Source organism: Emys orbicularis, chromosome 1 (genome assembly GCF_028017835.1).
Source record: "Emys orbicularis isolate rEmyOrb1 chromosome 1, rEmyOrb1.hap1, whole genome shotgun sequence".
In the NCBI taxonomy this organism is placed as follows: Eukaryota; Metazoa; Chordata; order Testudines; family Emydidae; genus Emys; species Emys orbicularis.
The window spans coordinates 91,840,169-92,112,026 of NC_088683.1; the positions used below are offsets into that span (position 1 = coordinate 91,840,169).

The 271,858-nt window shown below is 45.6% G+C and overlaps 26 protein-coding genes and 1 long non-coding RNA gene across 28 annotated transcripts; 16 read left to right on the forward strand and 11 right to left on the reverse strand.

Annotated features, from left to right (window-relative positions):
• The first annotated feature begins 1,617 nt into the window (after nt 1-1,617).
• Nucleotides 1,618-10,160, forward strand: LOC135893905 (osteocalcin-like). The gene is made up of 4 exons (XM_065421871.1): nt 1,618-1,684; nt 5,149-5,184; nt 7,857-7,929; nt 9,045-10,160. The coding sequence occupies exons 1-4, from the start codon at nt 1,618-1,620 to the stop codon at nt 9,172-9,174; spliced, it is 306 nt and encodes a 101-aa protein (XP_065277943.1). The 3' UTR covers nt 9,175-10,160.
• Nucleotides 10,161-13,210: 3,050 nt separating this feature from the next.
• Nucleotides 13,211-23,366, forward strand: ART4 (ADP-ribosyltransferase 4 (inactive) (Dombrock blood group)). 2 transcript variants are annotated; one of them, XM_065415174.1, is made up of 3 exons: nt 13,211-13,894; nt 20,988-21,705; nt 23,275-23,366. In XM_065415174.1, the coding sequence occupies exons 1-3, from the start codon at nt 13,823-13,825 to the stop codon at nt 23,364-23,366; spliced, it is 882 nt and encodes a 293-aa protein (XP_065271246.1). In that variant the 5' UTR covers nt 13,211-13,822. The 2 variants fall into 2 exon arrangements, with proteins under 2 accessions (XP_065271246.1, XP_065271253.1); XM_065415181.1 differs by having other exon boundaries at nt 13,807-13,886.
• A 6,918-nt stretch (nt 23,367-30,284) lies between these two features.
• On the forward strand, nt 30,285-35,228 carry SMCO3 (single-pass membrane protein with coiled-coil domains 3). Its single transcript, XM_065415190.1, has 2 exons — nt 30,285-30,343; nt 34,102-35,228. Exon 2 carries the CDS (start codon nt 34,103-34,105, stop codon nt 34,778-34,780), a length of 678 nt encoding a protein of 225 aa, XP_065271262.1. The 5' UTR covers nt 30,285-30,343; nt 34,102; the 3' UTR covers nt 34,781-35,228.
• Nucleotides 35,229-42,680: 7,452 nt separating this feature from the next.
• Nucleotides 42,681-59,861, forward strand: WBP11 (WW domain binding protein 11). The gene is made up of 12 exons (XM_065408233.1): nt 42,681-42,805; nt 45,494-45,606; nt 46,273-46,304; nt 47,395-47,488; nt 48,022-48,218; nt 50,560-50,693; nt 51,828-52,027; nt 53,508-53,699; nt 54,395-54,496; nt 55,262-55,570; nt 57,595-57,777; nt 58,620-59,861. The coding sequence occupies exons 2-12, from the start codon at nt 45,543-45,545 to the stop codon at nt 59,036-59,038; spliced, it is 1,926 nt and encodes a 641-aa protein (XP_065264305.1). The 5' UTR covers nt 42,681-42,805; nt 45,494-45,542; the 3' UTR covers nt 59,039-59,861.
• An 11,943-nt stretch (nt 59,862-71,804) lies between these two features.
• On the forward strand, nt 71,805-82,981 carry LOC135891149 (butyrophilin subfamily 1 member A1-like). Its single transcript, XM_065418645.1, has 8 exons — nt 71,805-71,912; nt 73,074-73,151; nt 75,601-75,948; nt 76,338-76,616; nt 77,780-77,899; nt 78,309-78,329; nt 80,256-80,282; nt 81,496-82,981. The coding sequence occupies exons 2-8, from the start codon at nt 73,079-73,081 to the stop codon at nt 82,248-82,250; spliced, it is 1,623 nt and encodes a 540-aa protein (XP_065274717.1). The 5' UTR covers nt 71,805-71,912; nt 73,074-73,078; the 3' UTR covers nt 82,251-82,981.
• Nucleotides 82,982-89,281: 6,300 nt separating this feature from the next.
• On the forward strand, nt 89,282-89,688 carry LOC135895687 (histone H2A.J). Its single transcript, XM_065423833.1, has one exon. The coding sequence runs from the start codon at nt 89,299-89,301 to the stop codon at nt 89,686-89,688; it is 390 nt and encodes a 129-aa protein (XP_065279905.1). The 5' UTR covers nt 89,282-89,298.
• A 2,421-nt stretch (nt 89,689-92,109) lies between these two features.
• Nucleotides 92,110-92,962, forward strand: LOC135895249 (histone H1). Its single transcript, XM_065423323.1, has one exon. It carries the CDS (start codon nt 92,146-92,148, stop codon nt 92,797-92,799), a length of 654 nt encoding a protein of 217 aa, XP_065279395.1. The 5' UTR covers nt 92,110-92,145; the 3' UTR covers nt 92,800-92,962.
• A 1,287-nt stretch (nt 92,963-94,249) lies between these two features.
• LOC135895250 (histone H2B 8) lies at nt 94,250-97,160 on the reverse strand. Its single transcript, XM_065423325.1, has 2 exons — nt 96,509-97,160; nt 94,250-96,321 (listed from the first exon to the last, which is right to left on the reverse strand). Exon 2 carries the CDS (start codon nt 95,114-95,116, stop codon nt 94,736-94,738), a length of 381 nt encoding a protein of 126 aa, XP_065279397.1. The 5' UTR covers nt 95,117-96,321; nt 96,509-97,160; the 3' UTR covers nt 94,250-94,735.
• Nucleotides 97,161-101,610: 4,450 nt separating this feature from the next.
• LOC135883564 (histone H4) lies at nt 101,611-101,970 on the forward strand. Its single transcript, XM_065410762.1, has one exon. The coding sequence runs from the start codon at nt 101,634-101,636 to the stop codon at nt 101,943-101,945; it is 312 nt and encodes a 103-aa protein (XP_065266834.1). The 5' UTR covers nt 101,611-101,633; the 3' UTR covers nt 101,946-101,970.
• Nucleotides 101,971-102,808: 838 nt separating this feature from the next.
• On the reverse strand, nt 102,809-103,219 carry LOC135883472 (histone H3). The gene has a single exon (XM_065410610.1). It carries the CDS (start codon nt 103,217-103,219, stop codon nt 102,809-102,811), a length of 411 nt encoding a protein of 136 aa, XP_065266682.1.
• Nucleotides 103,220-103,698: 479 nt separating this feature from the next.
• On the forward strand, nt 103,699-104,127 carry LOC135883458 (histone H3). The gene has a single exon (XM_065410583.1). It carries the CDS (start codon nt 103,717-103,719, stop codon nt 104,125-104,127), a length of 411 nt encoding a protein of 136 aa, XP_065266655.1. The 5' UTR covers nt 103,699-103,716.
• A 594-nt stretch (nt 104,128-104,721) lies between these two features.
• Nucleotides 104,722-105,109, reverse strand: LOC135883617 (histone H4). Its single transcript, XM_065410836.1, has one exon. It carries the CDS (start codon nt 105,084-105,086, stop codon nt 104,775-104,777), a length of 312 nt encoding a protein of 103 aa, XP_065266908.1. The 5' UTR covers nt 105,087-105,109; the 3' UTR covers nt 104,722-104,774.
• A 29,238-nt stretch (nt 105,110-134,347) lies between these two features.
• Nucleotides 134,348-135,106, forward strand: LOC135883426 (histone H1-like). The gene has a single exon (XM_065410532.1). It carries the CDS (start codon nt 134,384-134,386, stop codon nt 135,038-135,040), a length of 657 nt encoding a protein of 218 aa, XP_065266604.1. The 5' UTR covers nt 134,348-134,383; the 3' UTR covers nt 135,041-135,106.
• A 306-nt stretch (nt 135,107-135,412) lies between these two features.
• Nucleotides 135,413-136,424, reverse strand: LOC135883514 (histone H2A.J). Its single transcript, XM_065410688.1, has one exon. The coding sequence runs from the start codon at nt 136,372-136,374 to the stop codon at nt 135,985-135,987; it is 390 nt and encodes a 129-aa protein (XP_065266760.1). The 5' UTR covers nt 136,375-136,424; the 3' UTR covers nt 135,413-135,984.
• A 258-nt stretch (nt 136,425-136,682) lies between these two features.
• LOC135883547 (histone H2B 8) lies at nt 136,683-137,203 on the forward strand. Its single transcript, XM_065410737.1, has one exon. It carries the CDS (start codon nt 136,717-136,719, stop codon nt 137,095-137,097), a length of 381 nt encoding a protein of 126 aa, XP_065266809.1. The 5' UTR covers nt 136,683-136,716; the 3' UTR covers nt 137,098-137,203.
• Nucleotides 137,204-138,083: 880 nt separating this feature from the next.
• LOC135883479 (histone H3) lies at nt 138,084-139,846 on the forward strand. Its single transcript, XM_065410622.1, has one exon. The coding sequence runs from the start codon at nt 138,154-138,156 to the stop codon at nt 138,562-138,564; it is 411 nt and encodes a 136-aa protein (XP_065266694.1). The 5' UTR covers nt 138,084-138,153; the 3' UTR covers nt 138,565-139,846.
• Nucleotides 139,847-153,192: 13,346 nt separating this feature from the next.
• On the reverse strand, nt 153,193-168,040 carry LOC135883624 (uncharacterized). Its single transcript, XR_010561659.1, has 2 exons — nt 167,967-168,040; nt 153,193-153,854 (listed from the first exon to the last, which is right to left on the reverse strand). It is a non-coding gene; the product is annotated as an uncharacterized LOC135883624 (long non-coding RNA).
• A 504-nt stretch (nt 168,041-168,544) lies between these two features.
• LOC135883607 (histone H4) lies at nt 168,545-169,216 on the forward strand. Its single transcript, XM_065410824.1, has one exon. The coding sequence runs from the start codon at nt 168,574-168,576 to the stop codon at nt 168,883-168,885; it is 312 nt and encodes a 103-aa protein (XP_065266896.1). The 5' UTR covers nt 168,545-168,573; the 3' UTR covers nt 168,886-169,216.
• A 136-nt stretch (nt 169,217-169,352) lies between these two features.
• On the reverse strand, nt 169,353-170,784 carry LOC135883588 (histone H4). Its single transcript, XM_065410800.1, has 2 exons — nt 170,719-170,784; nt 169,353-170,516 (listed from the first exon to the last, which is right to left on the reverse strand). The coding sequence occupies exon 2, from the start codon at nt 170,426-170,428 to the stop codon at nt 170,117-170,119; it is 312 nt and encodes a 103-aa protein (XP_065266872.1). The 5' UTR covers nt 170,429-170,516; nt 170,719-170,784; the 3' UTR covers nt 169,353-170,116.
• A 20,545-nt stretch (nt 170,785-191,329) lies between these two features.
• On the reverse strand, nt 191,330-191,802 carry LOC135883506 (histone H2A.J). Its single transcript, XM_065410675.1, has one exon. The coding sequence runs from the start codon at nt 191,751-191,753 to the stop codon at nt 191,364-191,366; it is 390 nt and encodes a 129-aa protein (XP_065266747.1). The 5' UTR covers nt 191,754-191,802; the 3' UTR covers nt 191,330-191,363.
• Nucleotides 191,803-192,049: 247 nt separating this feature from the next.
• LOC135883538 (histone H2B 8) lies at nt 192,050-192,825 on the forward strand. The gene has a single exon (XM_065410725.1). It carries the CDS (start codon nt 192,093-192,095, stop codon nt 192,471-192,473), a length of 381 nt encoding a protein of 126 aa, XP_065266797.1. The 5' UTR covers nt 192,050-192,092; the 3' UTR covers nt 192,474-192,825.
• A 143-nt stretch (nt 192,826-192,968) lies between these two features.
• Nucleotides 192,969-194,930, reverse strand: LOC135883451 (histone H1-like). Its single transcript, XM_065410571.1, has one exon. It carries the CDS (start codon nt 194,893-194,895, stop codon nt 194,251-194,253), a length of 645 nt encoding a protein of 214 aa, XP_065266643.1. The 5' UTR covers nt 194,896-194,930; the 3' UTR covers nt 192,969-194,250.
• A 36,023-nt stretch (nt 194,931-230,953) lies between these two features.
• Nucleotides 230,954-231,348, forward strand: LOC135883599 (histone H4). Its single transcript, XM_065410812.1, has one exon. It carries the CDS (start codon nt 230,999-231,001, stop codon nt 231,308-231,310), a length of 312 nt encoding a protein of 103 aa, XP_065266884.1. The 5' UTR covers nt 230,954-230,998; the 3' UTR covers nt 231,311-231,348.
• Nucleotides 231,349-232,730: 1,382 nt separating this feature from the next.
• Nucleotides 232,731-233,231, forward strand: LOC135883497 (histone H3). The gene has a single exon (XM_065410646.1). It carries the CDS (start codon nt 232,783-232,785, stop codon nt 233,191-233,193), a length of 411 nt encoding a protein of 136 aa, XP_065266718.1. The 5' UTR covers nt 232,731-232,782; the 3' UTR covers nt 233,194-233,231.
• A 795-nt stretch (nt 233,232-234,026) lies between these two features.
• LOC135883489 (histone H3) lies at nt 234,027-234,685 on the reverse strand. Its single transcript, XM_065410633.1, has one exon. It carries the CDS (start codon nt 234,631-234,633, stop codon nt 234,223-234,225), a length of 411 nt encoding a protein of 136 aa, XP_065266705.1. The 5' UTR covers nt 234,634-234,685; the 3' UTR covers nt 234,027-234,222.
• A 1,281-nt stretch (nt 234,686-235,966) lies between these two features.
• Nucleotides 235,967-236,361, reverse strand: LOC135883573 (histone H4). The gene has a single exon (XM_065410775.1). The coding sequence runs from the start codon at nt 236,314-236,316 to the stop codon at nt 236,005-236,007; it is 312 nt and encodes a 103-aa protein (XP_065266847.1). The 5' UTR covers nt 236,317-236,361; the 3' UTR covers nt 235,967-236,004.
• A 4,290-nt stretch (nt 236,362-240,651) lies between these two features.
• On the reverse strand, nt 240,652-243,234 carry LOC135883435 (histone H1-like). Its single transcript, XM_065410544.1, has 2 exons — nt 242,450-243,234; nt 240,652-241,947 (listed from the first exon to the last, which is right to left on the reverse strand). The coding sequence occupies exon 1, from the start codon at nt 243,189-243,191 to the stop codon at nt 242,538-242,540; it is 654 nt and encodes a 217-aa protein (XP_065266616.1). The 5' UTR covers nt 243,192-243,234; the 3' UTR covers nt 240,652-241,947; nt 242,450-242,537.
• Nucleotides 243,235-271,858: the final 28,624 nt, after the last annotated feature.

Consider the following 271,858-nt stretch of genomic DNA (forward strand, 5'->3'; position numbering starts at 1 on the left):
CTGAGGTAATATATTTTCCTGGAAGTTGGTCCAATTACCTCACCGCCTTGTCTTACAGGGTCATCTTTCATATGCAGTATTGTTGTAGCTGTGTCAGTCCCAGGATATTAGATAACCCAGGATACTGGATTTTGTTGGTCTAATAAAAGATATTACCTCATCTTTTGTGCATTTCCCTTTCATCCTTCAATGCTGTGCATCTCCTCTTTTTTTCATCCTACTGGGTTTCAGCCCAAACCTATGTAGTTGCCCCTTGTTCCTTCTTCCTAATCTTCAGCTCACTGTTCCTTCTGCCCCCTGTTGCTGCCACATCCTCCCCATTTCCTATGTATACGCATGCTTTGGGGCGTCTAAAATCACCAAACACAGAGTGAAGTGCCCATTTTTGAAAACTGGGCTCTGGAGGGATCACTTCCTCTTCCCCTTGCCATGCAGCGGTCTCTTTGGCAGGCATTTAATAGTGTACAAACAACATCTTGGGACAGGAACTATCAAATGTCGTATCTACTTGACACTACGGGGGAATTTAGGCAGACAGAATGTAACTGCCGAAATTGCAATTTGGCAAGGATACTGGGGCTAATCCTCTTTCAAAAAGCATTGTGGGATATTCAAGTGGTATATATAGGCCTAGCTGCACTGTCTGACCCCAGAAATTTAGCTTTGGTTTTATACCTTATCTGAATGATGCCCCCTCCTGCAGCAATGTGCCCCTAGCTTCATTCTGGAGCATTAGTTCAAATCAATCTTGATTTGGATGAAAGCAATCCCCTAATGTGTCACCAAGACCATATCTTGAAACAATAGGGCACAGTGCTGCTTAGTTTTGAGATTGGAACAGCTCAGATTACTAACCTTCATTTCCCCCTTCTGTCTTCTCTGCTTAGCTCCCCCTTGCCCAGCATTGCACAGTGGATCCTTCCATATGATTTGGTCTGGAAGGAGTTCCTGAGCGGGTCAGAGGAATAGGTGAAGAGTGATGTGGTGAGTTCCTTCCACGCAAGCCAATGTGCCAAGCTTGCCATATCCAGTTTTACCATTTTCCACTTCTCTCGAAGAAAAAAAACTGCCTCTGTGGGCACCTCAGCATGCCAGAGACTAGACTGAGATCATCTTATTTGAGCCGAGGCAGGATTTGATTAAACTCAGATTGTCAGAAGTGTAAGATTGTTTCATTAGCAAAAATGGGTCATATGAAACCCCCTTCATCGGCTGCACCACATCATGACATGATGGTTCTCTCCCATTGCCTCTCCTCCATGCAGCTGGAATCGCTTTCTCACTCAACACTAAACTATGGGATGTTTGTAATTAAGCCTTTCCCCGCCCCCCCTTTAAAAGTAGCATTTGGAGCTCCATAAAGTCATCTGGAAGTGCCATGAGCCTTTGGACTGAGATGGATGTGCACATGGCTGCCAGGACCGGATATCTATTGGCCCAAATGCGAAGCTTTGTGTTGGAGCAGGGACACAGGAATGTCAAAGTTTGAGAGACTCTGGCCAGAGTCCTGATCTCTCCAGATGGTCACAGGATATAAAGTGCAGCTGGGAGGCAAGCTCCAGAACCCTCCTAGAGAAGCTCTGAGGCTGCAGAATTGCATTAGACAAAAAGGAGGAGATGAGGAAACTTCTGGTGCTGCTACTCCTGATCCTGGCCCTGGCAGCCTTCTGCTATTGTGAAAGAGGTAAGGGGACACAGCATTTATCTCACCTGGAGAGTTCACTGAGTGTATTATTGAACACTTAAAACCTGAGAAGACTGCTTGCTCAGGAGAAGACCTGCTTTGGGGCTAGGCAGTATACTATGGGCTATTGCACTGGCAAGGTGTTATATTATATAGGTCACAAATAAGAATGGGTTTGAGGGTCTCCAGCCTAATCCCTAATAGACATTTGCCTCCACTAGGACACAAACTATTGCACAAATGGGCATGACTGGCAATCTCAGGAATCCAGTTTAGGATTTAGGTGAATTAGCAAAGTTGGGTCCCCAGTTTTGGACAAAGGGACTGCGCTGCAGGTCAGAATTGAGGGGAATTAACTAAACTACATGGACTGTGGGGAAGGCTATGTTATATCTGCCAACACTGGAAAGTTGTACAGTACCCGGAGACATCTGAGGAGAAAAATAAAGCTACACCTTTTAATTCCATTGAAATATGTTGGACTGGGAGAGTTTTTAAAGGCACAATGAAAAAAATGGCAGTGATACTGTTAAAAAATATGGTCATAGGATATAAACTGCAGCTGGGAGGCAAGCTCCAGAACCCTCTTAAATAAGAAATAGCCATAGAGGAGTGAGCTGCACAGCTGGAAAGGGGTGGGAGATCTAGATCTGAAATAGCAGGTGTTCAACCTCTCTCTGCTTTGGCAGAATGGACAGGGATGCTGAGACAGGAAGGGTAGAAAGCTTGCCCTGTACTTGCCTGTACTACGCCAGTTCTTGTCAGCGTTAAATTCCTCAGTGTTAAAGATGACCTTGTAAATTAAATACACTCTCACAGGCATCAGATTGGTGAGAAATTAGTTAATATTTTGCAATACAGTTTTTAATCTTTGATTGTTTTCCCCTCAGAGAGCTTCTCTCCTTCATTCCTGGTCAGTCTGCTCTAAAGCAGCTATTGTATTCCAGTCTGTTCATTAGTCTTGGTCTAATCCTTTATCAGTTTCCATGTGGAGTGCAAAATGCAGATTGGCTCCACAAGCCTAGAGATTTCCAGAAGGCTCCATTCTACAGCAGACAGCATGTTGCCCTCTGACATTTCGTAAGGAGCCATTGTCTCCTGGCATAGGTGGCACAGTTTGGATAAAACAGGAACTGGCCAGTGCCTTTGCCAAAGCACACTGAATCTTTCTAAGGTTAAAAAGCATTAAGTTAAAGACTCCCCATTCCCTCTCATCTGCAGCCTTCTCCTCAGAGGAGGAGGTGAAGGGGGTATCAACTTGGTCACTACGTTTTACCCCCCTTACTACAATCCTTAATCTGCCTGCCTCACCTGCTGGCAGTGTCTAGTACAGGAGGCTGGGGGTCAAATGTCCTAGTGTCTATTCTCTGCTGTGTTACCTAAGGCAAATCACTTACTGCTCTGTGCCTCAGTTTTTCCAGCTGTAATATGGGGATTATAGTGCTTTCCTAAGTCACAAGGTCATTGGGAGAATTAACTAGTTAGTGTTTGGAGATCACCTGGAGATCCTCAGATGAAAAACACTGGAACTATTTTCAGAGTAGCAGCCATGTTAGTCTGTATCCGCAAAAAGAACAGGAATACTTGTGGCACCTTAGAGACTAACAAATTTATTAGAGCATAAGCTTTCGTGGGCTACATCCGAAGAAGTGGGTTGTAGCCCACGAAAGCTTATGCTCTAATAAATTTGTTAGTCGCTAAGGTGCCACAAGTACTCCTGTTCTTTTTACTGGAACTATTATTAATCACATTATTACTAAGACTCTGATGAGGGTTGCTGCTCTGCTGGGTTCTCTATGGCTAAGAGCTGGGGGATTCAGTGCAGTGTGGCAGACAGCGCTCTAGAGGACATGAACTTCAAATGAGCAGCAGCACTGGGGGACAGGTGAATGGGGAGTACTGGGGCAGGATGACAGTGAAGAGGCTGCCTGGGGATCTCTGATTAAAGATTGGGGTGGTGGTTCACGGGGTGGATGTGAAGACTGCTCATCTTCTCTAGGGGCAGAGGGAAGGGGATGGGGCAGAAGAAAATCGGCCATGCTAGCTTCCCCCTCCTGCCTCTGGTGGCAGGTTGTTTGCATAGCCGAGAACAGGAACTGGGGACTGCTTGGGGGTAGAGTTCACTTGGAACATCGTGAATGAGGCATCTACCAGTTTCCCCTTTCTCTTCACTGTGGTGAATGTGACACAGCAAAACTGCCATTTAGCTCTCAGAAGCTGCTAGGTAAAGGCCAGATTCTGATGCCCTTGCTCAAGCTGAGTAAGACCTTACTCTGCAAATCAGACCCATTGAAGTCAATGGTACTACTTAAGTAAGGTGTATTTAACATGAGCCTGAGGGTCACAAGCTGAACCTAAGTGACTTAGGGTCAAACTCGGATACCCAGACTCATGCGGAATAGCACCTTTCTCCACAAATAGTCTGCAGGGTCTGATCAGACAACAAATGTGTCTTGCTGATGTAAATGCACACGGTGCTTTGGAAAAAACAACAACAAAAAACCACAACCATTCCCTCAAAGAGTTTACAATCTAGCAATTAATCAACACATTTATTTTCCTAAATCTTCTTTGTCCCCTTAAATACACTTCTAAGACAATAGCAGATGGGATTTGCCATGGGTGAAAGAGCGATAGGTGAAGAACTAGAGAAGAGCCTGGGTGGTTTGGAGTGGCAAGCAGAGTATGGGTCCCATGAGCCCTCTGTAAAATCAGAGGGAATTCCCCTTGGGTGATTGCAGGGACCATCGAAGGTTAGAACACATCTTTCCAGTGGAGAAGGAGGAGAGATGGTGCCATCCAGGCTGTGTCTACACTAGGCATTTTGGGCAAAATTTCCCATTATTTTTACCACCATTGCATCGCTTTTGATAGTAGCCCTAATGTAGACAGGCTTCCCATCTTGGTATTTTTATCACTATGTCATCTTGCTCCAAGCAAGCTGAAATGACACTATGTGTATGTCTACACTAGAGCTGGAGATATGATTCCAGCACCGGTGGACATACCTGTGCTAACACTGACTGGCAGGAGTGGCTAGCCATCCTGAGTATGTACCTATGGTCTTGGACAGGATCATACTTGGATGTATAGTCCCTCCAGCTGCTCACACTGCTGCAGCCACACTTCTGTTTTTAGTGCACTGGCTCAATCAGAGTTAGTTCAAGTATATCTTTGGGGGCTGGAATTTACACCTTCCAGCTCTAATGTAGAGATACCCTATAGACTCTGGTGACATTGATAGAACTGAACCAGTATTAGCAATGGTGGGAAATTTTTGCCCCAAACTTGTAATGCAGACAAGGCCCTAGTGGGGGCAGAAAGATAAAAATTCCCGATGCAGGAAGGGAAATGGTGTTGCCCAATAAGGGAGGGAGATACAGTCATCCAACGGGGGCCAAGGACTGGAGTCACATGCTTGGTTCCTGTGTGGTATCCCCTGACTCCTATTCTTTGTTTTCCAGATTCAAAGGACACCTTGGAATCACACGGTGTTGAAGGTGAGTATCTTGCTATGACTTTTCCCCCATCTCTGCACATGTCTCAAGTCCTGCATCTGCCTCCATCTTTCCCTTTATCAGGATTAGGGAATGAGTGAGATGCTTACAGAATCCTCTACTTTGTTTCTCCTTCCTTGACCAACACTGAGATCTACAGCAGGTGTCATCATGAGTCCTCTCGTCTCAGCAGAGCACCCACGACAACTAAAGGTCCAATTTTCACATGACCTGGTGGAACAGGTGGAACCCTGCAAACAGTAGGAAGCAGGCAGCAGTGACATGAGCAGGCTGAGGTTTTCAATTGTCAGATAAACCAGGACATGAGGCAGGCCCGGTCAACAATCAAGTTGCTCTGGGAGCTACATGGGGATTAGGGTGTGAGCTAGCTGAAGTAGTAGCAGAACGGACAGGTACCCATAATGGGTGTCACAGAACGTCAGGGCTCCTCTATTGGCTCATCACAGCAGGAGTTAGAAATCTGCACTGAGCTGCTCAGCTGGTAGTTCTGCTGACTTGCTGGGGCAAGAGAGGCTTATTAGCTCCACTAGGATATAAGGGAGGTGGAGTGACAAAGAGAGCTAGGTTTTGGGACAGAGAGGTCCCTTCAGGGAAAACCTAAGAACAGCCAAGTGTTGGGAGAAAGTTTAGGCTGAGCTTTATGTTGTATTACTGCAATTTCAACTAGCAGGAAAAGGGTAAGTTTGGACTATGTACTGACTGTGCATATTCTGTTCAGTTTGGGGTGGGACCTGAGTTTAGGGTCTGAAATGTTCCCCTGTCTCTCACTCTGCTCTGCAGCCTGGCTCACAGAAATCCATTAGGAAAACTATCCCCTGGCTCTCTTGGACCCCTCTATCCCCTCTCTTGTCCCATAGGTCAAGGGATAAATTGCCGCTGGGGATCATTAAAGCTGGAATTTCCCAGAGAACCAATCAAAACACAGGGGGTTGTGGGGAGCAAGAGCGAGAGAGAGAGAGAGAGAGAAACATCTTTACAAGGGAGGTTGTAATTGCTGGCACTTCTTACAGTGAAGGTTTATTTGTAGGTGGTAGTTCAGACATGACCTGAGCTCAGCTTGCCAGTTGGTCCCCAGAGATAACACCTTCCCTCCCCATGAGATAAACAGCTGGGCTCTCTCACTGGCCAGCTAATCTGGCATTGGAAAGAACATTTTGCTGGCAGTTGAAAGTCTGGGTTAGGGAGATGAGATGAACTGGGAATGGTACAACCTCTATGCGGGAAGAGCTTGGCAGCCCTCTCATAGCATTCCCCAAACACAGGTATCCAAAACTCTCCATGCAGTGCTCAGTGTGCTGGGGCAAGGGGTGCAGGGTCCTCTGCCCTCTCAAGACTCTCCACACATGAGCACCAGGATCCCTCTGTGAAGAGATTACCGGTGTATCTACCCATTGGCAATACTCTCAATGTAATATATGCCATCGTGTGCCAGCAATGCCCCTCTGCCATGTACATTGACCAAACTGGATAGTCTCTACGCAAAAGAATAAATGCACACAAATCAGACATCAAGAATTGTAACATTCAAAAACCAGTAGGAGAGCACTTCAATCTCCCTGGACACTCAATAACAGACTTAAAAGTGGCCATTCTTCAACAAAAAAACCTTCAAAAACAGACTTCAATGAGAAACTGCAGAACTGGAATTAATTTGCAAACTTGACACCATCAAATTAGGTCTGAATAAAGACTGGGAGTGGCTGGGTCACTACAAAAAATAATTTTCCCTCTGTTGATACTCACACCTTCTTGTCAACTGTTGGGAATGGGCCACATTCACCCTAATTGAATTAGCTTCGTTAGCACTGACCCCCCCCCCACTTGGTAAGGCAACTCCCATCTTTTCATGTGCTGTATATTTATACCTGCCTACTTTTTTTCACTCCATGCATCTGATGAAGTGGGTTATAGCCCATGAAAGTTTATGCCCAAATAAATGTGTTAGTCTCTAAGGTGCCACAAGGACTCCTTGTTGTTTTTGCTGATACAGACTAACACGACTACCCCTCTTAAATCTTTCCTAGCACTCTGCACACATGGGCACCAATATTCTTAAGCACAGCCTTCTTACAGTCCCTTAAAGGTATTCTGGCTGCATGGACACCAGTGTCTCAGCAGGCAACAGTCAGTGACCCAACCTCCATAGCCTTCAGTCACCTTGGGGTGCTCTGCGGACATTGGTACCAAGGCTTCACTGTGCAGTGGCCAGTGCGACAGTCCATATTAGGTTGGGTCAGAAGGCAGGACTCTAAGGTCATCAGGACTGGAGAGACAGGGAACCATGTCCCTGCAGATTTGGGGCTTGAGTCTCTTCTCCTACTGTTGTGACTCCACTAACTGCAGTAGCTTTGTTCCAGATTTACATCAGGGTAAGTGACAAGAGAATCATGCTCCTGGAGTTCATGACCAAGGGGGAACTTGGCCCCTGAGACCAAGCAGGTTGGAGTGGAGAGGGAGATAGGTCCCTGAAGCTGTGGGAGATAGGGAGGCAGAACTGTGGAGGCTGGGGTGGGTAGATGTGCACTGGGAAGTAAGGTGGGGAGGGACTGTGATAAGGGATAGCAGATGTTCCATCTCCAGAGGACACTCTAGTATTTGGACTATAGGAGGGCATCCCCAAAGCTCTAACCTACTCTTCTATTCTCCCATGGCAGGTGTTAAGGTAAAAAGAGAAACGGCCAATGCCTTTGTGAGGAGGCAGAAGAGGTCCTACCCCTATTATGAAAGGTAAAATCTTCCCTGCTTCACCAGTTGGGCTCAGGACTGAACTCTGTACTGATTATTTCAGAGGGGGATAGGAAGGCAGTGGGATGTGGCAAGGAATTTGATTAATGTCTGGGATAACATCCTCACACACAGAAGCTGAAAAAAGAGGATGCCGGAGATACTTACTGGAGACAAGTGGCCTGTTCTTCCTTAAAGGGCCATAAATATCCCCTGAGGAGTCTTTGACAGACATAGAGTGACCATAGTCAGCTTTACATCACCTCCTGTAAGAGCCCCCAGCACAGGGGCATGCCAGATGCATTGCTGGGAGTATTTCAGGAAGGGGGGTACTTGGCCAGCATTCCTAGGCTGCTGGTACTTCTGGCTACTTGAACTGCCCTTAGGGGCCAGGGAGAGTGGGGTGCAAGTTAGAGGCTGTGCTAGCCTGCATCAGGGACCAGAGCAACCCGCTGCACAGGGTGCACTGAGGAGGTTTCATCTTTGCCTTCAGTTCCTGCACTGAGCTCAGGTCTGCAGCAGGGATGAGGTCAGATCAGACAGGCTCTTCATTCTGACTATGCCCAGATACTACAGCAAGCAGAACTTTTTTTACAACACTCCTGGAGACAGGGACTCAGAGAACTTCAGCTGACAGATTGACACAAGAACATGCTTCACATACCTCCTGGGAGAGGTCACCAAGCTGCATCTCACAGAGGCCCTGAGGGATAAGACATTTCTAGTTGAGCATCCTTGGACAGTAGTTAAAGGCCTGGGTTTAATCCCCAGTTAGTAAAGCTTCTGAAAGGATAACTAAGGTTCCTGGGTAAAGTCCCAGCTGATAGATCTGACCCACTCCCCAGGAACAATAACCAGGGAGCCTGGGTTCTATCTTTAGCTGTTAGAGCCTTGTGAATGAGATGGGGAACTGGCTTCAATCCCTAACTGATAGAGCTTCCTCCCACCCCTGGACATTAATCAAAGGGGCTAGGTTCTAACCCTTTCTAGGTAAATATTGTATTTACTATAAGGGAGTCCATCTCTAGGGAATGCTGGTAATCACTCTCCCTGAGTTCAGCAGGTGGCATAGGAGCCTGATGAGTCATGAGTGGCATCTTTCTCTTTGTCTACTGCAGGTACTATGAAATGTACAAGTCCCCAATGGAGCTGAGGAAGGAACAGTGTGAAAACTACGCCCCCTGTGACTACCTGTCCGATCACGTGGGGTTTCATGCTGCATATCAGCGTTACTTTGGGAGATTCTGAGGAAGAGACTGTCCCTTCCCTCACCTGGCTAGGGTCCAGTCTGTCCTCCATAAAGACTGGGGTAGTGTGAGGAAGGGAAGGAAGGAAAAGGGAGAGGTAGATTGGGCCCACTTCAATTCTGCTCAGCACTGATGAGAGCACAATGGCAAAATTTACCCCATGTATCCATTTTCCAGTCCAAGACAGCTGAACACTAGTTGTGATCCTTCTACCAGAGGCATTCCCACCTGTGGCCTCCCATAGTATTTTGAGTTTCTTCAGAGAAAGGAAGGTGAGGAGAATCCATCTTATCTGCTTGCCATGGAAGTTCCAGAGCAAGTATAGGAAGAAGAGATTCTTCTGAAGAAACTCAAAATATGACAAAGGGAGGCAGCAAGATCTTTTGTGCTCCCTCCCCTCCCAAAAAAGTACAAGGTGAGGGGTGACTAATATGAGAAATGCAACAGTGTGTGTGTATGTGTGTGCTGTGGAGAGCAGTGATCCTCATGCACGCACTGGAAAGGGAGGGGTCCTGCTGCTTCCTGTTGGGGAAGGTTCAGCAGTTTGCCACTACCAGGTTCCAGTGTGGGGTGATCAGCCCAAGTGTATGTTAGTGACAATGCATGAGCCCTTAAAGGTTTGGTGGGTCCATTCAACTAAGCACCTTGATTTCATATACTTCACTGAGCTTCTTGGACCTGCAAAATTGGGGTGGAAATCTCTGATGCTTCTGATACACCCTGTTTCTGGTCAGGCTGAAAATACCCGAACAAAAAGCTCTTCCTCATAATTATTTTGGCACTTATGTTTCTGGTCCTGGCTGAAACAAACAAACAAACAAAAAAAATGCAGAGGCAACTGTAAAATAAAACAAAAAGTTAATTGAACTTTTATGAATCTTCAAAAAAAAAAGGGGGGTGGTCAGTTCAGGGTTGGGTTGGGTTGAAGTTGGGTCAATGCCAGGTTTATCCAAATTGGTTTGCCTATCCCCAATATGTATCTTCCCTCTTTGCAGGTATCTTTTTATGAGTGTTATGCATTAGCAACTTTCTGAAATTTCACCTGTACCATCATATATTCTGTTCTGTAAGGGAGATGTCAGGTTCTCCAGAGGGGCAGGTGTCTGCTCAGCAGCAAAATTTGCATGTTGGCTGGTGAAATCATCCCCAGCTGTTGGCTATAATAAATGCTGGTTATGTAAAGCAGGTTTGTGTTTTGCTTCTCTCTGTTCATGTGTCCAGCATCTAGTGGGGAGTGAGAGGTGGTGAGATTCAACTGGGGTGAAAGAGAGGTCTGGAAGATAAAGCTCTCTCTCCCAGTAGCTAAGATGGATACTGAACAGGAAACAACAACATTGGCCTGATTCTCCTCTCCCTTATCCCAGTGTTAATCAGGAGTAATTACATTGAAATCAATGAAGTGATACCTGCATAAGACTGTGTAAGTGAGAGGTGGATCCTACTCCACCATCAGTTGAATTCTTCCTTCCCCTGGAGAGACCTTCTTCGTACTGGGATAAGAGGTGAACCCAGTCCCCATGGTCATGTAGAAATAGACTTAGTTCCCACTGACTCGAATGGGAATCCCAACTCTCCCCTGGAGGAATGTCCTCTTTTGGGCCGAGAAAGGAACGTTTTTCCTTCTACGAGAGTCTCACTCCAGCTGTAAAGAGAAAGAGATGTGGGTCTGAATGAAATGCCTGCCCCTCTTGGCTCTGCAGTGGAGAGAAGGGCTACAGGAATTTCTAGGCCCAGATAACTACCTTGTACCGTACCAGGCCTTTCAGTCTGCACAGAATAGGTATATATCTGAGCTGGGTGACTGGAGCTCCTTCAAAGACACAGCCCAATTGTTCCCTCTACAAGTGGAGCCCCACCCCACTTTGGGACAGCGTGTGTTTGTGGGTAGGGTGACCAGACAGCAAATGTGAAAAATCAGGACGGGGGGTGGGGGGTAATAGGAGCCTATATAAGAAAAAGACCCAAAAATCGGGACTGTCCCTATAAAATCAGGACATCTGGTCACCCTATTTGTGAGATACACCTGTAACAAACTGAAATAATGACGTACTGCTGATATGGGCATCCTAGTGGGCTCATAGAGACAGTGTGAACCTTGTGGCACTTGTATGGTTTGGGATGGGCTTTGTTTAGGGCAGGAATGCATTGTTGAGTGTGGAGGGTAAAGTCTGCACAGAGGGGACTCACAGTGGCACAAGCTGCGTATAGTTTTGCAGCCCTGTCTCATCATTCCATATCCTCTGCTGCCACCTAACGGACATTTCATTTCACTCAGTGAAAGAGCATGTGGCACCACTAAAGCATTTTACATTTTCAGAGCTCTGCATGAACCCTGCACTCCAAACGCAGGCTAATCTCCCATTACCGTCACACTAAAATATACATAGAAGCAAAGGCCTAAGGGTTCAGTGGGGAGGGATAAATGGCTAGTGGGCATGATATGCACAGTCAGATTTGTGAACTGACACCAACTCTGAAATTATAACCAAGATACATGTGGGATTTATCTCCTGATTAGTTAAACGGTGTCTGCACTAGGCATAAACAGACTAAGCAATTGCTTAGGGCTCCAAGCAGCTCAAGCGGGGGGAGGGAGCGGGGGATCTTCCCTTTTTTAGTATGCGTTGTGTGTGGGAGGGGGCAAAAATATTCCTGCTTACATCCCCCAAATGGGCTAGCTCTGCCAAAATTCAAATACCCTACAACAGTGGTTCTCAACCGTTTTTATACCAGGACTCTTTTCAGTCTAGCTGGGATCTAGTCAGGATTACTTAATCTAATCTAATTAGCAATTTGGGAAGGGCCAGGGCCTTGACATATGCTTGTGATCCCTCCAAAGGGGACATGATCCGAAGGCTGAGACCTCATGCTTTAACTGGACGGTTCAAAGAATTAGAAGGAGGTTGGCTGCCTTTATTACCTTGCCCTCTGTGGCACAAAGTGACATCAGCACAAGGGTGCAAATGCCTTTACATCACTGACATGTCATGACCCACTGTTATAACATTCTGAGGCGGTGTCACGATATAAGGATTTTATGCCAGCCCCTGATTATATTTCAGCACCAATGATGCCTATGTCATCTATGTGGTGGCATAGGGACCTGTTCTTTCAGATGAACCAAACCACAAACCTGACCTGCTAGTCAGAGCATCATCTTTGACTTTCCATCCATAATCCCATCTGACCCCAGTGCTATCAAACTGTGCTAGTGATTGAATCTCCTGTCTCTCTTACCCCTGCAATACATAGAGAGAACTGTTCTTTGGCTCTTGTTCTATGTAGAGCAATCATGAAAGCCCACAAAGCATGGTAACCGAATGGGAGGGCTCACCACAGCCTAATGGGTGGGAGGTCACAAAGTGGTGGGAAGCTGCTGATGGGGAGGATTAGTGTAGATTGCTGAATGGGGCCCAGCATATGCAGCTTTGCAGAGGGCTCTCAAAAACTTAGGGCCATCCCTGTTCAGGTCTGTTTCAGTGTTATGCAAGCTGCTTCTTACAGGGCATGGGGCAGCCTCTCTCCCCCAAACCAGGACTGCTCCTCAAAATGACCTCATGTGGAAGCCCTAAATAGGAATGGGACATATAGCCTCTCACAAGCAAGGCACTAGTTGGAATACAGCCAGTCAGCAGGGACTGAAAGTTGCTACCTTCTGTCCCTGTTCTGTGATGTGTAAAACTAGCTGGTGGGTCTCAGTGTAGTGCATTTAGGGGACAAATGCCCATATCACCTGCAACTTTGGCCATATTTGGCTCCTTTGTTGGCAGTCTCATCCAGGGAGGTCAAGAATGGTGGTCTTTTGTTTGGTGAGGAGCAGCTGGCAAGCAGAGCTTGGTTGTGTGGCTGAGTCAGGCACATTTCACAAGCAATATATTCATTTAAAAATATATTAAAAAGGACTAGAGTGGGATGGGCAGCAGTGTTGTTTGAGAGGCTAGGACAGGGTGGGGCAAGAAGGGAATAGGCAGCTGTGTTATCTGTCGGGCCAGATGGGTTCTGAACCAGAGAGGCATCTCAGTTCTGCCTTTATCAGAACCCTACATTCCTTTAATGTTGTTCATTAAACTTTTGGCTGGAGATAGTTTGCTTCACTCAACCTCATCTTGTCATGTAAATCCACAGAAGAGAGCTGTCTTGGGTGCCTCAAAGGTCTGAGTCTCCTCTCACTTGAGACTAACAACGGGATTTGAACAGGGCCTGGCATAAGGAACCTTCATGAGCCAGAAAGAAAAGAGAAAAGACCATAGGAAATCTCAACATTAAGTGAACTGATAAAGACCAGGGAAATGCATAGCGACTGGGACTGGAGTGGAGGAGAAACTGTCATTTAAAGGACCCAGACCATTTCTTTTGGACATCTTTTGGACATCGGAGCTATTACTTTCGATATGTCCTCGCCTTGGTTCTAAATTACTGTCCTCCAAACTGCAGCCTGAGTCCGATGAGTGATCCCAACTCTGGGAAAGGCAAAGAAAGAATATTGACTCATATCCGAGTGTAAATTTCACACAGCAGATTTGTTGGAATTCAATTTATGACACTAAAAGAGAAATGAGCAAAACATCCATAAGAAAGAGAGGGTAGCCCCATCTTCTGGTTCTGTGGGAGTTCAACATCCTGTAGCAGATCTCCTGGTGGACTCTGGGATGACAGCTGATCTACTGAGCTTCCTGCTGTTGCTGATCTTCTCCCTGCTGAGGCTGATGAGAGGTGACAAGGTTGTGCTTTATTTGAAGCTGTGAAGTTGCTCAGAGAGTGGCTGCTCCAAAGCCCATTGAGGATGATGGCTGTATTTCCATTCTCTTCAATGGGCTTTGAATCAAGCTTAGCATGAGAACTACTTTGCTTTCACTTGCTTTGTTCCATTTCTCACCTTCTCTAACCCTTCTGATTGCATTGTTAGAAATGCACTCCATTTTCAAGTCACATGTTTTCCCAGAGAATGTTTGTGGTTGGGCATCAAGGAAATGCCCCAATCAGTACAAAGAATGAGGAGTATTTGTGGCACCTTAGAGACTAACAAATTTATTTGGGCATAAGCTTTCGTGGGCTAAAACCCACTTCATCAGATGCGTGGAGTAGAAAATACAGTAGGAAGATATGTGTCAAGTATCAGGGGGTAGCCATGTTAGTCTGTATCTACAAAAACAACAAGGAGTCTGGTGGCACCTTAAAGACTAACAGATTTATTTGGGCATAAGCTTTCGTGGGTAAAAACCTCACTTTTACCGAAGAAGTGAGGTTTTTACCCACGAAAGCTTATGCCCAAATAAATCTGTTAGTCTTTAAGGTGCCACCAGACTCCTTGTTGTTTTAGTAGGAAGATATATATATATATATATATATATATATATATATATATATATATATATATATATATATATATATATATATATATATATATACAGAGAACATGAAAAGATGGGGATTGCCATACCAACTCTAACGAGATTAATCAATTAAGGTGGGCTATTATCAGTCTCTACACAAAAGAATAAATGGACACAAATCAGACGTCAAGAACTATAACATTAAAAAAACAGTCGGAAAACACTTCAACCTCCCTGGACACTCAATTACAGACCTAAAAGTCGCAATTCTTCAACAAAAAAAGTTCAAAAACAGACTCCAACGAGAAACTGCAGAACTGGAATTAATTTGCAAACTGGACACCATTAAATTAGGCTTGAATAAAGACTGGGAGTGGATGGGTCATTACACAAACTAAAAACTATTTCCCCATGCTAATTTCCCCCCCTACTGTTACTCACACCTTCTTGTCAGCTGTTTGAAATGGGCCATCCTGATTATCACTACAAAAGTTTTTTTTCTCCTGCTGATAATAGCCCACCTTAATTGATTAGTCTCATTAGAGTTGGTATGACAACCCCCATCTTTTCATGTTCTCTGTATATATATATATATTCCTACTGTATTTTCTACTCCATGCGTCTGATGAAGTGGGTTTTAGCCCATGAAAGCTTATGCCCAAATAAATTTGTTAGTCTCTAAGGTGCCACAAGTACTCCTCGTTCTTTTTGCTGATACAGACTAACACGGCTACCACTCTGAAACCAATCAGTACAATCTTTCTTAGATGGTACAGAGATGTTCTTGGTAATTTCTCCATCCCATGTGACTGTGTTTGGGATTCTCCCAAAAAATATTTCAGATACTATTGGTAGAGAAGTTGTGTCCCAAAACAGTGAGGTCCATGCTATTAATTCCACGGGCCCAGTCAGTGCATTAACTTAGGGGCCCTTTTCCAAGTGAGGGGTGAGGATGAATGTTCATGGTGAACTGAATGTCTACTTGTAGTCAGCCAAATATCAAATAACTGGATATAGTGTTTGTCCAAAGCCCACTTAAAAACCCAACAGTGAAAAGAGCAATCAATGATATTATCACATGCATTATACTGATGTTTGATTACAAAAGGTTTTCAGGGATAAGAAACATTATACACAGTTAATCAGCTGCACAACCACACAAACAGAATACACTAGATATTATTTTCCTGTTATAGGGCCCAGTTATATTGTATATAGTAGAGCCCAGGAGCCCCGGCCACAGACCAAGACCCCATTGTGCTAGACGCAGTCTGAACTGGGAAAGTGGCATACCAGGAGGAAACACAAGGAGGAGGATGCAGCAGGGGAGGCCTCCTGATTCTTACTGAGGAAGTAGGGCAATCCACTAGTTATCTTAGGTGCCTGTACATGAATGCAAGAAGCCTGGGAAATAAGCAGGAAGAATTGGAAGTCCTGGCACAGTCAAGGAATTATGATGTGATTGGAATAACAGAGACTCGGTGGGGTAACTCACATGACTGGAGCACTGTCATGGATGGTTATAAACTGTTCAGGAAGGACAGGCAGGGGAGAAAACGTGGAGGAGTTGCACTGTATGTAAGAGAGCAGCATGATTGCTCAGAGCTCCAGTATGAAACTGCAGAAAAGCCTGTTGAGAGTCTTTGGGTTAAGTTTAGAGGTGAGAGCAACAAGGGTGATGTCGTGGTGGGTTCTGCTATGAACCACCAGACCAGGAGGATGAGGTAGATGAGGCTTTCTTCAGACAACTAATAGAAGTTTCCAGATCACAGACCCTGGTTCTCATGGGGGACTTCAATCACCCTGACATCTGCTGGGAGAGCAATACAGAAGTTCACAGACAATCCAGGAAGTTTTTGGAGAGTGTTGGGGACAACTTCCTAGTGCAAGTGCTAGAGGAACCAACTAGGGGCCGTGCTCCTCTTGACCTGCTGCTCACAAGCAGGGAAGAATTGGTAGGGGAAGTAAAAGTGGGTGGCAACCTGAGCAGCAGAGACCATGAGATGGTCAAGTTCAGGATCCTGACAAAAGAAAGAAAGAAGAGCAGCAGAATACGGACCCTGGACTTCAGAAAAGCAGACTTTGACTCCCTCAGGGAACTGGTGGGCAGAATCCCCTGGGAGCTTAATATGAGGGGGAAAGGAGTCCAGGAGAGCTGGCTGTATTTTAAAGAAGACTTATTGAGGGTACGGGAACAAACCATCCCAATGTGCAAAAAGAATAGCAAAATATGGCAGGTGACCAGCTTAACAGAGAAATCTTCAGTGAGCTTAAACACAAAAAGGAAGCTTACAAGAAGTGGAAACTTGGACAGATGACTAGGGAGGAGTATAAAAATATTGCTTGAGCATGCAGGGGTGTAATCATGAAGGCCAAAGCACAATTGGAGTTGAAGCTAGCAGGGGATGTGAAGGGTAACAAGAAGGGTTTCTTCAGGTATGTTAGCAACAAGAAGAAGTTCAGAGAAAGTGTGGGAGCCTTACTGAATGGGGGAGGCAACCTAGTGACAGATGATGTGGAAAAAGCTGAAGTACTCAATGCTTTTTTGCCTCGGTCTTCACAGACAAGGTCAGCTCCCAGACTGCTGCACTGGGCAGCACAGTATGGGAAGGAGATGAGCAGCCCTCAGTGGTGAAAGACTTAAGGACTATTTAGAAAAGCTGGACATGCACAAGTCCATGGGGCCAGATACAATGCATCCAAGGGTACTGAGGGACTTGGCTGATATGATTGCAGAGCCATTGGCCATTATCTTTGAAAACTCGTGGTGATTGGAGGAGGTCCTGGATGATTGTAAAAAGGCAAATATAGTGCCCATCTTTAAAAAAGGGAAGAAGGAGAATCTGGGGAACTACAGACTAGTCAGCCTCACCTCAGTCCCTGGAAAAATAATGGAGCAGGTCTTCAAGGAAACCATTTTGAAGCACTTGGAGGAGAGGAAGGTGATAGGAACAGTCAACATGGATTCACCAAGGGCAAGTTATGCCTGACTAACCTAATTGCCTTCTATGATGAGATAACTGGCTCTGTGGATGAGGGGAAAACAGTGGACGTGTTATTCCTTGACTTTAGCAAAGCTTTTGATACGGTCTCCCACAGTATTCTTGCCAGCAAGTTAAAGAAGTATGGGCTGGACTATAAGGTGGATAGAAAGCTGGCTAGATTGTCGGGCTCAACGGGTAGTGATCAACGGCTCAATGTCTAGTTGACAGCCAGTATCAAGCGTTGTGCCCCAGGGGTTGGTACTGGGGCCTGTTTTGTTCAACTTCTTCATTAATGTTCTGGATGATGGGATGGATTGCACCCTCAGCAAGTTCATGGATGACACTAAACTGGGGGGAGAGATAGATACTCTGGAGGGTAGGGATAGGATACAGAGTGACCTAGATAAATTGGAGGATTGGGCCAAAAGAAATCAGATGCGGTTAAACAAGGACAAGTGCAGAGTCCTGCACTTAGGACAGAAGAATCCCATGTACTGCTACAGGCTGGGGACCGACTGGCTAAGCGGCAGTTCTGCAGAAAAGGACCTGGGGATTTCAGTGGACGAGAAGCTGGATATGATTCAACAGTGTGTCCTTCTTGCCAAGAAGGCTAACGGCATATAGGGCTGTATTAGTAGGCGTATTGCCAGCAGATTGAGGGAAGTGATTATTCCTCTTTATTCAACACTGATGAGGCCACATCTGGAGTATTGCATCCAGTTTTGGGCCCCCCACTACAGAAAGGATGTGGACAAATTGGAGAGAGTCCAGCGGAGGGCAACGAAAATGATTAGGGGGCTGGGGCACATGACTTATGAGGAGAGGCTGAGGGAACTGGGCTTATTGAGTCTGCAGAAGAGAAGAGTGAGGGGGGATTTGACAGTAGCCTTCAACTCCCTGAAGGGGGGTTCCAAAGAGGATGGAGCTAGGCTGTTCTCAGTGGTGGCAGATGACAGAACAAGGAGCAATGGTCTCAAGTTGCAGTGGGGGAAGTCTCGGTTGGATATTAGGAAAAACTATTTCACTAGGAGGGTGGTGAAGCACTGGAATGGGTTACCTAGGGAGGTGGTGGAATCTCCATCCTTAGAGGTTTTTAAGGACTGGCTTGACAAAGCCCTGGCTGGAATGATTTAGTGGGGGTTGGTCCTGCTTTGAGCAGGGGGTTGGACTAGATGACCTCCTGAGGTCTTTTCCAACCCTAATCATCTATGATTCTATGATTCTAATATTGATCAGCATGATAGGCAGTGATCTCAGCACCCCAGCAACCTAACCATTGCCAAGTGTTAGCTTGCATGATTAGTCCAACTGGCTCCATTAGGATGAATGATATGAATACAGACTATTCATGTGATTTAGGATTTGTCAGATCTGGAAGATATTTTTTTAATAATTTGCTATGGGACTGTTTTTATCCCACATTATGTAAAAAGCCCTGCAGATAGAACATCTACTTTGATTCAACAGGGCTAGAGCTGGCTGAAAAATTGATTTTCCATGCTATGAAAAATCATGAAATTTTGATACTTTTTTTTTGTCCTGAATCAGGACAAAAAGGCAAAATTTCAACATTTTTCGCATCATGCAATTCCAAAACAAAGAAAAAAAATTTTTTTCAATTCAATCAAAGCATTTTGTTTCAATTTCAACCCTTTTTAACATTTAAAATTCAAAATAAAGTAAATTTTGAAATGAAAAATCAAAACTTATCATTCTGAAAATGTCAAAATGTTCCATTTTGATATTTTCAATACTTTTCCCCCCAATTTTTCCCCTCAACAAAATGTCATTGGAATCAATATGAGTTTCTGGAAAATGTCAGTTTTGGTGAAAGGGCATTTCCCAATAGACAACTGGACAAAAAAAAAAAAAGAAAAAGTGCAGCTAGCTGTAAGCAGGGCACCAGGAAGAAATTCACTTCTCTAGCAGGGCCAGCTCTAGGCACCAGCGTCCCAAGCATGTGCTTGAGGTTGTTGGGGTCCACTAGGCATAGCTACCAGGTAACTCAGGGGAGTAGAAGGCCAAAAGAGCCGATGAAGCTCTTCTGCTCTGGGTCTGTAAGCCACAGTGACTCCATCTTGTGAACTCTCACCTACGTCTATGCTAACTGCTTACATGCTCTGAAGCAGGCTGAAGCAGAAATGTATTGGTCAGCGTTTCTAGCAGATGGCTGCAGTTTCACTCACACTAGCAGAAATAATAGAGATAAGGAGCGAGGGAAAGGAGGGGTAGTTAGTTTACAGGCATCTAACCCAAGGTCGCAGAGACTGGGAAAGTTTTCTCACAAGCTTATGTAGAGCTTATTGTAACTGTTGTCTGAAAGGGAGGGGTAAGGGGGAACAGCCAGACAAAGAGATGTATGCAAACAGTTTGGAGTATAAAAGGTAAAAGTTGTTTGTATTTGTTGCACTGGATTTGAGACATGCTGGTCTCCTAGTGCCATTTCAGAGCTCTGAAATAAACTTAGCTTGCTTTCTCCCCTCGGTGTCTTTATTGGTGCCAAGCACACCGGGCAACGAACCGCTGTTTGCCTTCTCGAGCCCTTTTGGGCGGGCAACAGGGCGGCACTTTTCAAGCGGTGGTACTCCGGCCCTTTTTGTTTTTGTTTTTTTGCTTCGGCGGCGGCACTCCGGATTTTTTTTTTGTTTTTCGCCTGGGGCGGCAAAAAACCTGGAGCTGGCCCTGTTCTCTAGTGCACTCCCACAGCATTGCACAATTAACATATTGCATTATGGGTTCCTTCACTTGCCGCTGAAGCACTTGCCAGGCAGCGTTAGGCGACCAATGGTCCACCTGACTACCTCGGTCCACCTACCTACTTTCTCATTAAAAGGGAGTGGAGACACTGGAGATATAGCTATTTTCATTCATTAAGGGGGCTTCTTCCACTTGTCAGAGCTGAGATGAATTGCTGCACATGGGTCTTTGTGCATTTGAACTGGCTACATGCAGAAAGCCTCACAAGTAATGTCCTCACTGCACCCAGTGCAGAGAACACAATGTCAAAGGCAACTTCAGAGCCATAGCTCTGAGCTGACTAGCCCCTCACTTCAAGTTTCTGAGTCTGTCTAGAACCTAGGTGGAGTGTTCTACCACATCCCAGACCCCAAATCTATAGGAGACCAAGTGAATGTTCCTTTCTCCAGCCTGTTAATGTGTCCTAACCTCTTCTCCTCTGGCTATTGCATGTATTCCCAGCCTACCTAATAACTCTCCTCAGGCTCCAATACTGAGCTTCATGAAGTGAAATAATGGTAGAATCCTGGTCAATATTCACTCACAGGGAAACTGGTACAAAAATGTGCAAGGTTGCATATGTGCTGTTGACAAGCTCAAAATGACTGCAATATTTGTCTGCCACACACTGTGCTGTGAGCTTCTAATGCTCCACCGTGCACTCTAGGATCTCTGTGGCAGGACAAAAACAGTAGAGACAATCTGATTTATTGACATACACATACACACAAACTAATAGGGACCCATTCTTTATGTTGCAGGCTGTGTCCCACATTCTCATGGATATGGCACCAGATTCCTTTGATGACCAGTACCAGGGTTGCCGTGAGCAGGTAATGGAAGAACTGGACCGAGGAGACTATTTCCAAAAGGAATTGGGTAATAATAAGAACTATTCCAGCATCTGGGAGAAAGCAAAGCTGGTCTGGTCAAAAAGGCCAATGGCTCTGCTAAGGGAGATGCAGGAGAATCACGCTGTAGCCCTCCTGGCTTACACCATGAACACCTCGCTGCACTCTGATTTGAACTGGGCTGTGTCCAGAGCTGGGACATCCCCAGAGCACTACAGACACAGCTTCCCCTTCAAATACCTCCACTTCTACCTGACTACAGCCATTCAACTGGTGAGGAGATGGAAGAGTGGCACCACAAGAAAAAAGTGCTACCAGGTACACCGGGGGGTAAAAGGCCTGTATTTTGAGGCTGAGTTGGGCACCAAAGTGCGGTTTGGCCGCTTCACCTCCACTTCACTCCTCCGGAAGGAAGCCCGGAGATTTGGGAATGAAACAATATTCACCCTGAAGACTTGCTTAGGGGCAGTTGTGCAACGCTTCTCCCACTACCTCTCCGAGAGGGAGGTCCTCATCCCACCCTATGAGATATTCCAGGTCAGAAACTTCAGCCGAACACCAAGTGGTAACTGGCTGTATCTGCTCTCTGTGGGAAATTACAGCCAATACAACTGCCAGCTCCTGAAAGGTACTGTATATAGGAACTCTCATAATGGAGACCCAGGGTGGTCTTGACAGGCACCCTGAGAGCTCACCCTGCTGCACCACATCTCATGTTTCAGGCCTAATATCTTCCCTGGGGCAGAGGAAGCCAGGAGTATCCTTTGACTGAGTGTGCACTGTCATGTGTTTTCTGGCTGCTATGAAAGGTGTGGGGGGAGGGCAAGGGAGAAAGTAGACATTTTGTTGTGTATAGGTTAAAGTTCTAACACAGACTGCTGGCAAAGGAACCTGGGTCTAACCAGGTGCCATTCCTTCCATGCTTCCATTACTCCCACCTACATTCCCTTGGCAAAATCCCAGCATGATGCTGGAAATAGCTGCCAGAGCTGCAGAGCCACCTACAACAAGGGTCCCAATGTTGCTAACAGTGGTGCAGATTAAACAGAGCAACAGTTAGAGGTTTGGGGCGGGGGGTTGTAAGAATTACAGTCTGGACGACATTTAATTGACAAACAGTCAGAAAACTTGCATGTGGATCAGAAGTCCTGGCTGGAGCAGGCTGTGGTTCCCTACCTTATTGGAGAGAAGGAATAAGTACGTTGCACATCACGGACACGGGGCTCTTAGTTTTTGTCCCAGGACAATAATAGTCAATGCAACCTTTAAGCACAGAACACCATTCAGAAAATGAAAGCAACTGCCTGGTACTAAGACAAAATGGTAGGTAGACTTGAAGCATGGACTGATTCTGTTCATGAAGTTGACAGCACAGTAGCAAGTTGCTGCTCCAGTGCAGATCTCAGTCAATAAGAAGGGTCCTAAACATTCCTTGCTAAGTCCTTCCAGGACTGTGGTAGGACAGACACCAAAAAAGGCAGCAATCCACAGAGAGAGTGACCTTTTCATAGTTCACTCTCTCAATCAGCTTCCATTATATATATACTGGGCACTGTATGTATGTTGCCTTCTGTAATTGGCATGTAAAACCAGTCTTTGTTTAGCTGCAATGATAAAGGCCTGTGTTTTTGGAGGTATGGGACCAGAATTTTAGTCCCAGCTCAGCAGGCACATGTAGTGTAGAATGGCAAGGCGAAGGTTTCTCAGTAGTTAAAGTTGCATTCACAGTGCCATTGTAAGTCTGATTTTGATTCCCATTGAAACGCCAACAAAACCAAAAATCTTTCACATTTTAGGGCTAAATCTTATTGTCAATTAGAATATATTCTGGAAATGCTGATTAAGTGGGTTTTGAGATTTTTTTACTTTAATATGGCTCTGTAACAAGGTGGCAGATTTTTATTAACTGTGTTAGAAACCTGCATAAATCTGATGAGTAAAATCTACTTACTCATTGTGCCAGGTGAGGTTTAATTCCACCAGGATATAAAGGAGGTGGAAGAGATTCTCTGGACAGAATTAGAGTCTTGGACAGAGAGGTCTCTGCAGGGAAACCTTAGAAACAGCCAAGTCTGAGCTGAGGTTTATGTTGTGCTATTATTCCAACTACCGATACAGTCAAACCTGAGGAAGGAATAAGTTGTGCATTGAAGTTCTAGGCTGAATTTCTAAAGAACATCTCTTGATTCTTTTGCAGCTTCAAGCAGCAAGAACTGTATCCACAGTCCTCCAGTCACTGCCTTTCTTTCTTGTGTGATCAGTGCTTTCTTCTACTCCACCAGGCAATGACTCTTTCCCTGATCACAGAAGGATTCATGTGCTGCGTAAAAAGGAATGAGTGATGGGTGCGAGGGATTTACAGCTAACCAGCCACAGAGGTGCTGAACACCTCCTGCGATTTTACCTCTAACTCCCCCTGACTTCAATGAGTTAAGGGTGCTCAGAATTTCAAAGGAGGTGTTTAATCCCTAGCAAAATCAGGCCCTTAGGTGTTCATTCAAAATAGGGATGTAAATAGGGTTTAAAAATAGTAACTGTTTAACTTATTAAAATTCTATTGGTTAAACTGTTAACCGTTAAGCAGTTCACATAGGCAGGGAACTAGGGGTGGGGTTGAGGGTGCTGCAGCACCCCCACGTTTTATGCGGGGCTCCACTGCCGACTGCACCCGGGATCCTGGCTGCAGGCCTGGGCGCGGAGCTCTGCTGCCTCCCCGTGCCCAGGGTCCTGGCCCCAGGCCTGGGGTCCTGGCCGCCTCCCTGGGCCCGGCATCCTGGCTGCCGGCATGCCGGCCTCGGGACCAGCATGCCACTGCCGCCTGCCCAGCACCTGGGGTCCCAGCTGCTGCCCCATGCCCGATACTCCGCTGCCTCCCCATGCCCAGGGTCCCAGCTGCTGGCTCTGTGCCTGGGATCCCAGGACCCTGGGCGTGGAGGGCAGAGGAGTTTAATCGTTAACTGAAACCAATAAGACTGTACTTATCGGTTAACCGGTTAACCAGTTAAACTTTTACATCCCTAATTCAAAGTAGGAAGATAATGGGTCTGTGTGCTTACTAAGAGCACGGCAGAGACTCCAGTCAATTTAGGTACCTAGTCTGCAAGGCTTTGGATACAACCATACAGTAGGAACTCTTGAACCACTATTTGTATTAGCATTTTTTTTGCAGGTCTCAGTAGGTCCTCTTGAGTTAGTAGTAATAGCACCCTCTGGTGGCCAATAAGAAAACACCAGCAAATTCTTACGAAGGTTAATTAGAAATTGTAGAGCCTATTGGGTTGTGTCCATTTTAAAAAGAGGTTGATGTTATTAAATACATATATATTTATATTGCTCTATTTTTTAATTTGTAATATCAGTGATAGAATTCACATCCCATACTGAATTCTCCTTCCCAGTTTAACTATGTTCTTTCATAACTTTTAAAGGTTAATTTAGCATTCCTGCAAGGCACCAAGGCAATAATTCTGAAATCCTCTAATCCCACAACAGCTGTAGCATGTTAATGCAAATTTCCCTCTCATACTGCCTCCCTCCAATATGCCTGGAGGGACCACATCTTGGAGATGAGATTGTTTTTTAGCTTCTGTCCCATTTTGTCCTTGGACTGAGCTCAGACTACCAACCAGATGATAAATTATGATAATTTAGTTTTGTAATGTAGACATCTGACCACCAAGTACTGAATTGAGATTCACTAACACATTCTAGATAGGCTACAAATAGCCATCAGGTGGCAACAATTTTCAGCCAGTAACTATCAACCTGAGCTGGCATGGAACTGGTGATCAAAAGGCAAGAAGTTCCATATTCTATGCGCCATCCCCCTGACCTATTCACTATGCACAGAGCTAGTTGTCTATATTATAGACTTGAACATAAAAGGGCCTAGCCCTCTGACTCCCCACAAACTGCTGATTGATGAATAGATGAATATAAAGAAGAAGTTAAGGAGAAAAGCTTTCTGCAATCTGTGGATGAACAGTACTATACAAGAACTAAATTCTATTTTTATTCTCTTTAAAGTCAAGTGGCTAGCAAGTGCCCTTCTCCAGCCCACACCACTATGCCCATGCCCAGTCTAGTAACTTTGCTCCTTTTCTAGCCCAACATGTTGGTTCTTTCAGCAGTTCAGCAAGTAAATCCTCCCCCAGCCTACCTCACTCTATCTCCTGTTCAACTGAACCACTAATTATTTTTGTTCCTAGACTATGTATTCAAATCCCTCCTCCAATCTACCCTGCAGTGTCCTTTCGTATCACAGATCTTCCCCAGCACAGCAGCTGGGATTCTCCCCAAACTGTCTAGGTGACTCACTTCTGTTTCAGCTCACTTGCTATACCCTTCCTCCATTTTAACAGCTGTGCATCACCTTTTCTCTTCCTTTAAATTTTCCTTGTGCATCTCAGGTGATGTGTTCTTCCAGTAACCTGCTCAATATGCCTTTCCTCCAGACCATCAGCTGTACCCCTTCTTTAGCTCACCCTGTTGAATCTCTCCCCAAATCACCTCACCAGGTTCCTCCTTCAGTTTGCTCAATGAACTCCTCATCAGGTCTGCTTTACTAGACTCTTCCTAAACCTGGCCACCATGTTATTCCTCCAGCCCAGGCATTACACACTTCAAAGGCAGCAAAGTCTCTTTTAGGTTTTATTTTGACTTCAGAAGAGAGTTACAGAAAACAAATTAGTTTCTGAGGTCATACGTAGGCATGAAATATGGAAGAGCTTCCACAACCCCCTTTCATCAATTATGTTTCTCTGGTTTACTTGCCCCATCACAAAGGTTTAGTCCCCATAATACTTGCACTTATACAGCACCTTCCATGCAAGAATCTCAGAGTGGTAAACATTCATTCATGAATGTAGCCTCACAATGCTTCTTTATGATAGGGAGAAAATATGCCAATTTCACACAGAACCTGAAGTAAAGAGAGATTAAGTGAATTGCCCAAAAGTTGCACACAAAGCCTCTGGCAGAGTACAAGATTATCTTTCACTCTACTACAGATTATCTAGTTACTTCTCATCTCAAATCACAGTGATTTACTATTCCCAGTTGGTCAATCAGATGAAAATCCAACCATGATGGTTAACCTCCCAATGACCAATACTATCATAGCTTATTTTGAATGAGCTAATTCCTGTTAGCTAGCCACTATAACCTGACCTGTCAAAATGAATTGTTGCTATCAGAATAATCTAAAAAGCTTGCCCAGAAAGTTTAAACACACTTATTAAAACAGATACTGTTTCAGCATTTTGATTCTTAGACCTTTTTCCTGGTTACATTAGTTTCCTGTTGATTTTTATTTATCAAGTTTTTAAATTAACAAAGCAAGAAGACTTCACCTTGCCGCCTTAGTGCAATGCTCAAATCTAGACACTAAAAGTGATTGCAGAAGTTATTGTGGAATCAGCAATTAGCCGCAACCTTCTCTTGTTCCTTTGTGCAACTTCCCTTGTTGTAAGAAAAGAAGGAACAGAAGCATATTTCTAACACACGAACAATTGCTGTATTGATCATTGCAACTTGTCTGTTATCAGTGAGATATAGACCTCAGCTAGTTTAACAATGCACTGGAAAGATTCACAAGATGGTCTCAGCACTCTGACAGCCTCCTCCAGATAGTCTGCAGCTATTTTCAGGGTGTTTGTAGAAGCCTGTCCCCAAAGGACAGCCTGCAAGAAATTGGAAATTGAGAAGGCAATTGATGGACTGCGAGGTCTAGCTTCTTGAATCCTACTCCCTGAAGGGCTGTTCTCAGTGACAGTTGGGAATATTTTGACAATTTCATTGTGGCCCATGAGAAGGTCAGCCACTTGAAGGGACAGGGCAGGGGAAGTCACTAGATGATGAATGGCAGACTCTACAGACTCAGGGAGATTGCTGTGTTTCAGTAGCACAGCAGCGATTGGACCACTGATACTTCCTAGGACTCCCTTATAATTTTCATAAAGGTCCTTCACAACAGTAATCTTCTCTTGCAGAGAAGTGATGGGCCCAGCAATCTTAGCATATAAACGCTGGCTGATGCTCTGCTGCACATCTTTGTCTTTCATTTCCACAACAGCCTGCATCTCTTTCAGAGTACTGATCAGGAGCTGAAGGTTCTCCTTAATGCTGAGGTTTTCCTTCACGGTAATGATGGGGAAGCTGGTGCCAAGGTGCTGATTGAGGATTCGAAATATTGTATTGGTGGAAGAGACATATATGTATATGAAATCATACAGAGTCTGGCTGGCTGCGAGCACCCTTTGTTTATCTCTCTCTGTACCAAAGATGGACAACATTTCCAGAGAAGAGATTTGACACTGAAAAACAAATCAAAAGACACAGGTGAGGAATCTAAGAGGTACAGTACTTGTATCCTGAGCTATAAATCTCCAGTAATAATACCATACAGTTTTTTTTTTCAAACCAGAACTACAGTACAACTCCTCCTAAATAGTGCATCCTCCATTAGCCTCTACAGTTCATGTGTCTTATTTTCTGGGTCAAATGTAGAACTGATGTAAGCAGGTGCAACGCCACTGATTTTGATGCTTACACTTGGAATTAATCTGACCCTTTAAGTGTAAGCAGAAAAGTGGAATTAAGAGTAGGAATGAGAACATTCCTCTTGAGGAAGGACAGCTTAGCTATTTATTGTTAGATTTACTATTAGTCTTTGGGAACTAATATACCTGTCTTCACCCTTACTAGATGTAATTGTTTTGGCTAAATCTAATATTTTTTCCCATATGTATATACTGTGTGTGCCACACAAAATTAAAGCATGGTCCTCTGTGGAGGAAGCAGAAGGGTACTCGGTCCATAAGGGCCATTCTTCAGTTACAGGCCAGAATGACTCAGGACTGGGAGTCAGGCACACTATTTCTTCCTTATTCTGGAGCAGTGAGCATCTTCTCAGCATGCACGTGTTTCTGAATGCTGTAATCCTGATATCCAACTAAGGTTATATACACATCGCTTAGCCAGCATTCCACAGCTCTTGGTAGGTTGAGGCACAAGCAAACTCACTGATTGGGCTTTCATTTTATCATTCTTTTGACTGCTAGGGAGAAACTGTGCCCTACTTCTTGCACAGGGGTGGTGAAGAGTAAGAGTTTCTCTACCTGTGTTAGCCCCTTTTCAAGTGCTAGATCCCCCCCTCTGGTGCACTGAGATGTCAACAAAAAAGATTAGTGATGGGCAAGCCAGACTAAATCTTTTCCCCAAACTCAAGTGCTCTGAAAGAGTTGTGATTAACATTCTTTAAACAAAAAAGTCAGGCATCCCTGAATTTCCTGGTTTGGGCTGTAAGTGGAAGTTCTGAAAAACCATGAGAAAGACAATTTGTGTGTTCTGTATCCCAGTAGAAACCACCAGTTATCTCCCAAGAAACTCTGTGTTCTCTTCACATTCCCAGTCTGATTTTTAGACTAATACAGTTCAGATAAGCATCTGAATTGAAAAGAAATGACAATTTTATGAGGTTTCTCCAGTACTAATTTTGATCTATCTCAAAAGGCCAGAGGGATTGTTGGATGTGTATTTCCTGCTCAAGAAGGGCTCAACTCTGCTTCCTTTTAAATCAGTTGCAAATTTCCCTTTGACTTCAGTAGGAGCAGAATCAGGCCTGAAATGTGTTATGTACTTCTGTAAGATAATATAAGTTCTAATAATGACTAAAGAACTATTGGTAATAAAATGGAAACCAAGAAGAATTCCAAGCACTGTATCAGTGGCTGGCATGTGGGATTTATAAGAAAGAAAATATTTTTAAATATTAAACAAATTTTAAAATATTTACAAATATGGTATTTCCTAGTGTACATGGAGGAATAACTGTTCATTTCTTGTTAAATGATTGCCAATCACATTCTAACCTATAACAGGGGGGAAGGATAGCTCAATGGTTTGAGCATTGGCCTGCTAAACCCAGGGTTGTGAGTGCAATCCTTTAGGAGGCCATTTAGGGATCTAGGGCAAAAATCTGTCTGGGGATTGATCCTGCTTTGAGCAGGGGGTTGGACTAGATGACCTCCTGAGGTCCCTTCCAACCCTGATATTCTATGAACATGAAGACTCCAGAACAAAAGGATTAGCACTGACCAGAAGCCTTATGGATGTAGTATCAAGGAGTTGAATTTGGCAGGAAGCCCTGCACAAACTGAATGAATACTTAAAGGGAACAAAGCTTAGGTGATGGTATCTCCATATCAGTGAGAGACAAAAAGGCACATTCCTGCACCCCATCCACTAGGGATGTGATATCATCGGGTCTTGCAATCTAAACTAGATGACCCTGGTCAGTACTTGAATGGGAGATTTTAAAATAAAACAAAAATCAGAATGTTGCACAAAATTAGTGCTTATGTAGTTAGAATTTTCTCTCTGTGCCCATTTCTTGCACACCCAAAACTCTAAAGTCAAGAGGAATTTTGTGCCCTGATTCTGTATTGAACCAATGTCTCATCATTCAGAAGAAAACCAAACTGGAAATTATGGATTAACCTTTCCCCACCTGGCAGTAGAACAGAGCTTTTCCTGTCATTCTCAGAATGTATCCATTTTGATTTGAGGAAGGGCCTATCAGTTGGTGTGGCCCTGGTGATTGCATCTGACATACCAGAGGTCCCCCTACCCCAAGTGTGATGCACGGGACTGAGTCTGTCTTTTTGTGAGACTCCCAGCATGGAGTTTAAATGGGATTAGTGTTGGAGTACAGACTGCCCTGCTGTGACAGAAGCTTGTACTACCAAGCAGATATGTTGTGGTATATACTCTTCTATTTGTGTTGGACTGCCCATGACTTTTCTTTTGGAATTCACAAATTTACAGCTATAGCAACATTTAGCAGTTTGTGATTATGTTTGGAGGGCACTCAAATTTATGAAGTATATATTTTTAGAAATATTTTTGATGGAACAAGCGTAAGATTCATATGGATTTGTACTGTACCTGTTCCTTCCATAAACAGAAGGCTACAGGTTCTAGGGTTGTGAATCAAATTATTTTACCAACATGAAATAAACTAACCAATTTTAAAATTGAAAGGGGGATGGAGAAACAATGAGCTGAGGCTGGGTATAGAGACCAGAGAGCAGCGTTACACTAAAATAATCTACAAACCAGGCAGGCAACAGGACCCAACTGAAGCAACAATCCCTGCAGACCTAGGTCATCACATTCCACCAGAAACAGCCAGAGAAATCCAGTGAAAAGAGAATTCACTGTCCTGCACACCTACAGCTGATTACAGAGCTCTGACTAAAAAGCAGGTAGGTAGCCTTTATGATTTACTGTGTAGAATCCCTTAAAAATATTTCTGTTGGGCTGCAGAGGCTGACTTACAGTATGCACAAAGATTTAAATAAATATATATGGACAGCTTGGCTATTTGACTATAGAAGTAATATAACATCATCTGAAAAGTGTCAATGCCAAAGAGAGAGAGGGTTATGATGTTCAGAGGAGGTATAATAGGATAAACTGAAATAATCCTAGATTGGCCAGCGATAAAGAATATGAACTAATAGGCCTCTTCCATCTCTTACATTTCTATTATACTAATGACATTCACAAAAGTTGCACTCCATTCAGCACATTTCATCCTCTCCAAATTTCCACAATACAGTACTAACCAACAACATTTAACAGAGAACTCATTAGAGGGAAAGCACCCAAATACCACTCTGAGTCAGAAAGAAGCCTGCTCTCTATTTTCCTTAGGTAGAATTGATAAGAACTCATACCTGCTTTCACAAGGCTTTGTTTCAGTTCAGTTCACGGCTTTTCATCAAAATCATAAACTCTTAGTGTACATGAACAATACCTCCTCCATCCTGAAAGGAAAAAGAAGCATGAGTTGAAGTGATTGCCCTATTTTTTTTTTTTGAGAACTTCAAAAGAAGCGTGTGAAGGAAATGCAGTAGATGTAATATATTTGGATTTTCATAAATCAATGTACATTTTCCACACAATGTTACTAATTATATAAATTCCAATTGGCTTGTGGCGGAACACGGTCACTTGGATTGAAGGCTGGTTGAAGGACGACTCAAAAAATTATATATAGCAATGCATCTGCTGCGGAAGGGAGTGGTGTCTAGTGGAGTACCACCAGGTAGGTGACAGCTGATTCTAAATTGGCAAGTGTTGCAAAAACTAGTAAGGACAGACAAATGATATGAAGGAGCCTAGTAGTAGAAATAGCTACTGATCTACCATATCTTAGATATTTCTGAGGTGCCTATCGTTGTATTATCTAAGCACCAATAACAAAATGAGACTTATCTTGGAAAAAGGCAGGCTAGTACACAAAAATAACCCCAAACCCAGATTGTCAATGAGAAGGAGGATAATACAAACACACAAACCAGAAAATCTATACACCCAGGGATGAAGGTGAATAGCACACTAGGGATGATTTGTTAATGTAACACAGAAGCAAAAAAGGCCAAGAAATGTTAGGCTGCATATAAAAAGGCAACATGTCCTGGAGCAGGGGAATAATACTCCCTTCTCCATGCTTCAGTGCTAGAAAAATAGTGACAAACCGGAGACTGTTTAGACAAGAACAACACAAATTATTAGGGGGGAGCCTGTAGGGAAAGATTGAAATAGCTAAAATGATATATTACAGCTTGGTTAAGTGATAACTAAGACCCAGATTCTGCCTAGCCTTTACAGTGGTTAGGCCAATGTAAGGAGCCTGTGCACTCAGGTAGAATTGCAGACCTTGCAGTCAGGGGAGCAGTGTCTGCTCAGTTCCTACTTTCCCAGGCACACAGCATTCCCAAAAGAAGTGTGAGAGGAGATGGGGCTATAGTATTCCCACCAATTGCACTGGAGCAGGACTGACACACAATGGGGACAAGGTCACTACCACAAAAGGGTGTGGAAGTGTGCCTGGGGAGTTCACAGAGAGATTTTATCTCTGAGGCAGGATGCCTCCTGGTGCTCCAACTAGGGCAGTGCAGTTAAGCATCACCCCATTAATATGGACAGTGCCTAAATGGCATGCGCTAACTATAAATTTGGGACAAGATAACCATCTTCAGATATTTGATGGCTGGAGAAAATTTCTGTGGTGATAGGGAAATAAACAGGAATACTGAGATCAAATTAAGAAAGTGAACATTTAGGTTAAATATCAGGACAAAAATACAGTGAGATATATTAGGTGATGTGTAAGGTGGTATAAGTTAGGCCTTGGCTACACACACCATATTAAATATTCCAGTATAGTTAAAGCCATACATCCCCCTACTGTGACTAATACTGGTATAAAGGTGCTTATTCCAGGATTGCTTATTCCCCTATGGGAACAGGAATACTTAGGCTCTGCAGAATTCAATTTTTATTATTTTTCAATTTCAACAATAATGACTTTTATTTTTCCAAAAAATGTTTATTCTTAGTTACAGGAATTAAGGGGGGATAGGGTTGGGGTTAGGGCAGTGCTGACAGCAGGGGGCTCCCTGTGCAGTCGAGGGGCCCAATACATCCGTGCATAAGGTGTGGGGGATGCTGTGGTCCTGGCCAGCCAGAGCAGAGATTCCTGGCCCTGCAAGGAGGACGAGGCCCAAGCCACAGGGTGCTGCTGGACAGTTCCTGCCCGGATAACCTCTGCACTCCTGGCTGGTGAGTGAGTGGGGCCATGACAGCAGGGCTGCAGAGCGCTCCCTCTATGACTGGCTGTGAGGCCGGTGACACCCGATCTCTGTAGGCACAAAGCGCGGGGAAGGCTGTAGTCCTGGCGGGGCAGAGCAGAGACCGTTGGCCAGGGCCGCAAAGAGGAGGATGAGCTCTCAGCTGTGTGGGGGAGGCCACCTGTTGCTGAATGACTCCTGCATGGAGATGGGAACTTGGGGGCAACTCCTCCTCCTCCTCCTTGCAGGTCTGGCTGGGACTCTCTGCTCTGTCCCGCCAGAACCGCAGTCTTCTTCACACTGTGTGACAGCATGGATTGGGTGTTACTGACACCAGCCCCAAAGCCATGCAGGGAACCCTGATAGCAGGGCTGCAGAGGGCTCCCTTTGCTGCTACAGGACCCGTGACACCCGAATCCTGGAAAGGCTAGGTGCAGGAAAGGCTGCAGGCCTGTTGGGACAGAGAAGAGACCCCCAGACCCAGCACTTCCAGCTGGTGTGACAGCAGGGCTGTGACAGCGGGGCTGCAAAGGGCTCTCTTCACTGCCACAGAGCCAATCACACCTGATCCCTGGGGCCACAGGGTGGGGGGAGGGAAGGCTGCACTTGTGCTGTTACCAATGGCTATTTTTTCATTGATTTCAGTGTGTCAGCTGAAATAAATGTTTAGCACCATCTATCCATTGTTATCCAATCCTGCCAAGCCTAACTATACCGGTATAATTGTGTCCACACTAGTGGTTTTACTGTCATAACTATTTTGGTAATGTGAAATTATTATATTGTTACAAAAACTGTGTGTAGAACATGCTTTTGACTTTGACTTTCTCAGATTCCCTTAGACTTATTTTATACCAACTTGCTAATATGTGAGTAAGTGTAAGGGAGTCAAGTCAGTTTAATTTATGGACCAAAGAACCAGAAGAAGGTATATGCTACAGGAGGGACTAGTCTACTTTACCTTAAACTTGTGCCAACACTGGTCTGTGAGCTGCTTTTCTTGCTACTCCCCTCTCTTCTAGACCATTGGTGGAATGATTTACACCTACTCAAATTCCCTTGCAGTCACTCAGATTCATTTATTGGGCTAAATTCAAGGGTGATGTCAGTTCACAATGCTAAGCAGGTATAAGTTTTAGGAAGTCTATTGTGGTGTAATGTATATGTTGGACAGATACAGAAGTTGCAAATGATGTCGTCTTAAGACTACTTCAAGACATACTGAGTCACACCTCTGGATTTGACTTGTTGGGTCTAAAGTGAATCACTGACCTAGAGGCTCTGTATCCCAGTTCCCAATGCAATCCAGTCCCCTTCCAGTGTTCTGGGTTTTAAAGATGGGTAACAAACCTTATTTTTCCTCTCTCTGCTGCTCTTCTCTGAAGAATGGCTCTGAGTGACCTCCTCTACCCAGATAACCCGAAGAGACGTCAAGAAGTGATCCGTCTGCACCAGGAGCTGCTAGACTGCATGTTGGTTAATTTCCATGCCACAGACGAACTGATTGCAGTACTGAATACACACTTGGGGTGCACAATTGCCCAGATTAAGATGGAAAAAGGTGGCACCATCAAGGAAAACTGTGACATTATCATCCAAGCCATGAGTGAGATCCAACGGGAAGTATGGAAGATTGACAAAGAAATGAAGGAAATGCTGGAGCCAATGCTGTACCAAAAGCTTTATGATATCAAAGAGCCAGAGATGGAGAAAATTGCAATAGCACACAAAGTTTTTTCGATTGTTCTAGGAGAAGCTACTTCCATTGCTGGTATGGTAGCTGTAAAACTAGTTGGCTCAAATATTATAATTGTTGCTGTTAACAAGCTGGTCACTCTGCTAGCCCAGATTGGTGCTTCTGTCCTTGGAGGTATTGGCATTGCCATTCTTGGGCTGGGTATTGACGTGATCCTCCAGGCCATCCTGGGAGCAGTCGAGAGGGATCAACTTCTGGCAATTGTTAAAAGTTATGAGGAGCATCTGGCCGAATTTAAGGCAGCCTCAGAAAAATATCAGCGTGCCATAACTGAAGTAACTTCTATGGTGAAATGTAAAATTAAATGAATGGCTTTTAATGTTCTCTCTGGCTGTCACAATGACCACACCAATTATGCTTATATTAACTTTTCTGATTCTTTATGGTAGAGTGAGCGCTCTTACTTCTTTTTTAGCAGCACATAAGATAGCCATGGAAATGGGGGCCTTGATGGCTCAGGAGATTAGCACAGAAATATACCAATAGGTAATTGGTTCAAGCCCACTCCAAGTAGATAGTGTATGACAGTACCTGCTCCAGAGATCTGGTAGCTTATGTGAACCAAGTTGGTTATTTCCAATCCACTTCCAAATGCTCAAAGTACAAAAATCACCGTCATAACTATCACTAATTTCTACAGTTTGGAAAAAGGCCAGGTTTACATTAGACACTGTTGCTGGATTAGTAATGTCAGTTAGGGACATGATTTTTAAATGACATTTCTGTACCACAAGAACCCTAGTGGAGATGTAGTTATACAGGCAATAAAATAAAATAAAATAAAATAAAATAAAATAAATGTTTTTGCTGAAATAAGATGCATCTACAGTAGGAGGGTTTGCTGCTGTAACTATATTAGCAAATGTTTTCTAATGTAGATGCATCTTATTTCAGTAACCTTTATAGGGGAAGATCAAGAAATATTTAACTGCTATTTCCTGTAACTATTGTACCAGATTGGTGGAACCATCCAGTGCCCATCTTAAAATAAATTCTAATCCTGACAGATTTGTGGTTTGGAAAATTCCCTAAACACTATAGTTAAGAGAAGTTGTCTCTAGTATTCCAGGGGGCTTTATTTACAGTATCTCTTAATAACTTTTTGTATCCTTATTATGGCTCTGCTTCTATAAACACAGATGTAATTAACCTTGTGTACGTATGTAGTCCCATTAGGGTCATTGGGACTACATGCAAAAGTGTTTGAGGATCGTTGGCCTATAAATCATAGGACTTGTTATGCTATTTTATTTTATTTTCCTTTAAAGTGCTAGTGATGTGAGCATACAGAGGGCTTGTTCAATACAATTCTGAGTTTCATACATCATTACAGGAATAGCACAAAATTAAATGTCCTTAACTCGCATACTTTGTAAACAAAAGGCTAGAGTAAAAAATTTGATTTGTATTCTCTCTCTCTCTCTCTCTCTCTCTCTGACATGCTGTGATTTGATTCTCTTTGTTTTTTGCAGAAAAATTGTAATTTAAAATGAATTAGAAATATACATTATAGGTTTTGAGAGTTCTCCTCCCTGTGTGTGGCTGATTTAGTCCGTATGTATGTGTTCCTTCTATCTCAAAAATCAAACCAGATCTATATAATTCACAGTACTTACTAAGAGAAAGATTACAATCTCTATTATAGGATGCCATATATAAATTACTCTGCATATACAGATTATCATTCATAGATCAGTGTTCATCTCATGCTCCCCATCATTACCTGGCTTGGGCCAGGGAAGTTAATGATCCAAACAGCACACCAAATTCGGTGATGAAATCTGGTCACATGCCACCTGAGGCACGTTGTGCATATGCTAAGAAGAAGATTCCAGGGCTGTACACAGGTCCATCTTTTCATACTCCACAAATATGATATTGTGACTAAACAATTCAGAAATATTCATTAATACTTAGCAGTGGTTTTCTATAATAGTAATAACTACCTCATATCTGTGAAAAACTACTATATTGGGGAGATAACAGAGTAGCTCCTTCTCCTCTTTTCATCCCCTTCCCATTCTCTTTTTCCATTTTTTAATCTTTTCTTCTCCTTCTATCTCCCCTCCTTCTCTTTATATCCCTCTTCCCCTTTCCCCCTTGTCCTTCCCTTTCCTAGGTCTCTGTAGGCTGCAGCACTAGAAGACAATGCAGTTGTGTACACTTCAGTTTGTCTGACCCATTCAGCAAAAGGGCATCGGGAGGACCTACAGGCACACACCTAGCAATCTATATAGGGAGGGGACAAACCACCGTAAACCATTAGGAAATCCCCAGTAAAAATTATTAACACGTAAAGACAAAAAATTTTCATTCACCTTTCTACATTTCCTTGACAACGGTGGGAAAGAAGGAAAGACAAATCCACTGGGGAAAGAGAAGGGAGAAGAGGGTGCTCATCTCTGTGAACTACTCCTATCAGAGGCAAGCTGTCCCACAGAATACAGAGCATGGGGGCAGTGACCTCACAGAGGCCTGTGGCAGGTCAGCAGTCCTGCATGATCCAGAGGAGGCAGCTACCTCACAGAGAGGTATATGCAGATAAACCGGACAGGAGGAATCTTGTGCTTTACCTTGAAACAGGCTAAAGTCAACTATAAATTAGCCCAGACATTTACCAAATTCTTCTTTCTAAAAGTATAATTTGGGTGGTTATTTTTATTTGTAAGTGGACTGTTGGCTCCTTACTAAAACTTAGTGGGGTTTTTTTTTTTTTTTTTTGGTTGACTAGCTTCCAGTACCAAAAGAAAGGGGAAGGGTCAATGGGGAAATCAGGAGACTGACAGTCCTCAGGGGCAATGGGGAGAGGTCAGTGCTCCAGAGCAGAGTGATTGACAGCAAGGGCAGGCTAATGAGGGAGTCAGGAGGCAGGGGGATCCCATCCTCTGTGTGAGCTGGAACTGCCCCTAGGCCACAGTGGAGCTGAGCTAAGGAGAGAGCAGGAGCTGGGGAACCTAGCTGTGCTGGCCAGAGCCAAAGAAAACCAGAAAAGCAGCCCAGAGAGAAGACCTGTCCTAGGGTTGCCAAGTTTCTAATGGCACAAAACCGAACACCCCTGCCCCACCCCACCCCTTCTCCAAGGCCCCACTTGCTCTCCCCCACCCTCACTCACTTTCACCGGGCTGGGGCAGGGGGTTGGGATGCGGGAAGAGGGTGAGGGCTCCAGCTGGGGATGCGGGCTCTGGGATGGGGCTGGGGATGAGAGGTTGGGGTGCAGGAGAGGGCTCTGGGCTGGGGCAGATGGTTGGGGTGCGGGGGGAGTATGGGCTCTGGGCTGGGAGAGCGGGCTCCAAGTAGGGTCAGAAATGAAGGGTTCAGGGTGTGGGAGAGGGCTCCAGGCTGAGGCAGGGGGTTGGGGGGGGGTGAGGACTCCGGCTGGGGGTGCAGGCTCTGGGGTGGGGCTGGGGATGAGGGGTTTGGGGTGCAGGAGGAGGCTCCGGGCTGGGGCCAAGGAGTTCAGAATGCAGGAGGGGGTGTGGGCTCCAGCTGGGGGTGCGGGCTCTGGGGTGGGGCCAGGGATGAGGGGTTTGGGATGCAAGAGGGTGCTCCAGGCTGGGGCAGGTGGCTGGGGATGTGGGCTCTGGGGTGGGACCAAGGATGAAGGGTTTGGGGTGCAGGAGGGGACTCTGGGATGGGGTAGGGGGTTGGGGTGCAGGAGGGGGTTCAGGTGCAGGGTCCTGTTCCCTGCAGCCCCTAGACGCATGGGTGGCTGGGGAGGCTCTGCGCGCTGCCCTTGCACCCACAGATGCTGCCCCCGCAGCTTCCAATGGTTGTGGTTCCCAGCCAATGGGAGCTGTGGAGCCCGTCCTTGGGGCGGGGGCAGTGCGCCACGGAGCCTCCCTGGCTGCCCATGTGTCTAGGGCAGAGGTTCTCAAACTGTGGTCCGTGGATAGTTCTCTCTAAGGTGCGCGCCTGGGTGGCTGCACATGAGAGAATGAAGGGCCATCTACCTAATTAGTGGAGCCGCGCAGGCGTGGCTCCACTAATTAGGTGCCTGGACCATGGAGAAGATGCACATGTAAGGTGAGGTGGTGGTCTTGGGGGAATAGGGAGTAGGTGGGAGGGGCAGTGGGGTTAGAAGAGGGGGTGGGGGGAATTTGGGATGAGCAGGGCTGTGGTGCAGAGAAAGAGACAACTTTTCCCAGCTCTAGGGCTGCAGCTGCTGTGGAGAGAACCCCCTCCTTCACAGCCTCAGCTCGGGGGCTGTTGCAGTCGGTGAGAGAGGGCACATCCATCACATTAGAAAGGTAAGACTACTGATATTAAAATATGAGTTGTGTGCTTTTATTTGTAGAACAAAAAAATGTTAATTATTATTAAGGGTTTTTTTACATAGTGTTTTTATCCAAAGTGCTTTTCAATAGTTAGCTAACGGTACAAACAGCATTTGGAAAGATCATTAAGTGATCTACCGAGACCCTAAGCAATTTTCAAGTGGTCCGTGGAAAAAAAAAAGTTTGAGAACCACTGGTAGGGGCTGCAGGGACCTGGCAGCCACTTCTGGGAGCTGTGCGGAGCTAGGGCAGGCAGGGAGCCTCCCTTAGCCCTAGGCCCCCACTGCGCTGCCTACTGGACTTTTAACACCGCCGACTGGAGCCACCAGGGTCCCTTTTCGACCGGGTGTTCCGATCCAAAACTGGATGCCTGGCAACCCTAACCTGTGCTGGGAGGAGAGCTGCAGCAACCAGAGTCAGAGGGGCCAGAAAAGCGAGCCAGGAAGCTAGAGACAGGCCAGACTTGGAGGGGGATCATAACCCCGAAGGCGTGGGGGAGGGGCGATGCTGGGAAGAAAGGGCCTGCCATTTAGAGCCTGAGGGCGTGTGGTCACCGCCAGAGCAAGTGTCCGACCCATAGCATCCCTGCAGCACAGCCAGGGCCTGGGCAGGAGGCCTGGCACATGTGAGGAACAGACTGTGAACTTCCCTTATATTCTAGAGACCGCTGTTTGTGATGTCCCCATGCCACAGAGCGGGGTTATGTGTTTTCCTTTAACCTTTCCCATTTTTCCTTATTTTTTAAATTGATTGCTGTTTAATACATTGTATTTGCTTGAACTATATGTAATGATCAGTGGGTCAGGGAAGCATCCAGTGGAGAGAGAACACCCCGGAGTGGGGACACCCTAGCCCCTGTCCTAAGTGACCATGACAAGATTGGGGCCCAACCTTATTGCGGTTACGAAGACTGTGCTACACAGGAGAGTGGCAGGGGAGTCCTCAAGGTCAGGCGGGCCTCTGGGTAAAGGTTGTGGGAACAAGGACTCAGATCCTTTCGCTAGCCAATGCCACTGAGGTAATGTATAAGCCAGGAAAGTTCCTCACAATAGTGGGACCAATCCTCCACTTACATATTATTTACAGTTATGTTTTTATTTATTTAAAAAAAATGCACTGCAAATCATCAGAGTCAATAAAGAGAAGGCAGAGTAGAAGCAGCCTAGCTGTTTCTCCTTCTAAGTGTCATCTGCAAGTGAAACAATGTTTCTTGAAATAGGAAAGAATGTCTGCTTTCCCTAGTCCTCTTGCCAGTACCATGTGTTCTTCTGGCTACTTAGTGGGTCATCATCTGCCAGAAGGAAGTGTCACAAGACCACCAGGACCACTTCTAAGGGTTATAGAGGTGTTTGTTCACAGGGCTCATTTAGTCCTTAGCTTTCCTGGTGAAACTGCCAAGGGTCAGTTAGTGCCCCAAATGTATGGCAACTTTTGTGACGTGGGCACCTGTGCAGCAGGAACGCGACTGAGTGATCACTACCTCATTTCACACAGGCAACTAAACATCCATCAGACTTTGTCACTTCTGACCACACAGCTTCATTTTAGCTAAATATATATTTGATTAGGTTATAGGTCAGACTGGTTCTGATAATGTACAAGACCTGAAACTTCACTCCAAAATTAACGCGATCCCTCCCAAATATTTCCTGAGGTTCAGGGAAGAAGGGGAGAAATCTTGATTAATATTTTCCATGTATCTATAATTGTCACCTAACTATGCACTTAAGTGACTTCCAGAGACCTGAAATATCAAAGTAACTGAGAGAAAATGCTATACTTATTGTCCAACTTAACTGAAATAAGAATTTCTGTTTTCATAACAACCCAGACCAAAGAGCTTGGAAAAAGTTTATGGACTTGTAGATGCTTAACCAGAAGTTTGATTAATGTATTCACAGATTTCAAGGCCAGAAGGGACAATTAAATCATCATTTGCATTCCTGTATAATACAGGCTATAGAATTTCATATAGTTTCACCTGCATAGAGTCCTAATACTTGTGTTTGCATCCAGTCTTGATCAGAAGACATAAAGAGATGGAGAATCCACCAGTTCCCTTGGTAGGTTCTTCCAATAATTTATCAGCCTCATTGTTAAAAACATGCACCTTATTTCTAATTTGAATTTCTCTGGTTTTAACTTCCAGCCATTGGTTCCTGTTATCCTTTTCTCTTCTAGATTAAAGAGCATTGTTACCTGGTATTTTCTCCCCATGAAGGTTCTAATTCACCATAATCAAGTCACCTTTTAGGCCTGGTCTACACTTAAAAAATGAGATTAATTTAGCTATGATGCTCAGGGCTGTGAAAAAAATTGTGCACTGACCACAGTAGTTAGGTCAACCTAACCCTGGATGGAGAGGAAGGAAGGAAGGAAAAGTCATTCGGAGAGAATGAAGAAGGGGGAAAGGGCGTATGGCAGAGATTGGAAGTACCTGAGGGAGGACTTAAAAAAAAAAAAAAAAAAAAAAAGGATAGAGATTACAGTTGTAACCACTAGGAACTTTATTTTTTGGTAAAAAATTTCCCCATGTTGCTACTAGTTCAGCTTCCCTATTGGCAGCAAAGATGAGAACCCTCGTGCAGATCAGGGTACAAGTGGCTACTGGTATTTAAAGCACCCTGCCATATAACAGTACTGCCAAGACTTGTAACATTTGGTGTTTTTCTTAAAGTCCCAGCTCCTTAAATGTGTAATTATGTAAGAATTTCAGCTTTAAAACAAAGAAGGCTCTAGTGCTCATGGCTTTGGAGGAAAGGATGAAAAAGTTATTTAAGTGCAGCATAAAGTTCAAAAACTATAATGCAAATAAAAAGAACCCAAGATTTTATATTTTAAACCAATCTCAAGATTTTTTTGGGGGGTGGGGGAGAACTGACTCATGATTCTTGACTGTGTGGAGTTGGTAATATTACATGTAGCTACATTTAGCCTGGATCAGGTGCAAGAGAGGAAAACCAGCACATGTGGACACTGGGAGTGCTGGTCTGAAATGGGCAGGACATATTAGGCAGTAGGAGCAGAGAAGAGAGGTTGAAAGTGCAGGAAACCTGCAGGAGGCCTATTTGGTGCCTGCAATTTAGGCCTGGTCTGCACGAAAAAGTTAGGTTGACCCAGCTGCATGACTTGGGGGAGTGAAAATCCACCGCCCAGTGTAGACAGTGCTAGGCCGATGGACGAATTCTTCCGTGGACCTCGCGCCTAGGGACGGGAGATGGATTAACTACGCTGGCAGGAGAACGCCTCCTATCGGCGCAGGCCGTGACTACACCGCCGCGCTGCAGCGACGTGCTGTAGCCTTTCAGGTGTGGACAAGCCCTGCCATGGCTGCCCCTCGGGCCTGGCTGGATCAAACCAAAAGCACCTTCCCCTGGTGCGAAGGGCCCAAGAAGCAGGGGCTCAGCTAAGCCGGGAACGTCGGCTGGGAAAACGGGGGCGGTGCAGGGCAAAGGCTCCCAACAGGGCTCCAGGGGCACCGAACACAGCCCGGGGGCAGAAGCCGCGCGAGAGCCGAGGCTGGGAGCCAGGCGGGTGACGTCATGAGGGGCGGGGCAGGGGGCAAAGGGGCTGAGGGTGGGGGAAGCTCAGAGAGGGTGACGCAGCCTGGTGACCCCGGGAGCGGGGGGGCCATGGGCAGTCCCGCCCCCAGCCCGTCGGACGCTCTCGGCCCGCACAGCATCGCGGCGTCGCCAGAGCCGGGACACGCCCCCTCTCCGCTGTTACCGCCCCGCGCGCTGCAGCGTCACGTGACCTCCTCTCGGGTGACTGGGCTAATGGTCGGCAGAGCCCGCTTCCCTCCCGCTGCCGCCGCACCATAGAGCCCGAGGAGGTCTGTTTCAGACCGGCCCGAGGCGGGCGACGCTCTGTCTGCCGATTTCCGGCACCTCTAAGGCTCTCGCGCCCAACCGGAGGTTCCGGGGCGGAAGTGGCGCGTGCGTCCCGCCCGCGACCATTGACGATGGCGGCGAGGCCGAGGAGGCGAGGAGCCGAGGGGACAGCGTAGAAACCGCCGCCCCGCAGCGAGGCAAAGAGGCTCGGCCCCCGCCCTTCAGAGGGGTGAGAGGAGCCGAGCAGGCTGGGAAACAGACCGACCGCTTGCTGTGCTCCTGCGCGTCCCGGGCTGTTTCCCTGCGCTCGTCTCCCCCCTCCCCCGGTAGGGGGAGAGGAGCAGCCTAGGGACCTGCAGGGCCCCCGGGGGGGTATCGCGGAACTGCAGGAGAGGGAGGGTTCCCCGCGCCCTCAGGCCTCTTCTTCTCCGCCTGCTGGCGCACCCAGGCCGGCGCCTCTGCGGAGAAGGAGCCGCGATGCCGGGGAAGTTCTCAGGGAGCGGGGTAACGGGGGGGGGGGGGGCAGGTATCGGTATCAGGCCGGTTGTGGTCAGCAGAGCAAGGGCTTGTTCCCAACCGCACCTGTGTCTCAGGGCTCGCTGTTGGCTTGGACCTCGTGTCCTGCAGGCCTGGAGTCTGTACAGGGAGGGGGCTTGTACCTAACTGTCCTGCACAGAGACAAGGTGAAGTTAAGGCTGCGAACACGTTAATGACCCGAGGGTCTGGTGTCCTCAAGGTGTTCGAAGCGGGATGGTGGGCGAGGCGACCTCAGTATTACATACCCGAAAAATGCAGAGTTTGGGACCCTTATGTGAGAGGTATAAATCTGTTAATTCCCCACCCCATAGTATTCCTGGCTAGAGAAATAATGATCTGAGAAATCAAACTCGTGTTGCCTTAACTATCCATAAGAGATGGCTTATTTTATCAGTGAACTCAAAAGCTAGACTGCTTTAGTTGTATGCATGGCTGTTATGGTGCTTTCTAACCAGACAGTACAGATAAAAGCATTTTACAAATGTTGAATTAAACAGTATATTGAATGCAATCATTCCTAGCTCTTCAGTAAGGGCCCAGTCTGCTCACATACTGAGGGCACCTAATGGCACTTTAGTGCAATGCTCAGTACCTTAAAGGCAATCATATGATTATAATGCTCATTATATGGCAGAAGATTAAAAGTTTAATTACACATAAACTAGCCTGTCTTCATATCCAAACTTTATAACTCCAGATAATGAAATTAGAGCACTTGCATAAAAAGAGGAAAGGTTAGTGTGGTGACAGATCTTCACACTTTGTACTAGAGACACAATTTATGAAGAAAAATTCTAAATCCAGATGTTTAACAATGCACATTTTTGAGACTCTTCACATAAAGGAGGGCAGATGATAAACTGGTATCTCTGTGATAGAGAGGTGATTGGTACGGGATGTATGGAAACAGTGTACAGAGAGGTATACATTGTAGGCTGCAGCAGGACCACAGATCTTGTGCAGCCTTAGATTCAACTGGATGTCATGTTTCCATTTGGATGGTTATTTAATGGAACACAATAACTTTTGAACAATGCATTGGATTAATTCTAAAATTTCAAAGAATGTTCTAGATATCAGTGGGCAGAAGAACACTATTGATTTTGAGGAAGTTGAGAAGGGGAAAGTGGGGGACATGCAGAGCTCCTGCCATTGATTTAGCAGAGCTGCCCACAGCTTCAAGTACCTCTGTAGTTGTTTACAGATTAAATAACTCGTTGATGAAGCTAACACCTTGCAACATAGCAATACCGTCTCGTCTCTGCCCATCCTCCCAATAGAGTATGATGTTCACATCCTGAATGGTTTATCTCCCAGACAGAAAGAAGAGAAGTAATAAAGGGGGGAGAGTAGGGGGACACAGAGCCATGGCATGTAGGCCAGTGGAGAAGTGTGGAAAGAAGGGGGAATGTGGGACAACCCCTGCCATGGGAGTGAAATGGGAGATCACACTGAACCCCAGGTGAGGGGGAGAATGGAGGACCCTGCAGTGGGAGGATTGGACGGCACTCAGAGATCCTGTCATGAGGTTGGGAGTGTTTCAGGGAGTCCCTGAAAGAGAGAGGGATGAGATGAGGGCATACAGGGAGTTGGTGCAGGGGGAGAGGGAGGAATGCAAGAAGCCCCTGGTGTTTGCAATGAGCTCTGCCCTACAAGTCAGCTCAGGCCTAATGCCTGAACCAGACCTAAACCCAGCTGACCAGCCCTAGAGGATTGAGTCATTTTCCAACCCAACCCTGACATTTGTCCCCGAACCTGAATCAGCGCTGCTGTTCTCCTCCTGCCTCTGCTGTTGGAATTGCAGCAGCTGTGGGCCATGCGCCTGCTGTCCAGCAACTCCTGCTGCGCTGTGTGAGCTGTAGAGTGAGAGGTACTTGAACTCTTCAGCATGCTCACTCTGCAGCTCACACAGCACAGCAAGGTGGTGGTGGCCACCAGGAGCAGAGCATGCAGCCGCTGCTGTGCTGACCCCATCGCCAAGCAGACATGAGCCCAAGAGGGTCTGGTTGTTTTCACACCCGACCCGGGCCTGACACTTGTAGTTGGGCTTAGGTTGAGTTGCAGGGCTCTACTCTAATTACAGAAGCAACAAAGTGTGCAAAACCCTAGTAAATACAAACATGATACTTTTCATTTGATTAGTGAAATGAATGAGATGCAATAGTCATTTGCTGACGAAATGGTGTGGTTGTGCGGCTTTGTATGTTTGCCTGAGTCTGCAGTGGCATTCTGCACATTCTTGAGAGCTGGGATTTAGGGAGGCGATAGACATTTGAGTTTCTGGGAAAACAAGCACTAATGTGGGGGGTGGGGGGAAGAGGAGGAATTGGAGTATGCTGACTACTACATACAGCATGTGACATGGCTTTTTCTTTTTCAGGTGTCTTTTTTTCTCCATTTTATTGAAGCAGTAAAAAAAATTGGTCAAAATGGGGCGGAGATCAACATCCTCCACCAAGAGTGGGAAGTTCATGAACCCTACAGACCAGGCCCGTAAGTAGTCACTAAATTTCTTGTTGTAAGAATGGTTAATTCATCTGAGATAAAAATGGGAATGAAAGCTGGTTGGGAGTCAGGTGAGATTCCACAAGCATTGTGTAGTTAGAGGAGGAAACAAGACTACACGCATCTATTCTTCCTGCATTAGTGTAACTACTAAGATTCTGATGGTCAAATAAGCATCTAGAAACAAGCAAAAAGATCAACTCTCACTATCAAATAATTCAGATGGTTAAGATTAGCAATGTTTTAAGTTTGTCCAAAATGTAGATTTAAAAAAAAAGTTTTTTCTATTCTGAGCATAGAATATTTCAGTTTCTAGGGTGTTAATCATGTAATGAGCATTACATTCATATACTCTTGTTTCAAAAAGACTCCTTACTCCAGAACTTGTTACATCAATTAGGTGGGTGTGTATAGAAATATCTCTGCTTTTGGAGGAGTGGGGTTGCCAGTATGGCCATCTATCGCCTTCCTTCTTCTATAATGGGTATGAAATATGATTGTTTCTAATAAAATATCTGAGACTGTGAAAGTGGGGGTGGATAAAATTTGGCTTTTAAATCACAAGCTGTTAAGAAACAGAACTTCAGTAGTCACAAGGGAAGAGTTACGACTATATTTGCTTCTTTTTCAATTAGTCATTTCTCTCCTCTGCAGGAAAGGAGGCCCGGAAGAGGGAGCTGAAGAAGGTAAGACACTATTACCATCCCTAAGAACACCTGGCCAGCACCATTCTAATATGCATCACATTCCCAACTGTTATGGGCTTGAGACAATAGGTAGAATCCAGCCTTTCTGGTTGGCTCCTCAGGAGTCACTTTCTTTCTGTGGAAAATGTTGTCTGACCAAGTAATTTAAAGGAATGTTGTCAGCTTAAATCACATTTGTCTGAATTTTATTAACCTACAACTTCTACTTGTAATACCTAAAATAGAAAAAAAAAAAAAAAAAATTTTTTTTCTCCCTGTTTACTTTGTTCATTTTATAGCACTTTGTGTTCTCCTGTTGTTTGTGTGGGTCTTTTCCAAAGCAACTGGGGCGGGAGAAACATTTTTAAATGTGAGGAGGAAAAAGACTAATATTACAACAATTGGCAGTGCAGGGACACAGTGTATATGGAATACCCAAAAGTACTTTAACTCAGTGGTTCTCAACCAGGGGTACGCATACCCCTGGGGATACACAGAGGTCTTCCGGGGGTACATCAACTCATCTAGATATTTGCTTAGTTTTACAACAGGCTACAGAAAAAGTACTAGCAAAGTCAGTACAAACTAACATTTCATAACAGACAATGACTTGTTTATATTGCTCTATATACTATACACTGAAATGTAATTACAATATTTATATTCCAATTGATTTATAATTATATGGTAAAAATGGGAAAGTAAGCAATTTTTCAGTAATAGTGTGCTGTGACACTTGTATTTTTATGTCTGATTTTCTAAGCAAGTAGTTTTTAAGTGAGGTGAAACTTGGGGGTACGCAAGACAAATCAGAAAGGGATACAGTAGTCTGGAAAGGTTCAGAGCCACTGCTTAACTCACTTTTAAAATGGACCTTACAGGGTGGTGTGGAGTGATTAACATTTGTAAAGCACTTTGAAAAGAATGGATGAATTTATTTCTCTTTCCTGAGGGAGTTCTTTGAGCACATTTAGAAGTCCCAGAAACCTGAATTACAAAGAGAAATGTGATATCATAGATTATATCTGTTCCCCTATTTATCCTAGAACAACAACACTATTCCTGATTCTTTATTCTCTGACCTTCTCAGAACAAGAAGCAGCGGATGATGGTCCGAGCAGCTGTACTTAAGATGAAAGATCCCAAACAGATCATTCGGGACATGGAAAAATTGGATGAGATGGGTGAGTGGGTACCATCTGGAGGGACTTGCATTTAGGGTGAGAGGGGACATGGAAGGATCAGATAAGATGGGAAGTGAGAATTGAGAGATGGGACAAGATGGGTTTAGGGGTTAATGGAATGACTATGTGGGTTGTACTGTGAAAACTTTGCCAAATACTGTCTTTTGCTTGTTAGAATGATTGGAGAAGAAAAGTGGGTAAATGGTTCGTGGAATGGGAATAGATGGTGAACTTTTTCAAGGTAATTGGATATTGGAGAATTTTGGATGACTAGACGTTCCTATGGAAGACAAAAGGATAGGAGTGGTGCATATTGTCTCTAATGGCTGTGTAAAAAGGAGACAACCCTCTTAAGGGTCTGAATCAGCTTTCCATCAGGTCTCCAGATAGTCACTGTCATTGTCTCCAGAGGTTGCTATATTGAACATGTGTGCAGTATATGCAATTGGGTAATCATGGCTTCTGTTGCAAGTCTCCCCTATAATTTCCTTTTTGGAATTGTTTGTTGCCTTGGTCCTACTCTCCCGGATCAGAGTTTAACCCAGTACAGCAGCCACAACTTAATGAGAAGGTGCTGAAGGACAAGCGTAAGAAGCTGCGTGAGACCTTTGAGCGAATTCTGCGGCTGTACGAGAAGGAGAATCCTGACATCTACAAAGAACTGCGCAAGCTGGAAGTGGAGTATGAGCAGAAGAGATCGCAGCTCAGCCAATACTTCGATGCTGTCAAGGTAACATTGTTCCAGACTTGGTCCTCAGTCCCTGCCACGTTGAGTATTTTCACCAAGCTGCACACCGTGCACCTTGGCCGCCTCCTCAGTCATAGTACTTTAGCAGGGACAACATGATGATCCATCAATATGTCCTCAGTGTTTTGTGATGTACTATATTTTATTTCTTGGAAGGTTACAGGGAAGGATGGTTTTGGAATGGTTTTACAATGGAAGCCCTAACTATCTTGCATACTGTCAAGGCTGTATCCCCACTTTGAACTTTAGGGTACAAATGTAGGGGCCTGCATGAAAACTTCTAAGCTTAACTACCAGCTTAGTTCTGGTCCGCTGCCACCATCCCAAAGCTAATTCCCTTTCCTGGGTAGCCTTGAGAGACCTTCACCAATTCCCTGGTGAATACAGATCCAAACTCCTTGGATCTTAAATAAGGAGAAATTGACCCTTCCCCCCTCCTTCCTTTCACCAACTCCTGGTGAATACAGATCCAAACCCCTTTTGGATCTTAAAACAAGGAGAAATCAATCAGGTTCTTAAAAAGAAGGCTTTTAATTAAAGCAAAAGGTAAAAATCATCTCTGCAAAATCAGTATGGAAAATAACTTTACAGGGTAATCAAACTTAAAGAGCTTAAAGGAACCCCCTCTGTCTTAGGTTCAAAGCATAGCAAACAAAGATAAGCACTCTAGTAAAAGGTACATTTACAAGTTGAGAAAACAAAGTAAATCTAAGACACCTTGCCTGGCTTTTACTTACAATTTTGAAATAAGAGAGACTTGTTTAGAAAGATGAGGAGAACCTGGATTGATGTCTGGTCCCTCTCAGTCCCAAGAGCGAACAACCCCTTAAACAAAGGACACACACAAAAGCCTTTCCCCCCCCAAGATTTGAAAGTATCTTGTCCCCTTATTGGTCCTTGGGGTCAGGTGTCAGCCAGGTTACCCGAGCTTCTTAACCCTTTACAGGTAAAAGGATTTGGAGTCTCTGGCTAGGAGGGATTCCATAGCACTGTACACAGGAGAGCTGTCACCCTTCCCTTTATAGTTATGACACATACCCTGGCTTGTGAGATATGTCTTTTGTAACATGAATTAAGCTAATTTTGTTTTAAAACCCTCCTAAGTTTGTATGCATGTAATGAGTGTGTCTCAGCATTTATTTATAAGTGTTTCTGTTGTTCTGCTATAGTATCTGAGTCCCTAAGCTCTGTCCCACTCAACTATAAATCCTTCCTATAATGGGTGCTTCCCAGATACTCTGGAAGGACATGGTGTTCTTGCCTGCAGTATATCTTTGTTTGGGAACTAAGGGCATGTCTACACTAAAAACTTAAGTCGACCTGTATTAAGTCAACTTACAGCCACCTCAGTAATTACTGTGGTGGTTCATGTCCACACTACCCTCCTTCAGTCAGTGGTGTGCATCCTCACCAGGAGCGCTTCCACCAACCTAAGGCAGAGCCGGGCTCTGAGCTCCACTTGCAGCTCCCCACCAGGTGCCTGGCTGCCCCACAGGCTCCCCTCCCCACCTCTCCGTTCCCTGCTGGGAGTCTGGCTACCCCTGGCTCTCAGCCATCAGCTCTCTGCTGGAAGCGGGGTGGCTGTCTGGGCTCCAAGCGGGGAGTCAGGACCCCGGGAGCAGCCTGGCAGGGAGCCTGGGTAGCAGCTCAGCTGGGATGGGGGAGCCCGGACCCTGGCAGCAGCCCAGCTCCAAGCAGGGAGCCCCCTCCTGGGCTGGGAGCAGAGATGACTATCTTGTCAATTTCATGGCTCCAGCATGGAGCCAGAAATTGACAAGAATGACAGCCAACAGCTGATGTAAATAAGGCAGTATCTACAAGGACACTGCTTGCCCTAACTGCTCCTGTATAAGCCTTATGCTTCTTGTGGAGGTGGAGTTGTGTCTGTGTAGTAGGGCACTTACATCGGAGGGAGCAAGGTGGTAGTGTGTACACTGACATAGGTCGACATAAGCTGCCTTATGTCGACCTAACTGTTGTGTAGACCGGGGCTAAGTATCTTAAGAGGAATATAAGCTTGATCAGGTTTTGATTATTTGAATGGGGAAATGTTTTCAGCTAGCTGAGCTCTGTGTGTTACCGTTGACCAAAGAGGCCTTAATTATCTTATGCTCGTGATCTGTTTCTCCAAATGTTCATTCAGGGGTCTAACACAGAGAGTGACATACCAGTTGGACAGGCAACCTTCTGAATAACCATTTTTATGAGAGGGAAGGAACTGACTCCCTACGCTCTGTTTTCTATAAAGTGAGGAATGTGCACATGATCCTCTTCCCTCTGCCTCCTAAGAGATTAACCTGCTTGCTTTTTGTATTTCTTGCAGAATGCACAACATGTTGAAGTGGAGAGTATACCTCTGCCAGACATGCCTCATGCTCCCTCCAACATCCTTATACAGGACATCCCCCTACCGGGGGCTCAACCACCTTCTATCCTCAAGAAAACATCAGCCTATGGGTAAGAGGGAAGTGTCATGGAGGGGTAATAAATGCTGAACATGCATGCGTTGCAGGTGGGTGTAAGGGGTTGTTGATAGAAGTGATGTTTGGGAGAGGGGAATTGGAAGTCCTGAGGGAGTGATGAATCCTAAGTTCTGTATGTATTTCCCCTCTGTTTTTGCAGTTAAAACCCTTCTTTGTGCCTTGGTCATCTCTCATATTGACTCTGATAAGTGTCTCTGGTCTTCCTGCATATCTCCTTTTGCACATTAGTGCACCTTAAGCTCCATTGCTAGAGTTCTCTTCTCCCACTGTTCTCACTGTGATATCCCTTTTGTCTTAAATACTTTCATAGGCTTCTTATCTGCTGCTGTGTTAAATTCAAGCTTCTATTTCACGGTTGTCTGCCGTTGCTTTCACAGAGGGAGGGGGGAGGCTGTACCCAGAACCACCAGCGACAATGTTTTTTGCCCCATCAGGCATTGGGATCTCAACCCAGAATTCCAATGGGCGGGGGAGACTGCGGGAACTATGGGATAGCTACCCACAGTGCAACACTCAGGAAGTCGACGCTAGCCTCGGTACATGGACGCACACCGCCGAATTAATGTGCTTAGTGTGGCCGCATGCACTCGACTTTATACAATCTGTTGCCAAAAATCGAATTCTGTAAATTCGGAGTAATCCCGTAGTGTAGACATACCCTTAATCTGGCCCCTCTCTCTCTCATCCTCCTGCTCTCCCTTTCCTCTTACTGATTACTTAGCATCCTTTTATTTTTGTCAGCTTCATGGTGTCTTCATTTTGCCCCCTATGTTTGCACCAGATCCCGTGTGTCCTTACTCTTCTCCTTCTGTCTTCCTTTAAGCCTGTTTCTTCCATAAAGCTTTCCTATCTCTAATATCCATCAGCAGTGTCTCCAAACCCTCCCACATTTAATGGTGACCTCTTTTTTTGAGTCAGTTCATAAATTCGTTGGGCAAGAACCATGCCTTACTCTGTTTTTGTAAATTTCTAATGTATTTTCATAGCATTTAGGACAGGGACAGCTGGATCATTGTGTAAATGGTTGCTGTGAAGGTGATCGGGAGGAATTGGGACAGATTTTCGTGTTTATCTCCTTGACACATTTTTTTTTTTTTTTAATTTCCAGCCCTCCAGTCCGGCCCATTTCTGTACTTCCACCTCCTGGTCTTGGTGTTCCACGGTTACCCCCAGGTCGGAAGCCCCCTGGACCTCCTCCAGGGCCTCCCCCACCTCAAGTCCTACAGATGTATGGCCGTAAAGTAGGCTTCACTTTAGAGATGGCCCCTTGGAGGCGAGAGGAAGAGATTTCTTACAGTCCTGACATAGGTAAAAAGCTGCTCCTCCTTTGTCCCAGACCTCATGTTATCCTTGTACTGGACATTTACCTTGACTTCTGTCTGCTCTTCCACTGATAGTGCTACAGTGAATGTGGTGTGCACTGGCATTGCCATTATGACTTAACTGTGAGGGAATGTGCAGACTTGTATGATCTGAGACTAGTTTCTGTAGGTTCACAGAAATTTTTTTTACTGTATGAAAGATTGAAGTAACTACATAGCTTGGTCAAATGATAACTAAGATAAGATAAATTTGCAAGTGTTTGAAGGGTGTTGAATCTTCTGAGATGAAGAACCTGTCTAGATGGTTATAGTTAAGTGGAATGGAATGAAATTGAATAAAGGGGGGAAACGAGACTGGATATCAATAAGCCTTTGCTGCTAATAGGAAATAGGAAATTATTCTCTAGTCTATGAGATTTAACTAAGGGAAATGGTAGAAAACCCTATCATTTGATTGAACAAAACCATCTGAAAAACTATCCTACTGGGAGATGGATAATTTTCCATTTCAGACTTCTGTGAGCAAAAGTCTCAGATGCATGCCCCTTTAGTTTTGGAGATAGCTTCCTTCATTTAAATAGTTATGCTCCTAAACCCCTTGGGAGGTGCTGGTATGCTGCGTAATTTAATGTCAGTTAATTTAATATCAATTACATTTACTTATCAAATGTCAAAGCTTCAAGTTATAACTTTCAAATACTTGGTTTTACAGTAGTACATTGTTGAATGGGAGAGAAATCTCCCCCCAGGGTTCATGGCTGCAAGATTGTGGGATCCCGCATTTTAAAATCTCCCCAGCTGGCATCATTCAGAAAAGTTGTGCATGTTCTTTCATTCCCACCCAAAGCGATTCTCATTAGCACCTGTAGGATTAGTAGCACCAGAAGGGAAACTAATTAGACCCTCCAATTTCATTTAATTCCTGCAGGACCTCCATATATTGCATAGTGAAACTAAGTTTATCAGCTTATGCACATAATGGAGTGCTATGTAGACATAACATTAGGACTTGGGGGACTAGAAAAGGTACAAAGTAGAGTGACCAGAGAAATTCAGAAAGGTAGAAATGGATAAATAGAAATGAACTGGTGAATTTTAGGGTGCAGATATTGTTCAGTAGCCAAAAAACAAGCAATGGTGTAGCTGATTGGATTAGTAACAAAACAACCTCAAATAAGATCTCCATCCTAGAGTTTTTTTTACCCCCCCTTTTGTTCCCCTCTCCCCATTCCTAGATAGTGAAATGAAATTACTGTCTTCTATCAGAAATAGAACTGATTAACTCTCCACTTGGAGAGGGAGCTGAAAGGATAAATGCTAGACAATATATGTCCTTTCCTCACCGGAATGGAGTTTGTCTGGGATGGGGGTTCTGTAACTATAGAAATAAACCTAAGCCGACGTATATTCTCATTCTTCCATGCTGGTGTGCTTTGCTTCCTGATGTTCTGCTCTCTCGTTCTCAGGTCAGCGAGGGCACGATGATGATGCCTCCAGTACCAGTGAAGATGAAGGGTATCCTGAGGACATGGATCAAGACAGGCATGATGACAGTAGTGATGACAGTGACAGTGACAGATCAGATGCAGACAGCGAAGGCGATGAATTCCTGCATCGTGACAATGACAATGAAAGGGAGGGTGAAGACAAGAAATCAGGTTTGTGCGGTGGGAACTCCACTTCATTATAGTCTGAAAAGTGACTGAAAATAGAACTGCATTATAGCCTGAAAAGTGAAACTCTTATTTCTGTTTGTTCTGTAGTCATGAGGCTGAAAGAAGAGCAAACTGAATTCTGTTCTGGCTCAGCTAACTAAATTATTACCTAAGTTCCTATTACAGAATTTTTATTACTGCTGATAAATGAGTCAGAAATCACCCAGCTGAATTTTGAGATCCCAGGCTGAGGTTGCAACATTAGTATTCAAATTTAGCTGTCTTGTTAAAATATATACACACTTGACCTGGAGCATTGAGTCAGAAACAAGGATCTCCACAATGCAATTTTTAGTTCCATGTCAGAGTAGAACCACACTTTAATGACTTGAGACTTTTCAAAAGAACTGTACAAGATACATAATTGAATTTCAGGCTAATCATAGACAGAGACTACATCATTCAGTGTAGAAGAGCATCAACCATCCATTCAACTATTTAAGTGATAGTCAGGAACAATGTATTTATTTGAAACTGATGGGAATTTTAGGTTAGCAGGATGTAATAAGGCAAATAACACCGATGTTAACATTCTTACTATTTTGAAAAGAGTCACGAGATATTTAATTTGCTATCCACATCAAATGATAACTTGTATATATTTAATCTCTCTCTTTTCCCTGTGCTTATCTCTGCAGGGCTTAGTGTGCGGTTTGCTGACATGCCTGGGAAGTCACGGAAAAAGAAAAAGAACATGAAGGAACTGACTCCACTTCAGGCCATGATGTTGCGAATGGCAGGTGAGAACATAGGTTCCCTAGCTGGTGAACAAAATATTTAGCTTTTTAAAAAAAAATATTGTTGCTTGCTTCATTTCTCAACCCTAATGAAGATAACTTAGACTAACGAAACATTAATATTTCTGTTTTTAAGAGGAGGAAAGAGCTGGGGAGAACTTAAAACTGAGTTGCTGTTTAAGTAATTTATCTCTTGAGGCAACTTTACTAGGTTCTCAATATTCTAAAGCCTTTCAGGATTAAGATTCCCATAAAAGATGTATAAAGGCAACCTCATAACTTCATCGATACTAAGTTGTCTTTCTCCAAACTTGAGCTCATTTTTCCTTCCTCATTCAGAACTGCACTTGTGTCCGCTTAGAAGTGTCAGCTGTTTCACTTCTCTGCTCATATAAAATCACCTTTTTTTTTAAAAAAAGTGAAAGTTTTTTACTTTTGTATAATTCAAAGGGCTAAATCAATTTTCCACGTGTTTCCCCCTAAAAGTCCCCAAACTGTAGCTGTGTGAAGTTATGCAAGAGAAATTTCAGCCCAAAAGGAATTGTTAACTCCTGAAAATATGGGGTTATAATGAGACAGCCTTCCATGCTCCATGGTAGTGCTACCAGCGAGAGCTGTACTGTTTTCCTGTTACCTATTTTGTATAATAGCTAACTGAGGCCAGTTTCTTCCCTCCTCCCCATCACCATTTTGTGGGGGCGGAGATGATCCTCCATCTCAGGTTTTTCTGTAGTGCTTATAAATGTATCTTCTCTTCTGTGTCTTCAGGTCAGGAAATCCCTGAGGAGGGGCGAGAAGTGGAGGAATATTCAGAAGAGGAGGAAGAGGAGGATGAAGATGATTCTGAGTCTGAAGAGACACCACAGCAGCAACACAAGGAGGAGTCGCGTACAGAGACTGGGTCATCTACTACCCCCTCTCAGCCACAGCAACAGCAGCAACCACCACCACAGCCTGTTCCTCCAACTCAGATACAGGCACCGCCCATGCCTGGGCCTCCCCCTCTGGGACCACCTCCTGCCCCTCCCCTGAGGCCTCCAGGACCACCTACTGGTCTTCCTCCTGGCCCTCCACCAGGTGAACACTTAGCTTATTTTTGTTTAAATTAACTTGCTGCTGCTGAAAGGCGTTAGGTTCCAATCCCAGTCCTATTCCCCGACCAGCTATAGTAGCAGTGCAGGCTTCTCTTAAACTGTCTTGTGAATGTGTTTTCAACCCTTCCCAGGAAAGGGAAACATACTTAGGTGAAGGAAATTTGATACCATTCTTATTCAGTAGAGGGCCTCCCTAGTGAGCCAGATGGCCAATTGGTGCCTATTCTGATGGTGGTTTTGCAATGTAAGCACCTATTTTACCAGGAACTGGAGGGAGACAGCAACTTATTTCACATAGATCAATGGGGAGTGATTTGGTCACTACCTATCTGAACTGGATTGCAGAAATTAGCCTAAAAATGAAAATCTCTGTAACCTGTTCTCTAGCCATCTAATTTCATTAAATAGAATATTAGCTTTGATAGAGTTAGGACATCTAGAACAATATATAACATGAGTCCAGTGCTATTCCTGTGCACGCATACAATGAATAACAAACATGATTTTAATAAGTAAACATAAGGCATGTCCTTCAGTTCTGCTCCTCTCACCCTCCCTAAAACAAAACAAAAAAACCCCAAACCCACAACAGCCCTCCACCTTTCCTGTTTCCATGAAATCAACAAAGTCTGACTCTACCAGGACAGTGGGGGAAGCAGATTCCAGAGTGAAAGGTCTTACATTGAAGTCCTTATCTTCAGTTATTTAAATTCAGGCATTGTTGACATTTGAGAGAATAGCTAATGAGTCACTGCAGTACATGGTGGGGAGAGAGTCTCCCAGACAGCTACTAGGTGGGACTGCAGATTCCTCAAGAAAAGGAAGTGCGGGTACTAGAATACAATGTCTTGGGAATGTGGTGTGATATGGAGCACTTGAATGTCTCTGTAAACGCTGTCTGTATAGGAGAAATAGGATTTCCCCTTTTGCCAATCTGTGATGTTGCCACAATAGAGGAAAGGACACTTTTTTTACGCAACTGTGGAATTTGATACTGCAGTATATTAACTCATTAAATTTCCCCAAAGTTATTTATTTTATATGAGTAGTGATCTCTTCAGTGACAGTCCCTAAGATTCATGAGGCTGCCTAGGTTTAGTTCTTATGCTTCAAGGCAAAAGCTGATGACCACTTGGGATCAGGAAGAAAATACCCTCCATCATAATATATTGCACAGTCAGCTACATCAAGAAGAAAGCATAAAATCCCCACAAGTAACTGGCTTTCACAGTTGCCAAAGAGGCACTACCAGAATGGATAAAACATTGGTAAAATCTGGTAATGTCATTATGACAGGATTATAGGCTTTAATGTAATCTTGACATATTTTTCAAATGGGAAATCTCTGATGACTCTAGTTCAGGGACCAGCTTGTCAAAGTGATTCTTTCAAATACCTGCCCACTGGAAGGATCACATCAGCATGTTGTGTTCTTGGGAATACAGCTCAGCACTGGAGCCTCTGCTATAAGATAACAGAAGGGACAATTGTGGTGAGAAGAGAGAGAACTGACTTGGTTTGACCAGCCAAGACACCACATTGTCTGGGGCTGTGCCTACGCTACAAGATAGGGGTGTGATTCTCTTGCTCATGAATATGTATTTGTGCTAGCGCTCATCGAGCTAGTAGAAAATAATAGAGTAGCTATGGAAAGGTAGGTAGTGGCAGTGGAGGCAGGGATGAACTGTGCTGAGTACAAACCTGCCTGAAACTGGTAGATATGTACTCAGCATGGCTCAGACATGCCTCTCCTACTCATGCTACCCTGGCTGCACTACTGTTTATACTTTCACTAGCTCAGTGCGAGCAAGCATGAATATCTGTACACACAGTATAGACATAGCCTTTGTCTAAGGGGTTAAACCATAAGACTAGAAGATCAGTTATGTAGAGGGTTGGCTGATATTGGAGACAGCTCCCCTTAATCAGGTGCTGTTTGATATTACATGATGCCATGTTTTTATGCCCATGAGTTCAGCACCTTTTGTTTTGTGTGTATATTTTCAGGGGCTCCTCCATTCCTGAGACCTCCAGGATTGCCAGGTCTGCGTGGGCCTTTACCACGACTCTTACCACCAGGGCCTCCACCTGGCCGGCCCCCTGGCCCTCCACCAGGCCCACCTCCAGGACTGCCACCCGGCCCTCCCCCACGTGGACCTCCACCTCGTTTGCCACCTCCAGCACCACCAGGTAAATCTTTCTGCTTCCTTATTATGTGTATTTCATTTTAAACCTTCCCACTGGTGCCTGAGTTAGTACATGTGGTATGGGGAAACGTTCTTTCCCAGTGCCCTGGCCTCAGACAATCCCATGCTACTTATGTGCCTACATTCAGGCTACATTACTACAAGCACGGCATTGGGCGGCGTAACCTGTTCCCCCTCCATTGCAGGTCTCCTGGAGTTGTTACTTTCCATTTAATGTCAATGGCTAAGTCCCTGCTGTTCTGTGCAGACTTGTGCCTGGAGGTCTGAATTCCCGTTATGTCAAAGTTTGTTTTCATTGTACTATATCACAGAACTGGTCCAGATTGCCTCTTGCATTGACTTCCCTGTTAGAATTCACATTATTATTTGTATTTTCTTGGGGCCTAGGAGCCCCAGCCATAGACCAGGACCCCATTGTGCTAGGCTATATACAAACACAGAACAAAAGGACAGTCCCTGCAGCTGGCCACTCCTGAAGGACTATTTACACCCCACTGGTCAATGCTACTGATCTGAAATTCTCATACACATGATGGGAGGTTGTTCCTTGTGCTCTAGCACTGGAGGTGTGCGTGTGCGTTCAAGGGAGGGGGAATACACTGGGGCCTTAACCTCCATACAAGGCCAATATCTAGAATTTCCTAAATGTGTGTGCACATTCTTCCTGATGGAGAACAGTCTGATGCTGAGGGGCTTGAAAACAATTTGTAAGATTACCTACTGCTACTCTAACTCGGGGGCCCTGCCTCCAATTTACGAGCTTTCTCTGGATTGTTTCCAAGTGCTGTTTCCACTTGCTCAAACTTTCTGTCCCCCTGTCCACAGGTATCCCTCCTCCTCGTCCGGGCATGTTGCGTCCACCTCTGGGGCCTCCACCAGGCCTTTTCCCACCGGCTCCCATTCCAAACCCAGGGGTGCTGAGTGCCCCACCCAGTCTGATCCAGCGCCCCAAAGCGGATGACACCAGTGGAGCTACCATTGAGAAGAAAGCCACAGCCACAATCAGTGCCAAGCCGCAAATTACCAACCCCAAAGCAGAGATCACCCGCTTTGTACCCACTGCCCTGCGAGTGCGACGTGAGAATAAGGGGGCTTCTGCTGTCTCCCAGAGAAAACATGATGATGAGCCAGCTCTCCAATTAACCAAAGCAACCCCTAAGGTTGGCTCCTCTGCCCCTGTCTCTGTGCAGACTAAGGATGATGTGTATGAAGCCTTCATGAAGGAAATGGAGGGGCTACTGTGACGTACCCTCATCCCGGTCAACCCTCCTACCTGCTCAGATCAAATCAGACTACTGTTTGGGGGGGGGGGGGAGGTGTATTTCCTGTAATAGACCCAGTCACTGAAGGAGACCACCCCTGCCCCATTTTCAGTGTGTGTGGGGAGGGGGGTTGCGTGATGGAATATTCCACCTACCCACAGGTTAACTTACCAACAGGCTCAGAATAGAGACCACTGCAGACAGGTTCTGGTGGGGGCCTTCCTTTCAGAGCCAGAATTGCCACTTCTGTCTCCTTTGCGGGAGGAGACTAAAATCCAGAAGTGACACTATGATGGAACCTTTCTTGGGTCTTTCTTCTATTTTGCGGGACACTGGTACTGAAAGACGAGTATGTCTGGCACTCCCACTGGAACCTTTTCACCCCCCAAATGCTTTGGGTCGGGTGCTAGAATAAACTCCTGAGGTACTGGAAATACGTTGGCAACATTTCATACACACACCTGGTCATTAAGTTTTTATGTTCCATTTTGGTTGTCTTTTGTAAATATTTTGTAATACTGTGTTTTTAGTTGCAGTGAGATTGATCGATCATTCCCTGCAAAGGGGTTATCAAAAAGGTATTTTGCTGCATATACTTTATGGGAGTTTTGCACTCTGTCCCCTCCAGAGTCAACTTGTTGGGTTCCTGCTGACAGGGAAAACTTCAATGTGTCTCATGAAAACAATAAATGTTTGATGTAGTAAAACACCTGTCTTTTTATGATCTGGTATTTGTATTAATGCAGTTAGGGGAAAGGCTGTGCGTAGCTCCTGGGAAGGGACTATTGCACTGAACCTCATGGAAGAAGCACCTGGCTAGATTTTGAATTAAGTACAATCTTTTAAAAAATGCTTTATGAAGTTGTGAGCAAACCTACTGTGTCAGAACACCTGTACTTTGCTGTATCATTCATAACCCTCACTTGTAATTTATAATCCCCCTTTGCCCACCAACCTTTGCTGGTGGAACATGTCATTTTGAGACCTGATATGTGGAGCTCGCAACAGTTAACAAGCTCCTCTGTTTATGCAGGCAAAGCTTTAACTTACATCAAGCCTAAAATACTTGATTACACTGGATGTCCCTTGGACTGATGAGAACGCATATCAAGTTAGAAGTAGAAACAACTTAGGCCTGGTCTACACTACGGGGTTAGGTCAAATTTAGCTGCGTTAGGTCGTTTTAAAAATGACCGCGTCCACACAACCAACCCTGTTCCGTCAACCTAAAGGGCTCTTAAAATCAACTTATGTACTCCTCCCCGTCGAGGGGAGTAGTGCTAAAATCGACCTTTCTGGGTCAAATTTGGGGTAGTGCGGATGCAAATTGATGGTATTGGCCTTCGGGAGCTGTCCCAGAGTGCTCCATTGTGACCGCTCTGGACAGCACTTTGAACTCCGCTGCACTAGCGAGGTACACAGGAAAAGCCCCGGGAACTTTTGAATTTCATTTCCTGTTTGGTCAGCGTGGCGAGCTCAGCAGCACAGGTGACCATGCAGTCCCAGAATCGCAAATGAGCTCCAACATGGACCGAAAGGGAGACACTGGATCTGATTGCTGTATGGGGAGAAGAATCTCTGCAGGCAGAACTCCGATCCAAAAGAAGAAATGCTAATATATTTGCCAAAATCTCACAGGGCATGTTGGACAGAGGCTACACCAGGGACACACAGCGGTGCCGTGTGAAAGTTAAGGAGCTCAGGCAAGCCTACAAAAAGACAAAGGAGGCAAAGGTCGCTCTGGGTCAGAGCCCCACACGTGCCACTTCTATGAACAGCTGCATGCCATTCTAGGGGGGGACCCTATCACTATCCCACCACTGTCTGTGGACACCTGCAATGGGGGGAGTCTCACAGAACACGGAGGAGGATTTTGTGGATGAGGAAGAGGAGGAGAATGCACAGCAGGCAAGTGGTGAATCCGTTCTTCCTGGCAGCCAAGAACTTTTCATCACCCTGGAGCCAATACCCTCCCAAGGCGGGATCCCCGACCCTGAAGCCGGAGAAGGCACCTCTGGTGAGTGCACATATGTAACTACAGTACAGAGTTTAAAAGCAATAGTGTTCATGGTCACCTGGTTAAATTAGGGGAATTTTTGTAAGGGAACAGTAAAAGGACCCCTTTCATGCTGGGCTGTTTGCGCTTGGCTAAAAGGGATCATCCCGGAGAATAGCCACGTGGCGGGGGGAGGGGATCATCCCAGAGAATAGCCATGCGGTGGGGTGGGGGTAGGTGTGTGCTGCACATTTACCCGAATACTGCAGCCCCTCCTAAATGTGAAACCCAACCATTGCTTGCTCTGGGAAGGGGGGCGCTGCAGTTTGAAAACATTCCCATATGTTATGAAGGCGTAAGAAGCCAACCCAATTTTACTTTCCCTTTTTATCTCCCCACAGGTGCAGATGTTTCTACGCTCCTCCTATCATCTCCGTCTCTGGTTATCGCAGATTAGAAGGCAAAAAAAACGCACTTGCGATGACATGTTTTTCGAGCTGATGCAGTCCTCCCGCACTGATAGGACACAGCTCAATGCATGGAGGCATTCAGTGGCAGAGGCCAGGAAAGAATTGAGGGAGCGCGAAGAGCGGAGGCAGGACGTGATGCTGAGACTAATGGGGGAGCAAACGGACATGCTTAATTATTAAAGAAAGAATGCATGGTTTCAAAACAATAGCTACTTTATTTCGAAGGGGGGAGGGTGGTTGGCTTACAGGAGAAACGCACACAACTGTCACACCGAAGCCTGGCCAGTCATGAAACTGGTTTTCAAAGCCTCTCTGATGCACAGCACGCCTAGCTGTGCTCTTCTAATCTCCCTGGTGTCTGGCTGCTCATAATCGGATGCCAGGCGATTTGCCTCAACCTCCCACCCCGCGATAAACGTCTCCCCCTTACTCTCTCAGATATTATGGAGCACACAGCAAGCAGTAATAACAATGGGAATGTTGGTTGTGCTGAGGTCTGACCTAGTCAGCAAACAGCGCCAGTGAGCTTTTAAATGTTCAAAGGCACATTCTACCACCATTCTGCACTTGCTCAGCCTATAGTTGAACTGCTCCTTACTACTGTCCGGGCTGCCTGTATAAGGTTTCATGAGCCATGGGAGCAAAGGGTAGGCTGGGTCCCCAAGGATAACTATTGGCATTTCAACATCCCCAACGGTAATTTTCTGGTCTGGGAGGTAAGTCCCTTCTTGCAGCTGCTCGAACAGCCCGGAGTTCCTAAGATGTGAGCGTCATGCACCTTTCCCAGCCATCCCACGTTGATGTCGGTGAAACGTCCCTTGTGATCCACCAGTGCTTGCAGCACCACTGAGAAGTACCCTTTGCAGTTTATGTACTGGTTGGCAGGTTGTCCAGTGCCAAGATGGGGATATGTATTCCATCTATCTCCCCACCCCAGTTAGGGAACCCCATTGCAGCAAAGCCATCCACTATGACCTGCACATTTCCCAGAGTCACTACCCTTGATAACAGAACGTCAACGATTGCATTGGCTACTTGGATCACAGCAGCCCCCACAGTAGACTTGGCCACTCCAAATTGATTCCCGACTGACTGGTAGCAGTCAGGCCTTGCAAGCTTCCACAGAGCTATCGCTACTCGCTTCTCAACTGTCAGGGCAGCTCTCATCTTGGTATTCTGGCGCTTCAGGGTGGGGGAAAGCAACTCACAGAGTTCCAGGAAAGTGGCCTTACGCATGCAAAAGTTTTGCAGCCACTGTGAATCATCCCATACCTGCAACACTATGTGGTCCCACCAGTCTGTGCTTGTTTGCCTGACCCAGAATTGGCATTCCACTGTATCAACCAGTGGATTGGGACATCCCAGTGCCACCATGATGTCCCAATTGTCACAGCCAGTGCTTTCAGGAATGTCTGTGTCCATGTCCTCATCAAAATCTTCCTCGTGCTGGTGTTTCTTAGCCCAGTTCTGCATATACTCAAGGATAATGCGCGAGGTGTTTACAATGCTCGCAACAGCAGCGGTGACGGTGAGCTGAGCGGGCTCCATGCTTGCCGTGCTATGGCGTCTGCAGGAGAGCAGAGTTGCAGCGGAAGCGGTGGATGACAACGGTTAGTACCGCACAGATTTCTGACAATTTGTAGAAATTTGCTATTGAGACTCAGCTCATTTACAAGAGCAGAGTTGCAGTGGAAGCTGTGGATGACGACAGTTATCAGTCCTACTGCACCGTCTGCTGACAGCAGCACCCAGGACACAACAGCAGTGGTGACGGTGAGCTGAGCTGAGCGGGCTCCATGCTTGCCGCGGTATGGCATCTGCATGGGAAAAAGGCGCGAAATGATTGTTTGCCGTTGCTTTCACAGAGGGAGGGTTAACTGACGACATGTACCCAAAACCACCCTCGACAATGTTTTTGCCCCATCAGGCATTGGGAGCTTATCCCAGAATTCAAATGGGCGGCGGAGACTGCGGGAACTGTGGGATAGCTACCCACTGTGCACCACTCCGTAAGTTGATGCTAGCCACGGTAGTGAGGACACACTCCGCCAACTTAATGCGCTTAGTGTGGACATACGCAATCGACTGTATAAAATCAATTTCTAAAAGTCAACTTCTATAAAATCAACCTAATTTTGTAGTATAGACATACCCTTACAAATTTATTATAAATAATACTTTCACTGACAAGGAAACTTCTATGCAAAAATTCTGTTAAATTACGTAAAAATTGAGAATATTGCACTAAAAATGTTAGTTAAACATTAGTGTTTCCTCACTTTTTAACAAATTGAGATTCTAAATTTAACCTTTCTTCGTAAGCCAACTCTCCTTCCACCTATAGGCCATAAAACCCTGCTAGTTCCATTCACCATACTCCTCCATCTCCTTTTCCAGTGTGAACTACAGACTACCACTACCACACATCTACATACTAACCATATGTATTGTTACACTCTCACCACATGTAGAACACAAACCTCCTGCTCCTTTAGTCCACCTGCTTGTGTTCAAGAGATAACAGTACCTTAATTTCTCTGTACCAAATGGCAGGGCCGGCTCTAACTTTTTTGCCACCCCAAGCAGCAAAAAAAAGTGCCGCCCCACCCTGCCAAACCACCCCCACCGAGTGCTGCACCGCCGAAACCCTCCCCGCCGAGCGCCGCGCTGCCGAACACCTCCCACCGAGCTGCTGAACCCCCGCTGAGCGCCACCGAACATCCCTGCCGAGCTGCTGAACTCCCGCCGAGCACCACGCCGCCGAACCCCCCCCCGCGGAGCGCCGCACTGCCGAAGCCCCCCGCACGGAGCGCCACGCTACTGAACACCCCCCACGTGGAGTGCTGCCGAACCCCTCCCCGTGGAGCGCCGTGCCGCCGAACACCCCCGCCGAGCACCTCGCTGCGCTGCCCCCCCGCCACCCCAAGATTGGCTGCCCCTTACCAGGTGCCGCCCCAAGCACGAGCTTGGTTGGCTGGTGCCTGGAGCCGGCCCTGCCAAATGGGGACTGAACCCCACAGCATCTCATCGATTTTAAGGCCAGAAGACCAGCTGTGATCATCTAGGGCAGTGATACTCAGGCTGAGGCTCATGAGCTGCAAGTGGCTCTTTAATGTGTTTCCTATGGCTCTTTGCAGCACATGATATTAAAACACTGTGTGATGTAATTATTAATCAGGATGCTTTTACTATTAACCAATTGTAGTTGATAAAATAATACTTGGTCAGTCATTTCACTGTGAGAATAATATATATATATATATATATATATATATATATATATATATATATATATATATAAATAGTAAATGAAACAATGAATTCACACTACTGTGGCTCTTTTGGGTAACGATCACTAATTTGGCTCTTGAAACACAGGTTTGAGTATCAGTGATCTAGGGTGACCTGCATAACACAGACCATTGGACTTGCCTGAATTAAATCCTATTTCAAATCCAATACCTGTGGTCGAACTACAGTGTGTGTGTATTTTATAGACCCCCCCCCCCCAAAGTCCAATCTTGATTTAAAAATTTCCAGTGACAGAGAATCCACCACAACCTTTGGTCCAAAGACAGTGTACCATTGCATTGGATCCAGTTCACCTTATCCACCCTTTTAATATGGATTGGATATCGCACTCTACTAAACCCACTCATCTTCCTGATATTATTCAGACACCTGCTCTTTAGCAATAGGTTGGAGACTCCTTCTCTTCTAAGTATCTGGTAGAGACACCAATATCTCTCATACTCACTGTGGGAAAGGGGAGCTTGTATATATGCTTAGGGGGGCTACCTCCTTGTGCTTCCTGCTGGTTACTGCCTGTTCCTCTTCCCTCAGGGCAATACCCAAGTCAAGTAATATGAAGAGAAGAGGTGGAAAAATGCAGTGTGTTTCTGCTTGTCCATTCTCTATGTTCTATGCTGCACAAGCTATAAGACACTAGCACTCAGCTGTCATGGGTCCTCTACTGAGGCTTTTTGAGCTTTGATCCTAAGGTTATAAAAATCTGCCCTTAACTTGTGCTTACATTTTCCTCATCTGTAGACAGACTCCCTCTCTCTGGTATAGGTAGGAAGGTTGTGAGCTAATCATAAAACTAAAGTCCATACTAAATTGTATAATTTATTTGGGGAAACTGAAATTTCACCCAACTCGGTGTTTTTTCAGTCAGTAGTGGGAGGTTGAGTAGAGCTCTGGGCAGCATTGAGATTGGGACTTAATTCTGACTTCCTTGACTTTCTAGTATTTGGTGTTAACTATGATATAGTTGATAGGCCAGAAGAGACCATTATGATCATCTAGTCTGACCTCCTAATTCCCAGAGCAGATCTTTTAGAAAAAAAATCCAATCTGGATTTAAAAATTCAGTGGTGGTGAATCCACCATGACCCTTGATAAATTGTTTTAATGGTCAATTACTTTCAATGTTAAAATTTTGTCATTCCAGTTTGAATTTGTCTAACTTCAACTTCCAGCCATTGGATTGTTATACCTTTCTCTGCTAGGTTGAAGAGTCCATTATTGAATATTTGTTTGCCATGTAGGTACCTACAGATTGTAATCAAATCACCCTTTCTCCTCCTCCTTGCCTTCGCCCCATCTATATGGAGTTAGCTCACAGGACACATTTTATGGATGACTTTGGCAAAGTTTTAGGGTCAGCTGCTACCCTGACACCATCCTTCCGTCTTTTTCAAACAGGCTTGAGATGGGCTACGGAGGAGTTCAAGTCAACCTTTAAGCTTCGCTTAGTTAACTAAGTATCACCATAAGGCAAGTTTTCTATTCTTTTAAATATACCTCCCAATTTTTTTCCAGATTTCTGCTCAAGGTAGGTTTTAAACTCACACTGGCTGGGTCAGATTCAAAGGGCTACTACTTATCTCCTTGAGCTTTCCAGCTGGTGTGGATACATATATACTTTTTAAATAGACAACATTTTTAAACTTAACTTCATCTTAGTTTTTGTCTGGGACACTGAATTAAGACTCAGTGCTTCAATTCAGGTGGTCATTTGCAAGGTGGTTATTTCTATACAAATATAAAGGTTTATTAAAATTATTTAAAAAACACACAACAAACTTCAGAAGGGGAACGTTAACATGCCAAACACTGAACTTTTATAATTAAGTATAAAATTTCAATTTGATAAGCTCTTCTCCTCCAACAGCTGCTTCTGTACAATCACTCAAAGGGAACAGATCTCACTAAGCATGCTTTAAATTTGTAGACTAACACACCTAGACCAAGATTTTAGGGAATAAATACTGATTCCCAAATTAATGGGTACCCATCTTGAGATGGCTTAACGGGGCTTTTTGGAGGGCTGATACTCAAATGCATTTCCTTAAAATCACCCTCTCCAGTTAGGGTGACTTGAGTTGGACACCCAAAAGTACTAGTCACTCTTGAAAATCTTGTTCTCATTCTTCTACTCTAACTATAGAGGCTACAAACAGGTATGTTTGCTCAGCTGCTCTGTACTTGGTTAAAGTCTCAGTGACAATTTATTGTCTTTTTCTACCCTACTTTTTATGACCGATAAAGAAAACTGACACCTGAAGTGTACTAATCAACATCTAGGCTGCTCCAGCCCCAGCCTGATCTTCTCCTTTTGCTTTTAGCATATCTGGGGCCCCTTGTTTCTCTTCCGCTCAGGGGTGAAAGTGGGCCAGTACTGTGTACCGGTAAGAACCCGCACCGGCCCATACCCAGCCCACATTAAAGCGCTGCCCTGCTCCTTTTGCGTCCCCTGTGGGAGGCCCTGCTGGTAGGGTGCCTACCAGCAGGGCTGCAGATGGGGGGAAGGGGCAGCAAGGAAGGTCCTTTGCTGCGGCAGCGCTTTAACGTTTCTACCCCTACCCCTTCCGCCCCCTCAGCGGCCCTGCCGGTAGGGACCCTACCGACAGAGGAAGCAAAAGGGGCAGCGCTTTAAGGACAGTCCTTTGCCGTGGCAGTGCTTTTAACGCTGCTGCGCTCCTCCTCCCGGCAAAGGACCCTGCAGCGCTTTAATGTTCCTGCCCCTTTTGCCTTGCGCTCCCGCCCGCAGCCTCTGACGGGCGGTGGGGGAGGGGCAAAGGGAGCAGTTGCCCTGGGACAGGTGTAATGTATTAAAGTGCTCTCCGTAGGAATGTGCTACTTACGGTATACTGAGCATGCTCAGTTCATCTGCTGAAGCCACTGCCCTTCACCCTGCCTTTATTAGCCGTAAAAATCTGCTGACTGCTTTTGACAGGGGTTAAAAAGGGGCAAAGGGGACGAATCAGAGCGGGGGGTGGCCAGGATCTGAGCAGGGGGTGGAAATTGACTGGTCGGGGGGGTCAAGCAGCTGGAGGCAGGATTAGGAGAGGGGCTAAAGGGCAAAATCAGGGCTGGGGGGGAGCAGGAGTTAAGCTCGGGGTGAGGCGCTGGCAGAGGGTGACAGAGGGCAAAACCCGGCACAGGCAGGGGCACAGTGGGTAACAGTTACCCCAGTGGGATTGAGACACCCGTGTTTGCAAAAATGGTGGTGGGGGGGGCAAAGCAGCTTTTTTTATTTATTTATTTACAGACAGCACCTCTCAGCATCGGCTTCCCAGGGCTGGGTTCTTAAAGGCACAGGCATCCCAATGCCTAGTCAATGCCTAGTCAATGCAGCTCTTCTTTGTCTGATCTAACCTACTGAGGCTATGTCTACACTACAAAATTCAAAGCGCTGCCGCGGGTGCCAGTGCTCCTGGTAATCCACCTCGACGAGGGGATTAGCTCCAAGCACTGGGAGCCAGCCCAGGAGCGGCTCTAGCTATTTTGCCACCCCGAGTATGGCAGGCAGGCTGCCTTCGGCGACATGCCTGCGGGAGGTCCGCCGGTCCCGCGGCTTCAGCGTACCTGCAGCTGAATTGCTGCCGAATCCGTGGGACCGGCGGACCTCCCGCAGGCATGCCGCCGCAGGCTGCCTGACTGCCACCCTCGCAGGGACCGGCAGGGCGCCCCCCGTGGCTTGCCGCCCCAGGCACGCACTTGGAGCGCTGGTGCCTGGAGCCGCCGCTGGCCGAGCCTGTCCACACTAGCGCTTTAAAGCGCTCAAACTTTTTCACATCCCTGAGCCAGCAAGTTAGAGCATTTTAACTTGCCAATATAGATAATCCCTGAGACTTAATTCAGTGAAACATTTTACACATATCCCCTCAGAAACAAAGCATCCCTTATCACTGTATCTGATTGCATAGAGTCTCCTAGCAGTTTCCCAAGTTGTCTTATCTGCTGCTGGGATTCCCTGAATTCCCTGAATTTTTAAATTTAATTTTTTCTTCTCATTTTAGAGCTGACTGAATTTCTGGCCTACTGTCAAAACTTTGATTTGAGTCAATCCACCAATGGGGATTGCATTTTTGCAACTGTTATTTTGCCTCTGTCTAGCCCTTAGTGTTTTTCCGCATGACATTGTGTACAACTTGATTCTCAAATACTCAATAAAGGCAATATACTATCTCCTATAACGCCTTTCTCCCTGGGAAAAAATCTATTGTAATTTTTGCAGAAAATTAGAACTGCCATCATGGGTCAGACCAATAGTCCGCCTAATCTAGTATCCTGTCTTGTGACAGTGGCCAATGCCAGGTGCTTCTAAAGGAATGATCAGACCAGGCAATGACTCAGTGAACCCAGGGCCGGTGCTACCATTAAGGTGAACTAGACGGTTGCCTAGGGCGCCAAGTTTTGGGGACACCAAAAAGCAGTGACCCCAATTTCCCCCCCACGGCAGCTCCCTACCCCAGCTCACCTCTGCTCTGCCTCCTCCCCGAGCATGCCGCTCCCGCTCTAATTCTCCTCCCCTCCCAGGCTTGCGGTGCCAAACAACTGATTGGCGCTGCAAGCCTGGGAGGCGGGAGAAGTGGAGCAGCAACGGCGTGCTCGGGGAGGGGGTGTAGCAGAGGTGAGCTGGGGTGGGGAGCTGCCCCACGGCTCCCTGAGCCGGGGGGGGAGTTGTCGTGGGGGGGGGCGCCTCAGGGCAGAGGTGGGGGAGCTGCTGCGGGAGGGGGCTCAGGGTGGGGGGGGCGGGGAGCTGCCGCAGGGCTGGGGCGGGGGCGCAAGGCACTGAGTGAACCATCCCATTGTCCACTCCCAGCATCTGGCAGTCAAAGGACAGTTTAGGGACATGCAGAGCATGGGCCTGCATCCCTGATTATCTTGGCTAATAGCCAATGTACTTATCCTGAGGGACTGATCTAATTCTTTGTTCAACCCTTTCATAGTTTTGCCTTTCAAAATACACCTCTACCTCAATATAACGCTGTCCTCGGGAGCCAAAAAATCTTACCGTGTAATAGGTGAAACCACGTTATATTGAACTTGCTTTGATCCACCGGTGTGCGCAGCCCCACCCCCCCGGAGCACTGCTTTACCTTGTTGTATCTGAATTCGTGTTATATCGGGTCGCGTTATATCAAGGTAGTGGTGTATAATGAACACACATCTACAACCCCAAGATACCTTTACAACCACAAGAATTCTAAAATCATGAGTTATACACCCTTGAGTCAAGAAATTTTAATAAATAAATGATATCTTTTTTTTATGTGCCTCTTTGTTCCTGAGCCTGTAAGGTGCAGTAAGGCCAGTTCCAATGCCTTGAGCCTAAACACCTGAATGAATCTTAGTCTACCCTCATACTCCCAAACATTTAATATACCTAAGGCCATATCTACACTTCAAGTGTGGGTTAACTCAAGTTATGTCAGCATAGAGTCACTACGGTTACTATGTCAAGTATCAGGAGGTAGCCGTGTTAGTCTGTATCCACAAAAACAACAAGGAGTCTGGTGGCACCTTATCTGCTACAGGTTGCAAATTGCTACAGATAGCAGTCTCACATGCCTATAGTGTGAGAGAATGCTGCTATCTGTAGGAATTCGCTTCATCACATATATAGCAGTGTTACAGGTAGCACATCCCTACAGATTGCAGTTTCTTACATGTATGTGTCAGAAACTGCTATCTGTAGGACTGTGCTACCTGCAGCAGCGACAAGTCCTACTTTGCTAAAAAAGGCCATCTGATGTAGCTAATTCAAGCAGATAGCAGTCTCACATACCTACAGTGTGAGAAACTGCTATCTGTAGGAATTAGCTTCATCTGATTGCAGTGTTACAGGTAGCACATCCCTACAGATTGCAGTTTCTAACACGTGTCTGTCAGAAACTGCTATCTGTAGGAATTAGCTTCATCACATATATGGCAGTTACAGGTAGCATATCCATACAGATTGCAGTTTCTTACACATATGGATGTGTGAAAATGCTATCTGTAGGACTGGTCTATCTTGCCTTTAGTAAGGCTTTTGATACTGTCTCCCATGACCTTCTCATAAACAAACTATGGAAATACAACCTAGATGGAGCTAAAATAAGATGGGTGCAAAACTAGTTGGAAAACAGTTCCGACAGTAGTTATCAGTGATTCACCAGGCTGAAAGGGCATAACGAGTGGGGTTCTCCAGGGATCAGTTCTGGATAAGTTTCTATTCCAAATCTTAATCAATGATTGAGATAATGGCATACAGAGTACAATTATAAAGTTTGTGAATGATAACAAGCTGCACGCATACAAAATGGGAAATGACTGCCTAGGAAGGAGTACTGCAGAAAGGGATCTGGACCACAAGCTGAATACGAGTACTCTGAAAACAGATCTATGCAAAAAAACAGAACATCACTCTGGGATATCCGCTCTACTCTGCGCTGATTAGGCCTCAACTGGAGTATTGTGTCCAGTTATGGCCATCACATTTCAGGAAAGATGTGGACAAATTGGAGAGAGTCCAGAGAAAAGAAAAAAAAAGTAAGGTCTAGAAAACATGACCTATGAGGGAAGTAGCATCTTTTTACAAAAGCTGTTTCTTACAATCTATACGTATAAATAACTGCTACATATAGCACATTTCTACATGTAGCAATTCCACATATATTATAGTGCAAGAAACTGCTACCTGGCTGTAGGCCTTTGCTACATCGGATAGCAGTTTACTACAATAGCAGTTTCTTACAATCCATTACGTATCGGTAACTGCTACCGGTAGCACATTCCTACGCGGAGCAGTTTAATACACTACACCTGTGGTTTAAAAGGGCTAGCGCAGCAGCAGCGTCCGGAGCCCCAGGCCCTTTATATCAACACGGCAGCCCTGGGCGGCTCGGAAGGGCTGGATGGGGGCTGCTGATCCCCCCCCAGCCCCACCCCACCCCACCCCTTCCGCCCGAGGCCCCGCCTAGTGTCCTGATTTGCTTTCACTCCTGCTTCCCTCCTCCATGGCGTGGGGCGCCTCGGCCCCCGGAGCGAGGGGAGAAGCGGGGCGCTACAGCCGCGGCCCACGCAGACTTGGCTGGGCTTGGAAGAGGAACTGCAGGTGCGAGGGGACTTCGCGGGGCGGCTCCCTGCAGCGGACACCACCGCAGCAAGGAGGGGGGCGGGGCAGGGCTGGGTCCGCTCGGAGAAGGGTGGGGTTGCAGCCCCGGGAGCGCAGCGCGGAGGGTGGGAGGGAATGGGGAGCGCGCTGCGGGGTGAGCTGAAGAGAGGGGGACCGGGAGTCATCGGGCGGGTGGCTCCTTCCTGGCCATGGCAGCGGTGAGCTCAGGCCTGTAAGCGCCGCTCGTGCCCTGCTCCCTCCCATCCCGCTGGGCCTTCTGCTGTGTGCCTGTGGCAAGGCACTTCAGCGTCACTGCAGGCAGCACCTGTCTATGCTGCAGCACCTGGCCTTTGTAGGTGACTATTACTTGTTACAATCCCATCATGGGCCAGGAGCCAGGGGTGCTGGGACAATTTGTATAGTGGGGGTGCTGATATAACGCGCACAGCTCCTGGCTGTGTTCTGTCCCATCTAGTTACATGGAGAGAGATGAATGAGTTTGCTCTACAGCCTTTGCTAACAGACAGTGGCTCTTAGCTAAGGCTGTAGAGCAAACTCATTCATCTCTCTCTAAGTGGTCTTGGTGCCACTAGATGGGACAGAACACCACAGCCTGTCAAGGGGTGTGGATAGAGGTCAGGGGGGCAGTCACAGGACTGGGAGCAGGGGGGTTGGATGGGGTGGGGTCCCGCAGGGCCTGTTGGGGGTGAGGGTGTGTATAGGGGCTGGGGGGGCTGTCAGGGGACTGGGAGTGGGGGTGTGGATAACGGGTAGGTCCTGGGTGGTGGATAAGGGGCGGGGGGTCCTGGGATGGGGCGGTTGGATGGGTCAGGGGTTCTGAGGTGGGCAGTTGGGGGGGGGGGGGAAGTGGGAGGGGGCAAATAGGGGGTGAGGGCCAGGCTGTTTGGGGAGGCACAGCTTTCCCTACCCGGTCCTCCATACAGTTTTGCAACCCCAATGTGGCCCTCTGGCCAAAAAGTTTGCCCATCCCTGGACTAGACTATAAACTTCTAATTCTCCCACTATAGCCTGAAAAATTTAGTTTGAACCTCATATTATTTTCACCTGGCAGAAAGTGTGGTTTGATTTGTGAATGCTCTCCAGACCCGTCCCCCAGAATTTTCTGGACATTGGTGTGAACTCTTCTATTTTGTGTTTTAGGGGTTATGGAACTGTCTGCCAGGAGTGGGCTCTGGGCCTTTGCCTTCTTCTGCCATGTAGGAATCCTGGTCTCCTCAGGTAAGCAGGATCTTGACCTGGATCCCAAGTCACACCCTTCTCTCTGATCTTTACCTTAGCCACGTGGTGGGAGAAGGGGCCACTTCTACCCAGGAACCATGTGGACAGCATCACAACAGCGCCACCAAGGCATGTGGGAGGGAACAAGAGGAGTGAATTCACATAGAAATAGGGGTTGTTCATGAGACGGCTCTTGCACTGCTGTACAGTTTGAATGGCAGCACTGCATAAGAGCAGAAGTCCAGGGAAGAAAGGAAAAGAGGAAAATAATTTGATCCACATTATGAAGGGCAGTAGAAGAATGGAAGTGAATAATTATAGAGCACAAGCCCTTTGGGTTAAGGAGGAGGCTAATAGTGAAATTTGTTGGGGTGGGATTGAAGCGATTAAAGAGAGCTGGAGGATAGGAAATCAAGGCCACTTGCTCAGGCAATTTAGAGACAAAGGGGGAAAAAGGAGATGAAGTAGGGATAGCTCAGTGGTTTGAGCATTGGCCTGCTAAACCCAGGGTTGTGAGTTCAATCTTTGAGGGGGCCACTTAGGGATCTGGGGCAAAAATCAGTACTTGGTCATGCTAGTGAAGGCAGGGGGCTGGACTCAATGACCTTTCAAGGTCCCTTCCAGTTCTAGGAGATAGGATATCTCCATTATTTCTTGGTTGGTGAAATAGAAGGAAGGTTTCTTAGGGCTATGGAGAGCAAAGAAGAAAGGAGCTGTAGGAGAAAGAGAGGTTGTAAACAAGAGATCCGGGGGGTGGGAGGTGATTTTTTTAAAATGTATTTCTACCAGAATGGGAGTGGAAAGGATAATTTTCCTTGCATATATTTATTTAGGTGAAACAAACAAGCAAACAAAACCCACAAAAACATAAAACAATATACACCTCTACCCCGATATAACGTGACCCGATATAACACGAATTTGGATATAACGCGGTAAAGCAGCGCTCCGGGGGGGGCGGGGCTGCGTGCTCCGGCGGATCAAAGCAAGTTCAATATAACGCGGTTTCACCTATAACGGAGTAAGATTTTTTTTTTTGGCTCCCGAGGACAGCGTTATATTGGGCTAGAGGTGTACTATGTTAGGCCCAAGTGGTGGTGTAAGCTATCAAGAACTAAAGCTGATCAAACTGTTTGTCCCTAATGTAGATCCCTTTCTGATCAGATCCATGCATCAATCCTGTTCTGTAGTAAGGTTGAAGCAAATAACATACATGCAAACAAACTTTGACAATTTGTTGTGTGATTGGTCGCTTAACTCACGTGCTATTGTTATTGCCTACTGATGTTGCGAATGAACTCTTTACACGGGAGAATAATAAATGACCGGTAAATAACCAGTAACACACCTCTACTGTGAATTTTCCGATGAGTGCTCACTTATGTTAAAATTCATGATGCTTTCAGGCTTCATAAACATTTTCGCAAATGCCTGGCACTTGTTTGAATACTCGTGATTGACTGAATTTTACCCCATGAATACAAATGGCCCAAACTCTGTGCTTTTATTCCTGAAAATCAGTAGTGAATGAATTTTCTCAATATTTCTCCATCTTTATCAAGAACCTTAATTCTTTACCAATCACCCATTCACCTCGCACCTGGACATAGGTCATAAACACACCTGGCTCAGGAATCACATGGCTTATCAAATTGTTGGATTTGGGCTATGGAGCCTTTTACTCCTAGGACATTAGTTCCAAATTGGGGTGAGGAGGTGGGAGTGAATTTGACACATGGAGTAAAATTATTGGGTGATCCTCTATCTCCTAAATGGGACAGAGAGGACATTTCCTTGTTCACCTGTCATTGTGAGTCTCTTAAATCAAGACAGGTGCTGAATGGAGTCTCTAGGAAATGTTTGCAAATACAGGGCTCGATCCTGAGAAGTGCTATGTGCACTTGCTGGGGGATTGTCCAGTGCTCTTGGCTCCCCATTTTAGGATTGGGGCATACTGGTTAGTGTGGCTGGGTGGGAGAGACATGTTAGTGAGCAGGAAATCTGCCTGGACCATGGTAGTGGTAACAAAGATGGTGAGAGTTGTGAGTGGTGATGTATGGGCTGTTGACAGTGCTGCTGAGTGATGCTGGGTAGGGCTGGTGGTAAGCAATTCTAGTATTTTCAGGTTATTATGCCATGTTCTTTCCCAGTGCTATCAGATTTAAAAGGAGTAGCTCCCACTCTACCTGTTGGATGCTTAGGTTGCCCAGGATGCTCCTCTGCATGATTTCCCCCTGTGTAATGGTGGTCATAGTCTCCTTTGTCACTCTGTTGGAGTTTTGTTTTTTGGTGATGAAGATGGTTGGTAGTAATAGCGAGGAGAACTACAGTGATGGGAATGCAGATGGTTATAATCCAGAATGTGGTGGAGGTGGGGTTTGGCGATGTTGGAACTGAATAGACAATAAGGTGATGGTGTTATTAATACCTTTCATGATATCCCTTTCAGAAAGCCTTACCCTGAAAGGATCAGATTCTCCAGTGATTGCCACAGTTGGCACAGATGTCATCCTTCCATGCCAACTTTCACCTAGGACCAATGCCAAACAGATGGAAGTGAGATGGCATAGCAGTGAGATTCCTGGCCTAACCCATCATTATGTGAATGGGCAGGATGCCCCGCAGAAGCAGAAACCACACTACCGGGGAAGGACAGAGCTGTACAAGGAGGAGCTTCCCAATGGCAATGTCTCTCTACTGTTAAAGAAGGTTCAGGTGGCAGATGGAGGCAGCTATGTCTGCTTCGTTGGCAACAAATTGAATTATTTGGAAGGCCTTGTGGAGTTAAAGGTTGGAGGTAAAGTAGGCTCTTGTTGTCAGTGAATTGCTTTTCTGTTTTAGCAGGTGACATGTTCTTCACTTACATGTATCCCCGGCAAACACACACACATTTTCCTCTGGCATTCTTTTGTTTCATTTCAAATCTCTGCCAGATACCTAAACAGTTATTATCCACCTCTAGTCACCCAGATGCCATGGCAGCTGGCAGCAGTTACTGAGAGGCCTTGGTGACTGGCTGTGGCTACAGAGGGCCATGATGTTCCTGTGCTGGCTACACATTATCATAGAGCATTAATGCATATGTTAATGATACCAACATGGTGAATCCTTTCCATCCCAATGGGAACAAAGTAGTGGTGTTTCCATGTCGAGTAAGCTAATATTACTTGGTTTGCTTTGACACAGCTGTTGGCACAGGCCCCACAATCTCTGTGCACCGTTCCCAGGACCAGGCAGTGACACTCACTTGCAGTTCAGAAGGGTGGTATCCGGAACCAGCAATACTTTGGACCGACAGGCATGGTCAAAGACAGAACTCAACTATGTCATCTGTAAAAGATGTTCAAGGTCTACACAATATTCAGAGTCACGTGGATGTGAAAGATAACAAGAACCAGGTCCTGGTGTGTCAGCTCCAAAGCAACTTCTGGGACCAGACAAGACAGTCGGCGCTGCAACTTTCCGGTAAGGCTATCCTGTTCCAAAGAGTTTGTCTGGGCAGTAGAAGACTGGGTAATGGTTTGCTGGACATAAATGGTTGGACATAAATGGTTAGGGCAGGACAGAACCACAGAAAGCAGGAGCTTTACAGTGTGCCTTCTTGGAATTTCTAGTCTCTCTGAACATCCTCTCTTTATTTTCTATATAGCATTTAAAAATACATAGTATCGTATGTTGTAGCTGGGGCTTATGGTGGATGAGGGAATCTAGATGAGATGCTTGTAGTTTGGAGGATCCCAGTAGGATTCATGGAGGATGGGGGCTTTAGAGCCGCTTATGGATCAAATGGAGCAGGGGTGGGCAAACTTTTTGGCCCGAGGGCCACATTGGGGTTGCAAAACTGTATGGAGGGCCAGGTAGGAAAGGCTGTGCCTCCCCAAACAACCTGGCCCTCGCCCCCTATCCGACGCCTCCCACTTCCCGCCCCCTGACTGTCCCGCTCAGATCCCCTGACCCATCCAACCCCCACCCTGCTCCTTGTCCCCTAACCGCCCCCGGGACCCCACCCCATCCAGCCCCCTCTGCTACCTCTCCCCTGACTGCCCTGACCCCTATCCACACCCTTGCTCCTTGACAGGCCCCCCGGGACTGCACGCCTATCCAACCCCCACTGTTCCCCCATCCCCTGACCCCTATCCACACACCCCCGTCCCCTGACTGTCCCCCAGAACCTCTGCCCCATCCAACCGCCCCCTGCTCCCTGTCCCCTGACTGCCCCCTGGGATCCCTGCCCCTTATCCAACTCCCTGACCCCCTTACCATGACGCTCAGATAAGCATGTCTGGCAGCCTCGCCTCCCGGCCGGAGCCAAACACACTGCAGCTCTGCTCGGCAGGAGCGTGCAACCCCTCGCCCAGAGCTCTGCCTGCGCGGCGGTGTGGCTGCGGGTGAGGGGAGGCGGCGGGGGAGGAGCTGGGGGCTAGCCTCCCTGGCAGGGAGCTCAAGGGCCGGGCAGGACGGTCCCGTGAGCCGGATGTGGCTCGCGGGCCGTAGTTTGCCCACCTCTGGAATGGAGTGTCTTAGATGTGGACACATGGCATGAAGAATATCAGTGAGACACCCTGAGACTCCTTCCAATTTTAAAGTTATTTTCTTCCTGAACTAACAACCCACTTCTTTCATTTCAGGTGATTTATTCCCATATGATAAACACCCATATGTAGTCACCACAGTAATATTATGTCTATCGCTCGTTATATTGGGTGTGGTTACAGGCTTCATATTCAAAACAGAGAGCGAATCCAAAGGTATGTTCCTGGTCCTTTCCCAGTGTAGAATATTCTCCATAGACAAATGCATCCTGAGATAGAGATTAAAAGCAAGAAATAGGTAGGGAATGTGTGATGGGACAGAAACATCAATAAGATACAAATGTTACTATTTTCAGCTCCTGTGACTGATTGGTTTTGCCTCTTGGCCCTGAGAATTTCCTCTGTTACATTTAGCTTTCCCGGGCTCTTATTTTTACCAACATTTTATCATATTTTGCTGAAGTAGATCTCTGTGGGAAGAAGACCCTTTGATCATGGGAATGTAGCGTCAACTCAGGATGAGGGTATTGCTTAGGTTGGCTCAGGATGGACACATTGATGTAGGTATAATACCAGTTGATGGTCTCTTCTTTGCATATTCATCTCTTCTCTTTTCTTCCCTCAGGAAAGCTTCAAATTGCAAAAGGTATGTAATTTGTTTTTCTAGAATGAACTCCTTTGATCTCTCTCTGCATCTTCCTCTCTCTTTTCATTACTGTCTGTCTCTCCCAGTCCCTGCTGTTTCTCTCTCAGGAGCCTGAGGATTCGTTCAGAAGGATAATTGTCTGTCTCTTCACTGATGGGTGCATCACCCCCCTCTTGGGTTGTTGAGTGAGACAGTTGGTGATTCTCCTTTTCAGTGTGGGATAACAGTTATAACTTGTAACATGTTCAAGTTCACTAATGTTTTACACATGCCCTGCTGGCACACGCCCCAACCACACATGGAACACACAGGTGTCTTGGGTATTGCTGGCTGTGACTGGATTTCTATGATCCTGTCTTTCTGATGTTCTATTTTGGAGCTGCTTTAGTGACTCCATAGTTAAGGTTCTAAGACAGTTGTCATTATAAGCCTATTTTTCACCTTTGTCTATAACTTCCTTAAAACAAACAAAACCCAAACTTACTTTCATCTTGAAATTTGGCATGTGATATCTCATAGCATGAAGGTGTTTTTATTTATATTTTTGGAAGTTTGAGGTTAATCTGAGAAGGCAGTTTGGGGAATCTGAGACTTTGATTTGAGTGATGACTGCTGTTCTACTTTTTGAAAAATCTAACTTTATGTATCTCACTGTGATCTAGAAACAGCACATTTCTTTTATGCTCTAGTTTTTAGTGACCTCTGTCAGACCTTAGAAAGTCCACTCAGGGGGGTGCGTGTGCAAGGGGAGGATATGTACTTCTCCCCATGCTGTCTTGACTTCTCTGTTCTTCGTGCTCCTAAATACTCCTCCATTGGAGTTGCTCAAAAATGGGGGGCCTCCTTCTGGCATATGTCGAAGTGCTCGGTAATAGTGGGCAAAGTGCATGCTGGATAAAGGGAGGACTTTGAGGGCAGGGGGAATGGCAGCATGCTGAAAAAGGCATTTCTTCCAACCTGCTCCCTGAGTTCCATGGAAGAGACATGGGGAGTGAAGAACTCCTCTGGTTGCTTCCTACTGCTCCCTGGTTTGGTCTCCAGAACTTCCTATCAGCTTGACAGATGTGAACGTTCCATTCTGGAGAACTTATTTAAAATATCAAATTAAAGTAATCTTTGGTCCTGTGCACTAGATCTCAACTAACTGAATTCAGTAAACTATGTTCTATCTTCCTGCCTTGTTCTGTTTTCTTGCTAGATAATACACAGATATAGATATCTCTATGTCTATATTAAACTCTAAACACCTATGGACATTTTTTTTTAAGTGAGTATTTAAAGTTAAGTTTCTAAGCTCATATTTAAATAGCAAAATAAGAGGCCCAATTTTTCAAAAGTACTGACCACCCAGCAGCTCCCACTGATTTCACTGAAGCTGCTGGGTATACATCACTTTAGAAAGTCACAGAGAGTCCTGTGGCACCTTTAAGACTAACAGAAGCATTGGAGCATAAGCTTTCGTGGGTGAATACCCACTTTGTCAGATGCATGTCTGACAAAGTGGGTATTTACCCACGAAAGCTTATGCTCCAATACTTCTGTTAGTCTTAAAGGTGCCACAGGACTCTCTGTTGCTTTTTTACAGATCCAGACTAACACGGCTACCCCTCTGATACTTTAGAAAGTCAGGTAATTTATTTAGGTATTTCAGTGTGTATATAGGTGGAGTCTAAGTGTAAGTATGAACTTTTGGAGTTGCCCCCCCCCCCCCCTTTTTTTTTTTTTTAGGTGTCAACCAATGAACTCCTTGTCCAGTTCATTACACATCTGGCAGAAGAATTCTATCTCAGTGACATACCTAACTTACCAGTTTTGAGACTGAGTTCTTTTTCTGTGGCTTGTAAGAGGAGTGTCCCAATCGGGTTTATAGTGCAAACTCCGTTAACTTTGGTATTCTTTCCTAACTTCCCTTGTTTCACATTTCAGAGCTATTGAAGGCCCGAAACTCAGCTGGTGAGTAACCAAAAAAAGTTACTTCAGATCTCAGTGAAATTACCTCCTTTTTAGTCCAGCATCCCATTCTGAAGGTCTGTCCTCTGCTCAGTGTACTTGAAGAACTTACCTCCGTAATGGAGGTGGACAAGCTAAATCCAGTGTCTTGCCCTCTTGCTGGAGAGGAATGATTATTCAAAGAATGGGTGGGAGGGAACTATAAAAAGGAGAGGAACTTGTGAGCCTTCCTGAAAGCTGTAGCTCACAGTCCCAGTCTCTGTCACCACTGCGTCAAATTCCTTTTTCTTATTATTGGGTTTCTTTGGGACCTGAGTAGACCTCATTGCAGAGGGATAAATCCACATGAAAGTTAGTAGTTATGCGAAATCATTGGAGTTACTCTAATTTACATTGGTGTCACTGAGAGCAGAGTTTATTTCTAAATGTGTGTGAAATTGGACAGTACCTCTCAGAGTGACCTAAAGGGAGTCTCTGCCAATCAAAGTGTGACTTCCCCCCCCTGAAAATTGTCTTTGTAAAAACAGTCCAGTGGGATTCCATAGTTATTGTCTGTCAAGGATTTCCAGAGGAAATTTGCTTAATTTACAAATAAAAAGATACCTTTTCTAGCCACCAGTTATAAAACACAATCTGGGCTCTGAAAGTCCAGCTAGGGTCTTTCCTGCAACCTGAGTGTCTCCAAATTTAAGCCATCACTGACACCTGTGCAACCCCCATTCAGTGCGTTTGGCCAGGTGTAACTGAGATTTAATGAAGACTTCTGTTATAAACTACAAGAAGGAATGGAATCCAGCTAACTCTCTTATCTGTGTGGCACTCGCAGGTAAAACTCTGCAAATCTGCAGGTATCCGCTTTATATCCACCAACCACGTTTGCGGATCACGGATGCAGATACAAATTTTGTATGTGTGCAGAGCTTTACTCACAGGAGCAAGAAGCAGAGTTTTAGTCAGTAAAGTATGCAGATATAATTTTGGATACACTCAGGGCACAGCTCTGATGAGTAAGAGGAAACAATGTTTACTATAATATGTTTCTACTCTGAAAATTATTTAAGGCTGTAGAGGGACCTCAGGGAATCAGGAAGACAGGTAGTGAATGTAGGGGATGCTTCTATGAATTGGGTGATGTAGGAAGTGAAAGATCACTCATGCTTGTGTTTTTTTTGTTTTTTTTGTTTTTCTCCCCATGTGTCTCCATTTAACTGTACAGTGCAAATCAGATTGGATCCTAAAACAGCCCATCCCAACCTTCATATTTCATCGGATTGCCTACGTGTAAACCACACTGACCAGAAGCAAGAGGTGACAGATACTCCGGAGAGATTTGATGGATGGGCCTGCGTACTAGGATCTGAAACCCTCAGAGCTGATAGAGAATATTACTGGGAAGTGTATGTGGGAAATAAGACAGATTGGGATCTTGGGGTAACAAACGGGAAGGCTAATAGGAAAGGCTGGCAAGATTTGAAGCCAGAGAATGGGTACTGGGGGCTACGATTTTTTAACAGTACTGATTATATAGCCTTAGTGGATCCTCCAGTTAAACTAAGACTTGGCAAACAGCCTAAAGTAGTTGGGGTTCTCTTGGATGGTAAGGCTCAGAGGTTAAATTTCTATGATGTTTCAGAAATGTCTCACATCTACACTTTTACCCTGAATTCCTCTCTGGATGTATACCCCTATTTCTGTCCTGGTCTGAACAAAAATGGGAAAAACAAAGACCCTCTCCAACTTTGCTTTCCCTCTCATGGCTTCTGTGACCTCATGTCTTCAACTTCCATTCCTTCATCTCCCACCCCCACACTGGAGCTCTTGGGTGGCAATAATGGAAAGGATGTAGCTGCAGAACACTCCAGCCTCAACAACGATGCTGCTGCTGCCTCCCTTCCATTTCTACCCCAGGCTCCTTTCGTACAGAAGCAGGAGCCATCCCCTCTATATGACAATATGCACAACTGTGGATAGGTTCTTAGTTAGTTCTTAGTTTTGGACTGTGGGGTTTACCCCGACTGCATTTCCTTGGGGGAATTTACATGCCCAAGTCGCAGGGGTTTAAGCCCTGCAAATCCCGCAACAAGCCCATGCCAATGGGTGACACCCGTGACACTTGTTTAAAGTGTCTGGGGGAGGCTCACCAAGCAGACAAGTGCAGGATTTGTAAAGGGTTTTGCCGCGGAACAAAAAAGGAGCAAGATTTTCACCTCAAGCAGCTCCTTTATGGAGGCTGCATTCAGACCACAACCTCCAGCGGCGCGGCAAGACCTGGCACTGACCTCATTGGTGCGCAGTGCCCCGGTGGCAGTGGTGGAAGCAGCACCGTGGAAGGACTGTGGCAGAGGCCCGCAATACCGCCGCTCCCCAGCGCCAAAGCCAGCGGGATTGACCCAGCACTGCTCCTAGTCCTTGGCACAGAAGCAGCACCAGAAGCAAGGGAGGAGCGGATCTCTGTCCCAGAGACCCACCTGTGATGTTGCATGCCATATGTTTTATGGGAATATGCTTGAGTGTAAATATGATGTAACTGGAATATGCTTTATGCACAAGGTCTCTTGTAAGGTATTACAAAGCTTATGATCTACTCAGTGTGTTCATCCTATTTGTTTGGATGTATTATTTCTACATCTGGAGTTAGGAGAATAAGTTATAAACTTGTATTACTGATGTAAACATGTTAAGTGGAAGCTATTAAGAGTGCTTCTGAATCAATGAAGGGTGAATGGGTTTGTTTACCTGCAAGCCTTCCTATATGCATCTTCCAGCTAGTAGGTAATGAAGAAGGAGGTCTTACAGTGACATGTGATCATGTCACCTGAACTGGAATCCATCTTAACCCTGGTGCTTTTCCATTTAGAAGGAGGGGTGGGGAGCTAGAGAGATGAAAAGATTCCTGCCTTGTGCCAAAGCTATAAAAGGGGGTGAAATGGAACAAAGGGGGCGGCTAGTCATGAGAAATCCCCTAATTACCACCTGAGCTGGAACTAGCAAGGGGAAAGGATTAGGCCCAGACGAGAAAGGAGTCTAGTCTGTGAAAGAAGTTTATTGGAACATCTCTAAGGGTGAGATTTAGGTGTATTCAGTTTCTTAATGTATTAGGTTTAGACTTGCGTGCTTTGTTTTATTTTGCTTGGTAACTTACTTTTTTCTATCTGTTACTACTTTAAGCCACTTAAATCCTACTTTTGATACTTAATAACATGACTTTTGTTTATTAATTAACCCAGAGTAAGTGATTAATACCTGGGGAAGCAAACAGCTGTGCATATCTTTCTATCAGTGATGTAGAGGGTGGACAATTTGAGTTTACCCTGTATAAGCTTTATACAGAGTAAAATGAATTTATTTGGGGTTTGGAGCCCACTGGGAGCTAGGTGTCTGGATGCTAGAAACACGAGTACTTGCTGAGCTGTTTTCAGTTAAGTCTGCAGCTTTGGGGGTGTGGTTCGGACCCTGGGTCTGTATTGAGACAGACATGGTAGCCTGCTCCAACAAGACAGGGTTCTGGAGTCCCAAGTCACCAGAGAAAACAGGCTCAGAGGTAGTTTCAGCACATCAGGTGGCAGTCCCAAGGGGGTCTCTGTGACCAAACCCATCACACCACCGGCCACTGGGGTGCATCCCAGAGAGGAGCACCAAGTGTTTGGAGACGGCACTGTCGACTTTGGCCTCACAGGGGGGACTGTCGAGTCCGGTGCCGTTGGACTCCATGGCCCAGGTCATCAAGGAGGTGGAATTGCCATCCACTCCGGACACCTTTGAGGTCATGAGGGACTTCATTGCCCTGACAGCACCGAGGTCGCCCACCCTTTGCACCAAGCCTCCGTTACCGCATCACGTGGCACCGTCTCGAGGCAAACTGGTGATGCTCCGTCCCTCGGCTGATGGTGTCCCAGCACCACTCGGAGTCCTGGCGCCGGTCACAATCGCGGCACCCGTCAAACTTGCAGCACCGCTCCAGGTTGCGCCAGTGCTCCCACTCGTGACTCTGATCCTCATGGCGATCCCCATTGTGTAGCAGGTCCTGCTCCCGACACTGGTCATCCCGGCACTGATCAGGAACCCCCTGCAGAGCCAGAGTGTGGCACTGCTCCCCACCCTCATGGCACCGCTCACCAGGCCGGCTCCGCTTGGCACCACCCTGGCCCTCGTAGTCTTGGTCTCTGTCTTCGGACTTGGAAACAAGGTCTAGATACTCGGAACGGGGCTGGCACTGGTTGGGCCGGGGAAGGCCTGAGGTGGGAGCCGGGCCGTGGCTGGCGCAGTGGCCATTTTGGACCCCATGGACCCTAAAGGTTCCCGGTTGGCAACCTCTGAACTGCATGTGCAGGAGGCTTTAGCCAGTTGCCCCACCCCTAGGGGTGCCAAGGAGGTACTGTTTCTCACTCCCCACAGAACCAACCCCAGTTCCTGAGCCTGATCCAGGTTTGCCTGGCCCAGGCAGCGAGACAGGATGGGAGCTCCCTAGAGAGCAAGAGGGTCAGGAGGACCCTATTCCCCCATTGGCCTCATTATCTTCCTCCCCGGATGTGGCGGTTGCCAGCAGCTCTGTCTCGGGACTGCCCCCCATAGACAGCCACACCTCCAGGATCTCCTTCGCAGGGTGGCGCAAAACATGGGCCTGCAGGCCGAGGAGGTGGTGGAGTGGTCGACATCCTGGCCCTGGAAAGCCCATCGAGGGTGGTTCTACCCCTCATTAAGACCATACTGGCCAATGCTAAGACCATTTGGTAGACCCCGGCCTCCATCCCTCCCACTGTGAAGGGCTTGGAGAGGAGTATTTCATCCCATCTGAGCGGTACGAATATCTCTTCACACAGCCACAGCCTTACTTGGTGGTGGTGGCTGCAGTGAACGAGAAGAAAAGGAAGGGGCAACAAGCCCCAGCACCTAAGTCCAAGGATACCAAGGGCCTGGACTTATTTGGGGTCAAAGTGTACTCTACGGGGGGTGCAACTCAGGATTGCCAACCAGCAGGCAACTCTGAGTAGATACAGCTTCAACTCCTGGAACTCGATGCTCAAATTTAAAGAGCTGGTGCCAACTGGAGCTATAGTGGAGGAGGACAAGGCAGTGGCACGGGCCCTTTTACAGGCCTCACTGGATGCTGCAGAGTCAGTGGTGCCCACCTTGTCCTCCAGTATCGCCATGAGGCATAGCTCATGGCTACAGCCTCATGGCTCCTGCCTGAGGTTCAACAGACAATGCAGGCCTACCTTTTGATGGGGCAGGTCTGTTCGCAGAGAAGACTGACTCTAGGCTCCATAGCCTAAAGGACTCCAGGGCTACCATGAAATTCTTGGGTATGCACAGCCCGGCAACCCCACGCAAACATTTCAGGTCTCAGTAGCAATCCTATCCTCCTTGGCTGAGGCAGGATTTTTATAGGAGAAGGGGTAGGAATGGCCTGGCCCTTCTAACCCCCTGTCTGAACCAGGGCTCAACTAAACCATCGTCGGGTTCCAAACAGGCCCTTTGAAGGGGTGCCCGAGGACGGTGCACCAGCCTCACTTCCGCATCCTTCCCCGTCCTTTTTGAATCGTTTGTCCCACTTCTACCATGCTTGGTCCCAAATAACTTCGGACTGCTGGGTCCTCCGTATGGTGGCAGTGGGATATTCTTTCCAGTTCTGCTCCTGCCTTCCCTCTTCAGGGACCCCTCTCACGAGCAACTCCTTATCCAGGAGGTGCAGGCGCTCCTTGGTATGGGAGCAGTGAAGGAGGTTCCTCAGTAGCATGTCTCCTTTCTCTACCAGCTATGCTATTTACTAGTTATTTAATATATTACAAGTAAAAATCTCCCACTCATCACATTTCCTCCTCCCCCATATCTCCTTTAGTGTATCCCAAGTCACTTTTTTTTTTAAACAGGATTTGCTATCTTCCTAAATAGTCAACATTTTGGAGCTCTCTAAGGGGGGAAGGAATGCATTACAAAGCTGAGGAGCACTTATGGAGAATGTCCCCCCAAACTCCTTATCTTATAGACCAACAGATCTCCAGCTTGAATGCCTCCTCTGTTCTCAGTTGCGGCAACATGACATCAGAGAGAAGTGATCCCTCATAAAGGGAGGTGCCTGTCCTTTTAAGGCTTCATTACAACAAACAGAAACTTCACGTCAAGGTGTATAGGCCACCAGTGCAAAACTGGAACACTGGTGTCATGTGCGCATTGTGAATTAACCTGCTTAACAATTGAGTTACCACAATCTGCACAAGTTTCAGTTCACAAATGGATTTAAGGTGTAGCCCTATGGAGAGTGCATTGGAAAAGTCCATCTAAAAGGTGCCCAAAGCATGGGTTATGGAAGGGAGGTCTGCATGTAAAAGGTCACAACTAGAGCTGTATGAGAATAGGATTTTCTGTTCCATGAAAAGAAAAAAAATTTTTTTTGGGGGGGGAGATATTTCTGTAGTGAAACCTCAACAAATTTTGGATTTTTTCATGGAATGGCTGCTCAGCTGCCTACCCTCCACGATGGCTTCCAGAGCATCTGGACTTTTCTGTGGTCTACCAGATAGGCTGCTGAGGAACCAGGGCCTTGATGCCCTGGGAACTTGCGCTTCTGGGCTCTCTGCTTCTCATCAGGTGAGCTCCAAGGAGCCAGACAGGAAATCAGGCAGGTTTCCATGGCAGTGTTAATCAGAAACCTGCCTTTTTTTCCATCAGAATTTTGACAACATTGACACACTCACCCACAAAGGTTGAATTTTAATAAATTGGCATTTTCTGATAGAAAAATGTTTGATCAGAAAATTTCCAACCAGCTCTAGTAACAACCCATGGACTAGATTCAGATAGGAAAACAAAATAGAACAGCCAACCAACCAGCCAAAATCACCTCAAACCAAACTTCCTGGCCACTGCCACTATTTGGTCATCTTAATGTGGCTGGACATCTAACAATGCTTTTCTTGGGCATCTAGGGAAATGGGCAGTGACGTCAATGTACTGTTTAATTCATGAAAGTTACTAATAAAACCATCAGTTTCCACCTCAAATATAGGATGGGATGCTCACCCTTGTTTGTGTTACTGAGATCTGGCTGGCTGAAACAAATAGTGATTTGGCATAGCTCTGTCCAACAGCATAGACACTTCAAATTAATTTGCTGAAGGGCCAGGGAAGGGGAATGGCTTTACTATTTGAATTAGACCTTGGGATTAGGGGTGTTTCACCCTGAAGGTGGATTCATTGAGGTGTTTGAGAGTACTTTGAGAGTTCCAGGACAAATTTAATTTAAGAATTACATACTATCCCCTTTTGACCCTCAGGATTTCAATCAAATCTAATTGAGTTGTTTACAGGCCTGAGGAAGTTGCAAATTATTAATCATTATTTAAAATGCATTTTGTGGTAGCATCTAAACACCTCAGTCAGGCCATGTCCCCATTGTGGTAAACATATCAGAAATGACAGTCTCTTTCTCAAAGACCATTACTGTGCTCAGTAATTTCACTATCTGTGCTGCTGATAACTCTTATATGTTGCTCTTAAACCACATATGGTAGCTTCCATAACAATGAAGATCCTCTCCCAGGTGGTTTCTGACTCAGATTTGGTTGATGGCTAATATTCATGGTGGGACTGGAAATACTGAATACAGGGGGTAACAGTGATGACATCTTTATCATGGGCAGATCATTACAACTGGGCTGAGGTTAGGGTCTCTGTTTGCTCCAACTTGAGGTGCTGAACCTGTTTAATGGTTCTCTCTTAGGGTCAGATTTTGATAGCCTTACACCTGGACAAGTCCTACTGAAGTCAATTGGACTTGTATAGTTAGATATTTTTCATTTTGTCTAATGGTATCACAAACTGTTCCTCAGACTGATAGACCATCAGGGCCGGCTCCAGGCACCAATGCAGCAAGCAGGTGCTCGGGGCGGCCAACGGCAAGGGGCGGCACGTCCAACTCTTCTGCAGCAATTCAGCGGCAGGTCCCTCACTCCCTCTTGGAGCAAAGGACTAGCTGCTGAAGAACGAAGTGGCGGTAGAGCTGCCACCGAATTGCCGCCGATCGCAATCGTGGCTTTTTTTTTCTTCCCCTTCCTGCTTGGGGCGGCAAAAACGCTAGAGCCGGCCCTGTAGACCGTATTAGGTTCCAGAACATACAAAGGGATAATGTTGTCTAGCCTTGACCAGTGTAAAACTTAACCTGGATGATTTGTTTCTGGAGTAACATATTCTTATTTGGTTATTTATTTAAAAAAACATTCCTAAAAAGATATGCATTATTGCTATTGACGACAAATTGTTTACACTTCTTCTAAATAGCTGTACATTTTTGCTACCAAAGAATGGCTACTGAGCTTTCCTCACAGCAATGGTATTTTGACTGTATACGTTCTAGATAGAGATATTTTCAGCCAATAAAATAAAATAAAATACATGCTAAGTGTGAAATTATACTTGGATCTTTTGGTAAGATGTTAAAAAGACATTAATTATCCCCTTTTTATTCACGTGGGGGCAAGCAACAAACTAAATACAAGTATCTCATTTGTGGCAAGATTCATGCAGGGGAGAAAAAACATTCTACTCTGTTTTTTTAATCATGCTTGAATCAATTTTATAATTAACTAAATATCCCACCACACCGATGTGGAAGGACCAGTTATTACTTCTGCAGCCAGAAAAGCATTAAAATATTCTGGGAGATACATCTTCAAAGTACACGCTGTAAAAGAAAATCCTCACGTTTACAAAGACAGGTTAATCAATTGTCACTACTGAGGGAAATGTGGATCGAGCAAGACAGCCTCTGGGAAATGCAGGAAGGGAAGGGGGCGTGGAGGGAGGAAAGGTGAAACTAGAGGCACTACTGCCTAGCCATTGGTCAGATTCAGATCCGCATCACCATTGGTTGAACAGACCATGTTCATTTTTTAGCCAATCACAAATTACATTAGCAGTCATACGGACAGGATAAAAGGACAGAAATCAGGGCGCTGTTACGCGGCCTGGGAAGCTTTATAACATTGTGCGCGTGGTAGTTATTGCTAGAGAGTGAATTACAATGTCAGGCCGGGGAAAGCAGGGCGGTAAGGTGCGGGCTAAGGCAAAGTCTCGTTCTTCGCGGGCTGGGCTGCAGTTCCCGGTGGGCCGTGTGCACCGTCTGCTCCGCAAAGGCAATTACGCTGAGCGGGTGGGGGCCGGAGCCCCGGTCTATATGGCCGCGGTGCTGGAGTATCTGACCGCTGAGATTCTGGAGCTGGCTGGTAACGCTGCTCGGGATAACAAGAAAACCAGGATCATCCCCCGTCACCTGCAGCTCGCCATCCGTAACGACGAGGAGCTCAACAAACTGCTTGGGAAAGTCACGATCGCTCAGGGGGGTGTTTTGCCCAATATCCAGGCTGTGCTGTTGCCCAAGAAAACCGAAAGTCATAAAGCCAAAAGCAAATGAAACTGACCAAGAAGAAAGGTGAACACTTCAACTTCAGCACTAACCAAAGGCTCTTTTCAGAGCCACCTACTGTCTCATGAAAAGAGTTGCATGTCATCAAACAGAAGGAGCAGCCCTGTTTGTTAAATAGAAAACTCCCCATTTAGTATGGGTCGTCAAAAAACTTAAGCATTTATTAGTGAGTCTCGCCTCTCCCCCCCATTACTTTTCATGAGTAATGGAAGCCCCTTTGGGGGAGGGGAAACCAGGCGTCAAGCCTTTGTTTTTCCAGGTTCCATAAATATCGATGGGGCAAAACAGATTATAAACTCTCTCTCTGTCTCTCTCTCTCTCTCTGTGTTTTTATATATATATATATATATATATATATATAAAATCATAGTAAACCAACGAGAAAAATAAATACTAATTCAATAGAAACAAGTGATTATGATGAATTCTATGTTGAATCCATCCTGTTTGACTATATAATTTTTTTAAATGTTGCTGTGACAAATAACAATTTTACCCAAGTTATCTCATCTGCCTTGGTTTTTTTTATGCTCATATTTAAAGAACTGTCTCCCAAATATTGATTGGTCCATTTGAACCCAAAATAATAGTGAAACCCTAATTCCTTTAAAAGGGGGTCTCAAATTCCTCAGGTACCTAGAACAGTTTTTAACACGTTTAATTTCGAATATATATAACACATACTGGCTAACCCCATTCTCTCTGTAGTTTGGATACATTAAGGTTTGTGGGAGATTGAGGATATTGCCAGTTACTGATTGGTTAATTTGATATAACAAAAGAGATTTCGTCCCCATTTATGATTAGATGTTGCATATGAAACTGGTCTGTCGGTTCAAAAATGTCACAAATGGAAGGAAAAAGTAACAGGAAAAATACCTTTCTAAATGGCTATTCTTGATTTAAAATCTAACCTAATATAGTACCATTAAGAATCACTTGTAACAACACAAGGTAAAACCTGTGATTTATTAAAGGGATGTGCCCTTGCCAATTATGGGAGAGCTCTGCATTTGATTTAATAAGGGAATGTTTTCTTCTGTTTCTTTCCCTGTGTGTGTTAGCGTTATTGTATAATTTTGTTCTCAAAATTTGCATCAAGCCTTTCTATCTTGTAAGAGAGATTTGTGTGATTGTTATTTCTATTTTAAATTGTTCCTCATTAATATAAATCCATCACTAACTGAACAATAATGTGTAATATGCAATGTTCTAGTCCTAAAGCAGTGGTTCTTACACTTTTGTACTGGTGACCCCTTTCACACAGCCTCTGAGTGCGACCCCCTCTTATACATTAAAAACACTTTTTAATATATTTAACACCATTATAAATGCTGGGGCAAAGCAGGGTTTGGGGTGGAGGCTGACAGCTCACGACCCCCCATGTAATAACCTCGTGACCCCCTGAAGGGTCCCGACCCCCAGTTTGAGAACCCCTATGACCTAGAGCAAAGATAAATGTCAGTGACAATTTGCCCAAGTTTGTAATGTACAAGAATGAAAAGACTTTAGCAATAGCCATGCCCTTTAGACAATGGATTAGGATTTCAAAAGTTGGTTACTGGATCAGTTCAGAAACGCAGTGTTGCGTTAATGAATGTTAATATTTTCTTCGTAGTCTAATAAAACCTCGCCAATAATTCTTCCACCTGAAGTTACTATGACCTTGTCTATTAGGATAATGAATGTTCCTGTAACACAGGAATAAGATAGAACTAGCAGCTCTGTATTGTACACAGGGCAGCACACTACGAACTGCTCTGCTTTAACAAGTCATCCACTTTGGGGGCACAAACAGTCCCTCACGGGACTTCACTCTGCTCCTCGCATTGTTCCGTGGTTTGCTAATTTAACATTTCATGTTTTAAGGAGGGTAAAAGATTTTGGTCAAAGAAGCTAATTTCTAATCCATATTCAACGCTCAGGGACGAGTTTGTGTTACTTCCTTCTCTTTGAAATCAATTTACTATGAAAACATTGATTCAAATTTCTGGCTTTGAGCCTTGATTGGGAGAAGACCCTTTAAAGAATAACGTTTCATTACTTTGGAAATTTCATTGTACACGGTGCAGTTTTTATTTAGAAGGAAAAACAAAAGTTTCTCTCTCCCGAGGTCTCTCCAGGTCCAGGACTCGCGGTTTATTGACTCTTTTAAAACTCACCTTTTGTTTCTCCAACGGGAAACTCTACTGAATGAAAATACCCTCTTTCCCCTTCACCAGGCTATAAAGTGGGGGTGATTCGGTGGCGGATATATTGCAAAAAACACACTTTTTTGACTTCCAAGAAACACAAACTGAACGGGAAGAAGAGTACTTTCTGGCTTGCAGCTGGGCGGGCTCTTTAACGCACCAATCACAGAGTAGCTGTTCTCTATAAATACCAGGCATCTGACCTACTCTAGCCCAATTGTTTTCTTCTGATTCGTAGGAAACGTCTGCTAGAATGTCGGAAACTGCGCCTGTTGCCACTCCTGCTGTGTCCGCTCCTGGGGCAAAAACCTCCGCTAAAAAGCCGAAGAAGGCGGCAGGAGGCTCTAAAGCCCGCAAGGCTTCGGGTCCCAGCGTAACCGAGCTGATCACCAAGGCGGTGTCCGCTTCCAAGGAGCGCAAAGGGCTCTCCTTGGCCGCTCTTAAGAAGGCTCTGGCCGCCGGAGGGTACGATGTGGAGAAGAACAACAGCCGCATCAAGTTAGGACTCAAGAGTCTGGTGAGCAAGGGCACCTTGGTACAGACCAAAGGTACTGGTGCTTCTGGTTCCTTCAAACTCAACAAGAAGCCTGGCGAGATCAAGGAAAAGGTACCTAAGAAAAAGCCAGCGGCAAAGCCTAAGAAACCAGTTGCTAAGAAGCCCGCCAGCGCCGCCAAGAAACCCAAAAAGGCTGCGGCCGTGAAAAAGAGCCCGAAAAAAGCCAAGAAACCAGCGGCTTCCGCGGCTAAGAAAGCGGCCAAGAGCCCGAAAAAGGCCAAGCCCGCCAAGCCCAAAAAGGCAGCTAAGAGCCCGGCTAAGGCCAAGGCGGTGAAGCCCAAGGCTGCCAAGCCCAAGCCAACCAAACCTAAAGCAGGTAAGGCTAAGAAGGCAGCGCCCAAGAAGAAGTAAAGCGGCTAGAAAAGGAAAATAGAGTCTAACTCGTGCAAACAAACCCAACGGCTCTTTTAAGAGCCACCCACCTTTTCCAAAAGGAGCTGAAACATTCGTGCATTCACCGTAACAGCAGTAACAAATCTTTCTCCCTTTGTGACGAAACGTTGAAAGAAACGTTGGGGGAAGCTAAGAGGAAATATTTTGTGGATACTAAGTATCGGGGGGGGGGGGGTAGCCGTGTTAGTCTGTATCTACAAAAACAAGGTGTGTGGTGGCACCTTAAAGACTAACAGATTTATTTGGGCATAAGCTTTCGTGGGTAAAAACCTCACGTCTTCAGATGCATAGGAAGAAGTGGGGTTTTTACCCACGAAAGCTTATGCCCAAATAAATCTGTTAATCTTTAAGGTGCCACCAGACACCTTGTTTTTGTGGATACTGTTTCTAATAGTTCCTCTTACTCCTCTTTGGAATACTTCCCCCCCCCCTCCCCTGGTACGCTTTAAGTGCTGCTCAGGTCATTCTTTGTTCTGCCTACATACAGAGGGGGACGGTAGGAGAGATCTAGTGTGGGGACAAAGAGTAAATGTTTGGCTTAGAAACAATTACCTGACTGGCTGCGGGAAGCAGAACTACAGTGGTGGAGGGTTTGAAAAGCCCGCGCTGTGCAAGGATTGGTCCGTCTCCCGCCCGGGGTTTAAAGCCGGGCATCCTGCGCTGACATACACGTTTAAAATCTGAACACGTATCTTGATGGGCGGAGGGTGCATGTGAGTCTTTCGTAGTTTTGTTTTCACTGTTGACTAATATACAGCGTGTTTAGCCTTTACCTTTTGTTATTCGCTCTCGCTACCAATAATCCCCCTTGTGCGTTAGCTATACCTTCTCCCGCTCAATGCCTATGCCCGCCTAGTTAATATTAGAAGATCAAACCCGATAATGAGGTAGTGAACCATCCTATTTATTAATTTAAATTATTTATTAAGAGGACATGTCGGGTGAAGAACCTTAGAATACCAAAGGTTTTCAACACAGAAATTACGTATCACTGCACAACGGACTCAATCGAAGGTCACATCCACCACACAGACGATGAAATCCCTAGTGCGTGCAATGCAGGCGTCCTTTCGGGAACAGTACACATTTACTGCACGGCATATGCTTTTCACCAACCAGTTTTCACTGTGATACTCTAGACACGTTTCCTCAGTCGGGATTTACAACTGTTCAGCGTGCCTTGCAAGGATTTTCTTTTCAGTAGGAGTGAGAACAGCTCCCCCCCCCCAATTTTCCTAATGCTCAAAGATGCCGAAAACAGTCTCTATGCATTAGCTATAACATTCAGAAAGTTATGAAACTGAGGACAATAGAATGTTTTGTTGGGCATACATAGTAAATCTATAGTAGGAGCTCTAATCAAAGCTATAGAGATTAAACTATCCTGAAATGTTTTTTTTTTTTTAAACCTGCTCACAAGGCTCTGGGGAGTTCCTCAAATCAGGAACTGGAGGAAAATGAAATGTAATAAGTCAAGTCAGTTTAGACTTCAAATACCTTATTCTTATCCTTACTTACCTGCTCTACAGTATTTCCACTATGATTCACACTAGAGACTAAGATCAAACACAAACCTGTAGCGCTAGGTTGACTTCGTGCTCCTTGGCGAGGGGTGGGGGTGACTTTTAGGAGGGAAGTTGGAGTTAGAGCAATACACATTTAAACCATCCTATTTTAACCACCAAAGAAAATTAATAACTGAAGTAGAGCGAATAAAGCTTTAGTTTGTAGTAAAGCTCTATTTAGGGTTTGTCTGAAAAGGAAATCCTACTTTTTCTATACACTAGCTATTCTGTGTAAATAAAAATAAAATAGTAATACAGCTCCTTCATTGAGAAGGTGGGTGGCTCTTAAAAGAGCCTTTGGGTTATAGCTGAAAAAAAGATCTGAAAGTTTACTTGGAACTAGTGTACTTTGTGACAGCCTTGGTGCCCTCAGACACCGCATGTTTGGCCAGCTCCCCCGGCAAAAGCAGACGCACAGCGGTCTGGATCTCCCGAGAAGTGATGGTCGAGCGCTTGTTGTAATGCGCCAAACGAGATGCTTCCCCAGCGATACGTTCGAAGATGTCGTTTACAAAGGAGTTCATGATCCCCATGGCCTTAGAGGAGATACCGGTGTCAGGATGAACTTGCTTCAATACCTTGTACACGTAGATAGAGTAACTCTCCTTCCTAGTCTTTCTCCTTTTCTTATCCCCTTTCTTCTGAGTCTTGGTCACAGCTTTCTTAGAACCCTTTTTAGGGGCAGGGGCAGATTTTGCCGGTTCTGGCATGGTAGCAGTTTACGTTCGCAGTATAACTCAAGAACAATAGCATACTGATAGCACAGCTACCCTAGTATTTATAGGGAGCGTATGCAAATGAGTAGCTTTTGCTGTCTGACTTCCTATTTGATACAAGAAACAAATGGTGTCAGCACCGACACATTGGTCAGCTTCAGATACCATGTCACCATTGGTTGTTGTTTTTATTCCAGCCAATCAAAAAGCAATTTACCAACCAATAGTTGGAAGCAGTACTTGCAAATGTTTCACTCTAGGTCAATCTCAAATAGCTTTTAAAACTGTAAAGCTATAGCCAAAGTCGAATTCAGTAATGGCTTATAGTTGTTTATATTATGGGGGGACACAAATCCCTGTAGACATTACTCTCAGTCCCCTAGGATCATTGGAGTCTACTCCTAAATTGTAATTAAACTAAAAAAAAAAAAAATCAGGATCTTTATTTATTAAAGGTACAAATTATACAAGTGCACTCTAAATAGTGCATTTGTGAAAAGTCATTATAAAGTTCCATATTTGTTTATCAATATTCTTGAGGTTAAATTAATGCAGTCTACAGATTACTTTTTAAAATTGTGTTTCCATCCCTCCTCCCCCACTCTATCCTTAATACTTGCTAGTGGGATCCAAAATTCAGCTTGATTCTTTCCTTGTTTGTCATCACTAGTAATTATATGTTCTTACAGGCCAAATCTGTGGCTTCAGTTGTAGCTGCACATCCCCCTTGTAGGCTCATGAAATCACACAATTATAACTGTGATCAGAATTTGGAGATGAGGTAGCCCAAGAGCAATTAAGGAAATAATTTGGACTGTGCAATATTCATTATTGTTGATGATCATTGAGAACAAAAAACAAAACTATAAAAACAGTTTTTCAGAATGAATGATGAATTTAAAGTAGTGGCAGTTGGCTTAAAAAATTGTAAACTGAACAAATTTGATGTGGAAATATTTGAGATGTAATAAATATGGAAATCCTTTATAAGAACAATAGGTGAAGGTTAAAATTACAAAATGATACTATAATGAGGACCACAGGGGTCTGCCTGTGTGCAACTCATTGCAGGACCAACAAGCCAGGGAATATCTGGCTCTATTGAAGTCAATGAGTTTTTGGCTTTGACTTCAATGGGGCCAGAATTTCACACCTCATCCCGCAAAGACAAAATGCTTAATGATATGCTTTCCTATTGACTTCTTTAAAAAGCAACAGAGGGTCCTGTGGCACCTTTAAGACTAACAGAAGTATTGGGAGCATAAGCTTTCGTGGGTAAGAACCTCACTTCTTCAGATGTAAGTCTTGCATCTGAAGAAGTGAGGTTCTTACCCACGAAAGCTTATGCTCCCAATACTTCTGTTAGTCTTAAAGGTGCCACAGGACCCTCTGTTGCTTTTTACAGATTCAGACTAACACGGCTACCCCTCTGATACTATTGACTTCTTGTGATTGAAATTAAACATATCCCATGTGCTTTCAGGATACTGGCTTAGTTAGCTCACACTTGGTATTTTCTTTTGTTTTACATGAACTGTGTGTGTCACATAAAACGAAGTTAATTTCAGGACCTCTAGATATTACTAATCAAAATGTAAATGTATTTATTGACATCTAACCAGGGTAGCTGTGATAATAAAAATAATGTGTAAATTCAACATTGAATAATAATATTATTATGAATAAGAAAATGTAATGACTTAATACAATAATCAAAGTATCTTCAAAGAGGACATCTATATTTTTATTATAGAATTGTGGGGAGTTGATTTTATACAAATATATATTCTTTAATGAGTCATTCTAAACCATAGTTGGATGTTGTTATCCTACACTTTCAAATCCAAAGGTTAGAGCCATTCCAATTTTCAGTCAAGTGCTGTAGCAATAGGTTAGTCTATTTTATCGACTTTTTCTACATTATGAATTATGCTTAAATTGCTTAATAAAACTCACTGCTGTTTGGTTCATTTGTTTACATTTAGCAAACAGAAACTGCAGTGATCTAACATTATTATTGGACTATGCAAATTTTCCTTTCTTCCACCCAAGTTTTCTAGAAAACTGTTTTTTCCTTAACCACAGTAAATGCTCATTGCCTAGAGATCATTAGTAATTCATGTTCATGATGCAGTCATTTAAAGGAAGCGGGGTTTGTCAAAATCACTCACCTATAGCCTAACTCATTTCCAGCTGAACTCAATAGAAAGGGATTTTTATTACCAGTTACTGCAGTTAGGCCACATCTCAGTGCTTGTGAGGAAAATCCCACCCTAAAATCCTTAAGTGATGTTATCAAACCAATATGGAGTGAAAAATCTATTTACAAACTGAGGTTTCTGTTTCCATCACCTTTCTTTTTTTAAATTTATATAGTTTACAACGTCTATTAGGATTTTCTAGAACTTCATCCTGAAAACACTTGTGTTTAATTTTCATATAAATAATACCATTTACTTCATAAAGCTTTTTGTTTAGTGCCTTGTTTTGAAGAGAATTTAAAGATATATCATAAATGTGTCTGAGGAAGGTATTATGTGGTGATACCACCCAAAATTGTAAGAAATGCTGAGAAACATAACTTCTGCCTCTTAAATTAAGGGCTGAGAAAGCTTCTGTGAAAGTTTTCTGCTGATGCAAGGAAAACAGGGACAACAAGATTAAATATTAGAAAATGCACAAAGAAAATGTGATGCTAACAAATTATATGACAAATATATTTTATTTTAAAAAACAAATTTTTAGGACACCCATCTCCACCTCTGGTTATATTTACTTCTATGTTTATACTGTAAACTCTTAGGAATTATATAAATAATCCATCAGTATTTTGATGATCTGTAAATATTAAATACATTTTTAAATGAAATCACTATTTTCAAAGGTGAAAGACAAGTGGGATTTAACAAACAAAATCAACAAGAAAACCAAGCAAGCAAGCAAACAAACTTCCCTGGGCTCTTTATATAACGAATACTATATAATAATAAGGCAATAAATCCCCTCCCCAACTCTTTCTACTCTACTTTTTTTTAAATTACTCTTCTAGGTCACATTGTTGCAACTGGAAAAGAACAAATGGGGGGGGGGGAAATCAACAACAACAACAAAAAAGCAGAGATAAAGAAAAGTAAAAGTGCTGTATATTTCATGACTGATTTCAAGAAAATCATTATCACCTGTGATTTGTTGTGATCAGCAGCCAAATGCTACTCTGGGAGTGGGCCCAGTTTGCCATCCCCCTCACCTGTGGGGTGGGTTTTACCTTGTGTGACTCTGCCTTGCTGTGCCAATCTAGTTGGTTCATGCCCTGGGCCCATCACTGCTCCAGCAGGGCAGTGTGGTGGCTGGACTGATCACCCTGATCTGGAGCTCGGTCTGACACTCCTTAGCTTGGTTCTTGCTTCTGGTACAGAGTCCCCTTCTATTCCCCTATGGTTGTGATCTCTCCCTCACCTCCTCTGGGACACTAGCCATTCTTGCAGCCTGACTATGCGCAACATAGCAACTGACATTTTTGGAAGTGAAAATGGAAACCTTCAATCACTGGCTATAGGTGGTATGTCTGGTGTTGATGCTGCTGGTGACTTTATCCCTCTGAGAGGTGGTCTGATATAATGAGAAATCTATTGAGGAGTGTCCCCCTCCAAATATAATATTCACTCAGGGTTGTTTCCTACAGCAGTTTAATGGGTTGAAGCCCTGCTTCAGCCTTATAAACTTTAGATAGGAGTTTGCACATTTATAGCTATATTAAGGCAACCCCCTAACTGGAGCACAGGGGGAGGAGTCTTTGTCCATGAGAATGCATTTTACATTCTAATGTACAATACAAGCTAGGGGAAGACAATAATCTGCTATTAGAAGGCAAATGACTATTCCCACACCTGTCTGAACCCCACGCTTCCCAAGGGAAGCCAAGACAATGCGGGTATGCATAGATCAGCTAGTGAAAGGTGCTTGAAAAACCCTGTGAAAACTGTACACTAAGGAGACACTGGTATGAGATGCGGGAAGGGGTTTGTATGTGAGGCTGTGCAGAACTCTGTTTTTTAGTTTACATTGTCTGATGTAATGTCTCAAGAGAGACTTCTCCTTGCTTACAGAGCTAAAGCGACTTTGCTCTCCAGTAAGGAGCCACCTCTATATTAGCATCTCTGTCATGCTGGAAATATGGTTAAACATGGTAGCTCCTGATGTCCTCTGTCTCTCTGTGCTCATGAGACACTAAGCCATGTCTCCAAAGCATGATAAGGCGCAGCCTTCAGCTTTGCAGGCCTGTAGTCTTGTCTGTTAAATGGGAGAATCTAAAGTAGAATCCCCTGAGCCAGATGGCCTAACTGGGTCCTCAAGACAAGGCATTAGTGAAGGTGGGAGTTTAACCCCTTCTCCCCCCTTCCCTGCCAGTGTCTGGATTATTAGATTATGCTTTAAAAGGTTTTTAAATGTGTCCATCTCTGTCCTTGCATACCAGTCCTGTTCAAGCACATTGGTCAGTGCCAATGCACAATTCTTCCAGGGAGATGGGTGTTTCATGTACCCACAGACTGGTTCCACTGTGAGAGCACCAGTCACTCACTACATGAACGGAACACTCTTTACAGTGGGAAAAATGGCTCAATTTTGGAATTTCTTCCATATCACTCCTGGTGTGCCCTCAAATGGGCATCGGGAGTGCAGATCTTGTGCTGAGCTGAGCAGAACCACCCCGGGAAGGAATTCTACTTGCCCTAAACGGTCCATATTTGTGACGTGCACATTGTATTCTGAACAGAGGCTTGTCTGACGTCCCTGACAGGAACTGGAATATACTTAACTCCTCTTGGTGGAAAGATTTAAGTGCAGGACACCAGGGCTTAGACTATCTCATTTTTTACCCTGTGGAAGTGAGAGATTCCTCTTCCTAGCATGGGACACAGCAGCCTTTATAGGGAGGGGAAGGAATTAGGCATTATCCTATAGGAACTACCCTGCCAATACACTTGATGTGGTGCTAGCTGGGGTTTGAGGTCCCTTCTCATCTCAACACCTGAAAGAGAGAGGGATGCTAGTGGGTGAGTGGAGGTGCACAGAGAGCTTTCTAGTGTGATTGGCTCCCTGTGCAGTGGGGGGCCCAAAAACTGGCAAAGGATCAGTGGAGTGGGAGTGACTGTGGTGATCTGTTTCCCCATGGGAACCTTGAATGTATTTTGAATAATAAAGGTGCTGCCTGGTTAAAACTCATACACATGTCCTTGTTTTCTTCCCTGTGGGAAGCACACCAAATGAATGAATTGGGGAGGGGGGAACCAAAACCAACCAACAAACAAAACCACCACCTCCCCAAGATGGAAACAAAGGAAAAAGAAAAGTAAAACAGTGCTGTATTTCATGACTGACTGTGAGAAAACCTTTATCACTTGTGATTTGCAGAGATCAGCAAACCAAAGATAACCTGTTACTATGTAGTTCTTTAATTACCGTGTGTACCTGGGCAAATATACATAGATTGCATAATTTTCGGTAGATTTGGGTATTTTCCCCTGTACGTTGGTCCAAGTAAGTAAAACCCAAGCTCCTACAAAATCACACACATACACCCTTTGTGCCCACTTTATAAGTTAAAAGAAATGCTACCGATCTTTCCCACACACTCCCGCAACTCCTTTTGTGAAACAGATTAATAGATTTCATAGACTCATAGGACAGGAAGGTACCTCGAGCGGTCATCTACTCCAGTCCCCTGTACTCAGGAGAGGAGTCGGGTTTTCTGAGTGCCCTTTCTGTAAACATTCAAATCAGTAGTCACACAGTGGCAGCGACATCATTCACATTAGGTGAGGAGACAGAATAAAGAACGAACATACGTGCCCAGCCTCGTCACTTTTGATTAGATCTGAATGTAGCAGATTTTAAACCCTCCTCTGTTCAAGCTTTGGGAAATGGCGACGAATGTCGGGGAGGCGGAGAGGGAGGCATCTGTCAGGGAACCCGATTGGTCATATTTTGCCGCAGATTCCTACTTGAAATTGGGGGGGGGGGGGGGAGGAAGGGGTGAGCGTTACATAGCCACACAATAGCAGCCACCCCCACGGGAAGCCGCGTTATCGAATGATTTTACCAGAAGGGACAATATTCAAAAGACAAATAGAAAAGATATTGTAAAGAGAGTCCTAATTTAACCAGCAGCACGCTGAGAGGCCCAGCAGTGTCAGGAAACGTGGTCTTCTAGAGCAGTTACAATGATTAGTGCTAGCCCTTAGCTCTGAGTCTCCTAATCCTAAAGCTGTTTTTCCTGCACTGGTCTCCTTTAGTAAAGAGGCTAAAAAGAATTATGCTGGAATGTTTTGCCTGCCTAGCGCTGTCCCGTCCCAACCGCCGCATGCATAGACAGCGAAGAGCGTGGGAGGAGGGAAGGTGCAAATAATCCGCCCTTTTTCGTCTGCAGTTCTCAATCAGGTCGTACACCAGGCAATATACGGAGACGTTCCCCCACTCTCGCTACACAGCTCTGTCTGTAATTCTAGTCGATATGTCTGGTCGTGGTAAGGGCGGCAAGGGTCTCGGAAAAGGAGGCGCTAAGCGCCATAGGAAGGTGTTGAGGGACAACATCCAGGGCATTACAAAACCCGCTATTCGCCGTTTAGCTCGTCGTGGGGGCGTGAAGCGCATTTCGGGTCTCATTTACGAGGAGACTCGAGGGGTGCTGAAGGTGTTTTTGGAGAATGTGATCAGAGATGCCGTTACTTACACCGAGCATGCGAAGCGGAAGACTGTGACTGCCATGGATGTTGTTTATGCGTTGAAGCGCCAGGGTCGTACACTGTACGGATTTGGAGGCTAACCTGTGCCAGTAATTGTCTCAGAAAACACCTATAACCCAAAGGCTCTTTTCAGAGCCACCCACACTTTAATGAAAAGAGCTGTTGTGCTTGCGTGTTCTTTCTTCGATAGAGAAACCTGATAAACAGCACGAATATCGCTCTATATATTTAAACCAGTAAGTAGTCTGTTATTCTAGGTGGAAGTGAAGTTTTCTAGAACTGCACTACTTTTCTCTAGTATCAGAGGGGTAGCCGTGTTAGTCTGAATCTGTAAAAAGCAACAGAGGGTCCTGTGGCACCTTTGTTAGTCTTAAAGGTGCCACAGGACCCTCTGTTGCTTTTTACTACTTTTCTCTGTAAATCAAATGTAAGCTAGTCCTTTTACTTTCTACCTGCGGAAGTAATTAAATCACATACACCTAGACCAGATATCCTGATTTTTATAGAGATAGAAGCATATATAAGAAATTGGGTCTATTACCTCCGCAAATAAATCTCCTGTCCCGATTTTTCACACTTGCTGTCTGGTCACCCACTATACACCACACCAGCGCCAACCTTCAGTGAAAGTAAGGGATTTTCAATCTGGCTAGTAACGCAGGAAGCCATGTTAGCTTGTGGGAGCTCTAATAATGAGGAACTAACCCCACCCACGAACTGCAGGGAAAGGGGGTTTTCTGATAATAAAGGAGAATATAAGACTATTCGTGCATTAAGCTTACCCCCGAATATCCTAGACCAACAGCAGACTGTTTTACCTTCAATGATAACTGATAATATGTACCTTTCCAAGCTAGTTAAAACAGAGATGGAGCTCTTTTCCGTGTAAACGTGGTGGCTCTTAAAAGAGCCTTTGGGTTTTTATGGGGTTGTAAGAGGGGCTTTAAGCTCTTTCCCCACGGATGCGCCGAGCCAACTGGATGTCTTTCGGCATAATAGTGACTCTCTTGGCATGAATAGCACACAGGTTGGTATCCTCGAAGAGACCAACCAGATATGCTTCACTGGCCTCCTGCAGGGCCATAACGGCCGAACTCTGGAAGCGCAAGTCGGTCTTGAAATCCTGGGCAATTTCACGGACCAGGCGCTGGAAGGGCAACTTGCGGATGAGCAGCTCAGTAGATTTCTGGTAACGGCGGATCTCTCGCAGGGCCACAGTGCCGGGCCGATAACGATGGGGCTTTTTCACTCCCCCAGTGGCAGGCGCACTTTTACGGGCAGCTTTAGTAGCCAATTGTTTGCGAGGGGCTTTGCCACCAGTAGATTTACGGGCAGTCTGTTTGGTCCTGGCCATTCTGTATAGTCACTTCTCCTAAGTCAGAAAACAAGAGACAAATGAATGAGTCTGAGTGCGCTGACTGCTCTTTATAGACAAACTCTGTATTATGATTGGATGAGGAGGAGACGACAACTCTCATTGGACTATTCAAAAAACATTTGAAAAGCCCGCGTTATTTACAGAAAGCTCCGATTACAGCACGCTAGTAGTACTCCCGGAAGTGTTGTGGATGGGGTGGCTGTAGGGAGGTATTTCTTAAGTGACTGATCGATTATATTATTAATTCTAATATAATTAATGGATCTCATAAACTCGTGGCCACTTTTTTCTGACCGCCTCCTCAATGAACATTTGGAAGGAGAGAGAAGTAAAACGTATTTTGAATAGTCCAATGAGAATTGTCGTCTCCTCCTCATCCAATCATGATACAGAGTTTGTCTATAAAGAGCGGTCAGCGCACTCACTTTCATTCATTTGTTTCTTGTTTTCAGACTTAGAAGTAATCATTCAGAATGGCCAGGACTAAGCAGACTGCCCGTAAATCTACTGGTGGCAAAGCCCCTCGCAAACAGTTGGCCACTAAGGCTGCCCGGAAGAGCGCGCCTGCCACTGGGGGAGTGAAAAAGCCCCATCGTTATCGCCCCGGCACTGTGGCTCTGCGAGAGATCCGCCGCTACCAGAAATCTACTGAGTTGCTCATCCGCAAGTTGCCCTTCCAGCGCCTGGTCCGTGAAATCGCCCAGGATTTCAAGACCGACTTGCGCTTCCAGAGCTCGGCCGTTATGGCTCTACAGGAGGCCAGCGAAGCATATCTGGTTGGTCTCTTCGAGGATACCAACCTGTGTGCTATTCATGCCAAGAGAGTCACTATCATGCCTAAAGACATCCAGTTGGCTCGGCGCATCCGTGGGGAAAGAGCTTAAACGCCCCCCTTTTGCAACCACTTAAACCCAAAGGCTCTTTTAAGAGCCACCACGTTCACACGGAAAAGAGCTGTATCTATACTTTAATGTTTTAAGAGGCTTGCAAAGATGCTATCCTTAAGGAAGGTAAAACAGCTCGCTGTTGGTCTAGGATTTTCGTGGGTTTTTTAAAAAAAGCTTAATGCACGAATATTTTTCAGGTCGTGGGTGGGGGTGCTTCCTCATCTTTAGAGCTCCCGTAAAATAACATACATCGCTTCTCGCGTTACTGGCCAGATTGTAAATCCCTTGCTTTGAAAAGCCTCATATAGGTGCGCACTCGTTAATTTTAAACCGTGTGTGGCTTTCACTAAGTCTTGGTGTTTGTGTACGCTCAGTTGGAAAGTAAGGAACTAACATGTTTTATTGAGAGAAAAGTATTGTACAGAAAACCCGATAATTTAAGCAGTCGTTCTAGAAAATTTTACTTCATACACTAGAGCTAATTAGCTCGATTAAATATAAACAGAAGCACTGATATCGCTCTACCGGGCCTCTCTACCGAAGAAGGAAACCGCAAGCACAACAGCTCTTTTCATGAAAGTGTGGGTGGCTCTGAAAAGAGCCTTTGGGTTATAGGTGTTTTCTGAGACAATTACTGGCACAGGTTAGCCTCCAAATCCGTACAGTGTACGACCCTGGCGCTTCAACGCATAAACAACATCCATGGCAGTCACAGTCTTCCGCTTCGCATGCTCGGTGTAAGTAACGGCATCTCTGATCACATTCTCCAAAAACACCTTCAGCACCCCTCGAGTCTCCTCGTAAATGAGACCCGAAATGCGCTTCACGCCCCCACGACGAGCTAAACGGCGAATAGCGGGTTTTGTAATGCCCTGGATGTTGTCCCTCAACACCTTCCTATGGCGCTTAGCGCCTCCTTTTCCGAGACCCTTGCCGCCCTTACCACGACCAGACATATCGACTAGAATTACAGACAGAGCTGTGTAGCGAGAGTGGGGGAACGTCTCCGTATATTGCCTGGTGTACGACCTGATTGAGAACTGCAGACGAAAAAGGGCGGATTATTTGCACCTTCCCTCCTCCCACGCTCTTCGCTGTCTATGCATGCGGCGGTTGGGACGGGACAGCGCTAGGCAGGCAAAACATTCCAGCATAATTCTTTTTAGCCTCTTTACTAAAGGAGACCAGTGCAGGAAAAACAGCTTTAGGATTAGGAGACTCAGAGCTAAGGGCTAGCACTAATCATTGTAACTGCTCTAGAAGACCACGTTTCCTGACACTGCTGGGCCTCTCAGCGTGCTGCTGGTTAAATTAGGACTCTCTTTACAATATCTTTTCTATTTGTCTTTTGAATATTGTCCCTTCTGGTAAAATCATTTGATAACGCGGCTTCCCGTGGGGGTGGCTGCTATTGTGTGGCTATGTAACGCTCACCCCTTCCTCCCCCCCCCCCCCCAATTTCAAGTAGGAATCTGCGGCAAAATATGACCAATCGGGTTCCCTGACAGATGCCTCCCTCTCCGCCTCCCCGACATTCGTCGCCATTTCCCAAAGCTTGAACAGAGGAGGGTTTAAAATCTGCTACATTCAGATCTAATCAAAAGTGACGAGGCTGGGCACGTATGTTCGTTCTTTATTCTGTCTCCTCACCTAATGTGAATGATGTCGCTGCCACTGTGTGACTACTGATATGAATGGTTACAGAAAGGGCATGCAAAAAATCAGGCTTCTCTCCTATTTCACAAAGGGAAAGCTGGGAGGGGTGGCTGGAAGAGACCCTTATCCTTGCTTTAATGTATAAAGTCGAAACAAAGGTTTCATGTTTGTGATTGTGAAAGGGCTAGATTTTTAATTACCCGGTCGAATGTACGGGGGAAACCACACATATACTGTGTGTATATATCTTATATTTGTCCAACTAATTGGAAAGCTAGCCCATATATATATTGCCCAGGCCCCAAGACAAAACAGTGCAAGTTCTACACAATAATGGGTTACCTTAGCTTTGTTGATCTCTGCAAATCATAGGTGGTAATGATTAAATGTTTAATCAGTCATATAATATAGCACCTTTTTCTCCCAGTTACACACACACACTGCTGTGTAGTCTCTCTCTAATCTTTTGTATATGCTCTCCAACACTTCCAGCTTCCAGGTAAAATCAATAAATATAGGAATGAACTTGAAGGGCTCTGGCTTTTCTCCCTTATTGACTTTGCTTGGAGTAAGTTTTGTTTCTGGTTGGTTGGTTGGTTCATATTTGGCAGGTGTTTTGTTGGGTTTTTTTTGGTGCTGTGAAAAACACCAAAAACTGTGACCCTACTTACCGATCCATTTGGTCTTGTAATTATACGTGAAATACAGTAGCAGTTTTTCCATCCTCATCTTTTGTTTCTATTTTCATGGATGTTTCAATTTGTTCTTTCAGAACTGCAGAGATTACAATATGAAATTTAACTGCACAGGAGAAATTGAGATGCATGTAGCTACACCTGATGGTTGATTTGTTTGTGTATCGTTTCCTGTTTGCCTTTTTAAATATATTAAATATAGAAGATTAGCTTTTATTTTATTTTATATATTAAATTACTTATTTATAAAATATCAATATTATTAATATTACAATCTTATTCTGATAACAGAATAATGATTTTTAAGAACAAGGTCTTTTCTCACAACTATCAGGATTTGCTAAAATAAACAAATACAATTCAACCAGCCATAAAATGAAAATAAAATAGAAATTTAAATGACTAACTATAAATCCCTTTCCCTTCCAGTTTCTCAAGTCATTCTCTTGCCCAGGCAAATTGAATGTATACATATATTTTTTCTCTCAAAACTGTACATTAATAATTATTAATTAATTAAATTAATGCCTAAAAACTTAGGTAATGTAGAGTTAAGGTTGCCAAGCATTACCTTCTGCTTTTCCAGAATTTGGAGTGTGGACAACCTGAAACCTCTGAAAATCAGAAAATGGTAAATTAAAGTTTATATTGCTCCCCTAATGCATCCTTAAAGCTTGAATTAGCCACTGGAAATGGTTCAATAATGATGATGCCTTAAAAAGTAAACATGAGAAATGAATAAGAGAATATGCTCATGTTTATGTTTGGTCTTCTTATCCTGGGGATTGTTAGCAGTCTGGTGGCATACATAACCGTGATCTCCAGGATTTAGTGGCGGATAGGTGAAGATAATGGTCATAGGAATTTTTAGGGCAAGAAAGAAGGGGTGGTAACATTTTACAGGTTTGGGATGGCCTGTTTGGAGTAGGCTTTGAGTATCGGCCACATGTAGGTAACTCCTGTTGGCTATGCCTGAACTAAGTCAAAGTTTTGCCTCAGGCCTTGGCTACACTTGCGAGTTACAGCGCTGTAAAGGCTCCCCCAGCGCTGTAACTCACTCCCCCTCCACACTGGCAAGGCATTTGCAGCGCTGTATCTCCGTGGTTGCAGCGCTGCATGTACTCCACCTCTCCGAGAGGAATAGCGAGTATTGCGCTGCCGCTGCAGCGCTGCGGCGCCAGTGTGGCCGCCCAATGCGCTGTGAATGGCCTCCAGAATTATTCGGCAGTATCCCACAATGCCTGTTCTAGCCACTCTGGTCATCAGTTCAAACTCTGGCCTGGCCTCAGGTAACCAACCATGTGACCCACCCTTTACATTCCCCGGGAATTTTAAAAATCCCCTTCCTGTTTGCTCAGCCTGGCGTGGCGTGGAGTGCTATCAGCGAATCTTTCCAGGTGACCATGCCTCCACGCGCCAAGTGAGCCCCAGCATGGAGCAATGGCGAGTTGCTGGACCTCATCAGTGTTAGGGGGGAGGAAGCTGTCCAGTCCCAGCTGCGCTCCAGCCGTAGGAATTACGATACCTTCGGGAAGGTATCAAAGGACATGATGGAAAGGGGCCATGACCGTGTCCGCGCCACTGTGCCGCGAGGGGCGGGGGGACCATTGCTGCACACAGGCAAGCTGCATATGGGCCAGGGCAGAAGCCGCATTGCAGTAGAAGACCCTCCCTTGCTTCCCAGGTCACCCTTAGCAGTGAGATATCGTCCAGGACAAACTCCTGTGGAAAATGTTGGGACAGTGTTCAGTGTAGGTGCCCCCTGAAGCTGTTGGCTCTCCCCAAGGCACAGAAACCCAGAGGACAGTGCAGCCCTGAAACAATCAGTCCCCCTTACTCACCATTTTGAGGCTCCCGCGGGATATGTGTGCTCTGTTTCGGACGGGAAAATTATGCTATTGTGTAGACCCTGTGTGTTTTCTACTCCTTAAGTGCGGGGGGAATCATTAGTCTGTCTGGTGTAAACAATGCTGCCTCTGTTAAATATTGCATTTTGCCTATACAGCTGCATCAACCTTGAGACCTCAGCCGTCCCTCTTATCGCCTGCTCAGAGACTGCAAAGACTCAGGAAGAGACCGCGAAAAAGCAAAGAAGACATGCTGCAAGAAGTGATGCGGCAATCTATTAAAGAGAATGAGAATGCACAGGACTGGAGGGAGAGAGAAAGCAGGATCCGCCAGGAAAACGCAGCGCACCAGCGGCAAACCACCGTGCACCGGCAGCAAAGCACTGATAGGCTCATAAGCATCCTGGAGCGCCAAGCAGATGCTATCCAGGAGCTGGTAGCCATGCAGAAAGAGGAGCAGTACCGCAAACGCCACCCCCCCTACAGCCCTTGTCCCAAAACTCTTTCCGTTGTGCCCCACTGTCACCTCCAACCCACTTTCCCCAACTTCCGTGTTCTTCACGCCACCCGCTGCCTCCAACACCAGTATCTTCACCACCCATCCCTGAAAACCACGACCCTTACCCTCTGCACTCAACCCCCATCACCATGCAGTATAGCTATCCTGAAGTGCAGCACTCACTGCACAGCACACCAGACAGGACATACGCGAATCTGTGATTGTACCGTTCCCCACTCCACCCCCTTGTTTCTTTTCACTAAATAATATTTTTTTCTTTTCAATAAATGGATTCTTTGGCTTTGAAAACATTCTTTATTATTGCATAAAGTAAAAGACTCCTTAGCTCAGGAAATAAACAGGCACTGCAAGTCTGCTTGTCTGCTAAGCAGACACTGATTCCTAAAGATTGGAACTACTGCACTTCACTCCCGTGCAGGGCACCAGATATCACTGCTGGTTTTCAGCCTCAAATTGCTCCCTCAAGGCATCCCTAATCCTTGCAGCCCCGCACTGGGCCCCTGTAATAGCCCTGCTCTCTGGCTATGCAAATTCAGCCTCCAGGTATTGAACCTCAGAGGTCCATGCCTGAGTGAAGCTTTCACCCTTCCCTTCACAAATATTATGGAGGGCACAGCACGCGGATATAACCGCGGGGATGCTGTTTTCGGCCAAGTCCAGCTTCCCATACAGAGATCGGCAGCGGCCCTTTAAACGGCCAAAGGCACACTCCACAGTCATTCGGCACCGGCTCAGCCTGTAGTTGAACCGTTCCTTGCTGCTGTCAAGGCTCCCTGTGTAGGGTTTCATGAGCCACGGCATTAACGGGTAAGCGGGATCTCCAAGGATCACAATGGGCATTTCAACTTTGTGTGCGTCATGCACCTTTCCGGGCCAGCCTGTGTTAATGTCAATGAAACGCCCACGGTGATCCACAAGCGCCTGGAGAACCATAGAGAAATACCCCTTCCGATTAACGTACTCGGATCCTAGGTGGGGTGGTGCCAGAATAGGAATGTGCGTCCCATCTATCGCCCCTCCACAGTTAGGGAACCCCATTTGTGCAAAGCCATCCACTATTTCCTGCACGTTACCCAGAGTCACGGTTCTTCTGAGTAGGATGCGATTAATGGCCTTGCAAACTTGCATCAACACGATTCCAACGGTCGACTTTCACACTCCAAACTGGTTTGCGACCGACCAGTAGCTGTCTGGAGTTGCCAGCTTCCAGATTGCAATAGCCACCTGCTTCTCCACTGGCAAGGCAGCTCTCAATCTCGTGTCCTTGCGCCGCAGGGTGGGGGCGAGCTCCTCACACAGTCCCATGAAAGTGGCTTTTCTCATCCGAAAGTTCTGCAGCCACTGCTCGTCATCCCAGACTTCCATGACGATGTGATTCCACCACTCGGTGCTTGTTTCCCAAGCCCAAAAACGGCGTTCCACGGTGCTGAGCATGTCCGTGAATGCCACAAGCAATTAAATGTCGTACACGTTACACGGCTCGATAGCATCGTCGGACTCCTCACCCTCACTCTCACTGTCACTTTGGATCTTAAGGAATAGTTCGACAGCCAAACGTGACATGCTGGCGAGACTCGTCATCATACGCCTCAGCAGTTCGGACTCCATTTCCCGCAGACAGATCGCGCTGCACAGAAACCGTTGAAAGATGGCGCCAAAGGTGGACGGAAACAAAGGGATTTCTGGGATGCGAAGCGATGCATCACGGGGCATTGGGACAGGACCCAGAATCCCCCGCACCCACGCCCCCTTCCCACAACCCACGGCGCCAGAATGGGAAGAGGTGCTCTGTGGGATAGCTGTCCATAATGCACCGCTCCCAGTAGCGCTGGAATTGCCGCAAATGTGGCCACGACAGTGCGCTGGGCAGCTGTCAGTGTGGACAGACTGCAGCGCTTTCCCTACTCAGCTGCACGAAGTCAGGTTTAACTCACAGCGCTGTACATCTGCAAGTGTAGCCAAGGCCTCAGTGAACTGAAGTTGTTAGACTTTGTCATATAGTGCTCATTTTGCTCTGTTCCTACCGTGTTCTGAAGCATCTATGAGTGTAGAGTGCTAGTATGTTTGTTATTAGCATTTGGGACATCAATCAAAGAGTACACAATAAAGATTGTGTTGTGTACCTTGACTTTTTAACTTCGGCTTTCAGAGGTTTAAGTTTACCAAACTTCCACAATGTGGAGGGGCACTAGGCAGTGCTGGGCAACCTGCATTAACAAAGTTTTTGGATAGTAAATTTCCTTGTTTTATTAAAACATAATTTCTCAGCATCCTCATATTTTACAGACTCTCCCTCCACTTCTTCCCGTTTCTTGGCAATAGTTACCCCAGCCAGAGACGACACTGGTTGCACATTAATCCCTTCATTGTCTATGCATCATCTCAAGGACTTTTCACATGTCCAACACAGCTCAGCCTTTCCTCCCCAGCATGCCTCCCTACATAGGAATAGGCTGAGCTGTTCAGAAGCAGATAGAGGAACAATGAAGGGGCTTCCATGCAGTCAGTAGCAGCAATTTTTGAAGTGGGATAGAAATTGGGGGGGCATGTCTGTAGTATTTTGGAAAGGGCAGAGTTGAACCTCCCTGTGTCACCCACTTCATACCTCTGACTCTCTAGACTCTCTTTGTGCACACCATTGACTGCATTGCTCTGACTTCCCCTTCCCTCTAAGAGCAGCAGTATGGGGGGCTGTAGGATTAACCTGGAGCCTCTTACTGCTGGAGACAGCATGGAGCAGGAGGGGAGTTTTGTGTTATTCCTGTGTTCGGAGACCAGTGGTGGGAGGGGGAGCCAGATACCCCTCCCAGCTTGGTGAGGCAGCCACAGGCAGGACATCTAGATAGCCTTATAGGTAGTGCTGGGGATGAGCTGATGATCGTGGTACATGTGGGTACCAATGATGTAAAGAAATGTAGGAGAAAAGTCCCGGAATTTTGGCTGCTAGGTAAGAGATTAAAGTCCAGGATGTACATGGTAGCATTCTCTGAAATGCTTCCAGTTCCACATGCAGGGCCAGTAAGACAGGCAGAACTGCAGGGTCTCAATGTGTGGATGAGGCAATGGCGTAGGGATGAGGGATGTAGGTTTATTAGAAACTGGGGAACCTTATGGGGAAGGAGTGGCCTATACAGGAGGAATGGCTCCCCCTTAAACAAAAGGCAACCAGACAGCTGGCACATACAGTTAAAAAGAAGTGCTGGGAGAACACCAACAGGTGCAGAGGAGCACACGGTTTGAGTGGAGATGTCCCTTAGGGATGAATTTATTAAAGGGGAATACTGTATCCTAATACAGAGGATAGGAAAGAAGTTGGTAAAGTACAGGTAGGCGGCAGTGAGGGACAGTCAAATGTAATAGAGTCCCATTTAAATATAACACATGAAGGCAAGCAACTGAATACTGACAAAATGTACAAATGCTAGAAGTCTTAATACCATGGGTGAACTAGAGTGCCTGGCATTGAATGAGAATATTGATATCATAGGCATCACTGAAACCTAGTGGATAAAGGATAATCAATGGGACATAGCAATACCAGGATATAAAATAGATAGGAATGACAACAGAGTAGGTTGCGCTGGTGGGGGAGTGGAATTATATGTTAAAGAAAGAGATGAGTCAAATAAGGTAAAAATCTGAAGTGATACAAACTGTACTATAGTATCTCTATGGATAGAAATTCCATGCTTGAATAAAAAGAGTAAAGCAGTAGGAATATACCACTGGCCAACTGTCCTGGATGGTCACAGCGATTGTAAAATGCAAAGGGAGGCTAGAGAGAGGTTACAAAAGCAGAAAACACAATAATAATGAGTGAGTTCAACTATACTCATATTGACTGGGTAAATGTAACCTCAGACCATGATGCAGAGATAAAATTTCTAGACACTATAAATGACTGCATCTTGCAGCAGCTAGTTCTGGAACTCACTTGGGGAAAGGCAATTGATGTAGTCCCAAGAAGAGCAGAGGATGTGGTTCAAAAGGTAACTATAGCTGAACTGCTCAGTAATAGTGACCACAATGTAGTTAAATTTAACATTCTTGTAGTGGGGATAATACCAAAAAACCTCAGCCACAGAAACATTTAACTTTAAAAAAGGAAACTACACAAAAATGAGGACACTTGTTAGACATAAATTAAATGGAGCAGTCACAAGTGTTAAATGCCTGAAAGCAGCATCGGGACTATTTAAATATACCATAACAGAGGCTCAGACTAAATGTGTACCCCAAGTCAGAAAAGACAAGAGGATCAAAAGAATGCCACAGTAGCTAAACAACAGAGCAATGGAGGCCATTAGAGGCAAAAAGGCATCCTTTAAAATTTGGAAGTCAAATCCTAGTGTGGATAATAGAAAAAAAGGTGCACAAACTCTGGTAGGTTAAGTGTGAAAGTATAATAAGATAGGCCAGGAAAGAATTTGAGAAGCAACTTGCTAAAGATGCAAAAAATTAACAGTGAGAACTTTTTTAAGTACATCAGAAGCAGGAAGCCTGCCAAACAGGCACTGGGACCACTAGATGACAAAGGTGTAAAAAAGAGCACAGAGGGTATGTCTACACAGAAATTAAACACCCACTGCTGGCCCATGTCAGCTTATTCAGGCTCGCGGGGGTCGGTCTATATGGGGCTGTTTAATTGCAGTGTAGACATTTGGCTCAGGCTTGAACCTGGGCTCTGGGATTCTCCCCTCTTGCTGGGTCTCTCTCTTGTCTCTCTAATATCCTAGGACTAACATTGCTACAACAACATTGCATGCAACAATGGAAGATATTGAATTTTGCCATTTGAAATGGAAATGCCATAACATGAAGCAAAAGGAAGAAAAACTTAACAGCAACATCTATTTCCCGAGTAAATTCAAGAAACAAAACATCATCCCCAGAGGTTTCATCATCTGTAACCCTCTGACCACTACGTAAAAACTCCAAATATGCTGAACAGCTCGGCAGAAGGACTTCAGAAAAACAGAGGCCTTGCCTACACTGCCACTTTACAGCGCTGCAACTTTCTTGCTCAGGGGTGTGAAAAAACACATCCCTGAGCGCTGCAAATTTCAGCGCTGTAAAGTGGCACTGTAGGCAGTGCATCAGCGCTGGTAGCTACTCCCCTTCTGGGGGTGATTTTTTTAACAGCTCTGGGAGAGCTCTTTCCCAGCGCTGGTGCCGCAACTACACAGCCATGTTAAAGCACTGCTGTGGCAGTGCTTTAAAGTTGCTAGTGAAGACATACCCTGATAAACCACTTACTGCACCTCACATAATTAAACAAGAAATCATCACAGGCTCCCACACACTGGAGAAAAAAACAATCTGGGAACCAACCTGGAAATCATGCAAAAATCCCAAAGCAACTGTAAAAAGAAAAACAAAAATACCTGAAAACCAACACCAAAATGAAAAGTGGAACCAACTACAACAACTCCGCAACCCACAGAACACCATCTCCTGGAGAAACCATGGCACCAGGACCCACCACATGGACACTATGTGACACTCCAACATCATCAATTTATCAAGACTATCCCTAACTAGAGCTGAATTATCTGTACTCTCCAAGGAACTGGACTTCTGCCCCACAACAGAAACTGTTACCATACTAACGTGGAGAACTAAAAGAATTCTTCTGCCAACTCCACCTCAAAGAATACTTTCACTACAATGATGACACCACCCACAATAATCACATTTCCACCAACAGTCATAAGAAAAAAGAATCATCTGACTGGACAGTGGACACCCCACAGTTGATAAATCCACACTATTGATCACTAATTGCTCAGGAAAAAAAAAAAAAAAAAAAAAAAAGACTGTGAAATCACATACACCACAATCTCTCCACCATTGACAGGACAGCTATACAGTCCCTGAAATCCAATCAGCAGACAGTGATTAAACCAGCAGACAAAGGGGGTGCCATCATAGTCTTCAACCATGATGACTATGTTAACCAGGTCAACTGACAACTCTCTGAACTACCACCTATTATAAAGAACTCAAAGAAGACTACACCACACAGTTTACCCAGGAAATAAAAGATATCATCAAATACTTTCCCAAACAACTCCAAGAGACACTCTACAACCTCATCCCCCACAAACCCAACTCAGCAATCTTCTACATCAGTGGCTCTCAACCTTTTCAGACCACTATACCCCGTTCAGGAGTCTGACTTAACTTGCGTACCCCCAAGTTTCACTTCACTTAAAAACTACTTGCTTACAAAATTCAATCAGTTGCACGCATACAAAATGGGAAATGACGTCCTAGGAAGGAGTAATGTGGAAAGGGATTTGGGGATCATAGTGGAGCTTAAGCTAATATGAGTCAAGGGTGTAACACTGTTGCAAAAAAAGCAAACATCATTCTCAGAAGAATTAGCAGGACTGTTGTAAGCAAGACATGAGAAATAATTCTTCCACTCTACTCCGCGCTGATTAGGCCTCAACTGGAGTATTGTGTCCAGTTCTGAGCGGTCCAGAGAAGAGCAACAAAAATGATTAAAGGTTTAGAAAACATGACCTATGACGGAAGATTGAAAAAACTGAGTTTGTTTAATCTGGAAAAAAGAAGACTGAGAGGGGACATGATAACAGTTTTCAAGTACATAAAAGGTTGTTACAAGGAGGAGGGAGAAGAATTGTTCTTCTTAACCTCTGAGGCTAGGACAAGAAGCAATGAGCTTAAATTGCAGCAAGGAAGGTTTAGGTTAGACATTAGGAAAAACTTCCTAACTGTCAGGGTGGTTAAGCACTGGAATAAATTGCCTATGGAGGTTGTGGAATCTCCATCGTTGGAGATTTTTAAGAGCAGGTTAGACAAACACCTGTCAGGAATGGTCTAGATCAGGGATTTCAAACACGCGGCCCGCGGGGCTATTTCCTTCGGCCTGCCAAGCGGGCTGTGTGCCCCCCCGGCCTACCTCCAGGGTCATTTGAGTTTGAGACCCCAGGGGGACCAGGTGGGCCACATGAGGACTAGTTCATTGGCCCGAGGGCTGCATCACTAACACCCCTCCCTTCGTTGCCCCCGGCCCTGCCACCACTCCACCCCTTCCATGAGGCCCCACCCCTGCCCTGTCTCTTCCCACCCCTTCCCTGCCCCCATTCTAACCCCTTCCCTGAAGTCCCCATCCCAACTCCGCCCCCTCCGTGCCCCCAGGGTGAGGGGTGCGGCAGGGGGTCGGGGTGCAGCAGGGGGCTCAGGGCAGGGAGTTGGGGTGCAGGGTGCAGGAGGGAGTGCGGGGTGTGGCAGAGGGTTGGGGTTCAGGCAGGGGGCTCAAGGCAGGCGGTTGGGGGGCGGGGTGCAGGAGGGCTTCAGGCTCCGGGGTGGCAGCGGCGCACACCAGGGCCAGGGCAGACTGCCTGCCTGCCCTGGCCCTGGCCCCGCGCCGCTCCACGAAGCAGCTGGAACCATGTCCCTGTGGCCCCTGGGGGAGAGGGGACGCAGGGCTCCGCACGCTGCTTGCCGCTCCTCCAGGTACCTACCCCGAAGCTCCCATTGGCCGCGGTTCCCCGTTCCCTGCCAATGGGAGCTGCGGGGGGGGCGGTGCCTGGAAACCAGGGCAACACACAGAGCCCTCTGCTCTCCCACCCCTCCCCCCAGCCGCAGGGACGTGATGCCAGCCGCTTCAGGGAGTGGTGCGGGGCTAGAGGGGGGCAATCCCACGGGTGTAGTTTGCGTGTGGGGCACGTGTTTGAGACCCCTGGTCTAGATAATACTTCGTCCTGCCATGAGTGCATGGGACTGTACCAGATGACCTCTCGAGGTCCCTTCCAGTCCTGTGATTCTATGATTCCAAAATCAGACATAAAAATACGAAAGTTTCACAGCACACTATTACTGAAAAATTGCTGATTTTCTCATTTTTACCATATAATTATAAAATAAATCAATTGGAATATAAATACTGTACTTAAATTTCAGTGTATAGTGTATAGAGCAGTATAAACAAGTCATTGTTTGTATGAAAATTGTATGAAACTAGGCAAATATCTAGATGAGTTGATGTACCTACTGGAAGACCTCTGCGTACCCCCAGGGGTACATGTATCCCTGGTTGAGAACCATTCTTCTACATGTTTCCCAAGATACACAAACAAAGGAACCCAGGCAGACCCATCATATCTGGCCATGGCACTCATACTGAAGGCTCATTCACCTGCACATCTACTAATGTTATATATGCCATCATGTGCCAGCAATGCCCCTCTGCCATGTACATTGGCCAAACCGGACAGTCCCTCCGCAAAAGAATAAATGGACACAAATCGGACATCAGGAATGGTAACATACAAAAGCCAGTAAGTGAACACTTCAATCTCCCTGGTCATTCTATTACAGATTTAAAAGTCACTATCATTGAACAAAAAAACTTCAGAAACAGACTTCAAAGAGAAACAGCAGAACTAAAATCCATTTGCAAATTTAACACCATTAATCTGGGCTTGAATGGGGACTGGGAGTGGCTGGCTCATTACAGAAGCAGCTTTTCCTCTCCTGGAATTGACACCTCCTCATCTATTATTGGGAGTGGACTACATCCACCCTGATTGAACTGGCCCTGTCAACACTGGTTCTCCACTTGCGAAGTAACTCCCTGCTCTCCATGTGTCAGTATATAATGCCTGCATCTGTAACTGTCACTCTATGCATCTGAAGAAGTGAGGTTTTTACCCATGAAAGCTTATGCCCAAATAAATCTGTTAGTCTTTAAGGTGCCACCAGACTCCTTGTTGTTTTTGTAGATACAGACTACCACAGCTACCCTCTGATACTTGAAGGAATATTGGGACTCATAGAAACCATCCTCAAAGCACTCACCCCACAAAAGGCTACCTTCATCCAGGACATAACCAACTTCTTCCAGAAAATCTGCAACATTAACAACCTACCTCAGAACACTATTCTTGCCACCATGGATGTCACCTCCCTTTACAACAACATCCCTCACAAGGACCCCATGATTGACTGTCATAAATATCTACAAGATAATGGATAACGCTCAGGTATCCACCCCAAACACATCTCCAAACTCACCCATTTCATCCTTACCCATAACAGTTTTACATTCAACACTTTGTCCAAACCATGGGAACAACCATGGGTTTTAGGATGGTTCCCCAATATGCAAACCTTCTCTAATGCATCACAAAACCAATGATATATTTGAGATATATCAATGTTATTTTCATCCTCCAGACAGATGCCTTAACTTTCTCATAAATTTCCACCACAACTTCAACAACTGCTATCTCTCTATTTTAACTCTCTGTAGAACACTCCCACACTAGCATCAACTTCATGGACACTACAATTAGCTTCAACAATGGAATCCTACAAATAAACTATATACAAGAAACTCATGGATCAACACACTTACCATCACAGATTGATTAACCACACCAAACACACCAAGACATATGTTATCTACAGCCAGGCACTCAGATACCACAGAATATGCTCTGAGGAGAAAGTCCAGGATATATATCTTAACACCCATAAAACTGCCTTCACCAAACAAGGACCCTCTACCAGAGAAGTAGATTGCATCATGGAATCGGCCATCCGAATACCCCCAAGAGAAATTGCCTCAATATGGAAATAAAATCCCCTTTGACTGCACACCCCTGGTTGTCATTTACCACCCCACACTGGAACCCATATGGGGCATCATTAAACAGTTACAAACCATACTCAATGGGGACCACATCCTGAAAGAAATTTTTCCTGAACCCCCTCTTCTGGCCTTCAAACAACCCCTAACATCTCCAAGGTAATCATCAGAAACAAGCTCTCCATAGACTAGGACATAGCAACGCAAAGTAGCACCAGACTCTGCCAGAACAACAGATGCAAAACCTGCAGACATATCTCCACTGTTACAATGATCAACACTCCCCCCCCCCACACACACCTTTCCAGATCCTTGGGTCCTATGCATGCCTATCCACAACATGTGGTGTACCTTATCCTATGCACTAAATGCCCCAATAAGAACTGTGTGGGTGAAATCAAACTATCACTATGCTCTTGAATGAGCTCACACAGAAAAATGGTAAAAGACAAAAATACCATATTACCTGTGGGTGAACACTTTTCACAAAGTATCAGAGGGGTAGCCGTGTTAGTCTGAATCTGTAAAAAGCAACAGAGGGTCCTGTGGTACCTTTAAGACTAACAGAAGTATTGGGAGCATAAGCTTTTGTGGGTAAGAACCTCACTTGAAGAGACTTGCATCTGAAGAAGTGAGGTTCTTACCCACGAAAGCTTATGCTCCCAATACTTCTGTTAGTCTTAAAGGTGCCACAGGACCCTCTGTTACTTTTCACTAAGGCCTGGTCCACACTAACCCCCCACTTCGGACTAAGGTACGCAAATAACGTAGCTGAATTCGAAGTACCTTAGTCCGAACTTACCGCGGGTCCAGACGCTGCAGGCAGGCTCCCCCGTCGATGCCGCGTACTCCTCTCGCTGAGCTGGAGTACCGGCGCCGACGGCAAGCACTTCCGGGATCGATCCCAGAAGATCGATCGCTTACATCCGGACCAGGAAGTAAGTATAGACGTACCCAAAGAGATCACTCTATATCTGACCTCTCAGTCCCCATCCTCAAAAGAAATCTGCACAACACTTTCAAAAGATGAGCCTGGGAGGCTACATTCATAATTTTTCTAGACACTTTTCAATTTTTCAATCATGGATTGAATAGAGACACTGGATTTATGGCTTATTATAATAATCTATAACCCACTACTCCTCTCTGCTCATCTCCCCCCCCCTCGTTTCTCCCCCCCCCCATGACTGGAGAGGCGTTAACTGGCCACTTCACCTTGAATGGTGCCTTGAAATATCTGTTAACTGCTTATGCTAAACAATCTGTTCTATCTTGTATTTAGCTGTGACATTTCCCAGACCTGAAGAAGATCACTGTGGCTCGAAAGCTTGTCTCTCTCACCAGAAGTAGTTGATCCAATAAAATATATTATTAATAAGAGTTGTCATGTAGGGCTGTGCTGGCCCCTCAGAGCTCAGAAGCTGTGCCAGCCAGACCACAGATCTAAAGGGCAAAGATTGGGAAAGGGGCAGTGCTCCTACCCTGAACTCTTGCAACCCCCTCACCTTCTGCAACACTCCTCTCCCACTTTTATCTACCTGGTCTCCGATCCATGTACTTCCCCACCACTGCTCCAATTTATTCCCTCTTTTATTCCCTTTGTTCCACATTTCTATGACCTCCTCCACATGCTTGTTGCTCTGAGCACCTACACTCCCGCCCCAAACGCAGCCACCAATTCCACCCTCCTTGACACTCCATGCCCCTGGTAAACCTGGAGGGGCTATGGGAAGAGGGAGGGTGGTGGGCCTCTGAGAAGTGCATGTAACAGCTGAAGGCAGGAGAGTGTAGACTCAGGCCTGGTCTACACTTAAAATATAGGTCAATGTAGGTACAACTCCCAGGGCTGTGAAAAATCCAAACTGCTCAGTGTTCTAGCTATACTGACTTAACCCCTAGTCTAGATGTAGCTAGGTTGTAGAAGAATGCTTCCATGAACTTTACCTACCATTACTTTGGGCGGGGGGGGGGGGGGGGGGGGGAGGGAAGGGGTGCCCCTGGGAGAGTTCCTAAACTGATGGAAAAACCTCTTCCATAACTGTAGTCTGTGCCTACACTATGGGGTTATGTCAGCATAACTATGGCACTTTAGCTGTGCCACTATAATTCTCATAGGCCTGGTCTACACTAGGAGTTTATGTCGAATTTAGCACCGTTACATCGAATTAACTCTGCACCCGTCCACACAACGAAGCTATTTAGTTCGACATAGAGGTCTCTTAAATTCGACTTCTGTACTCCTCCCCAACGAGGGGAGTAGTGCTAAATTCGACATGGCCATGTCGAATTAGGCTAGGTGTGGATGGAAATCGACGGTAATAGCTCCGGGAGCTATCCCACAGTGCACCACTCTGTTGACGCTCTGGACAGCAGTCCGAGCTCGGATGCTCTGACCAGCCACACAGGAAAAGCCCCGGGAAAATTTGAATTCCTTTTCCTGTCTGGGCAGTTTGAATCTCATTTCCTGTTTGGACATCGGGGCGAGCTCAGCAGCACTGGCAACGATGCAGAGCTCTCCAGCAGAGATGGCCATGCAATCTCAGAATAGAAAGAGGGCCCCAGCATGGACTGATCGGGAAGTCTTGGATCTGATCGCTGTGTGGGGCGATGAGTCCGTGCTTTCCGAGCTGCGATCGAAAAGACGGAATGCAAAGATCTACGAGAAGATCTCAAAAGCCATGGCAGAGAGAGGATACAGCCGGGATGCAACGCAGTGCCGCGTGAAAATCAAGGAGCTGAGACAAGGCTACCAGAAGACCAAAGAGGCAAACGGACGCTCCGGATCCCAGCCCCAGACATCCCGTTTCTACGAGACACTGCATTCCATCCTAGGTGCGGCCGCCACCACTACCCCACCACTGACCGTGGACTCTGAGGATGGGATATTTTCGACGGCCGGTTCCTCGGAGATGTTAGCGGACGGGGAAGATGAGGAAGGAGATGAGGAGGACGAGGCCGTCGACAGCGCTTACAACGCTGATTTCCCCGACAGCCAGGATCTCTTCATCACCCTTACAGAGATCCCCTACCAACCGTCCCCAGGCGTTAACCCGGACACAGAATCAGGGGAAGGATCAGTCAGTAAGTGTTTTAAACATGTAAACATTTATTTTTAACAGAACAGGAATATTAACAATATTAACAATGGGTTTTTCATGATTAGTTTGCCCTAGGCGCTTAACGTTTCAGTCCTTGGCAGTGCAACTACTGAAAAAAAATCTAACAATGTCCGGTTTAGCATGATTGTTTTGCCCTAGGCGCTCTACTGTTTAGTCCCTGCCAGTGCAGCTACAGTAAAATCCGGTCTATATGTCCGGGGATAGAGCAGAAATCCTCCTGGGACATCTCCACGAAGCTCTCCTGGAGGTAATTGGAAAGCCTTTGCATCAGGTTCCTGGGGAGAGCGGCCTTATTGGGTCCTCCGTGGTAGGAAACGTTTCCGCGCCAGGAGACAATCAAGTACTCGGGTATCATTGCCTTGCAGAGCATGGCGGCATACGGCCCTGGTCTTTGCAGGCTTTCCCGAAGCATCCTTTCTTTCTCCGTCTCTGAAATCCTCATCAAAGTGATGTCGCTCATGGTGACCTGCTTTGAATTAGGTAGGGGAATGTTAGTATTGGGACTGCTTGCCTGTTCCTTTACAGAACTGTAACCGGCGGTTTACAGCCACACGGTGGAGGCGGGAGAGGAGCAGCATACAGGGATCTTTCCCTGGGACAGCCGCGAGGGGGTGGGACAGGGGCAGAGTTCATGCTTACCGGATTGCTGGCAGCAGGGACTGGCATTGCTTTGAACGTGAAGGGAGGCCAGTGCTATTATTAAAGTTTTAAGCAGCCACAAGTCTACGGCTTACCATGTCAGCCTGTTACCCAAATTCCGCTGTCCTGTCCCGCTTGTCTGATCTGCACTGCAAGACCCCAGGCACTGAATGCGAAAGCCGAAAATTCGACCTTGTCCTGAGTGCGCATGTGATAGGTGCTGTGCATGGTCTTGTTCACAGAGAAAGACTATGTTCTTTGTTCACAAAAAAAATTATCTTTCTGAGGAATTCACTCCCTTTTTCCCATCCCACAGCTGCGACTGTCTCCCGACCTAGCCTGGCATCACACTCCCAGAGGCTAGCGCAGATTAGGCGTAGGAAGAAGAGGACACGGGAGGACATGTTCTCGGAACTTATGGGCTGCTCCCGAGCCCAGGCAGCCCAGCAGCCCCAGTGGAGGGAGAACTTGTCCCAAATGCACCGATCACACATGGAACGGGAGGAGAGGTGGCGTCAGGAAAACCAGCAGGCGACTCAAAAGCTGCTTGGACTAATGAGGGAGCAAACGGACACGCTCCGGCGCCTTGTGGATGTTCTGCAGGACCGGAGGCAGGAGGACAGAGCCCCGCTGCAGTCTATCTCTAACCGCCCTCCCCCGCCACAAAGTCCCATACCCCCCTCACCCAAAGTCCCAAGAAGGAGGGGCGGCAGAGTCCGTGAAAACTCTCACTCCACCCCTGCAGACTGCTCAAGTACCAGAAGGCTCTCATTCCCCAAAATTTGATAAGTCCTTTCCTTCCCGCCTCACCCAAGCCCCCGTCCCAGTTTCATCCCCCAGTTTCATGTGTAGTTGCTAATAAAAAATACGTTTCTGTTAATTACTGTTTCCATCATGTTCTTTTAGAGGAGAGTCTGTTTGAAGGGGGGGAAGGGGGTTGGTAATTGGACAGGACAGTCACCTTTACCAGGGTACAGACACGGGGGCAGGTTCAGCAGCAGGGCACACACACATTGCAGTCACTAGTTACCCTGGTCAGTCTGGGAGGTGGTTTTCATGTTCTGTGTCGGGGGGGGGGGGGGGGCTATGTGACTTTGTGGCGGGCGAGGGCGGTTAGAGATCTTATGCAGCGGTCCTTATCCTGGATCACAGAGCCACGCAGCAGGGGATCTGTAACCGTCCTCCCCCTGCCACAAAGTCACATAGCCCCCACACACAGAGTCCCGAACAGGAGGGGTGGCAGGCTCCGTTGAAACAACCAGTCCACCAGTGCGGAGCCTGTCATTCCTGGAGTTTAGAAGCGTCCTTTGCATCACTACACTACACCCGCTCCCCACCACAGTCTGCGTCCCAGGTTCAACACTTTACCGCGAAAACAGTAATAAAGAAAACGGTGTTCATTAACAAATTTCAAGTGATTTTATTTTTAAACGTGTGTTGGAAGGGGGGGAACGGGGTATGTAACTGGAGAGGATAGTGAACATTTACTGGGTAAAGAAACGGGGGCAGGTTCAGCTTCTCTGTAAACAAACTTAATAGTCACAGGTTACCCTGCTCACTCAGGAACCTAGCTTTCAAAGCCTCCCGGATGCACAGCGCGTCCCGCTGGGCTCTTCTAATCGCCCGGCTGTCTGGCTGGGTGTAATCAGCAGCCAGGCTATTTGCCTCAACCTCCCACCCCGCCATAAAGGTCTCCCCCTTGCTCTCACACAGATTGTGGAGCACACAGCAAGCTGCAATAACAATGGGGATATTGGTTTCGCTGAGATCAGAGCGAGTCAGTAAGCTTCTCCATCTCCCCTTGAGACGTCCAAAAGCACACTCCACCACCATTCTGCACTTGCTCAGCCGGTAGTTGAAGAGTTCTTTTTCACTGTCCAGGGCGCTTGTTTAGGGCTTCATGAGCCAGGGCATTAGCGGGTAGGCTGGGTCCCCGAGGATCACTATAGGCATCTCCACATCCCCAAGAGTTATTTTGTGGTCCGGGAAGTAAATACCTTCCTGCAGCCGTCTAAACAGACCAGAGTTCCTGAAAACACGAGCGTCATGAACCTTGCCCGGCCATCCGACGTTGATGTTTGTAAAACGTCCCCTATGGTCCACCAGTGCTTGCAGCACCATTGAAAAGTAGCCCTTTCAGTTAATGTCCTTGCTGGCCTGGTGGTCCGGTCCCAGGATAGGGATGTGAGTTCCATCTATAGCCCCACCGCAGTTTGGGAATCCCATCGCGGCGAAGCCATCTATGATGATCTCCACGTTTCCCAGGGTCACTACCTTTGAGAGCAGTAGCTCAACGATTGCGTTGGCTACTTGCATCACAACAACCCCCACGGTAGATTTGCCCACGCCAAAGTGGTTCGCGACTGACCGGTAGCTGTCCGGCGTTGCAAGCTTCCAGAGGGCTATGGCCACTCGCTTCTGGACACTCAGGGCTGCTCGCATCCGGGTGTCCTTGCGCTTCAGGGCAGGGGACAGCAACTCACAAAGTTCCAGGAAAGTCCCCTTCTGCATGCGAAAGTTTCGCAGCCACTGTGATTCATCCCAGACCTGCAGCACTATGCGGTCCCACCAGTCCGTGCTTGTTTCCCGGGCCCAGAATCGCCGTTCCACAACATCAACATGACCCATTGCCACCATGATGTCCTCGGCGTGGGGTCCCGTGCTTTGTGACAGGTCTGTGCCACTCTCAGACTTCAGGTCCTCACCGCGCTGCCGTAGCCTCCTCGCCCGATTTCTCAGCATCTGCCTCTGGGAAAGGTGGATGATAAGGTGCGAGCTGTTGATAACGGCCATAACTGCAGCGATGGTCGCAGCGGGCTCCATGCTCGCAGTGCTGTGGCGTCCGCGCTGTCACTGACCAGAAAAGTGCGCGAACTGATTTCCCGCCGGCGCTTTCAGGGAGGGAGGGTGGGAGTGACGGTTGGATGACAACGGTTACCCAAAACTACCCTCGACACATTTTTTCCCCCAGAAGGCATTGGGGGCTCGACCCAGAATTCCAATGGGCAGCGGGGACTGCGGGAACTGTGGGATAGCTGCCCACAGTGCACCGCTTCCAATGTCGACGCTTGCCCCGTTAGTGTGGACTCACAAAGTCGAATTACTGTCCTTAGTGTGGACACACACGTTCGACTTTGTAATATCGATTCCACATATTCGATTTAAGTAAAATTGAACTACTCTCGTAGTGTAGACATACCCATAGTGTAGACATGGCCCCAGAGTCCTTACATGTGGATTAAGTGTCTGGGGAAGGGGCTTTACACAACCATCTGCAGTTTAGGAGGCTGGCTGTCGTTTGAAGTGGCCCATTCATTTCAAGGGGATGTTTTTAGATGAATACAAACTTGTCGGAGAATAACAGAGTTCTCACTTTTTGTTTGGGTACAGCAAGTCAGATACTTTATTTTCTCAAGCAATTGCGTAGAGGGAGAGAGCTAAACAGGTCTCTCAACAGGTAAACAATTACAGCAAGCATTTATACTTTTTGTTACAGACAATAATGAGCAACAGCTGCATTTTGTTTATACATATGTCATTCTGATATCTTGTTTTGCTCACTCATGTAGACTCTTAGTCTACATTCCATATTATCTACACATTATCTACACAAGGTCGCAACAACTTCTCACACAGTTCTTTCCCACTCGCCTCACACATTCCTCGCTTCTACAAATCTCGCGTTATTAGGGTTACAGTTAGCTTGACTCTTGCCAACAAACTGTCATGCATTGCAATCCCCTTCCTGTCAGTTCTTTCTCTGCTTCCACAAACTCCTCAGGGAGAAGAACAGAGCCTGAAACAATAGCTTTGAGAAGTATGAACTGCTCCATTTATCTCAATGGCTATTCTCATTCTCTTTACCCCAGTGTCAGTGCTTGTAGCGACTGCCATGTAATGAGCATGCCTGTTCTCAACTCCCCAACCTGTCCAGGGCTGTGTGACTGTTCTGTTCCTCTCATCCAACAAGTCTATTCCAGTTCCTGATACCAGACTGAATTTTGTGCCTGCTGCATGCACCGAGCCTGAACATTTTTCAGCTCCCCACCCTGTCCAACTCTGTGTGCCTCTGCCATGGATCAAGCCTGCCTATTCCCAACTCCTCACCGTGGTCTCAGTATCATGTGCCTGTGCCATGCACTGAACCTTCCTGTTACCACTGAGGACAGACTACGAGTATTGTGTGGGGGGGGAAATGTTATAGCTTCTCTTCACTAAGCCAAACACCATATTTAAATTTGACTTGCCAAACACAAGTTACCTATCCCTTCTCTATAGGATCTTGATCCTCAGGGTCTAATACCTTTCATTTCCATTGATTCTGATGGAAGTCAGGAGCCTAAATAGTTAGGAACCTAAATACCATTGAGGATAAGGCCTATATGACCACTTTAGCTTCTCCTCATAACCAGAGTTGCCAGATATATCTGACTGAGCCCAGTATCAGACTGTCATGAATATTACCAGACTGCCAACAACCCCACAGCAAAAATACACCATTAGATTCCTCTACAGAACGGCTTCAGTACAAAGAGGAAGGATCCCCGCTAGACAAACATCCACCTCTTTCTGTAGCTCAGTGGCAGCTGTAGTAACATCCTGTAACTAATCCCCACCGAACTGAATACAGCTAGCTTTACCACAATGAAAGACAGTTATAGTGTATGGCAGGGGCGACTCTATGTATTTTGCCGCCCCAAGCACAGCAGTCAGGAGGCTTTCGGTGGCGTGCCTGCGGGAGGTCCGCTGGTAACGTGGATTCAGCGGCATGCCTGCGGGAGGTTCGCCGGTCCCGCGGCTTCAGCATACCCGTCGCCGAAGCCGCAGGACCGGCGGACCTCCCGCAGGCATGCCGCCGAAGGCTTCCTGACTGCCGCCCCCACAGCGACCGGCAGGCTGCCCCCCGCAGCTTGCCGCCCCAGGCACGCGCTTGGTGCGCTGGTGCCTGGAGCCACCCCGGTGTATGGAGATAATGGATGTAATACAAATCTGTGGGACAAACAACCACCACACAACACTAAAAATGGCACCTGTTAGTCATTTGTCAATCAAGTCTTCTTAGTGTGGACTAACCCTTGCTGAGCCACTCTGACATTTTAATTCCACTGGCTACTACCAGGTCAAAGGAAAGAATATTTTCTTAGTTATTCCTCAAATCTTCTCATTATGGTGCAGCCCTGACTGGCCATACTTACTATTCAGTCCTAGTGGCCATTAAACAGAAGAGGTTCCTGAACTTAAGGTGGTGGCTTGGGGGGCGGCGGGGGCGAAAGAGGGAGAAGACAAGGGGAGGAAGGGTTGAAGATCTTCCTAGACAGGTGGGTCTGGGTTCATTATTATGAGGTGTTGCTATTACCTACTACACAAATGGAAATTGAAAGACAGACCAATATGTGAATGTGAAGAAGACATACAAACCATGGAACTGCTAATGAACCACTGCCCTCTAAGATCCTTCTTCAGAGGAACAACCTTGATTCATTCCATCTCTGCAGAAGCCATAGAGTGGATGACAAACTTGGATGTTGAACTTTCATGTTGCTTTTCAAATTGCCATATGAAAGAAGAAGATTCCTAGTGATTATTGCAAGCTTCAAGAAGGTAAAGTCAAGGTTACAAGGTGGGGCTTGTGTGGCCCTTAATTCTGAATAGACTGGTTTTCAGATGTTTAATTTGTGTTACATTTATGTTACATTGTGTTAAATCTTTATTTACTGGTTTTCAGAGGTTTAAGTGTCAGTGCATTTGACATTCTAGAAGGGTATAAAGCACTGCTGGTCAATCTTACTTTGTATTAACAATGTTTTGGGGCAGTAAATTTCCTTGTGGCTTTTGGGGAATTGGTGATAGTGAGGGTGCATGACTGAGGGGCACCTGTGATGGAGGAGGGGAATGAGGTTGTGCTTGGGAATACTTCACTGCCATTCATCTATCAGTTTTGGCCTCCATCTGGCCCCTCATTCCCCTTACAGAGTTGGAGAGAGAAAGGAGAGGAGGGATGGTGGTAACCAATAATAAGGAGAGGAGACCCAGACTTCTTTCTGCACTTTGGGGCACTTTTTTAATGAGCTATTTTGGGGGGGGGGGAGGGGAGAGAGATGGGCTGTATCTCAGAAAGCCCTGGGCCAAGTGATTTTGAATTTGTGACACAAACACTACCGGGATCTCCGTTGCACACCTGGGCACGACTTTCCATTCCTCAGCTACCAGGTCGCACCTTCTTCTGTTCCCTCAATGTCCCTAGTAAGCTTCAAGGGGCCATGAGTAGGAGGGAAGGTGGTGTTGGTGGTGTGGTGAGAAATGCATGTACTAACTGGAGGCAGGATGTGGGAGGAGGCTGGAGGTCCAAAATCCCTACCTTAAAATCTGGGTGTAATGCTTGGGGAAGGGGCTCTATAACCATTCTGCATCATAGAACATTCAGAGGTATGTGAAGAAGTCCATTTATTTCAATGGGATTTTTCTCTGAGGAATGAGAGCACCTCATGGTTATGAATGAAGCCTGAAGCAGTAGCTTTGAGATATGTGAGCTGTTCTATCCATCTCAGTGGTTCCTCTCTGCACTGGAAGTTAAAACCACTAGAAAATGTTAGCAGCTCTTTTTTTTTTTTTTTTTAAATGAGGAAGAGCACCCCTCGAAGTAACCCCTAATTTACCCTATTATCTCTATCCCTGGTTGTCATGAAGCACAATGATTTTCAAAACAACCTAAGCATGCAAGTGGAATTTAGAACACTTGGAATTTTGGTTCTTAAATAAAATAAAAGGTTTGCAGAAGTGATGAATGGGGAAGACAACCTTTCTCTACCTTTCTGGAGAGGTGGCTTTGACACTAGGGCTTCAGATCACCAAGATGAAATTCTGCTAATTATGCAAAAGACTTGCTGATTATCCTGTGGAAGCTGCATACCCTGAATAAAAACAATGAGGAGTCCTTGTGGCACCTTAGAGACTAACAAATTTATTTGGGCATAAGCTTTCGTAAATTTGTTAGTCTCTAAGGTGCCACAAGGACTCCTTGTTGTTTTTGCTGATACAGACTAATACGGCTACCACTGAATAGTTACCAGTTAGCTGGGGGGCAATTTGTCAGTTAGTCCAGGGCACATGTTCTTGTATTGGAAGGCAATATGTCAGTGGTTGCAGGGGCTCATGATCAAAGTGTGAAATGTGCTCAAGATCATGTGAGTGATTTGAATTGTTGGGTCTCTTGAACTGTGTAGGAGCTATATATTGAACAGGTATGTCCATTCTGTACCCTCCCAACTGCTGAATTAATTAATAGAAAATACTAACACTCAGTAATGAACCAAGCATGAGTGGATCATAGTGACTGTTTCCTGGGTATTGGGGGCATGCAAAGTGTATATAAACTTTAGGACTTTTCAGGTGTAGGAAGGGAGGAACTTTCAATGCCACAGAATTATGAGTAGGTAACCATAATCATGATTATTTGAGACACTGCATACCCCTTGTGTCCCTAAGGCATGAAACCATATCTTAACTACACAGACTCTGACTAGCAGCAGTTGAATTATACACTCAGAAGACACAGTAAGGCAGAGCATGCACTGGAAGCTTAAAGTAAAGTGGGGTTTCTGCTAACACTACAATGATGGAAATTCAGAAATTAGGGCATCAGGGAGGTTTCCCTTTAATATTCTACTCAGCATTTGTGAAAGCAAGGGTGAGGTGTTTAACAGACTATGGATTGATGTGGTGTTTGGACTCTCATTGCAAAATATACACAGCTGGATAGACAAGAAATGTCACTGGATATTGTGAAGTCTGTCAGCACCAGGCAAGCAAATGCCTAATCAGAGATAATTTCACACCAAACTTGCTAGGTCCAGTGATATAAGAGATGAATGAAATTGAGCTCTGAAATACTGTAGGTGTTTCTGGTGTTGGTTTGATTCATGCAAAGACTTTCTTTTTATCATCTTGAATGTAATATTATGAATTGATATGCTTTTGGGTGAGAGAAATTATGGAACAATGATAATGCAAAGAGAGAAATACAGTACTGCAAGCAAACACCTTTATTTGACTCAAAACAACTGATCAGCTGCAATAAGTAGCCAACAAAAATCCATATATAAAACATTATTTAGGGACAATTAACTGGAAATGCGTGTCCTGTGGCTTTCCATTCTTTCTGTCCTGGTAACTGGCAGGGTGGAATTGAAACAGAATTGAGACAAAAACAAACAAAAAACGTAGAATCATCTGCTTTTGATATGATAGGACATACATGTCGGTCTTCAAAGTCACAGTCAGCATTCTGACTGATAATTTCATGCTGTTTTTTCCCGGATTTTAATGTAATCAACGGATCGTCTCACCCTTTCCCACATCAGCTGCAGCAGGGATAGTTGTTTCGCTTGTATATGGAGGCCAGGCAGGGGGCGGGAGGAAAGGAGAGGAGAAACAAAGCCCTTGTTTTTTTTAGCAGGCAGCCACTCTGCAACCACTTAAAATCAGCACTGAAAATGTATTGTTAATACAGAAAAAATACCAGGCATTCAGAATCTGAGTATTTTTGAGCGGATGAAAACAATATAGCCTCCTGGAACACGTGAGTGCTCCTGATCTTTTAAATACATGTGTATTACATTAATTCTCCATGTTGCAGCTTTGGAAAATGGCGGCGCACGCTGGCGAGAAAACAGGGGTAGAATATTATGTGGCAGAAGCTGATTGGTCAGAATTTGCTGCAGACTCCAAAGAGCTGAATAAGGCTGCTACAATTATGTAAATCAGATCTGTTCATCTCACCAGCAATATTCGCTTCAGGAGAAATGCTGCCTTCGCGCTGTACCCCGTTTTGGTCCATTTCAACTATGTGGAAACGTCAGCAGGGCCAACAAAATGTTTTAGAGAGAAGGGGCGAGAAAGTGTACGCTATCAATTGGTCGGCTTGTAAAACAGCTTCATCAGTCCACAAGAAAACGAGAGAAGAGGGAGAAACAACAATAATACAAACTGTTTGAAATCAGTTCTTGTGTTAATGTAGCTACCGAGACATCCAGTATTGTCGGTAATGGGTTTCCATTGCAGTTATAATTATAATAATCATAGGTTTCAATATCCTAAATTGGACATTATTTTCTCTGAAACTATTCTAGAAATGTGAACTTCGAGTGTATTGCACGTTTGGCGGAGTCTAAACTGACCCAGAGACAACGGAATGTTGGAGGGTGGGGGAGAAGCACAGGGAACAGTGCCAATAACCTGCCTGTTTCCTTTAGTTTTTAATGAGGTCTGAATTCCAGGAATATAAAGAGAGGCATTGCAGGCCTATACGCATTAAGAGTTTTTCTGTGTATTTTGATAGTTTTGTACAAATTATAACTGACTTTGTATTTTGATTCACAGTTTGGTCCTGGTGGGGTAGTTCGGGAGTAGGGAAAGGAGCTGCTAAATGCCTCAGAAAGGTGCTGAGAGCAGCTACGCGAATGATCTATGAAAAGACCCCTGGGGTGCTCAAGGTTTTCATTCAGGATGCAGTCAGTCGCCTATATTCAGTGTGCCAAGCAAAAAAACGGTGACGGCCATGGACGTGGTCTATGGCTGCCTTAAAGCGCCAGGGACACACACTGTATGGATTTGAAGGTTAAAATCATTTTGGTAACAACATCTACAAACACAAAGGCTCTTTTGTGCTGTAGGGCCTTTATATATATATATATAGTTATAGTTTAGTTTTGTTATACATAAATACTCAGATATAAAATCTAGTTCTATTTAATAATTATGGAAAGGCTATCCAGAGAGATTCATTTTAACCAAAAGTTGTATATCTGAATTTAAAAGTCAAAGTGTTTAAAGAAAATGGGTAAAAATTCTAATCTTACCAATACCACAAATTTAAACTGTCTGTAGTTACATTTTTATTTTGCATTATAGTTAAGTTAGGCATGTTTTAACATTTAAAGTTTAGAAAATATGCCAGGGAGTGAGTGAGAGATTCAAGAAGCTCAATCTATTTAGTTTAACAAAGAGGAAGTTAAGGGGTGGCTTGATTATGGTCTATAAGTACCTACATGGGAAAATATTTAATAATGGGCTCTTCAGTCTATCAGAGAAGGGTGTAACACAATCCAATGACTGGAAGTTGAAGCTAGATAAATTCAGTCTGGAAATAAGGGTTACATTTTAAACCATGAGAGTAATTAATCATTAGAAAAATTTAGCAAGAGTAATGATGGATTCTCCATCAGTGACAAATTTAAAATCAAGGTTGTATTTCCCCCCCTAAAAGATATGATCTAGGGATTATTTTGGGGAAGTTCAATGGCCTGTGTTATACAGGAAGTGAATTAGATGCCCACAATGTTCCCTTCTGGTCTTAGAACCTGAGTCTATGAAATAACACAGATTTCTTATTGTAAATAAAAGGTATAAATATAAAAAGGCCTGTTCAGTAGTCAGTACATTTTCTCTTACTGACAAACTAGATGAAAACGTCATTTTAATCCAAAGAATGAGCAAGCAACTAATCATTATGAAAATAAATGATCAATTTGAATAGTGGCTGGAAAACATTCCAGTCACTTATTTCTGCTTAGTACTGAAGGGATTCATTATTCAGTGCTGGTTAATCTGACCATTGGAATCAATATAAAGAAATAAATGGAAAATCAACTATAAAAATGATCCTCCTGGTTAAAGACAAAGGGAACCTGTCGACTGTTAAAAGTCGTTCTGAAAGAAAATGAACCTTTTTTGTATACAGTGTTTAGCTCACTGGAAACCAGCATTATTGTTACTGAATGATCTAATCTGAAAACTGTCATGTAAATTGTGCTGGATAAGATCAGGTTTTTGTCTATGAGTATTCCATTTATTATTTGGGGGGGGGAAGAAAATATGTTGAATAAATTTAATTAAAAACAGATGAGTGGCTCTGAAAATATGTTAAGTACATTTAATCCCTTAGTAAGAGAAGATTCACCAAGTGATGGTGAACTCAGTGAAGAACTGAGTGTGAAAATAAGAGATGTATGTAGATTTACAGATCTCAAAAGGGGTACTGGCAGTACTTCTGTCGGTGGGGGAAAAGAGTCTGACCATGTGACCCAAATCTGGAATTCTAGACCCTCCATTTCAAAGCGCGGGCTTTTCAAACTGCCCAATCAGAATTAAGAGTTCAAACTCAGCGCTGTCTCAGATCAGCCCAATACCTTTGAAATCACCAAGAAATCTTAAGAACCATCCACTGTTAACAAGGTCGAGGAAAAACAAACAAACAAATAAAACAACACAAAAAATAACGAACCAATCCTCCCCACCACCACCAATCAAACCGAAAAATCGGAGTGCTCCTTAAATTATATCGAAAGAGAGAGAAATTAAATTTCCAATCAAGGCTTTAAATAGAATTCATATAAGTGTTGTTTCTCATGAATTCTGAATTAAGTCACTGAGGCTAATTAGGTTGTAACGTCGTTTCAACCCTGGCATTTCATGTCAGCTCGGGCTTGTGCTAATCAGGTTACGGTTACCTTTTATTTTTTAAAAGTGCAGCTCCGGTGTTGTCACGAAATCATAATTTAAATGATAAAAACGACAATAATAATTCTTTAAGTTTCGAAGTATACGCATTGTTCAACCGACCTCCAGTTTATTCTGTGGGAGGGTGTGCTACCTCTTTCTGTTTGAAATAGGTTTATAATGAACTCATTGATACAAATCACTCGCTTTCTTCCCTAATTAGAAGAAGACCGTCAAAGGAATAGCATTACATTATTTCTCTGATCTTTTTGACAAAGGGACATTTTTAATTTACAAAGAAAAACAAAATGTTCTCTCTCCTGAGGTCCATCCAGCTTCAGTACTCAGGATTTCTAATATTTTCTTTAATGCAATTTCATTATTTTCTGAAGGAAACACTAATGGATGAAAATACCCTGTTTCAAATTCATTTGGCTGAGAAAAGGGATAATTTGGTGGCAAATATTGTGCAAAAAAATACACTTTATTGACTCCGAAGAAACACAAAATGAGAGAGGAGAGACGAGCCCTTTCTGGTTTGCAGCTGGGCGGGCTCTTTAACGCACCAATCAGACAGTGACCCCTCCCTATAAATAACAGGCATCAGACTAGTTCACTTCAGTTTATGTTTTTTCCGATTTTGTAACGTGTCTGTGACCATGTCTGAAACTGCGCCTGTAGTTGCAGCAGCAGCCGCTCCTGCTCCAGCCTCCAAGGCTCCAGCTAAAAAGACAAAGAAGGCTGCCGGGGGTTCGAAACTCCGGAAGCCCTCGGGCCCCAGCGTGACCGAGCTGATCACTAAGGCAGTATCAGCCTCTAAGGAGCGCAAAGGGCTCTCTTTGGCTGCTCTTAAGAAAGTTTTGGCAGCTGGCGGGTACGATGTAGAAAAGAACAATAGCCGTATTAAGCTGGGGCTGAAGAGTCTGGTCAGCAAAGGCATTTTGGTACAGACCAAAGGTACTGGTGCCTCTGGTTCCTTCAAACTCAACAAGAAGCCTGGCGAAATCAAGGAAAAGGCACCCAAGAAAAAGCCAGCGGCAAAGCCTAAGAAACCTGCTGCCAAGAAACCCGCCAGCGCCGCTAAGAAGCCTAAGAAAGCTGCGGCCGTGAAAAAGAGCCCGAAAAAAGCCAAGAAACCAGCGGCTTCCGCGGCTAAGAAAGCGGCCAAGAGCCCGAAAAAGGCCAAGCCCGCCAAGCCCAAAAAGGCAGCTAAGAGCCCGGCTAAGGCCAAGGCGGTGAAGGCCAAGGCTGCCAAGCCCAAGCCAACCAAACCTAAAGCAGGAAAGGCTAAGAAGGCAGCGCCCAAGAAGAAGTGAAGCTGTTTGAAGAGAAAATTCGAATCTCGTGCAAACAAACCCAACGGCTCTTTTAAGAGCCACCCACCCCTTCCCCAAGGAACTGAAACACCTAGTGTACCTGTGCATCAAAGATTGCTTTGGTGGAGGGACTGTTTTTTTTTTACCTTTATAACATTCCAAAAACACTTTCTATATAGTTTAAGAAACCAATTTAATACCTCCGAGCCAAAAACAATTTAGAAAAATCTAATGTTGGTTGGGTGAGGTTTTTTTAAGCCATACTAACAGGGATTCTAGCCATTATTTAGACTTTGCTGTTAGGGCTCGTCCTGCTAGCAATTTAGAACGCCCTTCTCTCGGTCTATTTTGCCTAGCTGTTGGGAGTATATCACCGGTTAAGCAGTATGAATAGTTGTTTTGCGGGGATTGGGGAAAATTTGAAAAGTCCGCGCTTTTGAGCAATTGGATAATTTGAAAAAACCGCGTTTTACAACGATTGGTCCATGACGCGCCTCTTTCCCTTCCGCCTTTGGGTTTGTTTGAATTAAGTGAATCCACTCCATTTACCCGTACAAATTAAATATTCTGGTGTGTTTAAAATTTACAGCAATTTTTCTATGAATTTAATTCTCGATTTTTAGTTAGATTATAGGCGGAAATGTAGTACTCATGAAAATACATAAATCCGAATAATTTTCGCCCCGGTTTATTCAGAATAGGAACACGGTAGAATGAACAGAAGTATTAAGTTTTTAATAAACAAAAGAGGCAGTGATTTAAGTTTTCGCCCTAATCAGTCTACAAAAATTATTTCACTTAATGAAAAGTAAACCAGGATTTACGACACTCAGAACGTGTTTTTTAAAAGCATATAATAGGTTAGTGTAGGAACTCAACTCTTTTTCTGTTACTGTGGGTGGCTCTGAAAAGAGCCTTTGGGTTGATTTAGTAGACGGTCACTTTTACTTGCTCTTCGCTTTATGGCTCTCAGTTTTCTTGGGCAGCAGCACAGCCTGGATGTTGGGCAAAACACCCCCTTGAGCAATGGTGACTTTCCCCAACAATTTGTTGAGCTCCTCGTCGTTTCGGATGGCGAGCTGCAGGTGACGGGGAATGATTCTGGTTTTCTTGTTGTCTCGCGCAGCGTTGCCAGCCAGCTCCAGTATTTCAGCGGTCAGATACTCCAACACCGCGGCCATATAGACCGGGGCGCCAGCCCCCACCCGCTCAGCATAGTTACCTTTGCGGAGAAGACGGTGCACACGACCTACAGGGAACTGTAGCCCAGCTCTCGAAGAACGAGACTTAGCCTTCGCCCTTACTTTACCTCCCTGCTTTCCTCGACCCGACATTGACTCTCTAATTCACAAAATCAAAGCACTTTTTAAAAGACAAAAGCTAGAATTAAGCGCGCCCCGCCCGGATCCTGCCTTTTTATCCCTTCCTTGTGGTACAGAAACTGATTCATGATTGGTTGAAATTTTTCATTGTATTTCCAACCAATGGTGATGAGGATTTTATTTTGACCAATTGGATGTAGGGTTTATCGTGTGTGACGTGTCCTTTAGCTAAGGCCCAATAAAAAATGAAAGATTACAAGCGTCTCATTTGCATAAGGTCCCTATAAATAAGGGGGTGGCCGCCATTATTTTTTACGCTGTTTCTGTCTTTCAGAGAAAGCAACAAATCTCAATATGCCTGAGCCAGCGAAATCTGCTCCAGCTCCTAAGAAAGGGTCCAAGAAAGCTGTCACTAAGACTCAGAAGAAGGGCGATAAGAAGCGTAGAAAGACTAGGAAGGAAAGTTATTCTATCTACGTGTATAAAGTGCTGAAACAAGTTCACCCAGACACTGGTATTTCTTCTAAGGCCATGGGCATCATGAACTCCTTTGTGAACGACATCTTCGAGCGTATCGCAGGGGAGGCGTCTCGTCTGGCGCATTACAACAAGCGCTCGACTATCACTTCCCGGGAGATTCAGACCGCTGTAAGACTGCTGCTGCCGGGCGAGTTAGCCAAACACGCGGTGTCTGAGGGCACTAAGGCTGTTACCAAGTACACCAGCTCTAAGTAGATTCTATCAAAGAACATAAAACCCAAAGGCTCTTTTAAGAGCCACCCACGTTTTCAATAACAGAGCTCAAAACACTGCTTTGTTTTCCCTGACTGGGGTAAGTGTGATTGTTCTAAAAACGTTACCTCAGAGAAAATACATGTTTTAAAAATCTAGATTATATCTTAACTATTCCTAGGAAATGTACACTAAACATCTAAATCTCAATTCTTATTTGCAAAGTCTAAAAGTTTTATTTCGATCAAAGGTTCTCGCCTCAACTCTTACATATATGCTTGGAGGCATTCGAATAAAACATGAATGTGCCAGTTTGCATGCTTAGTAGTCAAAGCAGCTTGCTGGGTTTTTACTTAGCCAATCCCTTGTTGAGATCATGCATACATCTTGGTTTTCCGGAAAGTAAAACACTAACAGGACATTAACTATTACTATATATTAAAGAATTCAATTATTTCTATTAAAATCCTTAATTAAAAAAATTATGTCGCTTATTTTGTGGGTGTTGGGAGGAGGGATTGTAGGTTATTTGTCACCCTCTAGATAACCCCAAAGTGCAGTATAAAATGGTATCGAATTCCCCACCAAACTTTCGGCATATGCGGTATAATTTTCCTTCTTCGCTGTCGCAGTTTGGTGAGGTGGGAATGTTGTGAGGAGGATGGAGGTATTCAGAATCACATATCACAAATCTGTCGCTTTCAAACGGTGAGCGAGGGATTTAAAGAAAAATCAGCAGGCATTAAAATAGGGCTTACTATGAGGGCGTAATCGAGGCTATGTGGGCTAGAGGGAGCGCGTGTTCTGTGGAATCAGATGATGGAGGGCGCGGGCGCCGGAGGCGGTATAGGCACTACCAGAGGACAGAAAGAAGGCGGGAAGGGTCAAGTCTTTCCCTCCCGGCAGAGCGCGGGCTTTTCAAATATTTAAAATTGTCCAATGCAGTTTGCCTTTTTCCGCCAGCCAATCAGGAGGGAGACTTTGGTTATATATTCCGGGTTTTGCTACAGCGCGTCTTGTTTGCCTTTGTCTGAAAGCAGGTTTTCGTAGTTAGTGAGAATGGCGAGGACAAAGCAAACAGCTCGCAAATCTACTGGGGGTAAAGCTCCCCGTAAACAGCTGGCTACTAAAGCTGCCCGTAAAAGTGCTCCTGCGACGGGAGGAGTGAAAAAACCTCATCGCTACCGGCCCGGCACTGTGGCTCTGCGGGAGATTCGCCGTTACCAGAAATCTACTGAGCTGCTCATCCGCAAGCTGCCCTTCCAGCGCCTGGTCCGTGAAATCGCCCAGGACTTCAAAACTGATTTGCGCTTCCAGAGCTCGGCTGTTATGGCCCTGCAGGAGGCTAGTGAGGCTTACTTGGTGGGGCTTTTTGAGGACACCAACCTATGTGCTATTCACGCCAAGAGAGTCACCATCATGCCCAAGGACATCCAGTTAGCCCGGCGTATCCGCGGGGAGAGAGCTTAACGTTCCTAATAGCAGGCGTTCATGCAACCAACTAAAAAAAACCCCAAAGGCTCTTTTAAGAGCCACCACGTTTACACTGAAAGGAGCTGTATTTCTGCTTTAATATTTAAATGGATTATACAAAATAAGAGCACCAAAAAGATTGCGGTCTACTAAGGAGTAGACGCATGTTTCGTTTACAGAAAGAAGTGCCTAGTACTAAACGACCTTTTTTTAATTAATGTTTAATTTGGTTTAAGTTGCGCCAGAAAGACTTAACATTTTTTTACATGATATAAGGAACAATCAGTTAAAACTTGCAGGTTACTTTGGCCACTCACATTTTCAGTGGAAGAACTCTGTTGGTAAGTGAAATAATCCATAAATAAAAACAAACACCCACAGCATTTTTTTTTTTTACTTTCCACATTTCAGTTAGCTAGTTCAGCCCCACAAAGCCAAGAGTTAGCACAAAATGACGGTACTAATGACTTGCTGCTTGCAGTATCTATCCCTCTTCAGACCCCCTCCTGAAATCATGATTAATTTTCAAAGCGTGAATTTTTCACTTTACCCGTTTCCCATACGCACGCTGACCCGCAATGAATAAAATATCTTTCAACCAGAGCAAAAATTACTGTTATGTCTTAGAACCCACCTTAAAAATGTTAATACCTTTTGGTTACTGGTTTTCTACCTGACTAGTTCTATATCTACAGAATATAATTAATGATGTGAGATTACAGTCTTTTCCAGTTTTTTATTTCTTTCGAATTTAACACTTACAAAAAGTTGCTACACTTTGTTTTTAAGACCATATGTGTATATTTTATAAGAAATACATCCCTGGCCCTGTCCTCATGAAAAGTATATGAATTGTAAAATGTAACGGGTATTTCATATGCTATTAAAACCAAAGAAAAACATGGCTTATTTTTTTTATCTGAAACCATGCTGTGTGAATGAGACAAAAGTAAAATCTAAATCTTTTGCCTAATGTAGTTATTGGCAGCTTTTTCATTTTAGGCGATTCCCTCTAAATTTCAGTATACCCTGTGGCTTTTGCAAAATAGTATTGGTTAAAAATAGAGAATCGGCTCTTCTGGTGGATGTTTGAGTGATTCCGGAAAGAGCATTTGTGTTGCAAATATGTTATTCATAATGTGGATTTAACCACTGAATCCGTATGAAATGTCCTCCTTCCCTTTCAGAGCACAGCCCAAATCCATGTCTATCAGTCTTTTGCTGGGCGAGTTCAGCTTCAGTGTAGGTCCAAGAAAACCATCGCGGATCTCTTCCTCGATCAGTCACGAGATACGCTTCATGCCCCCACGGTGAGCCAGGATGTTATCCCTCAGTCTGCACTCTGCTGTGGTGCTTTGCCGGGTCTTTTCCCAAACTCTTTACCTACGACCACCAGACGTAAAAATACAAAATAATCATGGTCGCGCTTCATGACGCTACCCGTATCCCCGAAGTCTGACCCGAGGTAAAGATGGTAATTTTTGGCGCAATTCCCTCCCGCGCTTCCATTCTGTATGCAACTGGGTTGAGATTTCCAAAGGCATGCAATAAACTCAAAAATAGATTTCAGAGAAAACAATGCCCCATTTAGGAGTTCGAAAATCAATATCAAGTCCAGCGTTATAATTTCAAATGAAACTCACATATCCCCTTAGTCTTGGAGATTGCGTTAAATATATGACTCATAACAAGAACGGCTTTCAAGATGCATTTTCTGTTACCCCCACTATACCCCTCCCCCATTTCCGGTTGATCATCTAAGAACACAATTTTACAAGGTGGTGACTTGAAATTCCCAGCATATTTTCGTGCTTCCTCTAGTAGAACAATTAGCTATATTCTGTAAAATACACTTTTTAAAAATGAGGCCTATTTTATTCCTGTTGCTATTTGAGATTATGACCCGCTCTAGCTTTAGCAAAGGACTTGTCTTAACTGCACATACCCTGTGCTCAAATCGATTGATAAAGTGCCGTGGAAGATTTCTTGGAGTAAATATATATACACGCACAAAAGGAGGATCAATTTCTACTAGCGTAACAATCTTTGGTGACCTTTCTTCACTAGCTGTTGCTACTTTTTTTGTTTTTGTTTTAATGCACCTTTGTTTCAGGAATTAGAACTCTGCAGCAAAATCGGACCAATCAGATTTCCTGACACACCATCTTCTTTTCACTGCATTCTGTGTTTTACCGTCGCCATTTCTAAAGTTTAATCAGAGCGGGCTAATCTGAAAAATAAAAATAAAATAATCCAAATCAAAAGTGCTTGCCTGGTGTTCCATTGTCTTGACAGTTTTTCCTGTCACTTCTGAATATATGAATAACGTGTTGCCTCTCGCTCTTCCCCCTCCCCCCACGTCGCTGTTGAGTATCTGCTGGTCTAGGAGATTTGATTGTTTTCATCTGAGTGAGAGATATTCTTGTAAATGACACATTCACAGTGGGAAAATATATTTAGAAAAAACATTAGCAGGCTTTTGGGCACTGTGACACTTCAGGGGTTAACCGAAATGTACAGGATGAATCACTACCACCCAGTTACAGTGTGAGAAAGCCTTGTCTGTGCTCAACAGGGGAAAATCCTCCCAACTCTGCTATCTCAATGGGCAGATGGCAGCATAAGCACTCCACTCCCTGGGCTCTGTGTATGAACCCGGCTCTTTTCCTCTGCAGGCTAGCAATTAGCACATCCCACCTTGTTACGCTTCAGTGCCCAATCGCTTTTCTTCTGGGCACCCACAATGTACACCAATCTGCTGTCTCTGTGTGCCCCAGCTCACCACTCTCCCTTCAGTTCAACACTCTCTTTAGTGCAAGGCACTTGGACGTGTCTATAGTAAAGCTAAATATAAGTTTATTTAATTCAGTTTAAGAAAATTATCCAAAATAGATGTAAGTAAAATGATTGGAAACACCAAGCTACAAATAAAAGAAAAAATATAAAATACAATCTAGAGCCTGCTTACTAAGTTCATGTCCAGTGTAATAAGGTATTTCTCTCGTAATGGTCAATCCTTTCAGTGCTTGTCCAGTCTAGATAGCTGGGATCCACTTTTCAGTAGACACTCCTGATGGTAGAATGCCACATGCATAATGGATAACATCTTGCACCCCTTCTTCTCCTATATAGTCCCAGACTATGGCTACGGCCATTACAATGAGATGTAGCTCATGGCTACACGTCTCGGGACTCCCAGCGGAGGTCCAGAATACAATACAGGAGCTTCCATTTGACGGTGCGGGGCTGTTCGTTGACAAGATGGACTCAAGACTGCACAATGTGAAGGACTCACAAGCAACCCTCAAGCCTCTGGGAATTCACACGCCAGCACTCCAGAAAAAGCCCTTCAAGCCCCATCCCCCCTCATGCTTCTATTCAGGGCCCCCAAGGCAGGACTATAATCGACGGGGGGGCAGAAACAACAGGAGGGGTCCTCCACAGTCTTTCTCCGGAGTTCAGGAACCAGATTGCGCCTTCGCCCCCTCCAGGCTTGGTTGGCGAAGGTATACAGACCCAGCTAGGGCCCTCTGGACAGATTGGTTACCCTCCCGCCCCCGATTCTCGAGTCCCTCAGCTGGTGGCTACAACCTCAGATGGTCTGTTTGGGAGTGCCCTTTGCCAAGCCTCAGCCCTCACTGTCGCTGGTCATGGACACATCAGAGATGGGCTGGGGAGTGCACCTGGGCAGTATCAGAACTCAAGGCCTGTGGTCACAACCAGAACTATCGCTGCATATCAATGTCAGAGAGCTGAGAGCTGTTCACCTGGCTTGCCAGACGTTCCAGGCCCATCTTCAGGGCAAGTGTGTCTCAGTGATGATGGACAACACCACAGCGATGTTCTATATAAACAAACAGGGTGGTGCTCGCTCTTCTCCCCTGTGCCAGGAAGCTCTCCGACTGTGGGACTTCTGCATCGCACACTCCATCCAGCTGCAGGCCTCATATCTGCTGGGAGCACAAAACGAACTAGGGGACCACCTCAGCTGCTTGTTCAACACTCACGAGTGCTCACTCAGAGCGCACATTGCCCTTTCCATCCTCCAGAGGTGGGGCTATCCCCACATGGACCTGTTTGCGACACAGAGCAACAGAAAGTGTCAGCTGTTCTGCTCCTTTCAGAACCACAGCCACGTCTCCATAGCAGACGCTTTTCACCTCCCGTGGATGGGTCACCTGCTATATGCATTCCCGCCCTTCCCTCTCATACACAAGATCCTCCTCAAGGTCCGGCAGGTCAGGGCTTTGGTTATCCTCATAGCACCAGCGTGGCGCTGCCAGCTTTGGTTCACCATGTTGCTGAACCTATCAGTGGATAGGCCAATAGCCCTTCCTATGCTCGTGGACCTCATCACGCAGGACCATGGTCAACTACAGCACCCCAACCTGGAGTCCCTCCACCTCATGGCATGGAAACTCCATGGCTGAACCTGCTTGAACTACAGTATTCGCTTTAATGTTTAACGCTTGAACTACAGTATTCGGACCCTGTTAGGGAAGTCCTGTTGGGGAGCAGGAAGCTCTCCACTTGCACAACGTACCTGGTGAAGTGGAAGCGTTTCTCCATTTGGTCCCTACAGAAAGGTACCTCCCTGCAGAAAGCCTCTATTCCCCTTCTGCTAGACTACCTTCTGTATCTGAAGCAACAGAGGTTGGAGATATCATCTATTAAGGTGCACCTGGCTGCCATCTTGGCCTTCCACTCAGGTGTGGCAGGTAGGTCAGTCTTTGGAAATCCCATGGTTGGTAGGTTTTTCAAGGGCTTGGACAGGCTTTATCCGCAGGTGTGGCAGCCCATTCCCCAGTGGGATCTCAACCTGGTTCTCTCCAGACTTATGGGGCCCCCCTTCGAGCCATAGCAACCTACCCTCTATCCTACCTGTCCTGGAAGGTGGCTTTTCTGGTGGCCATAGCTTTAGGGTTCAGACAGAAGGGTCTCTGAACTCAGAGCGCTGACTTCCAAGCTCCCTCCCCACGGGTTTTTATAAATACAAGGTGCAACTACGCCCTCACCCAGCATTCCTACCCAAGGTAGTCTCACACTTTCATGTAAACTAGTACATATTTCTACCAGTATTCTTTCCTAAACCTCATGCCAGCAACAGAGAGCGAGTACTCCATTCTCTGGACGTCAGGCATGCCCTAGCCTTCTACACTGAATGCACAAAGCCGTTTTGTAAGTCACCACAACTCTTTATTGCAATCGCCGAAAGGATAAAAGGGCTTCCCATCTCATCTCAGTGCATTTCGGTGTGGATCACGTCCTGCATCAGAACATGCTATGACCTGCCTAAGATTCCAATCCCAGCATTGATGGCGCTCTCCACAATAGCGCAGGCTTCTTCTGCCGCATTCCTCGCACAAGTCCCTATTCAGGACATATGCAAGGCAGCAACATGGTCTTCCATCCACATCTTCATGTCGCACTATGCCATCACTCAACAGGCGAGAGACGATGCGGCCTTTGGCAGGGCAGTACTTCAGTCAGCAACTCAGTGAACTCCGATCCCTCCTCCATTGAAACGGCTTGGGAGTCACCTATTGGAATGGACATGAGCAAGTACTTGAAGAAGAAATAATGGTTACTTACCATCTCGTAATTGTTGTTCTTCAAAATGAGTTGCTCATGTCCATTCCAAATCCTGCCTGCCTCCTCTCTGTCAGAGAAGAAGGAACTGAGCAGGTGGCAGATTGGCAGGGGCCTATATACACTGCCATGAAGGTGCCACTCCAGGGATAAAACCTAGGGTAAAACCTTCTGATGATTGTGCATGCGGCGCATGCGCACACACCTATTGGAATGGACATGAGCAACACATCTTGAAGAACAACAGTTACAAGATGGTAAGTAGCCATTTTTTTAATTTATTCATATGTTTAAAATCACAGGAAAAATGATTTATATTAGAAACAAGAGGAAGATGAAGGGAAGTATAGGTTTTCTGCTTAGCAGGGAAGGAGCGCTAATAACTGATGACATAAAGAAGGCTGAGATATTTAATGTCTATTTTGCATCTGTCATCTCTAAAAAAGGTTAATGGTGACCAGACACTCAACACAATTAATATTAACAACAAGGGGGCAAGAACACAAGCCAAAATAGGGAAAGAGCAGGTTAAAGAATATTTAGATAAGGTAGATGTATTCAAGTTGGCAGGGCCTGCTGAAATTCACTTTGGGTATTTAAGGAATGAGCTGAAGCAATCTCAGAACTGTAAGCAATTAGAAAACTTATGGAGGATGGTTGAGAAGACTGGAGAAGGGCAAACAGTTCCTGTCTTTAAAAAGTGGAACAAAGAAGACTCAAGAAATTATATACTACTCAGCCTGACTTCAATTCCTGAAAAGATACTGTAACAAATTATTAAGCAATGAATTTGTAAGTCCCAGGAGGAGTATAGGGTTATAAGGAATAGCCAGCGTGGATTTGGAAGACAGGACTATAATTCAAAATGACCTTGACAAATTGGAGAATTGGCCTGAAATCAATAAGATGACATGAAATAAAGATAAGTGCAATGTACTACACTTTGGAAATCAAAATCAAAATCACAGCTACAATGCAGCAATGGATCAGCATTCACTTTGCATTCCCTGTCAGCACCCAGCCGAGGCCAGGGAAGCGAATGATCCAACCAGCAGACCAAATTCAGCGACAAATCCTGGTCACGTGCCATCTGACTGAGACACAAGGCCATCCATAGGCATATGCAGCAAACGCAGCTGCGTAGGGCACCATGAAATTTGGGGCACTAAATTGCACCAAATCTCATGGTGCCCTAGGCAGCTGCGTGATGCATACGTGGCAGCATCAGCCTTGGCGACCAGCCCTATCCCTCGGCTGGCCCCCCCTGCAAGGGGCAGGGCCGTCTCGGGGGGCGGTGGGGGCCGGACAACTCCCTCCGCACTGCCTCTTACCCTTCCCCCTGCTCCGCCCCCGGCCCACCCTCATTCCACCTCTACCCCCAGTGACCCCGCACTCACCAGCAGCGGCGGGAAACGGAGCAACCTGGCCCCAGCCCGCTCTACTCCACCAGCTCCCAGCCGTGACACTCTGCTTCCTGCCGCCAGTGAGTGTGGGGAAAGGATCGGCCCCCCGCACTCACCGGCAGTGGGAAACAGAGAGACACGGCCCCAGCCCGGTCCACTTCCCTTGCCCCAGCCCCAGCCATGTTGCTTGGGTTGGGGAAAGGACCGCCCCCGGCTCTCACCGGCGGTTGGAAGCGGAGCGCTGTGGCTGGGAGCTGGTGGAGTAGAGCGGGCTAGGGCCGGGCTGCTCTGCTTCCTGCCGCTGCCAGTGAGTGGGGGGAGGGGATCCCTTCCCCCAAGCCCCCACCCCCGAGCGATACGGCTGGGGCCTGGGCGAGGGAAGTGGAGCGGGATGCTCCTGGCCCCCCGCTAATCCCCTGGGCCACTCTGGGCCTGTGGGGCCCCCAAAAGTGCCCCCCACAGTTCCTGCCTCCCAGACTCTGGGGGGGGCGGGAGGCCTGGGGCCCCACCCAGCCCCCCCATGGGAGGGCTGCGTAGGGCATCCAAATGGCTAGGGACAGCCCTGCTGAGACAGGACTGGCGTTTGATACGGGCGAAGGGGGCAAAGGCTCGGGGTGCCGTTATAAGCAGGGCACCTCTGGAGCAGGAGTGCCCCTCCCCCCACTGCTCTGCCGCAGTCTGCAGCCATGACTGCTCCTGCCCCCTGCCTCGGAGTCACCCCTGACCAGTTGCTCCCCCAGCAAGATGGAAGAGTCACTATACAAAGATCTTATCTTGCTTGTGCTTTCACTCTTGTTTAAGGAAACAGGCAGAGCTTTCATGAAACACTGGTGGACACTCCAGCAGTGTTTTCTGACCCACCATAGACACCAGACAAGGTTAACGATGGAGGAGGAGGACACAGATACGGCAGACTCTCACTGGACGATGCTGCTCATGACATTCAGTAGAGCTACTGAGGCCTCCTATGTAGATCAGCACTTCTGGAGCAGGGGCACAAGCACAGACTGATCCGACCGACAGCAGGTCCAGAACTTTTGCATGAAGAAAGCAACTTTGTGAGCAGCTTGTCCAGACCCTCCAGCATCAAGGGATATGCCTGAGGGTGGCCATACTGGCCCAGTAGCACATGCTATAACCATCTGGAAGCTGGCTATCCAAACTGCTACAGGTCCATTGCCAACCAGCTCGGTGTTGGAAAGTTACCTCTGAGTAAAGTGGTGGTGGAGGTTTCTGAGGTGATCAGGCGGGTGATTTACCACAAAGTGATGGACATAAAAGATATTCTTGAAGTAGCTGCTGGCTTTGAGAGTATGGGGTTTCCAGACTGCGTTGAGGCCACTTATGGGACTCGTGTGCAAATAGTTTGCCCTCCTTAAGGAGCACATGAGTGCATAAACAGCAAAGGGCGCTATTCTTTTGTTATGCAGGCCCTTGTGGACCACAGAGGTCAATTTATGAGCGACATCAGCTGCATTGAAAAGTTCATGATGCCTGGGTTTTCCACCAGGACAGGCTGAGACACCATTCCCACCAAATGGCATTGTCATAAATGGAATTACTGTTCCACTTGGGGGTCTTTTGTACCCCCTTTTGTCTTGGCTTGAGAAACTGTATCCTGATCTGAGAGGCCCTGGAAAAATAAGGTTGAATTACACTTTCAGTGGCTGTAGAATGGAGTTCGAATGTGCATTTGATAGATTAAAGTCCTGCTGATGCTTTCTACAGATCAGTTTGAATTCCAGCATCATCAACACTGTCCGTCATCAACACTCTTCAGCTGGTACCAGCTCTCCTGATGTTCTGGTTCGGAGGCTGAAAGATAGAAGCTTACAAACAAATTAGCACAGTGCTCTCACCGCGACAGACCCTGCTCATTTGAGTTGTCCGCGGTGTACCCATTTTCCCTCCTGGGTATTATCTATGCCACCCAGGGTTTTGCTAACTATTGCTTGCGCGGGAGTCAACTCGGTCTCTGCCACAATGTGTCTGGTACTTGGGGCTGCCCCATTCCCTGTGGGTGCAGGCCCATAGTTTCAGACCACCCTCTGGACCACCACAACACAGTGTCTGGGGTCTGGCCATCCGCAGTCCGGATCCGGGGGATCTGGACCATACCAGATATCCCCGTCCCAGTCATCATATGGTCCCTCACTCCCCTGGGCTTTCACCCCAATGGTGGCGACCTGGGCTGAATAAGCCTCCCAGACCCTGTTCTCCCGGGCGGACCCCTCCAGGGCTAGATCCTTCAGGCAGGTAACTGCCTGGCTCAGAGCGGCATTCTCTACTTCCGCAGTCAGAACCTGCGCCTTCCACATATCCCGTTCCTTCTCCAACTCATGAATTGTACTCCCAGGTGGAACTGCCCTTGGCATCCAGGGGTCTGTCCCTTTCTTTTGGAGCCATTCTAACAACAGCCCGGGTGGTGGCGCTGCTCCCCAAGGGGGAGGGTGTCTTCTCGCTCAGGCTGCTTCGCCTTTTCCTTCCCCTTGCCCCACAGTGGCATACTTAGCAGTGGCGTCCTTTTCTCCCTGTGGTGGGTTGCTAGCCTACCACCTTTTACACTCAGGCTCAAGCCGGACCCGCTCAAGAGACTACCGGGGGGCACCAGTGGACCCCTACTCTTGGGTCAAACGCTCCACTAAGCTGCCTGCATTCTCCACCAGTTATGTTACCTGAAACTGGGCCAGCTAGTGAGCTTAGGGAGGACTAATGACCCACCAGAGTTTGGCAGAAACCAGCATGTTTATTATACTGATAGCTAAGCTCAAAAGAAGGGAAGGAGTCACACTCACAGTTGCATACTCATGCTCCCAAGACAGGCACAGCACTGGAGATGTCAGGATCCTTCAAGGTAAGTGTCCCACAGCACAGTGATGGATGGTGCGATGAAGGTAAGTCTTCCCAAGGCACGATGGAATGCAATGCGGCGAACCACTGGCCAGGCGGTCCGGGCGAAGGGCCTTCACGGGAGGTACAAGCATGTGAGTGCACTCCTGAGCACATGTCTCCTTCCCCTTTTAAGGACCTGCTCCTCATGGCCTGCGACTAGAGATGACTTGGCCACGTCTGGTTGGTCACACTCCACCTCGAGCACTGCCCATGCAGTGTCCATGCATTGGGTGTGTGAGCACTGCCTAATTAGAGTCCCAGACACCTCGTCTACCCAGGAGCTTTTCTGATAGCATACAGATCACTGGTGCTCCTACAACACAAGACACTGAAGGCTAATACCTCAAATGTCTCAGTGCCTGAGCACAGAACAATTCCTGAGCACAGAACAATTCTTCAGTATATGGTTAGAGGGACTCTTCAGACCACAGAATCTCCCTGGACATAGCCAGGTTAATTGCAGTGAAAGAGGCAGACAGAAAATGGTAAGTCAAAAATCAAAACCACTTTTTCCTAAAAATTGCAAGCCAGTTTGGGCTTTGGGGGAGGGTGGTTGCCATGGTGTTCTGCATAAGCCTCCTCTATCAACTCCAGCATTCCACATTTTGGAGGACATAACAGTTCTTGAGGTTCCCAAGGAGCAAAGAGAGGTTTTATTCCAAGCTGCCGGTGGGAAGCAAGCCATGTACGCCACCGAAGTACTCAGACTTATGGTGAGCAAACTGCACATATATGAGTGGAGTGGGCTGGTCAGCAACTCTTACCCCGACCACAGCCCGGTCATGGTAAAAGCCATGCGGGCAGCTGTGGGGAGCCATGGCGCGGACCCTCCACTTGGCCTGGGCAAAGGGCCAGGGGGGGTGGGGACACTGGCTGGAGGCTACTCTCAGGACCCCCACCCAGGGCAGTTGGAGGTCCGCCAAGGCTCCCCACAGCTGCCCGTGCACTTCTTATCATGGCCGGGCTGCGGCTCCGAGCCCTTGCCCCTTGGCTGGAGCTGGGTCAGGGTAAGAGCCGCCACGTGGGCAGCTGTGGGGAGCCGGCATGGAGTCATGGACCCTCCATCTTCACCTGCCCTGGGCCGGGTGGAGGGCTCGGGGGCGGGGACATGGGTAGGGGGCTGCTTTTGGCCACCCCCCCCACCCCAGGTGCGGTGGGGGGGGGCAGTGTTCCGTGTGGTTCCACAACTGCCCAGGCTCCCCTTCCGGGCTCCACCAGCTGCTGACCTGGCCAGGGGATGGGACCTTGGGGGGAAGAGGAGAGGAAGGGGGCAGGGCCACCCTGATGAAAAGTGGATGGGCCAGGCCTATCCGCTTTCAAAAAGTGGGAGGGCCTTGGCTCCCTGGTACCCCCTGTTCCAGCACCACTGGGCGGGAGGCGCTGGGGGCGTGGGAGGAACTGATTGATGGGGTCCACTGAACAGCTGATCGGCAGTTGGCTGGTGGGTGCTGAGCACACACTATTTTTTTTCCGTGGGTACTCCAGCCCCAGAGCACCCACAGAGTTGGCACCTATGGAGCCTGAAGAGCTCTGCACTGTTGTCATGAACATTGTAAATACAGGAAGCACAATCCTTCGGTATTTGCAGGGCCAGAGCAAGAACTGCAATAACGGGGGACATGATGATTTCTTTGAGGACAGATTGCTATGAGACATAATGAAAACCATTTCAAGGTTGTTGGTGGCATTCATGTAGCAGCTGCAGATTGCTGAGTACCACTTCTAGGCCTGAGAAATGAGCAGTGATGGCTAGGATCACATCATAATGCAGATTTAGAATGACAAGTAGTGGCTATAGAACTTGCAGATGCGAAAGGCCATATTCCTGGATCAGTCTGCCGAGCTCACCACAGCCCTCCAGTACAGGAAAACCAGAATGAGAGCTGCACTTTCAGTGGAGATGCGAATGGTCATGGATGGAGGGTGAAGTTTCCCTGGGGGAGGCTAGCTTCCTGTCTCCCGCCTCTTCTGCCCAGAGCCCCAACCACACTCTACACCTGCTCCACCACAGGCCCTGCCCCACTCTGCCCCGGGCCCCTCCCTGCTAGGTCCCCTCCTCGCTTGAACCCCTCCCCCCCGCTGCCGCTCGCCCATCCCTCCCCTCCTCCACTCCCCACAGGGAGGGGTGAGGAGGGACACCTGGCCTATTATACCTGCCGCCCATGCGAATGGTGAGCACACTCTGAAAGCTTGAAATGCAGGATTGCTACTGATCAGTGGGAAATCATTTTGGAGTTGCAAAATTCACAGGGGAGTGGTTGTCACACAAGCATGTAAGGTAAGGTTGCCAGGTGTCTGGTTTTCGACCAGAACACCCAGTTGAAAAGGGACCCCGGTGGCTCCGGTCGGCACTGCTGACCGGGCCATTAAAAGTCCGGTTGGCGCGGGGCTGGCAGACTCCGCGTGACTCCCCAGAAGTGGCAACATGTCCCTTGGCTCCTAGGAAAAGGAACTGCCACGGGGGCTCCAGGAACTGCCCCCACCCTGCTTTGGCCAGGAACTGCGGCCAATGGGAGCTGCAGGAGCGGCACTTGTGGGCAGAGGCAGTGCGCAGAGCTGCCTGCCACGCCTCTGCCTAAGAGCCGAGGGACATGTCACTGCTTCTGGGGAGCCACCTGAGGTAAGCACTGCCCGGAGCCCGCACTCCGCACCCCCTCCCATGCCCCAGCCCCCTGCGCCAGCCCTAAGCCCCCTCCTGCACCCAAACTCCCTCCCAAAGCCTGCACCCTGAACCCCCTCCTGTGCCCCAATTCCCTGCCCCAGCCCAGATTCCCCTCCCGCATGCTGAACCCCTCATTTATGGCCCCACCCTAGATCCCTCACCCCCCCACCCCGGCCAGAGGCCATACCCAACCCCCTGCCTCATCCCGGAGCCCCCTCAGCATACTCTGAACCCCTCTGCCCCACCCCCCAGACTGAAGCCCCCTCCTGCACCCCAAACCCCTGCTCCAGCCTGGTGAAAATAAGTGAGTGAGGGTGGGAGAGAGCAAGCGACAGACAGAGGGGGGATGGAGTGAGTGGGGGTGGAGCCTTGGAGAAGGGGCGAGGCAGTGGGTGGGGCTCATTAAAAGGTGGGAAAGGGGTGGGGCAAGGGTGTTCAGCTTTGTGGTGGGGTGATCCTGTTGGGATCCGGGAAGTGAGTGGGTGGGAAGGACCTCCCCCAGCCTAAGGGGAGGATCCACAAGGTCCGGGATCTCAATTAAGTACAGGGGACAACTAAAGATATAACAGGAATGGGAGTGAGGTCACAGGGCTAAACGAAGGGAACCTGATGGGGACACTGAGCAGAGAACCCTGGACAGCACCCACTGCTCCTCGAAGGTGTCAAGGGAGCCAGTGGACGCCGCCCAGAGGAACTCTGCCCGGATGCATGAGCGGACGGAGGATCGGAAATAGGCTCCACAGTCGCAGGAAACCCTGTCGGCCAACCTCCTCTCCCTGGTTTTGTAGATGGCCATTTTGGCCAATGCTAGGAGGAGGTTGACAAGGAGGTCCCGCGACTTGGTGGGGCCACGGATAGGGAGTGCATAGGTAAGGAGGTGAGGGGAAAAGTGCAGCCAAAAACATAACAGGATATCTAAGAGGAGCCGGAATAGGAGCTGCAACCTGGCGCACTCCAGATACACGTGCGCCAGGGTCTCCCTCACACTGCAGAAGGGGCAGGTGTCTGGGACAGGCAGAACCATGCCAAGAACATGCCCATGGTCACGGCTCTGTGAAGGAGCCGTCAACTAATATCCCCGGAGGGCTTTGGGACCAGGGTGGAATATAGGCTGGCCCACTGGGGTTCCTCACCCTCCAGAGGTGGTAGGAGGTCCCACCACTTCGTGTCAGGGTGGGAGGCAAGGGTGAGGACGTGAAGGGGATGGAGCACGAGTGTGTACAGATGTCTCCTTGGTGTGGTCCGGATGAACGGCACATACATCCCTATTTTGGCAGCAACGCATCTCGCCACAGAGTACATCAATAGAAAGGGATACTTTTTATGGTTATGCAAATGTTGGTGGATCACTAGGGACATTTCATTGACATCAGTGTGGGTTGGTCAGGGAAGATGCATGATGCTTACATCTTCAGGCAAGCAGGACAGTTCAGAAAGCTAAACGCTGAAACATTCTTTCCTGACAGGCAGATTATCACTGGTAACATTGCCCTGCCAGTAGTGATCCTGGAGGCTTCAGCATACCCCTTGCTCCCCTGCCTCATGAAGCCATACACCGGCCATCTCACCAGCGCCAAGGAAAGCTTCAACTACCAGCTCAGCAGATGCAGAATGACAGGCGAACGTGATTTTGGAAGTCTGAAAGGATGCTGGCAGTGTTTACATAGAAGAGTGGAATGCAGTGAGAAAAAATATCACAGTGATTATAACTGCCTGTTGTGTCCTTCATGATATCTATGAGGCAGAGGGGGAAGGGTTGCCTTCAGGGTGGAGGTGAAGAGACTGTCTGCTGACTTGGAACAGCCAGATACAAGGGCCATTACAAGAGCTCAACATGGAGCTATGTGGCTGAGGGAGGCCTTGAAAGAGCACTTTAATGGTCAGCCACATTAATGTGCTATGGCAGAGTGCACGTAAGCTGGCCCTGAGGTTTGGGGGACTGTTAGGAATTGTATAATGCTTGCTGTACATTTATAATTATTATACTGCGTGTTGCACTGAACCTATGAGTTCTGTAGTCCTGTAAGATTACAAGTAATAGGTGCATGGAGTAGTGCTAAGCATTCTGCAGCATATGTTGTGACGTACTAAAGTTGAATTTATTAAATAAAATAAATAAATAAAGTAAATGTATTGCATACCAAAAACAATGCAAAGAAAAAGTGCAATTAAAAACAAAACAATACAATACCAACTTCTACAATAAATTAATGGAATAGAACTTTAAAATTAGAAAGGTGGAAACACTCCTGTCTATTTCAGTCCATTTTGGCCACACATACATCAGCTGTAGGTCTCACAAGTCAGTGTATGTGAAGCTGTGGTTGTTCTGTCTGTCCCTTAGCATAGGGTGGTAGGAGTAGAGATGCAGCCCATGATGCCACGTGGAATGTTGAGGGGTATCGGGACCTGTTAAACTGGCGTACTCCAGTGACTGCAGAGGGTGGCGAGGCTGTGGTTGTTGGGCCTGTAGGTCAACAAGAATCTGCAGCATTTGTGTTCGCTGTCTGAGAAGTTCCATTATGTCTTGGTGAATCTCCCTCTCCTCTTCCTGCTGGGATTCCTGGGCCTTTCTCCTGTCCACTCTTTCCTTCTGCATTCTGTCTGCCATATTCACCCTCCAGGCCCTCTGTTCACCCTCTGATGCACTTCTTTCTCCTTCTCATCAGGGCCAGGCATTCCACAGGAGGGGGCTCCCATCAAGGACGCAAAGGCAGCAGCAACAGATAAAACAGACAGCTCTATCGTCACAATGAAAACAGAAAGTTAAGTTTCAGACTTATTCCAATAAAAGTTTTAAATAAGACATGCTTATTGACACTTCAACTTTGGTGTGCTTCTGCACAGCACCATTCTCCCCAGCCATGGTCAGAATGGCCCATAAGGGGGAAGGAGCAAAGGGGAAAAAGATGAGGACAGAATTTTTCTATCACATGAAACAATAAAATGTCAACCCCTATTTCCATGGGTATGAGTACAGGGCAATGGCACCAAGTATTGGCACTATTTTCCACAGGTGGTAGTGATTTTTAGCTGATATCTCACTCTTGAGGGTAACAAAGGCACAGAGACCACAGCTGCTGCTGGAGTTCTGAAGCTGCCCAGGCCTCTATGCCACTAGCCTATTTACTTCAATGGTGCCTGCCAAAGTCATTGCAGAGTGATGTGGGAAAGTGTCTGATCATGGAGGAAGAAATAAGGCAGCCATCTCTAGAAAAGCTTCAGGAGAGGATTGCAAAGTAAGTCCATGGAAGTTCCATTGAGATCTTGCAGGAGGATACAAGGGATAGGTATATAAACTGCCATGAATGCCCCCGCCCCCAACCTGACCTTAGAGGGGAATGAAAAGCAGATAACAACACTACCTCTGTTTGTTGTACCTCTATCTCTTCTCATACAAGTAAAACAATGAAAAGCGTTTTACAGGGATCCTCTAAGTCAGATATAAGCATAATAATTCACTGAAGGGTGACATGTGAGTTCTCTGTTGAGAGCCAGTAGCCCACTGGTCATCATAATCACTGCAAAATGTACATATGCATACTACTTAAAATTATGTTCTTAAGGCAGGTAACCAATATGTGACATATCTCGAACAGGTTCCTTTCAAGCAGGAGGTAACAGATGCTTTTATCTATGTCTGGTCATGGGTGTATTGGCATTACATGTCTCACAATGGATGCTGGTTTGCATACTGTGCCACATGCTAATCAAGAGATTGCAAAATCTTCAAGAGAAGACATTTACAGAAAGAAATAAACAACAGAAGGGGATACTGTTTATGAATAAAGACAATGCATAGTTGGGGTATATGTAGTGGTGTAGAGCTACACCTTGGATCCTTCCCCCAGGATGCAAGCTAACAATGTTCCTTTCTTATGAACGGAGGGTCACAGCCAAGCCTGGCCGTAAAATGCTGGAAGGACTTAGTCTATAAGACATGAAAACATCAAGTTAAGTTAATCATGGTTCTAGAATGTGTCTTATTATTTTACTTTATATGTAATCATTTGTTTCCACTTGAATCTCTGTACATTGTTAAATAAACTTTTAGTTGTTTTTGCTTTAAGCATATCTAAGTGCGGTGATCTGAAGGGAACTGGGCAAGCTGGGATTTACTGTCTCTTTGGAAGCAGCAAATCTATGAATACTGCGAGTGTCCAGTGGAACATGGACTAGACACTCCCGGAAAGTTATTCAGAGGGCTTGGGGGTTGGCGAGTGCCTATTGCCACCCTGTAGTGAGAGAGCACGGCCTGCATAGACCTAGGGGTGTGTGCTTGTGTTGCCCGTTGCTGGTGGAGTTGGGGAGATGACCTATGGCAGGCACAGACAAGGCTTTCTCATGCTAAGGGCAGGGGGTAGTGAGGTGCCTCAGAACTCTGGGTACCCGTGGGGAGCATCGCAGCCACCACAACCTGAAATAATGTAAGCCACATTCTACCAGTGTTTTGTTTTGCTACCTTTCCCCCCATCCCACTCCCACGCCCTAAAAGCCCTTGCCAGATTAATTGTGTTATATAACGTACAGGAGTCACTTGCCATTGTCTTGCTCAGAAACAGGAAACCTGGCACACAGCAGCCAGCAAACAGAAAAGCATAAGGATGAAATGGAATGGAATGGCAGATAGTAGTTCCAGTTTCTGCTTCACTGTAACTCAGAGTGAAGGGGTCGACGCTTGTTTCTTGGAACAAAATCGACAAATAAATAAAAATAAAATAAAATATCATTGCCTTTCTTTCCATGTCGGTCAAACAGGGAAGGACAGTCTTTCTCTGAGGAGGCCCCTCATGGTGAGACAAAGGCTGCTGAATCTTTGCAACAGCAGAAAAAGAGCCAGAATGACCTGCTGCAGGATGTGCAAAAGGAATTTGTCAGCTGGTTAAAGCAGTGTCCGAGTCCTAAGTTCCAGAACATGGGGCAGTGGGAGGCCCTGAAAAAGAAGTACTGGAAAGCAGGGCAGTGGGAAGCCCTGGGAGGGAGCAAAAGAGAGCAGGCAGTGACTCCCTGCAGAGTCCCTCCCATCCTCACTTGCCCCTATCTGTTCCTTGTTCCTGCTCCCATGAAGGGATCCATTGTTTGGGTGGCTCCACTACCTGGTTCCTGACATCACTAGGCTCCGGCTCCAGCTCCACGTATGTTCTCAGTGACTCTAGTCCCCGGGCTCCTCTGCCCAGTCCTAGCTGCAGTATCCCTGGCACCCTCTGTGCTCTCCTGCTACCGAGGGCCTGGGCCTGGCATCAGAAACTGCTGGCTCAGAGGCTGCTCTGCAGCCAGGGACGGAAAGGACACACATGGCCCAGGACCAGAAGTACTGGAATACTCTGAGTCTGCAAAAAAGTGCCAGAACGGCATTCCAGAGCATTCCAGCACAACTTGAGCACTGGGTTAAACAAGCGTTTTGAACTGGATCTGAAAAAACAGGATGCAAAAGAGAAGATGCTGGAGTGGAAGGGGGAAAATGGTGGCAGATTCTCTACAACATTATTGGGAGATGCGGTGAAAAGACTGGGAAATGAAAGAAAGAATCAGTAAACAACAGAAGGGCATGTCTGGGAGACTCTTTGGTATGCTTGTCTCAAATCCTGGATTCCTCTGAACCCACGGCCAGTCACAGCAACTCCAGTCATGTTGGCACCACACTGCCATGTGCTGCAACTGATGAAGAACTTGGGGTGGGTGGAGGGGGTTGAGCCATTTCATGTATAATGGAGGTGCATATGATCAATTGTGCCGTGCCTTCACCAGGGAAAGAGAACAGACATGTGACAACATGTAATTCCATTACATTTGACATTACACTTTAATTTCCTAGTTTTTGCACTTTTGTTTCCATTTGTGTTTTTGAGGTTTGTTGAGTGTTGGTTATTTTGTTTAGGGTTAGCAGGCTTTGGAATTGCACCTGTCAGGTGGAAGGTTCCCAGGGTTGGGAAGAGGGGTCCCAGCCATACACCTCTGCAGAAATACCAACCCTTCCTCCTAAGAGGGTCGGAGTTAACAAGCATCACACTTAACATAGCACCCCACTTTTATCTAACCCAGGGAAAGCCAGGAGCAGATGCAGATCAGGATATCTAGGAGCAGTTATACACACTCCCTTGCCCCTGGCACAGCATACAGCAAAACAGTCCCCACCCCCCATGTCTGGCTAGACACAGATACACTCTCTGTGCCACACTAGTGCAATCCTCTCCCCTCCTTGGGTCAGTCCAAGCTGTCTGTGTGCTTTGGTCTGGTATTGGCGTATGGTATGAGTTCAGGATGCTGTATCTGTTACGTGGTCTTAGCTCCTGTCAACTCCAGGCTGTGGGTTTATCATGAGTCCCCTTTTGCCAGCAGCTGGCTCGCCTCCAAGTAGCTCTTGCTTTGCCCTTGTTTAGGGCTCCAGCCTCCTGCCCTGCTAAATTGTCTCCTCTTCCAATTTTCCTGGCCATGCCCTGTCCCACCCCTTCCACTCCCCCTACCCCATCGCTTATTGCCTCAATTCCTCCCCGACTCAGAGTTAATTCTGTGTGTTTGAATGGCACTTCTCCCCAGCCAATTAGGTTTGTGCAGAGTAGTGGAAATGCATGGGCGGGGAGGGGAGATACAGGAAGTGGGAGGATCTCTGGCTAGTTCCACAACTTGTTCTGCTTTCTTGCATTTGCACTTTAGTTTTTGGCAGATGGACCATCTGTGTTAACAACCTTTAATAAATGAGTTTGGACAACAGTCCTTTGCTTTTTGTGCTCCAAAGAATAACATGCAAAACATTCACATCGAAATACACATTTTTTTTTACTAAAGTCTTAGATTTAAAATTAATACAAATGGCATAGCACCAGCTCAACACAGTAATTATGATTCCCCACTCTACCACCCTCTGTTAATTAATATGAAATAAATTAATAAAAAAGTAATAATTCACTGAAAATCTGACATTATTTCAGGTACATTGCCCACCTTCACAGCACAGCAATAATCGCCCAGTAAATATCCACCACTACAGAACCAACAGTTGACTTGCCAACATCACACTGATTGCCCACAGATTCATCACCAGTCAGGGTAACCAGGTTCTAAAAGGCAATAGCAACTTGCTTCTGGACTGGTATGTGCTTTCTCATCCTCATGTCCGAGGACTGGAGTTAGCTCCTCACACAGCTCCAGGAACACGACCTACTAACATGAAAGTTCTGGGCTCAATGCTGATTATTCCAGGTCTGCATGACAATATAGTACCACCATTCTGTGACTGTGGGCTTACTATAAAAAAGACAGTTACCTTTTCCATAACTGGTGTTCTTTGAGATGTGTTGCTCATGTCTATTCCACAGTAGGTGTGCGTGCTCGCCACGTGCACCGGTGTCGGAAGTTTTTCCCCTAGCAGTACCCACAGGGGAGCGCCCTTAGCGACCCCTGGAGTGGCACCTCCATGGCACAGTATAAGGGGCACTGCACGCTCCCCCACCCTCAGTTCCTTCTTGCCAGACAACTCCGACAGAGGGGAAGGAGGGCGGGATGTGGAATACACATGAGCAACACATCTCGAAGAACACCAGTTACGGAAAAGGTAAATGTCTTTTCTTCTTCGAGTGATTGCTCATGTATATTCCACAGTACGTGATTCCAAGCTATATCTGTTGGAGGTGGGTAGGAGTTCACAAATTCTCGGGATGGAGCACAGCCCTGCTGAACTCGGCGTCCTCCCTGGTTTGGGAGACGATCGCATAATGCGAGGTGAAAGTATGAACTGAAGACCATGTAGCAGCCCTACAAATGTCCTCTATTGGGACATGGGCCAAAAAGGCAGCTGACAAGGCCTGCACCCTAGTCGAGTGTGCCCTCACAATTGAAGGCAGGGGGATTCCCACCAGGTCATAACAGGTACAGATACACGATGTGATCCAGTTGGAGAGCCGCTGAGTGGAGATCGGCTGACCCGTCATGCATTTGGCCGAGGCGATGAACAGCTGCGAGGACTTTCTGAACGGTTTTGTCTACTCCAGGTAGAAAGCCAGAGCCCGTCGCACATCCAGTGTGTGGAGGCAGCGCTCCTCACTGGACGCATGGGGGCTTGGGGCAGAGGACCGGCAGGAAAATGTCCTGACCCATGTGGTAGGCGGAGACCACCTTCGGGAGGAATTAAGGATGTGGGTGGAGCTGGATCTTATCCTTATGGAACACCGTGTACGGGGGCTCGGAGGTCAGGGCCCTGAGTTCCGAGACCCGTCTAGCTGACGTGATCACCACCAGGAAGGCCACCTTACATGAGAGGTGTGACCAGGAGCATGTAGCTAGCGGCTCAAACGGGGGGACCATGAGGCGGGCCAGCACCAGGTTCAGGTCCGATATGGCCACCAAGTGCACCTTGACGGATGAGGGCGCCAGGCTCTAGGCCCTACGGTGAAGGAGGTAGTCCAAAATGAGCTGGATCAGGGCATACACGGGGGAAACATCCCGCTCAGCCGCCCATTGGGAGAACCAAGACCACTTTGCCAAGTAGGCTCGGCGCGTGGAGGGTTGCCTGCTTTCCAAGAGGACATGCTGAACCCCTTCTGAGCACATCCTCTCCTCCCAGCCTAACCATTGAGCAGCCACGCCGTGAGGTGAAGTGCTGTTAGGTTGGGGTGGAGGAGGTGGCCCTGGTCCTGGGAGAGCAGGTCCAGGTGGGACAGCAATGGCCACGGCGGGGCTACCGCCAGGCCCAGGAGGGTCCCATACCAATGCTGCCTGGACCATGCCAGGGTGATCAGTAGGACCCAGGCCCTGTCCGTCTTTATCTTTTCCAGAACCTTGCCTATCAGTGGGAATGAGGAGAAGGTATAGAGAAACTGGCCTGACCAGGACAGGAGAAAGGCATTGAAGATAGCGCCCCTGTCCCAGCCTCCCACCCGGAGCAGAACCGGGGACAGCAACGGTTCTGCTGAGTCACAAACAGGTCCACCTGGGGTGTTCCCCACTCTTGGAAAAGTCTGTACACCACCTCTGGGTGAAGAGACCACTCGTGTTGAGAGGAGAAGTCCCTGCTAAAGCGATCCGCCCACGAGTTCCGGGCGCCTGGTAGGTGGTAGGCCTGTAGGCAAATGTTGTGGGCTATACAGAAGACCCACAGCCTGAGGGCTTCCTGGAAGAGGGCTGAGGATTGGGCCCCGCCTTGCCTGTTTATGTAAAACATTGAGGCTGTGTTGTCAGTGAGAACCCTGACCACCCAGCCCTCCAGGTGTGAGCGGAAGGCCATGCATGCCAGCCGCACCGCCCTGAGCTCCTTGACATTTATGTGGAGGGCCAGGTCCTGCGCAGACCACAGACCTTGGGTCTGAACGTCCCCCACATGGGCTCCCCACCCCAGGTCCGATGCATTGGACACCAGTTCCATCGACGGGGGCCTGCCTCTGAACAGGACCCCATGGAGCATGTTCCCTGGGGAGGACCACCATCGTAGGGAGGCAATCACCGGTTTGGGCACAGTGAGGATTTTGTCCATCCTGTCTCTGGCCTGGGAGAATGCCAAGGCCAACCAGAGCTGGAGGGGCTTCATTCTGAGTCTGGCATGGCAGATCACATACGTGCACGCTGACATGTGACCCAAGAGCTGGAGGCACGCTCTGGCTGTTGTCACTGGAAACCTTGTGACCGTGTCGATAAGCCCTTTCAGGGTCTCGAACCTGTCCTGAGGGAGGGAGGCTCTGGCCGATGTGGCGTCCAGGACCGCCCCTATAAACTCTATGCGTTGTACTGGGACTAACGTGCAAGGGTACCAGGAAATGCTGGGCAATTTAAACCGTGCTAACAAAGTTTTGTGGTCTAAATTAAGAGTATTACAATAGCTGCATTAGACAAAAGCAGGGTGGATAAAAATTGATGATTTAAAAAAAAAAATACAATATTTGTTTTAATTTAAATCAGATTTTTTTTATTTTGTTATTTAAATTATAGTAAGGTTTTCTTTTTAAAAGTAAACCTGTTTAAAATGAGTAAAAACAAGGAGAAAAGAGATGAAATCTACTAGTTGCACAAGTTTGAGAGGCAGCCTCTCTCATTCAGGAGTGGTGGAAGCACCCTGAAAGTGGGGGAGCCCACAGGTGCCCAAACCATGGCCCTGCCCCTGCTGTTCTGCCCCCCCCCTCCAGGTCCTGCCCCCACAAAGCCCCTTCTCTCTGAGCCTCTGCCCTTGCACCGCCCCTTCCACTCCAAGGCTCTGCCCTCACATCACCCATTCCCCCTGAGGCCCTGTCCCTGCCCCGCCCCTTCTCCCTGAGCCCCCTCCCTCACACCATCCCTCTCCCTGAGACCCAACTCCGGCACCACCCCTTCCCCCCAAGATCCCGTCCCCGCTTGCTCCTCTCTGGACCCTCTCCCCATCGCTCACCCTTACAGCTGGTAAAAAGTGGGAGGGCACTACCCCTTCCCTCTGCTCCCCTCCCCCCACTCCTCCCCCTGTTCTGGCTCCCCTGGTCTCATTTTCAAGAGACTTAGGCAAGTAAGAATTTAAGCTCCAGTCACTTTCCCAGGCTGATCTGAGATAATCAGTTATATTCACTGACTGCAGTTAATCCTCCTGTTTAATAAATCATTTAGTTGTAAATGTGAAACATGTTTTGTTAAGAGATATTTATATATCCAAAACATTTAAAGTTATTTTGTTTAATAACAATAAATCTTATCTGCTGTTTTGGGTGTTTAATTAAATTCCAGTTAGCGTCCTATTGCAGCTTGACACAAATCGTGAGCAGAAAAGTAATTATCTAGTAAATAAGCAATATCATTCACAGTTTTCTATCATACTAAAAGTGCACAATTAATAAGAATCTGAAAATATTAAGCTGTATAATTGCTTAAATAAATGCATATAGTTATATAGTGTACCCTCCTACGTAGCAAAAAGATGTACCAAGTCTAGTGTATGGGCTCTATTTAGTTGTCAATCAACATGTTTTAATAGTTATATCAGCCAATGAAAATGCTCCTTTTCTTTTAGCCAATAACTGAAGTATAAATGGAAAAGTTGATTAAAATTGATGACTTAAATCAAGGCTTTGCCCTTGATGATTTAAATCACCTTGATTTAAATCAATCCATCATGGGCAAAAGACGATAAATGATAGATAAGATTAAGGTTATTTTTAGGCTGAATATTCTTACGATTCATTAGGCCAATGAGGACTGAGATGGGTTTTCTTATCCTTAACCTCTGTGGTGGTGACAGCACCAGGCCTCAGGACAGCAGAGTTTTATTTCTGGCTCGACTGGTGGCTTTCTGGGTGAGCCTGGGCAATTCATTTTGGGCTTGATCCACAAAGGGACTTAGATGTCTGACTGGAAGTTTAGACTCCTAAATACAACATTTAGGTGCCACTGAGTTCTTCAAGATTTCTCTTCAGCTGCTGTCTAACCCAGGAGGTGCTAAAATTTCCACTGGTAAAGGCTCCATGCTGATTGTTTTTTCTCAGTGAGCATGCACAAAGCCACCTAAATCCTGATGCCACTGAGCTGCTCATACCTAAATCCCAGCAGGATTCACAAATTAGGCATTCCTCCACCTGTTTTGCTTGTGTGGCCAATCCAGTAGACATGCTCTGAATTTAACCAATCGGCACAAAGGACAGCCAGGATGTGGTGCTGCTCTCCACCGATAGGCCAGTGGTTATAGCATTCACCTGGGATATGGGAGACCGAGGTGCTAATCCCTGATCCAAATCTGGCAGAGTGGGAATTCCAATCTGCATTTCCCACATCCCAGGTGAATGCTCCAACCACTGGCCTGCTGGTGGTGAAGAGCACCATCCTCTCCTCCTCAGTTTTTTACAAGAAAAGGCTGATGTGGTTTAGGTGCCTAACTCCAGGAGAGGGTTCATGACTGTGAATTTCAAGTGGAGAGGAACCTCCCTACAGCCTGGAGTGGTAGACTAACTCTCTGAAAGAAGCAGGGTTTAGGCCACACCCTTCTCCTATGCATTTCCTATTGGCTAGTTTAGGCAGTTCCCAACTCAACAAGCTGGCTTCTGTGAATCTCATTAGGCATCAGGATACCTAAAAGTTAGGTTTTGCAATGCTGGTAATTGTAATGGTAATGGTAACCATTGTCAAGTGTCTCACAGATTCATAGCCTTTAAAGCCAAAAGTGACCATTGTGACTGTCTAGTCTGACCTCCTGTATGCTACATGCCATAGGACTCCCCTGTAATAATTTATGTTTCAATAGCTGTTCTTGAACTACAGCATATAGTTTAGGAAAATCTATCAATCAGTCAATCTTGATTTAAAATTTTCCAGTGATGGAGAATCCACTGAAACCCTTGGCAAGTTGTTCCAATGATTAATTGCCTTTACTGTTACAGATGTGCACCTTATTTCTAGTTTGAATTTGTCTAGTTTCATCAACTTCCCAATTGAAGCACTCTCTATTATCACATTTCTGATCCCCATTTAGGTATCAATAGACTGTGATCAAGTCACCTCTTAACCTTGTCTTTGATAGGCTAAATAGTCTTTCAACTATAAGACATGTTTTCCAATCCTTTAATCATTCTTGTGGTTCTTCTCTGAACCCTCTCCAATTTATCAACATCCATTTTGAAGGGATCATTCAAGGTAGAATGGCCCGTTAAACACCTCTGCAGTCATAGGACAAAAATAGGGGGGTAGTGGGTTACAGATCGTTGTAATAAGCCATAAATTCAGTGTCTCTGTTCAGTCCTTGAGATTTTTAGTGTCTAGCAGAATTATGAATTTAAGCTCCCAGGCCCGTCTTTTGAAAGTGTTGTCCAGGTTTCCTTGTCTGCCTATAGGTAGACTGTGGGGTAACGACCATAGTGCCTTTGGCAGGATGGCTTCTGCTGGTTGAGCTCCCATAATCTTATGGGTCTTGGTGCTACTGGATGACTTGCACCATTGTAGCTACACCACTAACTGAACACAGTATTCCAATAGTGGTCACACCAGTGCCAAATACAGAGGTAATATAACCTCAGCTCCTACTTGACATTCCTGTTTATATATCCAAGGATTGTATTAGCCCCTTTGGCCATGGCATCACACTAGTAGCAAGGGCTTAAATTCCCTTACAATATTTCCTGGAAGCCCCCGCACCTCCCTCAGATGCCCCATTTGGAGCTCCAGGTTTTAGCCCCTGCAGAGCAGGGAGTCTCAGGGCTTTAGGCCCATAGGGGCATGCCAGGGCTCAGGGCTTCAGCCCTGTAGGAGGCACCGTGGCTCGGGGCGTCTGCCCTGCAGGTTTGAAATATTTACTGGAGCGCCACTCCAGATAGCTCCAGCTACATTTAAGCCCTGCTAGGAGCTCATTTTCAGCTGACTATCCACCATGACCCCCAAATCTTTTTCACAGTCATTGATTCCCAGAATAGATGTATGACTTTATATTTGAACATATTGAAATACATATTGTTTGCCTGTGTTGAGTTTACCAAGAGATCAAGATTGTTCTGTATGAGTGGCCTGTTCTTTTAATTATTTACCATTCCCCAAATCTTTTTGCCATCTGAAACCTTTATCATTAATGTTTTTATTCCAGGTTACTGAAAAAAATGTTAAATGGTGTATGGCCAAGAACTAATCCCTGCAAGACGCCACTGGAAACACAGCCACTCAACAATGATTCTCCATTTATAATTATATTTTGAGGCCTATTTGTTAACAATTTTTTAATTCAGTGAATGTCACCATCTTGATTTTATACTGTTCTAGTTTATAAATTAAGAAATCATGTGGTACAGAAGTCTACATATATAACAGCAACACTGTTATTGAATAGCATGATCAAAGAGGCACACTGAATGTTGAAGCTGTAGTTCCATAGAACAATGTTTGATCTGGAAACGTAATCTAAAAATCACAAATAAATCATCTACCTTAATTCTACCTTAATTTCCTCCTTTGAAAAAACCTGTACATTGTATTCTAAAAGTAATTTAATACCTTAATCATTTATGCCCCAAAGCATGTGTGTATATATATATATATAAATATATAGCAATTTTTTTCTCAGTTTAGAATTCCGGAAATAGCTTTTGTTCTGATCCCTAGTGTGCATATATTTCAATAGGCTTTTATTGTATTGTTACCCCTTTTGAACTAAGTAGTTAGCCAAATTTGGGGTATGGTGGGTTGTTCCAGTTGTGAGGAGAGATTGATGATATAGCCATTTTCTTTGATGCAATCTTCTTTATTTACAAAATTATACATAAAGTCCTGTTTCCCCAATCACAGGAGGAAATCAAATCACAAGAGAGAGTTTGCTGACTTTTCCAAACCTGACTTTTCAGCCAGCACTCTGATTAAACAGCTTTCTCTCTTAGCTTTGTCTCAGGGCCACATTACCAACATTTCTGTCTAACAGCAACACTAACTGCCTTTCTGGCTGCTTCTGACTCTGTGTCCTGAATGCATCTCACTCCTCCTCTCCCCCCAAACACACATACACAGTTATCCAAACAATGCTCAGCTAAAGTCCTCTGCCATCATGATTAAAAATCCTGGGTGGACTGGGTGATTGGGTGGTGGTGGTGAGCTGCTTAGCTATCTCTCACCTCTATCTTAAAAGAAGGGTGGTAACTCACATCTGTAACAAGGTTAAACCCAACCTACAACAACTCATCCCTCCTAAGCTTTGTCCATCCTCCCAAAGAGGCTGAAAATGAAGATAGAACAAGGAATCCCAACCAGAAAAAAATGAAATAGTTCAACAAATCATATTAATTATGTACTATTAACTATTTAGAGTGTCAGGGTGTTTTCACAAAAAACAACAAGGAGTGCAGTGGCACCTTAAAGACTAACAGACTTAAAGACTTCACAGAACTAAGCCAAATTAATTTTTTTCTCACCCATATCTTTTTGGATTTTTTTCCCTTTCAATCAATGTAAAGAGGCCTTTTTTCAATGAGTCCCCGAGGAACCCCTATTGTTTCTGTGGAATTTGCTGAGTGATATATACTGTGCTCATTTTGTTCTAATTGGGAATTCATTTATGTTACAGTATTATCACATAACAACAAGTGAAGAGACATAATTTTGAGTCTATGACATTATACAGTACAATAAAACAAATAAATTGAAATAAAGTTCATTCTCTATTGTTGCCCCAATTAGACTGTATACATAAAGAAAATATGTATATGTTTTATAAGTCAAAGCTAGTTTGCTCCTATATTGACCTATGAATCAAACTTTTTGTTGCTCTTCTGTGATCAGAAATTTAAAGAAAATATTTTCATTTATTTTGAGATTAAGTTAAAGTTGAAAGTATTAATCTTCTATAAAATGTTATAAAATATTTAAGAATATATTTTCTTCATCAATGTTATTGTCTATGGCCTTAATATTTTAAACAGCCTTGTAGTGCCTAGTAGTAAGCAACTATGATCATGTATTAATCATAAGAAAATTAAGAAACTTTTTAGTTGTTAAAAGGTTAGTGAGCATGAGAATACTTTATGGGAAAGATGACATTTTTTCTACTAAACAATATGTTGACCAAATGTCCTGATAAAATTGCACAAAGTATGAAAAATGAACATTCTTATGGCACCAAATTAAATTCTGTTTTGGAAGAGACAGAAAAAAATAGTCTCACTAGTTCTATTCCTGATCTGAAAGTGATTCCTTCTCCTTTGGCCTTAAATTAAAAACTCCCTTCTCTTATTTCAGTTTCCCCTCCGTTAAGTGGGACAGTCCTGTTTGTCTACTGATCTCACAGCCATTTTGCCAAAATAAATTAGTAAAAGTTTGCAACCATCTAAAAAGTACTGTATATGTGTGAAATGTTGTTAATATGGTTATGCACTATCATACTTCTGTGCATTATATGAATCTAAGGTGACACACCTGATATGTACCTAACAGTGAAATATTATCTCTGTCCAGCAGACCTATGAACAGATATTTAGATTGAAAGTTTCTGTGTTGAGCCAGGGAAGGAATTGTGAATAATGGTCTAAATTTAATTGTTGCCAATACCAAGGGATTACAAAATACACACTCCTGTTTCACTTGGTAAGTGTGCAGTCAAGAGCTAACTCTGGAACTATCCTTTTGATTATTAAGTATTATTATTATTATTAATTCTAGTAACGTGAGTCTTGAGCCAGCATGCAGAGACTTCCTTTTTCACTCCTCCTCTCATCTCCCCCCACCACCTCCCCCAACACTGACACTCGCCATTTCTTCAAAGCACCTAGTACGTTCTCTGGGTCTGGCTCCTGTGAAATCAAAAACTTGTTTGTCCATGCATCTGAAGAAGTGTTTTTTTTTCCAGGAAAGCTTATGCCCAAATAAATCTGTTCCTCGTTAAGGTGCCACCAGACTCCTTGTTTTTGTGGATACAGACTAACACAGCTACCCCTCTGATACTTTGTCCGTGATAGAAAATGATAATATTCTGAATGATGGTAGAAATAATGGTGTTCTGTACTCTTGTCAATAAGTATTATAGACACTCAACCATTACTACCGTAACATATTTGTTTCAGGTTTCAGAGTAGCAGCCGTGTTAGTCTGTATCCGCAAAAAGAACAGGAGTTGATTCAGCTTATCAATTAAACAAAACAAACAAACAAACAAACAAACAAACCTGGGGCACAGCTGGGAACCATTGAAAGACTTGCCAGAAAGAGACAGGAGTGGAGGAGCTTCACAGCTGCCCTGAGTAATGGGTACCAACTAACATCTCTCTCGCGTCTCCTGCTTTATGGGGAGGGATGTTCACGGCTGAGAAACAAATTTGTGGTTTCCCGAGCGATCGCGTTTGCAGCGATTCACAGCCATGCTGACAATGTCACAAATAAACAACCAAAGCAGAAACGTCAATGAGAGTGAAATGAAGGAAAGAAGAGCACAGCCCCGTGCCCCGCTACCTCTACCGCCCGTGGCCTCGTTGCCGCATTGTCTGGCTCGCAGAGTCGCTCCCCCCTCGACTCAAGCTGTGGAAAATGGCGGCGAACGGTAGAGACGGGCCAAGGAGAGAAGGGATGTGTCAGGAAACCTGATTGGTCAGATTTTGCCGCAGCCCCCAAATCCTTGAAACCCAGAGAGGAGCATTTTCAACCCAAAACAGCCGCAGACGCGCGGCCCTCGCTCGGCAGACGCACCAGAAGGGCACCGAGACGAGCCGCATCGGCGTTTGAAAGCGGCTGTTGTTTTAAGCAAGGGACACGGGGGACTCCACTAGAATTCCTGGAGGTAGGGCTTGATACTGAGTCTCCGCATCCTAACTGTGTGCGCGGCAGCGTTATAGGAATCCGGGGGGGGGGCTCCGTATTTCTTTCACTAGAAAGCCTTGGGGAGTGTAACTCTTGCAGGGAACAGACACCGGCGGGCGGGGGTGGGGGAGGGGTGGGAGCGGCGGGCTAAGAGCCCACCCTTTTTCTTTTCAGTTCTCAATCAGGTCGCCACGCAGACAATATACCGAGACTTCATGCTTTGTCTTGGGAGTTGGTCGGTGGTGTGTGATTTGATTTCGCCATGTCTGGTCGCGGTAAGGGTGGTAAAGGCTTGGGGAAGGGAGGTGCCAAGCGCCATCGTAAAGTGCTTCGGGATAACATCCAAGGCATTACCAAGCCAGCTATTCGTCGCTTGGCTCGACGCGGGGGGGTGAAGCGTATTTCGGGCTTGATTTACGAAGAGACCCGGGGAGTGCTGAAGGTGTTCTTGGAGAACGTGATCCGCGATGCTGTCACTTACACTGAACATGCCAAGCGAAAGACGGTAACGGCTATGGATGTGGTTTATGCCCTAAAACGCCAGGGTCGTACTCTCTATGGTTTTGGCGGCTAAACGGGTCACTAAAGTTAGCAGGATAACACAAAGGCTCTTTTAAGAGCCACCCACACTTTCACAATAAGAGTTGTGATTCTTGTGTTCTCATGCTGTGATGTGAAAACTTAGCATAGAAAACTATTGAACTTACATGAAATACTTACATATTTACACTAAATATGTTTGGATGTAAGGAACAATTAGTGCATATGTGTTTTTCAGCAGTAAAATTGGTGGTGGCTTCCTTGAATGATAGTATTTGTTAGAGGAAAAAATTAAAAAATGTTAGAACTTTTACTGATAACGAGTGACTGCCTTTCGGTTGTAGGTATTAATTTTTGCATTAAGAGAGCATTTACTTGGAGCTAGTATACCTGGTGACAGCTTCTGTGCCTTCAGATACAGCGTATTTGTCCATTTCCCCTGGCGATGCGTCTCCGGCAATGTGCTCAAAAATGTCATTTACAAAAGAGTTCATGATTCACATGGCCTTGGAAAAGATACCAATGTCATAGAATATCAGGGTTGGAAGGGACCTCAGGAGGTCATCTAGTCCAACCCCTGCTCAAAACAGGACCTAATCCCCAACTAAATCATCCCAGCCAGGGCTTTGTCATGACGGGCTTTAAAAACCTCTTAAGGAAGGAGTGTCAGGGTAAACTTGCTTCAGCACTTTGTAAACATAGATTGAATAACTTTCCTTCTTGGTCTTCCTACGTTTTTTTTGTCACTAAATCTATCACTAACTATTAGAAGTTCTAATTAAATTAAATCAAATTAAATTTCTTAGAAAATTATTTGTATCCGTAACTAAAAGCTCTTTTCAGACCTACTTTGCTTTTCATAAGAGTTATATGTACTTTTCAATTGATTTTTTAAAAACAAGTTGCAAAAAAGTAACAAAATGTAGCGGGTTATTGGGCTTAAAAACCCAAATTTCGCTAATATTGTCCTTTGCAATCTGTTACATATTGACACCAAGTTGTAAGATTTTTTAAAATATTTGAATGTACAAGCATTTTTGCACTGGATATTTTAAATTCCTAGTTTATCTGTACTGTAGAGATCTTCGCATTTAAAACAGGAATAGTGGGTATAAGAGCCTTAAGACCTAAAAAAACCTGAAGGTCACTCAAGTTAATTTTAAGAGATGTCTCCTGTATTATGAAAATAATTCAACTCTTATTGTGAAAGTTTGGGTGGCTCTTAAAAGAGCCTTTGTGTTATCCTGCTAACTTTAGTGACCCGTTTAGCCGCCAAAACCATAGAGAGTACGACCCTGGCGTTTTAGGGCATAAACCACATCCATAGCCGTTACCGTCTTTCGCTTGGCATGTTCAGTGTAAGTGACAGCATCGCGGATCACGTTCTCCAAGAACACCTTCAGCACTCCCCGGGTCTCTTCGTAAATCAAGCCCGAAATACGCTTCACCCCCCCGCGTCGAGCCAAGCGACGAATAGCTGGCTTGGTAATGCCTTGGATGTTATCCCGAAGCACTTTACGATGGCGCTTGGCACCTCCCTTCCCCAAGCCTTTACCACCCTTACCGCGACCAGACATGGCGAAATCAAATCACACACCACCGACCAACTCCCAAGACGAAGCATGAAGTCTCGGTATATTGTCTGCGTGGCGACCTGATTGAGAACTGAAAAGAAAAAGGGTGGGCTCTTAGCCCGCCGCTCCCACCCCTCCCCCACCCCCGCCCGCCGGTGTCTGTTCCCTGCAAGAGTTACACTCCCCAAGGCTTTCTAGTGAAAGAAATACGGAGCCCCCCCCCCCCCCCCCCGGATTCCTATAACGCTGCCGCGCACACAGTTAGGATGCGGAGACTCAGGATCAAGCCCTACCTCCAGGAATTCTAGTGGAGTCCCCCGTGTCCCTTGCTTAAAACAACAGCCGCTTTCAAACTCCGATGCGGCTCGTCTCGGTGCCCTTCTGGTGCGTCTGCCGAGCGAGGGCCGCGCGTCTGCGGCTGTTTTGGGTTGAAAATGCTCCTCTCTGGGTTTCAAGGATTTGGGGGCTGCGGCAAAATCTGACCAATCAGGTTTCCTGACACATCCCTTCTCTCCTTGGCCCGTCTCTACCGTTCGCCGCCATTTTCCACAGCTTGAGTCGAGGGGGGAGCGACTCTGCGAGCCAGACAATGCGGCAAAGAGGCCACGGGCGGTAGAGGTAGCGGGGCACGGGGCTGTGCTCTTCTTTCCTTCATTTCACTCTGATTGACGTTTCTGCTTTGGTTGTTTATTTGTAAATAAATACAGATTTTTGCATAATTATGAGATTATGAGCGTTGCTATGACTGATCACTCGGAAATGCGATTATTCAGAGAACTAAACTCCATCTCCATTCCAGCGAGGATGAGAAACCAAAGCTGTAAATTGAAAGTGGAAACAATTCCCCCCCTCCTGGTTGGAAGGGGCAATCAGTCCAGGTTCTGATATGATATGAAAATTATGTATATAGTCATCTTCATGGTTACAGTATAAGAATTATTTACAGACCTTTAGACTATTGAGAAACTTGGGTGAAAATAATTAAATTGTGAAATAAAGAGCTAAGGAATATATCAGCCATTTCCAGTTTGGCCTCTGCTGCCATCTACTGGTTGTTTCAATTAATTAGTTTAAATCGTGGAGATTTGTAATGAGTCATCTTTCTGTTCTGATATTTTATCGTTATCAATAGTAGGATTACCTATGTGTTGTATACTGGATTGTTTTTCCCATCGAGAAAAAGAGAAACGAAGGGTATAGAAACTCAATGTATGATTTGTTTGAAATATATTAAATATAAAAATATGGTTATAGACATTATTCCCTTATTTGAAATATGTATACATTTTGATATATGTTCAACATACTCACCAATTTACTGCAACAAAACAGTGTCAATATATTTTGTGCTAGACCTTATTTTTAAAGGAATAAAGGCTGTGTGGAAGAGGTGGGGGAAAAAATGCTAGTTTCCCTTAATTTCTCAAATTAAAAAATATAGATGTGGCACATGACATGAAATTTCATAGTATTAGCATGTCATGTACTTGAAATGCACCCATCAAAAATGCTCATCTCTTAGTTTGCATCCACATTTTCCGTTTCTCATTTAATTACACTATTTTTGGTATTCCTATTTCTGATAAATCTCTCAAAAAACATTCTCGCCCTCCAGTGTGATTTTCATACAAATTTCCAGTGAGAGGATTTACCACTTATACTTAAATTTTAATGCAAGACTTTATATTGCTTAATTTTAAATGAATGGTATGCCTTCCATTTACTTAAATGGATGAAGAATCGGGGTCTCTGAATATTGTTCCCCTTTCTTAACTTGTTCTATTATGTTAATTTTCATCTAGGAAACATATTCATCTCTGATATACCAAAATAAGGAAATATATAACAGCTTTCAGTATAAGGTGGGTACACAACTGGATGAAAGACCATATTCAAAGACAGGTCAAAGAGTAGTTACCAATAGTTCTCCGTCAGCTTGGGAGGATGCACTAGAGAGTTCCCACATGGGTCAGTCCTGCATCTGTTCCTATTCAATATTTTCATTAATGACTTGAATAATGGAATGGAGAGTGTGCTAATAAAATGTGCAGATGACACCAAGCTGGGAGGGGTTGCAAGCATTTTAGAGGAGAGGATTAGACTTCAAAATGATCTTGACAAACTAAAGAATTGTCTGAGATGAAATCCAATAAAAAGAAGTGCAAAGCACTTCACTTTCAAAGGGAAAATCTAATTCAGAGCTACAAATTGGGGAATATCTGGCTAGATGGTGGTACTGCTAAAAATGATCTGAGTGTTATAGTAGATCACAAATAGAATGTAAGTCAATGGTGGCTGGTGAGATGAAGGCAGCTGGGAGATGAAGGGAGTTAGCCAGTTGAATTTGCCAGCAGAGGGAGGTAGGGTTGTGGTTTTTGTTTTTGTTTTTTGTTTCCTTAAATTTCAGGTACTCTCCAAAGAAGAACCCGCCATGGGAGGAAAACTATGTGTCACCAACACCACTTCTTAGCTCTTCCCCTGCCTCCACTTGTGGGGGTGGGGGGTGGGGGGGCCTCTGCCAGACAGGCATCCTGATCTTCAAGGCTTCCACCCAGGCCCTGGTGTGTACTTATTGGGAATGCATCCTGTGTTGCCATGGCAATGAAAGCCAGGCAGGGGGGAACCAACAGGTGTAAGAGGTGTCTTTTGGTGGAGTCCCTCAGGAATCAGGAAAGAAAGCTGCAGGAGGAGATGGCTCATTTACATGTCATACAGGAGCATGAGGACTTCATTGTCAGGATGCACATGGGGACACCTGGGATAGTGGATGCTAGCTGACTACAGCTAACTGCAGCAGCACCAGAGGAGGAAGGAGAACTGGCTGTTCTGTGAGGAGGAGACAGGTTGCTGAACACCTTGAGTAGTAGACAGTTCTCCACCCACCACTCCCGTCCCCCATCCATTGAGCTAAAGAACCAGTATGCTGTACTGGCAACAGGAGCAGACCTTGATGGCTGAGGAGGAGGAGCGATTTGTCCCCAATCCTGGGAGGCTCATGGCTAAGGCTACGATTTAGTCATGGGTGTTTTTAGTAAAAGTCATGGACACGTCATGGGCAATAAACAAATATTCATGCCTGTGACCTATCCATGACTTGTACTATAAAACCCCCTGACTAAATCTTAGGTGATCTGGGGGGCTCCAGGATGCTGCAGGTACTCGGGGGTGGGGGCTTCCAGCATGCTACTGCTGCTGCTCCAGGGGGGCGGGGGGAGAGCGGCCCAGGGCCCTGACGCTGCTGCTCTGGGGAAGGGGGGTGGCCAGGGGCGCTGCTGCTGCTCCCAGACTGCTGCTCCATGGCAGTGCCCAGGACCAGATGCTGGGGGCCACCCGAGCAGTGGCTGGTGCAACTAGCCCTGGGGCCACCCCAGCTGCTCGGGCAGCCCCGGGGTCAGCTTTGCCAGCTGCTGCAGAAGTCATGGAGGTCTCGGAAAGTCACAGAATTGGTGACTTCCATGAACACCGTGAAAGACTCGTAGCCTTACTCATAGACACTACACCCAAGAGGAGGAGTCAGAGTTCTGGTGGCTGGGGAATCTCTTCTGAGGGGAATGGAGGCATCCATCTGCTGACCTGACATGATGTCCCAGGAAATGTGCTTCCTGCCTGGAGCTGGCATCCAAGACATCATGGAAAGGTTGCTGAGGCTCATCTGTCCCTCTGATCACTACCCCATGCTGTTCATCAACATGGGCACTAATGATACTTCCTGGTGTGATCCTGAGCAGATCAGCAGTGACTATAGGGCTCTGGGAGCTAAGGTGAAGGAGTCAGGGGTGCAGATGGTGTTCTCATTTATCCTCTCAGTTGTGGATAAGGCCATAAATCTGGAGATGAATACATGGCTGCACAGATGGTGTCAACAAGAGGGCTTTAGCTTCCTTGACCATGTGGTGTGGTTCCAGGCAGAAGGTTGGCTGGAAGAGATGGGGTCCACCTGACCAAGAAGGAGAAGAGCATCTTCACACACTGATTTGCCAATTTAGTAAGAAGAGCTAAAAACTAGGTTCAAAGGGTGCAGGTGACAAAATCCCACAGGTAGGCATAAAGAAAAGTTAATATAGCAGAGGGTTAGATGTTGGTGGGAATATGGAAAATTACAATAGGGTCATAAAAGCAACAAGAGGGAAATCAGTGGGGGAATCTGCTCAACATCTTACATGTCTATACACAAATGCAAGGACTATGGGGGATAAACAGGAAGAACTGGAAGTGTTAGTATATGAAGTAAATTATGACATTATTGGCATCACAGAGACTTGGTGGGATAAGTCAAGATTTGATATTGGTAAAAAAGGGTATAGTTTGTTCAAGAAGGAAAGGCAGGGTAAAAGGGAGGAGATGTTGCATTATACATCAAGAATATATACACTTGTTCTGAGGCACAGAAGGAAGTGGGAGGCAGACCAGCTGAAAGTCTCCCTGTAAATATAAAAGGGGTAAAAAAGGAGTGACATCATCCTATTGGGATCTACTATAGACCACTAAATAAGGAAAAGGAGATGGATGAGGCATTTCTAGAATAAATAATAGAAATATCCAAAACACAAGACCTGGGGAATTTAACTACCCAGACATTTGCTGGGAAAGAAATATGACAAAATAGAAAATGTCAAACAAGTTCTTGGAAGTATTGGGGTCAACCTTTTCTTTCAGAAAGTGGAGGAAGTAACCAGGGGGACTGCCATTTTAGACTTGATTCTGACAAACAGGAAATAATTGGTAGCAAATCTGAAGGTGGAAGGCAGTTTGATAGATTTAATGATTCTAAGAAAAGGAAGGAGTGAGAGCAGCAGAATAAGGCCAATGAAATTCAAAAAAGTAGACTTTAACAAACAGAGAGAACTGGTAGGCAAGCTACCATGGAAAGCAAATCCTAGGGGAAAAGGGAGTTCAGGAGAGCTGGCAGTTTCTCAAGGAGACAATATAAAAAAAGGTACAACTGTAAACTATTTCAATGTGAAGTAAAAATGGACAAAATAGTAAAGAGCCAATATGGTTCCATCGGGAGCGCTTTAATAACCTGAAAATCAAAAAGGAATCCTAGCAAAAGTGGACACATGGACAAATTACTCAGGAGGAATACAAAAGAATAACACAAGCAAGTAGGGGAAAAATCAAAACAGCTAAGGCACAAATTGAATTAGACCTAGCCAGGGAGATAAAAGGCAACAAGAAGAGGTTCTTTAAATACATCAGCAGCAAGAGAAAGATGTAGGACAGTGTAGTCTTTTACTCAGCAGGACAGGAGAGCTAATAAGTGGTTACATCAAGAAAGCTGAGATGTTTAATGTCCATTTTCCTTCAGTCTTCACTAAAAAAATTAATGCTGACCAGATATTCAACACAATTAATATTCACAACAAGGGGGAAGTAATGCAAGACAAAATAGGGAAAGAACAGATTAAATAATATTTAGATAAATCAGATGTATTCAAGTCATCAGGGCCTCATAAAATTCATCCTAGGGTACTGCACCAACTAGCTGAAGCAATTTTAGAACCATTAGCAATTATATTCAAAAGCTCATGAAGGATTGGTTCGGTTTCAGAAAACCATAGAAGGGCAAACATAGTACCTGTCTTTAAAAGGGGGAACAGAGTACCCAGGCAATTATATACAAGTCAGCCTATCTTTGATACCCGGAAAGATAGTGGAAGAAATTATTAAACAATCAATTTATAAGCACCTGGAGGAGAATAGTCTTATAAGGAACAGCCAGCATGTATTTGTCCAGAATACATTTCACTATAACAGGGTTAAAAAAAGAACAAGATAAATTCATGGAGGATAGGTCCATCAATGGCTATTTGTCAGGATGGACAGGGGTGGTGTCCCTACCCTCTGTTTGTGGGAATGGGCGACCAGGGATGGATCACTTGATGATTACCTGTTCTGTTCATTACCTCTGGGGCACCTGGCATTGGCCACTGTCGGAACACAGGATGCTGGGCTAGATGGACCTTTGGTCTGACCCAGTATGGCCCTTCTTATGTTCTAACAAATCATGCCAAACCAACCTAATTTCATTCTTTGACAGGAATGCCATCCTAATGGATAGAGGGCAAGTGGTAGATGTGATCTAACTTGATTTTAGTAAGGCTTTTGACACAGTTCCACATGACATTCTCATAAGCAAATTAGGGAAATGCGGGCTGGATGAACTTACTATAAGGTGGGTTTACAACTGGTTGAATGAACATACTCAAAGAGTAGATATCAATGATTCACTTTTAAACTGTGAGGGTGTATCTAGTGGGGTCCCACAGGGGTTAATACTGGGTCTGGTACTGTTCAGTGTTTTCATGAATGACTTGGATAATAGAGTGGAGAATATGTTTATGCAATTTGCAGATGACACTAAACTTGAAAGGGTTGCAAGCACTTTGGAGGGCAGGATTAGAAAGAATTCAACATGACATTGACAAATTGGAGAATTGGTCTGAAGTCAACAACATGAAATTCAATAAAGATAATTGCAAATACTATACTCAGGAATGAAAAATCAAACACACAACTATAAATTAGGGAATAATTGACTGTGTGGCAGTACTTCTGAAAAGAATTTGGGAGTTATGGTGGATCACAAATTGAATTTGAGTCAACAATGCAATGTAGTTTGTACAAAGGTTAATATCCTTATAGGTTGCATTAAGAGGAGTGTTTTATGTAAGATCCGGGTGCTAATTGTCTTGCTTCTCTCAGCACTGATAAAGCCCCAGCTTGAGTACTGTTTTCAATTCTGAGCACCACACTTAGGAAAGACGTGAACAAATTCAAGAGAGTCCAGAAGAGAGTAACAAACAGGTAAAAGTTTCAAAAACCTGATGTATGACTAAAGGTTAAAAAAGCCCTGGGAATTTTTTTTTTTTCTTGAGAAAAGAAGACTGAGGAGGGAGCTGATGACTGTTCAAACATGTTACGGGCTGTTATAAAGAGGATGGTGATCAATTGTTCTCCATGTTCACTGAAGGTGGACAAGAAGTAATGGGCTTAATCTGCAGCAAGGGAGATTTAGGTGAGATATTCAGAAAAAAATTCTAACTGTAATGATAGTTAAGCTCTAGAATAGGCTTCCAAGGGAGGTTGTGGAATCCCCATCATTGGAAGTTTTAAAAAACAGGTTGGACAAACACCTGTCAGGGATAGTTTAGGTTTATCTGGTCCTGCCTCAAGGAAGGGGGCTGGATTTGATGACCTCTCAAAGTCCCTTCCAGCATTATGTTTCTATGATTCTATATATTTGTAACTATGTATATTTAATTCCAGTTCTTAATTTACAAAGCAGCTTTGGCAAAATAATAAAGTACTTCTTGTCACAACTAATATTCTATATGTCCAAAATCTGAGGGAAAATGTATTTATACCTGTATTAATATATTGTATACAACAGATTTCCTAAATAAATAAATGAAATTTGTGCTGTGTTTTGCATCTGGTTCATAGTTCTGTCTAGCACCCCTCCCCCCCTTTTTTTCCCCTTCTAAATCTAGATTGTTATTCAAATAAATTAAAATGAAGCAAAAAGTAACTGCCGCTGACAATTTACAAATACATACATCTTGGGCATTTCAAAATGGTCTGTGTCTTCATTAGAGAATTGAACTGTTGGAAATTGGATACATTGGACTACACTAGTTTAAGTACCAATAGTGCAGTTTGTCCACAATAGACATGCTGTTTTGGGAGCAGTTTGCCACCATTAATACTACTACTGTACTGTAATAGATGCCCTCTACTCTTGGTACCTCTCTGTCCCACAGTTCCTGGAACAGTTTACCGAAGCAGTTGGTTGTTGGAGATTTCAAAAGGCCTTCTGGGAATCTGAGGCCTACCTGGAGGAGATAACATCACATGCCTGAAATCCTTGGGAACCAATGCTATTTCCAGATCACTTTCCCTAAAGATAAGACAGGGTGAATATTTATGCAGTTTTCTCAGTGAGCAAAATTTCTGCTGGAGATTTTGTAAAGCAATTGAGAGGCATCTTCAGACCTCAGAGAGGGTATTCCAGTGGTAATTGTGATGCGCTAGATATTGAGACTAGCAGTTCACTGATTTATTGTTGCAAACAGGGTCGGCTCCAGGGTTTTGGCCGCCCCAAGCAGCCAAACCAAAAAAAAAAAAAAAAAAGCCACGATCGCGATCTGCGGCTGCAATTCGGCGGGAGGTCCTTCGCTCCGAGCAGGAGTGAGGGACCATCCGCCGAATTGCCGCCGAACACCTGGACATGCTGCCCCTCTCCGAAGTGGCCGCCCCAAGCACTTGCTTGGTAAGCTGGTGCCTGGAGCCGGCCCTGGTTGCAAACTCCTTACTCCTACTTCTGAAGCAACTGGCTCTGTGCAGTACTTGACCAGTATGTTCACTAGATGGGACACCTGTCTTGTGTCCTGACCACTACTATAGGCTGGTGACACTGAGTTTTTCTCAAAACCTGGGACAAGTAGCTGTGAATGAATAATGTCAGAATGACACATTAAACATTTGTATACCTCTGTGCTGAGCTACCCTTATATTTTACAGCCTATGTTGATGAGGGCACTGTTCACTCATCAAACTTTCACTCTAATGCAAAACTTTGACAGTGACCTCATATGCTATTGTATCAATTATATCAACACATCTGATTGCCACACAGTGAAAGCATTTTGGAAGTTATTCTGCCTTAACACTGCTGATGTCACTGTTAATATTTTTGTGACAAAGTGGGAATTTTCTGTAGTATGTATATGATGTGTATATGTGCCTCAATTTATCCTATATGCTGCATTGTTACCTAGTGGGTGGAAAAGGTCGGTCTGCTCTTGGGGCAGACTAAGATACAGGTGTGAATGGCACCTAGCTGTCTGGGTCAAGTGGGCTTCAATCCCCACATCAGTGGAACATCTGAGAAGACAATGGCAAATCCAGTCGCCAGGACATTGACACCTAGAAATCAATGACCCAGAGGGATATGGACTTCCTCACCTCTCCTTAGGGAAGATGAACAACAATGCCTTCCCAGCTTGAGATCTAAGGACATGAGAGGTGTGAGACAGGTAAGGGTGGGCTGCAGGAAGCAGTCAGGACACACACCTGGGAGTCTGATGAAGGAGGCCAGATGGACAAAAAGACAGAGCTTGAACAAAAGGGCTCACTACAGCGTGGTTGGGCTCCAGCTACCTAGAAAAAAATATGTTTTAACCTTCATTTCTCTATGCTAACCTAAGGACTTCCTATGCTGTGTTCCAGATGGCTAATTAACCCTTCTGTTTTGACAACATTGCATGAATGTCACTGCAAATGCTGCTGAGGTGTATTGATCCCTGGAGAATGTATAAGTTTCATGTCTGAGTGGGACTAGCTGAACAGAGCTCACCATGTGAAGCAGGAGTACTGAAGGTCCAGAGGTCCAGTCTAAGGAGGCAGTGAAGCCACAGGGGGTCTGCCCAATGGAAGAGGTTCCTCCTAGAGAATGTTCCAAAGCAGGGGCCATAGTCCCTATCCTGTGAATCCATGACAGTTTTACATTAGACTGCAAGTTTAATGAAGTTGGGGTGTGTATTGTTTTTTTTGCAATCTGGTGGCAATGGAAGTGAAAAAAAAGGTATGGAGTACATCTTTGATGGCATTGCAGGCAGTGTGAAGGTGAAAGGAAGCCACAAGTCTGTCACTTTAACTTTTTATTGCCATTTTAAAAAAGTTTTGGTGGATGAAATGTATCATGCCATATCCTGTATTGCCACTAAATATAGTATTTTTTTTCTAATTTACTAGATTTTTTTATGTAGCTTTGGTGTACCTCAGTGGATAGGACCACAGAATCTGGGAAAAGGGAGATGCACCTGCCTGGGAATCAGAGGGGAACAGTGAGATGCAGAAGCCACTTCTGATTATGCTGACCATCCGGAGGAGTGTGAGCTGCTGTGATATGCCTCAGTAAATAATTTGTCTATAGCATTTTATCCCCGCTAACGAGTTACTGAATATAAGTACTATTCTCCATGTGTAACAGTGATGACATAACCTGTCAGCTGGAGGAAACCTCTATGAAGGAGTTTTGGTCATCACTCATATCACCATACACTCCATAGCCTCTCATGGAATTCTGGAACCTGAATACAGCATTTTCCTGCATTACATTGCCCTTTCATCTCGGTCCCTTCTCCCTGCCAGTATGAACATACCTCTCAACCTTCCAACATGTCAGTGTGGGAAAAGTGTGACACTCACCGCCTTGGCTGATGGTGGGGAGTGAACTGATGACCTCAGGAGCTAAAAGCATATGCTTTTACATTTTGTGTTACAGAGTCCAACTTTTGAGTAGGCAACTGTCACAGAGTCCCTACTTCCATGGCTGGGGACCCAAAGGGGATGCACCACACACATGCTGAATAGTGGGTTATACAGGAAAAATGTATGATGACTGAAATGTAAAATTATGTGTATGTCAGCGGTTTACAGCATAATTTACAGAGTATCATAGTTTTAAAGTACACAATCTGTTTTAAGGATGTCTTCTCATAGTGTGCATCACTAGCCTTACTTCATATAGACCACCAGCAGGTTTAAATACCTTGCTTAAACTCTTACTACCTGAGGTACAAGATTAATTGCTAGCCCCATTGTATACTAGCCACTGGAGGGGCTTTAACACACACTTTATCAGTGGGTTACACAGATATTTATTAGTCATCAGTAGAACATTAGTGACCAAGAATCCTGGATTCTATCCTAGGCTCTGGGAGAGGAGTGTACTTTGTAGTGATTAGAAACAGGATAACCAAAACTGCTTTATGTTACCCTTAAAGGTAATGGATAACACAAGGGCCTTGTCTACACTAGAAAATTAGGTTGGTTTTCCTACATTGGTCAGGGGTGTGAAAAATCCACACCCCTGAGCGGCAAAGTTAAACCGACCTAAGTCCCTATGTAGACAGCTCTAGGTCAATAGAAGAATTCTTCTGTCAACCTATCACCTCTTGGGGAGGTGGATTACCTATGCCAATGGGAAAATCCCTCTGGTCGCAGTAGGTAGTGCTGCAGTGCTGCAGCAGCACCACTATGCTGCTGTAGTATTTTAAGTGTAGACAAGCCAAGGGTTTGTTATGTTAGAGACCTGGCCTGCAGTGACCTCGTGTGCTTGTTTGGGTTCATGACCTTAGTCAATAATAAGGGTAATGAACTGCATGGGAATTTAAGGAACAGTTAGAAAAGGTAAAATTGTAACTGCTGATCTCCTCTATCTTTGATCTGGGAATTTTCTCCTAGGCTGCAATGGTATTTGAGGACAGAGGTTCTTGAGTGTTTTTGCCCCCAAAAGTGAGCAATAGCATTCATACCACTGAAGATTTGTTATCAAATTCAGTGGGTTCTCCTTGATGCACATATTTATCATTATGGCTATAACATTCTATAATTATCTATAGACAAATACAACCTATGTATAACAGATACTCTAGGATTCAGTCCATAAGGAGCAACAATGTGGAGAAAGGTCAGGCCCTAGAAAAGTGAGACAACCCAGTGAAAAATTGCCCGCAAAGATGAATTTTACACTCTTATTCTTCTCTCTGTATTAGATTCTTAGACTTAGCCCTGGTCTACACTACGAGTTTAGGTTGAATTTAGCAGCATTAGATCGATTTAACCCTGCACCCATCCACACGACGAAGCCATTTCTGTCGACTTAAAGGGCTCTTAAAATCGATTTCGGTACTCCTCCCTGATGAGGGGATTAGCGCTGAAATCAACCTTGCTGGGTCGAATTTGGGGTAGTGTGGACGCAATTTGACGGTATTGTTCTCCGGGAGCTATCCCAGAGTGCTTCATTGTGACCGCTCTGGACAGCACTCTCAACTCCGATGCACTGGCCAGGTAGACAGGAAAAGCCCCGCGAACGTTTGAATTTCATTTCCTGTTTGGCCAGCATGGCGAGCTGATTAGCACAGGAGACCATGCTGTCCCAGAATTTCAAAAGAGCTCCAGCATGGACCAAACGGGAGGTACTGGATCTGATTGCTGTTTGAGGAGATGAATCCGTGCTATCAGAACTCCATTCCAAAAGACGAAATGCCCAAATATTTGAAAAAATCTCCAAGGGCATGAAGGACAGAGGCTATAACAGGGACCCGCAGCAGTGCCACCTGAAACTTAAGGAGCTCAGACAAGCCTACCAAAGAACCAGAGAGGCAAACGGCCGCTCCGGGTCAGAGCCCCAGACATGCCGCTTCTATGATGAGCTGCATGCCATTCTAGGGGGTGCCCCTACAACTACCCCACCCCTGTGCGTGGACTCCGTCAATGGATTCTCACGCAACAGGGATGCGGATTTTGGGGACAAGGAAGATGATGATGAGGGGGACGTTGAAGATAGCGCATAGCATGCAAGCGGTGAAAACTTTTTCCCCCGACAGCCAGGAACTCTTTATCACCCTGGACCCAGTACCCTCCCAACCCACCCAAGGCGGGCTCACGGACCTTGAAGGTGGAGAAGGGACCTCTGGTGAGTGTACCTTTGTAAATATTGTACATGGTTTAAAAGCAAGCATGTTTAATGATTAATTTGCCCTGAAAACTTGGGATGCATTCGCGGCCAGTACAGCTACTGGAAAAGTCTGTTAACGTGTATGGGGATGGAGCGTAAATCCTCCAGGGACATCTCAATGAAGCTCTCCTGGATGTACTCCCAAAGCCTTTGCAAAAGGTTTCTGGAGAGGACAGCCTTATTCTGTCCTCCATGGTAGGACACTTTACCACACCAGGCCAGTAGCACGTAGTCTGGAATCATTGCATATCAAAGCATGGCATTGTATGGTCCCAGTGTTTGCTGGCATTCAAGCAACATCCATTCTTTATCTCTCTGTGTTATCCTCAGGAGAGTGATATCATTCATGGTCACCTGGTTGAAATAGGGGAATTTTATTAAGGGGACATTCAGAGGTGGCCGTTCCTGCTGGGCTGTTTGCCTGTGGCTGAACAGAAATCATCCCCGCTGTGCGCCACACAGTGGGGGGAGGGGTGAAGCGATCATCCCAGAGAATAGGGTGTGTGGGTGTGGGGGGGAGGGGGTTAGTTGGGTTTGTGCTGCACTTTAACTCGAAAACCGCAGCCCCTCCTTTTAAATGGCCAACCCATTTTAAATGGCCAACCCAACAGGTGCTTGGTATGGGAAATGAGGGCACTGCTGTTTGAAACCATGTAATGTTAACAGCTTGGTTCACCGTGAAAGAGTCTACCCATTGTTCTCTAAAATGTGTCTTTTTAAATACTACTCTCCCTTTTTTTCCTCCCGCAGCTGCAAATGTTTCAACGCTCTCCATATCATCTGCGTCCCAGAGGCTAGCGAAGATTAGAAGGTTAAAAAAACGCACTCGCAATGAAATGTTCTCTGACCTTATGCAGTCCTCCCACACTGAAAGAGCCCAGCAGAATGCATGGAGGCAGACACTTTCAGAGTGCAGGAAATCACTAAATGAACGCGAGGACATGTGTCGGGATCAAGATGATAGGTGGCGTCAGCGTGATGAGAGGAGGCAGGATGCAATGCTGAGACTACTAGAAGATCAAACTGATATTCTCCAGCATATTGTTGAGGTGCAGAAAAGGAAGCAGGAGCACAGACCGCCACTGCAGCCCCTGTGTAACGAAATGCCCTCCTCCCCAAGTTCCATAGCCTCCTCACTCAGACGCCCAGGAACGCGGTGGGGGAGCCTCCGGGCACCCAACCACTCCACCCTAAAGGACTCTCCAAGCAACAAAAGGCTGGCATTCAATAAGTTTTGAAGTGCAGTGTGACCTTATCCTTCCCTCCTCCACCACCCCACCTGGTGCTTTCCTCTTCCCCCACCCCTCCTGGGCTACCTTGGCAGTTATCCCCCTATTTGTGTGATGAAATAATAAAGAATGCATGAATTTGAAATAACAATGACTTTATAGCCTCTGCAAGCGGTGATCAAAGGGGCTGGGGAGGGTGGTTGGCTTACAGGGAAGTAGAGTGAACCAAGGGGACAGGTTTTCATCAAGGATAAACAAACAGAACTTTCACACCGTAGCCTGGCCAGTCATGAAACTGGTTTTCAAAGCGTCTCTGATGTGCAGCGCGCCCTGCTGTGCTCTTCTAACCGCCCTGGTGTCTGGCTGCACGTAATCAGCGGCCAGGCGATTTGCCTCAACCTCCCACCCCGCCATAAACATCTCCCCCTTACTCACGCAGATATTGTGGAGCACAAAGCAAGCAGTAATAACAATGGGAACATTGGTTTCGCTGAGGTCTAATCGAGTCAGTAAACTGCGCCAGCGCACTTTTAAACGTTCAAAGGCAAATTCTACCACCATTCTGCACTTGCTCAGCCTATAGTTGAACAGCTCCTGACTACTGTCCAGGGTGCCTGTGTATGGCTTCATGAGCCATGGCATTAAGGGGTAGGCTGGTCCCCAAGGATAACTATAGGCATTTCAACATCCCCAGCAGTTATTTTCTAGTCTGGAAAGTAAGTCCCTTGCTGCAGCCGTTCACACAGACCAGAGTTCCTAAAGATGTGAGTGTCATGTACCTTTCCCTGCAATCCCACGTTGATGTTGGTGAAACGTCCCTTGTGATCTACCAGTGCTTGCAGCACCATTGAAAAGTACCCCTTTTGGTTTATGTACTGGCTGCCTTGGTGCTCTAGTCCCAAGATAGGGATATGCGTTCCGTCTATTGCCCCATCACAGTTAGAGAATCCCATTGCAGCAAAGCCATCCACTATGACCTGCACATTTCCCAGAGTCACTACCCTTGACAGCAGCAGGTCAGTGATCGCCTTGGCTACTTGGATCACAGCAGCCCCCACAATAGATTTGCCCACTCCAAATTGATTCCCGACTGACCGGTAGCTGTCTGGCATTGCAAGCTTCCAGAGGGCTATTGCCACTCGCTTGTGAACTGTGAGGGCTGCTCTCATCTTGACATTCTTGCGCTTCAGGGCAGGGGAAAGCAAGTCACAAAGTTCCATGAAAGTGCCCTTACGCATGCACAAGTTTTGTAGCCACTGGGAATCATCCCAGACCTGCAACACTATGCGGTCCCACCAGTCTGTGCTTGTTTCCCAGGCCCAGAATCAGCGTTCCACGGCATGAACCTGCCTCATTACCACCATGATGTCCAAATTGCCAGGGCCCATGCTTTGAGAGAAGTCTGTGTCCATGTCCTCATCACTCTCGTCACCGCGCTGCCGTCGCCTCCTCACCTGCTTTTGCAGGTTCTGGTGTTGCATACACTGCAGGATAATGCGTGTAGTGTTTACAGTGCTCATAACTGCCGCGGCGATCTGAGCGGGCTCCATGCTTGCCGTGGTATGGTGTCTGCGCAGAAAAAAGGCGCGAAATGATTCTCAGCTGTTGCTCTCACTGAGGGAGGGGGGCCTGACGACATGTACCCAGAACCACCCGCAACAATGTTTTTGCCCCATCAGGCATTGGGAGCTCAACCCAGAATTCCAATGGGCGGTGGAGACTGCAGGAACTGTGGGATAGCTACCACAGTGCAATGTTCCGAAAGTAGACGCTAGCCTCGGTACTGTGGATTCACTCCGTCGACTTAATGCGTTTAGTGGGGACACACACAATCGATTGTATCAAATTGATTTATAAAAAAACGACTTCTATTAAATTGACCTAATTTCGTAGTGTAGACATACCCTTTAAGGCAAGAAGGGACCATCATCATGTTCATCTAGTCAGACCTTCTGCACATTGCAGGCCACAGAACCTCATCCACCCACTCTTGCAATAGGCCCATAACCTCTAGCTGAGTTACTTAAGTCCTCAAATGTTGATTTAAAGACTTCAAAGTTGCAAAGAATCCACCATTTAATCTAATTCAAACCAGCAAGTGACCCTTGCCCAACACTGCAGAGGAAGACAAAAAATCCCCAGCATCTCTGCTAATCTGACCTTGAGGAAAATTCCTTCCTGACCCCAAATATGGTGATCAGTTAGACCCTGAGCATGTGGGTCAGACCCACCAACCAGACTCCTGGGAAAGAATTCTCTGTAGTAACTCAGAGCTTTCCCCATCTAGTGTCCCATCTCCAACCATTGGAGATATTTGCTAATAGAAATTGTGGCTGGGCCATATGCCACAGTAGGCTGGTCCAGAACTTCACTCCTCTGATGGTTAGAAATCTTTGTCTAATTTCAAGTGTAAACTTGTTGATGGCATGTGTATATCCATATCTTCTTGTGCACCTTTAGTCCTCAACTTAAAGAACTCCTCTCCCTCCTTGGTGTTTATCCCTCTGATGTATGTATGGACAGCAATCATATCTCCCCTCAGCCTTCATTTTGTTAGGTTAAACAAGCCCAGCTCCTTAAGTCTCTCTGGTAAGGCAAGTTCTCCATTCCTCTGATCATTCCAGTATCATTTTTCAGTATCTATTCCAGAATGATTTAATCGTTCTTAAATATGGAAGAACAGACTTGAACACAGTATTCCAGTTGAGGTCTCACCAGTCCCTTGTACAATGGTAATAACACTTACCTATCTCTATAGGAAAAACCTTGCCTGATTCATCCTAGGATTGCATTAGCCTTGTTCACGGCCACATCATATTGGCAACTCATGGTCATCCTGTGTTATTTATCAAATCACCATAAAAAATCAAAGATCCTCAGTGTTTATAGTCTATGTTTTTATTTTTGCCTTTTCAATGCAATTGTTACAAAGATCCTGTTTAAAGCTCTTATTAAACTGAACTTTGTAATACAAAAACTTAACCGTGGTACAACTATACCATAATTGAAAAGGCTACCCCTCCAAGGTAATAAAGGTGTTAGTGGGTCACTGCCATTTCTTAACACATACAGAGGGCAGCTAGACACAATTATGACAAAACTTTATTTGTATTTAAAAATAAATAAATGCCCCCTTTCCGCCTACACACACCTTTCCTCACACACATCTTTCCTCACTCTCTCTCTCTCTCTCTCTCACACACACACACACACACACACACAAACACACACACAAGGACACTCTTCTCACCCTACTACCTTACCATTAAGGCTGTCTCTATACCAACAGTGATTCTGGGTGACCTAACATACCTAACTTTGCCACAGGTCATGAAACTATAACCCAGTTTCACAGACTTAGACACTGCTTCAACTACAATCTCCTTGTCATCCATATACACCTTTGCACAGTTGTCTGTTTTCCTACCTTCATGAGCTTAACAGAAGCAAAGGTGTACATGAATGGGAAAGAAATTGATCAGATAGAAGAGTCTTGGCTACCTGGGGATGTGATAATATTTGAAGGTGGCTGCCATAAAGATATTCATACAAGATTAGGAAAAGTAAATAACACCTTTGGAAGGATGAACAACATCTGGTCAAACAGAGGTCTCCATACCAAACTAAAGATCAGACTATACTATGTGGTTGTACTGAACACAGTATTGTGAGGAGCAGAGATTTGGAAGATGACAGTGACTAACAACAAGAGATTAGAAGCTGCCAATTACAGATGGTTGAGGAAGACACTACACATTTAATGGAAAAACAAAATAAGAAATGCGAGAGTAAGGTGGCTGACAGAGCAGGACATGTTAGATAATATAAACAAAGAAAGAAGGCTCAGGTGGTTGGGAGATGTACACAGTATGGAAGATGGGAGACATGGTAAGCAAGTATGGAATTGGGTACCCAAGGGAGGAAAAAGAAAGTGAGGAAGGCCAAGGAAACAATGGCAGAAGACAATGACAAAGGGTATTCAATATGCTGGCATCATCTGGAAAGAAGTACCACAATTAATGAATGTCCATAATCAGTGGAAGAACTGGATTGCCTGTGTCAGTGGCTCAGGAGGAACTAAGGAAAGGTTACTGAAATAGAAAAATGAGAGGTTGATACACATAAGGCTGCTAAAAGCCTTCCTTCCATCTAAACAATGAAGGCACCTCCCAAAAACACACCACTCAGAAGTCCACCAAGTTGCTCATGTTAAGATTTCTGCTGAGATAAGAGAATTGTTAGCATAACAGACCAAAATGTTCTTATGATGACAATAAATATGCACATACAGATAATTGTTTTTATTGAGAAAACGTTGCCATTTTTTTGGACACTAGTTTTCTGGGAGTACTTGTCAACTTGGTTATGTGTGGCAGTGGGTATTACTAGCATCACCATCATGATCATCAGCACATCATATATTTTAATAAACCCAAGTGCAAGGTTATACACCTAGGAACAAAGAATGTAGGACACACTTACAGGCTGGTTGACTGTGTCCTGGAAAACAAACAGTGAGTCTGAAAAAGGTAGGTAGCCAATTAAACAGGAGCTCTGAGTGCAATGCTGTTGCTAAGAGTTCTAACACAAACCTTAGATGTATAATTAGGGTGGTATTACTTCTTTATGTGGCTTTGGTGATACCATTATAGTAATTCTTTGTCTAGTTCTAGTGTCCATGCTCCAAAAAGGATGTTGAAAAATTTGGACAGGTTTCAGAAAACTCCAAGAATGAATTGAAGCCTGGAACATCTACCTTACAACGACACTTAAGAAATTCATTCTGTTTAGCTTATACAAGAGAAGAGTAAGGGTGTTCTGTTCACAGTCTCCAAGCCCTGACCTGGAGAGTTTTTGTTTGTTTTGGTTTAGTTTAGTTTAATAGTAGAGGGCTCTTAAATCTAGCAGGCAAAAGTATAACAAGAGCCAATGACTCAAAGCCTATATAAGGTGTCAACTTGGAACCAAGAGGGTAATTGGACCAGTTTAAGAGTGACAGTGAAATAATTTCTGCCTCCTACCTCTAGTCTCCCCCACCCCCCAATAAGAGTCCATTTCAGCCAACCAGAAAAAATGTAGCTCTGCAACACTTCATTGTAACTAAACTGAAAGCATCAAAGAGAAAAGATGCATTTTCCTATATTCTGCTCTTCTTTTCTATGTGTTTGGGATGTTTGGTCTTAAAATAGACAACCTTCAAAAATAAAGCCAGAATTGTTCCCTTTAAAAAACTATAAATATACAATTAACACATGTAGTTAAAATATTTTTAAACACACACAAAAGAAGATAGGTTGCTTACAAAAGTGTGGTGTAAAAGTAAAACTAAGTTCTTGGAAACAATACCCCAAACACAAGTTACTGTTACTGTGTCAAAACAAGAGAAATAAAGGTTATTTAAATAAATCACAGAAATCCTATCTAATCCACAACACACCTCCCCAACCTATTGCCAAAGGTTCTCTTTGTGATGATAGAGGTCCAGTTGGTAAACCTTAGTGTAATAAACGGATGGCCTAGCACTGAATAACGAGCATTCGAATTTTAATGGGACTCAAAGGAAAGATGCTTTACCTCAGCCTGGAGAGAGAGCTGTTGCATGGCAGCAGGAAGTTTGTATTTCACATCAAGGCTACATTTTGGGAGGATGAACACATTTATTTGGAGCTTGAGATATAAAGGGGGGAGGTTTGAAATGAGATATGAATAGCACTCCCCACCCACAATATCACTGCTACAAACTACCTGCACAGCCCCAGAGTTCCAAGCTCTCTCCTATCAAAGTTGCTTACCTCCCTGGAGCATAGGTAAGCTAGTTATCCTTCATCCCTGCTCTGCAGGGAGTCGATGCAGTAGAGTGCATTAAACATTCTGGAGATAAATTATAAAATGGATTGTGGGGGAGAGGCTAGAGATGGAGTTATAGGCACTTGAGCGGTTCCCCCATAGCTGGTGCTTTGGCTCACTTGGGCTGAGGGAGGAACTTTGATCCTTCGGGATTGCAGCCATGGCATAGGCGGGGAATCGACGCAGAAAATACCGATGTATTGGCTCATTATGGGACTCTGTGCTCCCCATAAAACGAGGATCCCCACCACCACCTGTCGCCCTCATGGCAACTTCGGCACTCTACCACACCGAAACAGCAGCGCTCAGGACATGTGAGCTGGGAAATCTACTAAATCTCTGATAACCTCTTAACTCAGTTCTGCAGAGCGTACTCTTTGGAGCGCCTCGATCTCTTCAGTACAGAAGGTGAAAGGAGAGAATGAGGAAAATGGGAAGCGCCGCTGGTGATTGGGAGGAGAGAGAGAAGGAAGAAATACAAAACGCAGCTGAATAGCAACGAAATGAAAACGGCTGGCGGGTTTGAAAAGCCCGCCCAGTGCAGCAATTGATCAGTGCGGCCCGTGGCCACTCATTTCTTCTAGGGAGTTTTCTCTAAATTCAACGCTTCATCGCCCAGTCCCGGTAATTTGAGGAGCTATTTTGGTTTAACACACCGCACCTCTAGATTTCATTAGTTCATTTCCAAACAAATCTAAATTAAATCGCAGGAAAGCTTTATCCCCTTAAATCAGAGCACATACATGAAGAGAAGGAGATCTATGAATGCTGTTTTCAGTTTTTATGTACTACATGTATCTTGATATTTTTCGCCCTTTTTATTGTACATCCACCTCTTGCTGTGCTTGTGTTTCAGCCAATCCTCTAAATTCATTCACGTCTCTAAGGATCCTTTTTCAGAGTGACCTTCAAGCGGATACATTTGTTTTAAGACAGGCAGAACGACCAGACCACAATAAAAGGACTGGGGAGATGGGTTAAATACGGACCATAGCCGAAGTGAGGTTTTACGACTTATTTTTAGTTTCCATATATTACATATTTAAACTACGAACACGAGGCATATACTAAATTACAAATTATATCGATAACACCTAGAAATTCATTGCAATACAGCTACTGGTAATTCGAAAGGTTGATGACTTAACGCAGAACCCTAGGAGAAAAACTGCTGCAAAATGATGAAATTTAAAACAAAGCGTACTCACTTTGTTAAATCCTAAGACAATAATTTAGCTCTTTTCTGATCCTGTGGGTGGCTCTGAAAAGAGCCTTTGGGTTATTTTTTTTTAATTTTAAGCACAGCTTCGGATCTCTCGTTTTTTCTAGATCACTTTTACTTGCTCTTGGCTTTATGACTTTCGGTTTTCTTAGGCAGCAGCACAGCCTGGATGTTGGGCAAAACACCCCCTTGAGCAATGGTGACTTTCCCCAGTAGTTTGTTGAGCTCCTCGTCGTTACGAATAGCGAGCTGTAAATGGCGAGGAATGATCCTGGTTTTTTTGTTATCGCGAGCAGCGTTGCCAGCCAACTCGAGAATCTCAGCAGTCAGATATTCTAAGACAGCAGCCATATATACAGGGGCTCCAGCGCCAACTCGCTCAGCATAATTACCCTTCCGGAGAAGCCGATGAACACGGCCCACCGGGAACTGCAAGCCAGCCCGAGATGACCGAGACTTTGCCTTAGCCCTCACTTTACCTCCTTGTTTCCCTCGGCCCGACATTGCAATTCTTCACCACAAACACCACCGTTCACAGAAACACAGATGGGAAAAACATAATGACGCAACGACTCTTGCCCTTTTATCCCTTCTCCTGGACGGATTAGTGAATCATGATTGGTTGAAAAATGTCACTATCTGAGCAACCAATGAAGACGAGGATCTCACGTTGACCAATTGCAGCATAAAACGCCTTGCCCGATGTTTAATCTAACTGCCAATAGCAAACGAGAAAACATAGGCTGCTCATTTGCATAGCAAACCTATAAATAGAGGGAGGAAAGCTTTTCTTTCAGTTTGTTGTAGTCGTTGTTGTGTGGGAGAGTACACTTAGCAATTAAAATGCCTGAGCCGGCGAAATCTGCTCCGGCTCCCAAGAAGGGCTCTAAGAAGGCCGTGACCAAGACCCAGAAGAAGGGGGATAAGAAACGTAGAAAAACTAGGAAAGAAAGTTATTCAATTTACGTGTACAAAGTATTGAAGCAAGTTCATCCGGACACCGGCATTTCTTCTAAGGCCATGGGGATTATGAACTCCTTTGTAAATGACATTTTCGAACGTATCGCTGGGGAAGCGTCTCGTCTGGCGCATTACAACAAGCGCTCGACCATCACTTCCCGGGAGATCCAGACCGCTGTGCGCCTTCTGCTCCCCGGGGAGTTAGCCAAACACGCGGTGTCTGAGGGTACAAAGGCTGTTACCAAGTACACCAGCTCTAAGTAAAGATCTATGGAACGAATGCTAACATCTGTAACCTAAAGGCTCTTTTCAGAGCCGCCCACCTATTCTGTAAAAGAGCTTTAGCACTAAACCATGCATGGTGTTGTTTTGACACACGTACTCTATTCTGCATTTTTAGTATCGGTGTTAATTATTGATTGATGCTAGAAATGTATTTGCCCTATTGAGGAACCAAAAGCCACATAAATACAAGAAGTAAAATTGAAGTTTACTGTATACGAATGCTCAAATGATGAAAGTAAAAGTATGTTTTATATATATATCCTTTGTTACTGCTTTCTCTTATCTTCCAGTTGAGTGTGCATTCAGTATCCATATAAATGCTCCTTACTACTTTTCTGTCGGTTTTGCGTTGTTTAACTCAATGTTTGCCTGACAAGACTGCCCATAAATGAAAATTAACTCAAAACTTTTGATGAACTATTGCGTGGCACTTGAAATACCTTTTTTTAGCTGGCAAGGTTTGCATCAATATCAAAGAAATTATTTAATCCAAAACAGTAAGCCTAAGAAACGTCTTGGTTCTAGGATACATTTGTGTTGTGAAATAAGAAAAATACGAGGAAACAGTTTATGGAAGTATTGTAAATGAATCCAGGTACATTCTCCATCTGTCCTTAATCTACACGTTAAATGTAAAGAGAAGAATTGGTGGGTTCTGGATTACATACCCAATCAATCTGAGGGGAAAGGAGTTTTTAGCTCACTCCTCTCCCCTTTAAATCATTCCGAATTAATACAAGAATGGAAATATGAATACATAAAAAAAAACCTGGTCTACCTCCATGCGGGTTCTCTGGGACTAGTGTTCAGAAGTCATAAATAGGTCAGTCTGAACATGAAACAGTGAGACAAGTACAATATGTGATACTGTGTGATACAGAGAGAGAGAGAGAGAAAAAATAGATTTCAGTAATCGGGCAATAACTATATAGTTGGGATGGGAAATGCAGTTTTGTAGCCGTGTCTGTCCCAGGATATTAGCGACAAGGTGGGTCAGATATCTTATGTTGTACCAAGTTCTATTGGTGAGAGAGACAAGCTTAAAGATATTCTCACCCACCTTGTCTCTAATCGTTGGTGGAAAGTATTTGAAAGACGGATGCTTTAGGGGGATGGGGTTGGAAATAGGAAAATCAGAATCCTTCAGGGAGCGAGCATTTCAAGGATCGGGAGTCATTGGTGACGACAGTTTTTGTGATCAATCAAATCAGAGAAAGGGAAGGGCGCTCTTCTCAGAGCGCGCGGGGTTTTCAAAAATTTGGATGTGTCCAATAAGATTTAGCCATATACGAACTATCAGCCAATAAGAGAGGAGATAACCAAACAGGACGGAGAAAGTTCGTAGTTCTCGGTTTCTTATTTTGTCAGTATTGGTAGAAATGGTTAGAACGAAGCACTAGTCTAGAAATCTACTGGGAGCCAAGGACCCCGCCCCTAACCAGCTGACTCATAGGTACCCAGAACAGCGCCACCGTAAGGGGGTTTTATCGATAGCTGCCCGGCGCTACAACCGTCTTCACCGTCTAATCTTTTTTAATTAAAACTGCCCAGGAAGCCATCCCAAGGGTACACCAGAAAGAGCGAGCATTAAATACACACTCCCTGTACCCAACCTATGTAACAAAGCGAGTACTCAGGATACTTTCAAACCACCTACGAAGTTTCCGAGTGTCAGCGATTTTGCTCTTTTTCTGAAACTTGGGGGTGGCTCTTAAAAGAGCCGTTGGGTCAGAAATTTCCTTTTCAAATTTACACTTTATTTTTTGGGCGCTGCCCTCTTCGCCTTCGCTGTTTTGGCCTTTGTTGGCTTGGGCTTGGCAGCTTTTGGTTTCACCGCCTTAGCCGGGCTCTTAGCTGCTTTCTTGGGCTTGGCGGCTTTCACTTTTTTCGGGCTTTTGGCCCCTTTCTTGACTGCAGAAGCCGCTGGTTTCTTGACTTTTTTCGGGCTCTTTTTCGCCACCGCAGCCTTTTTGGGTTTCTTGGCGGCGCTGGCGGGCTTCTTGGCAGCTGGTTTCTTAGGCTTTGCCGCTGGTTTTTTCTTCGGCGCCTTCTCCTTAATCTCACCAGGCTTCTTGTTGAGTTTGAAAGAACCAGAAGCACCGGTACCTTTTGTCTGCACCAAAATGCCTTTGCTCACCAGGCTCTTTAATCCTACCTTGATGCGGCTGTTGTTTTTCTCCACATCGTACCCTCCGGCGGCCAGAGCCTTCTTAAGAGCGGCTAAGGAAAGCCCTTTGCGCTCCTTGGAAGCGGACACCGCCTTGGTGATCAGCTCGGTCACGCTGGGACCTGGAGGCTTGCGGGCTTTAGCACTAGCTGCTGCCTTCTTCGGTTTTTTAGTAGAGGTTTTTGTCCCAGGAGCGGAGACAGCAGGAGCTGCAACAGGCGCAGTTTCCGACATGCTGACAAACGTTTTCAGCAAATCAAAAGTAATCGGGCTGGAGAGAGTAGGTCAGATGCCTGAATTTATAGAGAAGAGCTGATCTGTGATTGGTACGTTAAAGAGCCCGCCCAGCTGCAAGCCAAAAAGAGCTCTTTTCTCCTCTCTGTTTGTGTTTCTTCGGAGTTAAAAAAGTGTATTTTTTGCAAAATATCTATCATCAAATTACCTTATTTCTTAGCGGGGTGAAGGTGAAAGAGGGTATTTTCATTCAGTAGAGTTTCTTGTCCGAGAGAATAAAGATGAGGTAAAGAAGAGCCAATAAACCTTGATACTTAGAGCTGGAGAGACCTCTGAAGAGGGAAACTTTTGTTTTTCGCTGTAAATTAAAACTTTACCGTTGGCAATAAAACCACAACTACAATTAAATGTTGTTCTTTAGAGGGTTTTCTCCAATTCAGGGTATAAAGCCAGTTATTTGAATATATGTTGTCAATATAAATTGATTTTGAAAAGAAGGAAGTAACACAATCTCATTCCTGAACTGGGAGTATGGATTAAGAACTGCCTCCCTTATCCAAATCCTTTATCTCCTAAAAATACTAAATTCTGCTGAAATAGACCCCCATGCAATACCACAGGGATCTGATTGAAGACTCGTAGAATGATGTTAAATTTCCAGACATGTATATGGAAGTAATTGTCTCACTGTATCTGTCTAGGTGTTCAAATAGAGCAGAAAGGTCATTTTGATGCTCTCTGAATTAATTGTTCCTAATAAAATAAAATAACTTCTTTTAGTTAAATACTTTAGCAAAATTGATAACTAATGAAATTTATGCATTGTTTTATTCTGAAAGAAAAGAAAGATGTATGCTTTTATATAAGCATTCATTAAGCTTTATAGCAAGACAGAAACAATTTTATAGCAATAATAATAATTAATAAGAAAAAAAAGTCAAATTTTCTATGTAAATTTACTACAGTACTATGCAAAACTAGCTTTTATAAACGGAATAATTCATTTTTCAAGTTATCTACTTTTATCTGTATTGTATCTGTATTATATTTTGTCTTCATGTTATATATGCCACCCTTTTCAGGAGAAAAAAAATGCTTGAGAGAACTTTAATCATTTCTGTGGCAGTAATTCAATGTGATTTAGTTTTGTGTTTGTTTGGTCATTCATTTTTCTCAAGAAGTAACAGAACCTCTACTCTTGGCAGAGTAAATTAAAAATTCAAAAAACAATGGCTGAATTATCACTATCCTATGATACAGGCACAACAAAATGTGAGGAATTGCAACCTCTCTTTCTTTCCGGTAACAGTAGCCAGAAGTTGCTTTTGATTATCTTGATTTTAATCAGTGAGAACTAGGCCACAATCAGCTCCTAAAGTACTGGGCAGCAACCGTCTTGAAAATGTGGTAATACGATAAACAAACTTAAAGATACAGAATAATATTTGACCAGATTGTAACTGGTGACAAGCAAATGTCTACTATGCAGAATGTCCATTGATTGTTTTAGAAAAGTAAGGTTCACCTCACCACATTCACATTATATTATGGATAGGGCTCTAAAACAGTTAGAAATAATAGATGTACCCTAAAGAAATGCCAATTTAAAGTGAGAAAAGTAATTTCTCTCTTTTAGTCACTTCCTAAAACAACACCTTTGTTATTTAAAAAAAATGTATAAGCAAGAAAATCATTTTACTATAAAGAGGGTATTGATAGAAAGAGTAAATGGAAGCTGTAAAGATAAATAGTGAAACCTTCACCTTTTTTGTTTCATATGTAATCCTGATTTTATTCTGCTCTATTTGAATGTAAAAATTTAGGGCTGTCAAGTGATTAAAAAAATTAATCGCGATTAATTGCGCTGTTAAACAATAATAGGATACCATTTATTTAAATATTTGTGGATGTTTTCTACATTTTCAAATATATGGATTTCAATACAACACAGAATACAAAGTGTTAAGTGCTCACTTTATATTTATTTTATTTAGAAATATTTGCACTGTAAAAAACAAAAGAAATAGTATTTTTCAGTTCACCTAATACAAGTACTATAGTGCAATCTCTTTGTCATGAAAGTTTAACTTACAAATGTAGAATTATGTACAAAAAATAACTGCACTCAAAAATAAAACAATGTAAAACTTTACAGACTACAAGTCCACTCAGTCCTACTTCAGACAATCGCTCAGACAAACAAGTTTGTTTGCATTTGCAGGAGATATTGCTGCCGGCTTCTTGTTTACAATATCACCTGAAAGTGTGAACAGGTGTTCTCATGGCACTGTTGTAGCCAGCGTCTCAAGATATTTACGTGCCAGATGTGCTAAAGATTCACATGTCCCTTCATGCTTCAACCACCATTTCAGAGAACATGCGTCCATGCTGATGATGGGTTCTGCTCGATAATGATCCAAAGCAGAACGGACCAATGACGCATGTTCATTTTCATCATCTGAGTCAGATGCCACCAGCAGAAGGTTGATTTTTTTTGGTGGTTTGGGTTCTGTAGTTTCTACATCTGAGTGTTGCTCTTTTAAAACTTCTGAAAGCATGCTCCAGACTTTGTCCCTCTCAGATTTTGGAAAGCACTTCAGATTCTTAAACCTTGGGTCTAGTGCTGTAGCTATTTTTAGAAATCTCACATTGGTACCTTCTTTGCATTTTGCTGTGAAAGTGTTCTTAAAACGAACATGTGCTGGGTCATCATCTGAGACTGCTATAATATGAAATATATGGCAGAATGCGGGTAAAACAGATCAGGAGACATACAATTCTCCCCCAAAGAGTTCAGTCACAAATTTAATTAATGCATTATTTTTTTTAACGAGCATCATCAGCATGGAAGCGTGTCCTCTGGAATGGTGGCCGAAGCATGAAGGGGCATACAAATGTTTAGTATATCTGTCACGTAAATACCTTGCAACGCCGGCTACAAAAGTGCCATGGAAACGCCTGTTCTCAATTTCAGGTGACATTGTAAATAAGAAGCAGGTAGCAGTATCTCCCATAAATGAAAACAAAATTGTTTGTCTTAGTGATTGGCTGAATAAGAAGTAGGACTGAGTGGACTTGTAGGTTCTAAAGCTTTACATGGTTTTGTTTTTGAGTGCAGTTGTGTAACAAAAAAAAAAAATCTACATTTGTAAGTTAAACTTTCACGAAAAAGAGATTTCACTACAGTACTTGTATGAGATGAATTGAAAAATACTATTTCTTTTGTTTATCATTTTTACATTGCAAATATTTGTAATAAAAATAATAATATAAACTGAGCACTGTACACTTTGTATTCTGTGTTGTAATAGAAATCGAAATATTTGAAAATGTAGAAAAACATCCAAAAATATTTAATACATTTCAATTTGTATTCTACTGTTTAACAGTATTGCAATTAATTGTTTTGAGTTAATCGCGTGAGTTAACTGTGATTAATTGACAGCCCTAAAAAAAATTGATCAGTGACTGGGATAAATGTAAGCTCTGAAATGCATGATCAAGGCAAATATCACCCAGAAAAGAGCCTGTAAGGATGTGTTTTAGAGGATTGGTTGTAAAACTGAAGCAAAACATGTGAGATATGGATGAAGGAGATAAATGGGGAAGATGGATGTTGAAGACAAATATGTTAAAATTATTAATCAAGAAAAATATATATAATCTATTTCCCATGCCAGTTATTTGTGCTCCGAATTCTGGGGACAAAGGTCTCCAATAATTTGATTTAGGTCTGTCTGAAGTAAGCTGAAGAAATCTGGAACAGATGATTTGAATGGAACTAGCTCTTAAGGCCCCCTGAGGCATAGCAATGGAGCTTTGTTAGTAGTGCAAGCCTCTAGAGGGAACAGCTAGCAATACCGACCAATTCTTGCCCAGCATGGGTTTGTCAAATTTGCTTACATTACACCTTTATGTTTGTTTCCAGCAGACTATTGGAAAAGCTTACAACCCCCCCTCCCAACGTAATGATGAATAAACAAAAAAAACAAAAATAAACAAGGGGGAAAAGTGATTTTTCATTCACTTTCCTTCCTAATTTGTGCATTGCCACAGAAAAGAATGGCGGGAGAAGGGCCATCCCTTAATCCGAGCTTCAATTTTGTCACTCTTGCACCCCAGACAGCAACAAGTGGTTTCTGTGATGCTTGGGTATAGACACAGGCCATTGTTTACTCCCATTGCCATTAATTTCCTTTTACTTGCTTGGGAGTTGGAACATATGTGGAAAGATTAACAGCTCTCATATTCTGAACTGACTGGACTACACTATGGCTATTTTTTGTTTGTGGTTTTTTTTCTCTTTCAATATCAGGTGTTTGTGATGTAGGAAGATATGATGGAAATATTGTAGGAGTAGAGGATATAGGTTCTGTTAGGACAAGGCTTGATTACTCTATGTGTATAGGATCTCCATAAAGGAGTCAGAATGTGCTAGGAGAAAGGAAGGTTGGTATTGGATATTGTGACGCCTGACCAGCAAGGGTTAAACATCCTGCAGGATGAATGACTCAAATTCAACCCTTAAAGACATATGGGGAGACTATATTTATGTTTTTTGTGTATTCACATATATATGGTGACAGCTTTCAGAGTGGTAGCCGTGTTAGTCTGTATCAGCAAAAACAATGAGGAGTCCTTGTGGCACCTTAGGGTATGTCTACACTATGAAATTAGGTTGATTTTATAGAAGTCAATTTTTAGAAATAGATTTTATACAGTTGATTGCATATGTGCATACTAAGGGCACTAAGTCGGTGGAGTGCGTTCTCACTACTGTGGCTAGCATCGACTTACGGAGCGTTGCACTGTGGGTAGCTATCCCACAGTTCTCGCCGTCTCCGCTGCCCACTGGAATTCTGGGTTAAGCTCCCAATGCCCGATGGGGCAAAAAGATTGTCGCGGGTGGTTTTGGGTACATATCGTCAGTCGCCCCTCCCTCCGTGAAAGCAAGGGTAGACAATCGTTTCGCGCCAGACACCAGGGCAATTAGAAGAGTACAGCAAGGCGCGCTGCACATCAGAGAGGCTTTGAAAACCAGTTTCATGACTGGCCAGGCTGCGATATGACAGTTCTGTGTGTTTCTCCTTGATGCAAACCCACCCCCTTTGTTGATTTTAATTCCCTGTAAGCCAACCACCCTCCCCCCTTCGAAATAAGGTAACTATTGTTTTGAAGCCATGCATTCTTTCTTTATTAATTAAAAAAAAAAGAGATAACGGACAAGGTAGCCCGGGTGGGGTAGGGGAGGAGGGAAGGGACAAGGCCACATTGCTTATTGTAGCCACACTAAAAATCAAACTGTTTGAATGACAGCCTTCTGTTGCTTGGGCCATCCTGTGCAGTGGAGTGGCTGGGTGCCCGGAACTTTCCCCCCCCCCCACCCACCAACCCCGCATTCTTGGGCATCTGGGTGAGGAGGCTATGGAACATGGGGAGGAGGGGAGGCGGTTATACAGTGGATGCAGTGGGGGTCTGTGCTCTTGTTGGCTTTCCTGCAGCTCCAACAGACGCTTCATCATGTCCGTTTCCTCCCCCATTAGCCTCAGCATCGCATCCTGCCTCCGCTCTTCGCGCTCACTTAATTCTTTCCTGGCCTCTGCCACTGAATGTCTCCATGCATTAAGCTGTTCCCTATCAGTGCGGAAGGACTGCATGAGCTCAGAAATCATGTCATCGCGAGTGCATTTTTTTTGCCTTCTAATCTGCAATAACCTCAGGGACGGAAATGATAGGGGGAGCGTAGAAACATTATACGCTCTATGATTCTGGGGGGACTGCATGGTCACCTGTGCTGCTGAGTTTGCCACACTGACCAAACAGGAAATGAAATTCAAAAGTTCCCGGGGCTTTTCCTGTGTACCTAGCTAGTGCATCGGAGTTCATAGTGCTGTCCAGAGCGGTCACAATGGAGCACTCTGGGATAGCTCCCGGATGCCAATACCGTCGATTTGCATCTGCACTACCCCATATTCGACCCAGCAAAGTTGATTTTAGCACTACTTCCCTCGCCAAGGAGGAGTACAGAAGTCGATTTTAAGAGCCCTTTAGGTCGACGGAACGGGGTTGGTTGTGTGGACGCATTCATTTTTAAATAGACCTAACGCGGCTAAATTTGACCTAACCCTGTAGTGTAGACCAGGCCTTAGAGACTAACAAATTTATTTGGGCATCAGCTTTGGTGGGCTACAGCCCACTTCACCAGATGCATGAAGTGAAAAATACAGGAGCAGGTATAAATACATGAAAGGATGGGGGTTGCTTTACCAAGTGTGAGGTCAGTCTAGCGAGATAAATCAATTAACAGCAGGATACCAAGGGAAGAAAAATAACCTTTGAAGTGGTAAGAGAGTGGCCCATTACAGACAGTTGACAAGAAGGTGTGAGTAACAGTAGGGAGAAATTAGTAATGGGGAAATTAAGTTTAGGTTTTGTAATGACCCAACCACTCCCAGTCTTTATTCAGGCCTAATCTGATGGTATCCAGGTTGCAAATTAATTCCAGTTCTGCAGTTTCACGTTGAAGTCTGTTGTTGAAGTTTTTTTGTTGAAGAATTGCCACTTTGAGGTCTGTTATTGAGTGACCAGAGAGATTGAAGTGTTCTCCTACTGGTTTTTGAATGTTATGATTCCTGACGTCAGATTTGTGTCCGTTTATTCTGTTGCATATACAGGGCCGGCTCTAGGCACCAGCAAAACAAACTGGTGCTTGGGGCGGCACATTTTTAGGGGCGGCATGGCCGGTGCCAGAATGCCGCCCCTAAAAATGTGCCCCGGCCGCCCTAGCTCACCTCCGCTGCTGCTGGAGCGCGAAACAGCTGTTTTGCGCGCCGCGGCCGCTCGGGGTCTCCCCTTCCCTCCCAGGCTCTCAAACCTGGGAGGGAGGGGGAGATCCCGAGCGGCCGCGGCGCAGGTGCCGCTTCTCCCCCTCCCTCCCTCCTAGGCTTGAGAGCCTGGGGGGAGGAGGCAGGGCTGGGGATTTGGGGAAGCGGCGGAGTTGACGCGGGGGCGGGGGTGGGGTAATTAAAAAATGGGGGGGGGGGCGGCCAAAATTGTTTTTGCTTTGGGCGGCAAAAATCCTAGAGCCGGCCCTGTGCGTAGAGACTGTCTGGTTTGGCCAATGTACATGGCAGAGGGGCATTGCTGGCACATGATGGCATATATCACATTGGTAGATGTGCAGGTGAACAAGCCCCAGATGGTGTGGCTGACGTGGTTAAGTCCTATGATGGTGTCCCTTGAATAGATATGTGGACAGAGTTGGCACCGGGGTTTGTAGCAGGGTTTGGTTCCTGGGTTGGTGTTTTTGTTGTGTGGTGTGTAGTTGCTGGTGAGTATTTGTTTCAGGTTGGGGTGCTGTCTGTAGGCGAGGACTGGCCTGTCTCCCAAGGTCTGTGAGAGTGAGGGATTGTCCTTCAGGATAGGTTGTAGATCCTTGATGATGCACTGTAGAGGTTTTAGTTGGGGGCTGTAGGTGACGGCTAGTGGCGTTCTGTTACTTTCTTTGTTGGGCCTGTCTTGTAGTAGGTGACTTCTCAGTACCCTTCTGGCTCTGTCAATCTGTTTCTTTACTTCACCAGGTGGATATTGACAAATCCATACTGGCTATTCCTTATAAGACTATTCTCCTCCAGGTGCTTACAAACTGATTGTTTGCTCCGATCCCTCAGACAGAGACAAACACCTACAGAATCTCTATCAAGCGTTCTTAAAACTGCAATACTCACGCACAGAATGCCACTAGCCATCACCTACAGCCCCCAACTAAAACCTCTCCAGCGCATCATTAAGGATCTACAATATATCCTGAAGGAAATTTTGAGTCGCAAAATTGAGGTCCCAGCTGGAAACACCCTGAATATAATATTGGACATTGGACTATAACCTATGGACTAAATTCTAAAAGAACTCTTTGCAATTACAAAGCTCACCATCTCTGCTATGTATCTGAACCTCAAGAATTGAACTCATGTCTGTATGTATCTTGATCTTTTAACCATACTCTCTCTTTTTTCTTTTTAAATAAATTTTGGTTTCGTTAATAATAATTGGCTGTAAGTGTGTATTTGGGTAAGATCTGGTCTGGAATATTCCTTAACCTGGGAGGCAATGTGTCCAATCTTGGGATCGGTAGAACCTTTTATTTTATATGATGAAATATGATTTTCATTAGTCCTCATCATATCTGACTTGGGTAACTAGGTGGAGGCCTGAGGCTGGGTTACTTTAAGGGAACTGTGTTGTTGGCTTCTGGGCAGCCAGTGAGGTAATAAAGACGCTGTTTTGTGCTGGCTTGGTAAATCTAAGTATTGAAAATATCCACCAGCTTTGGGGATTGTCTGCCCCATTCTTTGCAGTTCACCCTAATTGAGTGACCTCAAATGGTCCCCCTGGGACTCCGGTTACAGTAGGTAACTGGAAAAAAAATAGTTTCTCTAACTCTATTCTGTCATGTTTCCTCTCTCCCTCCCCTCTTCCCCCTCAAATCCTCTCCCCATTACATTCTGTTTCTGTTTAAAATAAGATCCTGCCACCTTCCAGCCTTCTGGAAAATGTTAAGATTTCAGTCAATGAAAAGGTTCAGCAGAACCTAGTGGATCTAAAATACTGCAGTGTTTGCCAGTGACCTGGTATTACCAGTCTGGTTCACTCAGCTTCCCTATAAAGATAAAATTCTGCAAGGCATCCAACTCTAGGCCAAGATTGACCAAAATATTGAGTATTTAAAAAGCATAACATGTTGACTTGTATTTCAATGTTTGTCCTCTCCTTTTTTGCTCTGGGAAAAAATACCAAAAGAATATATGCAAAGATCCAATTGATCCTGGGAAGCACTATTTGTGCTTTACTTAACACATGTAAACTTCATGCTGGTTGTTGCTATGGGTATGAGAGCCCCCATACATACTGTTAAACTACTTTGCCCTGCTGCATCTCCCTCTATGTCTAAATAGAGCCCCATGTGATACAACTCTTTACCCAGCAACCCAAATGACCCTGCCACCTGCCAGAGTCCCAAACACCACCCTCCCACACATTCCATATAACACAGCTTCCTTGGGCAGCATCCTGACACACAGGTCCACACCCTTTTGCCCAAATCCAGACACCTCCATGCTCCCAAATGCTCCGCTCCATCTGATCTTTATCTCTGCACCCACCACTACCCCTTATATATCACAACCTGTCCAGGGACACAACAGAGGTGGGAGGGCCAGGGGGCTCATCCACCCTCTTCCCCCCCCCCCCCCAACACTTGGCGATCTCAGAGCAGAGACCCAGCAGCCACAGCCTATTGTTTCATCCATGCCTGGTACAGCAACGTGGTGTGGCTCTGCAGCAGTGGTGGACCTACTGCCTGTACAGGAAGTAACAGACGGGCGCCCCCACATCCCTTCCCTGCCAGAGTCGTGGAGCTGCAATCTGGGAGGGGAGGTCCCAGCACTTCCCTGAACTCCATGAGCTGGGCTAGCGGTCAACATGTGCCAGCGCTTCCTTCTTTGCCTGAAGCCCTGCAAACCTGCCTGTGGCTGTCTCTGCCCTCTGTGAGCCTTGCTCAGAGCCATGTATCTGGCGCACTCTGCACCCTCACCTTCTTCTCCATCCCATTACAGGCACCCTACTAGAGAGGGGTCTCTACCTGGGTCCTCCTTAGAAAAGTTCTGGTTGCTTCCTGGACTTTCCTTCCTGGGCATACACCTTGTTCAACAGTTGTCTCTGGTCACTAGTGTAGCCCTGGTACCCCTTTGTAGGGGAAAATCTTTGGTGCTTAACATCATAGGTGCGCCATCTTGAAATGCCTAAACAATGACTGGGAATCCATCTTGGCTGCCCTTCTTCCCCCTCTTCAGATGTAGTTTCCTGCCCTTTCTACCAAAAGGCGGGAAACCAAGCAAACCACGTTACCTGTGATCTGCCCAGTAACAGCAGGGCATATAAAGGCTAGCATGTCTGAGGGAAGGGGTTGCCCTTCTGAGTGGCAGAGTCTGAAGGTGCTGCTGCTGCAACTGTAGGAAAGCACAGCAGACACCTCAGCTCTCTAGGTTGCCTCAGAGGAGTACGCTGAGCACCGCACTCATTCATCTGGATGCGGGAGGGTAATTCTCACTTGCATGCAGAGAGTGTGTCACCTGCAGCCATTCTTTCACTGAGGACAAACACACACCCACGACATCGCAGGGGGAGTACAAGCCAAGTCATCCCTGGGGCAGAGCTGTCATCGCCTGATCCTGAGGTCCACTCCTTACCTGTGGGTTCCACCTACCTGGATGGAGTCTGGAGCTGTCCTGTCGTCGTGAGGGTCCTCAGAACTGCAAGACATGGCAGTGGTCCATTGATCTTCCATCCTCTTATCTGGGTCCTATCCTAGGGGAGGGAATTTACCCTCAGTCACAGTCAGCATACTGCCAGTACTTTACTTACCTTATATCACCTGTTGTGGGGGTCCTTGCTTTACCTGTGTTCCTATTCATTTGGTTTACCTCTGTTTTACCTTGTTTAGAACTGTTGGTGGTTTAATAAATACCATGGTTCTTTACACCCACACATCCTAGTTGTTGTTGTTTTTTTGCAGGGCTAACAACAAACCCCAATGATAGATGCGGGTATGGGGACGTTCCTCTAGATTGGTTTCAACACCTTCAGCTTCCTCAGAGGACACTTGCCTGTAAATACCAGACAATTCTGACTGTTTTTCTTAACTCTGTTTTGAGGGCCCTGTAGATCTCTTCAAAACCTATTTATTGACTATGCCTCCAACTTCTGGGTTTGAAAAACCACTAAATTCTTGTTTAACCAGGGTAAACACAACATAAACATAACAACAGAGTTCAGCAGTGGCATGCGATCAAAATATGCAACACATGCCTTGTTTGCTCATGAAACTCTTTACTATGACTTCCTGACTATCTATACCCATGGGATAATTCCATCTGACCCCCAAACATTCATGGAGGATGTCATTTTGTAGAACATACACATAGTGTGACCATGCACATACCATGTGTGTGAGGTCATGCCTTTATGTGCAAATGTAGAATTGCATGCCTTACTAAAATGTTGCGGTATGCCACTGGCATTCAGTAACCGTTCTACAGTAGATGCTCTTTAGTAGCAACATTTCGGTGCCCTTTTGTTATGCTGCACCTAAGCAGCTGTTGCTGTTATGGGGAGTATCATCTGACCAAAGGTGTACGGAGAGTTAAGGGAGTTTCAGAAGGGATGGGGCAACCATGTTGGGGGGGAAGTTGAGGGGTGTGGGGTGATGGAACCCCAAGTTTGGTGGGAATGGCGCAGGGGAACCCTGGGTTTGGCAAGGGATTCCCCAGTCGGCAAAACAGCTGAGCGAACACGGCTGCCAGGGACAGGCTGAGGATGCTCCCGCTGGCAGCTTTATGTTTCCCCCTGGCAAGGGATGGATGGCTGGGGAGGGCACTGTGTGCAGCCTCCAATGCGGGAGCTGGGTGGCTTCTAGCATAGACAGCAGAGACGGAAGGGGGGAAGAGGCCACTGCCCTGGGGAGGAGGATCCCCCAACCCCACACTACAAAATAGCACATCTACACCCTGCTGCCAGCAACCAAGTTGGAGGGGACAGCTCAGTGTATGGGGGAGTCCCCAAAACTCTCCACTGCAAAATAGCAACCCCCCACCACTGCCTGCAAGCTAGACGCTGAGGAAGGGAGGAGAAACCCTTCCAGCTGCACGTCTGCTGCAACCCCAGCTTTCCCCAACCCCTGAAAAATCCCTCTCTTCCAGACCTTCCCCCCAAACTTCTCCCTACACATGCTCTCCATGCAGGTTCTGTCAGGTAGGGCAAGTGGACGGGGCTGTGTGCCCTGGAACTGCGCTGAAGGGCCAGAGTCAGGAGGGGAGTGAAAATATTCCGTTTGAATCTCCACCCCTGGATGTGACGTCACCAATGTTGCTCTAATGCGGTGGCTCTGTTTCTGTTAGGGAAAGTGTTGCTCGTAAGCAGCGGTTTCTCTTACAAGCAGAGCCAGATTAACCTTTTGTGGGACCGGCGCCAAACATATTTGTGGGCCCCCATGGGGGCAATGGAGTATGGTGCGGGGGGAGCCGGACCCCAGAGCGAGGGGCCGGCCAGGGGTATGGCATGGCAGGGGCAGCCCCACTCTGCCCAGCCCATGCTAGGGCAGTCTTTACAAACAGGCAGTTGCCAGACGCACAGTGGCCCGCCCGGCCCTGTGCTGCCAGCATTCCCCTTCCCCTCGCAGGGCGGGCCATGCTGTGCCACACATTCCCCCCACCCAACACTGGAACACCCCCCCCCCCCGATTCCCTATGGCCAGAGCCCCCTCGGACCCGCTATGCCCAGCGCCCCCCCCAGACCCTGCCACAAATGCACAGCGCCCTGCACACCACCACCCCATCCAGTGCCCCCCTGCCCACAGCCTCACCACAACTGCCCAGCACCCCACACAGAACCCTCACTCCCTAGTGCCCCAACACACAGATCTTCCCCGCTCCCTCACAGCCCAGCAGCCCCCCAGGTACCCCAGAGACCCACTCCCCCACACCCTGCCTCCCGGCCGCACTCATCGGCCCTGCTGGGAGGTGACTGTGTCTGCCGGGCTGAGCTGCCAGGGCTGGTCTGGGGGCGGAGAATCACTCTGGCCCCCCAGGAGTGGCATGATCAGCCAGGCCAGGACCTCCCCAGTCAGCCTCCCACAGGACCCACTTGCCTGGAGGGGAAGCCCACTACACTGCCCCCCATCAACTGGCCAGGCTTCTTCACCAGTCCCAGGCAGCTCAGCTCCAGGGAGACAGGTGGAGCCGCGCAGGTGGTGGGAAGCAGAGACTGCCCGGAGCCGGAGGTGCACTGCGGTCTGGCCAGGGGGCAGATAGAATCATAGAAGATTAGAGTTGGAAGAGACCTCAGGAGGTTATCTAGTCCACCCCCCTGCTCAAAGCAGGACCAACCCCAACTCATAGACTCATAGACTCATAGACTTTAAGGTCAGAAGGGACCAATATGGTCATCTAGTCTGACCTCCCGCATGATGCAGGCCACAAAAGCTAACCCACCCACAACAGAATCTTCCAGCCTGCGACCCCTGCCCTATGCTGCGGAGGAAGGCGAAAAACCTCCAGGGCCTCTGCCAATCTACCCTGGAGGAAAATTCCTTCCCGACCCCAAATATGGCGATCAGCAGAACCCCGAGCATACAGGCAAGATTCTACAGCCGGACCCTTATTTTACCCGCGATGGCACGTTAATGCCTAATTGACTAAAATCACGTTATCCCTTCAAACCATTCCCTCCATAAATTTATCAAGCCTAATCTTGAAGCCAGAAAGGTCTTTCGCCCCCACCGTTTCCCTCGGAAGGCTGTTCCAAAATTTCACCCCTCTGACGGTTAGAAACCTTCTTCTAATTTCAAGCCTAAACTTCCCCACGGCCAGTTTATATCCATTTGTTCTCGTGTCCACATTACTACTGAGCTGAAATAATTCCTCTCCCTCCTTGGTATTAATCCCTTTGATATATTTAAAGAGAGCAATCATATCCCCCCTCAGCCTTCTTTTGGTTAGGCTAAACAAACCGAGCTCCTCGAGTCTCCTTTCATAGGAAAGCTTTTCCATTCCTCAGATCATCCTAGTGGCCCTTCTCTGTACCCGTTCCAGTTTGAGTTCATCCTTTTTAAACATAGGAGACCAGAACTGCACACAGTACTCCAAATGAGGTCTCACCAGCGCCTTGTATAACGGAAGCAGCACCTCCCTGTCCCTACTAGAAATACCTCGCCTAACGCATCCCAAAATCGCATTAGCTTTTTTCACAGCCACGTCACATTGCCGACTCATAGTCATCCTGCGATCAACCAGGACTCCGAGGTCCTTCTCCTCCTCCGTCACTTCCAACCTATGCGTCCCTAACTTATAACTAAAATTCTTATTAGTCATCCCTAAATGCATCACCTTACACTTCTCACTATTAAATCTCATCCTATTATTGTTACTCCAATTTACAAGGTCATCCAAGTCTCCCTGCAGAATATCCCGATCCTTCTCCGAATTGGCAATACCTCCCAACTTTGTGTCATCCGCAAACTTTATCAGCCCACTCCTACATTCAGTTCCGAGGTCAGTAACGAATAGATTGAATAAAATCGGACCCAAAACCGAACCTTGAGGATCCCCACTGGTGACCTCCGTCCAACCCGACAGTTCACCTTTCAGTACTACCCGCTGCAGTCTCCCCTTTAACCAGTTCTTTATCCACCTCTGGAATTTCATATCGATCCCCATCTTTTCTAATTTAACCAATAATTCCTCGTGCGGCACAGTATCAAACGCTTTACTAAAATCGAGGTAAATTAGATCCACCGCATTTCCTTTATCTAGAAGGTCTGTTACTTTCTCAAAGAAGGAGATCAAGTTGGTTTGGCACGATCTGCCTTTCGTAAACCCATGTTGTAATTTGTCCCAATTGCCTTTCACCTCAAGGTCCTTAACTACTTTTTCCTTCAAAATTTTTTCCAAGACCTTGCATACTACAGAAGTTAAACTAAGAGGCCTGTAGTTACCCGGGTCACTTTTTTTCCCCTTCTTAAAAATAGGAACCACATTAGCTATTTTCCAGTCCATCGGTACCACCCCCGAGTTTACAGATTTATTAAAAATTATCGCCAAGGGGCTTGCAATTTCTCGCGCCAGCTCCTTCAATATTCTAGGATGGAGATCATCCGGTCCGCCCGATTTAGTCCCATTTAGCTGGTCAAGTTTGGCTTCCACCTCTGATACTGTAATTGCAATCGCCCCTCCTTTATTCCCCTCTGTCCCGCTCCCTCTATTCCTAAGCCCTTCATTAGCCTTATTAAACACCGACGCAAAATATTCATTTAGATATTGTGCCATGCCTAGATTATCCTTAATCTCCACTCCATCTACATGCTTCAGCGGTCCCACTTCCTCTTTCTTTGTTTTCTTCCTATTTATATGGCTATAAAACCTCTTACTATTGGATTTAATTCCCCTCGCGAGATCCAACTCTACACGGCTTTTGGCCTTTCTCACCGCATCCCTACATGCTCTGACCTCAATAAGGTAGGTTTCCTTGCCGATCTGTCCCCTCTTCCATTCTTTGTACGCTTTCTGTTTTTTCTTAATCGCCCCTTTGAGACGCCCGCTCATCCAGCTAGGTCTAATTCTCCTGCCCACTAACCGTTTCCCCTTTCTCGGGATACAGGCCTCGGACAGCTCGTGCAACTTCAGCTTGAAATAATCCCAGGCCTCATCTGCCTTTAGCTCTCTAAGTATGTTAGCCCAATCCACTTCCCTAAGTAGTTGCCTTAATTTATTAAAGTTGGCCTTTTTGAAATCGTAAACCTTAGTCACAGTTTTATTTCTGTTAATCCTTCCATTTAGTTTAAACCGAATTAGCTCATGGTCACTCGAGCCAAGGTTGTCCCCTACTACCATTTCCTCAACGAGGTCCTCACTACTCACCAGTACCAAATCTAAAATGGCATCCCCCCTCGTCGGTTCAGCTACTACTTGATGAAGGAATTCATCTGCTAGCACGTCTAGGAACATCTGAGCCCTATTATTGTTACTAGCATTTGTTCCCCAATCTATGTCCGGGAAGTTAAAGTCCCCCATGATTACACAGCTCTTATTAGTTTTTACTTCCTTAAAAACATTAAATAGTTCTCTGTCCGCATCCAGGCTAGATCCCGGCGGTCTATAGCACACCCCAAGCAGTATCTCAGGGGAGGCTCTAGTAGTTCTTTTACCCAGTGTAATCATTGCCCAGACAGACTCCGTCTTATCCATTCCATCACTTATTATTTCTTTACAGTTTAGCTCATTATTGACATACAGTGCCACACCCCCACCTTTACCTTTTTTCCGGTCATTCCTAAACAGCACATACCCTTCCATACCTGTACTCCAGTCATGACTACACTTCCACCACGTTTCGGTTATTCCTACGATATCAGGTTTCATTTCTTGGACCAGGAGCTCCAATTCCTCCATTTTGTTACCTAGGCTTCTCGCATTGGTGTATAAACATCTTACCGTATGCTGTCTATCCTTTCTCCCATTAGTTATGCACTTTGGTACGGACCCCGTAGTGTCCATCCGCCCCCTCCTTCTTGTGTCCAATTCCCTACCCCTATCTATATCTGTGCTTATCTCTTTGCCCTCTGTTTCAGTGTTGGAATCTGGCGTGGAGATTAACTGGACATCTCCCAACCGTCTCCCCCAAGTTCCTAGTTTAAAGCCCTTTTGATGAGATGAGCCAGCCTCCCTCCCAGAAGTCTATTTCCTTCCCTACTCAGGTGAAGTCCATCCCGTGAGAACAGCTGTCTGTCCCCGAAAGCCTCCCAGTGGCCATACATCCCAAAGCCCTCCTTATAGCACCACTCCCTCAGCCAGCTATTTATCCTCACAATTCTGTCTGCCCTTTGCTGTCCTTCTCTAGGAACAGGCAGAATCCCATTGAAGATAATCTGAGCCTCAACTTCCTTAAGCGTCTTCCCCAGCCTGGCATAATCTCCCTTGATTCTCTCTAGCAAGAACCTAGCCGTGTCATTCGTTCCTACGTGAAGGACGATCAAGGGGTTCTTACCTGCTGCTTTTAGGATCCTTTTCAACCGCAGGTCCACATCCCGTATCTTAGTAGGGGATCATCCCAGCCAGGCTTTGTCAAGCTGGGCCTTAAAAAACACTATGGATGGAGATTCCACTACCTCCCTGCAAGCACTGACAGGATGGGTGAATGAAGCAGAAGGGAGAATATCATTGGTAGAAAATCAGATAAAAAAGCTTTCTGCCTAGTTGCAGAGAAACCTAACAGATTTACCTTCTCTGAAATTTAAAGTGGGCAGACCTGGAGGAGAGATCTCTCCACAATTATTTGAGAGTTATAGAAGTACCTGTAGTAGCAGAGAAAGGCAACCCCCTAGAATTTGTTCCCTGGCTCCTTACAGAAGTGCTCAGCCTGCCAGATGATTTTAAATTTGAGTTAGAAAGAGCACATAGGTCCCTGGCTCCTCTGATGGTCTCAAATGTCAAACCTCATGCTTTGATGTCAAATTTCTTTGATTTACTGTTAAAGAAAAAAAAATAATGCAGCTAGCCTTTGCGGGGAAAACAGTTTTGGGGGAGGCCACAAAATAAGATAATATTTTTTCAAGATTTTTCAGAGATGTGGTTGAATAGAAATTAGCCTTTAGAAGATTCTGGGAACTTGCCAAGATGTGAGGGCTGCAATATTTTATGAAGTTTCCAGCTCAGTCCAATGTCAAGGTTGTTGAGGAAGTTAATCTGTTACAAAATCCATGGAGAGCAGGAAGATTTTTTTTAAATAGTCAGCAGTGAACTGAATATCTATTCTATTTGGTAAGTTTACTTCCCAATTGTTATGTTTGCCCTACTTGCATATATGAACTTATCCAGTTACTGTGACTGACTAACTTTCGTATTTGGTTTCTTTCTTCTAACCCAAGCTTATACTTTATTAACTTTTGGGAATATCAGTTCTCACCAAATGGATGACTGTGAAGTGCTCCAGCAGGGGAGTTAAGGGAACCCCTCATCCCAAACTGATCACATAAGGGTGAAATGATTGTGAAAAAAATTATTTAAACTTGTGTATTAGCCATATTAAGTGCCTTTGCTCCTGTATTTGTGTTGGGGAATTAATGAAACATTTGGCAACGTGCCTAATTGGCTAGATCAATGTGAACCATCTGTTTGATTATGCAAGGTCTACGTGTTTAGCTCTGAACAGGTGTACACCAAAGAGATCACCAGGGGGCTGTGCAGCTCCATGTTGCTCACTAGGAACATGAAGACCCCAATTCCAATTTTTAAAACTGGTGCCAATGGACGGGAGACCCTTCTGTGTCACCATGTCTTTCCACTGGGGGTCCTCATAGCCTGATACAGTATCCTGACATTCCAAGTGCTGGAAGTGCAAGAGATGTCACTTCTCCCTGAAAGATGTTGTAGAAAGGTGCACAGGAGCTGACGGATGTAGTTGTACCCCCAGTGGGCCAATGGAGCAGAGGAGAGGACCAACATGGGATGCCAAGTTACATGGACCAGTGATTTCTACACTTCCTATGATCTTCTTATTCCTCCCTCCCTCCCACCCTGATCCTGTATGTCCCTTCCCCACTTCTCCCGCCTTCCTCTTACCCCCATGTTCTCCGTCCACTCCCACGCCCTTTACTCCCTCCTCTACTTCCCCAACCTCTTTCCCCCTGTTGCCCTGACTCCCTCCTCTTGAGTCCCCCCCACCCCGCCCCAACTTCTTCAGTCCCTTTCCTGCCCCTAACACCCAGTATAAGCTCAGACCCTGAGTATATATATATATATGGAGTATGAAATATACAGAAGAGTCACTAACTGAATTGGATTGTTTGTTATGTCGTTTGGTACAGAACTTTACAATCTGTGAAAGAAGTTAGAATTCTCTCCTGTCAGTAATATATTCAATTAATATGGGGAGGGAAACTGAACATGTGGATGTAAATCAAAGGGAGCGTGGCATGCAGCTCAGGGAAAATAATCCCCACAAAATTCAATGTCTCACGCAGTTCATCAAGCTGTATTATCAGTACTCTGGTGTTCAGTTTGGCAAACTGAAAAGATTACAATTAGGGGAAAACACAAAGGCATATCCTTGTCAGACCTGGTTAAAAAATATCATGTTTGTGGAGTGTGTGCTACCTTTCACCTCCTTATGATGTTGTTACTACTTTGTGGTCTGGGAATTATAGGATACTTGATAAAAACGTAATTTAAATAATGGGCATTGGTGAAGCTCCCAGCCTGGATGGTGGGTCTTCCTGGTCCATCTCCTCTGCAATTTACAGCTGGTTTAGTTTTGTCTATAGAATTATAGTTTTGTTTATAGAATCATAGGAAGGGAACTTGAGAAGTCATCAAGTCCAGCCCCTGGCAATGAGGCGGGACCAAGTAAACCTAAACCATCCTTGACAGGTGTTTGTCCAACCTACTTATTAAAAACCTCCACTGATGTGTGATGCTTTCTTGGCATGCCCAGAACTATGGGTCACCTTGTTACCTAGACATGCATGGGTTAAACTGTGTATCGGTTCTCTAACACTCACAATCACTTAGCCACCCAAACAATCTCCTCCAAAGCTCTGTTAGCCTTTATTTTGTCTTGCAGGTAACACTTGGCATACCTCAGTTCCAGAGCCCCCTGTAAGAGGGCTCCCCCGGAGTATCCACCCCATGTTACTGGACACTCACAGAAATAATTACCGGTAAGTTCGCGATCTCCAAAGAGACCATATACACACCAGCTTGTTTGATTAAACTAAGAATTCACACCTTGCTTAATATTACATTAAAGAGATCTACTTATGATAAAACAAAAAGAAGTTCATTAACAAAGATAGAGAATTGTTACTGAGTAAGGATATTGGAAACAGATATGGATACAAAGAAAGCAAAAGTATAACACATTTCTAAGAGACTAAACATAATTTTTGCTGGCTAAAATCTTTGTCTAAATTAAGCTTCTCACCAAAAGCAACCTCTCAGCGCCACCAGCCCCCCGCCCCAGGAGCCAGCTTTAATGGATGCAGAAAGCACTCTCCTTTTTTCTTCCACAGTGATGGATACCAAAAATATCTTTTTGCCTCCTTCTTATGGTCAAGTGAAGTGAACCTTTAAAATGTGTCCCTGCTGTTTGCTCTCTAGCATGCTGGTGCCATGTTGCTTTTCTCATCCACTTATTAATTTGCTTTTCCCATTGACTTCAGATGCAAATGAACTCCCATTGTGTTTGTCTTATCCTGTTTACTCTGCATCACAGAGCTAGGCAGACAGTTAAATCAATATTCCTTTGACTGGGGGGAAATTGTTTATCAACTTTGCCTGGTTACATAATATAAACATATTTTTAGTACATGCATACAACTTCTTGACTGATGTCTGCACATACCTCTCTCAGTGATTATAAGATTTTATTTGATATATTACACAACATTAGCAATGCGTTAAGTGTAGTGCGTTTGTGAGTCCTGATAGAAGTTGTTGTTACATGACAGTGAACTATTTGCCAGTTGGCACCGATGCCCATAACCATCCTTAGAAAACGATTCCAGGGTTTAATTACCCTTATAATTGTAAAGTTTTCCCTAATATCTAATCTAAATTTCCCTTGCTGCAGATTAAGCCCATTACTTCTTGTTCTATGTCCAGTGACACTGGACAACAATTGATCACAGTTCTCTGTATAACAGCCCTTAATATATTTGAAGACTGTGATCAGATCACCTATCAGTCTCCTTTTCGCAAAAAGAAACATGCCAGCTTTTTTTGTTTGTTTGTTTTTAACCTTTCCTTATAGGTCAAGATTCCTAAACCCTTTTTTCTCCCCTCCCCCACCCCGGAATCTCTCCAATTTGTTCACATCAGTCCTAATGAGTGGTGCCCAGAATTGGACACAGTACTTCAGATGGGGCTCATCGGTGCAAAGAGGAGCAGGACAATTACCTCCCATGCCTTATATAAGACACTCCTCTTAATACCACCCAGAAGGATATTAGCATTTGTATCAACTACATCACATTGTTGACTCATATTCAATTTGTGATCCACTATAACCCCCAGATCATTTTCAGCAGGACTACCACCTAGCCAGTTATTCTCCATTTTGTAGTTGTGCATTTGATTTTTCCTTACTAAATATAGTATTTTGCAATTATCTTTATTGAATTTCATCTTGTTGACTTCAGACCAATTCTCCAGTTTCTCAAAGTGATTTGGAATTCTAATCCTGTTCTCCAAAGCACTTGCAACCCCTTCAAACTTGGTGTCATCTGCAAATTGTATACACATATTCTCCATTCTATTATCCAAGTCATTCATGAAAACACTGAATATTACCAGACTCCGTATTAACCCCTCTGGGACTGCACATGACACACCCTCACAGTTTAACACTGAACCATTGATAATTACTCTTTGATTACGGTCTTTCAACTAGTTGTGTACCCACCTTATAGTAAATTCATCCAGCTCACATTTGCCTAGTTTGCTTATGAGAATGTCATGTGGAACTGTGTCAGAAGCCTTACTAACATCAAGATAGATCACATCTACTGCTTGCCCTCTATACATTAGGCCATCATTCCTGTCAAACAAGGAAATTGAGTTGCTTTGGCATGATTTGTTCTTGACAAATCCATATTGGCTATTCCTTATAAGATTTTCTCCTCCAGGTGCTTACAAACTGATTGTTTAATAATGTGTTCCACTATCTTTCCTGGTATCAAAGTTTGGATGACTTGTCTATAATTCCTTGGGTATTCTTTGTTCCCCTTTTTAAAGACAGGTACAGTAAAAGCTTTGTTATCGAGCATGTTGGGGGAATAGGGAGTGCCGGTTAGTCAAAAAATCCGGTTAATTAAAAGTTATACGGAGGGAGGGAATTTGGATGTGGGAGGGGGCTCAGGGATGAAGGTTGGGATGCAGAAGGGGGTGCAGGGTGCAGACTCTGGGAGGGAGTTTGGGTGTGGGAGGGGGCTTGGGGCAGGGGCTTGGGTCATAAGAGGGGTTTCGGGGTACTGGATCTGGGCGGTGCTCAACTCAGGGGCTCCCCGGAACCGGCAACATGTCCCTGATGCTCCTCGGTGGAAGCATGGCCAGGCAGCTCCGCACGCTGCCTCCGCCTGCAGGAACCGTCCCCGCAGCTCCCATTGGCCACAGTTCCCGGCCAATGGGAGCTGTGGAGCCAGTGCTCAGGGCAGGGTGGGAGCAGCGCATGGAGCCCCAACGGTTGTTCCTCCACCTAGGAGCAGCAGGGACATATCACTGCTTCTCAGGAGCCACACGGACCCAACCAGACTTTTAATGGATATCAGAAATGCCGGTTTCTAGAGCTTTCCAGTTGGTAAAGTGCCGGATAACACAGCTTTTACTGTACTAAGTTTGCCCTTCTACGGTCTTTTGAAACCACACCCATCCTCCATGAGCTTTTGAATATAATTACTAAATGTTCTGAGATTGCTTCAGCTAATTGATGAAGTACTCTAGGATGAATTTCATGAGGCCCTGATGACTTGAATACATTTAACTTATCTAAGGGTATGCCTACACTATGAAATTAGATCAATTTTATAGAAGTCAATTTTTAGGAATCGATTTTATACAGTCGAATGTGTACATCCCCACTAAGCGCATTAAGTCAGTGGAGTGCGTCCTCACTACCGTGGCTAGCATCGACTCATGGAGCGGTGCACTGTGGGAAGCTATCCCACAGTTCCCGCAGTCTCCGCTGTCCATTGGAATTAGGGGTTAAGCTCCCAATGCCTGATGGGGCAAAAACATTGTCACGGGTGGGTTTGGGTACATGTCGTCACTCTCCCCTCCCTCCCTCTGTCCCTCCGTGAAAGCAACTGCAGACAATCATTTTGCACCTTTTTGCTTGGGTTACCAGTGCAGACACCATAGCACGGCAAGCATGGAGCCCGCTCAGCTCACCGCTGCTGTTGCGAGCATTGTAAACACCTTTCACATTATACTGCAGTATGTGCAGAACCTGGCTAAGACACGGCAGCACGAGGACGATTGTGATGAGGAGATGGACACAGACGTTCCTGAAAGCATGGGCTGTGGCAATTGGGACATCATGGCGGCAGTGGGGCTGGTTGATACAGTGGAACACCGATTCTGGGCCTGGCAAACAAGCACAGACTGGTGGGACTGCATAGTATTGCAGGTATGGGATGATCCCCCGTGGCTGCAAAACTTTTGCATGCATACGGTCACTTTCCTGGAACTCTGTGAGTTGCTTTCCCCCGCTCTGAAGCGCAGGAATACCAAGATGAGAGCTGCCCTGACTGTTGAGAAGCGAGTGGCGATAGCCCTGTGGAAGCTTGCAACACCTGACTGCTACCGGTCAGTCAGGAATCAATTTGGAGTGGGTAAATCTACTGTGGGGGCTGCTGTGATCCAAGTAGCCAATGCAATTGTTGACGTTCTGTTATCAAGGGTAGTGACTCTGGGAAATGTGCAGGTCATAGTGGATGGCTTTGCTGCAATGGGGTTCCCTAACTGGGGTGGGGCGATAGACGGAACACATATCCCTATCTTGGCACCGGACCACCTTGCTAACCAGTACATAAACCGCAAGGGGTACTTCTCAATGGTGCTGTAAGCATTGGTGGATCACAAGAGACGTTTCACCGACATCAGCGTGGGATGGCTGGGAAAGGTGCGTGATGCTCACATCTTTAGGAACTCCGGGCTGTTTGAGCAGTTGCAAGAAGGGACTTACTTCCCAGACCAGAAAATTACTGTTGGGGATGTTGAAATGCCAATAGTTATCCTTGGAGACCCAGCCTACCCCTTGCTCCCATGGCTCATGAAGCCATACACAGGCAAACTGCACAGTAGTAAGGAGCAGTTCAACTATAGGCTGAGCAAGTGCAGAATGGTGGTAGAATGTGCTTTTGGATGTTTAAAAGCTCACTGGCACTGTTTGCTGACTAGGTTAGACCTCAGCACAACTAATATTCCCATTGTTATTACTGCTTGCTGTGTGCTTCATAATATCTGTGAGAGTAAGGGGGAGACATTTATGGCGGGGTGGGAGGTTGAGGCAAATCGCCTGGCTGCCAATTTTGAACAGTCAGACACCAGGGTGATTAGAAAAGCACAGGTTGCCAAGCTGTGCATCAGAGAGGCTTTGAAAACCAGTTTCATGATGGCCAGGCTACGGTGTGACAGTTGTGTGTGTTTCTCCTTGATGCAAACCCGCCCCCTTTGTTGATTTTAACTCCCTGTAAGCCAACCACCCTCCCCCCTTCGATCACAGCTGGCAAAGGAAATAAAGTCACTATTGTTTTGAAACCATGCATTCTTTCTTTATTCATTAAAAAAAAAGGGAGATAACGGATAAGGTATCCCGCGTGGGGTAGGGTAGGAGGGAAGGACAAGGCCACATTGCTTATTGTAGCCACACTACAAATCAAACTGTTTGAATGACAGCCTTCTGTTGCTTGGACCATCCTCTGCAGTGCAGTGTCTGGATGCCTGGAGCCCCCCCGGTCCCATGTTCTTGGGTGTCTGGGTGAGGAGAATATGGAACTTGGGGAGGAGGGTAGGCAGTTGTACAGTGGATGTAGCGGCGGCCTGTGCTCTTGTTGGCTTTCCTGCAGCTCCACCAACACCTGAGCATGTCCGTTTGCTCCCCCATTAGCCTCAGCATTGCATCCTGCCTCTTCTCATCGTACTCACTTAATGCTTTCCTGGCCTCTGCCACTGAATGCCTCCATACATTAAGCTGTGCCCTATCAGTGCGGGAAGACTGCATGAGCTCCGAAAACATGTCATCGCGAGTGCGTTTTTTTCACCTTCTAATCTGCAATAACCTCAGGGATGGAGATAATAGGGGGAGCATAGAAACATTTGCACCTGCGGGGGGGATAAAAAGGGAGAGTAAAATTTAAGATGATACATTTCTGAGAACAAAAGGGAGACTCTTTCACAGTGAATCAAGCAATTCACAGCAGACAGCATATGTGCTTTAGATACAAAGTCACATTTTGCCTTTTATATTGAGCGCCTGCCGGTATGGTGACACATCACATACGGCTGGGCAACAGAATTCGGTTTCCAAGCAGCCATGGTAAGCCAAAGGGTATGCGGGTTTGGCTTCTAATGCCTTGATAACATGTGGAAATGTTTTCAAACTGCAGCATCCTCCTTTCCGATAGCAAGCAATGCCGGTTGGGTTTCACATTTACAAGGAGGGGCTGCGGTTTTCGGGTGGATGTGCAGCACACACCTTCCCCCACCCCTTTGCGTGGCTATTCTCAGGGATGATCCCTTTTAGCCAAGCGCAAACAGCCCAGCATGAACGGGGTCCTTTTACTGTTCCCTTACAAAAATTCCCCTATTTTAACCTGGTGACCATGAATGATATCACTCTCCTGAGGCTAACACAGAAAGATATAGACCGAATGTTGCTTGAATGTGACCAAAACCCAGGACCATTCGCTGCCATGCTTTGTGCTGCAATGATTCCAGACAACTGGCTTGGCGTGGTAAAATGTCCTACCATGGAGGACGAAATAAGGCAGCCCTCCCTAGAAACCTTCTGCAAAGGCTTTCAGAGTACCTCTAGGAGAGCTTCATGGAGATGTCCCTGGAGGATTCCCACTCCATCCCCAGACACGTTAACAGACTTTTCCAGTAGCTGTACTTGCCACGAATGCATCCCAAGTCTACAGAACAAATAAAACATTAAACACTATTGCTTTTAAACCCTGTACTGTAGTTACAAATGTGCACTCACCAGAGGGGCCTTCTCTGCCTTCAGGGTCAGGGATCCCGATTTGGGAGGGTATTGGCTCCAAGGTGATGAAAAGGTCCTGGCTGCCAGGGAGAATGGATTTACCGCTTGCCTGCTGCGCATTCTCCTCCTCCTCCTCCTCTTCCTCATTTACAAAATCCTCCTCTGTGTTGCGTGAGACTCCCCCCATGCAGGTGTCCACAGACAGTGGTGGGGTAGTGGTAGGATCCCCCCCTAGAATGCCATGCAGCTGATCTTAGAAGCAGCATGTATGGGGCTCTGACCCAGAGCGACCGTTTGCCTCCTTTGTCTTTTGGTAGGCTTGCCTGAGCTCCTTGACTTTCATACGGCACTGCTGTTTGTCCCTGTTGTAGCCTCTGTCCATCATGCCCCGTGCGATTTTGGCATATTTATTAGCATTTCTTCTTTTTGAGCCGAGTTCTGCCTGCAAAGATTCTTCTCCCCATACAGCAATCAGATTCAGTGTCTCCCATTCACTCCATGCTGGAGCTCATTTGCGATTCTGGGGGGACTGCATGGTCACCTGTGCCGCTGAGCTCGCCACGCTGACCAAACAGGAAATGAAATTCAAAAGTTCCCGGGGCTTTTCCCATGTACCCGGCTAGTGCATCGGAGTTGAAAGTGCTGTCCAGAGCAGTCACATTGGAGCACTCTGGGATAGGTCCTGGAGGCCAATAACGTTGATTTGCGTCTGCACTACTCCAAATTTGACCCAGCGAGGTCGATTTTAGTGCTACTCCCCTCGCCAGGGAGTACAGAAGTCGATTTTAAGAGCCCTTTAGGTTGACGAAATGGGTTTGCTTGAGTAGACACATTCATTATAAAATTGACCTAATGCAGCTAAATTCAACCTAACCCTGTAGTGTAGACCAGGGCTTTATATTCTTTAACCTGTTTTTTCCCTATTTTGGCTTATATTCCTTCTCCCTTGTTGTGAATATTAATTGTGTTGAATATCTGGTCAGCATTAAATGTTTTAGGGAAGACTGAAGGAAAAGGGGTATTAAACATCTCAGCTTTCTTGATGTAACCACTTATTAGCTCTCCTGTCCTGCTGAGTAAAGGACTACACTGTTCTACATCTTTATCTTGCTGATGATGTATTTAAAGAACCTCTTCTTATTGCTTTTTATGTCCCTGGCTAGGTCTAATTCAATTTGTGCCTTAGCAGTTTTGATTTTTTTCCTACCTGCTTGTGTTATTCGTTTGTATTCCTCCTGAGTAATTTGTCCATGTGTCCACTTTTGCTAGGATTCCTTTTGATTTTCAGGTTATTAAAGTGCTCCTGATGGAGCCATATTGGCTCCTTATTATTTTGTCCATCTTTACTTCACATTGGGATAGTTCCCAGTTGGATCTTTTATATTGTCTCCTTGAGAAACTCTGCCAGCTCTCCTGAACTCCCTTTTCCCCTAGATTTGCTTCCCATGGTAACTTGCCTACCAGTTCTCTGTGTTTGTTAAAGTCTACTTTTTTGAAGTCCATTGGCTTTATTCTGCTACTAAAATGTCTGTCTCTCTGGTTACTTCCTCCACTTTCTGAAACAAAAAGTTCTTCTTTGAGTGCTTGTTCATGTCCATTCCAATCAGGTGTGTGCGTGCGCACGTGCACGTTGGCCGGAAGATTTCCCCCCTAGCAGTATCCATTGGGTCGGTCTGGGCGCCACCTGAAGTCACACCCTCATGGCATCTAATATATAGCCCTGCTGACTTACCACCCCTTCAGTTCCTTCTTACCGCCAGTGACCATGGCTGGAACTTCCCTTAGCTCTTGCAAGTTCACTCTCTATCCGGTTGTATATAGTTAGTTGTTAGTGTTGTCAGAGTTATTAGAGTTTAGTATAGTGCTTGTTGGGGGGTCCCCCCCCCCACTCCGGTTCCCAGAGCAGTGGTATGTCACGGTCCCCAGGTTTCAAAAACTGTGTGGCCTGCGCCAAGTGCATGCCCAAGAGTGACCCGCACTCATCGTGTCTACGGTGCCTGGGGCAGACCCACCAGAAAGATCTCTGTAAGATCTGCCGTGAGTTCCGTCCGAGAACTCTTAAGAAAAGGGAACAGTGGCTCAAAGTGATCCTCATGCAGGCAGCTCTATGCCCCTACTCTGACCTGGGCTTGGGACATCCGACCCGTACGGCGTAGTACTCTACGCGGAGCGCCCCGGCACCATAGGCGAGCTTGGCGCTGAGAAAGGACTCTTCCCGAGACGCTCGGCACTGTCATTGCTCCTCACGGGGCCCATCTGACAGTAGGCACTGCTCCCACTTGCCGGTGCCTCAAAAGAAGAAAAAGCTGGACGATCGTTCTCCTCCGGCTAAGCCATGAGATGTGTGACCCCAGGTGGGCCACTCCTCAGGATCTCCTTCCGGGGCTGTGTTGACTCCTGCCCAGGTGCAGCAGTTGAGTCCGGCCCCGCCTCAAACACCAGAGCCTACACAGCAGCTGCAGCTCCCGTCCACGCCAAAAGCATACTAGGCTGCTCGGGACCTCCTCCACCTGACAGCACCGTTCTTACCTGCCAGGGAGGAACTCTCAGTGCCGGTGAACCCACATCCTCCAGTGCATTCGAAGGGGAAGCCGGCTATGATGTCATGTCGCCATGTCTCTCGGCGCCTACCTGCTCCAACAGAGCCTACTTGCTCCCTGAGCTCTCGATGTTCAAGGCACCGAGGATTGGCTCCTCCGTGGTCTTCAGTGTCTGAGACCTCGGAGTCAGAGTCCTACTCCTATCGCTCTGGTAGGAGCAGAAGTCACACATCAAGGTCCGGTAGAGACAAAAGAGAGCCCCAGGTGTGGCCTTTGCAGTGGCAGAACCCACCTCAGTGGCCCTTCTGGACCCCCTGTGCTTTTCACCAGCGCCAGGCAGGAACCCAAGGTCCACGCTCAGTAACATCTTCCGTGGCCTTTGCCACCATCATGCCACCTTCCGCTGCACATCTACCCTCGGCACCATCGGTCCCGATGCCTCTGCCTCCGGCACCGTGCTCAGCTCCGACCTCGGCATCACCTTTCACAACGTCGATGCACCCGTCTCTCATGCCTGCACCGTTGTCGACATCGACCTTGATGCAGGAACCTGTGAGCGTGGCAATGCAGCTCCCTCCTGTAGGACTGATGCCACCGACTATGCCAGTTCCGACGTCCATAGCCCCGGCACCGTCAGCAGTGCAACTACCTCCGATTCTGCCCCCGGAGTCACGTGACCCCTCGATAGGGAGGTAGATGGAGCTTCCACTACCGGCACACACTTCATCCTCCTCATCGCTGGATGAAGCATTGGCGGGGACAGCCATAGCCCCTGCGTTAGAGGACAACAGAGTCGTGCAGCAGTTGCCCAGGGTCTGGGCATCAAGGCTGAGGACATGGTAGAGGAAGAGATCCCATGGTGGATATCCTGGCACCCTCGGGACCTTCACATATAGACTTGCCTCTTATAAAGACCATTGTGGACTCCGCTGAGACCCTGTGGCAGATGCCGGCATCCTTGCCACCTACTGCCAAGCACAGCTGGTTTCAGCCCAGCGCATTTCATCATGAATCGTGGCCTGTATCAGTGAGTGCTACACTCTAGCAGGGGTTCCCACGCCTCCGATCACAGCGCACTCTACCAGGGCACAGGCTTCATCGACAGCATTCCTGGCTCAAGTTCCCACCCAGAAAATCTGCAGGGCAGCGACATGGTCATCCATACACACTTTTGCTGCACACTATGCAATCACCCGGCAGGCCAGAGACGATGTGGCCTTCGGAAGAGCAGAACTCCAATCAGTGGACATCTCTGACCCCTCCTCCTGAATTTGGCTTGAGAGTCACCTGATTGGAATGGACATGAACAAGCACTCGAAGAAGAAAAAACGGTTACTCACTTCTCGTAACTGTTGTGCTTTGAGATGTGTTGTTCATGTCCATTCCAATACCCATCCTCCTATCCCTCTGTCGGAGTAGCCAGCAAGAAGGAACTGAAGGGGTGGCGGGTTGCCAGGGCTATATATTAGGCACCATGAGGGCACGACTCCAGGGGGAGCCCAGGCCAACCCGATGGATGTTGCTAGGGGAAAAATCTTCTGGCCAATGTGCCTGTGCGTGCGCACACACATGATTGGAATGGACATGAACAACACATCTCAAAGAACAACAGTTACGAGAAGTGAGTAACCATTTTTTGGCCCCATTGTGATGGGTGGACCCCCCTTCTGGGTGCCACCTGATGTGCTAGGGCCAACCTGTCCACCAGCCTGGGTCCCCTCCCCCCACGCTGTGCTGTTGTGTCAGGCTCTCCAGTCCCCTTCCAGCACAAACACAGGTAGGGACATGCCCAGCTGTGGAATCACACAGCATCTGCAATCAGCTCTATGTGGGAGGACTCAGTTCGGGGAATTGCCCATCTCTTTGGTGCACGCCCCCTCTGGAGTGTAAACCCAAAATTGTATTGTCTTGCGCTGTATAAAAATGTATACAGCATAAGCTCATAATATTCACCTCCGCCCTTACTGTGGAGGAAGATATACACAGCATTTTTTCATTCTGTTTTGCTTTTTAAGTGGGGAATGGGGGGACACACTTAGGATAGAGTTGGACAACCAGTGATACTTGGCAACAAGTCAAGTTGTTATGTATATGTTATGCATTTTATGTTTTTGTTTTAACCTCTCTTTTTGTGCTCTTCCCTCTCCCTCTCTGGTTCCCTCTTCTATAGCCCCTTATGACACCCATTCTCTGTACCCCTTCCCAGAGCCCTTTGGACAAGCAACACTCAGGACAATTATACCCTATACGATTGTGATTTATATCAAACTTCTGCCTTTGCTGGCACCTTATGCTCATGCCTCCCCACAATTCTCCTGAATCTACTTTATTCCCTGGAAGTCTGGCAAGTGGCAAGCATCAGACAAGGTAATCCAACAACTATGAAATAAATGTCTGAAGCATTTCATCCATATACTCCCCCTCCTTTCCACCCTGTGGAATTCTGTGTGGGGAGTAGAATGGGATTCAACAGAGAAAATAATGCAAACATTTCATCACCCTCATAAGATCACACATTAAAATAATAATAATGATAATAACTCTTAACCAGCCAACAGATCCTGAATTTCAATTTCATTTCCTGGAATGTAAAGGGATTCACCACTCCAATTCAAAGGATAAGGGGGATAATAGCATTCTCATTATTAAAGAGAGCAAAGATCAATGTAGTTCTTTTGCAGAAGACACACTTGACCATAGATGAGGCTGCTAAATTAGAATGTGACTGGGTAGGAAAAGCAATGTTTTGCTACTTCTCATCCCGATCCAGAGGAATAGCAATCCTCTTCCATAAAGTACTGGCAATAATAGTGTCTGAGTCAATTTCAAATGATCAGTGCAGATCTTTAATCCTTAAAGTCACCAGAAATGGATCTGAGCTAGTCATTGCTAATATACTTTTTTAACTTCTTTATATGGAGCACCCCATCTCCCTACTGTAATTGTTGGGGATTTTAATTAAGTGCTTTAAGTGGATAAATCTGCCTGTAGGGTCATAAGCCAACCAAAAGTAGAATGGCCTTGGAATTGCATATGTAAGCGGGGGGATGGTCCTGCTATTATGGGGAACTTTTCTGGCTTATAAATTACCCTGGTGAAATGGGCTAGCAAAAGGAGTCCTCGCTCCCACTCCCTTTACCCAGAGGCCTGCCTGACCTCGAGGGTTCCCCTTCCACTCTCCTGTGTGGCAGAATCCTTGTAACCCCAACAAGGCTGGGCCCAGGATTCCTGAGGGAGGGGGGCTCCCCCAACCCTGTAGTGGTCACTTAGGACAGGGGCTAGGGTGTCCCCACTCCAGGGTTCTCTCTCCGCACTGGATGCTTCCCTGACCCACTGAGCATTACATACTATTCAAAGCAGATACAATGTATTAAACAGCAATCAATTTAAAAAATAAGGAAAAATGGGAAAGGTTAAAGTAAAACACATAACCCCGCTCTGTGGCATGGGGACATCACAAACAGCAGTCTCTGGAATGTAAGGGAAGTTCACAGTCTATTCCTCACATGTGCCAGGCCTCCTTCTCAGGCCCTGGCTGTGCTGCAGGGATGTTACTGGTCGGACACTCGCTCTGGCTGTGACCACATGCCTTCAGGCTCTAGGTGGCAGGACTCTTCTTCCCAATGTCTGCCCCCTGTCGGAGTTACAATCCCCCTCCAAAGTTGCACCAGCCATAAAGGACAGCTGTTATCTTGTTACTTTTAGAATAAACTCTTTGCCTCTGGATGTTTTTCTACAATTAGCACAGACCTTGCAAACTGGCAGGCCTGTTTCAATTAGCACAAACTTAGCAGGTTGAGAGAGCAGGCTGAGAGACATATTTCTTTCTAATGGTCAGGACAAATCCATGTCTGTTCTGGAATAATTCTTTCTTACAATTTCCACAACATAAATATTATTAATTGTTACTTTTAATCCAACAATTGTGCCCCTAGTCCTTTTCAAATAGGAACAGAACTGCATAAGAAACAGACATGTAGATGGAGATTTAATTCTTCGCTTTTATTAGATCCCCATTAAATATATATATATTGAAAAAGGAATTGGCCTTTTCCTGGAGACAAACAAACCTTGAACATCTTCTAGCAGGATGTTGTGGGAGACTCTAAAAGCCTATTTGAGAGATCGAATTATTAGTTTAATGACTGCCAAGAAGAAGAAATATGAAGAAAATTTGAGTGGCCTGAAAAAAAAAAAAGTAAAAGAGCTTGATTTGTCTTATGCCATAGCCCCATCTCCAGATTCGTTGTGATCCCTGATCAATTATAGTTATGAACTCAATGAGCTCCACTTGGCACAGCCTGAACTCACCCTATTTTGACTCAATAGTATTTCTGGAAATGGGATGAAAAAGCAAGCAAGTTGCTGGTATATCAACTAAGACAAAAGGCCTCTGTGTGTAGAATCATGGTCTTCTGTGATAAACATGGTAAATTACATACATTGCCCAATGAGATTAATAAATAGTTCTTTAATTTCTACAAAGATCTGTACAAACCCATCCACAGATGATTTGGATCGATTTTTTCCAAAATATTACATTACCACAAATTACTGCAGCCCAGTGTGGAAAACTTGATGCTCCCCTGAGGATGACTTAAGTGAGGTGATTAAGAATATGAAAGTGGGGAAAGTCTCAGGCCCAGATAAGTTCCCCACTGAATTCTATAGACACTTCTTTGAACTTCTGTCTGGCAAGATAATTGAAATGTTTAATGAGTCATTTTGAGAAGGCGCCCTTCCTCATATGCTGAGGGAAGCCCTAATATTAGTTATTCCTAAATGAGGAAGAGATGGTGAGATGCCACACTATGTTCCAACTGCAGGCCAATTTCCTTTATTAATAGTGGTATCAGAATACTGTAGTGGCAAAAGTTCTGGGAATGAGACTGGAGAAGGTTTTGGGCTCTATCATGCATCCAAATCAGTTGGGTTTGTCAGAGACCTTCTTGGCTCTGATAACCTTTGACAAAGTTAATCATATCATACAATAGCAGTAAAATATGGTGACCCTGAACCACAAGCTTCTTTACAGCCTTAGTTGCAGAAAATGCTTTTGAGAGGGTAAGCTGGAGGTATATTCTGTACTCTACAAAAATTTGTATTTGTACCCATGTTTAGTTCCTACATCCAACTGTTATATTTTTTTCCCAACCTCTCACCCCACAACCAGCAAAGTGACCTTGGATATTTTCAGCCTCTGCAGAGGAACTAGGCAAGTGTGACTGTTGTCTCTATTACTTTTTGATTTGGCTCTTGAGGCGCTGGCAATATCTTTACAGTCTCATCCAGATATCCAAGGCATATAACTTGGTTCCATGTTGATGTTATATGCAGAGGGTGCCCTGTTGTATTAATTTAGATGGAATATGTAGACCCAAAGAGTCCAATGTGTTAACAAGACTGTGACGGGGCGTGCATACCCTGCACTAGGCAGTAAAGGGTTAATCCCACACTATGGGCGGAGGAAGTGCCACCCCTTAGACCAGACTGGGCATGCTCCAAATGCTGCACTAGTATAAAGGAGAGAAGACCACCTCATTCTGGGCTGACAGCTGGGGAGGAAGGACACTCGGTGGAGGCTCAAGCCTGGGAGCTGCTTCAGCCCCCGATTGCAGGAACCAGAGAGCTTGAGGCCCAGACTGGAGACCAGTTGCCCCCAACCAATTGACAGGAGTCGGAGTCCCAACCAGCTACCCATACCAAGGAACTCAGAGATTCTGATGACAAACAGACCCTGGCTTCGAGACTCACAGTAGGAAGTGGCCTAGAGGTGTGTAGTGAGTGGTACCTTGCACCTGAAGAGAATCAGTGTGTTGCAGTAGGATCCCCGCTCACTGGGTGGTGACCACACTCACCACTGACAGGACCCTGGGCGGGACCCAGTGGAGAGGGAGAGGCCGGGTCCCCCTACCACCTCTGCTGCCACCCACCCCTGGGTGGTGGTCCACTTCTTTGACTCTGGCTACTAGGCCACACAGCCCTGACCCCAAAGGCAGTGCTAGTGACTCTGGCTACTAGGCCACACAGCCCTGAACCCAAGCGTAGCTGTGTTGAATCTGACCACTGTGTCTTATCGTGGTGAGGTCTGAAACACTTGGGTCGACGGTTACGTGGTGTCAGCACCCCCATCGCCTGCTGCAATGGGACAGGGAGTGCATACACTGCTACAAAGACCCAGTCACTGTCCAACATTAAACAGTTTTAAACCAGGTTTGGTACACAGAAATGCTTAGCACCATGGCAAACACCATTAAAAATCCTTTCATTAAAGACACAGAAAAGAAAGAAAAACAAAGTATTTGAAAAGTAAAATATTAAGTAAGGCTTTCGTTTTAACAACATTTCTTGTTCCCTTTCCCTGTATCTGTAGACAGTCTTTAAAGGAAAAACACAAACAAAAACAAACCAACGTAAACCTTGTTTGACAAGATGGCAACTACTGTCCTTTAGGGAAAAGACAAGTTAGTTGAGATTGGCTGGAGCTGTTTTTGTTGCTATTACTACTATTGCAAAAGTCTGATCTCATTTCCTAGAAGACAAAACAAGAAAAATGTGCACAAAAGGGGAAAGAAAATAAGAGTAAAGTCTTTGGTATTGACTTTCACTTACAACCTCACTTTTGGAGAAACACAGGAACAGAATATGGTCTTACCTGCCACTCTGAGACCTGGCAAACTTGTGCTGTACTAGCATCAGGTTGCTTAGGGCATGGTATTTAGCTGCCTATTTCTGGTTACAGACTTTCAGTTGCACAATATGCAATCTTGGCCAGTGTTGGGATTATTTAAAATTACTAATATGGGAAACCTCCACTTTTCCCATTTGTTAGACCTCCTACTTTGCAGACATATCTTTGTACAATTGAAGTTCTGCTGGCATATTGTAGTCCTCTCTGCCTGTACAGGGAGAAATAACCTGATATTCAGAGTACTCGTAATCCTCTTGTGAGACTGAGAGACATGAACAAAAGATATCTATTTAAAAATAATCAGCAGTAGTAAATAGGAAAAGTCAACAGAATGTTGTATCGTTTAAAACTCCCGGGGTTTAAAAAACAAAACCAAAAAACCGTCCATCAGAGGACAGTAGAGGATAAGGAACGAGAAAGGGCGACACGTTTTTCAACGGCTTTTGAGAACCCCCTTCAGATAATATTCACCCAGGCTTTCCAAAGATATGAAGGTTCGTACTAAATTGGTGCAGTGTAGCCTTTACGTTGCCATGTTTGCACATATAACATCGTTTTCTAAGTATTGCCCCCGAGCCCCCGTTTTCATATAAGCAATTCAGAAGCTGACCCCTCCCCAACGTAAAACAATGATTCCTGCCTCTGAGGTAGAGGAATGAGTTCCTTTCTCTGCAATGGGAAAGCAGGCTGGTTTTGTGAGCGATTAGTTCTGCAGTCGTTTTTATGCATTAGTCACACTATTGCATGTACTGTGAAAGGAACAGTAAGAACGAGCATACCACCAAATGAACAAATTTAACAAATGGAAGAAAAGAATGCGGTGTCCTGCTTTATCTTCTGATGAAATAAATGTGCACTTTTCATTCATATTAACCCTCCCTGAACAGGCTTTGGAAAAGGCCGGGGAGAGACGATGCGTCCGGAAACCTGATTGGTCAGATTTTGATGCCGTCTGTAAATGCTTGAAAATCAGGGGAGGGTTTGAAAAAATGGCCACAAATATGAAGACCTCTTGATGGAAGACCCTCCAGAGAGGAAGATTATAAGCTAAGGACAAATAAAAAATTCAGTTGGAAAGTGGCTCTTATTTTACACAATTCACAGAGACGGGCGATATTGCCTGAAACCGCGGGGTTGCATTGCAATCCTAATTACTGAAAGCATGACTTTTTCATAGATTCCAAGGCCAGAAGGGATCATTGTGATCATCTAATTTGGACAGTGTGTCTCAGTATTACAAACGAATCTATCTATTTTATCTTCCTTCTTTAAATCAAATCTCGGGGAATGTAACTAGAGCAGGGTGGGCGGGAAGGGAAGAGAAGGGGAGGGGCGGACAGCAAACTCAATAACCCGCCTCTTTTCTTCTAAAGCACGCCTCATGCAGGCAGCTGCAACCGGAGGAGGTGGGGTGCGGTGGAAAACAGGGCCAAGGCTCCACCCCTTTCTTTGACAGTTCTCAAACAGGTCGGCTCCCAGACAATATACAGCGAGCACAACGCGCTAATACAGCCTGGTTATTTTGGTTTTCTAAGCAGAGCGTTTCGCAGGTCGTAGCGTCATGTCTGGTCGTGGCAAAGGTGGTAAGGGTTTGGGAAAAGGGGGCGCTAAGCGCCATCGGAAGGTGCTTCGTGATAACATTCAAGGTATTACGAAGCCGGCTATTCGTCGTTTGGCGCGCCGTGGTGGCGTAAAGCGTATTTCTGGATTGATTTATGAAGAAACCCGAGGCGTATTGAAAGTGTTCCTAGAGAACGTTATCCGTGATGCTGTCACTTACACTGAACATGCTAAGCGAAAGACTGTGACTGCCATGGACGTGGTGTACGCTCTGAAACGCCAGGGTCGCACTCTCTACGGATTCGGGGGCTAAGTTTTCATCCCGCTTTAAAGTTGAAACATCTTCAAAAACAAAGGCTCTTTTAAGAGCCACCCACACTTTCACAATGAGAGCTTAAGTGCTAGTGGTCTGTTTCTGAAACGGCTCTGTGTGTGTGTGTGTGTGTGTTAAATTAAGCGTACTTTAAATTTGGGGGGTATTTTATTTCCTCACTTGACCTAAATCGTACATCACGTGGGATGAGAAGTATTAATGCTCTTTTACTGGGGGCACGGGGGGGTGACTAAACCCTATGGTTAAAAGGTTACGGACGACTTTTTTTTTTTTTTTTTCTTCTTTGCCAAAATCTGTTTCGTCAGCTTTGTGGGTAACGAGAGGAAGAACAGCTTGGGTTTCCCGGGAAGACCTTTTTGCTGCCTTATCCGCGTCCTGATAGTCCTGCAAACGTCACGACAAACAATTGATGGATAAAATGCAATAAAGTCCACTCTGACTAAAAACACTAGCGTCCGTTTCTTCTCTTCTCTCCCCTCCCCCATTTGGGGAAGGCAAAAAAGATTTATTTCCCGCTTTGTTCCACCAGGTCCCTTATTTCATACACGCTTTTTCATTTTTGTAGAGACGACATGGGGGGGGGGGGGTATGAGAAGATGTCTTTAAGAATTACATCATCTTTAAGGTTTCAGAGTAGCAGCCGTGTTAGTCTGTATCCGCAAAAATAACAGGAGTACTTGTGGCACCTTAGAGACTAACAAATTTATTAGAGCATAAGCTTTCGTGGGCTACAACCCACTTCTTCGGATGCATCTTTAAGAATTACAGCTGATACGTGGTCTCCTCTGAAGCTTAAGGCAGGACTGAAGGAGAGTAAAGAGGTCCTTCCTTCATAAGGAGGCAGCGCTTCTCAGTCCGAGAGGAAGAATCGTAGGACACTGTCACCTTCTAAAAGCCTATACATTAGCAGACGAAGAGACTTCCTATGCAGTCGACACATCCTGTTGTTTCAGTGTTCTCTTCTGGGGATTCGTGCTCGTTCAGGTTGTTCATATGTAAGATACAGTACAGCGAAGAAGCGGGAATAATGTTCGGTATCAGAGATTTGGCACGTTTGGAAGTGAAATAATGAGACGACGAGCCACCGATTTAAATGAGAGAGAGAGGAGATAGAAAGTGGGGGAGGGGCGGCGGAGTTTCAGAGAGAGGGACCGCAAGAAACGGATTATGGGGACATCCAGAGAGCGCGAGTTTAGTGACCTGACCGTTGAAAGCCGGTTTGGGCGAATCTTGTCGGAGCGACACTGGAGGTAGGGACGGGCGGGTCGGGTGGCTGGCTGCACAAGCGCGGGCTTTTCAAATGTTCAAATTGTCCAATGATAGCTGGCTCCATGTCAACAACCAATCAGAAAGGAGGATTGGGCTATATATACCGCCGGAGCCGAGGGGCTCTGCCTTACTTTGTTCTTTTGTGCGGTTTGTCTCAGAGTTGTGAGCGAGGGTTGCTGAGAATGGCCAGGACCAAGCAGACCGCCCGTAAATCCACCGGTGGCAAAGCCCCCCGTAAGCAGTTGGCCACTAAAGCTGCCCGGAAGAGCGCGCCTGCGACTGGGGGAGTGAAGAAGCCTCATCGCTACCGGCCCGGCACTGTTGCTCTGCGAGAGATCCGCCGCTACCAGAAATCTACTGAGCTGCTCATCCGCAAGTTGCCCTTCCAGCGCCTGGTCCGTGAAATCGCCCAGGACTTCAAGACCGACTTGCGCTTCCAGAGTTCGGCCGTTATGGCCCTGCAGGAGGCCAGCGAAGCCTACTTGGTGGGGCTCTTTGAGGACACCAACCTGTGTGCTATTCACGCCAAGAGAGTCACCATCATGCCCAAGGACATCCAGTTAGCCCGGCGTATCCGAGGCGAGAGAGCTTAAAAGCTTGATTACACCCACCAGCTTTTGGCAACTAGAAAAACTATCACGAAAAATCCAAAGGCTCTTTTAAGAGCCACCACATTCACATTCAAAAGGAGCTGCAACACATTTGTCATGTGTGCACCTTTGACAGTCTGTCAATGTACTTTGAAATCTTACATGATTCTAATTTTATTTCCTGTAATGACAAACTATCACTTTACATTTCAAACGAGTAATCAAATATTTTTGCATGGTTTCGGGTGGTGGGTGTTTCAACGAGGCTTGTTTGAACATTTCACTGCCATGGACATACCAACGTGGTTTGTGGTCTTTCACACACACACACCACACACACACACACACACACACACACACGTCAATACAACTGCTAGTTCAGAGAGGTCCAGATTAAAAAAAGCAATCGAGGCGCATAAACTCAATCCCCATTCGCGGCACCACTGGGATACACACGAAACCCCCACTGCGTTTCTGTACAGATATGCAAGTTCCTAAACTCACGCCACATAAATCTGTTATGAAAAAAATCCCGTAGGCACCTACATTTCTACTTCTAGGCATGCGCACTGCTGCCTCACCACAGAGCAATGTACACAAACCAGCGTCAGACAGGCAGAGGCACATCTCTCGGGCCTACGGCAGGATATGGAATGTCTGATGAGTATTCTAAGCACCCCACTTAGACGAGCTCACGCAACTGAGGGCACGATGTGAGACACAAATAGCAGAAACCAAACTCACGAGAAGATAGGACAAGTGTTAGAAAGGAAGAAGAGTTAATTAAGTGTATGAGGATGTATTTCGGGAAGATACCAATTAGGACAGGAATCGGGTTGAAATCTTATGCGGTTTCCTCCGCGTTTTTTATTTTTACATAAACCTGATTCGCAAGTGTGACGAATGAAGGTGCACACATGACAAATGTGTTGCAGCTCCTTTTGAATGTGAATGTGGTGGCTCTTAAAAGAGCCTTTGGATCTTTCGTGATAGTTTTCTAGTTGCCAAAAGCTGGTGGGTGTAATCAAGCTTTTAAGCTCTCTCGCCTCGGATACGCCGGGCTAACTGGATGTCCTTGGGCATGATGGTGACTCTCTTGGCGTGAATAGCACACAGGTTGGTGTCCTCAAAGAGCCCCACCAAGTAGGCTTCGCTGGCCTCCTGCAGGGCCATAACGGCCGAACTCTGGAAGCGCAAATCGGTCTTGAAGTCCTGGGCGATTTCACGGACCAGGCGCTGGAAGGGCAACTTGCGGATGAGCAGCTCAGTAGATTTCTGGTAGCGGCGGATCTCTCGCAGAGCAACAGTGCCGGGCCGGTAGCGATGAGGCTTCTTCACTCCCCCAGTCGCAGGCGCGCTCTTCCGGGCAGCTTTAGTGGCCAACTGCTTACGGGGAGCTTTGCCACCGGTGGATTTACGGGCGGTCTGCTTGGTCCTGGCCATTCTCAGCAACCCTCGCTCACAACTCTGAGACAAACCGCACAAAAGAACAAAGTAAGGCAGAGCCCCTCGGCTCCGGCGGTATATATAGCCCAATCCTCCTTTCTGATTGGTTGTTGACATGGAGCCAGCTATCATTGGACAATTTGAACATTTGAAAAGCCCGCGCTTGTGCAGCCAGCCATCCGACCCGCCCTTCCCTACCTCCAGTGTCGCTCCGACAAGATTCGCCCAAACCGGCTTTCAACGGTCAGGTCACTAAACTCGCGCTCTCTGGATGTCCCCATAATCCGTTTCTTGCGGTCCCTCTCTCTGAAACTCCGCCGCCCCCTCCCCCCTCCCCCTCCCCCACTTTCTATCTCATCTCTCTCTCTCTCTCTCTCTCTCTCTCTCATTTAAATCGGTGGCTCGTCGTCTCATTATTTCACTTCCAAACGTGCCAAATCTCTGATACCGAACATTATTCCCGCTTCTTCGCTGTACTGTATCTTACATATGAACAACCTGAACGAGCACGAATCCCCAGAAGAGAACACTGAAACAACAGGATGTGTCGACTGCATAGGAAGTCTCTTCGTCTGCTAATGTATAGGCTTTTAGAAGGTGACAGTGTCCTACGATTCTTCCTCTCGGACTGAGAAGCGCTGCCTCCTTATGAAGGAAGGACCTCTTTACTCTCCTTCAGTCCTGCCTTAAGCTTCAGAGGAGACCACGTATCAGCTGTAATTCTTAAAGATGATGTAATTCTTAAAGACATCTTCTCATTCCCCCCCCCCCCCCATGTCGTCTCTACAAAAATGAAAAAGCGTGTATGAAATAAGGGACCTGGTGGAACAAAGCGGGAAATAAATCTCTTTTGCCTTCCCCAAATGGGGGAGGGGAGAGAAGAGAAGAAACGGACGCTAGTGTTTTTAGTCAGAGTGGACTTTATTGCATTTTATCCATCAATTGTTTGTCGTGACGTTTGCAGGACTATCAGGACGCGGATAAGGCAGCAAAAAGGTCTTCCCGGGAAACCCAAGCTGTTCTTCCTCTCGTTACCCACAAAGCTGACGAAACAGATTTTGGCAAAGAAGAAAAAAAAAAAAAAAAGTCGTCCGTAACCTTTTAACCATAGGGTTTAGTCACCCCCCCGCGCCCCCAGTAAAAGAGCATTAATACTTCTCATCCCACGTGATGTACGATTTAGGTCAAGTGAGGAAATAAAATACCCCCCAAATTTAAAGTACGCTTAATTTAACACACACACACACACACACAGAGCCGTTTCAGAAACAGACCACTAGCACTTAAGCTCTCATTGTGAAAGTGTGGGTGGCTCTTAAAAGAGCCTTTGTTTTTGAAGATGTTTCAACTTTAAAGCGGGATGAAAACTTAGCCCCCGAATCCGTAGAGAGTGCGACCCTGGCGTTTCAGAGCGTACACCACGTCCATGGCAGTCACAGTCTTTCGCTTAGCATGTTCAGTGTAAGTGACAGCATCACGGATAACGTTCTCTAGGAACACTTTCAATACGCCTCGGGTTTCTTCATAAATCAATCCAGAAATACGCTTTACGCCACCACGGCGCGCCAAACGACGAATAGCCGGCTTCGTAATACCTTGAATGTTATCACGAAGCACCTTCCGATGGCGCTTAGCGCCCCCTTTTCCCAAACCCTTACCACCTTTGCCACGACCAGACATGACGCTACGACCTGCGAAACGCTCTGCTTAGAAAACCAAAATAACCAGGCTGTATTAGCGCGTTGTGCTCGCTGTATATTGTCTGGGAGCCGACCTGTTTGAGAACTGTCAAAGAAAGGGGTGGAGCCTTGGCCCTGTTTTCCACCGCACCCCACCTCCTCCGGTTGCAGCTGCCTGCATGAGGCGTGCTTTAGAAGAAAAGAGGCGGGTTATTGAGTTTGCTGTCCGCCCCTCCCCTTCTCTTCCCTTCCCGCCCACCCTGCTCTAGTTACATTCCCCGAGATTTGATTTAAAGAAGGAAGATAAAATAGATAGATTCGTTTGTAATACTGAGACACACTGTCCAAATTAGATGATCACAATGATCCCTTCTGGCCTTGGAATCTATGAAAAAGTCATGCTTTCAGTAATTAGGATTGCAATGCAACCCCGCGGTTTCAGGCAATATCGCCCGTCTCTGTGAATTGTGTAAAATAAGAGCCACTTTCCAACTGAATTTTTTATTTGTCCTTAGCTTATAATCTTCCTCTCTGGAGGGTCTTCCATCAAGAGGTCTTCATATTTGTGGCCATTTTTTCAAACCCTCCCCTGATTTTCAAGCATTTACAGACGGCATCAAAATCTGACCAATCAGGTTTCCGGACGCATCGTCTCTCCCCGGCCTTTTCCAAAGCCTGTTCAGGGAGGGTTAATATGAATGAAAAGTGCACATTTATTTCATCAGAAGATAAAGCAGGACACCGCATTCTTTTCTTCCATTTGTTAAATTTGTTCATTTGGTGGTATGCTCGTTCTTACTGTTCCTTTCACAGTACATGCAATAGTGTGACTAATGCATAAAAACGACTGCAGAACTAATCGCTCACAAAACCAGCCTGCTTTCCCATTGCAGAGAAAGGAACTCATTCCTCTACCTCAGAGGCAGGAATCATTGTTTTACGTTGGGGAGGGGTCAGCTTCTGAATTGCTTATATGAAAACGGGGGCTCGGGGGCAATACTTAGAAAACGATGTTATATGTGCAAACATGGCAACGTAAAGGCTACACTGCACCAATTTAGTACGAACCTTCATATCTTTGGAAAGCCTGGGTGAATATTATCTGAAGGGGGTTCTCAAAAGCCGTTGAAAAGCGTGTCGCCCTTTCTCGTTCCTTATCCTCTACTGTCCTCTGATGGACGGTTTTTTGTTTTTGTTTTTTAAGCCCCGGGAGTTTTAAACGATACAACATTCTGTTGACTTTTCCTATTTACTACTGCTGATTATTTTTAAATAGATATCTTTTGTTCATGTCTCTCAGTCTCACAAGAGGATTACGAGTACTCTGAATATCAGGTTATTTCTCCCTGTACAGGCAGAGAGGACTACAATATGCCAGCAGAACTTCAATTGTACAAAGATATGTCTGCAAAGTAGGAGATCTAACAAATGGGAAACATGTATTTATTAATCACGATTTTCATAAGTTATTAATATTGAAATTTTCACTATTCACATCTTATGGTAACCCCTAGGAGAATCCTGGGTTGCATTTCTAGCTTTGGGAGAGGAATATTCTTTAGCAGTTAAAGACCAGGCAAGGCTAACAGGAACAGTAGCCTGGGTCACAAACTTAACACACGCATTCAGCTTGTGGTGGAAAAGGTAAACACTGCTTTTGTGATAGTTAAGACTTCGGTTCCATTCCCACCTCTGCCTTGCTGGGCCTTTTGCAACCTGAAAGGTGGGAATGATACTTGTGTGTCTTCCAAGATTGGGTATGAGGAAAATAAGGGTTCTAGGGTTCACAGAAGTACAAACCTTTTAAGGGTCTTTGAGCAATGTGTGCTCTTGTGTTGGGAGATCACCATGTAGCTTGAGTATGGAAGGACTCAGTCTTCAGGAAGCTGATCTTTTTGAACTCTTAGTATGTTGGCTTTGTTCGCAGCTGTGAATGCTCAGAACTTCTGCAAGTCAAGCCCCAGGTATCTCATGTAAGGCACTAATTCAAAAGAGAAACACAATATTAGTGGCCACCTGTGGAAAACGTTACATTAAGTGACTTGCCCAGACATACTTAGGCTATCTGGCAGAGACAGGGATAGACACTAATTCCCCAGTGATGCATGCAAAAACCTTAACCCTGAGACTCTCCTTTCTCTTCTTGCAAGCCACTTTTTCATTCACTATATACATTTCAACTTCTGCAAAAAAATGACACTGAGGTCCTACATGGAGCAGCCACATTCATTGCACAACCCTGACTCATTAGTTGAATTCTGTCCACTTTTTTCACTGAGTAAGGCAGAGGGCCTGTGGCAAAAAAATAGTATGCAATCAATACATAAAACGATCAGAGGTTTTGTTGGTATGAGGAAAATAAGGGTTCCCAGAAGTATGAACAGCACTCAGTAGAAGTGAATTCAGAACAATTGACTCTCAATTCAGTGCACTTTCTCTTAGGCTACACTACAGGATATTTGGATGGAAGTGCCTCTGAGGTCTGGGAAATTTCACCTGACTCAGCAGCATACCAGAAGAGGCAGGTCTTCAAACCAAAATCTGGTACATTTGAAGCTCTGGGTAAGATTTCACAAGGCTAAGGAACAGAAACATTATGAATTGGATAAAGACTACAGATAAGGAGCTTCTGTTGTCCCTGTCTCATGAAACAGACATAATTGGACTTTCAATGAAATTGAGAGGTTAGAAATTCAAAACAGATCAAAGGATATAAAGATATATAGTCCAACTCAACAGGTGGTCAGACTATGGGAAGTATTCAAATAGGATGCAAACGTGGTCAGGAATTAAGGAAGAGTTAGTGATTGAACATTTATACCAATAAGAATTTCCAGAGATATAATATTTAGTCGGGGGTGGGTGAAAAAAAGGATATCAAAACATTGTACTTCAGGTCTTAAATTGATCTCTAATTATTAGAGATTAGAAGGAGATCTTCCATTTGGGCTGAGCATTGTGAGGACCCTTGAATAGCTACTACCACAAATGGGTTTGTATTATTTATATTTAGTCATTTCGAATACAGTTTTAATGTTTTTATTATATTTGTATTGTTTGCCTTTACAAAGTTGATATACATATATTTTTAATGGTAAAAAGGTGAGCTGCCCCTTTAAATATAGGATGGGGGTATTTTGAGAATTTGGCCAAGAAATTTACCTCATTGTGAGCTCTCAGTAAAATGTATGTAAATATTAATAAGTTGCCACAATAACCTATAATAACAGATGTTGATGGCATAAGGTCTAAAAGGGAGACAGAAAGACTGAATTAGTTTACATTAAAAGGCCTACTGGTATATTTCAAGATCTGTTTTAAGATCTTGCTTGGTAAACAAGAGAATGTGGATCCATAAATTAATGAACCAAAATTGGTGTGTCAGATATTAGGCCTAATTGGTGGGCAAAATAATGAGGGGATTGGCTATTCTACTCATCATTCCCTTTTTTAGCTCCTGAAAGAAAGAGACTTGGATGCGTGTGGAATAGACAGAGGCTACTGAAGCAAGTTTCAGCATCATGGCTGTCATCCGCACCAGCACCTGTGACTCTTGCCCTTCATCAACCTAATCCTGAGACTGTGATGTCTTTACCAGACCTGGCCAGAGAGGAACCCAGATAACATTGTCGCTTTTTATAGATGTGGCAAAGAGTCCTGTGGCACCTTATAGACTAACAGACGTATTGGAGCATAAGCTTTTGTGGGTGAATACCCACTTTGTCAGATGCATGTGGTGGTATTATACCTGCCTCTGGAAATTTCCACCACATGCGTCTGATGAAGTGGATATTCACCCACAAAAGTTATGCTCCAATACGTCTGTTAGTCTATAAGGTGCCACAGGACTCTGTCGCTTTTTACAGATACAGACTAACATGGCTACCCCTCTGATAATTGCCACATCTACCAGCTCCAGATGAATTGCATACACCACCTTCAATGAAATGGGATTGGACTTTAACAACAATAGCTCCAGCCCATGTCAACAAACTTCTTCTCTTCTCCCCAAAAGGACATTTATTACCATCTTTGATATCACCACAAGGGTTTTCCTTCTAAAACTTTCTCCAGCTAAAGGGAAAGGAAACAAAGGATATTGTTAAAATTAAAGCCTTGTTTAATACTTTACATTTCAATGTTTGAACTGCTTTTTCCTTTTCTGCATCTTTAATAAAAGTTAAAAGGATGTATAACAGGCTTGACAACCCCCAAACTTTGTTTAATGCTGGCAGAGTGCATCTATCACACATCACAACATTCATAGTTTACACCAGTGCCATCTCACTGAAGTCAATATAATTGCCACAAAGAAAAAGTTCAGCCATTGATTAAAGTTGGGGGGAAATACATTTTATTGCCCACATTAAAATGTTCTCACAATTGTTGTCTTGAGATGCTCAATCTCCTCTATGCTTTGAGGCACATACTTGACATTAACAGACTGGCCACAAAAGTGTCAGGGATATCCTTTTTGTTATCCCCATGAAAATCTATCACAGTGTGGCCAAGTTATTAGCCTCTGAAAACTCTCAGTCCATACATGTTCAGCAGAGCATTTTTCGTTTAGCACCTAAATTGTCTGAAGATTGGCTTCCCTTACTATTGTCCCTCCTCAGACAGTTGAGCAGAACTTCCCCTGCAAAAACTCCTGGCATCTATCAAGGATCACTGTGGTTTCAGGCACTGGAAATTAAAGCAGGGAGACTGTCTTTTCTATAGTTTGCATGCCCCCACTTTTGGCATGTAGGCAGGATGAAGGAGCATATATTCAACCGGAATACAGAGGGGTGAAGAGCTTGGTGAGGGAGCAGGAGACAGGAGATGGTGAAGGGGGAGGACTAGGACATAGACAAGTTAGAAGGGTCTGTATAGAAGGGGTCACACTAAAGATGGAAAGGGGCAGAAGGGTCTGTAACTATAGAAAACACTCCCCTCTAGAGTCTGGAATAAAACCTAGGATTCCTGAATCTCAACATTCTTGTGTTGTAAGAAAATATCTGTAAAACCCTCTGGAACAAATGTGTTTCCTTCTTCTCCAATGGCAGGTCCACATACGGGATAGCAATCTCAACTGGTTGTTATCAGTTGGAACAACTGGCAGAGGTTTACACTAGATCTAAATGTCCTTCCCAACTCTTAGGGAATTCCTAATGTATTCGAGTGAAGGTCATTCTGAGAAGCATCAGTAAGGATGTGATTTCTAGAGAATTGGGTAAAAGACTGAAAGCACAGCCCGGGAGAGAAACAAGGATAGAAAGCAGAGGTGGCGATGGAGGACAGTATGAACAGAACAGGTATTAATCAAGGAAAAAGGGAGAACAATGAAAAATGCTTCCTCCCCCTCCTGCCCCGTTAGTAGTGCTCTGCTTTCAGAGAATAAAAGTTTCCAAGTGCCCGACGAATCTGATTTGAAGATAAACAAAAATCCCCGTGTGAGGTATTTTGTACTTGGTAAATTGACAGTACTCCACACACAACTCACCATCTTACATGGGAAACTATGGATTTAACAGTGACTCTCCCTACCTCCAATAAGAGAAGCGGGGACGAGTTGCCAGAGGCCAATCCTTGCAAAGCGCGGGCTTTTCAAACTCACCAACGGGATTAATCCTGATCCCACCACTGCCAGCTAGGCAGAAAAGTAAAGTAAAGTAAAGTAAGTAAGTGTGTGTGTGTCTCTCTCTCTCTCTCTCTAGGTCACGCAGTTTGCCCTCACACACAGTCCTCACTCGCCCCTCCTACTAGACAATAAATCCTGTCTGGACCGAAGCTCATGTGCAAGGAATGGCCACCTTCCTCCCCTCCCCCTTTTTACACAATAAGCATGATTGCTAAAGCTCGTTCCCCTCCGTTTGGGGTTGTTGTTTTCTGCTGGGTGGGTAAGGGAAGAATTTGGCTGCTAGTGATCGTGAATTTGGGCCGACGCTCTGGATCGATTTTAATACACCCAGCTCGAATATAAATGAACCAACGTCCCGCATTTTAAAGAACTGATACCATGTTATTTCTTGTCGCGGGCGAAGGAAAATGTACTAAACTGATTCTAATTTTATGTCTCCCTCTTTTCTATTACTTTCGTTTCTGAATGATGGGCGCTTCATGAAAAGCAGCACGAGGTTACTTAAGCGAACCTGGTGTTTCAGCTCCTCTGGGAAAGGGTGGGTGGCTCTTAAAAGAGCCGTTGGATTTCTCTGCATGACACATTTTTTTCTAGCCCCTTTACTTCTTCTTGGGCGCTGCCTTCTTAGCCTTCGTTGCTTTAGGCTTCGTCGGCTTGGGCTTGGCCGCCTTGGGCTTCACCGCTTTGGCCTTAGCCGGGCTCTTGGCTGCCTTCTTAGGCTTGGCGGCTTTCACCTTTTTCGGGCTCTTGGCCGTTTTTTTAGCTGCGGCAGCTGCTGGTTTCTTGGCTTTTTTCGGGCTCTTTTTCACGGCCGCAGCCTTTTTGGGTTTCTTGGCGGCGCTGGCGGGCTTCTTGGCAGCTGGTTTCTTAGGCTTTGCCGCTGGCTTTTTCTTCGGCGCCTTTTCCTTGGCCTCGCCAGGCTTCTTATTGAGTTTAAAAGAGCCCGAGGCGCCGGTGCCTTTGGTCTGCACCAAGGTGCCCTTGCTCACCAGGCTCTTGAGCCCCAGCTTGATGCGGCTGTTGCTTTTCTCCACATCGTACCCTCCGGCGGCCAGAGCCTTCTTAACAGCTGCCAGCGAGACCCCTTTGCGCTCCTTGGAAGCGGACACCGCTTTGGTGATCAGCTCGGTCACGCTGGGACCTGGAGGCTTGCGGGCTTTAGAAGTAGCTGGCGTCTTCTTCGTTTTTTTAGCGGAGGTTTTTGCCCCAGGAGCGGAGACAGCAGGAGCTGCAACAGGCGCCGTTTCCGACATAGTGATAAGCGTTTTCCAAAAATCAGAAAAGGAAAAAAAACTAGAGCTAAAGAAGGGCAGACGGCTGGTATTTATAGAGAGGAGCTGCTCTGTGATTGGCGCACTAAAGAGCCCGCCCAGCTGAAAGCAAAAAGGTCTCTTCTCCCCTCTCTGTGTTTCTTCGGAGTTAAAAAGGGGTACTTTTTGCAAAATATCTATCACCAAATCACCCTGTTTCTTAGCTGGGTGAAGAGGAGATAGGGCATTTTCATTCAGTAGAGTTTCCCGTAGGAGAGACTAAAGATAAGCTAAAAAAATGCCAATAAACCCCGAGACCTGGAGCTAGAGAGACCTCTGAAGAGGGAAACTTTTGTTTTTCGTTGTAAATTAAAACCATATCACTGTCAATAAAATCACATGTACAGTTATATCTCATTCTTTAGAATGTTTTCTCCAAATCAAAGTATAAAGCCAGTTATTTGAAGCAATGTTGTCAGTGTAAAATGATTTCAAAAAGAAGAAAGTAACACAAGCTCATCCTTGTGCTTTGAATAAGGATTAAGAATTGGATCTCTTAACCAAATCTTCTACCCCCTAAAACACTTAATTCTGTTGAAAAACTCCATTAATGAAAACAACAGAGAGCTGATCAAATACCTCAGGAGGGATATTTATGTTCCAGGAATTGTATATAAAAGTTGTTGTGCTATTGTACCTTTCTAGGTATTGAAATAGAAGATTAACAAGATGTCATTATTATTTTGTAAATTTCAAATTCATTTTACTGTATTGCTCTTTAACTTAATTTTATTCCAAGAAAGTCACTTCTTTTCATTAAAAGCAGTGGCCGTTTTTTAAATGGTAGTGTTCTGAACTTTAATTTAAAATAGAAGAACTATTAGGGTGTTTGTTTCATTATAGTCTGTTAAAACTCATCAAAAGTCAGAAGCAATGTTTCAGTAAAAAACTAAACCATATGGAGAATTAAAGCTCAAAATCTGATCAATCAGTGTTTTTTTTTCTTTAGCATTAATATATTATATGAAAATGGCTTCTGTAGTGAGGAAAATCAATGTTAACAGTGTGATTTAGTCATATCTGTATTGCATCAAGAACTGAATGAGATTTTTAATCTGTTCTGCAACATTACTACAAGATGATTCACTCTTTTAAAAGTGACGGGGGCATTCAAACAGTTTAAAAATCAATCCAAAAATTCTTTTTAAAAACAATGTCAAATTCCGGGCGGGGGGGGGGGGGGAGGCTTATTTATTCATAATTTACCTTAGAGTTGCAAACAATTGAGGAAATTGCTTTTCTTTCAATTCTGCAATGGTAGTTAGGTCTTACTTGTGATTATATTGGGTGAAAACTAGGCCACAATCAGCTACTAAACAACGGTGAAGAAGCCCAATTTTAGATTGAATGAAATATAATAGTACAATAATAATAATATTTAAACATAATTAATAAAAATGCAAAACATAATTGTGACAGTATACCCCATAAGGCTTTATGGGGGGGTGCTTATAAATGTATGTATGACATAACTGGAATATGTTTTGTGCTGCCTGTGCCATGTAATATATCTCCGTAAAGGTTATGGTCTACTATATCTATTCATCCTATCTGTACACATATATCATTTTCTACTTGAGGTTAAGAATATGGGCTGTATACTTGCTTGGTTTCTAAGTAAGCTTTGTGAGGCATTTGATCAGTTTATTTTAGGAAGGAATTCGCCAGGTTAAGTACCTGATCAAGAAACACTTGGGGAACAATGCATCTTGGAATGCTCCAATCCACATAAGAAGTCTTTCTGGAGACATGCAAGATACCATGTGGACAATGGCTTCGGCCTGTAAAGACCGAGTCATGCAGGAATGACTTGCCCAGGTGACTCCAGAACTCCATCTTGGAGCTGGACTTTGCATAGGAGGGAGGAGGGGGGTCTCCACCCACAAGAGAGAGTTTATTTAAACCCATGGGAGACCCCTCCATTTTGTCTTCAGCTGGCTAAAGAAGGAGCCACTCCATCCCCCCAGGATACTTGAAGGAAACTAGAACAAAGAACAGTAACTACAGGGGGTGTGAGTGATTGCTGGACCCAGGCTAAAAGGAGATTAGCCTGTAAAAGGGAGAATTCTGGAACTGGTGAGGAACTTATCTGTATTTAGTTTGATTAGACATAGATTTGCACATTTTATTTTATTTTGCTTGGTGACTTACTTTGTTCTGCCTGTTACCACTTGGAACCACTTAAATCCTATTTTCTGTATTTAATAAAATCACTTTTTATTTAGTAATTTACTCAGAGTATGTATTAATACCTGGGGGAGCAAACAACTGTGCATATCTCTCTATCAGTGTTATAGAGGGCGAACAATTTATGAGTTTGCCCTGCATAAGCTTTATGCAGGGTAAAACGGATTTATCTGGGTTTAGACCCCATTGGGAGTTGGGCATCTGAGTGCTAAAGACAAGCACACTTCTGTGAGCTGTTTTCAGGTAAACTTGCAGCTCTGGGACAAGTGATTCAGACCCTGGGTCTGTGTTGGAGCAGACGGGAGTGTCTGGCTCAGCAAGACAGGGTGCTGGAGTCCTGAGCTGGCAGGGAAAACAGAAGCAGGGGTAGTCTTTGCACATCGGGTGGCAGCTCCCAAGGGGGTTTCTGTGATCCAACCCGTCACAATAATATCTGACCAGTCTGCAACAGGTAATGAGCAAATATTTACTATTCTGAAACTCCACTGGTTATTTAGGAAATATAAGAGGTCTTTCCTCTCCCCTGCCCCCTTCCAACAGACACAGGGGTTATGCTGTGGATAGGGCTCTAAAGTATTCATTAGAAGTAATAACAGGTGTATGTCATCGAATCCCAAGTTAAAGGGAGAGAAGTTGTGACATTTCAGTGATCACCCAGACCAGTAAGGGGTTCTGTCACCACCTGACTTGTAACTTTGAATGCCTGTCGCTGTGCTGCTATGGGCTCAGCCTTGACACCAGTAGCTAGCCTACATGCATAAAGGTCTCAGCCTGGCTTCCACCAACCTAGTTACTCCTTGCAGGATGACCTCAGCAGCCCTTCCCATCCTGTCTCCTCAAATCCATCTACACCAAGTTCTTAACTACGATACTCAGCCTTTTCCCCTCTGGTTCGTCACCCCAGAAGGAGTGAAACCTGCAACCACTAATCAGTGTGTTGAAGGTAAATTTATTAATCAGGAAACCTAAATTATAATCCATTTACCCCCGTAGGTTATTTGTACTCATATTTCAATGACTAATGGTCTCCAGTGACTTGATTTAAACCTGTTTGAAATGAATTGATGAGACCCAAGCCTTTGGTCTACACAATAAAATTATGTCTTCCTAAGTTCATTTGTTTCAGTTTAGTTTTGCATTGCTTTCACACCTAGATCTGTCTGTCACTGATGTAGACACACCATTATATTGACACAATAACACTGACTTCCTGTACAATACAGTTCCATAAATTGACGAATTACCATTAACAAGGTGGTAGTGCAGACACTGTATTACCTCAATTGAGTCTAACAGTCCTCCAGCAGCTGTCCCACAATGACTCTCACCCCACCACAAGACAGTGTCCACTCCCTGTTTTTGAAATGCCTTTTCCTGGTTGCCCACCTTGGCAAGCACACCTACAAGCCCATCTTTGTGAGAATCCAATCATGCCAGCTCAGTGCAGACAGAGAGCTACTAAGCATGCTCCTGCCGGAGCAGGGTAGAAGTCATGGCTCTCCTCTGATTGTGGGGAGAAGAGGCTGTGCAAGCAAAGCTAAGGAGCAGACAAAGGAACATAGATATCTATGTGTAGATTAGTATCAGGGGGTAGCCGTGTTAGTCTGTATCCACAAAAACAACAAGGAGTCTGGTGGCACCTTAAAGACTAGCAGATTTATTTGGGCATAAGCTTTTGTGGGTAAAAAAGAAGAAGAAGTGAGATTTTTTACCCACAACAGCTTATGCCCAAATAAATCTGTTAGTCTTTAAGGTGCTACCGGACTCCTTGTTGTTTCTATATGTAGATTGTGTATGGGATGCTAAACCTGGGGCAGAACAATGATGGTGAGTGAAAGCCAAGGAACTCTGGTAGGCGTATCAGCAGGCAAGGGAGGGCAATAATAAATCTGAGGCCGGCCTGTCGACCTGCCAATTTTACAGTGAATTGCATGCGATATTTGGCAGGGGCCCAAATAGCACCCCAAATCTGACTGTGTACAGTTTGTGAGATCTGGGCATGTTAACCTCTGCACCGCACAGTGAGGCTGAGTGGGGAGAAGCAGATGGGACACAAACCATATGGCGAGCTGGGAGCTCTTCAAAACTCTACTGGAGTCGAGCCAATCCCTGCAGGTGAGCACAGATTGGCCTAATGAAGAAGGAGAAAGAAGCTCAGGTAAGTGTATAGCTTCATTATTCCTTATAAGCATGTTTGTTTCCCTTTTCGGTGCCCACAACTTCCCCACCTTTCTTCCCTGTTTAAATATGGTGCCCATCCTGTCCTCATGTTTAGAGAACAAAGGCAGCAACTTTTGATTCTTCACTTTACTTGCAAAACCAGCACTGGGGATACAATTAAAGTGCATGCTTTGAAATGCAGATATGATTTCTGCTTCATTCAACTAGTACATGTTAGGAAATGAATTCAAAAAGATTAATGTAGCAGTCCAAATTACACAGCCACAACACATCACTGTCCTGGGAGTGAACAGAGAGAAAAGAATGAGGTAGAGGTGGCATTTGCTTTCCTTTCTATGACATGTGGGGTTAAGCAAGAAGGGCCACAATTCTCCCCATGTGGAGTACTTTAGTTGATCAAGGATGCCCTTTAATGCTGTGGAACAATCTCAATAAAACTTTCATGGAGGCTCAGGTACTCTGCAATCCTCTCCCAAACATTTCTAGGGATGCCGGCCTTCTTTCTTCCCATGAGATAGGAAATATTCCCATGCCATCCTGTGATGAGTTCCACTGGCACCATTGCAGTACACAGGCTAGCAGTGTGCAGGTCTCGGCAGCTTGGGGATGTCAATAAAAGCTGCATTTTCTGGGTCTTTGTCACCCTGAGGAGTGAGAGATCAGCCAAAATCGCCATTGCCTATGAAAATGTTGGCAGTATGCAGGCCCTCGCACCATCTAAGCTCCACGGTAGTCTGTACTTACCATGGCTTAAGCTGAAGAGTGGTACTGTAACATGGTGCTCCAAAGCTAATGTGACAATTACCAGTTTTTATTAAATGTTTTTATGGGAACAATGTAAGGGAGTTCTGAGACGTATCTTTAGTTTACTTATAAGCTTGTCATCTGGGACAGTGTTAAAAGGCTTACTAAAATCAAGGTAGGCCAGTTACCCTGTTAAAGATGGACATTAGGCTGGTTTAGCATGATTTGTTCTTGCCAAATTCATACTGACTATTATTTATCACCCTATTAATCTCTAGGTGCTTACAAACTGATTGTTTAAAGATTTGTTCCAATATCTTCCCTGGTATTTAGGTCCGGCTGACTGGTCTATAATTCCCTGGGTCCACTTTATTTTCCTTTTTTAAAGATGGGTCCTATGTTTGTCCTTTTCCTAATCCTCCGTGCACTCACCTGTCCTCTATGAATTCTTGAAGATCAATCAATAATGATTCCAATATTGCTTCATCTAGTTCCATAAGTACCATAGGATGAATTTTATCAGGCTTTACTGACTTGAATACATCTAACTATATTGTTTCTCTTTTTCAATCCAAGCTGCTAATCAAAGTTCTGGGCTTTGCAGATTGTCCCAGTTGGGAGTAGAAATTGGTGTTACTCAAGTATTTATTTGATGCAGTTTTCTTTATTTACAAAGAATGTACAAATGTCTGCGTCTCAGAACGTAGAAGGAATCAAACAGAGGAAAACAGCTTCTTTTGCTCATAGCACTGACAACATCCTTTTCAGTTTGTACCCCTGACTCAAAAAAACTCTCCCCAGATTTCTTTCGGAATCAGACACTGCTTACAACTGCTCCTTCCAGATGTCTGTCTGTCTCTCAGGCCATGTCTACACTATGGGGACTATAGAAGCATAGCTATGGTGCCATAGCTATGCTGTCATAATCCTATAGCGTAGACAGAGACTACAGCGATGGAAGGGCTTTTTCTCTCTCTTTAGAAACACCACTTCCCTGAGTGAGAGATAGGTCTATGGAAAAATTCTTCCAGTAATTTAGCTGCATCTATACCAGCGGTTAGGTCAGCATATCTATGGCATTCAGAGGTGTGGCTTTTTCACACCCCAGAGTTCTGTAGCTATGTCAGCCTAAATTTTAAGTGTGGAGTAGGTCTCAATTTCTGAGTATTTTCTCTCCCCTCCCGCCCTCACCACCTTATCCAAAACAATACTCAGCAAAACCCATCCACGCACTTTGTCCAAAAACTCCTTGACAAGTTCACAAGTCCTTTGTCTTAAAAGGGGAGTTGTGATTAATTTACCCTGATAGTTATGTTAATTAAAGGATATGTTCACACCCAATCTCAAAGATTCCCCCTTGTTAAGGGGTTGTCTACACTGTGGGGGCTACAACAGCCACTCTTGGTGTACTGTAGACAAATCCTGCAGCAGCACCAGGGTTTTTTTCCCATTGCGGTAGGAACTCCACCTCCACGAGCAATGAAAGCTAAGTTGACAGAAAAAAATGTCCATCATCCTAGCTGCATCTACAGCAGGGGTTAGGTTGACATAACTACAGCACTCAGGAGTGTGAATTTTTCACATCCCTGAGCGATGTAGCTATGTTTATCTAAATTTTAAGTGTAGAACAGGCCAAATATTAACTGTGTTAAGCATCTGACCACAATTAACTTTCGTAGGCCATGTCTAAACTACAAATTTTGGTTGATGCAAGCTGTGTCAGCATACAGTCACCGAAGTTAGTATATTACTAGTAGTGTGTGTGCATACTGGGCTGCTTGCATCAGCACTGTATGTACTCACCAGGAGTTCTTGTGTCAATGCAAAGTGCAGTGCATCATGAATCAGTATCCTGGTGTGCAATGTTCCACCACCTGGCAGGATGCCTTTTGGGAAATTTTTGCAGTGTCTTACAGAATAGAAATGACTCTCCTAGGGATCTCTAGAGACAGGGCTCAAGATCCCAGCATGCAACTTTGTCCCTCCCATAATACCATCCATATCCCATAATTTTTGTGTCTTTTTTTTCTAAATTCCACAAGCTGGTGTGGCACTTTTTGATGCCCACCATCTCCTACAGAAGCATAGAGCCTGCACAGCTCTATACTCGTCTCAGGAATGTTGCAAATACAGGATACTCATTTCTCCTGTATTTGCAGACCTGCAGGAAGTACTGCAACAACAGGGAACGTGATGATTGCTTGGAGGAAGGTTTAGTCTGCAATAGAACAGGAAAAAAAAATCAAGGTTGTTGATGGCATTCACGGAGCTGCTGCAGGTGGTTGAGCACCGGTTCTAGGCCCAAGAAATGAGCAATGACTGGAGACTCACCAGTGGAGGGAGAGAAGACTTAACGTTTACTCTCAATCAACCAGAAATCACTATGTGACGAGTAACATCACTCTCTGGGTTAGAAACACAGCTTCATTGTAGATTCCTGGATTCTAAGCCAGAAGGGATCATTTTGATTGTCTAGTCTGACCACCTGTATAACAAAGGCCATAGAACTTCCCCAAAATAATTCTTGTTTGAACTAGAGCATATCTTTTAGAAAAATAGCCAATCTTCATTTAAAAATTGCTAGTGATGGAAAACCCACCACAGTGTGGATACTATTTACCTCCCTAGGTCACAGGAGTATGCATTATGGTAGTCTTTTTCCATAGGTCCGCTTCCTCATTCAGGAAAGGACATACCTTCCTGGGGAGACTGTTGTCTGTAGGACCCCTGCTTCTTTTGTTGCAGAAGCTGGAAGGTGTGCAGTGAAAGAGGCAGGGAATTGCAGGAAGGTCTGATGGGGAAGGCAAGGGGATGCTGCCCTGGAGAATGCGATTCCTGCCTCTGCCACAGAGTTCCAGTTAACTCGTTCTGTTCTTTTTCCTTCTCCCCTTCTTGGCTTCTTTTAACCTACAAAGGAAACTTCCACTCGCCTCACACAATCCTCGCTTCTACAAATCTCGTATTATTAGGGTTACAGTTAACCTGACTCTTGCTAACAAACTGTCATGCATTGCAATCCCCTTCCTGTCAGTTCTTTCTTTGCTTCCACACCTATGATCATAGTCAAGTCACTTAAACCAAACATTTATGACAGACTGTCACTAATTGTGTGTTCCCCATTTTCTTATACATCTTGTTACTCTGGTCTGGTTTACAAAAGTGCCAAACAATTGAAGTCAATGGGAGTTGTGCTTTGAACCTATAAAGTGCTGTATAATGCTAAATAAACTGGTAGATCAGGTCCTAGAAATCTCCAATTTGCCACCCAAAATTTGTGGATATTTTTGGCCTTAATCTCTCTGTGCCTCACCTCCTCATCTGTAAAATAGAGAGAATACGATCCCCTCACCTCACAGGGGTTTTGTGAAAAGGGATTTATTAATATCTGTGAAGCACTCAGATGTTATAGGAAGGTACGCCGTAGAAAAGCCCACAAGACAATTAATAATTCTCTCTTTTTAAAACAGGGCTTCAATTGTGTGCAAGAAATAAGGCATGGAGTCACACATTGAAGAATGACGTGAAAACAAAATGCTGGATAGCTGCTCACTAAGTCTGGTCTACACTACAGACCTGTATCAGTATAACTATGTCACTCAGGGCTGTGAAAAACCCACACCCCATAGCGATGTAGTTATACCGACCTAACCCCTCCCTCAACCCCATGTTGACAGCACTATGTGGGCAGAAGACATTCTTCCGCTGACATAGCTACTGCCTCAAGAGGGATGGGAGAGTTCTCTCCGGTCTGCTTAGATTTAAAAGCATCTTCATGAAAGCACTCCAGCAGCATAGCTGTAGTGTAATGTAGTACATTTTAAGTGTAGATTTGCTCTAAGTGAACATTGTCCATTCTGTAAAAAGCAACAAAGAGTCCACGAAAGCTTATGCTCCAATACATCTGTTAGTCTTTAAGGTGCCACAGGACTCTTTGTTGCTTTTTACAGATCCAGACTAATACAGCTACCCCTCTGATATTGTCCATTCTGTGTAGTGAGTGAGGCAGGAATACTATAGAAAAAAATAGTATGCAATCATGGATTGTCATTAGAGCCTGAATTATATGAATGTGCACAAGGGTGAGAGAGCTGAACTGAAGTTCACAAGCAACCTTAACTCCTGCATTTTCTAACTTTTGAATGACACTGCCACCTTAATAAATGTATTTTTAATATAGCTTTTCTGTGTGTAATGGAATAGAATATACTCCACAGACTTAGGGCTGGTCCACACTAACCCCCCAGTTCGAACTAAGATACGCAACTTCAGCTACGTGAATAACGTAGCTGAAGTCGAAGTATCTTAGTTCGAACTACAAGGTACTTACCGCGGGTCCACACGCAGCAGGCAGGCTCCCCCGCCGACTCCGCGTACTCCTCTCGCGGAGCAGGAGTACCAGTGTCGATGGCGAGCACTTCCGGGATCGATTTATCGCATCTAGACAAGACGCGATAAATCTATCCCAGAAGATCGATTGCTTACCGCCGAACCCGGAGGTAAGTATAGACGTACCCTTAGAGTGGGAAATTATTCAAGAGTAGTGAAGGACAAGAGGAAGGAAGCTTACTCTTGAGCTGCTCTGAATTATATATCAGAGGAGCAGGTTTACAGAGTCCTTGGTTTAGATTTGGCTTTGTACAGTGGGCTGAAAATTACATAAGTGACTCAGCATCCTCAGGTCTGATGGTTATGCACTGCTGAGAAGACAACCAATTTATACCCTGCTGCGCTGGGCCTTTATTAAAAAGAATGGGGACTCGGAATCTGACTGCTCTGTTTTGGATTACAGGCCTTTGAACTTCCTCTACATATCGGGGCAATCGGGACTATCCCAGACAATCCACATACAAGATGAGAGAGGCATAGTTTATTACTTATTATCTTTCACAGAAAATCAGAAGAATTAAAATGCTAATACCTCATTCCTGTTTCAAGATTACAGAAATGGCTTCTGGTGACAAAGGCAGAAGACAAGGCTGCATTAATAATGCATTCTCATTCTAATCTGAAGATTATCATTTTGTGTCCCGTCACAGATCTCCTTCAGCCCAGGCCAAATATTTCCAATAGGGTGACAACCCCAGATAGGTTTGTAACCATCAGGAAACCATTACTGAGCCTTTAATTAACAGCCTAGTATTAGTGCAATACATAAAGGATGGAAAGCAAAGGCTCACCAGAGAACAAAAAGAGACTAGCTCTTTTCATGCAGTTTGATTTTTTTTAAACAAAGTAATTGAAAAATTATATTATTCTTTAGTTTAGACACTAGACACAAAATGCAACTTTATACAGGCAATGAACAATGGATTGACAAAATTAAAAACCAGGATGTACATTGTAAAGTTGTAAGTTAGACCACTCACTGTCAATGACAATAAGGGTATGTCTACACTACAGGATTAATTCGAATTTATATAATTCGAATTTAGGAAACCGATTTTATAAATTTGAATGTATTCGGCCACACTAGGCACCATTAATTCGGTGGTTTGCGTCCAAGCTACCATAGTAGCATCGATTTCCAGAGCGTTGCATTGTGGGTAGCTTTTACATAGCTATCCCATAGTTCCCGCAGTCTCCACCCCCCTTGGAATTCTGGGTTGAGACCCCAGTGCATGATGGGGCAAAAAACATTGTCGCAGGTAGTTCTGGGTACAGCCTCCCCCTCCCTCCCTGAAAGCAACGGCAGACAACCATTTCGCGCCTTTTTTCCTGAGTGAACTCTGCAGACTCCATTCTGCATCAAGCATGGATCCCGTTGTGCTCCAGAACGCAGTCTTGAACATTATAAACACCTCGCGCTTTCTCGTGGAGTTTATGCTTACACAGGACCAGAAAAAAGAGGCGAGGAGGAGGAGGAGGCGGCGATTGCAGCGCAGCGACCAGCGTGATGAGGACATGGACACGGACACAGAATTCTCTGAGACCGCGGGCCCCGGTGCTTTGGAGATTATGATGTTAATGGGCCAGGTTATAGGCTTTGAACGCCGATTCTGGGCCCGGGAAACAAGCACAGACTGGTGGGACCGCATAGTGTTGCAGGTGTGGGACGATTCCCAGTGGCTGAGAAACTTTCGCATGCGTAAGGGCACTTTCATGGAACTTTGTGACTTGCTTTCCCCTGCCCTGAAGCGCCAGAATACCAAGATGAGAGCAGCCCTCACAGTTGAGAAGCGAGTGGCGATAGCCCTGTGGAAGCTTGCAACGCCAGACAGCTACCGGTCAGTCGGGAATCAATTTGGAGTGGGCAAATCTACTGTGGGGGCTGCTGTGATGCAAGTAGCCAAAGCAATCACGGAGGTGCTGCTACGAAAGGTAGTGACTCTGGGAAATGTGCAGGTCATAGTGGATGGCTTTGCTGCAATGGGATTCCCTAACTGTGGTGGGGCAATAGATGGAACCCATATTCCTATCTTGGCACCGGAGCACCAGGGTACCCAGTACATAAACCGCAAGGGGTACTTCTCAATGGTGCTGCAAGCACTTGTGGATCACAAGGGACGTTTCACCAACATCCATGTGGGCTGGCCGGGAAGGGTTCATGACGCTCGCGTCTTCAGGAACACCAATCTGTTTAAACGGCTGCAGCAAGGGACTTACTTTCCGGACCAGAAAATAACCGTGGGGGATGTTGAAATGCCAATTGTTATTCTTGGGGACCCAGCCTACCCCTTAATGCCATGGCTCATGAAGCCATACACAGGCAGCCTGGACAGGAGTCAGGAGTTGTTCAACTACAGGCTGAGCAAGTGCAGAATGGTGGTAGAATGTGCATTTGGCCGTTTAAAAGGTCGCTGGCGATCCTTATTGACTCGCTCAGACCTCAGCCAAACCAATATCCCCATTGTTATTACTGCTTGCTGTGTGCTTCACAATCTCTGTGAGAGCAAGGGGGAGACCTTTATGGCAGGGTGGGAGGCTGAGGCAAATCGCCTGGCTGCTGATTACTCGCAGCCAGACACCAGGGCGATTAGAAGAGCACACGATGAAGCGCTGCGCATTAGGGAAGCTTTGAAAACCAGTTTCATGACTGGCCAGGCTACAGTGTGAAATTTATGTTTGTTTATCCTTCCTGAAAACCCGCCCCCTTTATTGACTCATTCTCTGTAAGGAACCCACCCTCCCCCTTCCCCCAGCTTGCTTTCAAAGGAAATAAAGTCACCATTGTTTAAAAATCATTTATTCTTTATTAATTGATTATAAAAAGAGGGAGAGAACCTGAGTGGGGTTTGGGAGGAGGATCAGCGGGAAGGAAAAGCCCAGTAAAAAAAGGTTAAGAAAATGGCAGCCTTTTGCTTGGGCTGTCCACTGGGGTGGAATGGGAGGGTGTACGGAGCCTCCCCCCCCGTGTTCTTACACGTCTGGGTGTGGAGGCTATGGAACATGGTGAGGAGGTAGGGGGGTTATACAGGGGCTGTAGCGGCACTCGGTTCTCCAGCAGCCGTTCCTGAAGCTCCACCAGACGCCGGAGCATGTCTGTTTGCTCACGCAGCAGCCCCAGCGTTGCTTCCCGACTCCTCTGATCTTCCTGCCGCCACCTCTCATCTCGAGCGTCTCTCCTCTCCTCACGTTGGTCCCTTCTGTCCTCACGTTGGTCCCTCATGTCCTCACGTTGGTCCCTCCTGTCCTCACGGTCACTGGCTTCTTTCCTATACTTGCAAACCGTCTCCTTCCACTCATTCAGATGAGCTCTTTCATTCCTGGTGGATTGCATGATTTCGGAAAACATCTCTTCTCTCGTCTTTTTTTTACGACGCCTTATCTGGGATAGCCTTCGGGAAGGAGGAGGGAGGCTTGAAACATTTGCACCTGCTGGAGGGAGTGAAAAAAGGAGAGAATTTTTTTAAAAGATACATTTTTCAGAACAATGCTTATACTCTTTCACGGTGTATACTATTCACATTACATAGCACATGTGATTTCTGTGCAAGGTCGCATTTTGCCTCTTAATATTGAGTGCCTGTGGCTTTGCTGCTAGAGATCACAGACGCAGGTCGGGGCAACAGAATTCACCTTGCATGCTGCCATGGTAAGCCACTGTCTTTAGGCTTCTGCGCCCTGCTTTCCCACATACCAAGCAAAGCCCGTTGTGCTGCAGTTTTCCTGTTAGCTTGTTTTCTGCTGCTGAAGGTTAACACCCCCCCCCCCATCCAATTCTCTGGGATGAGTGCTTTCTCCCTCCCCCCACCGCGTGGCTGGTATCAGGGAAGATCCCTGCAGGAACCAAACTAACACCCCCCCCCCCACCCGCCATGAATTCTCTGGGATGAGTGCTTTCTCCCTCCCCCCACCGCGTGGCTGGTATCAGGGAAGATCCCTGCAGGAACCAAACTAACACCACCCCCCCCACCCGCCATGAATTCTCTGGGATGAGTGCTTTCTCCCTCCCCCCACCGCGTGGCTGGTATCAGGGAAGATCCCTGCAGGAACCAAACTAACACCCCCCCCCCCCACCCGCCATGAATTCTCTGGGATGAGTGCTTTCTCCCTCCCCCCACCGCGTGGCTGGTATCAGGGAAGATCCCTGCAGGAACCAAACTAACACCACCCCCCCCCACCCGCCATGAATTCTCTGGGATGAGTGCTTTCTCCCTCCCCCCACCGCGTGGCTGGTATCAGGGAAGATCCCTGCAGGAACCAAACTAACACCCCCCCCCCCACCCGCCATGAATTCTCTGGGATGAGTGCTTTCTCCCTCCCCCCACCGCGTGGCTGGTATCAGGGAAGATCCCTGCAGGAACCAAACTAACACCCCCCCCCCCACCCGCCATGAATTCTCTGGGATGAGTGCTTTCTCCCTCCCCCCACCGCCTGGCTGGTATCAGGGAAGATCCCTGCTAGCAAAACGCGAAAAGCTCTGGGCCAATCCTTCCCCCCCCCCCCCCCTTGCACTTGGCTAAATGCAGGGAAGGATTTCTTTTCAGCCACAGGCAAACAGCCCAGTAGGAACGGCCACCTCAGTCCCCTTAATTAAATTCCCTTATTTCAACCAGGTTACCCTAAGCGATATCACTCTCCTGAGGATTACACAGCAAGATAAAGAACGGATGTTGCTTGAATGCCAGCAAACACCGGGACCATACGCTGCCAGGCTCTGTCAGGCAATGATACCAGATTACTTGCTACTAGCATGGCGTGGTCAAGTGTCCTACCATGGAGGACGGAATAAGGCTGCACTGCCCAGAAACCTTGTGGCAAGGCTTTTGGAGTACCTCCAGGAGAGCTTCATGGAGATGTCCCTGGAGGATTTCCGCTCCATCCCCAGACATGTTAACAGACTTTTCCAGTAGCTGTACTGGCTGCGAATGCATCCCAAGTGCTCAGGGCAAATTAATCATTAAAAATGCTTGCTTTTAAACCATGTTTTATATTTTAAAAGGTAAACTCACCTGAGGTCCCTTCCATGGGGTCATGGTCTTGGGTGCTGGCTTGGGAGGCTTGGGAGGGTACTTCAGTCAGGGTGAGAAACAGTTCCTGGCTGTTGGGGAGAACGGAGAGCTGGGTGCTCTCTGCCAGCTCGTCCTCCTCCTCCTCCTCCTCTTCCCCTTCCGCGGAATCATCAGGTGTACCTGATGAGATTATCCCCAGCTCGGAATCCACAGTCAGAGGTGGGGTAGTGGTGGCGGCCCCCCCTAGAAATGCATTTAGCTCAGCGTAGAAGCGGCATGTCCGCGGCTCTGACCCGGAGCGACCGTTTGCCTCCTTTGCTTTTTGATAGGCTTGTCTGAGCTCCTTGACTTTCACGCGGCACTGATCTGTGTCCCTATTGTGGCCTCTCTCCATCATGCCCTTGGAAATTTTTTCATAAGTTTTGGCATTTCGTCTTTTCGAACGCAGTTCAGCTAGCACTGAATCCTCTCCCCATATAGAGATCAAATCCAGTACCTCCTGTACGGTCCATGCTGGTGCTCTTTTTCGATTATCAGCCTGCATGGTTACCTGTGCTGATGAGCTCTCTGTGGTCACCTGTGCTCTCCACGCTGTGCAAACAGGATATGAAATTCAAATGTTCCCGGGGCTTTTCCTGTCCACCTGGCCAGTGCATGCGAGTTCAGATTGCTGGCCAGAGCGGTCACAATGGTGCACTGTGGGATAGCTCCTGGAGGCCAATAACATCGAATTGCGGCCACACTAACGCTAATTCGAATTGACAAATTCGATTTTGGCGCTACTCCGCTCGTCGGGGTGGAGTACAGAAATCGAATTAAAGGGCCCTTTAATTCGAATTAAATGGCTTCGTTGTGTGGACGGGTCAAGCGTTAATTCGAATTAAGGCAGCTAAATCCGAATTAAAGTCGTAGTGTAGATCTCTTCATGGGATGAGGACAAAGCACCCAGGAAACTTATCGAGCTTCTGAATAATCCTCTCCTTGGTGAAGAGTTTGGCTTCAACCTTCCAAATAATGGATTTTAGGGAGTTGTGGGGAAGGGAATGTGCTAGCCTATGGATGCCAGGGCATAAATTTTGAGGGCTCTTCTGGTCTCTCATATCCTTTACAGTATGGCTCCTAAAGTACCCAACTTCCCATTGGCTATCATCCCAATATCTGCACAACCTCTCCTAACCCAAATGTGGTGCAGATGTACAGTGCACCTTTATACTATTTATCTAGCAGCATGAGCTTTGGCATACATGTCTGCCAGTCCTGGAGGGAAGCATAGCTGAGGTTGTCAATTTTGATTGGACATATCCCTGGAGGTTTCATCACATGACATAGTCTTTAATTTTAAGATTAATCTTTAATTCCTGGACACTCCAGGACAATCCTGGAGGGTTGTACACCTTAAGCCTAGCACATGATATGGCCGTTCTCTGGGTTTCACCTCTGTCTGTCTTGGCACCCATTACATGATACCTGAGTGCCTTCTGTCCTCAGATCCATCTGCAGAACCCAGCAGAGTCCAGGGCCTAGGTAGTTACATATGAGGGGCATTTGTGGGTTCCAAAGGGAATGGAAAGCATTTAACAACCTACATCTTTTCCTCACCCCATGACAGGGGTCCACAACTCACAGTTTTGCTGAGCATAGAGATGGACAGACTCACTTCATGAAGAAATTAACTGGGAATGTACTAGAGAAGGGAAAAGTCACATTTAATAGGAGTTCCCACAATAGCAAAGGCACTTACGTTACTGGAGAAGTAGTTCTGTAGTTCAAGTATGTGGCTTTCAAATAAGAATGAAATAGGAACCATAACAGTTATCTAAACAGTTAAGTGAGAAAACAAAGTTTGCATTTTCGTTCCATTTATCTGAAATATGATTTACAGAAACACTTCATATGTTTAGGGTTACCAGATAGCAACTGTGAAAAAACGGGACAGGGGATGGGGGGTAATAGGCACCTATATTAGAAAAAGTCCCAAGAAACGGGACAGTCCCTTTAAAAACATCTGGTCACCCTACATGTGTTTCATCTTGTAAAAATCAAAGTAATTTATTTTACTAGAAAGGGGTTTATCCAGTCAAAACCCTGCATCCACTAACGCCCACAGCTCCTTTTGATTACAATGTACCATTGCCCTATTAATACATACCATCGAATATATTGCATGAAACGGTCAGACTGTATCCTCCAACTATTATTTTAAAACCACAAACATTTAGAATCAAAATGTGCATATGGATTTGAGGATTCATTCCTGAGGTATTGCTGAAGATTGCTGGCAAGTACAACTTACAGCAGTCAACCTCAGAACCGGAGAATTTTGATCCAGCTCTTATGGACGACCATCCCTTACATAGTCAAATGGAGGGTCTATCTTTACCAACAAGATGGGGAAACTTGCATGTCAGGTCCATGTGAAAAGAAAAACTTGATATTTTTGTTCTAAGCAGGGATTTTGTTGCTTGATCTTATGGGTATATATATCATTTATTGAGAGAAGAAATTAGTTTTGCCTTTAATTCTGAAAGCAGTGAGGTTCCATGGCTGTTCTTATCTCTTGTGGAAGTGAATTCCATAGTCTAAAAATGTGATTCCTACACTCACAAGTCATCTCTACTGGTCACTAGGATAATGATAGCAGAGGAACACAGGTGTCATAGACCACTAGAAACCCCTTTGGGGGTACATTGGCCAGATACCCCAGCAGGGGTTGTGAGCATCTTGCACTGCTAAGCCCCAGCTGAGTCAGATTTACCACTGTAAAGGTCCCACAATCTGAGCTGTGTCCTTGTATGCGAAGACAAGTGTTAAGCTGTCTGGAGTGACTCCAGGGTATGAGTACTAGCCTCCGGGCAGAATGTTAGGAGGTACGGCACACACCCTAAACTGTATGTACGTTTTATACATAGATTTCACTAACCAAGTTGTGACGTTATTGACATGAATTGTGACTGTATAGATCATTGTTGCAACCAAGGTCCTGTAGTGGCACCAAATCTTGTACAAAGGAGATCAAGTAAGGTGTCTATAGAAAGGTTATGATATGATTGTTCTGATTATGCTATCTCTATGCATGTATCATTTTTTTTATTTAAAGTTATAAGTATTGGCTCTATATTGTCTGTATTTCAAACTTGTGCTATGCTTCTGGGTGACACCCCAGACAATTTGGCATCAGCACTGCCTGGCCTGCTTGATGGCCCATTAAGGACCACCAGCTATACAATTGACACATTGAGAGAAGGCAGATACACCTTATGACTCAGCAAGGCATGCAGGGACATGCCTACGGAGAGGACTCTAAGGCTTTCAAGCCATGCGTTGGCAGCTTGTGTTTGGAACAAAGGAAGCACAGGCCGCATGGCAAAAGACTATAAAAGGTAGCTGCATCTTCTCCATTTTGTCTTCAGTCCTGTTTCTTACCTCTGAAGGAACTTTCCTACACTGAAGTTCTGAAACAAAGGACTGAATGACCCATCCAAGCTGTGGATGTACTCCAGAGACTTGATTTGAGCCTGCTACAAGCCGGAAACAAGAAGTTTGCCACTACTGTATGTAATTAATTCCATTTAACCAATTTTAACTCTCATCTATATTTCTTTCTTTTTATGAATAAACTTTTAGATTTTAGATTCTGAAGGATTGGCAACAGAGTGATTTGTGGGTAAGATCTAACTGGTATATTGACCTGGGTCTGGGGCTGGTCCTTTGGGATAGGGAGAACTTTTTTTCTTTTACTGGGGTATTGGTTTTCATAACCATTCATTCCCATAACGAGTGGCACTGGTGGTGATACTGGGAAACTGGATTTTCTGAGGGAATTGCTTGTATGACTTCTGGTTAGCCAGTGGGGTAAAACCGAAGTCCTCTTTGGCTGGTTTGGTGTGCCTCAGTAGTGGAGGAACCCCAGCCTGGGCTGTGACTGCCCTGCTCTAAGCAATTTGTCCTGAATTGATACTCTCAGTAGTGTCCCGCCAAAGGCCGCTTCATTACACAAGAATCAAGTGTGAACTCCTCATGTGTTATAACAGCCTAACCATGGAGTCACAGATGGTTCCTTGGGTACTGAGGTCTATCTTGTCACCCAGTTCAGCTTGCTTTTGTGATCGATGGTCCCTTCCACCAAAAATCACAACATTCGGGTTACTCCCAGTCCCAAAAGACCAATCATTTACCTCATGGCAACTGCACTTTAGATCCCAGGAATGGGAAAACTAACTTATGAGAGGAGACTCAAAGAGCTTGCCTTGTTTAGCCTAACCAAAAGAAGGCTGAGGGGAGATATGATTGCTCTCTATAAATAGATCAGAGGGATAAATACCAGGGAGGGAGAGGAGTTGTTGAAGTTAATTACCAATGTGGACACAAGAACAAATGTATACAAACTGGTCATCAACAAGTTTAGGCTTTAAATTAGATGAAGGTTTCTAACCATCAGAGGTGTGAAATTGTGGAACGGGCTTCCAAGGGGAGAAGTGGGGGTGAAAAGCGTAGCTGGTGTGATAAATAAAAGGGAGGGGGTGGCTCCCTTTTATGAACACCCAGCCAGCCAGTTAGCTATAAAATCTTACTTGTTTTACCTGTAAAGGGTTAAAAAGACTCCCTGCATAGGTAAAAGGAAAGGAGTGGGCACCTGACCAAAAGAGCCAAGGGAAGGCTAGAACTTTTTAAAATGGGGGAAAAAAATCTTCCCCTGGGTCTGTCTGTTGTTCTCAGGGAGAAGCAGAAACAGGCTGGAACTATGCTGTAAGAAGCTTGGGGACAGGTATGAAAAATCATCTAAATCATACCTAGAAACTACTCACTTGAAACCCCCATATATGTAAGTAGATCAGGAAATGTCTAGGAAGACGCGATTAGGTTTATTTCTTTTCATTGCTTTATGGCTTGTGGACTCCTCTGTGCTAACCCCAAATGCTTTTGCTTTGCTTGTAACCTTTAAGCTGGACCTCAAGAAGGTTATTCTTTATCCTTAATTTTTATAAGTGTTTTTTAAAAATCTAGCAATAGCCTGAGTTTTCAAATGTATTTCTTTCTTTTTTGTTTTTTAATAAAATTTACTTTTTTTAATAACAGGATTGGATTTTGTGTCCTAAGAGGTCTGTGCACATGTTGTTTAATTAGCTGGTGGCAACAACTGATTTCCTTTGTTTTCTTTCTCAGCTCTTCCCCGGAGGGAGGTAAAAGGGCTTGAGGTACCCCACAGGAAGGAATTCCCAAGTGCACCTTCCTGGGATTTCAAAGGGTTTTTTGTACTTGGGTGGTGGCAGCATCTACCCATCCAAGGTCAGAGCAAAGCTGTAACCTTGGGAGTTTAATACAAGCCTAGAGTGGCCAGTGTTAATTTTTAGAATCCTTGCGGGCCCCCACCTTCTGCATTCAAAGTACCAGAGTGGGAATCAGCCTTGACATGGTGGCAGAGTGGTGGGATCATTCTGAACCAGAAGCACAGACCTCAGGATTTTAAAAGGACACATTTTTCCTTTTGGCAGTCTGCAAATTCAGGGAGTTTTTTTCTTTTTCTTTCTTTTCTTTTCTTTGCTGCCTGAGGGAGAACAGGCATTAAAAGGGTTTAGCCTGCCAAGCCAGGGAGTCCAACAAGCAGTTTATTTTTTTTTTCTAGCTTCGTGGCAATGAAATAGCTAGGCTAGAGTAGGGCAGCCCTTTGCATGAGGTTGCGGTCGGGCACCAAAATCCTAAAGCAACCAGTTTTCCCAAAGTGGCATGCCATGGAGAAGACAGACCCAGATCAAGCCCAGACATCCAGCTCCATGACAGAAATGTAGGGAGGGGATGGGAGACCATAGACTTCCCAGGAGGGAAGGGTCAGCCCTCCCCCACCCGAGATCCTAGTGCCAGGATGGGGGGATGCCCTTAACCCAGGCAACGTTCTAACTGCGGAAGAAAGGAATTTCTTCCTAGAGATGAAGTGCTTGGAGGTGGAAGAGAGGTGAAGCGCTGGGAGGCGGAGGCAGAAGCGGAAGCGAAGCGCTTGGAGGCGGAAGCAGAGGCGAAGCTCTTGGAAGCGGAGGCGAAGCGCCTGAAGACAGAAATGGAGCTAAAGCGCTTAGAGCTGGAAAAGGCTAAGCTGGGTCAACCAGGTAACCCTAACAGTCATTCTCCAGATACTGGTCCCCATTCCAAGAAATTCCCCACATACAAGGTAGGCGATGATACAGAGGCCTTCTTAGAAAATTTTGAAAGGGCCTGCCTTGAGTACAGCCTCCCTCCAGACCAGTATATGGTGGAGCTGAGACCACAACTCAGCAGAGTTGGCAGCTGAAATGCCTAAAGAACACATGAACGAGTATGAACTTTTTAAACAAAAGGACAGAATTAGGATGGGGCTAACACCTGAGCATGCCTGTCGGTGGTTCAGAGCCCTAAGGTGAAAACCAGACGTGTCATTTTCCAGACACGCCTACCACATTGTAAAAAATTGGGATGCCTGGATATCAGGAGCAAATGTTAAGTGTCTGGAAGATCTGTCTATCCTAATACAAATGGAGCAATTCTTAGAGGGTGTTCCTGAGGAAATAGAAAGGTATATCCTTGATGAGAAGCCCAAAACTGTAATCGAGGCAGGGAAGATCGGAGCCAAATGGGTGGAGGTGGCAGGGAAGAAGAAAGCTAGTAGCAGTTGGTGCAGATACCAGAAGGGGCAACCTGAGACAAGGCCCCACCATTAGAGTCAGCCCAAGGCCCCACCTCACAAGGAGGAGCCCTCCACACAGCCAGGGAAACCCCAGATGCCCTCTCGTCCCACCACCCTACTCGCCAACCACCCACCTTGCCCCAGCCCACAATCAGCTGGGCAATTCTTCAAATGTAATGAGCTGGGGCATGTGAAGGCCAACTACCCCAAGAGCACCAGATGACTGCAATTCATCACCCCGAGGTCCCAACGAGAGCCTTCAGACCCAGATGCTTCACAAATACCCCCAGAGCTAAGGGAAACTGTGAGTGTGGGAGGGAGGAAGATTACTGTATGGACAGACACTGGAGCACAGGTGTCAGCTATCCACCTATCCCTGGTGGACCCCAAATTCATCAACCCAGAGGCCCAAGTGTTGGTGCAACCCCTTAAAGCCAACTCTTTTAACTTGCCTACAGCCAGGTTGCCTGTCCAGTACAAGGGCTGGTCAGGAATATGGACTTTTGCAGTCTATGACGATTATCCCATTCCCATGCTGCTGGGAGAAGACTTAACCAACCGTGTGAGGCTTATAAAAAGGGTGGGGATGGTCATCCGCAGCCAGGCTAAACACGCCTCCAAACCTAACCCCATTTCTGAGTCTCCTACAAGAACCCAGTCTGTGTCCCCTGATACCACAGGCCCAGGAACCCAGCCACAGGTTGTGAAAACAAACCCCAGACCACAGTCTATGGCAGCGGTTGTAAATCCAGTTCCTGGGACCCAGCCAGAACCAGCCCAAGGATCGGAACTGGCGGAGCAGTCAGCACCAGAGCCCATTCTTGCAACCCCACCAAAGCCAAGGGACCCAGCACCAAGGGGTGCCACAGAGCCGGCACCTGCAGCAGCAGCTAAACCAGTGCAAGAAGCTCAACCAGAACCTGAAATACAACCTAGTGCACCAGCAGAGAGTGGTTCACAGTCTACGGAGACACCCCCATCACCTGCATTGCTTCCAGTGGGACCAAGCCCAAGTCCACAACCCAGCAAGGAACTAATGTCTCCAGCGTCAAGTGAGCAGTTCCAGGCAGAGCAGGAAGCAGATGAAAGCGTCAAGGGAGCTTGGACAGAGCACAGAGCAACTCACTACCTCTCAGCTCTTCCAATAGGTCCAGGTTTGTTGTAGAAGGAGGACTTTTATACAAGGAAACTCTTTCTGTTGGGAACAAGGAGAACTGACATCCTCAGAGACAGTTGGTAGTTCCAACTAAGTATAGAGACAAGCTCTTGAGCATAGCCCACGATCACCCTAGTAGCCATGCGGTGGTGAACATGACCAAAGACTATTTGGGGAAGTCATTCCACTGGGAGGGAATAGGAAAGAACTTTTCTATCTATGTCCAGTCTTGTGAGGTGTGCGAGAGGGTGGGAAAGCCCCAAGCCCAGGTCAAGGCCCCCCCCCCCCATAATTGAGGTTACATTTCAGTGGGTAGCTGTGGATATTCTAGGTCTTTTCCCTAAGAAAACACCCAGAGGAAAGCTATACATACTGACTGTGATGCAGCATTTTACTGGCTGTCTGAGAGTCACAGTGAATCAAAGGAAGTGGGGGTGCAGGGTCCTGACTCCCCCACACTCTGTGACACTGACCTTCATGGATTTTGCCACCCGATGTCTGGAAGCAGTAGCTCTAAGCAACATCAGGGCTAAAAGCATGGGCCAGGCATTGGCAGACATTTTTGCCAGGGTAGGTTGGTCCTCAGACATCCTTATGGATTCGGGAACTAACTTTCTGAAAGGGACCATGAAACGTCTTTGGGAAGCTCATGGGGCGAACCACTTCGTTGCCACCCCTTACCACCAGCAAACAAATGGCCTAGTGGAGAAGTTTAATGGGAATTTGGGGGCCATGATATGTAAATTCATGAATGAGCACTCCAATGATTGGGACCTAGTGTTCCAGCAGTTGCTCTTTCACTATAGGGCTTTACCACATCCCAGTTTGGGATTTTCACCCTTTGAACTCGTTTATGGCCACAAAGTTAAGGGGCCATTACAGCTGGTGAAGCAGCAATGGGAGGGGGTTACATCTTCTCCAGGAACTAACATTTTGGACTTTGTAACCAACCTTCAAAACACCTAGCCCTTGCTCGAGAAAACCTACAGGATGCTCAACAAGAGCAAAAGGCCTGGTATGATAAACATACCAGAGAGCGTTCCTTCAGAGTAGGTGACCAAGTCATAGTCTTGAAAGCGCTCCAGGCCAATAAGATGGAAGCATTGTGGGAGGAGCCATTTATGGTCCAAGAGCGCCTGAGAGCTTTTAATTACCTCATAGCGTTCCCAGACCCTACCCTAAAACCTAAAATATACCATGTTTATTCTCTAAAGCCCTTTTATTCCTGACAAATCAAGGTTCTCCATTTACAGCCCAGGAGAGAGATGACGCTGAGTAGGCTGAAGAAGTCTACTATTGTAGAACTGATGAATGAAATTGTTTTTAATTGTTCACTTTATAATGTAACTTCATAAGTAAAGTTTTATGAATGAAACAACATTCATTCATAAAACCAGTTACCCCAATAACTGGCTAATTGACAATTAAGATGCTTGTTAAGAGCCACAGTTGTTCAGCCTGCTGCCTTTGTAAGTTTCACTATCAATCCAATTCCTGCTTAAATCACTGAAACTTGCACTGTTTCAGTATTGTAACTTCTGTTCACCATTCTTTACACTTGCCTACATTGTAATTTCTGTTCACTGTTTGCCATATTGTAATTCAAACCCCATTTTAAAACGCTTACTCCATTTTGTAAAAGCTGGCTCCAACCTTCATTTTTGCAAACCCTGCTGTAATCTTATTAGTTTAGTTTAGATGTGTAAATGAGGTATGGATGGATGATGGAATCAACCTCCAGCACCAGCCTGTCCTGATGAAATAGTGTTCAAACACCAACGGCTGAAGATGCAGACAAGAGCCCTAACAAAGTAAGAAGAGTCCACCCTAAAAAGAAAAGAACAAAGGTACAATAGAAGGAAGATCAGAGCCAGGTCCCAGGCTGAAAGTCACGCCTGCAATTGACCGGTGATCAATCACCAAACCCAGTAGGGTGACCAGATGTCCCGATTTTATAGGGACAGTCCAGATATTTGGGGGTTTTCTTACATAGGTGCCTATTACCCCCCACTCTCTGTCCCGATTTTTCACACTTGCTATCTGGTCACCCTAAAACCCAGAGGCAGCATGACACAGCAAGACCTATAGACTCTGGATTCAAACTAAAGCCTACAAAAAGGGTGGGTGAGATGGAAGACTGCTGCCAACATGGAAGGGCATCGGTGTATGCCAAACAGAGACCCAGCCCTTCCTTGTGCCCGGCTTTCCTGGCCAGTTAGCCGCCACAAGCTACGAACCCAAGCTGCAAAATCAAGCCATGAACTCAAGCTATGTTCAGGACTGGTAACTATGCAGCAGCTGCAGAACATCTGATGGATGTGTGTTTGTGTGAATGTGTGTGTGTGTGGATGTGTGTGTGTGTGTATAGGTATTAGGTATAATGTGTGTGTATAAGGATTAAGATATTAGTTATTGGTCATAAATCAAATTGTTATCATAATAAATGTGGCATCTTTGTCTTGCCCCCTGAAAAGATCCTGTGTAGTTTTGTCTGTATAACACTATGAAGGAAAAAGCAACAGTGGTGCAGAAGAGGTGAGCCTTTCCATAACCCTTGGGCGTAAGCACTGACAGCAAATCCAGGAGCTGTGCACCAGTTTTGCGCCAGTGTTTTTAGCCACCCTGGGATGGACAGAACAGTCATACCACTCCATTGACACAGGTGATGCTCACCCAATTAGAGCCCAACCCTACCGGATGGCTCCTCAAGCCAAAACTGCAATAGAAAGGGAGATCAAGGACATGTTACAGATGGTTGTAATCCGCCCCTCTGAGAATGCATGGGCATCTCCAGTGATTATGGTTCCCAAACCTGATGGGGAAATCCACTTTTGTGTGGACTACCGTAAGCTAAATGCTGTAACTTGCCCAGAAAACTATCCAGTGCCACACACAGATGAACTATTGGAGAAACTGGGACGTGCCCAGTTCATCTCCACCTTAGACTTTACTAAGGGGTACTGGCAAGTGCCACTAGATGACCCAGCCAAGGAAAGGACAGCCTTCATCACCCACGTAGGGCTGTATGAATTTAATGTGCTCCCTTTCGGACTGTGAAATGCACCCATCACCTTCCAGACACTGGTTGATAACCTTCTGGCTGGATTTGGGGAATTTGCAGTCGCCTACCTTGACGATGTGGCCATATTCTCAGATTCATGGGCAGAACACCTGGAACACCTACCAGCTGTCTTCCAGAGCATAAGGGAGGCAGGATTAACCATTAAGGCCAAGAAATGTCAAATAGGCCTAAACAGGGTAATCTACCTTGGACACCAGGTGGGCAAGGAACTATCAACCCCTTACAGGCTAACGTAAATGCTATCCAAAATTGGCCTGTCCGTAAGTCAAAAAAGCAAGTCCAATACTTCTTGGGCTTGGCCAGGTATTACCGACAATTTGTACCACCCTACAGGTGGTTCCATCTGCAGACTGACCATGCTGCACTGAAGTGGCTTCACTCAGGCCTGGTCTACAACTACGAGTTTAGGTCGACTTTAGCCGCGTTAAATCGAATTAAACCTGGACACGTTCACACGACGAAGCCCTTTCTTTCGACTTAAAGGGCCCTTTAAACCGGTTTCTTTACTCCACCTCCGACGAGGGGATTAGCGATAAAATCGGCCTTAGGGGGTCGGAATTCGGGTAGTGTGGACGGAATTTGACGTTATTGGCCTCCGGGAGCTATCCCACAGTGCTTCATTGTGACCGCTCTGGACAGCACTCTCAACTCAGATGCACTGGCAAGGTAGACAGGAAAAGCCCCGCGAACGTTTGAATTTCATTTCCTGTTTGCTCAGCGTGGAGAGCACAGGTGACCACGCAGAGCTCATCAGCACAGGTAACCGTGATGGAGTCCCAGGATCGCAAAAGAGCTCCAGCATGGACAGAACGGGAGGTACGGGATCTGCTCGCCATATGGGGAGACGAATCAGTGCTAGCTGAACTCCGAAGCAGTAAACGAAATGGCAAAATATTAGAAAAGGTCTCCAAGGCCATGAAGGACAGAGGCCATAACAGGGACGCACAGCAGTGCCGCGTGAAAATTAAGGAGCTAAGGCAAGCCTACCACAAAGCCAGAGAAGCAAACGGAAGGTCCGGGGCAGAGCCGCAAACATGCCGCTTCTACGCGGAGCTGCATGCCATGCTAGGGGGTGCAGCCACCACTACCCCAACCGTGTGCTATGACTCCTTCACTGGAGAAACACACAGGGAAGCGGGTTCGGGGTACGAGGAAGATGAGGATGGAGAAAATGTAGATAGCTCACAGCTGCAAGGAAGCGGAGAAACTGGTTTCCCCAACAGCCAGGATATGTTTATCACCCTGGACTTGGAACCAGTAACCCCCGAACTCACCCAAGGCGTGCTCCCAGACCCTGAGGGCACACAGGGGACCTCTGGTGAGTGTACCTTTGTAAATATTACACATGGTTTAAAAGCAAGCTTGTTTAATGATTAATGATTAATTTGCCCTGGCAATCGCGGCCAGTACAGCTACTGGAAAAGTCTGTTAACGTGTATGGGGATGGAGTGGAAATCCTCCAGGGACATCTCCAGAAAACTCTCCTGGATGTACTCCCAACGCCTTTGCAAAAGGTTTCTGGGGAGGCCTGCCTTATCCCGTCCGCCATGGTAGGACACTTTACCACGCCAGGCCAGTAGCACGTAGTCTGGAATCATTGCATAACAAAGCATGGCAGCGTATGGTCCCGGTGTTTGCTGGCATGCAGACAACATCCATTCCTTATCGCTCTTTGTTATCCTCAGGAGAGTGATATCATTCACGGTCACCTGGTTGAAATGGGGCAATTTTATTAAGGGGACATTCAGAGGTGCCCGTTCCTGCTTTGCTGAACAGAAATATTCCCCGCTGTTAGCCACGCGGTGGGGGGGAGGGGTGAAGTGATCATCCCAGAGAATTGGGTGTGTGGGGGAGGGGAGTTAGTTGGGTTTGTGCTGCATGTTAACCCTGAAACCGCAGCCCCTCCTTTTACATTGCAAACCCATTTTAAATGGCCAACCCAACGGGTGCTTGGTATGGGAAATGAGAGCACTACTGTTTGAAACCATTCCCACATGTTAAGAAGGTTAAAAAAGCCAAAAGACTGTGTCTTACCATGGCTGCCTGCAAGCTGAAATCTGTGGCCTGGCACTGCGTGAGTGATCTCTCACACCAAACCGGCAGGCCCTCAATATAAGAGGAAAAATGCGACCTTGTAACGAAAGCACATGTGCTGTGTAATGTGAACAGCAAAATTTAACGTGAAAGAGTGTACCCATTGTTCTCTAAAATGTGTCTTTTTTAACCACCTCTCCCTTCTCCTCCACCAGCTGCAAATGTTTCTCCTTCACAGAGGCTAGTGAAGATTAGAAAGAGAAAACGTAGGACATGTTCACAGAGCTACAGATGTCCTCCCACGCTGACAGAGCACAGCAGAATGCGTGGAGGCAGTCAATGACTGATTACAGAAAAGCACAATATGAACGAGAGGAGAGGTGGCGTGCTGAATCGCGGGCTGAAGATGATAGGTGGCGTCAGCTTGCAGACAGAAGGCAAGAGTCAATGCTCCGGCTGCTGGAGCATCAAACTGATATGCTCCAGCGTATGGTTGAGCTGCAGGAAAGGCAGCAGGAGCAGAGACCGCCGCTACAGCCCCTGTGTAACCAACAGCCCTCCTCCCCAAGTTCCATAGCCTCCTCACCCAGACGCCCAAGAACACGGTGGGGGGGCCTCCAGAGACCGCCGCTACAGCCCCTGTGTAACCAACAGCCCTCCTCCCCAAGTCCCATTGCCTCCTCACCCAGACGCCCAAGAACACGGTGGGGGGGCCTCCGGCCACCCAGTCACTCCACCCCAGATGATTGCCCTAGCACCAGAAGGCTGGCCTTCAATAAGAGTTAAAGTTTTAAACTGCAGTGTGTCCTTTTCCTTCCCTCCTCCCCCACCCATCCCGGGCTACCTTTGCAATTATCCCCCTAGTTGTGTGATGAATTAATAAAGAATGCATGAATGTGAAGTAACAATGACTTTATTGCCTCTGCAAGCGGTGCTCGAAGGGGGAAGGGGAGGGTGGGGTGGTTGGCTTACAGGGAAGTAGAGTGAACCGGGTGGGGGGGGGGGCGGAGGGTTCATCAAGGAGAAACAAACAGAAGTTTCACACCGTATCCTGGCCAGTCACAAAACTAGTTTTCAAAGCTTCTCTGATGCGCACCGCGCCATGCTGTGCTCCTCTAACCGCCCTGGTGTCTGGCTGCACGTAATCAGCGGCCAGGCGATTTGCCTCAACCTCCCACC

Coding starts and splice junctions, on each gene's coding strand:
- LOC135883472 (XM_065410610.1), bottom strand. CDS start 103,219: ATGGCCAGGACCAAACAGACTGCCCGTAAATCTACTGGTGGCAAAGCC.
- LOC135883588 (XM_065410800.1), bottom strand. CDS start 170,428: ATGTCTGGTCGCGGTAAGGGTGGTAAAGGCTTGGGGAAGGGAGGTGCC.
- LOC135883489 (XM_065410633.1), bottom strand. CDS start 234,633: ATGGCCAGGACCAAGCAGACCGCCCGTAAATCCACCGGTGGCAAAGCT.
- LOC135883506 (XM_065410675.1), bottom strand. CDS start 191,753: ATGTCGGGCCGAGGGAAACAAGGAGGTAAAGTGAGGGCTAAGGCAAAG.
- WBP11 (XM_065408233.1), top strand. CDS start 45,543: ATGGGGCGGAGATCAACATCCTCCACCAAGAGTGGGAAGTTCATGAAC. Junction 45,607..46,272: donor GAACCCTACAGACCAGGCCC/GTAAGTAGTCAC, acceptor TCTCCTCTGCAG/GAAAGGAGGCCCGGAAGAGG. Junction 52,028..53,507: donor TTCTTACAGTCCTGACATAG/GTAAAAAGCTGC, acceptor TCTCGTTCTCAG/GTCAGCGAGGGCACGATGAT.
- LOC135883497 (XM_065410646.1), top strand. CDS start 232,783: ATGGCCAGGACCAAGCAGACCGCCCGTAAATCCACCGGTGGCAAAGCC.
- ART4 (XM_065415174.1), top strand. CDS start 13,823: ATGACAGCTGATCTACTGAGCTTCCTGCTGTTGCTGATCTTCTCCCTG. Junction 13,895..20,987: donor GGCTGATGAGAGGTGACAAG/GTTGTGCTTTAT, acceptor TTTATGTTGCAG/GCTGTGTCCCACATTCTCAT. Junction 21,706..23,274: donor CAACTGCCAGCTCCTGAAAG/GTACTGTATATA, acceptor ATTCTTTTGCAG/CTTCAAGCAGCAAGAACTGT.
- LOC135895249 (XM_065423323.1), top strand. CDS start 92,146: ATGTCGGAAACTGCGCCTGTTGCCACTCCTGCTGTGTCCGCTCCTGGG.
- LOC135883451 (XM_065410571.1), bottom strand. CDS start 194,895: ATGTCGGAAACTGCGCCTGTTGCAGCTCCTGCTGTCTCCGCTCCTGGG.
- LOC135883617 (XM_065410836.1), bottom strand. CDS start 105,086: ATGTCTGGTCGTGGTAAGGGCGGCAAGGGTCTCGGAAAAGGAGGCGCT.
- LOC135883564 (XM_065410762.1), top strand. CDS start 101,634: ATGTCTGGTCGTGGTAAGGGCGGCAAGGGTCTCGGAAAAGGAGGCGCT.
- LOC135883599 (XM_065410812.1), top strand. CDS start 230,999: ATGTCTGGTCGTGGCAAAGGTGGTAAGGGTTTGGGAAAAGGGGGCGCT.
- LOC135883514 (XM_065410688.1), bottom strand. CDS start 136,374: ATGTCGGGTCGAGGAAAGCAGGGAGGTAAAGTAAGGGCGAAGGCTAAG.
- SMCO3 (XM_065415190.1), top strand. CDS start 34,103: ATGGCTCTGAGTGACCTCCTCTACCCAGATAACCCGAAGAGACGTCAA.
- LOC135883479 (XM_065410622.1), top strand. CDS start 138,154: ATGGCGAGGACAAAGCAAACAGCTCGCAAATCTACTGGGGGTAAAGCT.
- LOC135893905 (XM_065421871.1), top strand. CDS start 1,618: ATGAGGAAACTTCTGGTGCTGCTACTCCTGATCCTGGCCCTGGCAGCC. Junction 1,685..5,148: donor CTTCTGCTATTGTGAAAGAG/GTAAGGGGACAC, acceptor TTTGTTTTCCAG/ATTCAAAGGACACCTTGGAA. Junction 5,185..7,856: donor GGAATCACACGGTGTTGAAG/GTGAGTATCTTG, acceptor CTCCCATGGCAG/GTGTTAAGGTAAAAAGAGAA.
- LOC135883538 (XM_065410725.1), top strand. CDS start 192,093: ATGCCTGAGCCGGCGAAATCTGCTCCGGCTCCCAAGAAGGGCTCTAAG.
- LOC135883426 (XM_065410532.1), top strand. CDS start 134,384: ATGTCTGAAACTGCGCCTGTAGTTGCAGCAGCAGCCGCTCCTGCTCCA.
- LOC135895250 (XM_065423325.1), bottom strand. CDS start 95,116: ATGCCAGAACCGGCAAAATCTGCCCCTGCCCCTAAAAAGGGTTCTAAG.
- LOC135883435 (XM_065410544.1), bottom strand. CDS start 243,191: ATGTCGGAAACGGCGCCTGTTGCAGCTCCTGCTGTCTCCGCTCCTGGG.
- LOC135883547 (XM_065410737.1), top strand. CDS start 136,717: ATGCCTGAGCCAGCGAAATCTGCTCCAGCTCCTAAGAAAGGGTCCAAG.
- LOC135883573 (XM_065410775.1), bottom strand. CDS start 236,316: ATGTCTGGTCGTGGCAAAGGTGGTAAGGGTTTGGGAAAAGGGGGCGCT.
- LOC135883607 (XM_065410824.1), top strand. CDS start 168,574: ATGTCTGGTCGCGGTAAGGGTGGTAAAGGCTTGGGGAAGGGAGGTGCC.
- LOC135891149 (XM_065418645.1), top strand. CDS start 73,079: ATGGAACTGTCTGCCAGGAGTGGGCTCTGGGCCTTTGCCTTCTTCTGC. Junction 73,152..75,600: donor AGGAATCCTGGTCTCCTCAG/GTAAGCAGGATC, acceptor TATCCCTTTCAG/AAAGCCTTACCCTGAAAGGA. Junction 77,900..78,308: donor AACAGAGAGCGAATCCAAAG/GTATGTTCCTGG, acceptor TTCTTCCCTCAG/GAAAGCTTCAAATTGCAAAA.
- LOC135895687 (XM_065423833.1), top strand. CDS start 89,299: ATGTCAGGCCGGGGAAAGCAGGGCGGTAAGGTGCGGGCTAAGGCAAAG.
- LOC135883458 (XM_065410583.1), top strand. CDS start 103,717: ATGGCCAGGACTAAGCAGACTGCCCGTAAATCTACTGGTGGCAAAGCC.